This window comes from Thalia democratica, chromosome 2 (assembly GCF_965202585.1).
Source record: "Thalia democratica chromosome 2, ktThaDemo2.hap1.1, whole genome shotgun sequence".
Classification (NCBI taxonomy): Eukaryota; Metazoa; Chordata; class Thaliacea; order Salpida; family Salpidae; genus Thalia; species Thalia democratica.
In genome coordinates this window covers 52,701,396-52,989,753 of record NC_139166.1, presented here as the reverse complement: position 1 = coordinate 52,989,753, position 288,358 = coordinate 52,701,396, and the positions used below count along the sequence as shown (strand labels likewise).

Sequence of the window (288,358 nt, the reverse complement as noted above, 5' to 3'; positions counted from 1 at the left end):
ACAATACACATAAATGTTGTTTTTTTTTTGTTGTAAGTTACAATAATTAAACTGTTTAACTCCTTCTTAATATTATTTTTAATCAAAACGATAAACGTACTTATTATTGCAGACGTTCAACTTCGATCCAAGTAGTTTCAGTTGGGAAGAATACATGCGGTTATACTGCAGGGGTGCGAGAAAATTCATTCTCAGAGAAAAAACTACTGACGCTCAAAACAAGAAGAAACAGTTCATGTAAGTTTCGAGTAAATTGATGTAGAAAAATTGTTTAGTACAATAGATGTGCTAATTAAAGCGATCGGTTAGTTTTTCCAACTATTCAATTACGTTCTAGACAGGCTATAAAAAAGACTATCTTGATTTAATATAGTATAGTAACTGTTGTAGTATAGTAAGTAATCTTTTTAATATATTCTGTTTTTTTTTATATACTATCACATCTCAGTCTAAGTGTTTATTTTTAACTCTAGGGTTAGTATATTGTTTTACTCAATCAAATTCAAGCTCGCTTTGCTAAAGTATTAATGTTTTTTTTTCAGTGTCGGAACATTCTTCCACAGTCTCGGAGTAACGCGTGAAGTTTGCGTTTCCGCTATGACGTCATCAGTCGGATACACGAGCTGTTTGTGGGATAACACTTCGTATTATTACAGGTAAAAAGAGAAAGGAGTAGAAAAAAACTTCAAAGGATGTTTTTTGAGAAACTTGATACTGTGTTTGTTAAGCCAAGTAAAACTTGATCTAATATTTATTTGATGTTGAAAAAACGTTTTCGCATTATTGCTTAAAATGTTTGTTTTGTTCTTGTCTTTAAGTTATAAACTACAGCATAGATAAGTTGTCTCTTACTATTTTCGGCAGCTTATCTTTTTATTTGATTAACTTTTTTATTGACTATTTACAACTTACATTGCTGTAAACAAATACTTCAACGAAAATCATTATTATACATCAGCATTGTTTGTATTTTTCAAACTTAAGTGTGACTTTATAAACTGTATTAAACAGATTATAATATTTTTAAAGTTGTTAAGTAGAACAAGCTTTTTCTAATAAACTTATTTGAAACTTCTTCTTAAGCTTTTTATTTTGTTTATTGTGACGATAGGATTTTTATTTAATTTATTTACATTTTTTTGTTTATTTGTTTTTATATTTGTTTTTATTCTTTTGTAGCAAACAATAAACTAAAGTAACTAAGCTATAAGTATTATTAAGTATAAAATTAAACTATTAAAGTTTATACAAACTCAAAAACTTGTTTTATGTGTCCTTCTGAAAGCCGGTGTACTAAAATTGAATAAACATGAATAGCGTCGGAAAATATTTACCCAAACAAGCTTTATTTTGCGGTTAAAATAAAAAACAAACAAGCTTGTTGAACGTGCTGCAAAAAATTGATTAAAAAAAAGTAAACAGAACCTTGACAATTAATTCAATTTACACTTATTGCACGATAGTTATTGTAAAAAAGTTTTGAAATATTTGATCAGACTTTGTTCTTATTTGATTGATTAGGTAAGAAACATGAAATTATTTTTAGAAAAATTAGTTATGATTGCGTAGTTTCAAAACAAAAAAAAAACTATAACATAAAAAATATTTTATTTGAGTATATAAGCAAAAATACAAGTTACTCTAAAGGCTGGAAACGAGTCTAATATACACGAATAAATTTTTGCACGAAGGTTCAACATGCACGATGGGACAAAAAAAAATAGTTACCGATTAAGGGTATGGATTATAGGTATTAGTGATAGTAAAAAATAATTAGAAATAAAATAAATGAAAGTTAATTTAAAAATATTTAAACAAAGACACTTTTTAACTTATTTGTAACTATAGGTTAGAAAAACATGTCTCGTTTTTAAAGTTATACGTTATAAATTTTAACTGAAAATAGAGATTTTTAAAAAGTACGTTTTTTGTACTAATTTATTAATATCTTTGAAACTTACATTAACTTTGTTTTCAAAAATTTTATTATAGCATGCTTAATTTTTTTCAAGAATTATAGGACTACGTAACCAACGCAACATTTAAATTTTGTTTTCAAACGTTTTGCTAATTTATTTTTGTTTCATTAGCTGTTTTGATATACTTAACAAATTATAATTTTTTAAAAAACATTGAAGGTTCAAAAGTTAGAAATAAAAAACATATTTTTTGCTCATAAAAACAAAGCTAAACACGCTTTTCACTAAAAAATTAAAAATTAAGTTAATCTTTTTTTTTTTGTTTATTTCTATATAAAAATTACAATGTCTATAAAATTTTTGACTTTTTTATACAATTTTTTTATAATATGGTTTAAAGCTATTTTATTCTGCTTATTTTTCTTATAATTTTTACTGTTTATTGTTATAGTTAATTAAATTTCAAAAAGTTCTTTTTCTTTTAAACCTAAACGTTTTTGTATAAGCTATTTTTAAGTTAATTATCAACAATTTAATCTACTTTGATAAAAAATATCTAGCTGAATGACTGTCATTTATATAGTTGTGAATGACGTTTTTATAAAGGATTTAATGCATATAGTAAAAATTTTAAATTGTATAAGTAATTAGAAATGTTAGTCTTAAATAATTATTATTAAGTATCTAATAAGTTTTTATTATCATGTTTATTGCCTTATCATTTGTATTTTAATAAATAAAGCTAAAGAACAGCTACAAACACGATTTATTAGCTGATTTGTTTGTTATAAAGCTTCACCCTAATGTGCACCAATATAAATTAGATACAGATTTTTAATAGCCATTTTATACCAACTACAAGTCGTCCCGTTCCCATAAAAGCCCGGCAAACATTCGCAGACGTAATAAAGCTCGGTGCTGAACCCCCCGCACTTGGCGTTTGCGGAGAAAAACAAGTTCACATGTTTGCAAGCTGCCTTTCCCGCGCAATCGTCCGGCAACCTGCAGACGACTCTTCTCTTGATGAAAACTACCTAGGGGCGTGTTTTGACTGGTTTCCTGTTTCCTGTGAATCCCCTGAAAAAAAAAGTAAAGAAAAAAAAAGTATTCTTAGAATATCACTAAAAACGTTATTTATTGACTTTGTTTTGGTTATTTGATACACTTTTAATAATGAATGTTGAATTTATAACGCTGAAAGATTATAAGTTTCCGTAACAAGAAATGCTCGTTTTAGCCCAGCTGAAAAAGATTTAAAGTTAAGTTTTGATTGTGACGTGATAATAGGTAAAAGTTTTAAATAGCATTTTTTTTCTTGGAAATTTTTTACTAAGATGCTCTTAGTTCCCATTATACAATGTTACTTAGTGTAAATAACTTTTGATTAAGTATTGTTTTTCAACTAGTAAGTACAATTTTATTTAGAAAATGTGCAATATAATCAATAAAGTTTTATTTTACTTAGTTGATTGTATATAATAATGTTAAGTGAAGCTTTTAAACCTTTAAAAATTCAATTTAGAGTTTATAACTAATTTTAAATAGTCCTTTGTTTTTAGTATCTTAAGTAAAAAAGTTTCATTCCACATGTTAGCTCCATAATGTAAAAAAAAATTACAATGTATGTAATAACAGCACAGAACTTAGGTTTATATTTTACTAAAAATTAAAAAAAAAAGATTTATTATCAAGATTTTTCATTCTGTTTTACTGGTATTTTCAGATTGTTTAAAGTTCAAAAGTTTTTATTTACCTTCGAAAATTTTATTCCAGCTGTGCTTTTTATTAATTCCGTTCCAAACAAAATATATTAATTAATAATAATGCTCGTAAAAATTATACTCTCAATTGTTTTATTTAACTGACTTGTAATTTTATTTTTTAGGTTTTTTACTGAGTTTTGTATTATACAATAGATTTATCAAGTTTTTTTTTCAAAGTTAAAACCAATGATTATAATATACTAAAACTACCTGCAAATTTTGGTCTTTAATTACCTATATTAGTCATAATACGATGCTCGTTATTTTCGTTAATTAAACAAACTGTATGTAATATATTTGTTTTAAATAACGGATTTGAATTTTGATATACAATTTGTAAGTTCATGACTTATTTCTGGTGCTTTTAGTTTTAATTTATCTAAATTTATTACAGTATAATAAATAAAAAAATATGATATTTTTCTATTACTAGTTTTATGTTTTTTTAATATTTGTAAGCAGGAAAAATAATTTTAAACACAGGAGTTTTTCGGCTAAATATTGCGTAGTACGTACAGTGCGTACTTAACTGGCAGTGCATACCTAAGAAATCCGTACTTAAGCGGCAAGTTAAGAACAAAAAATGTTGTGAACCCCCATTGAAAAATATCTAGACACGCCCCTGAAACTACCTCGCACTTCCGGCTGATAAACGCTTAATTTGGACGAAGCTGTGCGGTAACTGAATCGGCCGGACGAACGAGTAGAGAAAGAACGGCAACTCGAGTTTCAGCAAGACGATATCGAACCTTTTGAAATCGTCGTAGTTCGGGTACTCGATTTTTTCCTCGACCTGCTACCGCTGCTGGAAGCTCAGCTGCGTTGAGAACTCAGATGGTGTTAGAGGGCCTCCTAGTCTTATTGTGTTGCGCCGAAATAACCTAGTTCTTTGCGGTGGTGGAGCTATAACCGACAAAGAATATGAATTACTTAATTTAACAATAGTAACTTGCTTGTTTGGTTATAGTGTACTTTAAATCCTAACAATTAACCATAAATAGTTTTAAACCTAAATAATACTGATTGAAAGCTACTTACATGCTACTCTAAATAAACTAGGTACGACAATAAACGAACATATTGTATTAAAGAACCATGTACAAGAAAAAAATATAGAAAACTGTATATAAAGCTTTAGAAATACCTTAAATATAAGGTTAAAATTATTTAGCAATATAAAAGTCAAGAAAATAAGGAAGTTCTACAAAATATGTACATCAAAAATTATCATTTAAAAAAACCTAAACTTTTATTCAACAGATATGTATAATAATTCTACAATTTTATAAAATACATATCGTATTCTAAAGCAGTGGTTACCGAAATGTGGACAAAACAAATTTTGGGGTGCAAGAAAACTATTTAAAATTTAAAAGTTGCACTCAATATTCCAGTGTTCTCGATGAAGAGAAAAAACATACCAAGAATTTTTTTTTAGTTATTTTAAGGCTAATTCTGAAACTTACACTAGATATACTGGTGTTCTTGGCAAGTAAAAAAAGGTCTTAAATTCTTAAGTGTTTTTAAGGCTTATTTTAAAACTAACATGAGGTGTTCTTGATGAAGAATACATTTGAGTGCACAGATTTTTCTATTTGACGATTGGGTTGCAAATATTTTTATCATCCTAGTAACCACTATTCTAAAGTGTTAAGGAATGTGTTAGTAAACTAAACTAAAGCGTAGATAAATTAAATTATAAAGTCCTTTGTTTACAAAAAAAAATCTTAAAAAACAAGTTATATAGATAATTTTAGGAATAGCTATTAAAATAGTACATTATTTTTATTTTCTTGACTTTTGTATCTTTACAACTTTTACAACTCGTAGTGCTAAAAAATTTAAATTTTTAAATTGCACATTAACAAAAAACAATTGAAAGAAGACATCTGCACTAGTTTATTCTTTTTATAAATAGTAAACAATATCCATGATGTTTAGTATCTTTTTACCGAAAACTTTGTTTTTAATTCATACAAAATGTTTATCTTTTAGTGTTTATTCAAAATACAGCTCTTTAGTTTAAAAAATACGCAAAACATTAAACAAATATTGCTGCAAAATAATAAAATAATTTAAGATTAAAGTTTAACTTTAAGATAACATAATTTTTACTGAGGTAGAGATATAGTAAACTTATGGTTATGCAACAAAGAATATTTGTTAAAGCAATATGATTTCTAACATCTTATAAACTTTGTGTTTTATAATAAAGTGCTTTGGGTTTATTTAATTAATAATGTATTTGTTTGCCCGCCTTTACTTTGTTACTGGTGAAGGACGAACATTTAAACTTACAGGTTTATTTTAAAGCTAATTTACTTAAACAGTCAAATTTAAACAATATTTTAGGAAGTAAAATGAAAACAAATCCAATAAAAAAATGAAAGGACAATTTAAATGTCATGCTAAAAAATAACTTATGTTATATCAGAAATTAAAAAAAAAAAATTAAATGACATTATTATGGGTAAAGCTAATGGAAGTTAAATTAGTGAGATTAATAGACTTATAATTACAGCCTTAAAGTTTTAGTTATTAAAAAAAAAATCATTCTGAAATTATAATCAGGGTTGCCGAAAAACCTAGCATTTCAAAAATATTGAAAAAAACCTAGCATTTGAAAAATATTGAAAAAAACCTAGTTTTGAACAAAAAATAACTAAAAAACCTCAAAAAACCTGTAATTTTACACAATTTTTACATGTTAAGTAATGAATTTTTTCTTTGAAACAAAAAAACTATTGTACAGTTAAAATTTTTGGTAATTAATTTGGATGATGTCACACCAATAGCAAACTGAAATTATATTGGTATTCATTTAATTTAGGCTCTAAAGTCTATACCATGATCTAAGAATGTTCTTTTAACAAAATAAATATAGTGCTAAGGTACAAACTTAAAGAAGTATACATCCGCATAAGGTACACATTTATCTATATATTTAGTGGTGTTTTAGGAAATTAATTAAATTAAATACTAAATGAATAAGTATTTTCAGATCAAGATGAAGACAAGCTTTTTAAAGCGAAGATAGAATACTATAACTTATGGTGTCAAAATAAAATATATTATCAAAATATGGTTTAGTTTTAAAGGAAAATAGTTTATTCTCTATTACCTTATGTGGATGCGTTCTTCTTAAAGTGTGAACTTTATTGATGTATTTACTTTGTTAAAAGCAAATTCTTAAATTATGGTTTAGAGCTCAAAAATTAAATGAACATGAATATAATTTCAGTTTCATATTAGTGCAACATCATCCTATTTAGTTTCCAATTTTTTATCTTGCCATCAATTATTTTTATTTAAAAACACATTAAACATAGCTTTACCATCTATTCTTATCTACTTATCTACTCAATGTTGTTATACTATTTAAGACAGGTTTTTACATTTAAATTAATTTTATACTATAATTAGACCCAAAAACTTGTACTTCCTTAAACCCAGAAGAAATCTCTCAAAAAAATTTGGAAATTATGTAAATGAAAATAAAACTTTTTATTTACTTATAGGGTTGCCACACACTAATGATAACTCAGGGTGTTTAAAACTTTTTGAAAATATCAGGATGACTCATCTTAACTCCAGATATTTTGAGTTTTATTTTTAACTCAGGCTGATTCAGGATAGTTTTGTATTATAAAAACTCAATACAGTTTTAAGAAAACTGAAAATCTCAAGCCAGATTTTTCTAGATTTTGAACAAGATTTAGTTGATAAAGTTTAAATATTATTTTTTATTATATAACCTTTTTTTGAAGAAATTTATATTCAATGATTTCAAATTTTTAAATTTTTTTTAAAGGATTTGAAAAAAACTTAGGGTGATCCAGGACAGTTTAAGTTCATTAAAAATATTTTTTGGTTACTCAGAACAATTTTTGACTCAAAGAATGGCAACCCTGATTTTTGCACTGCTCCACGTGCATAAGGAACCCTGTACAAACTCTTAAGAAGATAAAGTGTTAACTAAGTGTTGTTTACACTTTCAACTTTATACTTTGATAAGACTTTGATTTACTAAAAAGTTTAATAAATCTCACTCTATTATTTACACTTATAGGTGTAAACTATTACACTCTAATTATTTACAGATGGAAATGAAGACAAGCTGACAAGATGAAGACCTTGTATCTACTTTATATATTTTAACTATATGCAAAGCTTTTTTGTGATATTAATAAAAAACTCTCACTATTAAAGTTTGTACTAATTTTAAACTAAAGTTATCATAATAATACAAAGTAAAACTTAAGTAAAATAAATACAAGCTTTCATAGTAAGAATATTTTATTTTTGTCACAATAAATTGCATGTAGTTAAAATTTCGAAATTAGAATTAGAAATTAGGTCAGCAGATGTTGCAATAATTTATCTTTGCTCTAAACAGCTTGTCTTCATTTCTATCTGTAAATAGTTATTTTTTATTAATAAAAATTTTATATTTAAAATATATTTATAATTTTATTTTTACACATTATATTTTTTTCTTTATTTATTTATATTTGTTCTTTTTATTTACCTTATAGTCTCTATTTTTAAAACTAAGCTTTTTATTTCTATACTTATCTTATCAAAGTATAAAATTGGAAGTGTAAAATCGTGATATTGGTGCGAAATCATCCTAGGAAATTACCAAATATTTAATAGCCAACTTTATTTAAAAAAAAGTAATAAAGTTTGTTTAACTTAGTCATAAAATTTTTAGATACTTTATATTTAAAGGAAAAGTTCCATGTACACCATATTTCAAAGCAAATGCAGTTCCTTTTAAGACATTTTTAATAGTAGTTATACTAAATTTAATAAGTTTTAAAATCTATCAAAAAAGTTACGGCATTGTTCTAAACTAATTTGAAAAGACAGTAATTAGAATTAAATTGAGAATACTTAGTTCATTATGAAATGACACTGTCATTCATAAATGTATATTTTAGCCCTGATATAATAAAAACAAATTTCAATGTTAATACTTATCTAATTAAAAAGTACATGAAAATTAAATGAATTAATTAAAAGTAATATCATATATAAAGTTAAAGAGATGTCTTAAATGGTTATTAATGTTAAGTTAAACAAAATCAAAAATACTTTTTAATGTAAATGCAAGTATACTACCATATAAAAAGTTAAAAACAACCATACTTTAATTTACATAGTTAGTCACTGTTATAACTATGGTATAAACCAGTGTCCTTTAACAAGTGCAATTGACATTATTTACTGTGCACATAGTTTGAGAAGAATTATTAAGAATAGGTTCTTAATATATTTTTTTATTACAGTTTTTTTTAGTTTATCATCAACTTTTTTATATGCCATATATAGTATATACAGGAACAGGTCTAATATGCAAGAATACATTTTCCCACAAGGAGAAATTTTTTCACAAAGATACTTTTACACAAAGAGTCATTTTTGAACAAGAGTAAAAAAAAATAACTAAATGAAAAGAAAATAACAAAAAATAAAAACAGAAAAAAAAAAGTTATCTAATAAAATCCATTTATAAGAAAAAACAAAAAAAAAATAAAAAATAAAAACAGAAAAAAATTATTGATCAAGGGTTAGGGGTAATAAAGGTAGTAAATAAATAATAATAAATAAAGTTAATAAAAAAATTAAAAAATATTATTTTTTGACCCGTGCAAAAGTGTCCTTCTGTGCATATTAGACTCCTACCCAGTATATACAGGGTGGCCATTAGGGTGCGTCTGTTGCCCCTCTAAAATTAAAATTTTGGAATTTTACTTATTGAAATTTTTTGAGGTTGGGAAATCACATAAATAGACAGCACAAAAAAAAAAGCTTCCTAGCTTTAAGCTTGTTGGAGCAAATTACTTTTGAATATTTGCTTTATACCAGTGTATTTAATAAAGGTAAAAAAATGCTATTTCATTAAAGTTTATTTTCTCTTACGTTTTTGAGATAGTTACCTGAAACGGTTAGGAAATGTTCCTTGTTATATTTAGAAAATTCTGTATAAACAAAGTTTATAAAAAAAAAAAAATAACTGAAATAACTGAAAAAAAAAATTTAAATGTTAGGTAAAAATAGCAGATTTCAGTTATTAACTTAATTTTTTTTTTAAACTTTGTTTATAGAGAATTTTTTAAATATGGCAAGGAATATTTCCTAACGGTTTCATGTAACTATCTCAAAAACAAAGGAGAAAATAAATTTTTAGTGAAATAGTATTTTTAAAGATTCTAGCTTGATTTGTTTAAACTCCGCTAATTTGATGTATCTTAGGCAAGCCATAGTCTTTCAGGATGACTTTGCTGCGCCTAAGACAGAGTATTTTAAAACTTATGAAAGTCTCAAGATATTATAATTTTGAAAACTAAACTCAGGATGACTCAGGTTAATTTAGTTAATAAATAAAAACTCAGATTAGTTCTAAGATTTCTGAAAGTATCACAGGCCATTTTTTTCTAGATTTTGGATAATATTTATTTGATCTTAGTTAAGATTTTCAATATACTTTTTTTTATAACAAATTAACCTGAGTCATCAAATATAACAAATAGACCTGATTTTCTAAAGTTAAAAAAAATGTTTTAATGGATTTGAAAAAAAAAAACTACGGATGACTCAGGACAGTTTAAGGTCACTAAAGACATGTTTTGTTCACCCAAGACAGTTTTTTTGACTCAAAGAATGACAATGCTGCTATAAGTGGAACCTTACATTTTATTATTAGAAACTAAATAAAATAATCTTTTCTATCCCAAAAACAATATTAAAAAATATAACAAAACAAATTCCATTTTCTAAAATTTATTTGAATACTTTCAAGTAAGTCTTTTCAGAAATTGTATCTTTCTTATTTAAACTGAATTGAAATAGAAACAAAATTATTATGTAGTTATAACATTAAATTTTAAATATAGAAAATGACGTAATAGTCAAGTGTAATAATTAATTAAATGTTAATATCAAAAAAATTTGCTGTACTAATAAAACTTGTTAGGTTAAAATCAAACTAAAATAAACCAGCTATAAAAATAACATGAAAAATGAAATTACAATTTTTTTTTTAATTTAAGGAACCAATTAGTACTTGAAATTACTTAATTTAAGGAATTAAAAAGTCTTGTCTTTATATTTTGTCACATATTCATGATTGTCCAACAAATGTTGTCCAATCGCATAAAAGTATTGTTTTGTAACCTACTTACTTCCTAGCAAGTGTTCAAGCAGAAGGATACTATAATAAGTAAAACTCTTAGTTGTAAAAATATGTTAGCTTATAATTAAATCATCTATAAGGTATATTTGATAGCCAAGTTTTATATTTTAGGAGTTACAACTGTTTTCACATCTTAGTCCTCAAGTGCTTTAGTTGTAAATATTTTAAGAAAAGATAATAGATTTAACTCTCAATGTTATTGCGAATAGATAGATATTATTTCATGTTAATAAATTTAAGAACTTAATTTCAAAGATACATAGATAAATCTTTTTTTTAATGTGTTTAATAGTTTTTGTCAGAACTCTAACTTCTGTCTAAGATACTGTTATTTGTATATTTCAACAATTTTATTAAAATATTTACAAGATAGAAATACGAAATATTTTACAGAGTAAAATATAACTTTAATGTACAATATTCAATTTGAAATGAATGATAACATTTTAAAATAAGTTAAAATTTCGTTAATTTTAACTTGAATTTTATATACTTATAGATTAACATAGTTACTTGTAAGAATTAATTAATCTATTTGAATTTTGCATTAAGTGAATTAATTTATCTTATAATCAACATTCTGAAGATTATGTTAAAGTTTTTAAAAGTAAAACCAACAGTCTTACTTATTTTTCTATGTAAACTTTTCAATTTATTAGTTTAATCTCCAAGTTAGACTAGGGGTTGACAAACTGTGGCCAGCAAAGATCAGCTTTTACTTTTTATTTAAAAATGATATAACTAATAAAACCTAGCCTGAGTTATATTGTAAAAGTGGATGTTTTTTCATTTTATTTTGTGTTGTTTTACATTTAGTACATACTTTTGTTTAATTCTGCAGTTGCTTTATTGTTATCAAGTTAATAGTCATTTTAAAAGGTATATATCTACACAAATGTCAATAGCAAATAATGTGACATACCTACAGTACTAATGAGTTTATTATGGCATAAGTTGTTCTAAAAAAATATATATTGATTTTTCTCTAATAAGGATAAAACTTGACTTAATGATTGTAAATGAGATTTTGAGATTATTGTTTTTTGTAGTAAATACTTTGGGTAGTTAAAAGATTATTTTTAACTACATAAAATACTATAATTAAAAAAAAAGTTCTAAACTGTTAAAACTCTAATTTTTATTTTATAATAACTAAGTTTGCACTGTGCATTTCAAAGTTTCTTATATTTAAGAATTACTAAAGAGTAAATCTCAGAATGTTTTCCATATTTATTTGGGAACAGATTGAACATATTATTAATTCTGAATAATTAAATAAAGCACATACCGCCTTACCTTTTTAAGTTTTCTGTATATTTTTTTTAATTACTTTGAATTTAATAAAAAGTTCATTTACATAAAATACATGATAAGAAAATGCTTAACTAAAAATAATATACTACTAATAAAAGTTATAAGAATCTCAGTACTAAAGCATAGTACTCTGTTTTACTTAAAATATTATTTATAAAAAAGTATTATTAAAATTAATTAGGCAATGCTAAACAACATAATAACCTTTTGATAAAAAATTACTGTGTTTTTAGTTATAAATTTAAGCAAAATGTCAAACTTCAAAGTGTATGTTGGTAATTTGGGCAACAACGGAAGCAAAAGTGAGTTGGAGCGAGTCTTTCAGTACTACGGGACGCTGAAAAATGTCTGGGTCGCCAGAAACCCTCCAGGTTTCGCTTTTGTTGAATTTGAAGACCAGCGCGATGCTGAGGACGCTGTTCATGATCTTGATGGAAGGTAAAGATGTTTTTTTGATTCAAAAAATCACTAATGCAGTTTAGAAAATGTGTGTTGTGTTCTTAGACTCAATCAGCTTTGTTGTCAATTATTTGATTGATTTTAAACAAACACTAAGGTTTTTTTTTAGAAACTTTGCTCTTATATAATTAGAACTGTTTATATTTAAAGCTATTTCTTGTTGTTATAACTAATACATAAGTCTGCATACACACCCATTTTTCATAAATTATTTGTAAATACCGTTAATTATGAACTAATATAATATAAAGTATGAACAAGACAAGGTTTGAAATGTTGACATAATTTTAGTAAAACAATTTCATTTACAGGACAATTTGTGGTGTGCGCGCCCGTGTTGAAATGTCATCTGGGGCCGGAAGAGGTCGTGGTGGTGACAGAAGAGGTGGTGATCGTAATGGTGACAGGAGGGGCGGATATGGGCGTGACAGGTTTGATTTATTTTCAATTTGTAAGTCTTTTGTAAGTAACTTTTTTTGTGAAAAGTTATATAAACTATCAAATGTATTGACTTATGGCACAAAACCATGGTGTTATTTCATTTATGTTTATGAAAGTTATGATTTTGTTTACAAATTTAGTTTTCGTGTAACTGTCTGTAAATCTGTAAAAGTCTATCAGTTTTAAAATTGTTTAAAATAGTATCAAGTTAGAATTTGTTTCGAAAAATTTTTAAATTAGTTTTGTTGTATTTTTTATGTAAATGGTATCTTTTAAAACTAAATGATTATTTTCTTAACTTAAAAAGTATGTGTAGTATAAATAGAATATTTTAAGTAATGTAAAAGTTTGAATACTTTTATGATTATGAAGTATGTCACTGTTGTATCAATTCATTGTAGAAGTATTACGTTAAATTATTACTATTTATTGTCAAATTATATTTCTAATAAAGATAAAAAAGTTTGAAAAACTTAATTAAAATTCCAAGATAAACTAAAGAACTAAAAGATTTAGGGAGGTCTTTTTCAAATATAACAAGTTAATCTTACTTTGTCAGTTTTATCTTAGCTATCAAACATTTTTTACTGCTTTACAAAGTTCTAAGTAACTTTTGAGATACAAAAGATAAAAGTCAGTATGTAAAATAGTTTTGTAAGAAAAATTTAAAAGGAGAAAAATAATATTTCAATAAAAATATCTTATAACATTTTTTTTTACTAGCCATAACATTTTTTTTACTAGCCATAACATTTTTATTCTTTGTAAGGTTAAATTTGATAAGCTAACTTTTAAATGTTTTTATATAGTTAATATTTTCTTTAAAAAAAATAATTGAAGTAGGGCTGCCAAAAAACCTAGAATCCTGGAAAAATCTGGAATTTAAGAAATTTAGAAAAAAAACCCGAATTTTTAACAAAAATCTCTAAAAAACCTGAAAAACTGGAATTTTAAACAATTTTTACATATTAAATAGTAAAATTTTGATTTGGCACCAAAAATTTATCATAAAGATTAAATTATCATAAAGATTATTTTTTTTTGTGATCATGAAAAAAGTTTTTAATTAAAAAGCACATTTAAAGTATCTTTTCAATGTCGTTATACTATTGTACACAGTAAACCTTAAACTTAATTTTAAACTAAAAAAAGACCCAAAACGCGTAATTTGAAAAACTAAAAAAAAGTTTTAAACTTGGAGAAAACTTGCCAAAATCATTTGGCAACCCTGTTGAAGCTACTTTTAAAGAATACTTTTTGTAGTTTTAATTTATCTATATATAGTTTTATATAGTTTTACTACAAATCTTTAAAACTGTTGAAGAAGTGTTCCCTGACATCTTGAGGTCTTAGGCTCAAAAATAAGTAGATAAACTTAAAAAAATATAAAGTTGTGGTAAATATCGAAAACTGTTTAAAAAATTACTAGTTCTCATAAGTTAATTAATATATTTCAAGGTTTTAGTTAACATCCAATGTTAAGTTTAGTAAAAATGTTTTTACCCCTCTATGGCCATAAAAATGATCACGAACTTCAATTGAACCGCTATACTGTTAAGCTATGAAGAAGTACTTAAGTACACTATTAAATAAATAAACTTATAACAATTTTGTTAAGTTTATGTTTAATAAATAAGTTTAGAGAGTGTTAAATTTAAGTTTATTTTTTGATCAAAGTTCAAAGCAAAGTATGAACTCTCATCACATTTAGACTTAAGTTAAAATAAATTTATGAAAATATGATTAATTTTAAATTCAAAGTTTTTGTTTTTTTTAAAAGTAAATAATAAGCTAAACTTTTAGTTTATTTAAAAGGTAATTAGCTTTGCACTATTAAAGTTTCAATTTTAAACAACAGCAATAACCTCAATATTATCATAGAATCTTCGCTTCACTTCGCAACTACGTCGCTTCTCTGCTAAATTGTTACATGATTTCTACATGCGACATCTTTAATAACCGCTCTATGATCACAAATAGCTTCTTGCTACCTTCTTAAACCTCCTCGACATTACTACGTACTCTACTACTACTTCATACCTGACTAAGAGAAACCTACACGCACACAGCTAAACTACTTAGTCTGCAATGAATGTATAGGTACTATCAGGGACCTTTTAATCTATAAAAAACGGGTGTTTTTTTTTTTTTTGAGTTTTGAAATCGAAGAAGTAGGCAGAGCGTTTATCGAGTTTATGAGGTTTTATCAATTATTTGATTGGTGTGAATGCGTAAGATTTTTTTCATAATTTTCAAGCAGTTTATTCTTTGCAGGTCTCGCTCACCAAGAAGAAGATACTCTAGAAGCAGGAGCAGAAGCCGTGGTAGGAAAAGGAGGTAAATTTTCAACTTTCTTAATTAGTTTATCCGTCGAAAACTAAATTTGGAAGTATAAACCACTTATTTGTGCATTGGAGACTGTGTTGTTCTTTTGTGACTTAAAAGTTTATAGTCAAAATTTTCTAGTCAAGTTTTTTGATGTTTTTTAAACATTTAGTTAAAGTTTCTATTTTTTAGAAGAATTTATTAGAAATGAGTATAAAATTAATTGAACAAATAATCTTTATAAGTAAAACTATTTCACATTTTTATATAAAAGCCATTTGTTTTTTTCAAACTTCAGTACAGAACGCCTTTTAAAATTACAGCTTAAGTTATTAAGTAGAAAAAATCAAAATAGAGGAAAAATTTATTTTAGTTTAAAAAAAGTCAATTAACAATAATTTTGATTTTTTTTTTGTTTGAACTCAGAAGTAGGAGCGGAAGTCGTCAAAGAAAGAGAAGGTAGTTTAATATATTTTATATAAGCTTATGTTATGTGCAAAAATTGGATAGTATAAAATGTACAATAGTTATTTTAATTCATATATGAACTAACTTGATGTTTGATAGCTTTGTTGTGAGTTATGTAATTATACTAATATTTTGTATTTTAGGGTGTATAAAACTATTAAGTTTTAAAAATAGTGAAACACTTATTATAAAAGTGCGCTAGGTTTTGTATAAAATATTTAATTAAAATTTTTAAAAGATAGTAAACAAAATTGTAATTAAGGCCATAGGGGGGTAGAAGCCATTTTTTGACCAAAAATAACATATAGACTTATATTATAGTAAATTTCATAATCTTTCAGATGCTTTTTTTAGATTTTAAAAATATTAAGTAACTTTTTTTTATGACCGGTTATATAAAGGGTTGTCTTTATAAAGGGTATATAAAGGGTAACTTTAAAGCCGTTTTTCTCGAGTTTTTGAAAACGGGCTTTAAAATCTATCTTCTCCTTCATTTTTCAAGCAATCTTCTTCAAATTTTCAGGAAATGTTCCTTACATTATGAGAAAAAAAAGTTATTTGTGAATTTTAATAATTTTAAAAAATAAAAATTTCATGACAAAAAAAAAAAGTGATTATTTATCAAAAAAAAATTTTTTTTTCAAAAAAAAGGTATTTTTACTTAAAATTTTTTAAAGTCACAAATAACGTTTTTTTGTTATTGTATAAAGAATAGACTGTGAAAGTTTGAAGAAGATTGCTTAAAAAATGAAGGAGGAGGTAGATTTTGAATGCATTAGTCTTTTTTCGCCGTTTTAGTTTTTCCTTACCCATAAGGAACCTGTTATGCGGCCCGACTTTGGCCGGACATATCTCAAAAACTAATTCGAATTTTTAAAAAGGGTAAAAAGCAACTTGAAGCTTAGTAAAAACTCTATAAAATAAGATCAACTTGTAAAAAACATGGCCTACCCCCCTATGGCCTTAATTTTTATAAATTGAAATAAATATTTACCTTTATATTACAATTATTCTTATATTATAACATGAAATTTCAATCGTTGAGAACCAACTTTATACTTTCATATAATATATATAGATTGTGTATCGTTTTTGCAACCTACAAGTATAAAAAGTCAAAAAAAAAACTGAGTTTTTTCAAACAGAACTTTAAGTTTCTATAATAGATTTTTATTTAACAAAATTACAAATTAATAATTCAAAGAAGTTATTTACAAATCAATGTTTTGCCCTGTAGGATTTATCAGTTATAACATAATTCTTCATTAGATATTAAATATATCCATGAATTCTATATCAACTCCTTAAATTCAAGTTGAAAACTCTTAATTGTTACTCTTAAAATAAACCATATTAACTTATACAAAAGTTAATAAAAACACCAAACAGCTTGCCTTACAACCGATCTGCAAGCAGGAGCCGATCTCCCAGGAAAGGAAGGGACTCGAGTGTGTCTCCGAGAAGGTTTGATTTCATATTATCTTGAAACATCCAGTTTAAAAAATTTCATTGAGACTTAACTTTTTTGTCCAAGTAGTTATATTCAAAATAGCTTCACACCATTTAAGGCTTATGAAAGTTTATTTTTATTTTTGTCTTTGTATTTATATTGTTTGTAAGTATAATTAGAAACAAAAAAATACTGGCTTTATTTCTTTACAATTGTTTTACTTTTGATTACATGATCACAACAGAATAAACTAAAATAAAAAAACATATATAAACTTAATTTTAAATTTTTACAAACTTTTTTACAAACAGATCCAGGAGTCGTTCGGGCAGCGTGAGGCGCAGGCACCGCAGCCGAAGCAGATAAAAAGTAAAAAAAGTAGAGAGTTTCATTTAGAACATTTTAAAATCGTGACAAGTGTTATTTTAGTAATACGTGAATAAAAATCTGCAGTTTTTATTGATTTTTTTTTGACGTTGTCGTGAATGTCTAAATGATTTTTAAGTTTTTAAACCATAGAGAACTGTTTTGTATAAAATTTTAAGTACATCTTGTTTAATAATGTTTATAGTTTGGAATTTAAGTTCTTGTTAACAAAAAACTAGAATTTTTTCCAACTTTTATTAACCAAGTTTATTTAAACAAACTTAAGCTGTTGTACCAATCCAAACTTTTTTTCAAAAGATCCCCTATCAACTCCAGAATAGATAGTGTAAGTTTCAAATTATGAACTCATTGCCCCTCTGCTGCTCATGCCCCCTAAATTTCTGTCATGGCCTCCAAGGGGGCCACTTGGCCTACTTTGAGAAGCCCTAATTCTGACAATTTAGGCTAAAAAATCTTGGAATTTTTATCAAAAATCACTAAAAAAAACTTAAATTTTAAACAATTTTTACGTGTGGAGCGGTGAAATTTCGATTTGACACTAAAAATCTGTCATATAGACCAAAGTTTTTTGTCATCATCAAATTTTTTTTATTAAAAGCACATTTGAAATAGCTTTACAGTATCTTTTCAATCTTGTATACTATTGTTTACATAGTTTTAGTTTTACTTTAGCCTTAATTTTAAACTAAAAATGGACACAAAACGTCTACTATCAAAAACCTTGAAAAAGTTAAAAAAATCTGAAAGAAATTTCTAAAAAACTAGTGGCCACCCTGAAACTGTCTAATAGGTATAAATATAACAATTATATAGTTTTTTAATTATTTAATAAGTAAAACTTTGTATAATAGTAAACGTATAATACACTTATTAATCATTTAATATATATTAAAGTGTAGACCTAAGTTTTTCAATAAAATACTGATTTAATGACCAAGAATTACATACAAGTTAAAAATAATATAAGGTATTTATTTGTTATAAGTGTATATTTAGTCTTAAACTATTTTTGTAGTTAGAACATTATTGTATAAAATGTGTGTTAATTATTTGATATATTAATATGTAACTTGATACATGAGTATTATATATAAACAAAACCATCTTTATGTTATATACAGATGTAATACATAATAAATAAGTTTTTACTTGATCTATTTCCATAAAGTATGTTTCTTTAAAAACTCTGAAGAACTGCTTATTTCCAATGTATAGACAAAAGTTGTTTTTCAAACTCGTGTTTAAAGTACAGTTATTTTATTTTTTGCTGACCAAGCTTGTTATTTTCACTATTTAATTGTGGTAAGAGAAAAACTAGTTTTTAAACTTCCAAGTTGTTTCGTTTTTGGGCAATGGTCAACACATGATAATAGTCAAAAAAGTACGAGGTAATGTTTAATTTATTGTAAAGTTATTTATTAATTAGTATATAAGTAAACATAAATATTAGCAGGACAGTTTTACTCGTTGATATTTTAATAGGTTTTCGTTTTGTTCATCGAGTATACAAATTAAAAAAAGTATAAACCGTTTACATGGCTTCAAAAAAGTTGGCTATATTTATCAGGAAAAAAAAATTGTGAACTAAATAAATTGAAAAATATTATCCGGCGTTTTATTTTGTTAAATGTACTACAAGATTTATAAATTCTTACGTTGTAAGAATGAAATATTTTATTAAGTACTATTGTAAAGGTGTTTTTTCTTGGGAGCCTTTGTGACCCCCAAAGAAAGCTCAGATTGTTTCCTAAAAAATAATTTTGGTTTGCATGACGATTCAAGTTTAGATAATTTTTTTGAAGGCCATAGTTCGAACAGTAAAACATACTTGAAAAAAGGCGTATGTAGGTCTAAATTATAACTAACAACACTTTTATTTTTGGAAAATGATTATACTTATAAATTAATTTTGGCAATATCTCGGAAAACAATTGTTTGTAGGGGAACGGGTCTAAATTGCGCGAAGACAAAATTGCACGAGGTTACTAAATTGCACGAAGATACTTTTGCACGCGGGCACAAAATTGCACGAGGTGACAAAATTGCTCGAAGACTATTTTGCACGACAGACAGTTTTGCACGGAGGGTCAACTTTGCGCAAAAATAATAGCTTGAAATAACTAAAGAAAAAATATATTGAAACTTTAATATTTTATATAAAAGAATAGTAAGCACGTATTAATGTAATTAACTATAAGTTAATAAGGTTTTTAATGATTTTATTAATTTATTTTTAATATATTTAGTTTTTTTTTATGTTTGAAACTAAATTTTTGTGTTTGAAAACTAATATAAGTTTAAAAAATTTGACTAAAATTTTATTTAAATAAAAATATCCCTTATTATAGAATAAACATGTATTGATGTAAACTTAAATTAAAATTATACTAATCTTCATTATGAAATAAAACAAGATTAAAAATAAATAAATAATATTTACATGGGTAGGTGTTAAAATTGCACGAGTGGACAAAATTGCACGAAGATAATTTTGCACAGAAAAAAACGAGCATACAAAATAGTGAGACAATTAAATAAATTTAAAAAGGAGAAAATCCGTCTGATGAAATTTTTATTGTGCATTGTACAGAAAGTTCTGTTATGGCTGTGTACTTCCATAAATTATACTTAAAATTGTTTTTTTTTTTGTAAAAAAGTGTTAAATATATTCTATATGTCATTATTTTCTATTTGTCTAAACTTTATCTTAGTTGCATCACTAATTGCACGCGTTTTACTCTAATTAGCTCTTTAGTTTCTTCTGCTCTGTTTTTTCTCTTTATCTAACCCAGACTTGCGAAAAAGCACTGTCAGAAACAATTTTCTTCTTTTTTTTCATAAGAAATAGGAGATACAAGCTTTTGACTAAAATGAAACAAACAAAATGATACAACAGCTACATTTAGTTAATTTCTATTTTAAACAAAAAAATATTAATATAAACAAAATACTTTTTGGTAAATAAATTTAAATAACGGTTAGAATCTAATTTTATAATTAGTTTTTTTTGTTCATATAAACTTTTTTTGATTGGTTTTTGTTTATTATTAAATTATTCATTTTGACTTTTTTAATTGTTATTATTTCTTTTAAATTTGTTTAATTATTTATTTTATTCATTTTGACTTTTTTATTAACTTTTGTTTTGGACTTTTATTAAATGTATTTATTATTTAATTTATTACTTTTTAATTTTTATAAATCTTATTTATTTTTTGATTTTTTAAAATTTATTTATTATTTAGTTCTTTGATTTTTTAAATTCTGACTTTTTTTATTCAATTTTTTTAATCTATTTAACATATAACTTTTATTTTTTACTTGAAAATATTTTTTTTATTTAAAAATGTTATATATTTTTTTTATAAAGTTAATTATTTATTTTTTTTGGTATTTTTTATTTAAAATTTTTCTTATTTTTTTTTATTCTATAATTATTAAATTTTATTATTCAGACTTTTTAATTTTTCAAATACTATATATATATATTTTTTATTTTTCTATTATTTAGTTATTGAACTTTTTAATTATGATTTTGTTATTTTTTTAAATATTATATAAATTGTTTCGTGCTAAAGAGTCTTCTCGTGCATTTTTGTCCCCTCGTGCAAAAATGTCTACGCGCAATTTTGACCCGTCCCTAGGAAGGAAACAAAACCCGTGCAAAATTGACCCTCCGTGCTAAATTGTCACTCGTGCAAAAATGACTCTTCGTGCAAAAGTGTCTGCGTGCAAAATTGTCTGCTCGTGCAAAAATATACCCTCGTGCAAAAGTGTCTTCGTGCAAAAGTGAACCTTCGTGCAATTTTGTCTACGTGCAAATTACTCTTCGTGCAAAAGTATCTTCGTGCAATTTTGTGTTTTCGTGCAATTTTGTCCCCTCGTGCAATTTTGTCCCCTCGTGCAATTTTGTACGCTCGCGCAATTTAGACAGCTACCCGTTTGTAGGTATTAGAACTACATACGGATTTATAAATTTTTTTAATCGTGTATCGATTCCTGAGCTGTGGTCCTTTAATTTTTTTAGAATTTCAACAGTCTAGCATCTATAGCAGGGTTTCCCAAAGTGGGCGATATCGCCCCCCTGGGGGCGACTTAGTATTTCGGGGGGCGATAATTAGTTAGGGGGCGAAAGGGTGGGCGATAACTAGTAAGGGGGCGAAAAGGGGGCGATTTTAAAATTTTGGGTTGTCATAAAACTTTTACTTTTAATTTTGCTATTTTACTAATTTTAGCTTGCTGTTAAATATTTAACCCTGTGGTAAAACTTAAACAAAAAAGTTTATTGTGTTTATGTAAAATATAGAGAAAAAAATCAAGTACTTATGACTCCTACTTTCAAGTTAATTACATATTTTCAATTATATATTTTCTTATTTAACACTTATATAGATCATAGACAATCGGAATTCTTTTCACTATTTTTTACCTTACATATATGTTATTTAGGATCATAAATGGTTTGTAAAAATGTATGTTATCTATATTAACTATCACCTCATGATGTTTCCAATTGTTTTTTGAAAAGTCATTTAGTTAGACTAAGAAATAAAACTATACAGGGTTGCCAATTTACTAAGAAAAACGTGGAATTTGACAATTTAGGCAAAAAAAAAAAACTTTAATCTGGAATTTTTAACAATTTCAACATATTAAGTAAAATTTCGATTTGACACAAAAAAGCTATCATATAGATAAAAATATGGATCCCTTCGTGGCAGATCTTTTTGAAGTAAACGACTCACAGGAAACCTTCTCGGACTTACAAATTGACCTTTAACTCAAAGTAAATGTTTCCAAAGAACGAAATGAAAGCTTTTGGACTCAACAAAAACTAAGGCAAAAGTATCCAATCATTGAGAGGAATTTAGATTGTTGTGTATAGTTTTTCCTTCTAGCTATGTTGTTGAGAAAGCTTTCAGTTTAGTTATCAACATCTTGAGCAAAATATCTAATCTAAATACTTGTAAAGGAGGTGACTTGAGACTTTATTTGACTGATTTAGAATCAGATTATAAAAACTTGCAAGCATTCATGAACCTCATCCTTCGCATTATATTAGAATTCAGTAGCAGAAATTATTTTATGAAAGTTTTTTTTATTTATTTGATCTTTTAAAATACTTCTTGTTTAAACTGGTTTGTATTGTTTTAAGTCTTTGTATTGTATTATGTAGTCTTTTTATATAAGAATTCTTTTAAGTTGTTTATTCTTTAACAGGTTTGCATAATGCCTAATAAATATTAATTACGGTAGACTTCCTCTTGAGTTCGCACTTTTTACCCAAAAAAGTGCAAACTTATACTTTCTTAAATTTAACTTAAACAAGTCTATTACTAACTAAGTATTAATAAAACAAAAAATACACAATATTTAATAGCTCATATAAATCTTTTTTTTTTTATGAATGTTTGTTTTATGTTTTAGTTGATTTCATGTTTATTCATAACGTTATTGCATATAACATATTTAAATTTATCATTTTGTAAAAAAATGGTAATAATTTTTGAGTTAAAACTTTTTTATTTAGTTAGAAGTGCGAATTGAAAAGGAAGTCTACTGTATATATAAAATGTTTTATGTTTTAAATATGTTAATAGCTTTGTTTTGACCGGGTTTATTTTGTAGTTTATATTTGTCGATTTACATTACACTAAAAGTTTTTATAGCATAGTGGTTAAAGTATTTGTTTGAAAGAAATTTATTTGACATATTTTTGTTATTACTTGTTTAATCTGTATAAATAAAAAAACCTTGATAACCATTTAAGTTTTTATTTCAAAAATTATTTTTGGTTTTAAAAGAGTATAGATTTGATGTCTCTATTAGAAATGACTTCAAATTTTTCATTTAAAAGATTACTAAACTCAAATTTATTTTCTAACTTGAATTATTACTGTTAGAAAATCTATCAAATAAAATTAAATAATTTTAAACTAAATATACAACTGTTTTGTGTTTTATTTTATTTTTTAATATATTAGCAATCAGAATATGTTGTTTATTTCAATAGTTCAACACTAGCTTTTAGTTTTTCACTATTTTCTTCTGGTAAATTATTATAGGCTAATAACTAGAGGAAAAATAAAATTAAACAGTATTAAATAAGTAATCAAAAAGACTTCTACAGTTACAAAACAAAGTTTTAACACAAAAAAAAGAATTTTTTAATTGATTACTTTCTGTTCGCAGAATTAACTGTAAAACATTTGATATTTTTTGAATTTAAATGAAGAAAAAAAATGTTAAAATTAAGGTTTAGTTTCCTAAAGGTTATTTTAAGTCAAATACTATTTAATGGTATTCTACTACAAAACATAAAGTTTAAAAAGTTTAGAATTGAATTTTTAATTTTACAACTAACTTGCTTATAATATATCTCAGCATTGAAATTAATTATTTACTGCATTGACAGAAGCTATTGATAAACCAACTTTTTATGTGAGATAATCAACCAGTCAGCTAAACTTCCTAAAACTGGATCAGCAATAATGTTTTAATATCTATTTCATTATGTTTAAAAAAATTCTTCATTCTTTTATAGCTTTTTAATCTCTGGTATTTAATTTTAGAACATGCCTATTTATAAAATAATTTAAGTATTTTGTGCGGCTTAAATAAGTTACATAGTATTCACTCTAAATGTCCGAAATTCGTTAAATGAGAGATAGTTATAATGTCAGGTTTCAGTTAAGATTTCAGATGGGTAACTTACGGTCCAGATCCAATCAAATTTCGACTCGCCAAGTAACTTGAAAATACTTTGCAAAATAAACGAAATTTAGTTTTTTGATGCTTATGATTTTGAAATACACTTTCAATTTGGTTTTCAGTTACATTAGTATTTCCTAGATCACAATAATAGTAAATCATTTTATTACAATTATGCTCAAGTTACTTTTCTATATGTTATTTTTTTAAATTATGCAGCCCGCAATTACATTTAACGAGTTGAAACAAGAAAATATTTTTTAGTAAATATGAATTGCTGACTACAAAAGTTGTCCACCACTACCCTAAAATTTTCATTAGTTTCAAAACAATTCATAAATAAACAGGATTGATTACTGATTACACAAGGCTTTTTAGTATTTAAGTATTTTAATACACTTTACTGGGCTTATAAGAAAACAACATAACTTATTTTCTCAAGCCCTGTAAACTAACTACTTTGAACACAGCCCAAAAGTGCGTGTATAAGAAATACCAGACTAAATTACATTTTGAACACAATTTTTTGGCTCAAAAGTTTGTACTCAAGTGACAAACTACTTCTTAAAATCGTGGGGGGCGATTATTTTTCAAATTTCTGAAAAGGGGGCGATTTAGTAAATGAGTTTGGGAAACCCTGGTCTAAATACATCAAGTTACTTGTAGATGATAAGCAAAATTTTAGTGCAATTGAAATTGAATTATTTTTATGTAATAGCAGATTCTCTTACGGTGATATTTTCATATTAGTATTTTAAAAGAGTTGCAAAAAAATTTTGAATTTAAAAATTTTGGCAAACCACCTGGAATTGAGAACTTTATTTTTAAAAAATCTGGAATTTAAAACAAAACTCAATTAAAAGTAATCAATAAATTTTTGTAATTAAAATAATAAAGTTTGAATAGGAAACTAAAAATCATTCAAACACCATTTTTTAAATTTTATTTATATTTTTTTACAATACACATTTATAGTATCTTTTCAATACTTTTATTCCATTTGAGATATTTTATTACCTTAAATTTATTTGTATGCCAGAAATGGATTTTACTTTTAAAAACCTGTAAGTAATTTAGAGAACATTGAAAAAAAAAATGAATTTTTCAAAGTTATAACTCACAAAACTTACCATGTCATTTTAGCTAATTAACCACGACATTAATATAGTGAAGTATAACAGTTTCTTTTTATTTCCTTTATATCAAAATTATTTTGTGCTTCTCCATTTAAAAGAAAATGTTGAATTAATTACTAAAATGGCTAAAACCTTTGGTTTTTAAGGTGACATTTCAGCTATCATTGATGAAATGTTTTAAAACTAAATATTTTAACAAACGATATTTTAGTAATTTAAACATAAAGAAACAAAAAGCTAATTGAAGACCTTTTAGAATTATGAATTGTTTAGTTTAAAGAAAATAGTTTCAGTTCAAGTTGATATTAAGCTTAATAAAAAAGGTATTCAACTTTTTACTCGACAAAACCTTAAGAGATACACTTATTTGTTTCCTTAAAAATTAATGAAAATTATTAATAACTTTATGTCTTAACTGTCATCATTTATGCTAAGACTTCTAAAAATATGTTTAAGATACAATTTTTCTTAGATGATAAAATAATTAGTATATATTTTGCACAATTAATTACTATTTCTTGCACAGATATTGATTTTTAGAAAAGGATATTTAGATGAATCAGGAGCAAACCTTGTTAAATTTTATATACATAAACTAACCTAGAAAAACTATCTCAGATGAAGTTAAGCTAAAAAGATTCAACAAAAGCTAGTTTAAAACCGAAAATAGTAACAGCTATTAGAATTATTGTTAGAAAATAAATATGAACAAACATTGATACCGGTTTAATATTAATTTTAAAAATAGAAACCTTTATTTATACAAAAAAAAAGTTTTATTACACAACAGTAGGCGCTTAATTAATTTTATATAGTGTTTTGTTAAAAGGTACTACTAAACTACTCTGTTATTGCAAAAGTAAAATATCTGCTACCCGACTTAAACCTAGACACGCCTTTGGTCAGCTATGGAGAGTAAAAACTGAATCTATGACTGCGGTCCTTGAATATTTTTATTTTCGAAATTTGGCCCGCGAATATCAAATTCCTGCCAAACCCTACTCTAAGGTGTTTTATTGACTTTGCTAAATGGTTTCATATAAAGTAATTAAATAAATTATAACAAAGAATACTACAATAATTAGCTTCTAAATTTTAAAATATTAGCACATATATCACTTAATGTAGTTTTATGTACAATACATTAGAGTTTATTTTAATTACAGAACTTGATTATGACAACTTAAAACTGTTTTATTTTTTATTTGCTAGTTAATTTTTTTTGTTATGGTGAATGAAGTTATTTAAACAAATTGTTTTACTATTGCATATACAACTTTTATCTTTTAAGGTATATTTGAAGATTAAAAAAAAAAAGTTTTGAATGTTCTTACGGTTTCTCGAGAGTTAAAATATTTCTTAGTTTAGTAAAAGATCAACAAAAGCTTTATATTATTTATAGAACATTTTAACTAAAAAAAAATCTTAAAAAACATGCAAAACAATTATTTTAATATCTCATAACTACTATAAAAATTACCTTTAAGATTTTTTACAATCATAGTAGTTTCTTTCGTTACTAAAAATACTGTATAAGGTTAGATGTATATGCGTATTTTGTTAATACAAAGCTAAACTGTATAAATAAGCGAAAGCATATATAAAAAAAACATAACTTTTTTATCGATGCCTTTAAAAATTATTTACAATTTTTTTATATAAGTTTTGTTTGATACTTTTCAATATAATACTCTTTTTCACTTACAAACTTTTCAGACAAATTGAGCAATTTTTTATAATTAATGTACTATACTTTAATAAAAAAGTCTCTCGCAAGATGCTGTGTTATTGTATCTGTATATTACAAAACTAATTTTTTTCCATCATACTTTTTATAGCTATTCATAACAAAATTGTTATAAAGAGAAACACAAAATACTTCAAACTAGTACTTTTTTGATGTTCAAGCAACAGTAGCTCGTAAGTTTTAGTTTACATAATTTGGTATGAAGTTTATAGTATATCACGAGTGGACTATTTTTTCTACAAATGGGCCAAATGTCACTGAAAAGTATTTACAACGCAGCTATACAGATATTTGTTTTGTAAAAAAAAGTATCTCGAATTTCAACTTAAGTACTTAACTAACATACAGTTTATAAGTTTGAAATGGAATTCAGCCTACTTTCTTAATTACTCAAAATGAAAGAAAAACTTTATTTTTTATGTTATAATTTAAGTTCATATCTTGAATTCATAGTATAAAGACATTTAAAAGAAAAGAGCCGTGAATTTGTGTTTGACCAGTCGGTCTTAGGCCGTAATAAGCCGACAACTGTGCTTAAAAACTGTAACTTCATTTATCAAATTATTGAAAAAATAAGCCAGCTTATTATATCAGAGATCTATTTTAAGCATAAATTGCTTTATTGTAATACAAACATAAACAAAAAAACAAAGTTTTTATATTTTTACAGAATGTTTAAGACTTTTTAACAATTTTTTTTTATTTGTTTGTTAAATGTTTAAAATTGTTTAATTTTTGTGATTATTATTAGTAGCCATTATCACTTAATGTGGTCGAACTTAAATATAAACTTTAAAAAATGTTTATCTAACAGTTTAAAAACTCCAAACAAAATATTTTTTTTTTAAATTTCTGTTTTTTACCTCGGTTCATTTAAAAAAAAACATTCTTTACGAAAACTTAAAAAAAGCCATAGCGGAGTAGAATTCTATAATTACTGCGCAATTTAAGTGTACCCAACGTAATTCAATCAGTACTAACAATTTCTGAACATTAAATTTTGATTTCCAAAAAGTATCTATAAATACACAGTGTAAAAGAAATAATGACACATTCTATTGCAAATATATCTAAGTTTTTAATTTATGAATTATGGTTGAACTTTTTATTATTGCAATTTTTTTAGCAAAAAGAGTTGACGGAGTAGTTTTTTGTTTAATTTATTTTAGCTAGTGCTAATACTAAATTAACTAAGTTAGCTAACAAAATAAATTTATTTATTTCCCTAAATCTTAAATTTCAAAGTTTTTTGAGAGTCTATTACAGGGGTCGGCAGGCAGTTGGTGTGGTGCTCGCGGGCCAAACTTTCAAGTTTTAAAATCTTCGCGGGCCGCAGTTTTAGTTTTAGTGAATTTTGAATAATCTATTGGTTTTACTTTTAGTCACACAAAAATAAAACAGTTTTACTTTTATATACTTTATAAGTTTAAATGACTTTTAATTAGAAATAGATGGCCTATAAAAATTGTACATACTTAATAGACTAAAGTTTATATTCAATAATGTACTTAAATTTTAATAAAATGTCTACTATCAATACACTTAGTAACTTTAGTTTAATAAATTCATTTTTAATTACCACTTAACTTTCCAATAGAACTGAGTTTAAAAAACATTTATGGGTCTCTTTTATGCATTTATCATGTAAACAACCATTTATTCATATATTTAAAAAATTATTAGTTGTTTAAAATAATCTTTACGAACTAAATAACTTGCTTTTATTGAAAAGTTCAGTAATCTTTTAAGTAATTAACTAAAATAAATAAATCTATACCCGTCTGTATTATGATAATAAAAAAAAGTTTTTAAGCTAACTAGTGGTTAAATACTCTAGTAAAATTCTTTATTAATAATCAATATAGTCTTATATTTGGTTGCCACAAAAAATGTCTGAGTTACATCAAACCAGCCTAAGTTTATTAAAATTTGAAAAAGTTAAAAACATAAAGACTTACTATTAACCAAGCTTAAATACCTTAAATATACTTTTCATAAAAAAATTAAATAATATGTAGCTGGACTAAAAAAATTACAATTTACAAACTACAATTTGGTTTTTTAAATTGATTTAGAATTCACGAAATAAAATAATAACGAAGTTCGCTAACAGTTAAGTAAGTATATACAGCAAAAACACAAAAGTTTAGTTATCACAAAGTAGCTTTAATAAGATAGATAAATTTATAAAACTGTTTATATTTAAGTATAGAATGAATAGCAATATAAATAGCAATTAATGAAAAAAAAAACTTATTTTTCATTGAGCATTATGGCAATTCTTCATTGCTTTACATTACATTTAAAAAAGAACTAAACTATCTTAATTAACAATATACAGAATTAATAAATTTAACATACCTAAATGAAGTAGACTTAATATGTTAGCTCAATAAGAAAAGCATCTGTGTATGATAGTGTGCAATATATGGGAATTAAATTAGTTTTTAAATAAATATTATTAAAAGGGAATAGAAAATGTATAGTTACATAAGTATTCAAAATCGGAAAATTCAAATTCCGACAATACAAATTCTTAAGAAATATTTAAGAGACCATAATTAATAAATAGCATATATTTGATAAATAAAAATACGTATATAAGTCTTTTTAGAATCTACTGGTAACTTTTATCTTTTTTGAAAGTTTTTTAGATATTTAAAAACTACTTAGAATTACTATATTTTTAAAGCTTATCTTAGCTATATCTAAAAAAAGTAATACATGCTTTGTAAAATTAGAAAAAAAGCTTGTAGATATTAATAAAACCTACATACGTTTTTTTAAATTATGGTTTTATATACATTACTTTTCGAGTTGTGCGAATTTAAAACTTTTTTTTTTAATTTTGAATTGTTGGAATTTCAATTGTTCGAATTTGAATAGTCGTGCACTCAAAATGTATTACTGAACAAAAAAAAATTTCAACTTATGTCATATATTGTTTTCAATGTGTCTGTATACACTTAAACATTTTATGTAGAAAAAAAATTGTAATAGAAAATTGTGCTTAAATTACACTTAATCTAACTTAAGTATTACAGGGTTAATTTAAGTCAAAAGAAAATGTTCTGAGCCACCTTAAAATGTTCTAAGTCTTTTTTTTATAAAAAATTTCTTTTTAGTTTACAATATCAATAAAATCATGTTGTTAAAAAAATTGGTCGAAAAATGAAATCGAAAAACCACAGGGTCTGAGATATTTTAAAATCTTAAAACTATCCTGAGCGTTTTATATAAAAAACAAAGTTGCTTTAGTCATCCTAAGTTTTTTTAGATACTCTTAATATCCTGATTCATTCTGATATTTTCAGAAGTTTTAAAGTATCCTGATCTTCTTGGTTGTGTGGCAACCCTGGTATTAATTAAAAATAGTTTTCAAAAATAGTCATCACTGTAGATACATTAATGTGCATATAAATTAACTTATAAGCACTGAAATTTTAGTTTTAAAAATCAAAGCTGTATTCTGAAGAAAAATCTGTTACCTTATGTCATATTATTATTTTGTTTGAAAAGATCATGTGCACATCTAAATATAGTAAGCATCTGTGTACATTATTGATTGATTAAAAAAAGAAAATGTACTCTGAACCCGAAAACTGTTTAACTTGTGTCATTTTATTTTTTATTTTTGAATTGTGTCTGTACACATTTAAATAAATACAAAAATAAATAACGAATTATAATAGAAAACTATGCTTTTTAACTTTACATTTAACCTAAATTAAGTAAAAGTTAAAAATGTGAAAATGAGTATCTGTGTACATTAATGTGCATAGAAATTATTCTAAAGTTCACAATAAATTACCTTTTAAATGTGAAAATGGGTTCTGAACAAAAACTTTTTTATCATATATTATTTTCTATTTTTGTTTGTACACACTTAAATATAATCAAAGTGAAAAATTAAATGTAATAGAAATTATGCTTAGATAACATTTAACTTAAATTTTGTATTAGTTAAAAAAAGGTTCCAAAAATGAGCGTTTGTGCACATTGATGTGCATAGGACTGAATTCAAATTGCACAGAAATCAAAAAGTGTCAAAACCAAAAAAAAAATCTTCTACTTTATGTCTTCTTATTATGTTTTTGTGTACACTCAAATATAATATATGGTGATAAAAAGTCTATTAGTCTACTTGATAATATCAATTTTAAGACATTGCCAGCAAAAAAAAAAGTTTAAAGAGAACTGATGAAGCTTAAGCAAACCTTTTTAATATTATTATCTTTTTATGTTACTTTTTAAATTTTACTATTTTTTAATGCAATAGTATACTTTAAATGCATTTTATAGTACTAAATCTTATAAATAGTTCTAACTAATAATTAAGATTTACCGTTTTTATCTTTAGTTTTTAAATATTTAAAGAAAAAATGAGTTCAGTACTGCCGTTGGTTGATAAGATTCAAGATGACTTTTTAACTTACTCAGTCTGCTGCAATAGTTTACGTCTTCCTAACATTTTGAGTCTCAGCAAGCTCTTTGTTTTTAGTGCACTAAATGGTTGTTTTTTATTTGACTTTTAAAAAATTCTTTCTGTAAACAGTACACGTCTTATAGATTATACTCTTACTCATGTTTTAGCTACTTTAACATTTCTAAAAGATACTGATGAGTAAGGCCTAATAAGTTTTAGGTATCTAGGAACTATCCGTAAAACGAAAGATAAAATGTTCTCTCTGCCGCCGCCAAGACACATTTAAGAGGCCGATCAGTTAAAGAAAAGCATTCTGGTAAATCATTTTCTTACTCTGACACAAAAAGTAATTTTTTTCTGTTGTACTTGATATATTGCAATAATCTGTGAAGTAAATAAAATAGAACTTTTATTCAAAAATACTAAACTCATAAAAAAGTTAATTAACGTAATACTTGTTTTTTGTTTAATTACAATGCTTATTTACTTATGCGGACTTCACTTATCCGGACAGTTTCAGTCGAGAATAAGTTTCAATACTAAACACAAAAATTTTTGTGTGATACAAATGTTTAAGCTTTCATGCTGTAAAAAAAACTTAAGTGTGTTTTAAATACTTCAATTAAGTCCATTAATATAGCACAAAATACTACTAAAGCTTACATTTAAACTTTGTTCAAAACTAGTTTAGTTATCAAAAATCTTGTAGGTAAAGTAAACCAATTTTAATTTTTTTAAATTATGTTATTTAAAATATAACTTAAAGTATGTTTGATAGTTGATTAAACTCTAAGTTTTTTTTAGAAAATTAATTTATAACAGTTCGTTTACAATTAAAATTCAAACTATATTAAAAAATGTTGTCAATTCAAAGTATTTTTTTAAGATGAGGTGCATGACAGTTATTTTTAGTTTTTATTAATAAGTTATATAAGTTAGACACACTAAACATACCAGATTTTAGAAATTGTAAAGACAAAGAAAAAAAACGTGTTGCACTAACAATTGAAAATAAAGTTGGTAAAAACAAAAAGTAAATAAAATTCTTTTATAATTGAGCAGTTTAACATAGGCAGGTCGACTTTGAACTTTAAAAACTAAATATTTAAAAGTTTAAAGCAGAAAAAGAGCAGCTGATCTTTTATCGTTTAATATGCTTTGCATAATATACAGTAGTTATATTATTTTTTGAGATTTTTTTTTTTTTACCTATCCGTAAAAATGCTTAAAATCCGGACATGTTTACAGAATAATCTTGCCCAATATGTCCAAATAAGTGAATAAGCACTGTATCTTAAACATATTTATCTATAAAACATAGTATTTAGCTAAATATTGTTATAATAAGCTAGAAAAATAGCTTAAATATTATATATTACTTGCTCCATATATACAGCTCCAGACTGATGCAGTGATCCAAAATTTGCAAGATGCTAAGTTGGAAGAACTTATTAAGAAGAAAAGAACGAGCTGAATAAAAAAAAAATATGTAAAATGGATCCTGTTTCCAATCTAATCAGGACGGATGGGATGAACAAGAAACAACTAAAGTTAAAAACTACTTGAATGAAAGAATATTAAAAAACGCTATTGAAAAAGCTTACGTTGAAAAAGACTTTTTGCAAGAAAACTTGAGCTCAAGTTTTTTTTTAAATTTCAAATAATGCTTTGTTGTATTATCTAACTATACATTTGTAAATGTGTATTATTAAGTGGTTTTGCCTGATGAGGAAATACATGTGAAAAAACACGTCATGTATTTAGTGTTAACAAAGCTTTTATAAAAAGCTGATCCAACTTTAAAATTAGTTTCATATTATTGCTTGCAAATTAGGAGAACTAAAAATGCTTTTCTTTTATTGGCATAACAAAGTAATGACAAGTCCACTTGAAAAAAATAACTTTTAAGTGGTAGCTAAATATGTCCTTATTCTTGCCAAAAATCCATTGATACTAGTTTAGACTTATTAAAAACGACTGCATTTTTGAATAAATGTACTCATACTATGTATTCTTAACTAGTTGAACTATTTTATTGTTCTTCTTAGCTTTTTTATCTTTAATGGTTGACTTACTATAAATTCACTTGTACTTAGCCTAAGAACATACAGGAGAAGTTTACACTCTTTTGATATGTATTAATTTTTACACCCTTGGCCATATATCATAGTTGCCAAAGGTTTTATGATTTTTTTTCAGGTTTTTTAAACTTCATGCAGGTTTTATAAAAAAACAAGTTTTTAAATACATTTTATTATATAATTGAATTAAAAAAAAAACCGTCTTAAATATTATAACAACAATTGAAAAGATACTTTAAATGTGATATATCTTTTTTGTACATAGTCAAAATTTTGTTACTTAACTTTTTTTTTTAATTCAATGTATTTCAGTGATTTTTGTTTCAATTTCCAGATTAATTTCAAAATTTCTCAAATACAAGGTTTTTTTACTTAAACTGTCAAATTCTAGTTTCTTGGTAACCGTGATATATGTAGCAAACTGCATGAAATAAATCAAATGTAACCTCAAGTATTCTCCCCGACTAGCATTTATGTTTCGGGATAAGATAAAACAAAATATACGACAAAAATATTTACATTGAAAATATTTCAGAGATATTTATTACTAAATTTAACGAATATTACAACTTAAGATTTAGATACGAACTTACTTTTCTACAAAATTCATAAAGAGACCAAAACATAAAGTAGGTTAATAACATAAAAATAAATTTAAAGTGAAACTGGTCATCAAACTTATTTGATTTTTAACTACGTAGTACAGTTTTTAATTTTTGTAATACAAATTAAAGAGCTAAAAATGAGAAAACTAAAGTAACGTTGTACTTTCGTTGTTATTAATTTCATCTTATCAGCTTCCTTAAAAACAGTTAAAAACAAGAAGAAAAAAAAATCTATAAATTATTAACTATGTTTTTTTAAATTAAATTATTTTTATAAAGTAATTCTGAAAACTCTGATCATTAATAACTAAAAGCAATTTTTTTAAAACATGATTAATATAAGTTAAAACTATAAAGCAACTTTTGTAGTAACTTTCATATACAAAGTATCTTCTACATTTAATTTGAAATAAGAGTGTCATAATTTATTAGAACAAAATATATACGAAAAAAAGGCATTTGATATTATTTTTTATTTTTTAACTCAAAAAATATGAAATTTAAACAAAATTGGCGTATAAAAAAACAAACTAAATTAATGACAATAAACATTTAATTTGCAAGAAAATAGAACACTTTTCTTTAGACGACCTTAAAATGTTTGCTTCGGAAAAGCTAAAAAATATTTATTTTTGTCAACAAAAAATCTGTTAATATTAACTTAAGCAAAACTTATTAATGTTTTAAAGTTGTCAAGCGAAATCATTTCACAATATTTATCTAGTATCTTTCTCTAAAATCAATGTACGGATGAAACAGAACAATATTTGTTGAAACAAGTGGACAAGGTTCAAATCAAAATCCAATATAAATATTAAAACCATTGGTACTGTAAAAATGTCGTTTAAAATATAAACAAAATATAATTAGTAACCTACTCATACAACACGTATCATAAAAAATAGCTTGTTGTCAGGAAATAAGCAGAACGGAAGAGTAAATAGGAAGCAAGAGTGAGAACAACGTTTTCAAACTTTAGGATGGTGCAGCTTCGTAACTTGTTGCTGAATGTTCGAATGTTGAACATTTGGCGGGGGACAGTCGAAGTAGGTCAGACCGCCGAATTCCCTTCCCTGCTGACCGCTGTTGTTTTTGTTAAATTAATATTTTTTTAATGATTTTTTTTTTACTAGATTATAAAGTTTAAACAATTTTTTTGTTGATGTTGTTTACTCAATAGCGATGCCAAAGATAAATTTGTCTTCGGAAAAATATTATCAAATAAGCAGTTAGTCAATCATTAGATAACATTTTATTTTTATTTTAAAGTCGTTTTTAATTACAGAAGTGTTTTAAATTCAACAAAACTTTATTTGTATTATACAATATAAAATTTCTTGCTAGGAACACATTTATGGTTTTAAAGTCAAACGAACCTGGTTAAAAATTGACCAAAACTGGGAGGTGGAAAATTTGTGAAGTTGTTGTCCATTAATTGCTGGGCGGCTGCTGTTAATATTAATTGTTTTAACATTCATTTATATTCAAAACAAGCATTTTTTTCCTCTTTAGCAAAACTTTAATTTACAAGACTACCAAATGCAATACATATTTGTTTGACAAATTTGAAAAAAAAAAGTATTTTTAAATATTATGAGTAACAATTGTTGGCATATTATCTAACCTGTTTTTTTATAATTCAGGGTCTAATAATGTGGTCTGGGTTGTTTAAAACTTTAATAGCTATTAGACATTATAAACAACTAAAATTACTATAAATAGGTGTATCATTTATTGTTTTAGAATACTTGTTATACCTTAGTTTAAAAAAAGACTCATTCATAATGTTTGTAATTTGAAATTAGTTTCATTCAACCCAAATTTCAAAAACAGTGTAGACAACGCAAACTTTTGTTTTACAATAGATAAATACTAAACAACCTGACATAAAACTATTTATGCTTAAGTATTTCATTTACGCAGAAACTAAGCAACTTTAAAAATTAAGTACCTTGTTGATTTGCAAAACTGTAGTGTTGAGGCGGCAACATCTTGTTGTTGAGCAGTTGGTTGCCAAGCAAATGCTGGGTGCTGACCAGTTGCTCCCCTGTAGCGCCCACTATCGGCATGTTAAACGCGGGCGCGTTGCTGGGCAATTGTTGACCATGCAGTTGGTTTTGCAACTGGTTTGCAGGCAGATGGGCGTTTGGTAGGTGGTTGTTGTGCAAGCTGCCGGGTAAGTGACTTCCGGGAAGTAGGTTGCTCGATATCTGGTTGCTATGCAGTTGGTTGCCAGGGTGCCACTGTAACGGCGGCGCCATCGGGGGGTTTTCTGCAAGAAATGTTTAGTTAATAAAAAATTTATATTTTAAAACTTGGTGGTTAGAAGCAAGCAACCGTTAGTTGGCGTTTTCAAAGCAATGATTTCTCGCAGGTGATTAGCTAATTGCTGGTTGCCATGATGACCTGTTGCGATGCATGCTATATGACGTCATAATGTTTTGTGACATTGTTATAAAGTTTTTAAAGGCATGCTAAATGTTAGTACAAACCATAAGTTTTAGTATTTTTTCAAAGAAACTCACGGGGTATGTATACTTGATTGACTATTTGCTGGAAGTTTTGCTGTTGAGGCTGGGGAACCACAAAAGCTTGTTTCTTTTCCTGTGCATCTGTTTAATTAGGTAATTTTACAAAAAGAATGACAGTATATGCGTCATAAATATGTTCTTTTGATAAAAAATTGATCATGAAAAACAAAAACTTTTTACTAACAAGATATTAATTGTATACGAAGTACACACTATAAATTTATGTATCTAACGGAGAAAACTTAAGTGGCAACAAAAAAAGCTTCAACTGGTGACACACATAATAAAAGTAATAGGAAAACTATTAAATTATAAGTTTTTAATTAAAAAACACTTAAAAAGTTTTCTAATTAAACTACTTATTTTTTCGAATACTAAATACATATACACAGCCACATGTGTAGAAATAACGGCTAGGAAATTAAACTTTCGTAATTATACTATTTTAAAATTCATTTCTAAATAATTATATTACTTAATTTTTATTTTCACAATTTTAAAGACAACCAGGTCTTAATATTAGTTTTTTTTTTTACTTAATACTAAAAATACACATGAGTTTTTCTTCAATGATTTGTCGTGCAGATATTTAGAAAAAAATGGGACTGATTGGCGTAACGCTTGAAACTAAATAAATAACTTTTTAAAATTAATGCACATAGTTATCATTAACGTTTAACACAAATATCAAAGTTTTTTACAAAAAATACAAAATTTTCCAGTTAGTTTTAAATTCATTTATAGTTTCCAGAAGTTTACTTTTAGCCTGTAAACAATGTATGCATACTCTTATATATAACAAAAAACCTTTGAACTCAATCTGATTTACACAAGAAACTTAGCTTTAACTTATCTTAATTTTGACAATTTTGAAAAAAATTTAAACAAAAAGTTTGAAAATTAAAAAGTAAACTAAAGAAAATCTAATGAGACTTAAACTTTTAGTATGAAAACAGCTATTTTTTACAGTATTATAAAATTTAATACTGAAACATTATAAAAGTATGATTATTAAGAAATTTTGTTTTCCATCACAACATAATATAAATATGGCTATGAAGTTAGCAGATTTTCTTTAACTGCTTACACGTAACATGCTTACATTTCAAACCAGTTAAAAATTTAGTGGTCTATAAAGCACAATATCTCATACAAATTTGATTTGGTGTGTAACAATTGAATGTAAATGTATTTATATAAATACATTTAGTTTATAAATAATATTTTAAGTAAACAGATTTTTTATTTTTCAGAACGAAAATACTATATAAGTTTGGATAAACTATTTTAAGTTACCAAATAAGTATTTAACAAAAATAACATTATATTAATTTTTTTTATCAAGTTTAAATGTTCTTGTATTTGATGTAAAACTTCTCAACGCTTTAAGTATATAAAAATCTAAACAAGCTACATTAAGTTAATAATGAATAAAAAAAATTGTTAGTAATGTGTAACAGGTTAGCTGTTTCGAAAAGTATATGTTTTTAAAATTATAAGATTTTATTTGATCCGAAAATCGAAAGAATACAGTTTTATTAAAAAGTTTTTTTTTTATAAATTTATATTTTATTTAGTAATATCAAACCAAAACATCAGGTAAGCATATATTTTTTAATATTAACAGGTTGTTTAAGATCTGTATTAATAAGAAGAGTTAGAATGTCACTTACATTTTTTTTCAAAACTGCTTATACAATTCATTTTCTATTAAAATTATTTCATGTTTGCAGGTAATGTAGTTTATAGATTAATTGTTTAGATAGACACAGAAGCATTCTTACTGTATTATTCTTCATGTGTTACAAGGATACAAGAATAAAGTACCCTTTCAAAAATAAAATATTACAAATAATTTCAATCAAAACCAAAACTCAATTGTATTTTTTGTGATTAAAACACTGACGCTAGACAGACTTTAATTAAATGCAACTATCTTAACTTCATCTTTAAAAAAAAGTTTTCAAATATATTTGAACTAAATTAAAGCCAAGACTATTTTTTAAAAGAAAGTAGTTATATCTTAAAAACTGCTTATGAAGTCAAAACTAGTCTAATAATTTTTTTGATTGATTACTTTTTTTGATAGGATGTTCAACAATAAAATATTAAAACAACGCTTTTAATATGTTCATCAAATATAATTATATTAAATTTTAAAAGTGTTATACATAAGGATTAAACTAAACTGAGTACAAAAGCTTTATTTGTACAAATTCGACTTTACTATCATAATTTAAGTTCTAACAACATTTAATGAGCTGTTAAATCTTATCAATTGAAGAGAAAGAGCAGAAGCTACAAAAAACAGTTGAGAACAATGATTTTTAATGCTGTACCTCTTAGAAAAAATACGGTCTCCTAAATATGTCAAAAAAAATTAAACCAGCGGTTGGTATTCTGTTAGTGGAGACATACTTATATTCGATTATTACTATTATTAAGTTGATATCTATTATACCGGTTCATTATTATTTTATTACTATATATTAAATTTTACTATCTCGTATTTCTGTATTTTGTGCTTTAACATATAAATTTTTTTTTTAAGTTTTAAAGTTTTGTTCATTTTTTAAGTTTTTCAAACTAAACATACAAAGCACTAAAAAATTTAATTATTAAATTAACTGTGGTTTTTCAATATTTATAAGCGAACAAAATATCTCTTAACAATTAAGTTTATTGAATAATTATTAATTTATAATATTAAATCAAATAATACTAATGGAGAATGCTACGTAATATAAAACAGTTTAATTCATTTTTAACTCAAAACTATTAATCGTAGCTAATTAGATAAGCAAATATAATAATAATAATAACTTTAAAAAACTAAAAGTTACTGTTAATTTGGGCTTAAGATAACAATAATTGAAAATGTAGTTACTAAAACGTTTTACTTGGCGGGCTTGATAAGACTTACTGGTAGTGAACTCCTTTTGGATCGTAAAATTTAAACATTTGACAAGTACAAGTAATTAAAAGAGAGTAAAAAAGAGCTTTTAACAGTTTAACTGAATTTTTCTTGTAAAATAGCATTGAAAATAAACAACAAAACTTTAGAGTATTAATATACGTTCTGTACAAAAATCCTTTACTCGACTCAACTATTTGCGACCAAAAACATTGTTCGATTATCGACGGGCTCTGTTAGTCTTGTTTAGGTATCCGATGTATCTATTGTACAAATGTGCTTTAAGAATATTATACTTTTTCTTTTCGAACAACAAAATCTATTTCTAACATAATTTATTTAGCTTAATTGTTTTGTATAAAAATCTAACACATTTTCTCTTGTCACGTTTTGCAACTACATTTAGCTCGTATCACTGTTTGATATGTTTTAACACTGTTTTTGCTTTTTACCTCTGTAAGTTTGTCTGATCCAGTCAAAAACATAATATTGTAGGTAAATAAACATTTTAAGAACATAAGTATGTAAATACAAAGCTAAAAAACTTTACTAACTAACTTTAGGTTCAATGGATAATATTTTCTAACTTAATTTTTTTTTTCAAACTTGAAAAGGTAATTTAAGTTGCGAATACAAATCTAATGCTTAGTTAAAAATTACAATCGTAAAAGTTTTAATTTTAATGGAAAAACAAATTTGAATTATTTTCAGTAGTTATCAAATTCAATTAAAGAAACGTAACGATTTTTTAATCAACAAAAAGTATTAGATTTATTATAATTATAACGCACTTATAAACACATTTTTACAATTTTAACATTAGTTATACTATGTAAACAAAAACATTATGTAACATGTTTCTCAATTTACAATTTCTCTTCAAGTTTTAAAAAGCAACTTTAGTGTACATAATATGTAATATACTATTATCAACTTCATTTTTTAAATTAGTTTGCATATTATCACTATAACCAAAGAAAAAAAAACATAAAGAGAAGCTAAAAGTTATACAAGTAATTTTGTAAAAACATTATAGTTATTCAAAATATCAATAAAAATATTTTTACTCTAACTAAGTTTAAAACTTGAATAATGCAAAAATAACCTCATTACAAGTTAAAATTTTTAAAGGAATTTTTTTTGTTAAAGAATAAAAAGTTTACTAAATAATGATAGCTAGTGTCCTTAGCTTAAAAACATAATAGAATAATTTAATATTAAGCATTAAAATATATGATAAGTCCTGACCGCTTCTAAAAATTTATCGTACAAAACGAATATACGGCTACACCTCGAAAACAAGCATTAACTTTTTTTCAGTTTTGGAAATAGACAAAATCAACTTCTAGGTTTTTGTACAAAAAGCGACTTTCAAGAAAGCTAATTATTATGCAATTCGTTTTTGGCAGCTACATTCAAGTTTGCACCTATATTTTTGCATTAACAAACCTCATAACAGGTAAGTTAGCATTACTAAAGTAAATTTTACTTCTAAAATTTTTTAACTTGTTTAAAAAAATGGTAGTCATTTGACACGGTTAGAATAATAACTGTACTGGATGTTGTAGTAACAACCTAACAACTTAATACGTTTAATTTTGTAATTATCTTTTTTATTTGAAATTAAGTGTAGTACAAATTGATCACTGCGATTATTTGTTGAGGTACTGAACTTAGATTATTCAAAAAACTTTATAGTTCTTTATTTAAAAACCCCCTTTTAAAATTGTTAAAACTGGACGTAATAAAATGTTTAAAAATTTTAGAAGAGTGAAGAGTACATAAAGGTTATCATTAGGAATTTCAGTTGAATTTAATTGAAGACTCTAAACCTCCTTTTAAATATTCATTACATAATAAAAAAAAAGATAAATTCACACCAGCTTGTACAACAAGTACAAAAAGTTTAATGCAAAAAGTTTAAATTTTTACAAAACAATTCATGCTGCTACCGTCTAACCTTCTTTCTTTGCGACATTTTGAGATGTCATTTGCGCGCTGACTTGTGCATCCGCGTTATCTTGTTTTTTGGGTTGAAACATTATGCTTTGCGAAGTGATTTGACCATCATTTACCTGCTTCTCCGAGTGCTCGTTGGTGAAACTAACTGGCACCTTTCGCTGATTTTTTATGTTTGTTTGTGGACTATTATCTTGAACTTGCAGTTTTGTTTGTTGATTTTCTTGTGATTTTGGCACGGGATTTACATTGCTTTTTGGTAAATTGTTTTGCTGCCTCAACATTGAATATCGCTTTGGCTGTAAAGTTGTTTGAAGCAAATTTTAGATGTAAGAAAAAGAATTGTCAAGTGCTCCAAATAATGCTTTTTGTTTGTTAAAAAATAAAATTTTACAAATATTTTTTTTTTTAATAAAAACACAACTTTCCATAGTGTTAAAAACAAATCATACCTGGAAATCTTTTCTTCTGCCGCTGTTTGGAACAGTAACTGAAATCTGCTTGTCTTTGATGTTGACCGTTCGCTCGCTGTCCTCAGTGTTTGTTCTGCTGCTGTATTTCCTGGCTATTTCTTCAGCCTTGTGCCGGGGATGACTGTCTTTTTGTAGACCATGCTGTAATAAAGTGACTTAAAGTTTTAAGACAATCTCAACAATAGTTCGATGTTGATTTAAAAAACCTAAACATCAGTGTAAGTTGGAATAATTTTTTCAATTGTTATAAATTTTTATTTTGAAAATAAAACTTTAATCTAACCTGATTGATGTTCATTTTTCTGAATCTGGTGCTGACGGGGTCGCTGATCGGATCTTCCCAGAAGTAACCGTCATTTTCCTCAGTCATGTTGGAAGAGTGCGTGGAATGGGCGGTCGTGTTCAAATCGTCTTCAACTGATTCCTCTACTTTGACATTCTGATTTTCTGCTGTACAATAATAAAAACTTTAAACAATTTGCTAAATTATTATAAAATTATCTTTTAAGTACTAGATTCTGAACTTAAAGCTAGTATAATTTGAAATCAATTTTTATTCAGCTAAAAATACAAAAGAACTTATAAAATTAGCATTGAAATCAGACTAGTTAGTTTCGAAACTAAGCTTGCATTCTAACTTGCCGACTGCTGAAGCTGCCTTATTACGTCATCACGGTGACTTTGACGTAAATCGTGTTCGCGATTGTTGTGCCTCTCGCTGTTGTCATAGTAACCTCGGTTGTTGTCGTGGTAACTTCTGTCGCGATAATCCCTCATGTTTCTCCTGCCCGAATGCTGGTAGTTGGGTCTTCTACCGTCGAAATTATTCCATCTACCTCCTCTGCTATAAAAGTAATTAACTAAAAATATGCTAGATACAAAACTTTGAAACAATTTCTTAGGCGTAGAGCAGTTAAAATTAACCAATTTAAACCCTATGTTTCAAATAACTACTATTCTAATGCAATTTTTTAAGCAGAATATTCCAGAATAATTTATACTTTAAAGTTTCAAGTAATTGTACTAAAATAAAACAAAGTAACACAAAAATAAAATCACTTAAGATAGTTAACGTTCTACAGCCTCTCAACTTTAAAGGAAACACAGGTAGATTTAGATACCAATTAATAAGTGTGTAACCCTATTTATCTTGTTGGATAATATTAGAACTATTAAGAGTATAATTCAATATGTACTTTGAAATTACATTATTTACGTTTTAGTTGCTATTAATTATTTCATGGGATTCAATACAAAAAGTTGTTTTACTTGTGCTTCCGTATGTTGTAACCATATTCGTCTACCAGCTCCAACTCCGTTTTGGGCGTTTGTTCGTGCTCAGAGTACTTGTCATGCATCCATTTTTCCTTTTCTCTGTCTTCAAAATCATGAAAGTCTCTTCTCCGTCTACCTGATCGCTTTGATCTGTCGCGTGTTACATACTTGTGTTAAAATACTCTTTGAAAACTTTTTAATATTGGGCTTATAGTGCCTAACTAACTGATAAAACATAGTACTTAAGCTGTTAAAAAACAAAATGATAACTGTTATGTCACAAAGATAATTTAACTTTACAAAAACTTTATGTGGCTAAAAAGGTTTTACATTATTAATAATTCTAGTAATCTTAAGATCTTTTAAAACAGCAAACATTTATCAACTAACTTTCTGATTGATTAATAACATAGGATTCAATCATTATTGACCCCTTTAAAACAAATTTATCTTAATTCTATTTGTTAAAGTTATTATTTTTTAGAACCTTCTATTTATTACTAATTATGATGGTAAATAGCTGTAGGTGTGTATTAAAAATACTAAAAAACAACAAACTAAAAAAATTTCTCAAGTGTTAAACTAAACTTAATTCTGAACGTTTAATTAAATTTTTTAAATTTCGTTAAATATTTTTACTAAATTGAGTGCTGCTAAAAAGTATACGTTGAAAAACTCCTTTGAATTTAGAGTAAATAACAATTAATACAAAAAAAAAGAATTCACTAAGGTTATAAAATACAACTAATGTAAAACTTGCTACAAGCTGACATGTATGAATAACAAAATTCAAAAACTTAAGCAACACATAAAAAACCAACGGATCTTTGTAGCTGCAGTCGTGCTGATAAAACCCGCCCAATCTTGGAGTGACCGGAGCTCCATTTTCTTCAAACTCTTCATCCTCCTCTACATGAAGGTCTTCCACATGATCTTCCTCGTCATTTAAATCTTCCCGATGACGAACTTTATCATCTTGTTCAATTGCCTTGTCTTTATTACTTGGCTTGTTTTGATTTTTTTCTCTATTTCTTTTTCCTTTTTGTTTTTTCTCTCTCTATAGAGTGCAATAAAAGTATATTAAATGGAAAGGTTTGTTTGGTTAAACATACCTTTTACTACTTAAGAAATGAAACTTATAAAAAATTGTTTGTAAAAATAGTATATTCAGGGTTTCTACTAATACTTCAGAAAATTAATCTGGGGAAGTAAAATTAAATAGTGAAAATATAGGGAAAATTATCAAAAAAAAATTGTCAGGTAAATGATGATAGAGAATAACTACTAAGCTACAGCTCATTCTCTTTTTCACTTTCTTTTAATATTAATTTCTAAGTTGATATTACTGTACATTTTCACATTAACTATTAAGTTTACTTTTATAGAAGAGTTCAATGTCTAAGGCCATAAGGAGATCAAGTACTTATTTTACAGGTTGATCTTGTTTTAATTTTTTTTTACTCAGCTAGCAGTTTCTTTTTTATCGTTTTGTTAAATCAAATTAGTTTTTAATATATAAAGGTACAAAATGAGAAAGCTCAATGGGTTCCTTAAGGCAAAAAAAGACAATTTCATAAAAATCTATCTTTTCCGCCAATTTAAAAGCAATTGTTCTGCAACTTTGTCAGTTTAATCTTGACTTATCATGAACAATCCTATTCAATATTTTTTCTTGATAAATTAAAAATAAAACTTTTTTTTAGTTTTAGTCATAAGGTTCTTAAATTTTAATCAATTTTAAATTGTTACAATAGGATTTTTTCAATAAGTACAAATAAAACTTCCTTAAGTTTGAGGTTTATTGATAACAAAATAGGCAATGAAAAATTTATTCATTATACGTTTGTATAGAAAATTTGTTACGCAACTGACTATAGTCAGTAGTTAATTTTTACTTTTTATTCTGAGAAAGGTATCTTATAGTGTATAGTTTTAGCTTTATCTCAAAACCTATGTTAGTTTAAGTAAAAAAAGTTTTTGAAATGTCAAAAAAATAGTTAAATCTAGTGATTTTTCAGAAAACTTAAAAAAAATGAATGAACATGGGAGCCCTGTATTAACCATGTATATAATCATTTTAATAGCGTTAAAATATATTTTTTAATCTTAAAGCAAGTTTGCATTGACAAGAAATTAAAATTGCAAAAATTTTAGATATTAAGATACTAAATTTGAATCAAAGCATTTTTTTACATTTAAAGGTAGATAAGTTATATCAAAAACATAAATCTACAATTGTTTTATAAAAAATTCAAACCTTGTTGTTTTGCTGTTTAGAAATAGGTTGTTTTCTACTTTTATTAAATTTTTCAGGTTTAGGAACAGATTTTTTTTCTTTGTTAGGAGTTATACCATCAACTGAAGTTTCAGTTATAATTTTTTCTTTCTCAATTAAAACATTTGGAGACTTTTTAATTTCAGACTCCTGACTTTTATTATCTTTATTCAAAATGTTTTCTTGTTCTAAGCATTCTGATTTTTTAATGTTTTCAACTGCAATACTTGCCAGTTTATCACCGTCAGTTTCAGAAGACTTTTCAACATTGCTTGGGGTACATTGTTCTTTAGATTGTTCACCCTCAGGTAGTAATTGTTTTTCATTTTGGACTTTAACTGTTTTTTCTGATTTGCCTTCACTGTTTTCATCAACCTCACCAACACTCTCGTTGCAAGACTGGAAATTTGCTTCACCCTCATCTGATGTGAAATCATCACTGGAATCTTGATAACTCAAATCCAGTTCGTCTTCAGCATCGCTGATTTCCTATGAAATTTATTTGTTATAAAAAAACTATTTTAATTTGTTTCAAAAACTGTAAAACAAGGTCATTTATTAAACACAAAAATAAATTCTGGTTAAGTAAACAACAAAGTTAGTAAATACTGTTAACTAAATTTATAGGTATTTTCTAAATATTAATTGTGTAAGTTTAATAAAAACTTTGATTATAAGACATTTATACAGAGTTGCCACTCATTTTTTCAATTTTTCTTTCCAGGTTTTCCAAATTTTTCCAGGTTTTTAAAAGTACACATTTTTGGGTCTTTTTTAGTTTAAAGTTAAGTTTAAGGTAAGAAACTGTGCTAAATAGTATAAAAACATTTAAAAAAATACTGCTAAGCTACTTTAAATGTGTTTTTTAATAAAACAATTTTTAATGATGACAAAGTTTTTTTATTTATATATTATAGATTTTTTGAGTCAAATCAAAATTTTACTACTGAACATGTAAAAATTTTTTTATTCCAGGTTTTTTGCCTAAATTGTCAAAATCCAGGTTTTTCCAGGTAAAGTTGCAACCCTGTTTATAACTTAATTATACTACTAACTTTTTACCAAAGCTCTAGACTAGAAAAAAATATTAAAAAAAAGTTTAAATAGTATATTCTACACAAAAGTTTAGCCTTACGCATAAAAGAAACTCATTTATTAAAATAGTAATATAAAAAAAATCTTCAGATTCTATTGTTAAATGTTTTAATATCTTAATTAACTTAATAACATAATAGTGAGATTAACAAAAGTAGAAAATATTCAATGAAAAAGAATTATTAAACTAACTATAATACAACAAAACAAAATGTTCAGTTAATTAAACAAATAAAGAAATTCAATAATCAAATTATTTTTGTTTATATAACTCTGGTTTGTTCAAAAATATTGATATAGCCTCTAATCTCACTAGGTCAATTACATTATTGCAATGGATAAAAACTCTAATACTCGATAGCATATAGTTATTTGCACAATCTGTGTAATTAATTAAATATTCTGCTATTGATGATCTTTTTGCAGCATTGATAACTGTTTTTGTTTTTGTGTTAGTCTTTACTTTCATGAAATTTAATACACATTTTGGTAAATGCACTTTAACTCTTGTTTTAAGATGCCTGGATGTCTGACCAATATAACTTCTTTCGTAGAAGCAATTAAAATTATATACAACACAACTTTTATCTAGGTTGGGTATTGGGTCCTTAAACTCCAATCTTAAAACCAAGTTTGAAACAAATACTATTCTAAGTTTTTACTAAATGTAAGTTGATTATATGAGATATTGTACTTTCTTCTTATATAACTGTGATATTTTACCCAAATATGGTAATTTAAGAACAACAGGAAACTTATCCAGTCTTTACAACTTACTTTAATCATTAATAAAAAATTCATCTTTTTAAAAACAAAATTATTTTATTCACAAAAACAAAATGACCATTTTCAGTCTAATATATGGGCATAACCTGTAAAGATCATTTTATCTTTATTTTTTTATGTTTTTATAAGACTTGTAAAAGTGAAATTTGTAGATTGTAGAACTTTTATTTTAAAATGTCAAGAGTTAACTCATAAAACTTTAATTCATTTATTTAAAAGTAACTAGATTTTGTTTATAAACAACTTTCGTCTACAACAGGGTTTCCCAAACTCATTTTCTAAATCGCCCCCTTTTCGGAATTTTGAAAAATAATCGCCCCCCCCCCCCTCAGGACTTTACAAAGTAATTTTTCTCTTGAGTACAAAATTTTGAGCCGAAAAAGTTGTGTTCGAAATGTAGTTTAGTCTGGTACTTCTTATGCATGCACTTTTGGGCTGTGTAGAAAGTAGTTTACAGGGTTTGAGAAAATAAGTTACATTTGTTTTCTTATAAGCCCAGTAAAGTGTATTAAAATACTTAATTATTAAAAAGCCTTGTGTAATCTGTAATCAATCCTGTTTAGATATGAATTGTTTTAAAACTAATGAATCTTTTAGGGTAGTGGTGGACAACTTTTGTAATCAGCAATTCATATTTACTAAAAAATCTTTTCTAGTTTCAACTTGTTAAAAAAATGTAATTGCAGGCTGCATAAATTCAAAAATTAACATATAAGAAAATTAAAAAGCAAAATTGTAATAAAATGATTTAGTATGATTGTGATCTAGGAAATACTATTGTGAACTGAAAACCAAATGGAAAGTGTTTTTAAAAATATTAAATATCAAAAAACTAAATCTGTTATTTTGCACAAGTAGTTTTCAAGTTACTTAGCGGGTTGAAATTTGACTGGATCTTAACCGTACATTACCCATCTAAAATCTTAACTGAAACCTGACATTATAATAATCTCTCATATAACGAATTTCAGACATTTAGAAGTTGATACTAAGTAACTTATTTAAGCCGCACAAAATACTTAAATTATTTTATAAATATGCATATTCTAAATTTACTATACCAGAGATTAAAAAATTATAAAAAAATGAACAGTTCATTTTACACATAATAAAATAAATATTAAAACATAATTTCTGATCTAGTTTGAGCAGGTTTGACCGACTGGTTGATTATCTCACATGAAAAGTGGTTTCATCAACAGCTTCAGTTAATACAGTAAAATAATTAATTTCAATGCTAAGATATGTTATAAGCAAGTTACTTGTAAAGTTAAAAACTTAATTTTAAACTTTTTAAATAATATGTCTTGTAGTAGAATACCATTAAATGGTATTTGACTTGGAATAACCTTTAGGAAACTAAACCTTAATTTTACCATTTTCTTTTTTCTTAATTTAAGTTCAAAAAAAATCAAAAGTTTTACAGTTAATTCTGTAAACAGAAAGTAATTGATTAAAAAAATCTTTTAATTAGGTTAAAGTTTTGTTTTGTAACTGTAGCAGTCTTTTTGATGGCTTATTTAATACTGTTTAAACTTCTTTTTTCTCTAGTTATTAGCTTATAGTAATTTACCAAAAGAAAATAGTAAAAAACTAAAAGCTAGTATTAAACTATCAAAATAAACAACACATTCTAATTGCTAATATATTAAAAATTAAGATAAAACAAAAAACAGTAGTATTAATAGTTTAAAATTCCTTAATATATAGATTACTTAACAATAATAAATCAAGTTAGAAAATAAAATTGAGTTTAAGAATCTTTTAAATAATGAAAAATTTGAAGTTATTTCAAATAGAGACCTCAAATCTATACTCCTTTAAAACCAAAAAAAAAACTTTTTGAAATAGAAACTTTAATGGTTATAAGATTTTTTTATTTATACAGACTATGCAAGTAATAATAAAAATATGTCAAATAAATTTCCTTCAAACAAATACTTTAATCACTATGCTATAAAAACTTTTAGTGTAATGTAAAACGACAAATATAAACTACAAAATTAAGCAGGTCAAAATAAAACTATTAACAGATTTAAAACCATTTAATAAATACAGTGGACTTCTGTTCGAGTTCGCACTTTGAACAAAATCAAAAAGTGCAAACTAAAAAATTATTACCATTTTTTTTTACAAAATGATAAATTTAAATATGTTATATGCAATAACGTTACGAATTAACACGAAATCAACTAAAACATAAAACAAAAATTCATTAAAAAAATAGATATATAAGGTATTAAATATTATGTGTTTTTTGTTTTATTAATACTTAGTTAGTAACATACTTTATTTAAGTTAACTTTTAGAAAATATAAATTTGCACTTTGTTTAGGTAAAAGTGCGAACACAAAAGGAAGTCTACCGTAATTAATATTTATTAGGCATTATGCAAGCCTGTTGTAGAATAAATAACTTAACTAAGTTTTTATTATAAAAAGACTACTTATATACAATACAAATCAGGTTAAATAAGAAGTACTTTAAAAGATCAAATAAAAAAAAACTTTTATAAAATAATGTCTGCTACTGAAGTCTAACATAATGTGAAGGATGAGGTTCATGACTGCTTGCAAGTTTTTCTAATCTTATTCTTAATCAGTAAAATTAAGCCTCCTTTACAAATATCTAGATTAGATCTTTTGCTCAAGATGTTGATAACTTAACTGAAAGCTTTCTCAACAACATAGCTAGAAGGAAAAACTATAACAATCTAAATTCCTCTCAAATGATTGGACACTTCTGCCTTAATTTTTGTTGAGTCCAAAAGCTTTCATATCGTTCTTTGGAAAAAAATACTTTAAGTTCAAGGTCAGTTTGTAAGTCTGAGAAGGTTTCCTGTAAGTCGTTTACTTCAAAAAGATCTGCCTCAAAGGGATCCATCTATATGATAGCTTTTTTGTGTCAAATCGTAATTTTACTACTTAATATGTTGCAATTGGTATAAGTTCCAGATTCTTTAGGATTTTTTTGCTAATGTCAAATTCCAGTTTTTTTTCAGGTTTCTACTTAAATTGGCAACCCTGTATAGTTTTATTGCTTAGTCTAACTTAGTGGCTTTTCAAAAAACAATTGGAAATATCATGAGGTGATAGTTAGTAATATATAACATATATTTTTACAAATCATTTATGATCCCAAATAACATGTATGTCAGGTTATAAAATGGTGAGAAGGATTCCAATTGTCTATGATCTATGTAATTGTTAAATTAGAAAATATATGAATGAAAATATGCAATTTACTTGAAAGTAGGAGTCATAAGTACTTAATGTTTTTCTCTATATTTTACATAAACAAAATAAACTTTTTTTGATAAAGTTTTACCTTAGGGTCAAATATTTAATAGCAAGCTAAAATTAGTAAAATACCAAGATAAAAAGTAAACAATTTATAACAGCCCAAAATTTCAAAATCGCCCCCTTACTAATTATCGCCCCCCGACTTACTAAAATCACCCCCAGGGGGGCAATATCGCCCACTTTGGGAAACCCTGGTCTACAATAAAATTTATTTATTAATGATTTAAATAAGTTTTTTGAAATATTTTCAAAACATTTTAAGAATTTTTACCAAATACCTATTAAATTTTCACTAGATTTTACCTTTACTAAATAACTTGTGTGCAAATAAAATATTTTACAAATTCAAAAAAAATAATTAAAAGTTTTACATATTATCTAACTTCACTATTAGACGTAATAATATTGTATAAAAATAAACTTCTTGTACAAAATAAATTCTTGGAACATAAAGCATCAATTTTTAGTTAATTTGTTTATTTTCTAATTGTTATTTTTAATGTGGTTCAAAGGAAGTTTTTCATTAATCTTAAATTTACCAGAAAAGTATTTCACAAAATGTTGTAAAATATATTCACTTTTTCTATTTTTAGTGCAAAGTTAAGTTTGGCCTGTTGTGATTTCCAAACAAACATTATTAAAGTTGTTTTTTACCTCATAATTTTTAGATATAGTTAATTATTAAATTATATATAAAATCTAAAATGGAAAAAAAAAAATTTTTTCAATAAAATTTAATGTATGAACAACTAACAGAAAGTTGGGATTTCTGTGAATTTTCTCCATCCTCAGATAAAACTTCACTCACATTTCTGTTTCTTCTTCTTCTCAACATTTTAAGATTCTTTAGTAAGTTTTTTAAAAAAAACTGTATATTGGAATTAATTTCTATTATATTACAGCTTTTAAGTACAAAGTTTTAACTTTTTTAAAATCCTTAAACAGTCAGTTATGCAGGGTTGCCACTGGATTTTGGCAAATTTTCTCCAGGTTTTTGTTCAAAAATTCCTCCAGGTTTTTAAATGTACACACTTATGGGTCTATTTTTAACTTCATATTAAGTTTAAGGTAAAATACTGTGTTAAATATTATAACAACATAAAAAAGATACTGTAAACCTATTTTAAACATGGTTGCCACAGAAAAAGCTGAGAAAAATTTCCGGACTTTTCCTGACTTTTAACTAAAATTTTCCTGACTTTTCTAAATCTAAACTCTTAAGTTGTACTTATTCTAAAATACATAATCAAACACTTGAAACAATATAAATCTTCCAATCTTATTTTTATACAGGTTAAAACATCAGTTTTTTGATGAATTCAATCATCTAACTTCCATTACATCACTTGAACCATCTGTGTATAATTGATGTATTTGCAATAAACAGCTCTATCAGCAAAATACTTGTATTTTCTAAATTGATACAGTTCTAGTTTGTATGCCTACATATAATCTTTAACTCTTCTTCTGGATGTAATAGTTTCTCATTTCATACTGTTTTAAAGCAGAGCTTTGTTAATACTTAATTGAGTTCGACCACCGCCTGGTCATTGTGCAACACAAATAATGGTTGCAACAACTTTCCAAGAGAAAATTTGGCAGGAAATTTTAATGTTTCAAAATAGAACTGGTCCTAACAATCTTCCTTTTACTTAAGGCTCTTGAACTTTAATGCATTCATTGGACAATTTACCAAAATTCTAAATTGTTCAATGCTAGTATCACCTTCAGTGTTGGAGCTTATTTTTTACTAGTTAAGGAGTGCACAATGTTCGAAAAACGCTTAACAACAACTGTGACTCCTAATTTTTCAAGGCTATGCAGATTTAGGCATGACATATTTTTTACAAATGTACTTCCAATAGCCATTTTGCTCCAGAGATTTTCAACTGCTTTTATAACAAATAACCTATATTTTTTGTTAAAATTTAAGACCTTTTGTTCTTCAACTAGGTCTTTTTTCCTCAAATTTGCAAGCAAATTGGTTGCAGCACAACCAAGATTAGGGGCAGGTTTTAGGGAAGCTTGATCATTTAATTCAACCTTGAATAACTGGTTAAGCTGAGGTTCGTAACTATCACGTCTTTTATAATGATCCACAGCAATTTAATTACCAAGAACAAAATATTCTCATGCATAAAGGAAACAACAGGATTGGTACTTTGGTACAGGGTCAAAAAAGGCTGCATAAGAGATATCACATAATTAAAGAAACGCAAGAAAATGTTGGTGTATATATCACAGTTTCACTAGGGAGTGTTCTTGCCATAGATCATCAATACTAAAGAGCATAAAAAAAACTGCTTCTTCAAGTAGGTTAGTTGTTCAATATGTTAATAGAAAAATTTTGCAGTTTTACAAAGGCTTTTTATTAATTTATACCAGACAATGCCATTGAAAACTAAATAATTTTCTAAATTCCTAGGAAAATTTCGCAATTTTAGTCTGACTTTAAGGGATTTTTAACATTTTTTTTACTATTTGAAGGCTTTGGAAAATAAGGAATTTTGTAAATTAGTCTGACAAAATCTGACCTTATTTTTAAACTTAGTCAAATTTCTTGACTTTTGTCATTTTTCTTTAGTTTATCCTGATTTCCTGACCGTGTGGCAACCCTGTTTAAATGTGTTTAAAAAAAAATTATCATCATCAAATTATCTATATCATACATTTTTTAATCAAATCAAAACTTTACTATTTAATGTTGAAAAATTGTTCAAAACTCTAAATTTAATCAGTTTATTTTTAATTTCTCAAATTCTAGGTTTTTTGGCAATCCTGTTTATTAAATCAGCAGTTAAGGGCATAAGGGGTTACACTTTTTTTTTTTGAAATTTGATCTCACTTTATATAGTTTTTACTAAGCTACAAGATGCTTTTTACAGATTTTAAAAATTAAAATTAATTTTTGAGATATAGATGGTCAAAGTCAAAAGTAAGAATAGGATCCTTATGGGAGGCGCAAACTAAAACAGCAAATAACTAGAAATAAATTAAAATCTTTCTCCTCCTACGTTTTTGGGAAAACTACCTCAAGCTTTTTGGAAATGTTCCTTGCTATATTTAGAAAATTCAGTTGGAAGGAATTTAAAAAAAATAATATATTTATAATTAAAAAACAAAAAAAAAACATTTATTTGTTTATTTTTTATTTAGTTTTTTTTCTTATTTTAAAATTCTTTCCAACAGAATTTTTTTCTAAATATATCAAGGAATATTTCCTGAAAGTTTTAGGTAGTTATCTCAAAAAATGTAGAAGGAGGTAGATTCTTAGTGAAATAGTATATTTTTGCCATTTTAGTTTGCGCTTCCCATAAAAAACCTATTGTTGCTTCCAATTTTGACCAGCTATATATCAAAAATAATTTGAATTTTTTAAATCTGTAAAACGCATCTTGTAGCTTAGTAAAAACTATATAATATAGGATCAAATTTCAAAAAACGTGTTTTACTTCCCCCTATGCCCTTAAGTTATTATGCTAATTTAATAATTAACATTATTTTATCATTCTGTTTTCAGCTTTTTAATGTTTTTTAACGTTTAGCCTTTAAAACAATTATTTAGTTGTTAGTTATTTTAATGCTGCTTATTGCAGCTGAAGACTTTTTTTTATTAATAAACTTTAAAGGCTAGCAACCCTCGTATTAATATAATCAGTGCTACTATTACTAAAATAAAATACTAAATGTTAAAAAAATATCAAACAATTTTTCAGTTTTAAACAGGTAAAAATGCCATTTTGAATCATTTAAACTTTTTTTTTTTTGTTATTGCTAGAATTAAAAGAGTTTTTAAAAGGTAAGACAACATTATTTTTTAGTTATAATAAAAATTTTAAAGAGAAAAATTAAGTATCATTATTAGATGGTTGTGACAAAAAACTCCTTATGTTTAAATACTTTATTAACAATGAAAGATGGAAACAATAATAAGTATAAATATACACATGCATATCTAGTATGAACATTAATATATAGTAAAATGAGCTCATTTTGTTGCTCAATATAATCTATGTACTAACAAAAACTATTTTAAGTTTTACAAAACTTATTAACTACAGGGTTGCCACTCTTTGAGTTAAAAAATCTTCCCTGAGTGACCATAAACTTCCCTGAGTTTTTTTTCAAATGGCCAAAAATTATATTATTTATTAAAAAATTATAATGTTAATTCTTCTATGAAAATTGTAGAACTAGCCGCAAAGTTAAAAAAAATTCTAAATAAGCCCTTAATAATAAATAAAATTAACTTTTTTAAACAAAACATTGAAACTGGACTAAATCTAATTCTATATCTAGAAAAAAATTTCCATGAGATTTTTTTTTTAATCTAAAAATTTTCAGGAAATTTCTAGAAAAAACCAAAACTGCCCTGACTTAAAAAAAGAATCAAAATTCCCTGAGATTTTCTATAACTTGAAAATTCCCTGAGTTTTCCTGAATTCCCTGAATGTGTGGCAACCCTGTAACTAGTTTTTGGGTGTGGCAACTCCCAGCAATAAAAAAAATTCTAAACTACTGCTAAAAAAATTTATTTGAATTGGAAAATAAACTTTAAAATATTTGCCCTATTACTGTAAAAAACAGCTCAAGTCTGATGAATCATATAAAACCATTACTAGTTTAAATATTTGTAATCCTTTAAACAAATACTTTTTAGGCAACTATAAACAGTAAAAACACAATATTTTTAACTATTCTAAATACCAAAAAATAAAAACTAAATAATAAGATTGTAATATATTCGATTACAATGTAATGTATTTAAGAAAATTATGGCTTTTTAAAATGTTTTTGTATATGAATAATCTATTTAAGTAATACTTTAATTTGTAAAACTAATTTGTGCTGAACTTTATAATTTAATTTATACTTCCAGCTTGATATAATATTATTAATTTATTTGTTTCTTTTATTGATTTAAATATGTTTGTTTAATACTGTAATTTACCTAAAAAATAAACAATGTGAAACACTATAACAGTTAAATTGTTTGCCATAACTAAAATATTTAACTATAATAAACTTGGTATTTCTCATTACATTTAAAGAAAAAATTAAGATGACACTATTTCTTTTCCTGCCATTTTTACATTATTATTTGTACCAACATAGTATGATTCAAAGCTTGATTATGATTAACTATTTTGGTCCTTTTCAGAACTATTTTATATAGCTACAAATTCTTGCTAGAATTGATAGTATGTAATACTGACATTACTCTAGTTCTAGCCTAAAATAACAATAGAATAATAATGAGTAATGTTTAAAAAGCTTTAAAAGTTTTAAAATAACTAATAAATTTTTATTCTATATGTTATTAAATACTTTTTCTATTAAAGTTAAGTCCCTCAGAGTAGTTTAAATAACCTAATTCAAACTAGTAAAAAAATGTCATCCAAATTTCAAACAGCATATTTAGAATGCATAGCTGCCAGACTTTCTTAGCAAATCGGTAAAAGTTAATAAGCCATGAAAGTTTAAATAAAAATAAAGTGAATTTTACAAACTTAAATCCGGATACAGGATCCAGTAATCACTACTGTAAACTTTTTATTAACCGTTATAATAGATAAATTATACCTAAGTAATTTTTAAGTTTTTTATTTAGTGGTTTAATAAGAAACCTATATTTATTACTAAAGCCTGATAGTAAATATATTGGTAAATTTGCCTTATAATTTTTATTTAAATCAGCTTTTAAGATTACATTAAAATTCAGTTACATATTTTTGTTAAACCACATATGTATATTATATGATGTATCAAAATAGTTTATGATATATAACATTTACTATGATATATAACATTTACTTGAACATTATTAGAAATATAATATAACATTATTTTTACATGCTAACTTTACTTAATTATATCATATTTTTTAGATAGTTAACAATTTACTTTCCTTTATTATTTGTTTATTTTAACTTTCTATTAAACTATTTATCACTCTACATTACGGTCTACTAAACTTTTTTCATATAGCCCCCTTCAAAGAAATTAAAAAAGCAATGGCCCTGCAATAAAATTTCTTAAAACTTCCTTAAGACCTTTATTTTTGCTTTTCATCATCAACTATACCATATCTAGTAAAAGTTTTCAAATTACTACCCCTTGACTACTTTGCGGCTTATGACCCCTCAATTTCTAAATTTGCCTCCAAGCTCTGACCCACTTTAGGAAACGAGTTTAGATTAAATTTACAGGTAATTAAATTAAGTATTTCTCTAAAACTGAGAAAACTGTTGAGAAAAAGTCAGAAACGTCAGTTTATATAACACTCAAGGCTATGTAGTAATTTTGATTTTTTTTTCATAATTTTATTATATCTTATAAATCTAGATTTTATCATTAGCTTCTACATTAATTTAGTAAAATTGTAACTAGTTGAACAAAAAAATTATTTGAAGTAATTGGTATGTGATTTGTATTTGTATTTTAGCGGTAAAGTATAACTTAACTACTTAATCGATATAATGTTGCGATGTTTGGCGTAATCATTTAAAGCTAAACTGTATTGTTTGTTATGTTTTCGTTACTTTATTAAAAAAACTGTGATTACATTTGTAGAAAATTAATGAAACCAAGACTAATTTGTATTCAAATATCGTATTTATAACTTTAAGTATATAACTAGCTAGTCTAATTATATAAATGTAGTCTAGAAGATAATTCAGAAATGAACTTTGAAAATATGTTAATCTAAAAACTGTTATTAGAAGTTACTAGATAAAACAAAATAAGTTTAACCACTTGTTGGCGTGTTACAATCACATGAGGACGTATACTTATTCTATTAGCCGAGGTTCGTAACTTCTAATATACATAATTAAACTTTGTTAGTTGTCATCAATCATCAAAGCATCATGTCAGGACGTGGAAAGGTAGTAAAGCAAAAATCAAAGCCAAAAAGTCGTTCGTCACGCGCTGGACTTCAGTTTCCAGTCGGTCGTATTCACCGTCTATTGAGAAACGGAAACTACAGCGAACGTGTTGGTGCCGGAGCACCAGTCTACTTGGCAGCAGTATTGGAATATTTGAGCGCTGAAGTGCTCGAATTGGCTGGAAATGCAGCTCGTGACAACAAGAAGCGTCGTATCATTCCCCGTCACCTTCAACTTGCCATCCGCAACGACGAAGAGTTTAACAAACTTTTAGGAAGAGTTACTCTTGCCCAGGGAGGTGTGTTACCTAACATTCAGTCTGTCCTCTTGCCTAAGAAGACTAGTGACAAGAAAAAGGCTTAAATTAGTAAGCAAACCCCGGTCCTTTTAAGGGCCACCCACTATTGTTTACAAAATATTAAAAGTTATTTAAAAGTGCTTTTTTTAACAGCACTAAATTTACTTCGCGACCATTAGGACAAATATTTTGTAAATACTTAATTTTGTAACTGATCACATTTGTTAAGCTCTTAGCGCTATTTGTTTTTATATAGGATAGTGATATTTACGAACATTTTTTACATACATTATAAGTAATTAACTTCCACTTAACTTTATTGCTTAAAAAAAGTTTACAGCTTTAATGTCATATAAGATATCTTAGTTAAAATAAGGTTTTTAAGTTATACTGTACTATTTAAAACGTATACTCTGACACTTAGTGTACACATATGTGAGCTGTATAAACAAACGTAAACAATAAGAAAAAAATATAAAAACTCAAAGTACTTACATGAACAAATATCTATACTTTTTGATGTATCAAAATAATTTATAAAGTATAACATTTACTTGAAAGCTATTGGAAAATTTAGTATAACTAAATTTTTACATGCTAACTTTACTTAATTATATCATATTTTTTTAGATAGTTCACAACTTACTTTGCATTTTTATTTGTTTTTTTTTAACTTTTTATCAAGCTGCTTATCACTCTACATTATGGTCTCCTAAACTTTTTTTATAAGGCCCATTTCAAAGAAATTATAAAAGCAATGGCCCTGCAATAAAATTTCTTAAAACTTCCAGAAGACCTTTATTTTTACTTTTCATCTTCAACTATACCATATCTAGTAAAAGTTTTCAAATTACTACCCCTTGACTACTTTGCGGCTTATGACCCCTCAATTTCTAAATTTGCCTCCAAGCTCTGACCCACTTTAGGAAACGAGTTTAGATTAAATTTACAGGTAATTAAATTAAATATTTCTCTAAAACTGAGAAAACTGTTGAGAAAAAGTCAGAAACGTCAGTTTATATAACACTCAAGGCTATGTAGTAATTTTGATTTTTTTTTCATAATTTTATTATATCTTATAAATCTAGATTTTATCATTAGCTTCTACATTAATTTAGTAAAATTGTAACTAGTTGAACAAAAAAATTATTTGAAGTAATTGGTATGTGATTTGTATTTGTATTTTAGCGGTAAAGTATAACTTAACTACTTAATCGATATAATGTTGCGATTTTTGGCATAATCATTTAAAGCTAAACTGTATTGTTTGTTATGTTTTCGTTACTTTATTAAAAAAACTGTGATTACATTTGTAGAAAATTAATGAAACCAAGACTAATTTGTATTCAAATATCGTATTTATAACTTTAAGTATATAACTAGCTAGTCTAATTATATAAATGTAGTCTAGAAGATAATTCAGAAATGAACTTTGAAAATATGTTAATCTAAAAACTGTTATTAGAAGTTACTAGATAAAACAAAATAAGTTTAACCACTTGTTGGCGTGTTACAATCACATGAGGACGTATACTTATTCTATTAGCCGAGGTTCGTAACTTCTAATATACATAATTAAACTTTGTTAGTTGTCATCAATCATCAAAGCATCATGTCAGGACGTGGAAAGGTAGTAAAGCAAAAATCAAAGCCAAAAAGTCGTTCGTCACGCGCTGGACTTCAGTTTCCAGTCGGTCGTATTCACCGTCTATTGAGAAACGGAAACTACAGCGAACGTGTTGGTGCCGGAGCACCAGTCTACTTGGCAGCAGTATTGGAATATTTGAGCGCTGAAGTGCTCGAATTGGCTGGAAATGCAGCTCGTGACAACAAGAAGCGTCGTATCATTCCCCGTCACCTTCAACTTGCCATCCGCAACGACGAAGAGTTTAACAAACTTTTAGGAAGAGTTACTCTTGCCCAGGGAGGTGTGTTACCTAACATTCAGTCTGTCCTCTTGCCTAAGAAGACTAGTGACAAGAAAAAGGCTTAAATTAGTAAGCAAACCCCGGTCCTTTTAAGGGCCACCCACTATTGTTTACCAAATGTTAAAATTTATTTAAAAGTGCTTTTTTTTACAAGTTGATTTTTAACAGCACTAAATTTACTTCACGACCATTAGGACAAATATTTTGTTAATACTTAATTTTGTAACTGATCACATTTGTTAAGCTCTTAGTGCTATTGTTTTTATATAGGATAGTGATATTTACAAACATTTTTTACATACATTATAAGTAATTAACTTCAACTAAAAAAAAGTTTACAGCTTTAATGTCATATAAGATATCTTAGTTAAAATAAGGTTTTTAAGTTATACTGTACTATTTAAAACGTATACTCTGACACTTAGTGTACACATATGTGAGCTGTATAAACAAACGTAAACAAAAAGAAAAAATATATAAAAAAGTCAAAGTACTTACCTGAACAAATAATTATACTTTTTGATGTATCAAATTAGTTTATAAAGTATAACATTTACTTGAAAGCTATTAGAAAATTTAGTATAAGTAAATTTTTACATGCTAACTTTACTTAATTATATCATATTTTTTAGATAGTTCACAATTTACTTTGTATTTTTATTTGTATTTTTAAAACTTTTTATTAAGCTGCTTATCACTCTACATTATGGTCTCCTTAACTTTTTTTATAAGGCCCATTTCAAAGAAATTATAAAAGCAATGGCCCTCCAATAAAATTTCTTAAAACTTCCAGAACACCTTTATTTTTACTTTTCATCTTCAACTCTACCTTATCTAGTAAAAGTTTTCAAATTTTTACCCCTTGACTGCTTTGCAGCTTATGACCCCTAAATTTCTAAACTTGCCTCCAAGCTCTGATCCACTTTAGAAAACGAGTTTAGATTAATTTTACAGGTAATCAAATTTAATATTTCTCTAAAACTGTTGAGAAAAAGTCAGAAACGTCAGTTTATATAACACTAAATTCTATGTAGTAATTTTGATTTTTTTCTAATCGTTCTATTGTTCATCATTTTATTATATATTATAAATATAAGTTTTATCATTAGCTTCTACATTAATTTAGTAAAATTGTTACTAGTCGAACAAAAAAGTTATTTAAAGTACTTGGTATGTGATTTGTATTTGTATTTTAGCGGTAAAGTATAACTTAACTACTTAATCATTAAAAGTGTTGTAATATTTAGCGCAATCGTTCAAAGCTAAACTGTATTGCTTGTTGTATTTCCGTTAGTTCACTAAAAAGCACTGGGATTACATTTGTAGAAAACTAATGTAACCAAGACTAATTTGTATTTAAATATCGTGTTTATAATTTTATATGTATAAATAGCTAGTCTAATTATATAAATATCTAGAAAATATCCAGTAAGAATATTTTAGTTTTAAGTGTCTCAAATCTTCCCTTGGTTGTGTGATGTTCTTTGTGATTTTTTTGTCTTTATCGATCGTTTAAATTAAAAAGTTATTTTTATTTAACAAAAAAATCTACAAATTTATTAGTAAACGTTATATTGCCTAAAGTACTTGTAAAATCTTCTTCAGTAGACAATTAGAACTGATTAATTCAAAATTTTCTTGCTTGTAAAAGTTCAAAAAAGGATATTATTACGTAACTATAAATCAAGTTTTAAGGTAAACTATGTTTTAAAAGTCTGTCTTTTAAAAGTTTTTCAAATAGCAAATCTTATTAGTATCTCTAGTTTAAACTCGCAAAAACTAATTGAATTAAAATAAAAAATAAAAAAATATGAAATAAAATCAAAAACTAAAAGAAATTAAATTGTTAAACTTTGATGTGTTTGATTTAATGTTTTATAATATTTTAGAATGTAAAATCAAAATAAATAAATAAAAATAGTAATCGAGCTTATTGTTGGTTGAAGTTAAAAAATCAAAAATAAATATAGTAAATAATCATAATAAATAAGTCGGTAAAAGTAGTAAGGCGTATAACCTTAACTTGTTAAGTTATTTAGAAATGTATAATCAAAAAACTTTATAAATATTAAAGCATATTAAATAATAGTAACCTAGTCAATTATCTGTAAAGTGGTAATATAGTTTTGTTTGTATTTATTGTTGCTTCGAGTTTTTGATTATACATTTCTAAATAACTTAACAAGTTAAGGTTATACTTTTACCGACTTATTTATTATGATTATTTACTCTATTTATTTTTGATTTTTTAACTTCAACCAACAATAAGCTCGATTACTATTTTTATTTATTTATTTTGATTTTACATTCTAAAATATTATAAAACATTAAATCAAACACATCAAAGTTTAACAATTTAATTTCTTTTAGAAAATATCCAGAAAAGAATTCTGAAAATTTGTTAATCTAAAAACTGTTATTAGAAGTTACTAGATAAAACAAAATAAATTTAACCACTTGTTGGCGTGTTACAATCACATGAGGACGTATACTTATTCTATTAGCCGAGGTTTGTAACTACTGATAAAAATAATTACACTTTATTAGTTGTCATCAATCATCGAAGCATCATGTCAGGACGTGGAAAGGTAGTAAAGCAAAAATCAAAGCCAAAAAGTCGTTCATCACGCGCTGGACTTCAGTTTCCAGTCAGTCGTATTCACCGTCTGTTGAGAAAAGGAAACTACAGCGAACGTGTTGGTGCCGGAGCACCAGTCTACTTGGCCGCAGTATTGGAATATTTGAGCGCCGAAGTGCTCGAATTGGCTGGAAATGCAGCTCGTGACAACAAGAAGCGTCGTATCATTCCCCGTCACCTTCAACTTGCCATCCGCAACGACGAAGAGTTTAACAAACTTTTAGGAAGTGTAACTCTTGCCCAGGGAGGTGTGTTGCCAAACATTCAGTCTGTCCTCTTGCCTAAGAAGACTAGTGACAAGAAAAAGGCTTAAATTAGTAAACAAACCCCGGTCCTTTTAAGGGCCACCCACTATTGTTTACAAAATATTAAAAGTGCTTTTTTTAACAAGTTAATTTTTAACAAGTTAATTTTTAACAGAACTAAACTTACTTCACGACCACTAGGACAAATATTTTGTAAATACCTAATTTTGTAACTGATCACATTTTTTAAGCTCTTAGCACTATTTGTTTATATATAGGATAGTGATATTTACAAACATTTTTTACATACATTATAAGTAATTAACTTGCACTTAACTTTATTGCTTAAAAAAAGTTTACAGCTTTAATGTCATATAAGATATCTTAGTTAAAATAAGGTTTTTAAGTTGTACTGTACTATTTAAAACGTATACTCTGTATACATATGTGAGCTGTATAATCAAACGTAAACAAAAAGAAAAAATATATAAAAAAGTCAAAGTACTTACATGAACAAATAATTATACTTTTTGATGTATCAAAATAGTTTATAAAGTATAACATTTACTTGAAAGCTATTAGAAAATTTAGTATAACTAAATTTTTACATGCTAACTTTACTTAATTATATCATATTTTTTAGATAGTTCACAATTTACTTTGCATTTTTATTTGTTTTTTTAAAACTTTTTTTTTAAACTTCTTATCACTCTACATTATGGTCTCCTAAACTTTATTATAAGGCCCCTTTCAAAGAAATTATAAAAGCAATGGCCCTCCAATAAAATTTCTTAAAACTTCCAGAACACCTTTATTTTTACTTTTCATCATCAACTCTACCTTATCTAGTAAAAGTTTTCAAATTTTTACCCCTTGACTGCTTTGCAGCTTATGACCCCTAAATTTCTAAACTTGCCTCCAAGCTCTGATCCACTTTAGAAAACGAGTTTAGATTAATTTTACAGGTAATCAAATTTAATATTTCTCTAAAACTGTTGAGAAAAAGTCAGAAACGTCAGTTTATATAACACTAAATTCTATGTAGTAATTTTGATTTTTTTTTAAATGTTCTATTGTTCATCATTTTATTATATCTTATAAATATAAGTTTTATCATTAGCTTCTACATTAATTTAGTAAAATTGTAACTAGTTGAACAAAAAATTTATCTAAAGTAATTGGTATGTGATTTGTATTTTAGCGGTAAAGTATAACTTAACTACTTAATCGATATAAGTATTGTAATATTTAGCGCAATCGTTCAAAGCTAAACTGTATTGCTTGTTGTATTTCCGTTACTTTACTAAAAAGGACTGTGAATACATTTGTAGAAAACTAATGTAACCAAGACTAATTTGTATTTAAATATCGTATTTATAATTATATATGTATAAATAGCTAGTCTAATTATATAAATATCTAGAAAATAATCCAGCAAAGAACTTTGAAAATTTGTTAATTTAAAAACTGTTATTAGAACTTACTAGATAAAACAAAATAAATTTAACCACTTGTTGGCGTGTTACAATCACATGAGGGCGTATACTTATTCTATTAGCCGAGGTTTGTAACGACTAATATACATAATTAAACTTTATTAGTTTTCATCACTTATCGAAGCATCATGTCAGGACGTGGAAAGGAAGTAAAGCAAAAATCAAAGCCAAAAAGTCGTTCGTCACGCGCTGGACTTCAGTTTCCAGTCAGTCGTATTCACCGTCTGCTGAGAAACGGAAACTACAGCGAACGTGTTGGTGCCGGAGTACCAGTCTACTTGGCCGCAGTATTGGAATATTTGAGCGCTGAAGTGCTCGAGTTGGCTGGAAATGCAGCTCGTGACAACAAGAAGCGTCGTATCATTCCCCGTCACCTTCAACTTGCCATCCGCAACGACGAAGAGTTTAACAAACTTTTAGGAAGAGTTACTCTTGCCCAGGGAGGTGTGTTGCCTAACATTCAGTCTGTCCTCTTGCCTAAGAAGACAAACGACAAGAAGAAGGCTTAAATTAGTAATCAAACCCCGGTCCTTTTAAGGGCCACCCACTATTGTTTACCAAATATTAAAATTTATTTTAAAGTACTTTTTTTTACAAGTTGACTTTTAACAGCACAAAATTTACTTCACGACCATTAGGACAAATACTTTGTAAATACTTAATTTTATAACTGATCACATTTGTTAAGCTGTTAGCGCTATTTGTTTTTATATAGGATAGTGATATTTACAAACATTTTTTACATACATTATAAGTAATTAACTTCAACTAAAAAGAAGTTTACAGCTTTAATGTCATATAAGATATCTTAGTTAAAATAAGGTTTTTAAGTTATACTGTACTATTTAAACGTATACTCTGACACTTAGTGTACACATGTGAGCTGTATAAACAAACGTAAACAAAAAGAAAAAAATATATAAAAAAGTCAAAGTACTTACATGAACAAATAATTATACTTTTTAATGTATCAAAATAGTTTATAAAGTATAAAATTTACTTGAAAGCTATTAGAAAATTTAGTATAACTAAATTTTTACATGTTAACTTTACTTAATTATATCATATTTTTCAGATAGTTCACAATTTACTTTGCATTTTTATTTGTTTTTTTAAATTTTTTTATTAAACTTCTTATCACTCTACATTATGGTCTCCTAAACTTTTTTTATAAGGCCCCTTTCAAAAATATTATAAAAGCAATGGCCCTCCAATAAAATTTCTTAAAACTTCCAGAAGACCTTTATTTTTACTTTTCATCATCAACTCTACCTTATCTAGTAAAAGTTTTCAAACTTTTACCCCTTGACTGCTTTGCAGCTTATGACCCCTAAATTTCTAAACTTGCCTCCAAGCTCTGATCCACTTTAGAAAACGAGTTTAGATTAATTTTACAGGTAATCAAATTTAATATTTCTCTAAAACTGTTGAGAAAAAGTCAGAAACGTCAGTTTATATAACACTAAATTCTATGTAGTAATTTTGATTTTTTTTTTAAATGTTCTATTGTTCATCATTTTATTATATCTTATAAATATAAGTTTTATCATTAGCTTCTACATTAATTTAGTAAAATTGTAACTAGTCGACCAAAAAAGTTATTTAAAGTTTTTGGTATATGATTTGTATTTGTATTTTAGCGGTAAAGTATAACTTAACTACTTAATCATTAAATGTGTTGTAATATTTAGCGCAATCGTTCAAAGCTAAACTGTATTGCTTGTTGTATTTCCGTTACTTTACTAAAAAGGACTGTGAATACATTTGTAGAAAACTAATGAAACCAAGACTAATTTGTATTTAAATATCGTATTTATAATTTTATATGTATAAATAGCTAGTCTAATGTTTGAATTAATTAATAGCATTAGCTTTAAACACAAATCAAACAATTTTCAAAGAAATCTACGCAATCAAATTAATTCTATAAAAAAATCAAACAAATTAATAGTTTTTGCAGACAAAACAAACAATTTATATAAAATCGGACCTAAAAATTGTTACAAGTTATTGAACAGTTCCATTACAAAAGATTACAAAAAATGTGATAAAAACTCCGTCGACCGAATAAACTCTTGTGCTCAAGAACTATTAATAAAAAATAATATATCTGGTAAACGTATCCGTAAGTTAGCTAATTCTAAATCGTATATTACTATAAAAGATCATAAAGATAACTTTCCAGCAACTATAAAATGTAGATTAATTAATACAAGTAAGACAGACATTGGTAAGATATCCAAAGTTATTTTAGCAAGCATTATTAATGATGTAAGAGCCGCCACCGGTTCGATCCAATGGAAAAAATACCGGTGAGCTGTTAAAATGGTTTTCGTCATAGGATGATAAGAGTAATAAGCGTTTTGTCAGTTTTGATATAGTTGAATTTTATCCTTCTATCACCAAACAACACCTTTTAAATTCTTTAAATTATGCTTCCATTTATTCAAAATTCGCCGATTCCGACAAAGAAATTATTATACATGCATGCAATTCCTTACTTTTTTTCAGACAACAATGTTTGGAAAAAGAAAAATAACGACACTTTTTTCGATGTGCCTATGGGAAGCTTCCATGGTGCAGAGATTTGTGACCTTGTCGGACTATATGTCCTCAGTAAACTGGGAAATGTTTTCAGTAACTGTGGTTTGTATAGAGACGATGGGTTAGGTGTCATAGATCTAGCAAAGCCTGTCGTATACGACAGAACAAGGAAACAAGTGTTTAAGGTAATATCAGATATAGGTTTCAAAATTACTTTAGATCTGGGTAATCAAGTGACTGATTTTTTAGATGTCACCTTAAACCTATCTGATAGTACTTTTCGCCCTTACCGAAAACCAAACTGTTTAATTAATTTTATCAATTCAAATTCCGACCACCCCCGACATATAAAGAAATCTATCCCAATAATGACCCAGAAACGCTTAAGCTCATTATCATCCAGTGAAGAAATGTTTAATGAAATAAAAGTTCCATATGAAAATGTATTAAAAAAAAGTGGTTTTAAATGTAACTTAACATACATGATAACAAACAAAAATACTAATAATAGTAATAATAATGATATTTTTAACGGTAATAACGATAATAAACATAAATATGACAATAATAAAAGTAATAACAGCATCATTAATAATATTAATAACGATAATGATAATAGTTTTAAAAGTAACAGTAATAATGGTTATAACATTAATAATATTGTAAATAATTTTGATAGTAACAGTAACATTAATAACAATAATTGTAGTAATGATAATAACAATTACAATAATAATGATATTAATAATAACAGTATCACTAGTGAAAATTATATTAAAACGCAAAAAAGTAATAAGTCTCGTAATAGCCGTGTGTTGTGGTATAACCCACCATACTGTTCTAGTATTAACGTAAACTTGGGTAAAGAATTTTTGAAATTAGTAGATTAACATTTCCCAAATAATCATTGTTACCGTAAAATATTTAATAGAAAAACTTTAAAAATTTCTTATAGTTGTATGAATAATGTTAAGTCAATAATACAATCATATAATAATTTTGTTTTATCTAAATATAATGAGTTGACAGCACAAATTAATTTAAACAATAAGCCTAATACTATTAAAAATAATAGCAACTATTCAGATAACACAAACGTAATTAATATTAGTTTAGACATAAAGGATAACAATTGTAAAAATAACAAGGTTAATATAAACAATAATGATAACATTAATCTAATTAATAAAATCAAATATAATAGGCCTATAACTAGAAGTATCAGTAAAAACCTAACTAAAAATATAAACTCAATTGTACATAAGGAATCATGTTCTAATAATTATAGTAATAACAATAATAATAATAATAATAATAATAATAATAATAATAATAATAATAATTATAATAATAATAATAATAATAATAATAATAATATTAGTAATAATAATAATAATAATAATAATAATAATAATAATAATAATAATAATAATAAGTATACAAATAATGATAGTGGTAATAAGAGTAATAGTAGTAACCATATTAATAATAACAATGGTAATAGTATTAATAATAACGACATAACCAATAATAGTAATAATAATAGTAATATTAATAAATATGATAACAATAATAATTATGATAATAATAATAATAATAACTGTAGTAACCAGAAAAATACCAATATCTGTAATACTTATAACGATGAAGTAATTAAATGTGGTTTTAAATTCAAGAACAATGTAGGTAAAAATTGTAACTGCCGTAAGTCGAATAAAATAAACTGTCCGTTACATGGTAACTGCTTAATTAAAAATGTTGTGTATAAGGTGCGTGTTAAATGTAAACTTAGTGAAGATAAAAACAAAAACAATAATAATGTTAATGATAATAATAAGGATAAGGTGTATATTGGTTCGACAGGAGGTCACTTTAAAGATAGGTACACCGGGCATAAGTATACTTTTAAGCATGTAAATAAAAAGAATAGTTCAAGATTGTCAGATTTCGTTTGGCAGTATTTTGATAGGTATGGAACCAAACCAGAAATGGAATGGAGCATCCTCCACCACGCCAACAATAACATCAGTAGCGCGAGCAAGATCTGCCAAATATGCAACCTTGAACGAATGGCAATTTTAGCAGAAGATAGTAAACAATTACTAAATAAAAGACGTGATATTTCAAACAACTGTGCACACAACCGACGGTTCTTCTTCAAATAACACCTTTGCGCCTTCTCACCTTTCATACTTTTCATTCACCTTCCACATACACACACACATTCACTTAACATATATTAATATAATTATATATCCTAAGTAACATATAGTTTTATTCATTTATTATTTATATCTATTTCACACAAGTCACTTTCTATTCTCTGAAATTTCATATATTCACTTTACCCTCCGACTATAATTCTTCACACCTTTATATGTTAAGTTCCAAGTTTAATTGGAAGCTTGTATTCAAATCACAGATAAACTGTGCTTTTTTACCTACTACGCCCAAGAGAGCTAGTAGGTTTTTTACTGCAGGTTTATACTTAGCATATGACTACCTTGTTGTTTTACATTTTAACTTTCACATATAACACAATTTACTTATTAAATATAAAAAATATCTGTATGGGATATTTAAATTAAACAGCCGACTCCTACTTTACCAATTAATTATTTTATTAATTATAAAATACAATATATATTTAATTCAGGTCATTATGATTTTATGTATGTCGCTGTAAATTAATTATCGGTCAGTACATTGTAAGCCTAGTAATAATTATGTTTTTTGTGTTTTGTTTTTCCTTAAAGTTTAATTTTTTTCCTTAAAGTTTAATTTTTTCATTTTTTTACTTTTTGACTTTTACATTTGAACTAAATCTGCTTCCTAATTCTATATAACTTTGATTCAATCATTACTAACATTCAATATATAATATACATGTTACACCGAGTTTCTGTGACTTTTATTGCCTTCAGCGTCGTTAAGTTTTATTAAATTTTATTGATTTACTAACCAATGGTTAATGTTTTATTTTTGTTCTAAATAGATTACATAAAAACAAAATTAACGTTCTTACAATACAAATTAAATAGTTTAAATAACCTCATTTACATTGTGACGTAATTATTAGTTGTAACGAAAGTATTTTTTTCGTTTGTTAACGACAGTAAATTTTGATTTAGTTATCTTTCCTATTAACGTTAGTTGTTTGTTTATATTATGTTTTGTTATGTAATTTAGCTTACTTATTTATTTTAGACTTAATAATTACAAATATCATATAGTTTTATAACAGTCGGATTTAATATTAAGTATTTCACCTATTAATAACTATTATCTGTAGAATATATCTTATTTTAATGAAAACATATATACACCTACTTTATTCTATGCTTCTATTCTCTCATTACAGTAATTATTTTTTTACAGAACCCAGTTGAAGTGTGTTGATTCGTTGACACACAGAAACATATGTTGGTAGAATAAAGGAAGATTACTGTATAATTTGTTTTTATTTATTAGTCTAATTATATAAATATCTAGAAAATAATCCAGAAAAGAATTTTGAAAATTTGTTAATCTAAAAACTGTTATTAGAAGTAAGTAGATAAAACAAAATAAATTTAACCACTTGTTGGCGTGTTACAATCACATGAGGGCGTATACTTATTCTATTAGCCGAGGTTTGTAACTACTAATATACATAATTAAACTTTATTAGTTTTCATCACTTATCGAAGCATCATGTCAGGACGTGGAAAGGTAGTAAAGCAAAAATCAAAGCCAAAAAGTCGTTCGTCACGCGCTGGACTTCAGTTTCCAGTCGGTCGTATTCACCGTCTATTGAGAAACGGAAACTACAGCGAACGTGTTGGTGCCGGAGCACCAGTCTACTTGGCAGCAGTATTGGAATACTTGAGCGCTGAAGTGCTCGAGTTGGCTGGAAATGCAGCTCGTGACAACAAGAAGCGTCGTATCATTCCCCGTCACCTTCAACTTGCCATCCGCAACGACGAAGAGTTTAACAAACTTTTAGGAAGTGTTACTCTTGCCCAGGGAGGTGTGTTGCCTAACATTCAGTCTGTCCTCTTGTCTAAGAAGACAAGTGACAAGAAAAAGGCTTAAATTAGTAAACAAACCCCGGTCCTTTTAAGGGCCACCCACTATTGTTTACAAAATGTTAAAAGTTATTTGAAAGTACTTTTTTAACAAGTTAATTTTTAACAGCACTAAACTTACTTTACGACCATTAGGACAAGTATTTTGTAAATACTTAATTTTGTAACTGATCACATTTGTTAAGCTGTTAGCGCTATTTGTTTTTATATAGGATAATGATATTTACAAACATTTTTTACATACATTATAAGTAATTAACTTGCACTTAACTTTATTGCTTAAAAAAAGTTAACAGCTTTAATGTCATATAAGAAATCTTAGTTAAAATAAGGTTTTTAAGTTATACTGTACTATTTAAAACGTATACTCTGTATACATATGTGAGCTGTATAAACAAACGTAAACAAAAAGAAAATATATATAAAAAAGTCAAAGTACTTACATGAACAAATAATTATACTTTTTAATGTATCAAAATAGTTTATAAAGTATAACATTTACTTGAAAGCTATTAGAAAATTTAGTATAACTAAATTTTTACATGCTAACTTTACTTAATTATATCATAATTTTTAGGTAGTTCACAATTTACTTTGCATTTTTATTTGTTTTTTTAAAACTTTTTTTTAAACTTCTTATCACTCTACATTATGGTCTCCTAAACTTTTTTTATAAGGCCCCTTTCAAAGAAATTATAAAAGCAATGGCCCTCCAATAAAATTTCTTAAAACTTCCAGAACACCTTTATTTTTACTTTTCATCATCAACTCTACCTTATCTAGTAAAAGTTTTCAAATTTTTACCCCTAGACTGCTTTGCAGCTTATGACCCCTAAATTTCTAAACTTGCCTCCAAGCTCTGATCCACTTTAGAAAACGAGTTTAGATTAATTTTACAGGTAATCAAATTTAATATTTCTCTAAAACTGTTGAGAAAAAGTCAGAAACGTCAGTTTATATAACACTAAATTCTATGTAGTAATTTTGATTTTTTTTAAATGTTCTATTGTTCATCATTTTATTATATCTTATAAATATAAGTTTCATCATTAGCTTCTACATTAATTTAGTAAAATTGTAACTAGTCGAACAAAAAAGTTATTTAAAGTTTTTGGTATGTGATTTGTATTTTAGCGGTAAAGTATAACTTAACTACTTAATCGATATAAGTATTGTAATATTTAGCGCAATCGTTCAAAACTAAACTGTATTGCTTGTTGTATTTCCGTTACTTTACTAAAAAGGACTGGGATTACATTTGTAGAAAACTTATGTAACCAAGACTAATTTGTATTTAAATATCGTGTTTATAATTTTATATGTATAAATAGCTAGTCTAATTATATGCTTGCATATTCTAATAATAATAGTAATAATAATAATTATAATAATAATAATAATAATATTAATAATAATGATAATTATAATAATGATGATAATAATAATAATAATAAAAATAATAAAAATAATAATAATAATGATAATAATAATAATAATAATAATAATAATGATAATAATAATAATAATAATAATAATAATAATAATAATAATAATATTAATAATAATAATAATAATAATAATAACAATAATAATAATAATAATAATAATAATAATAATAATAATAATAATAATAATAATAATAATAACAATAATAATAATAATTATAATAATAATAATAAGTATACAAATAATGATAGTGGTAATAAGAGTAATAGTAGTAACCATATTAATAATAATAATGGTAATAGTATTAATAATAACGGCATAACCAATAATAGTAATAATAATAGTAATATTAATAAATATGATAACAATAATAATTATGATAATAATAATAATAATAATAATAACTGTAGTAACCAGAAAAATACCAATTTCTGTAATACTTATAACGATGAAGTAGTTAAATGTGGTTTTAAATTCAAGAACAATGTAGGTAAAAATTGTAACTGTCGTAAGTCGAATAAAATAAACTGTCCGTTACATGGTAACTGCTTAATTAAAAATGTTGTGTATAAGGTGCGTGTTAAATGTAAACTTAGTGAAGATAAAAACATAAACAATAATAATGTTAATGATAATATTAAGGATAAGGTGTATATTGGTTCGACAGGAGGTCACTTTAAAGATAGGTACACCGGGCACAAGTATACTTTTAAGCATGTAAATAAAAATAATAGTACAAGATTGTCAGATTTCGTTTGGCAGTATTTTGATAGGTATGGAACCAAACCAGAAATGGAATGGAGCATCCTCCACCACGCCAACAATAACATTAGTAGCGCGAGCAAGATCTGCCAAATATGCAACCTTGAACGAATGGCAATTTTAGCAGAAGATAGTAAACAATTACTAAATAAAAGACGTGATATTTCAAACAACTGTGTACACAACCGACGGTTCTTCTTCAAATAACACCTTGGCGCCTTCTCACCTTTCATACTTTTCATTCACCTTCCACATACACACACACATTCACTTAACTTATATTAATATAATTATATATCCTAAGTAACATATAGTTTTATTCATTTATTATTTATTTCTATTTCACACAAGTCACTTTCTATTCTCTGAAATTTCATATATTCACTTTACCCTCCGACTATAATTCTTCACACCTTTATATGTTAAGTTCCAAGTTTAATTGGAAGCCTGTATTCAAATCACAGATAAACCGTGCTTTTTTACCTACTACGCCCAAGAGAGCTAGTAGGTTTTTTACTGCAGGTTTATACTTAGCATATGACTACCTTGTTGTTTTACATTTTAACTTTCACATATAACACAATTTACTTATTAAATATATAAAATATCTGTAAGGGATATTTAAATTAAACAGCCGACTCCTACTTTACCAATTAATTATTTTATTAATTATAAAATACAATATATATTTAATTCAGGTCACTATGATTTTATGTATGTCGCTGTAAATTAATTATCGGTCAGTACATTGTAAGCCTAGTAATAATTATTTTTTTTGTGCTTTGTTTTTCCCTTAAAGTTTAATTTTTTTCCTTAAAGTTTAATTTTTTCACTCTTTGATTTTTACATTTGAACTAAATCTGCTTCCTAATTCTATATAACTTTGATTCAATCATTACTAACATTCAATATATAATATACATGTTACACCGAGTTTCTGTGACTTTTATTGCCTTCAGCGCCGTTAAGTTTTATTGAATTTTATTGATTTACTAACTGATGGTTAATGTTTTATTTTTGTTCAGAATGGATTACATAAAAACAAAATTAATATTCTTGCAGTACAAATTGAATAGTTTAGGTGGCCTCATTTACATTGTGACGTAATTATTGGTTGTAAAAATGTATTTTTTTCGTTAGTTAACAACCGTGAATTTTGATTTAGTTATCTTTCCTATTAACGTAAGTTGTTTGTTTATATTATATTTTGTTGTGTAATTTAGCTTACTTATTTATTTTGGACTTAATAATTACAAATATCATATAATTTTATAACAGTCGGATTTAATGTTAAGTATTTCACCTATTAATAACTATTATCTGTAGAATATATCTTATTTTAATGAAAACATATATACACCTACTTTATTCTATGCTTCTATTCTCTCATTACAGTAATTATTTTTTTACAGAACCCAGTTGAAGTGTGTTGATTCGTTGACACACAGAAACATATGTTGGTAGAATAAAGGAAGATTACTGTATAATTTGTTTTTATTTATTAGTCTAATTATATAAATGTAGTTTAGAAAATAATCCAGAAAAGAACTTTGAAAATTTGTTAATCTAAAAACTGTTATAAGAAGTTACTAGATAAAACAAAATAAATTTAACCACTTGTTGGCGTGTTACAATCACATGAGGGCGTATACTTATTCTATTAGCCGAGGTTTGTAACTACTAATATACGTAATTATACTTTATTAGTTTTCATCAATCATCAAAGCATCATGTCAGGACGTGGAAAGGTAGTAAAGCAAAAATCAAAGCCAAAAAGTCGTTCGTCACGCGCTGGACTTCAGTTTCCAGTCAGTCGTATTCACCGTCTACTGAGAAACGGAAACTACAGCGAACGTGTTGGTGCCGGAGCACCAGTCTACTTGGCCGCAGTATTGGAATATTTGAGCGCTGAAGTGCTCGAATTGGCTGGAAATGCAGCTCGTGACAACAAGAAGCGTCGTATCATTCCCCGTCACCTTCAACTTGCCATCCGCAACGACGAAGAGTTTAACAAACTTTTAGGAAGTGTTACTCTTGCCCAGGGAGGTGTTTTGCCTAACATTCAGTCTGTCCTCTTGCCTAAGAAGACAAGTGACAAGAAAAAAGCTTAAATTAGTAAGCAAACCCCGGTCCTTTTAAGGGCCACCCACTATTGTTTACAAAATGTTAAAAGTTATTTGAAAGTACTTTTTTAACAAGTTAATTTTTAACAGCACTAAACTTACTTTACGACCATTAGGACAAGTATTTTGTAAATACTTAATTTTGTAACTGATCACATTTGTTAAGCTCTTAGCGCTATTTGTTTTTATATAGGATAATGATATTTACAAACATTTTTTACATACATTATAAGTAATTAACTTGCACTTAACTTTATTGCTTAAAAAAAGTTAACAGCTTTAATGTCATATAAGATATCTTAGTTAAAATAAGGTTTTTAAGTTATACTGTACTATTTAAAACGTATACTCTGTATACATATGTGAGCTGTATAAACAAACGTAAACAAAAAGAAAATATATATAAAAAAGTCAAAGTACTTACATGAACAAATAATTATACTTTTTAATGTATCAAAATAGTTTATAAAGTATAACATTTACTTGAAAGCTATTAGAAAATTTAGTATAACTAAATTTTTACATGCTAACTTTACTTAATTATATCATAATTTTTAGGTAGTTCACAATTTACTTTGCATTTTTATTTGTTTTTTTAAAACTTTTTTTTAAACTTCTTATCACTCTACATTATGGTCTCCTAAACTTTTTTTATAAGGCCCCTTTCAAAGAAATTATAAAAGCAATGGCCCTCCAATAAAATTTCTTAAAACTTCCAGAACACCTTTATTTTTACTTTTCATCATCAACTCTACCTTATCTAGTAAAAGTTTTCAAATTTTTACCCCTAGACTGCTTTGCAGCTTATGACCCCTAAATTTCTAAACTTGCCTCCAAGCTCTGATCCACTTTAGAAAACGAGTTTAGATTAATTTTACAGGTAATCAAATTTAATATTTCTCTAAAACTGTTGAGAAAAAGTCAGAAACGTCAGTTTATATAACACTAAATTCTATGTAGTAATTTTGATTTTTTTTAAATGTTCTATTGTTCATCATTTTATTATATCTTATAAATATAAGTTTCATCATTAGCTTCTACATTAATTTAGTAAAATTGTAACTAGTCGAACAAAAAAGTTATTTAAAGTTTTTGGTATGTGATTTGTATTTTAGCGGTAAAGTATAACTTAACTACTTAATCGATATAAGTATTGTAATATTTAGCGCAATCGTTCAAAACTAAACTGTATTGCTTGTTGTATTTCCGTTACTTAACTAAAAAGGACTGGGATTACATTTGTAGAAAACTTATGTAACCAAGACTAATTTGTATTTAAATATCGTGTTTATAATTTTATATGTATAAATAGCTAGTCTAATTATATAAATGTAGTTTAGAAAATAATCCAGAAAAGAACTTTGAAAATTTGTTAATCTAAAAACTGTTATAAGAAGTTACTAGATAAAACAAAATAAATTTAACCACTTGTTGGCGTGTTGCAATCACATGAGGGCGTATACTTATTCTATTAGCCGAGGTTTGTAACTACTAATATACGTAATTATACTTTATTAGTTTTCATCAATCATCAAAGCATCATGTCAGGACGTGGAAAGGTAGTAAAGCAAAAATCAAAGCCAAAAAGTCGTTCGTCACGCGCTGGACTTCAGTTTCCAGTCAGTCGTATTCACCGTCTACTGAGAAACGGAAACTACAGCGAACGTGTTGGTGCCGGAGCACCAGTCTACTTGGCCGCAGTATTGGAATATTTGAGCGCTGAAGTGCTCGAATTGGCTGGAAATGCAGCTCGTGACAACAAGAAGCGTCGTATCATTCCCCGTCACCTTCAACTTGCCATCCGCAACGACGAAGAGTTTAACAAACTTTTAGGAAGTGTTACTCTTGCCCAGGGAGGTGTTTTGCCTAACATTCAGTCTGTCCTCTTGCCTAAGAAGACAAGTGACAAGAAAAAAGCTTAAATTAGTAAGCAAACCCCGGTCCTTTTAAGGGCCACCCACTATTGTATACAAAATAGTAAAAGTTATTTAAAAGTGATTTTTTTAACAAGTTAATATTTAACAGCACTAAATTTACTTCACGACCATTAGGACAAATATTTTGTAAATACTTAATTTTGTAACTGATCACATTTGTTAAGCTCTTAGCGCTATTTGTTTTTATATAGGATAGTGATATTTACAAACATTTTTTACATACATTATAAGTAATTAACTTCAACTAAAAAAAAGTTTACAGCTTTAATGTCATATAAGATATTTTAGTTAAAATAAGGTTTTTAAGTTATACTGTACTATTTAAAACGTATACTCTGACACTTAGTGTACACATATGTGAGCTGTATGAACAAACGTAAACAAAAAGAAAAAATATAAAAACTCAAAGTACTTACATGAACAAATATCTATACTTTTTGATGTATCAAAATAGTTTATAAAGTATAACATTTACTTGAAAGCTATTAGAAAATTTTGTGAAAATAAATTTTTACATGCTAACTTTACTTAATTATACCATATTTTTTAGATAGTTAACAATTTACTTTGCATTTTTATTTATTTTTTAAAAACTTTTTATTAAGCTGCTTATCACTCTACATTATGGTCTCCTAAACTTTTTTTATAAGGCCCATTTCAAAGAAATTATAAAAGCAATGGCCCTCCAATAAAATTTCTTAAAACTTCAAGAAGACCTTTATTTTTACTTTTCATCTTCAACTCTACCTTATCTAGTAAACGTTTTCAAATTTTTACCCCTAGACTGCTTTGCAGCTTATGACCCCTAAATTTCTAAACTTGCCTCCAAGCTCTGACCCACTTTAGAAAACAAATTTAGATTAAATTTTACAGGTAATAAAATTTAGTATTTCTCTAAAACTGTTGAGAAAAAGTCAGAAACGTCAGTTTATATAACACTAAATTATATGTAGTAATTTTGATTATTTTAAAAATATTCTATTGTTCATCATTTTATTATATCTTATAAATATAAGTTTTATCATTAGCTTCTACATTAATTTAGTAAAATTGTAACTAGTCGAACCAAAAAGTTATTTAAAGTTTTTAGTATGTGATTTGTATTTTAGCGGTAAAGTATAACTTAACTACTTAATCATTAAAAGTGTTGTAATATTTAGCGCAATCGTTCAAAGCTAAACTGTATTGCTTGTTGTATTTCCGTTACTTTACTAAAAAGGACTGTGAATACATTTGTAGAAAACTTATGTAACCAAGACTAATTTGTATTTAAATATCGTATTTATAATTTTATATGTATAAACAGCTAGTCTAATTATATAAATATCTAGAAAATAATCCAGAAAATAATTTTGAAAATTTGTTAATCTAAAAACTGTTATTAGAAGTAAGTAGATAAAATTTAACCACTTGTTGGCGTGTTACAATCACATGAGGGCGTATACTTATTCTATTAGTCGAGGTTTGTAACTACTAATATAAATAATTAAACTTTGGTAGTTTTCATCACTTATCGAAGCATCATGTCAGGACGTGGAAAGGTAGTAAAGCAAAAATCAAAGCCAAAAAGTCGTTCCTCACGCGCTGGACTTCAGTTTCCAGTCAGTCGTATTCACCGTCTGCTGAGAAACGGAAACTACAGCGAACGTGTTGGTGCCGGAGCACCAGTCTACTTGGCCGCAGTATTGGAATATTTGAGCGCTGAAGTGCTCGAGTTGGCTGGAAATGCAGCTCGTGACAACAAGAAGCGTCGTATCATTCCCCGTCACCTTCAACTTGCCATCCGCAACGACGAAGAGTTTAACAAACTTTTAGGAAGTGTTACTCTTGCCCAGGGAGGTGTTTTGCCTAACATTCAGTCTGTCCTCTTGCCTAAGAAGACAATTGACAAGAAAAAAGCTTAAATTAGTAAACAAACCCCGGTCCTTTTAAGGGCCACCCACTATTGTTTACCGAATATTAAAATTTATTTAAAATCGCCTTTTTTTACAAGTTGATTTTTAACAGCACTAAATTTACTTCACGACCATTAGGACAAGTATTTTGTTAATACTTAATTTTGTAACTGATCACATTTGTTTAGCTCTCAGCGCTATTTGTTTTTATATAGGATAGTGATAAATTACAAACATTTTTTACATACATTATATGTAATTAACTTGCACTTAACTTTATTGCTTGAAAAAAGTTTACAGCTTTAATGTCATATAAGTTATCTAAGTTAACATCAAGTTTTTAAGTTTTACTATACTATTTAAAACGTAAACTCTGACACTTAGTATACCAATATGTGAGCTGTATGAACAAACGTAAACAGAAAGAAAAAAAAAGTGAAAGTACTTACATGAACTTTAGAATCTAACTTAAAGCAAATGACACTGCGTAAAAACGTTTTAAATACAATAATATTTTTTTATTGTATTTATATAAAAGTGTAATAAATGTCCATAGTTATCATACGAGGTCTTCAGAATACAATTTTTTCCTACCTAGATTCAACAGCAAAATAGGTCATAAATCGATATCCTACCAAGGAAGTAAGTTATGGATTAAGCTATCATTATATCTTATAAATATAAGTCATTTTGGAAAGTTCTAGGATGAACTTCAAAGTTTTCTTTTAAATTGTGATTCTCAAGGTCATTAGTGATTATTCCTACCCGTCTGTTTACTTTATTTAAGGAGTTAATAGTATTTGTCATCTAATATCCAAAGTTTTATTAAAATTTAATTTTGTTTATTTTTGTTCGAAAGTTGATTTGTTTGGTTACATTAACATTGGTTTAGTCTAGGTTTTAGCATTTTCTATCTGGTTATATTTTAAGATTATTCTTTAAGATTACTATTTTGAATTAAGTTTAGAATACTTAAAATCTCTTTTATTTATTTTTTTTGTTATACTTAAATTATTTTTTTTTAGTATACAAATGTAAAAAAGTAGTTATATATGTTTTTAATTTAGCAGAAAATAAAATATTTAAATAGTAAGTTAAGATCACTGTTCCAAGCAAACTTAAGTTTAAATTTTGATTTTTTTGTTTTTTTGAGGAAATTAAAGAAAAAATTCTTCTTTTTATGTTTGCAAATTTTGCTTGCTTTCTTTTATTACAGTTTTAGAGTTGGACAAGTATTCAAAAAAAAAAGTAAATTAAAAGAATATTTTGAAATAGAAGGAAATTTGTTGTTGATAATATCATTGTTGTTAAAATTATTATAGTTTTTTAACTTTTTTTTCTTATTAAAAGCATAAATTTTACAGTATTTATCTTCATATTTTATAAAAGTTAAGTTCAGTTATTGTAAAAATTACTTCTTTAAAAATCAAAAAAAAAATTTACAATAGGTTTTTAACTATTCAAATGTAAAATCGTTTTTACTGTTCAAGTTAAATTATTAAATAAAATAAAAATTACCTTTTTAACAAAAATACTTATAAGAAAAAAATGTTTTGTAAAAAATTATGCGTATTACATTTTACTTTCTTTAAAGAAGTTGTAACCTATAATTCAAGTATTCACACCTTTGTTATTAGTGTTATTTATCTACTTTTAAAAGTTATTTTAAAGTTTTTAGTTCATATGTTACTAAGCAAGATTCATAGTACATTAGTAAACACAGTTTTCAGTTAATTTTCGTTTAGTTTTATTTTCTTTAACTTTTTTTTTCGATTATTATTGTTCATTACTAAAGATTTAAATATTTAACTGATAAAAAAAACTATGTGTAATAGCTCGTAAGAAACTTAATAAGCAAATGGTGTACGACTCGATAACCGAAAGGCTCCTTTGTACACCAGGTCCTTAAAAGAAACTTCTTGAGCTAATTTTTTTATTGTTCAATAAACAATAATATTGCATTTTAAAAAACTGATTGTATTTCAGAAAAAAAAAAAAAAACTAGCTTACAATAAAGTCATTAGAAAAAAACAATATTTTATCTACAATCTGTACCTTATCTTTGGAAAAGCTTTTATTACTTGTTTATTACTCATTAATAATATACAAAAAAGCTTCTTTTAATTACTTTTTTTAAAAGACATTATGAAATTTTTAAAATTGTCTCTTACTTATTTAGTTTTTCAAAAAATTGTGACTTTAAATACTATTTTTTTTTTATTAAAGTAGGAGCCTTCTTATTAATAACTTAATAAATACTATAGATCTTTCTTATCTTTTTAGTACTATTTTCACAAATTTATTTCAAGCATTTAATTTAGTTACAGCCTTGCTAGTTTTTCTTAATCGTTTAAAATAGGGGTAGGTAACGTACGGCCTACGGGACGAAGAAAATTACGGATCTGGATATTTTTTTTAACACATAGATCCGGATCCGCATACTTTTTACAAACTAAAATTCGAGTACTAGTTTTTTGTTTTAGTAGTTTCTTACGAAACATAAATTCTTACCAAAACCTGGTAGTAAATAAATTAGTGAATTTGCCATATAATTTTGTATTGAAGTTAGCTTTTTAGATTAGATTAAAATTGAGTAATCTTATTAATAAAACAAAATCAGTATATTATATGATGTTTGAAGATAGTTTATTAAGTATAACATTTATTCGAAAGCTATTAGAAAATTTAGTATAACACATAATTTTTACATGCTAACTTTACTTAATTATAACATATTTTTAGAGAGTTAAGAATTTACTTTGCTTAATGTTTTAATTTTTTAGTTTTTTATTAAGCTGCTTATCACTCTACATTACGGTCTCCTAAACTTTTTTAATAAGGCCCCTTTCAAAGAAATTATAAAAGCAATGGCCCTCCAATAAAATTTCTTAAAACTTCCAGAAGACCTTTATTTTTACCTTTCATCATCAACTCTACCATATCTAGTAAAAGTTTTAAAACTACTACCCCTTGACTGCTTTGCAGCTTATGGCCCCTAAATTTCAAAACTTGCCTCCAAGCTCTGACCCACTTTAAAAAACGAATTTAGATTAAATATACAGGTAATTAAATAAAATATTTTCTTTAAAACTGTTGAGAAAAAGTCAGAATCGTCAGTTTATATAACACTAAATGCTCCGTAGTAATTTTGATTGTTTCAAAAACGTTCTACTACTCATAATTTTATTTTATCTTACAATTCTAAGTTTTTTCATTAGCTCCTACATTACATAGTAAAGTTGCAGTTAGTTGAACAAAAACTTATTTAAAGTAATGGTATGTGATTTGTATTTGTATTTTAGCGGTAAAGTATAACTTAACTACTTAATCATTATAAGTGTTGTAATATTTGGCGCAATCGTTCAAAGCTAAACTGTATTGCTTGTTGTATTTCCGTTACTTTACTAAAAAAAAACTGTGATTAAATTGGTAGAAAACTAATGTAACCAAGACTAATTTGTATATAAGTATCGTATCTATAATTTTCTGTATATAACTAGCTAGTCTAATTATATAAATGTAGTTTAGAAAATAATCCAGAAAAGAACTTTGAAACTTTTTTTATCTAAAAACTGTTATTAGAAGTAAGTAGATAAAACAAAAAAAAATTAATCACTTGTTGGCGTGTTGCAATCACATGAGGGCGTATACTTATTCTATTAGCCGAGGTTTGTAACTACTAATATACGTAATTATACTTTATTAGTTTTCATCACTTATCGAAGCATCATGTCAGGACGTGGAAAGGTAGTAAAGCAAAAATCAAAGCCAAAAAGTCGTTCCTCACGCGCTGGACTTCAGTTTCCAGTCAGTCGTATTCACCGTCTGCTGAGAAAAGGAAACTACAGCGAACGTGTTGGTGCCGGAGCACCAGTCTACTTGGCCGCAGTATTGGAATATTTGAGCGCTGAAGTGCTCGAGTTGGCTGGAAATGCAGCTCGTGACAACAAGAAGCGTCGTATCATTCCCCGTCACCTTCAACTTGCCATCCGCAACGACGAAGAGTTTAACAAACTTTTAGGAAGTGTTACTCTTGCCCAGGGAGGTGTTTTGCCTAACATTCAGTCTGTCCTCTTGCCTAAGAAGACAAGTGACAAGAAAAAAGCTTAAATTAGTAAACAAACCCCGGTCCTTTTAAGGGCCACCCACTATTGTTTACCAAATATTAAAATTTATTTAAAATCGCCTTTTTTTACAAGTTGATTTTTAACAGCACTAAATTTACTTCACGACCATTAGGACAAGTATTTTGTTAATACTTAATTTTGTAACTGATCACATTTGTTTAGCTCTCAGCGCTATTTGTTTTTATATAGGATAGTGATAAATTACAAACATTTTTTACATACATTATATGTAATTAACTTGCACTTAACTTTATTGCTTGAAAAAAGTTTACAGCTTTAATGTCATATCACATATCTTAACTAATATTATATTAAAAACCTTAAATTATAAAGTTATACTACATTATTTGAAACTTTTACTCCAAAATTGATTATACCAGTATGTAAGCTGTATGAACAAATGTAATCAGAAACAAAAATATATGTAAAATTACTTACATGCGCTTTGAAATATAACTTAAAGAAAATGACACTGCGTAAAAACGTTTTAAATAAATTTAATTTTTTATTGCCGTTCGAAAATTTGATTGTCTTTCAGAAACAATAAAATTGATACAGAACTAGCTTGCATAGGTTTAAATTTGTGAACAAACAAACTTTAATCTACAATCTGTAACTTCTTTTTGGAAATGCTTTTATCACTTACTTACTCATCAATAATGTAAATAAAAGCTTTTTTTAAGTAACTTTTTTTAAAGACATCTTTAATTTCTTAAATTTTCTCTTACTTATTTAACTTTTCAAAAAATTCTGACTTTAAATCTTAAAGCTGTTTATTTTACTTTAGTAGGAGGCTTCTTACTAATAACTTAGTAAAAACTATAGATCTTTTTTTATGTTTTTAGTAGGTTTAAAAAAAAAACTACTATAAAAACACAACACATTAATCTTTGAAAGATACAACTTTAGTTTATTTTTATGTACAGTGCGATATTTTTTTTTAAATAAAGTTTATGCAAAATTATTGGTACATTAAATCAGACTTTTTAACTTTTATACAAACCATTTTTAAATATTTTTATAAGGTTTGTTTGTACTACCTGTATTTAAAGTTTCCCATAAAATTTTCAACGATGTATTTAAAATTTGAATTCAAAACAATCTTTTTTTGTTTGTGTTATTTATTTAGTTTGTATATATTTTCTTTTGTAAAGTAAAACTAAACGTTTGTTTTAAACAGCAAACAAATTCAAATGCATACTTTACTTTTAATACATTTTTTAATGTTAAAAAGTAGATGCGTGTGTTTTTAATTTAAATGATATGTATAAAATATGCACTAAGATGTACATCAAGAGGTTACTACTGGGAAAAGTTTATAATTAGTAAAGACGTGCTTTAATAGCAAATAGATTTTTTTAAAGCTATTAGTAAAAGATTAACATAACGTTTTAAAAAATTGTTTACTGCATGCAATAAAAGGTAATAATTGAATTTCTTATTATTAGTAACACTCCAGCGGTCCTAAAGTGTGCCAGCCTTCTTCGTTGCTCCCATCGTTCACTCCGGTGTCACCAAAGTACAAAGCGGTCACCGGGAGATGATCTTTTTCTTCGATGAAACCCTCATCGGCTTCCTCCTCATTATTCACATTGCTGTCACAGTTGCACTTGTATTCAGGATTCACGCAAGTACCTGAAAGATGGCGATTGTGCTTAAAATATAAAACTTTGGTCTTTTTTAGGATAATATATCCCATACGTGCCAAATTGAAACAGAAATTTGATAAGCAACTGAACGTACCGTTAATACCACAAGCGCAATGTAATTCCTTGTTTGATCCACCCCAATACTGATGATCTTCTCCGTTGTAGGAAGTCCATTTTGCAAATGAACCCCATTTCATGTGAAACAGCGCAGATCCTATACACCGATACTGTAGCAATTTTTACGTTATAAAGTTGTATTACTTCGTTAGAAATTATATTTTGAATTATATTTTTATCGCTTTTAAGATATTAGTAAGTGTAAATGAATTAAACACACCTTTATAAACTGCCTGCAATGAGAATGAGCTTTTATTATTGCTCTGATATCGTCAATCGAAGTTGTGTAAGCGACATTTCTCCTGTAAGTAAATGCCTCGTTAAAACCGTCAACATGCATTTCTTCTTCACTGTCGTGCCCAATTTTAGCAATCACTGATTAAACATTATTATATATTTAGATAAGAGTTAAATTATCTAATAAACTAAAAATGTTTTGTATAGTTTTTACTTTTTAAAAACTTAGCTAAACTTAAAATAGTACTTATATTAAGTTACTTATCTTTAGAAATATTAAAATGGTTCAAATTATTATTAATTTTGTCAAAAAGAAGTTTTTGGTTACTTATTTTTGATAAGGCTACAAAAATCTACAATTAAGCATTTAAGGTCTGGAATGTTGAAGAAGGTTTATTAAAGTTTATGTTGAAGAACTAAATTCAAGAAATGTTTATTAACCTTTTCCCCTGAAACCTCACAGTAAACAGAAACGGGCTTTTCTCCTGCTCCAAACAGCAAGAACTTTCCTGATACGGGGTAAGAAGTTTTGTTCATGGCATCCGAGCAAGTTCTGTATACTTGATGTTTTGAAATGTAACTTTTATTGTTTATATAAGCCTCAAGCTTTAAAAAATTTTCTTCGAAGCGATTTTCTACTTCAAAAACTCGCTTAGTTAAGTTAATATTAACTTGTTCTATATTATCAGTTCTTTTTTGTAACTCGGTGTTATTTATTTTCAATCTCATATATTCACTTTTTACGTGGGTTACCTGGTTTTCAAGTACAGTGTTGTTTTCTTTTAAGTCGGAAACAATGTTTTTCAAAATAAGAACATTATCACTGAGTTCAAAAGAGTCAACTTCCATGTGATCTTTTGCAGTTCTAATTTCAGCGGAAAGGGTTTCAATCTTTTCACTTACATCCGCTACATCACCCTGTTAAACATAACATTTGTAAACAAGATAATAATGAAAAAATTAGACTTTGGTTTTGGTTTTGTGGTAAAACGATACTATTACTTGTCCTGGACAAGACTTTAAAAGGTATCCGCGATGTACGACTCGATAACCGAAAGATTCTACGTGAACTAGATCCTAGGACCAAATATTTTGAGCGCTTGTTTTTGTCGTTAAATAAGCTATAAACTACTTTATGAAACTATACATAACCTATAAATTTTTAGATTATAACATTAAAGTTAATTAATTAAATATTTAAAAAATAAATTTTAACATCTTAGACTTTTTATACTAAAATTGGTATATGATAGAGCATGCTTAGTTTTTCCAGTTAGAGTAGTTAGACATGAAAAAAAATTGGTATGACGTCATACTTACTTTTTCTCCTTTCTCTCCCTTAGCTCCACGCTTGCCTGGGTTTCCAGGTTGACCCTGATTACTGGTCAACCGGTCATGGTTGTTGTGGAGGTCGTAGTCCGCCCCAAAATATTGGTTTACCACATTGCATTCTTGGCAATGGTAAAAATTAAAAAGACAAAATATTACAAAAACAATTAAACTTATCCTTCTCATCGTAGCTAAATTTATACTTTAATATGTTAAAGTGTAAACAATCTGTAAATAATCTTTTTACTTGAGTAATTTTTCAAAGTATACGTACTATTTTTTCTAATTTAAAATTATAAAAAACTCTAAATTTACAAGACTAGATAAGTTATACACTGTTTAGTTTTTTTTCTTTAACTTTGTCATACTAAACAAAAACTTAACTAAACACTTATATGACTAATGATAAACTCGTTCAATAAGAAAATGTAAACACTTATGACTGTTGTCAATTTTTTTTACATTAAATGAGTTTTTTAATCTTTTTCAAGCTGCTGTTCAAATTACAAAAACAAATATTTGAATATAAACCACATAAGATTCAACGTTATTTGTTTTAATTGCATATTTCTTTTAACAAAAAGGCTGCATATTGCAGCTTTTTATAACAAGCAATAAAATATTATATTATACTTTTTATGTAACTCTAGGTACTACTATATATTATAAGGACTCATCAGTACAAGCTTTTTTGCAAATACGGAAAAAGACGAAAATCAATTGAAAAATGCAAGTTAAACTTAAAAATGTTTAATGCAAGGTATTGAATGACATATTAACTAAAAGTAAAAGGAAAACATAAAAACATAAAGGAAACCAGTGAAGACGATATAAAGCACCATAAGAAAGTAAACCACCATAAGCTAATTTAAATCTCTAACACTATAGTGTTCCTTTTAAAGATCCAAGAAACTGCATGTATTGTCGCAAAGTAAAACAACATTAAAAGAATTTTGAAGCAGAACACTCTATGATATCATTACGCGTCGCAACTGGAGTCTACTTAGAAAATATTAATTAGAGTAGTCAGGGGTGGGAAAACTCTTGGACCGGAAAGTAAAAGTATCTTGCTCGCGGCTCAACTTTTTTTTCGAGCAGTTCAAAACAACCTGTTTTAACTTTAAACGTAGGTTATTACTTTAATCGTTATATTGTTATTACTCTAATATAGTTTTGTTTTTAATCTATGTTTACTAAGATTGATTGCCTGCATAGAACTGTTAATTGAAATCGACTCATTTTTGCATAGTTGCTCATCACTAAACTAAGTAGAGTATGTAATATTAAAATTAGTTGTGAGTTGTAAAATCTTTGAAGTTTAAATCATTTGAACATAAAATACCAAAATAAAAACACAAAATATTTTGAAATACTGTATGTAAAAGAAGTTTAACTTAAACATTTGTAAATGTTAAAAAAGGGAATAAAATAATCAAAACAAGTTAGTTAAAACTTTCAAAACAAAATACGTACTAACAGTTTTACTTATAACATAAGTTACAATTCCATCATTGTAAATATTAAAAGGATGGTAAAAAAACTTCAGTAAAATTGATACTAGAAAATAACAACTACATACACAATAAAACATTAAATATTTAGAAGATATTATATTTTTTATTTAGAATACATAAAATAAAAACTATAAAAAAATCTTGTAGTTAAAACATAAAATGAAACAATTTCAAATATACTATATCAAATAGAAAATAAACTTTAAAATAAAGACTAATCAGTAAAAAAAAAGATTTATAGTTTAGATCACTATAATTGAACATAAAGCTGCTACATGCTATAAGTTTGACTTAAAAAAAATGTCTTTAATGAATTTGGAAAAAAAGCTAGGACTGGTTACTTTTTACACACTTTTTAACTTTTTAGTTTGATGTATAAAATAGTTGCTTTTTATAACTATTAATAAGATTGCACATATTTGTTGTTGTTTTAACAAAACTTAGAAAAAAGCTTATTTCAAAACATTTTAAAGTAAATGAAAATATTAAAAAACTTTAATAAATGCTTAAAATTTTCATTTTCGAAGTGAACTTATAGTTTCTTTTTAAAATCTTATATAATAGTTTTTTATAAACTTAAGTGATATGAAAGGAAGCAATTGAAAACTAACAAGCTAAAAAAAAGATGAAAACGTAACTTAATTTTTGTAAAATGTAAGTTACTAAATTCATAAAAGCTACCTTTAAAGATCAATAATTAGAAATAATTATTACACTTAGGTAATTCTTTTTTCTTTCAAAAGATAACTTAATTAGCTTTATAATAAAGTAATACAACTTACTATAAAAAAAAATCACAAACTTTTTTGCAGCATTTTTACGTAAATTCATAAAACATGTAATAGAAAAAATCTAAAGTTCTTTTTTTTTTTTTATAATTTCAAGTTTAAATTCTAATGTACTTTATTTGGAATGTATAGTTATATAATAACCAGTATTTATTTTGGCCATTATCAACAAAGGTAAAATGGTTCGCGCCATCAACAATAAATAATAAACTTCACCACACGACCAACAACAACAGGAACCAAGAATCTACAACCGGTTTTGTCTTAATTCGAACTCATCAGGCAGGAATAGTCGTGAGTAACCGCTGATGAGATCTAAACAAGCGGGCTTAAGTACACATTAGCAATCGTTTGTGGGCCAAGTCGATAAAACTGACGCAGCAAAATCATTCAATTCTTAACATCTAAGACATTGTCAGTTTATTGCAAGATTGTAGCCTACGCTCGTTTGATCACTAATACTATTTTAAGAATAACCTAAAATCAAATTAACATTCAAATTTAAAAAGTGAAAAAATTTACTAGTTGCACTGTGTTGTTAAATGCATGCTTTTTAAGTTCTCAAAAGTGTAAATAAGTTAAAATTAAAATCAATTTCACTAAAACGATAAGCAATCAAAAAGGATTTAACAAAGTAGTGATTAAAGAGCATTAAGTTTAACTTTTTATATAGTATAAATTTTAATTAACTTTACTTTTTTTGAAGTAAAATTTTTGCGAATATTAACGGTTTAAAAACTTGACTTAAGTTAACGTTTTAAAGACAGTCATATTTTTATTCTGCTCAAGTATGTTTTATGAATTAATTTTCTGTAAAAATTTGTATGAAAAAGATGAAATAGTAAACATCATATAATTTACAATTTCATTCAAAGAATATAAACTATTTGTAAACAAGCTTTTAGTACTCAAAAAGCTTTTATTTTTATTTTTGATGAGTAAATTACAGCAAATAAAAGCATCTCCAAAAGGAAGTTACAGATTCAAAATAAAATTTTATTTGATCAAATATAATATCAAAGGGAAATAAAAATTGTTACTTTATTTACACATTTTTCTTGTAGTGTCTTTTGCTTTAAGTTAGATTTTAATAATAAATGTAAGTACTTTTATTTCTGTATATGTTTTTTGTTTCTAATTACGTTTGCTCTTACAGCTTATATACTGTTATATTAAACATTTTATTTATATTTTAAGTTTTAATTAATATGAAATAACTTAGTTTAAGTGATGTTTTTAATAAAACATTAACTTTTATGTGTGAATTGACAAGAAAGTTCTAATTTTATAAAAAAATCAAAGTTTAGTGTAGGTTTAACTACTTATAATTTATACAATTTTTTTTTAATGACACTATACATATAATAATAAGTAGCGCTGAAAACTGAATAAATGCTTTTAGTTACAAGTAAAACTACTAACAAACGATTTTTCCTAATGGTCGTGAAGTAAATTTAGTGCTATTAAAAGTCTATTAGTAAAAAAAACACTTTAAGAAAAGTTTTGATAATGGGGTTATATTAAATACCATAGTGGGTGGCCCTTAAAAGGACCGGAGTTTGTTTACTAATTTAAGCCTTTTTCTTGTCACTTGTCTTCTTAGGCAAGAGGACAGACTGAATGTTAGGTAACACACCTCCCTGGGCAAGAGTAACACTTCCTAAAAGTTTGTTAAACTCTTCGTCGTTGCGGATTGCAAGTTGAAGGTGACGGGGAATGATACGACGCTTCTTGTTGTCACGAGCTGCATTTCCAGCCAACTCGAGCACTTCAGCGCTCAAATATTCCAATACTGCGGCCAAGTAGACTGGTGCTCCGGCACCAACACGTTCGCTGTAGTTTCCTTTTCTCAACAGACGGTGAATACGACTGACTGGAAACTGAAGTCCAGCGCGTGATGAACGACTTTTTGATTTTGATTTTTGCTTTACTACCTTTCCACGTCCTGACATGATGCTTTGAAGAATGATAAAAACTTAATACAATTAACTTTATATACTAGTTATTACGAACCTCGGCTAAAAAATAAGTGATTCATACGCCCACGAGTGGTCAAATTATTTTTTCTGTTCTGTCTAGTAACTTTTAATATTAATCTTTATTTTAATTAATTGTTATAAACACTTTTTAAACTACATTTATGTCAGTAGACTAGCTAATTAAACATGAAAAAAAAAATTTATTTATATGCAATTAAGTCTTGATTCCATTTAGCTTTCTGCAAATGTTACCATAGTTGTTTTAAAACTAATAAAGTAAAATAAAACATAACAAGCAACACAGTTTAGCTTTGAACGATTGCGCCAAATCATAAAACATTTGCATCGTATAAAGTGAGATAACATAAAACGGAGAAAATTAATTAGCTAAGTTATATTTTACACCTAAAAAAAAACATAACAACTACTTTAAATAAGTTTTTCTATAAAACAAGTTATTTTTGTAGTAAATAATGTAGGAACTGTTGTTAAAACTTTAAGAAATAAGACTATAAAAATGAAACTTATACTAAAAAGATAAAAAATACTTTGTAGTTACAACCATAAGTGTTGAGTTTTTTATAAAGTTACGTTGCTGACTATTCTTCAACAGTTTTACAGAAAATCTTCATTTTAACTACCTGAAAGTTTTACCTAAACCAGGGTTTCCAAAAACTGATTAGAAACTTGTAGGCAGTTTCAGAAATTTAGGGGCCATAAGCTACAAATGGGCAAAAGGCTGGAAAGGGGATAACTTTAAACTTGTATTATATATTTATGATTATATTTTGTTTTTAATTGATTAAATTACTAACCCTTTTGTTAAATTCGTTACTTTTACCACTAACAACTTTCTCATTTTTTTAAACAAAAGTTTACTTAATATTGCTAAATGTAATCACTGGAAATATTACATAAAATAAAGGTTTTAGATATTATATTCTTTAAGAGTAGTAAAGGTAAGAAATTTTGTCAAATCTCAAAATTTGCTCCCAATAATGTTGACAGGGATTTTATATCAAAATAGATATGCGAAGATTAAATAAAAAATCCACGTACTATATTTCATGCATTTAAGTACTCTCACACAACTCATAAATATTTAATATGTAGCACAAAGTTTGATATGATGTTTAATTAGGACTCTTTTTGTTTAGATCAAAGTATCCCTAGTGAGAGATTTCGCCATTTTGAAGGCTCTTCTGGCTACCAGGGGGCGAAAAAGTTAATTGGTGTTTAACTTGTAAGCAGGTTATGTCTAGTGAATGAAGGCGATTGTTCCTTCAAATTAATTGGGTGACTGATGAAATATGTTTGGAAAAGTTATATCATTTATGATTCACACGTTACATTTTTAGTACTTTTCTATCTTGTCTTCACTTAATCTTTAACAATCATAATCAGATTTATCAAGTATAAATCAACTTTTTTTTCTTACCCAATAATTAAAATGTTAGTAAACTGAAGGTAGGCAAACAAAATAGAGGTAGCTAGAATATAAGGTTTAATAATTAGAAATAAAACTTTTGAATGAAACATTTTGATAGTTAATTACATAGAAATTTAAAAAAGTTTGAAGAAGATAGTTAATCAACGTTGAAGTTTAGCCATAATTAAACAAGTGTCGTTTCGTAGACTCAATGAACTTATATACCTAAGCAAAAACTGATGTATAAGTTTTTGTAAAAGTACAATGTTAAGTTCACTTTGTACAAACTGTTTCTGTTTTTTTAAATAATTTGATTTAAAAAAGGCATTATGAGTTGTGTTTGCTTTTTTAAATATTATTTATAAAATACGATTTATTGAGTAGAGACAAAGCTTAAAGTATTTAAAAACGCAATACTTGTACAGTTTTATACTACAATCTTATGGAAATTTATAGTTTCTAACTATCATAGATTTTCTTGCTTCCTGAATATAATAATATTAACATCAACAGTTTAAGAAAAACTGCGTCAAATAGATAATAATATACACAAGTACTACATTAATAGAGACGAACTGCGAGTATGAAAACTAATTTTTGAGTTATTTATATAAACCGTCTTAAATTATTATTGTAGCTGAAACTTCAGTTAGCTTTAAACTTGCCCACCAGAGTTCACTTTCAAACTAAAATTCTCTTCATAACAGAAAGCAAGAATTTTTGTTCGCCAAATTTAATAAAGATCTTACTTTGTTTGGAAATGCTTCTAAGCACCAGATTTTTATGTATTACCTAAATCTAAAATATAGCAACAAACTAAGTTTTGATTTTAGTTTTTTTGTACGAATGCGGAAAAAAAAATTATGCTAGAAAGATATTTTTCGCCAAGTATAGTTGAGTATGTAATTTGAAAAAAATATGCTAGGTAATTTAAGTAGAAATACCCTTTTGTTTAAGAATTAGAAAAAACTTGCAAGGTACAATTCATTTACGCATACTATATCCAAGAAGTAAAGATTAAATCTTCAAATCTTATAATTTATTTAAAAAATGTTTGAATGGGAACACCAAATAACTTTTTACTTTATAGTTTTTAATTTTGCTTGTTGTACTTGTAAGGAAATAGAAAAAATATGAAGCTTCAAATGCTTGGGCTGCTATACGTTAACTATGGTACATTTTCGTAACAATATCAGAACTGTAAACTAAACATCATTTAATTTATGTCAAGAAGATATTTAACATGTTATACATATTTGGTTACAAAATATAGAAATGAAGATTACATTGTAAAAAATACGAACTAGAAAACTAATGTAAAACAAATAAAACTAGTAATAATATTAATGTTTTTTGATGTTTTTATACTGAAACATACAGAAAATACATGAACAACGACATATTAAAAAAAATTTAATATTTTTTATTGAAAAGTACTTAAAATTTTCAAAAAATATTTTCAGCTGTTTAAATTAAATAAAACCCAAGAGTTTGTGTACATAATTTTTGCAAGTTTAGGTAATGAGGTATAAATAAAAAATAAATACGAACATTAATTACACCACGTTTGTTTTTTAACATGGTATGTTTTATGCCGTCTCAAAATGCATATCAACTAATTACCATTAGATTATTAATTTTATTTTTAGTTTAAAATTTAAGTAAGTTCTAAGACTAAATATAAACGAATGGTATCATTTTTTATTTTCTTTAGTTAGTAAAGTTTATTATAAATGTTCTAATAGAGTAAGTATCTTTTAATATACTTTAGATTTGGAGCAAAAAATTATAAAATTTGTTGAAGCTTCTAGTTTCAAAAATCCTCAAATCATTTTTATATCACTTGTTAAATAGTATAGAAAACAAGATTAGATAAAATTTTAAGTAAATTATCATACGTAGTCGAAAATTCGTTTTAAATTACTTTTTTCATTTATAAAAATACTTAGTTTTCGTGTAATACAAATTCTTAGTATAGTAGTAAAATCTTAAAGTTTAACGTTTACAATTGAAACAAACTCGACATAAAGCCATCAACTTTGTTATAATGTGAAATAGTTTTCCCTCGTTCAAATTACTGTTAAACACACGTAGAAAGCCAAAATAAACAGAACGATTTTTAGTGAGCTGCTTGCATTTCAAAATATATAAAAAATTTACTGCAGTGTTTAAGCGATGTTTTATTGAACTTCTGTAAGTTTTAAGCTTACAGTTAGTTTAGAATCTAAAAATAAATCATCATTGTGAACGTTAAAAATTTTAAAAATAGTTTTTTTTTTTGTGTTTAAGAATTTATAAAGTTACGAAAAATGAAATTAATTATTATGAAAACTTTTATTGATTAGTTTTTATTAAGTTAGATGATTTTTTTTATGTCTTTGTTGAGCATTTATGATGAGCTTTTTTTTAAAAATAAACTTTTTTTGATGAACTCTTATTAGAAACTTAAAAAAAAACAAAGAAAAAAACAGTGTAATTTTATTACAAGTGATTACTAATTGAAAATTCTCATGAGTTATTGTAATTCCAATCAAGTTTTATTTCAAATAAAATAAAAAACAGCAGACAACTAATTAGCTTAAAATTTTTGTAAATGAGCTCATAAAATATATGTTTTTTTTTTTAATTACTGGTAAAAGAAGCGAGTTATTTCTTTGCCAATTTTTTATAATTTATTTAAGCTAATAAACTCCTAGTAAAAAATAATGATTTGCAAAGTTTTGTAAGATTAATGTTTCAGTGCAGTTCCTTTTTTTATTTTCAGTCTTCTTAAAAATATTTTAACAAAGAAAAAAGATGAGAGCGCTTGTTGGTAAAATATGCATATTAATAATAGTTTCACTTAAATTTTCTTACGGACAAATAACCAATACAACTTGTGGTATTCAGAAAACTTGCGTTACGTTTCCACCAGACTGTCCACCTACTTCTCCCGACTGTGTGTTCTTCTCTTACGACTATGTAAGTAGTTTTGTATATATAATCAACTTTTATTAAGATAAAAAAAATTATCGAGTTTCTAGTGTGCTTAAAACTAGTAATAGAAAACTTTTAAAGCGTAAAAAATCCTTAAATCGAATTATAAAACAAAAAATATTTCAAGTAGAATCAGACTTTTGCTTTACTAGTTGTAGCTAGATATGTTTAAAAATGATATATTTTGTACCGTTGGAAAACTTTAATACGTTTATTGTTAATTTTTCAGTCTATAGAAAAAAAAGTATTATAACATTTTCAACATAGATTAAAATGTTTAAAATGATCACTGTTGTTCACTTGTTTCGGCCAAAAATTAAGCTACCATTTAAAAACATACAAATTTTACGCCAAAAGTTTATATTTTTTTTCTTTAGCATAGATAAAGATGTTCGCTCTATTTAAAAGCTTAGAGAGAGGTGACTATAAATAAAAATTAGAAAAAAAAAAAAAAAAAACATATACATCATTTTAAACTTACGTATTTTTACTTAAACGTTTTAGTATTTGTGATAAATTTAGAAAGCCGGTAGAGACGAGTGGGAAATAGAAATGAGCGGTCGAGGGGGAAATAACCAGCAGTATATTTCGATAGCGCTATCTAGTGTTAGCAAGATGCGGGATATGGACTGCTACTTCTGCACTGGATCCCAACTTCTGACCGGTGTTGTTAAAGACGACTATCCCATTTTAGATGAAAAAGTAAGTTGAATATTTTTCAAAGTAAATAAAAGGAAAAAAAAAGTCATGAAACTAATTTTAGAAAAAATAGATGGAAAGTTTTTTGAAGAATTTCTGTTTAAAAATAAACACAATTTTTAGAAATTAAGAACCTTTAAAATATTGTTTTACATTCTTTTGAAGTTAAAGCAAAAATGTTTTTATTTTAAAAATTTTGATAATTATTTCATTTGACAGCCAGTAGTCAGCAACATCAAATCATCAACTGTAGACGGTGTAGCCCAATGCACATTCACCAGACCCAACAGTATAAAGCGGAAAATTTCCAACGACGTCGAGCAAGACTTCAATTTGCAACAATCACCTTTCTATATTCAGTACGCTGGAGGAAAATACGAAGGTTTGATATTTTCGGTTCTTGTTACGCATAAAGAGCATGTTAAATTTTATAATACTTGTGTAACTAAGACTTTTTGATATTTCTCATTGTTACGATATTACGCATACAAATAAAAAGAATACTAACGAAAATTGAATTTGGTTTACAGAAGCATAAAAAAATAAAAAAAAATTGTAAAGTAATTGAAAAGTAAGAATTAAACTAAAAACATTTAATTTTTAATCATGTTAGTATACAATGTTTCTATTTAATGCTAGTATCAAAAAGTGTTACATACATTCTTCAAAAACTTAAATTTTTGGTTAGATGATTCTTAGTAACAAAATTTACATGTACAAGTATACTTTCCTATAAATTTACCTAAAGTTTTTACTTTGTTTTGAAAACTTCTTTTAGCTTTAATCTAAATACAGACAAACCGAAATTCCATCATGATGATTATGGAGTGTCCGATTCAATGCAGTCATTTTCTTTTAACGCGTTAGTTTTACTTTCGTATCAACTTCCATATTTGTGTTTTTCTCAACAAGCAGCTTTATTTATTTGCAGATTGTCATCAGAGTGCGGTAAAGATATAGGGTGTTTCCAGATACCCGAGAACTGCTCCCCTGGCGGTGATTGTATGTTCTTTTCGTGGATCTACGTTAGTGTGTCTACTTTTTTTAAATAATATAACTTGTAATAATTTTCAAGTTAAATGAAATTTAAATAGGTAATTCATTAACTTCTATTTAATAAAAATACCCTTTTTTTATATTAAACTCGTTACTTATATTTTAACAATATTTTTGTTAAATATATTTTTTCCTTTTTATGTACAGTTTTAAGCTTTATTAAACATTTTTTAATTAAATAAAAATAAATAGTTTGGAAAAGATAATTCATTTTCGGGTATTCGATTAAAGTTTGAACAAAATTTCAGTTTAAATTAGCACACAACTCACAGGTAAAAATAGTCACTTAATTTCAAACATAACTTAACACAGGAACCGAAAAGCATAACTTTCAAGTTCACTATAGCGGGTCGTACAGGCGAGTCCGACAACTACATGTCGTTCGGGTTCGCACCCACGAACAAAATGAAGGACGTGGACGTCTACTACTGCACCAAATCAAAACTGGGGGTGTCCTCCATCGGCGAGCTCGGTGCCAACCCTGTTGACCTACAACCTGAGGTACTAGTTGTTTTGTTTTTGATGAAAAACTAAATATGAACATTTTTTTAAAAAGTTCAAGAACAGTTTTTACTCCGAGAACTTTTATGTATAAAGTTCTAAAACATAAAAGGTAATTCAAGGTAAAACATTTTATGTATTGCTCCATTTAGTACTGTGCATATTGAAATTTTGTGTCATTTGATGATTCAATAAGTTTATTTCCATAGGTTTGGTAAAATAAAGTTAATCAGAAAAAGTTTTATGCAATGATTTAGGAAGAAAAGTTCTTAAGTTAAAATTATTCGTAATGGTTTTTGAAAAGTCAGAAAAACATTAGTGTGGAGGTTTAATTTTTGTCTTCCTTGTACAGGAAGCTGCCACTCAAATTTCACAAGTTTTGTACAGTGAAGTTGAAGGTTCTGTTTTTTGTACGTTTACGAGACCGGCTGGAGGCAATAGAAGCATTTCTGGTGGAAAAATTAAAGATTTTGACTTAACAAAAGAAAATTTTTATATTCTCTATTCTACCGCTGGAGTAAGTTCATGTTAGTTTACATTCTTAAATTTTGAGAAAAAAAGTCTAAATTAAAGAATTTTTGCTATCAAAAAAAAAAACTTAAATAACTTTTACGAAATTGTAATGCGTAACAAACGAAAGTAAAAGCTCTTGATAATAGCGGAAAGGATAAAGGTAATTAAAATTAAAAAAGGTAAGATTACAAATGACAGTTTTTATTTTTGTACCAACATATTTCAAAAAAAAAACTAACATATTACACTTTTTGATATGAACAAGAAGTTTTTCTGACAGTCGCTAAATATAAAATATAAACTGTTTTGTTATTTACCCTTAACTACCGTGAGTCCAAACATATAGGCTTTTTGTTTAATTATAGTCATACAACTTTTATTTGTTTTACTAGCTGGCGGAATGCTGAAACATAAATCACGTAGCGATTTGGGTTCGTCTTCAACAAAAATAGATTTTACAAAGTTCAAAACTGGTACAAAACAGAGCTACGATATGTACGACCAGCTCATACGTGCCCACGCGTTTGTTTAAATTTGTTTGTCGGCTTTAGGATAAAATATTTTAATTTAAACTTTTGTAGCTAGTATTACTAAAAAAGCTGTTTAAGCTGTTTAAACTTAATTTAATGTACAGTTTTTAATTTGTTCGTTAAAACATTTCACTTATTTACTAAATGAAAAGTAAAACGTAGTTTTGCAATAAAGCTATAATAATTAATTGGTCTTATTATATAGTATTTTGATGATGCTTGCATGGATGGTGTTTTCAAATGTTGGAGTGGTCGTTGCCCGCCACTACAAATTACTTTGGTCGAAAAACAAAATATTCGACAAACCAGTTTGGTTTCAGGTACAAAATTTTCATAGTATTTAAAGATTATTGTTAATTTTAATAAACCTAGATAGTCGAAAATCAGCTGCAACTATAGAATCTATATCCTTACTTTTTTTTTGCAGTTACACTCCTGGTCAATGTACGCAACTTTTGGTTTTACTTTGATATCATTCATCATAATTTTTTCTGCCGTAAAAGGTTTCAGCGAGGTGAGTTTTTTTATGTTAAATTTATACATTATAAGTATTAATTCGAACTTTAATTAGGATGAAAAAGCTCACGCAATTACTGGAATTTTTGTAACCATATTAACAATTGTAAACCCGGTGATGGCATTTTTCAGACCTGACCCTAAGACTGAAAAGCGTAAGCTTTTTAACATGGCTCATTTTGTAGTCGGATTTGCCTGTAGAATTCTTTCAGTTGCTGCAATGTTCCTAGGTAAGCGTAATTTAAATCCTAAGCTTAAACAAAAACGCGAAGTACAATAAAAAAGTTAAAGTTTCATAAGTTGAACTTAAAACAAATTATGTTTTGTTTTGTCAAATATAAACTTTTTTTTTCATTTTTACAGGACTTAAACTCGATGCTATTGATATTGAACAGTTTGATGTTACGATATTTATCGTTTTTATAGTCAACCAAGTGTTAGTCGAGGTAATTCTTGAAGTATTGTCAGTTGCATATGGCCATATTCAAAGTAAGCTTATGTTTCAAAAACTTATTGAAGTTGTAAACCAGTTAAACCTTGATAAACTAGTTTTTACTTACACTATCATTACTCTATCATATTTACAGGTTTCATTAAGCCGAAGCCACAACACGTAGACAAAGTAAGTTTTTTATTCTCACTATAATATACATCACTGTGTTGTTTAAACATCAAGTTGTCTGCCGCGTAACTTTTTCAGCTCAAAAGTGCAACGATATACGGCAGGTGCGAAACTTTCTTTTAAACTCAAGTTCAGTATTTGAACTTATTTTTTAATCTACAGCTCATTTAATAAAGTTTACAATTGAAAAAAAACGTTCTGAGTTAATAAAAGAAGTTTTTTTTTTCAAATGATAAAGAAAAAACAGCATTTAAATAAAAACTTTACACAATAAGAATTGATCCACAAGAAATATTACAAAAATAACTAAGCTGCAAGACGTAAAAGTTATGATTCTAACTTAAAAGTATCATGTTTTATTTTAGCAACTATTGTTAAAACTTAAAATATAAAAAACAAAAAGTTATATGTTTAAAAAATGTTTTATTTTGTTTAAATTCAAAATAATGGCAGACGAAGTTACGAGGCAAGTACTGTAATTATTTAAGTTGCTAAAGAAACATGTTTAATAAATTTAGAAAAGACTAATTTTAAAACGAGATATCTAAGTTAACAGAGCAAGTTTATTTGAATGAAATAACAACAACTGTAAAATTGCTTAGTTTATTTAAATTATATAGGTTTTTCGGTGTTAATAAAGTAAAGTATATCTACGAAATTTATGATAACAATTAAGTAAATAAGTACATAGGTACCTAATGATAGTTTTAGAAATTTTTCAGTTTTGTAAGTTTTTAAACTAATTATTTTAAAAGCTCTAGTTAATACTAACTGTATATATAAAATATAATAAAGGGTTATTCAAGTTTGTTATTAAAGTTTGCAATTTTTAATTAAAAGTTTAGTATGAAGTTTGAGTAAAAGTACACTTCTTATTTTCTAGAGCTTCATACCAAAGTACTTGCTTTTGATCTATATAGTCCTGACAAACTTTATTTTCATGGGAGTCATATCCTATTCTATATGCAGTTCCTAAGCATATAAAACTGTTATTTAAGACATTTTTAAGTCATTCTTCTTTCGTTTTACTAAAATTTATAATCAAAATTTATTTGTTATGTTGTAAATTCTTCAACAGTTTCAGAAGTTTAATAAAATTAAGTTACGTTCTTTTTAATAAAACTAAGATACTTTACATGTTATATTTTTTAGTTTATTGAAATAACTTGTACAACATTCGTTAAAGTTTTTTCTTATAAATAAAGACCCTATTTTCTTTATAAGCACACTTTTTAAAACTTAAAAAAAAGTCTAAGTATTTTATTGGCTAGACTATTGATTTTTATGACTTTTAACTTATAAAATAAAACTTTAAATTTTTAAATATTTAAATACTAATCAAACAAAAAATCATATGAAGAAAATGTTTTTAAGAACAACGGGATGTTTCTTAATTTGTTATGTTTAAGATAATATGCTGACTTTAAACAGTTTTCCGGCAAAAAACGTATGCTAACATCTATTAGTTTAAATAGTTGTTACATAAAAGTAAAGTTAATAGACACTGTATTTTTATTTTTTAAAACAATTATGTTATTTACCTTGTTTCTTTAAAAAAATCATATCAGAAATTTTATAATTATTTTGTGTTGTCCATTTTTTTAATAGTTTTATTTCAATAATATATTTAGACTTACTCTTATTAGTCTTTTTAGATAGAATATTGCCTAAAAAATCTTTTCCAAACAAATATGTTTTTAATTTTTTGTTGATGGTCATTTTTGTTTATCTAACAAATAGTAAATTTGAGTAAATACACTAAAGTTGACCAAAGTACTGATAAAACAAATATTGCAAAATGTATGCATAAGTTATTTGCAATTTGTGATGACATTTTATATACTTTGAAAACTGTAGCTGTTAAGGTTTTGTTGTGAAATAAAATTGTTATAAAAAATAAATAGTTTTTTGTCATTTTTTTTGGTAGAACCGTTTACAATACAAGGTTGAAAAGTATTTAAAGTATTGTTTAAAAAAATAATTTAGTCAATACTAATCAAAAAATGTTATATTAAAAATTTTAGGTTTTGTTTTTCAATAAAACTTATAGGCGCTTACAACATTTTTTATTGTTTTCAAAAAAACTGCTTTTAAGAGTTATTTTAAATAATGCATTCCTTCTTTTATGAAACTGAGTGGTTTTAAGTGAATCTTAGTAGCTTAAACATAAATTAGGATATCATTAAAGTATTTCTAATAAAAAAATGTATATTTAAATAGTAATTTTTTACTAGTAATTTAGTATTAACTTATTAAATTTATAAAAATGTTATTGATTTTAAATTTATTGAACTTATATTGCCATTCTTCACGTTTTAATTGTTTGAGTAAACTTTAAGCTAAAGTTTACCTAAATGATATACAAATGACCAGTCTAACAAACTAAAAGTATAAATAAATAGTGTTTTTAGTCAATTTTTGGAATATTTAAAAATGTATTATAAATATGAATCAACAAATTTAATCTAATTTTATTTGAAAAGAAGTTTAATATTATAACTGAATATATTTATTGGAGTAAAACATTTTTTACAACGTTGTTTCTTAAAACATAAAGCTTATAAAATAAACTAAACAAATTTTTTCAAAAATTAATCTTTTACTTTTAAATACTAGCTGTTATTATAGAAAATATGCTTTCATGGTTTATTTCTTTATTTATTTTACTATATAATTAAATATTTTAAACACCGCATAGTTTTATACAATTTAAAATTAAAAAAGAGTTTGAAGAAGTATTTTTGCTTTATGTTAAACTTAAAAATGATAAAAGCTAAAGATGTTTTATAAAACACAAGGTAGTTTAAAAACTTTTATCTTATGTTTTAAAAAAAATTATTTTGAATAAAAATGATTAGTTTTTTCTTTAAGTATGTAAACCGTAAGTTTCTAATACAAACTTTAAATGAAAACTATGACTATTTTTACAGATTAAAAGTACAAAACGAGTATGCTTACAAAAATTTAAGTTTAATACATTTTAGTCTTATAGTACTTTTTTACTGAAAACATTTTAATTTTTTATAAAAGAATAATTTAGAAATGAATTAATCTGATGAGTAACTTGAAACAAAAAATGATAGTTTTATTGATTTTAAAATGCTAAAGCATAATTTATTTCTTCTATTTTAAAAAGAGCACCATTTAAAAGATAAATCAAATACAGAGTTATGTATATTTAGCACCTATAATTTGTTTATAAAATAACAAAAATTTTATTGCTAATGTTTTTGTTATTACTAGTAGGTTATTATTTTATTAGCTTTTTATATGATTTAAATCTTTTATGAGATTTTTGATGTAAAAGTACAACACATTGGTTAGGTTTCTTTAAAAATATATTAATAAATATTATTTAGTCATATAGTTAGTTAATAAACATTCGCTTGACTACTTAAAATTATCATTATGAGTTTTAAAATTTTGAATTTTGTTACTAACTGTTATAAATATTTAACTTAATTTTAAATTATTCTATTGGTATGAAATATCTTAAAACAACTTGGTACAATTCATACTTTATTTAAAAATCAAAATTTCACTACAACAATGTGTATAAATTATAAATAATTAAAATGGCATGATCATTTTTAGCAGACTATAAAGTAAATTCCTAAGAATTTCCAGATAAAAAGTCTATTGTGAAGCAAAGTGAATATTTGTAACTGAAAAATAAATAAAAATATTTATCCAATAAGATATATAAGACACACCAATTTATTGAAACTAAATATATTTGAGAAATTCTTAGTAGTAGAATACAAAGCTAACAAAAGACAAGATTTAAAAAACTTATATATATATACTGTTTATTGAACGACAAAAAAGCGCTCAAAATATTTGGTCCTAGGACCTGGTGCACGAAAAAACTTTTCGTTCCTGTTTTTTATCGATTCGTACACCACTTGCATACCTTTTAAGGCCATGTCCAGGACATGTTGTAACCAAGTAATTATAAAGTAATCATAAGATTTATAAAAGACAAAAACAACTAGTAACAACTAGTGATGTACCGGACTCACTATCCGGGTCCGGGTCCGGCCGGATATTGCCATTTTTGTCTGATATCCGGATCCGGCCGGATTCTAATTTGAAAAAAAAGTCCGGATCCGGTTCCGGCCGGATTCTAATTTGAAAAAAAAGTCCGGGTCCGGTTCCGGCCGGATTCTAATTTGAAAAAAAAGTCCGGATCCGGGTCCGGCCGGATCCTAACAGAGATCCGGCCGGACCCGGATCTAGTTAGTGAAAAAGAGCATACTGAAAAGTATTTTTTCAAAAACAAACCCTGTGTAAATCAATAAGAGTCATTTTCGTCAGTGAAAATTAAACACCTAAAGTGATTGGCTCATTTTGTACACGTGACTAATTTACATTTGTTTACATTTAAACTATGAAATAAACATTTCATGAAATGCAACTCTTTACATATGTTGTAAAATTGAAAGCTTTGGAATGAATACTTGCACTATTTATTGTTTAAAGTTGAGCTCAGAGAATATTTAGAATTATACGGTTGAATGTACGAGCCAATGAGAATCATATGACGAAATGTTTCAAACTAAAAACTGATGCAACAAAACATCAGAACATGACAGGCAGTTTATATGTAAGCAGTTAGTTAGTTTGGTGTGTAGCTTGAAGCAACAAAATATCTTGAACGTATTTGTGAATGCTTATTGTAAGTAGTGTTTTGTTTTAAAAGTGAATATTTCAACAGGTGTTCAATGGTTTAAATATTTAAGCCAGGTTTATAGTTTAATAGTTTATTAAAAATTTTACTGTTTCTTGTTTACTAAAAGTTTTATTTAATTTTTATTTTTTTTTTAAGTCTTTTGATATAGAGTTAAATAGCTTCCAGTTTTTAAAGTGTTACCAAAGTAATTAATAATTTTGTATATGCTAGTATTTATTGTTGTGTTTTATATAAAAGATTCATCACTCAAAACTGTCGTGTCTGATTATAGAAAGTAGTCTCAGTCTGAATTTAGTATTTGTTAGATATTAATTTAATAAGGTAGGATTTAATTATGATGGGTAGTACTAATAAGTTAAGTGTACCACAATCAGTCCACAACTTTACTACCAAATTGTCAACCTTTGCTAGCTGTTCTACTGATTATTAGATTAAAGTAAATTTTTCAGTTTTTGAAAACCTCATTCTGAGTCAGACTTGTTAATACTCACTCTAGCTAGTTTTATTAACTTAATCAGTGGCAACCCTGCTAGTTTGAAAATTTTTGGGAATTTTAGAAAATCTTGGACTGCCTCAGGCTAGTTTAGTTTTCTATAAAAACTCAAGCTAGTTTAGTTTTGAATGAATTTGAGCTGATCCAGTTTTCAATATTTTGTAATTTTCTAGTGTATTTTGTTCAAGAACTTAATTTCAGATTTTTATTTGTAAATAACACCTAAATTTGTAAACCTTGTGGCAAGCTGTTCTACTTATTATTAGATTAAAGTTCTTTTTTTTCAGTTTTTAAAAACCTCATTCTGACTCATGCTAGTTTATTTTAGTGATGTACCGGACTCACTATCCGGGTCCGGCACGGATATTGCCATTTTTGTCTGATATCCGGATCCGGCCGGATTCTAATTTGAAAAAAAAGTCCGGATCCGGTTCCGGCCGGACTCTAATTTGAAAAAAAAGTCCGGATCCGGTTCCGGCCGGATTCTAATTTGAAAAAAAAGTCCGGATCCGGTTCCGGCCGGATTCTAGTTTGAAAAAAAAAGTCCGGATCCGGGTCCGGCCGGACCCAAAATTGTGGGTCCGGTACATCACTAGTAACAACTAAAATCATTTAAATTTATTTACGTTATAGTTAATCTACAGTAAAACTATACATTAATATAATAAAAATAACGCTTATAAAGTATTACGAAAATAAAAAACAGTACAGTCAAAACCTTTTTTGTTATATAAAACATGTTTCCTTTACAAAGTACATATAGCTTCTAGTTTAATAAAATCGAAAATATTATTACAAGTTTTAAAATTTTTTAAGTTTTTTTAGATTATAACTGTTTGCACATGTTGAATTATTAACCGAATGTTATGCAATTTAGATGCATTTAAAACCTTAACCGGTATAAAATAAGTTTTTAAATTTTTTTCTCTTGTTAGCTTTGTACTCTACTGATAAGAATTTCTCAAAATACATACAGTTATATTGATTTTTTGTGTCTTGTATAGCTTATTGTATAATTACTGGTCACTTATGTTCCAATATTTAAAAGTTTATTTTTTATTTCTATAATACACAAACTTGTTTATTCCGTAATAAACAAATTTTTTACAAACCAGTCAAAGATCTGAACCATATTATAAAACCAACTATAATTAGAATATATGATAGATTTATATATAACTCAATCTTAAAATAGTACAATAAATTGTATTAATTAATTTATATATACTTTTTGTTTTTGATATATTTCAGTTTTAAAGGTTTTTTTCATAATTCAATGATACTACATTACAACGATTTTGTACAGTAATTTTTCTGGTTTTATAATTTATTTCAAGAAAGCATTATATAAATTTTTAAAGGCTTAAGTTTTAAATTAGTGAGTTCAAAGTTATAAAACTTAAAATGATAAGCTTAAAAACGATCACGATTAGGAAATGATACTAAACTAAAAAAAGCATAGTACAGTTATAGATAGATAGAATAAGCAAGGAATTTGTGGTACAGAAGTATAAAGTAATTATTTCAAATTTTCTATACTTTGTGTTCATTAACTCCATATATAAATAACTTCTAAAACAAAATCGTCAAATTTAAAGGGTTTATTAACTTTAAAAAAAAATTACAGTTAAATGTTAACTTATAACCTAAAAAGACAATTTTTAAACATTAACTTACATAACTTTTAATAAAAAAATTGCCCCCTAAAACGAGGAAATTTACCCCAGGGGTAAGTTTACCCCAGGTTGAGAATCGCTAGTTTAGAACAAGCTAACGTCTACATTCTTGCTCACAACAAAACAATAAGTAAGCTAGAAGTTTTCATGAAGTAAACAACTAATCAAGAAGCTTGTAATCACATTAAATTTACTACTCATTTCTTACACACACTATGATGATTTTATTAGACCAAAAAAGCCACATGTTCAGCATGTGTTTTGAATGTTTACTAGTTTACAAGCTCTGTATAGGCGAATGAAGATGTTGAACTTTGTATATGAGGTGCTTTTAGAGCTCTTTGTGTGATTATTACTAAAAGTTTTTATGTTAAAAACTTACTAAAAAGTATGTATCTCAAACAAAACGGTTCTTCGGATTTTTTGCTGTTGTCAAGACTAGCATTTTTAAAACTTTAAACTATTAGATTTCATAAGCAATGATATGAGTAAAATAAACTTCAAACAAAAAAATATTCAAACAGCTCACTAATTAATTTAAGATACTAAAATACTATTCAGTTAGTTATAAGATGAAGTTATTTTGAATGAAAATTGCCCTGCTATTCTACACCTAGGCATTAGAAGTAAAAGGTATCTATAATTAGTTTCTTTATATTTAGCAATAGCCTACAGACTTTCGTATTATGTCAATCTTCATTATGTTTCGTATTTAGTATAAATATTTTTTTTGATAAAATGGTTTAAGAATAAATAAGTGTACTATCGAAAGTATAAACATGACACAGTCATTGTATACTATTAATATTGTGTTGACCTTACAAAAAGACTAATCTAAATCTCAATAAGCTTAAAAGTTTAAGTCTAATTTCTTTAAAAGTGAACATATCGGAGTGTGTAATTGTACTAACCAGTAGAATTAAAAAAATCATCGATTTTTGAAACAAAATGTTTAATTTTGTAGTAAAAAAAAATTAAACATTTTATTAGTTGCTAAAAAACAAATTATGGACAAGTTATAATTAAAAAATATTATAATTATAATTAAAAAAGATTTTATACTACTATTTAATTAAAGAATAAAAAAAGATTACAAATAGTTGACTATCAAAATCCACTGTTACAAAAGAATGGTCTCTGAAACTAGTTTCAGATTATACTGAAATGACAAAAGTTAAGTAATTTTCTTAAGAATTTAATGAATATTAAAACCTTATTGATTGCCATAAATATATCAAGCACTACTATGTTTAAATTTATAATAGAAATTTTAAGGCCGTAAGGGGTCCACCCTACTACATTAGATTAAGAAATAACTATTTAAAAATTGAAGTTTTAGCCTGTTAAAGCCATTGAGAAAAGATGTGAATCAACTATATATATATAGTAATTCACTAAAGACCTATCTCCTCCATCTATTTTTGAAAAATTGTTTTTTAATCTTTATAGTTTAATTTTTAATAAGTTGAGGCACTTTAGGGATTTTACAATTTTGTATCAAACATGATTTTCTATCTTAAATTAAAAAACTTGTTTACACTTTAAAACATACTTTGGTCATTAACTTTAAAATAGTTATTTTTGAAAGTCTGCTTTCTACAAATTATCTACAATAAGTAAAAATTCCTATAGATCTGAAATATTTTGCTTTAAAATGAAACAAAAGTGAGATTTTGTGTACATCTTTTAAATTTAGAAGTAATTTAACGTTAAAATTTTATCTTTAATAAGGAAGTTATGAAACTACTTATAAACAAAAAGGAGAAAGGAGGCACAGTAAAAAAATAAGAACAATAGTTTTTGTGTAGTAACTAGCTTTTAATAAGTATTAAATGTTTTAGATACATACTTTTGTTATTAGACACTATTACCTGTAGTATAATTTATGCTAAGTCCGACTAAACTAATTTTTATTATGTTATTCATCTTAAAAAGTGTTCAGCTGTCTAAAGTAAATTTTTTTCGTTATTAAATATTAATAACTTTTGGTATTGTTTTTCAATTTATTTGCACTAAAATACATTTTTAAATGTACAAGTTGTTGTTGTTTAATAATTATTTACATCACGGCTTTTGGTGTTTTTGTTGAATTTCTCATTAAGTCTCGCGTTTCACACATACCATTCAATAACATTTTTAAAATGTCTTTGTTTTACATTTATCATTTAATATGTTTCATTTTTAATAAATTCTGTATTGTGATTAAATAGTATTTGAAATATGCAAAACGTTTAAGTTAATCTTGCTTTAATTCAATTTATTTTAAAACACAACTGTTTAATCTTTATCAAATAAACAAGCACTCAGTAACATTTACGTATGATTTTTTTTTAATAAATTTAGTACGCCATTAGGTGCTATTATCACTGTTTTATTATTTAAAACTTTAGAAAATTTATGTTTTATCTGTTGAAACAATTTTCATTAATAAATAGATATTTTTATTTTACTGTATATTTTTATTGTTGTAGATATATCGTTTAATTAGTCAAATACTAATTTTAAGCTGATAAGTTTATATTTGTGCAAGTACAGAAAACTTTAATCAAAAAAGTAGCTAAAATGGTTAGAAAAAAGTTATATTCAAAAAAAAAAATTTTACAACAGTAACCTTGATTCTTATCATACAATAAATATAATTTGGTTGACTACATTGAATAAGATCTTTATATAGTGCAAGACAAAAGTTTTAAGTAATGGTTTTTTTGAAAAGAGTAAAATTTGCGCATCTCCTCAGATGAATTATATAAGTCGCCACTGGCAGTCACAATAAAAACGTCTAAAATTAGCATAAAAAATAACGTTAGCTATATTTGTAAGAGGGTTGCAAAAAGCTTTTTTTTTAAATTCCTCCCTGCTTTAAAGAAACACGTTTTTTAGTTTATTTTTAGTATAAAATTTTACATAAATTAAAATAAACTGTCTTCAATAGTCTAACTACATTAAAAAAATACCGTAAAGCTACTTTAAACGTTTTTTATAATGAAAAAAAAAAAGATAAAAATGTTTATTTTATGATAGATATTTCGGGATGGGTCAAATACGCACGAAGAGTCATTTTTGCACGAGAGTGAAAAAAAAAATACCAACCAAGATTAGGGGTAGATAGTAAAAATATGTAAATAAAAGAAAACTAAGAAATAAAGTTTAGGTGTAACAGTTACAATAGATAAAAAAAAGAAAAAACAATAATAATAAAAAAATGACCATAGGTAATGGTTATGGGGAAAATGATAGTTAAAAAAAACATAAGAAATGGAAAAGATAATAAATTAAAAAAAAAATTAAACTGGCGCAAAAGTTACCCTTCGTGCATATTTGACACCTACTTAGATATTTCATATAAAAATGAAATATAGTTATTATATATGTAAAAAAGGTTACAATTACTGGTTTTTTTAGTGATTTTTGTTTAAAAGTCAGGTTTTTTGAGGAATCCATGTTTTTTTGCAACCGTATCAGATATGTATGTAAAAACAAACTATGGTTTTGATTACAATTATTTTTTTAATAACTTGTAGAAAAATGAATTTTCATAACCTTATAAAATTAGTTTTAAAAATATAAAGTAAGAGAAACCGATTAAGGATCTGCAATAAAAACAGTAGAGAGATGTATGATTTATTATTTACATTCTTTATTCATTTCATATAAATACTAAAACTATAAATTAATATTTTTAGAGCTCGTTTATCAGATTAAAATAAAACTTTGGTTTGTGGTTAATTGATATTAATTTCAAATTAAAGTAGATATCAAAGTAGACTAATACATAATAAACTCAAACTTAAAAAACATCTGACTTAACCTTTTTTTTCTTTCCCTTTTAAAAAAATTTACTAAATAAATTAGTTTTAGATTTTTACAAACTTAGCAGCTTGTCATGAAGCTAATAATAAATTAAAAGTCTCAGATTCGCTTGTTAAAGCTTTCGGAGGAATAATTCAACACAAGAGTTTATATTAAACTTAGACTAAATATTTATTTTGCAAAAATTTTTCTAACACGACAAAATTTTCTAAACTAATTGACTAGTAAAATCAACTAAATGAGACTCGATTTGAACTTCTCGTAATTAGATAGGTCTTTGCTCATGAAAACAGTTTTCTTCTTGGCATCCAACATATTCTGAAGAGATATTTTATCTTGAGAGTTTCTAATTGCAATAGATCCAGCTTCGCTGCACCATCCGCAAATCTGTACAGATTTTTTCAAATAAATAAACTTTATATGCTGAATGTAAATATTTGTCTTAATTTTATTTAAGAATTTATGGAAATATATTTGTACTTTATGTTATTGAGTAATATAATAGCTATTTCTTTTTAGAGATTTTGTATATGTTCATTTTATAACTTAACACTTAAACCAAAAACTTGTTACAGACCTGAAAATATTCCTAACTTCAAAACACTTGAAAAAAATAGGTAAATTTTGTATAAAAAACTATAGCCATAAGCTGTTTAAACAGGCTAGGTCTATTTTCGCGAAAAACTTAAAAGTTATCTAACAATTTAATCGACCAAAAACTGATAGAAGTATGAAACCCTGTTGAACAGTTGAAAACCGAGCGGCAAAACTCACCTCTGCTCCGGAGTAATCCCTGCTCTGTTCGACGAACGAGCCGACGTTTTCCAAAACTTCCTCTTCAACCCGCATCCTGTTGAGCTGCAGCTGAAATATCTTCTTGCGGGAGTCTTCGTCCGGGAGCGGCACGTAGATCTTCTTGTCGATTCTCCCCGTTCGCATGATCGCCTGAAAATTTGGAATTGAAAAAAATAGAAAGAAAAATGGAGAATAGTAATGATAATAAAGTATGTAAGTAATTGATAATTATTATTTGTAATTATTAAAAATGTCATGTCTCCCCGTTTTTTAGCTTATGGCCTCTTTTAAATGGTCCACTTAGGGAAGCCCTAGTCTAAGGTTCGAAACTTCCCGCATTAGTATAAGTTTAAAAACTACCCTTAAAAACGCTTAAGACCTTAATTGCTCTTCATCATCAGCTCTATAATATTTAGTATAAGTGTCAAACTATTGCCTTGTGGCCTCTTTACTAGCCACACCCCATTTGCAGCTTATGACCCCCTAAATGTCTGAAACCCCTCTTAGAAAAACCATAATTTAAACAAAAATTAAGTTGGAATACTTTTACACATAAAACTTAGAAAAGGCTCACTGCACCAGTTTGATGCAAGCTAAAATTAAAACAGCTTTATGACCGATGTTACTAGAATTTAGAAGATTATTATGAGATGTAAAAAACAATAAATTAAATCTTTGTATAGTTAATTAGAGCTCTTATGTTATGTTTAATTGTTTATTTAGAATTTTGATTACTTTTTTTTTGTGTTTTGCTTGACTAACTAATTTCTGACGCAATTGTAAGGCTATATAAGTTAAAAACTTTCTTTATTTTGTAACAATTGTAACACACTGAAGAAAATTGTTGAAATATATTTGTGTTCAGTAAAAGACCTTGTTTGTTTTTATAAAGTACAATAGCAGACTAATGTTTAACATATGTAATATACAAATAATTACGTCATCGATGACTTGAGGCTGGTTGGTCGCTCCCAGTACTATGACGTCATTGCCGCTGCTCAAACCGTCCATTTCCTGCAGGAGCATGTTCGTCACTCGATCGGTGGCGCTGCTGCTCGTGTCGCTGTGGAATATTTGTAAAATGTTTTGCAAAACTATAAAGCGCAAAAATAAAGAATATGCACTTGGTAAGTTTGAGATATGCAGTACTTTTTTGTTAAAAACTTTTGCTTCACACCAAACAGTTACAGTTCAAATTTTTGTAATAAATTACAGTTCTCAACATATAAGAAGATAAGTGTATGAAATTTTAAATTTTAGAGGAATTTAGAATTATTTTTAAAGCATAGTAACATTAAATTTAGTTTTCCTTCAAGTTATATAAGTACAAAATTCAAAATTTTCGTATAAGTAGCTTGAAATTTAACATTTAAACTGAGATTTTGTATAGGTAGATTTTTTGTTTTTTTACAACGTTCTTTTTCCTAGTGTTCAAATAAAATATTTAGACAACAACATTGTGTTGTTTTTAACAGAATATTTGTATTAAACAGTTTTTACTAATTAATTGTATTACAATTATTAAATTTTGAAAGTTTGTTCTCTATTGAAACTGCATAAAACTTAAAACATTTAGGATCCGGAACCGAGCCGGATCTTAATTTGAAAAAATATCTTAAATAGTGGATCCGGTAGATCACTATTTATTTTAAATGTATGTTTTAGAACTAAATTGTAACTGGAGACCCCTGTTAGGCGAAAAAATGTTTTACAACAAACCGCAAAAATAATAAAATCTTCAAGATAGACGTTAGGTAAAAAAAGATAAACTCGTCTTTTTCTACTAAAAGTTGATATAATATATAACCGTCTCTTTAGTTTCTCGCAAAATGTTTTTTTTTTTGAGTTTGGACATAGTTTAAGCTAATGGTTTAACTAGGGGTAGTTATACAATGGGATAAATTTCACCCGTGTATAAATATTATAATACTTAAACTGGTTATAGGCACATGTTTTACTTTTATTTACAAAATAAAACTAGAGGATTTTTAACCATTTCATATAAAATGTATAAAAATAAGTAATTTAAAATAGAATATTACTAATTTTTGGATTGCAAAAATAATTAAGTATTTACATTTTTTGCTTTGGCAGGTCAATTGTTTACAGATTTTAAATACTAAGAGAGAACATTTATTTAATGCAAATTTGAACCAAAGAATATAAAAAGGCAAAAAAGTGTATTAACTTAAACTAATGTTTAAGAAAAATATCAAATCAAGCCTAACAAAAGAAACAGGTACATCTAATCCGTTTATAACTATCTATAAAATTAAAAACCTTCCTCTCTTTTTAGCAATGGCGTCAATTTCGTCAAAGAACAGAATGCACGGTGCTGCTTGGCGCGCTTTTTGAAAAACTGCTTGCACCTTCTTTTCCGAGTCTCCGAAATACTTGCTGTTGAAATCTGAACCCTGAAATAGAACTTGCATTTTTAACAAAAAATGTTTACAAGACTTTGTTATATTAATTTACGTTCAAGTAACAAACTAGTAAACAAAATTCACAACACAAGTGAACAATCTTAATAGAAACATCAACCTACATACTCATCAAACAAAGGTTTTAAAACGCTTATTCACATGGTTGCCACTGATCAAGCTGAGAAAAATTTCCTGACTTTTCCAAATCAAACTCTTAAATTAAACTTATTCTAAAATACATAATCTAACACTTAAAACTATATAAAGCTTTCAATCTAATTTTAATACATGTTAAAAACAACAGTTTTTTGCTGAATTCTATCATCAAACTTCCAGTACATTTTATTAAACCATCTGTGTATGATTGATGTTAGTAATAAACAGCTGTATCAGCAAAATAATTGTATTATTACCTTATAAACACAGCTTGTCTGAAAAAAGACACAATTTTTTAGCATTTCCTAGCATAAATGTATCTAGATAAACAAACTTTAGTCAGACTTAGCATATAAGTTGTAAAACAACCTAGAAGTTAAAAATATCTAATAATAAAAAGTATTTACTTAAAACATGTTTTATTTCTATAAATTGTTCACTTAGTTTAATAAAATACTACCCAAACTATTTAATACAAAGTCTTTAAATTAAAAACCAATTAAAAAAGAATATACTTAAGTAACTGTAAAAAAAAGACATAAAAAAGTAAACTCTATATCTGTTGTAAAAAATATTTCCTCTTATCATTTAATACAAAATTTGTAACAAATAAATATACTCTTATTTACTTTAAAAACTTAAGTTACTCTACAAAAAATACAAATAATAAGTAAACTTAATATTGGCATATACCTCTCTTATAACTTATTTTATAAATTTAAACAACTTTGAAAAAATTATAAAGAGGTAAAGTATACACATTAACTTGTTACATAAAATACTAAGTACTAGATACAATATATAAAACTGCTTAGTTATAAATAACTCAATTATTTACTTAAACAAAAAACACTTTGATTCTAAAATTATGCTAGATAAACTTTTGTGTATATATCACAGTTTCACTATGGAAGTGTCCTTGCTATGCTACAGATCATCAATACTAAAAAGCTTACAAAATCTGCTTGTTCAAGTAGGGTACTTGTTCAATATGTTAATAGAAAATTTTTGCAGTTTTATAAAGGATATTTAACTAATTTTTATCAGGTGAAGGCATTGGAAGTAAAATTAAATATTTTTGTAAATTTATAGGAAAACTTTTAAAATATTTTTCTGACTTTAAATGACTTTTAATTAATTTTTACCATTTAAAGGCTATAGAAAACAAGGAATTTTGTAAATTTAAACTGACAAAATCTGACTTTTTTTTAAATTTTATCAAATTTCCTGACTTCTTTTCAAAAACCCCCATTTTTTCTGACTTTTGTCCTTTTTTAAAAATTTTCCTGACTTTTCCTGATTTCCTGACCGAGTGGCAACCCTGTATTCAAATAAAAAACCTTACACATAAACAATTCACCACAGTCAATCATAAACCTTGATAGATAAATAAACGAACGATCTCTTATATGAAAATAATCTACAAATTCTATTGCACATTAAAAGTTTGAAACGCAATCAAGAGTTTCAATCTCTTTGTCAATAAAAAGAAAAAAAAAATATTTAAAACAAAATAAATAAATTTATCAATTTGATGCCGGCGAAAAAACTACAAAACAACGTCGACGGTGTCCCGGACACATTTGAGTGTTACATTCTATAAAGTTAAATTTCGTCCGAACCTTGATGGCAATGAAGTTGTGCGAGCTCTCGTGAGCGATCGCCTTCGCGGTGAGCGTCTTGCTGCATCCGGGCGGTCCGTACAGCAGGATGCCCCTGGCCGGGGTCAGGCCCATGCGCCTGTACTCGGCGGATTTGGTCAGCGGGACTTCCACCACCGCCCTCACCTCGTCCTTGAGATCTTCGTATCCCGCTATGTCAGAGTATTTCACCTGTCGATTGTTAATTACTAGGTTTTATTTTTGCAGTTTTTTTAAACAGTACAATGTTACATCTGTACAAAGTAAACAGTGCTACTTTATTTAAATAGAATCACCTTATAGCCACATAAGTTGAGAACTTTTTTATTGCTATATTTAAAGCAAATTACAGTACTAAATGTTACATTATTAGTTCAAACTAATTAGTTACAAGGCATTCAATATGCGATGACGAGTAGATTGCAAAATCGTACTAATTTAAGGATATGACTGTGGGCAGATTGTTTTTTTTTTTTTGTGAAAAGAGTTACTTTCGATTGCTAAAAACAAAACAGTGTCATTTGAAAAATAAACTAAACTTTAAAAAAAAGTATTACTTAAACTTTTTATTTCCAGGAAGATGTCAATCTGCAATATTATAAATTAGAAGAGTGTAATTATACTACTGTAGTTAGTTAGCTCTTTTTAATTACATTTTGTGTTTTTATTATGTTAAATTCAAATAGTTATAAAAAAAAATTATGGTATTTGTCTTACCATTCGATTTATTATATTTAGTTTTATATGTTTTTAGTTCGCTGTCAATTGCATTTTTTTTTTAATTTGTATATTAGTATGAAATTTCAAAACAAGAGTATTCAAGTTCAACATAATCTAGCTTAAACAGTCTGAAATTTTTAAAATATGCATTTAAAATTTAAGCGAATCATCCATACTGATACATTAAATAACTACAAAATTAATCATTTATTTAATTAAATTAAAACATTCTTTTTCAAAAATGCAAACAATAGAAGAAAGTTATCAAATTAAAACTTGGAAAATATTTTATGAGTTCTTATATTCCAAAATATAACTACAGTTTTAATAAAAACATCCAAACAACGTTTTCAGCATAAATAACCTCAGGTTACAATATAAAAAACAATGAATGTTATAGAGAGTATAATTCTAAGCAAAAGTAGTAAAAAAAAATTCAACTGAGCTTTTAATTAGTTTGTACAAAGTTGTAGCGTTAAAACATCTAATTCACTAGTATTTTATTTAGTTGAAATTCACTATAGTATAAATAACAAATTTAGCTTTCTAGTTTATCAGTATAATGAAATTCTTACCCCAGTGTCTTTAGCAACCATTTCCCTAACAGCCGAAGGTGTGACAAACTTGATTGCAGATAGCAATTGTTTCTTACCAATTTTTCCTCCCGATTTAGACTCTTAAAAAGAAATTGCTCATAATACACTATTACTTAACATTTTTCGATGAAACTACATTTATGTTTTAAGCTTTCAAACTGTTTAAATTTTTACTAGTAGTAGAAGTACATTTTTTGTATAAACTAATTATTTTAATCTATTTGTTGATATAAACTTAAAATAAACTTTTTGATTTAGTAGTTTATTTTATTGAGTTGGGTTTTTTATCTCGACAAAATATTACTTTTTAAGTTTTAAAAATACAAATATAACATTATAATGCGTTTATACCTAAAAGTCCAAAGGAGTAAATATTTTCTTGTACTTTAAACCACTTAGTATAAAAACATTGTAAATAAAAGGAATTAATATAATAGTTTTAGCTCAAAAACAAGCAATAAATATGAAGCGGATTAAGGTTATTACGCTTCTGTTTTATACAGCAGTAAAATTTATACTCTAATTCATTTATTTAAATACTAAATGCTTTTTACAGCTTTAAAATTTATATTTGAACTAAATCAGAGATACAAAATATTAAAACTAAAGAGCGTAATAGATGAAAAAAATAACACTACTAAAAAAGATATTTAGATTCAAACATACATTCTATAACTTTTAAATACTTTTTGCTCAAAACAGGGTGTCCACTGGTTGTTGGCAAATTTTCTCCAGGTTTTCAAAGTTTCTTTCAGGTTTTTTTAGAATTTCTTCCAGGTTTTTAAAAATACACCTTTTATTGACTATTTTTTGTAGTGAATTAATCTTAAGTTAAAAAATGTACTTTTTGATAGATATAAACTATTTAAAGCATACATTTATACTATTATTTAATATTTGTTTTATTATATAACAACCTGAACTAACACTTTGATAGAATTTCCTATAAGTTATTTTAGTTTTTTTTTTTTACTTTTGGCCGTATTAAGTCTAAAGTCCCAAGTTTCTTAACTGCCTAAACAAGTAGTTGTGTCTTGTGAGGGTAAGTGTCAACAATAGCACAGCAACACTTTAGCACGGGGACACTTTTGTAAGGTGTCACTTTTGAACGGTGGATCACTTTAGCACGAAATAAAGCTTTTCAAAACGCTTTTTAAACTTAAATGGTTTATGAAACTTTTTATTCAACTGATTAAAATATAAATGTTACTCTAAATTTATAGGAAAACTAAGCTTTAATTTTTTTTTTTTCTATTAGTTCTTTAAGGTAAATTAAACTTTATATTTTTTAGCACCTCGTAGTTTTAACTGCATTCTTTTTTACACTACCTAATACCTAACCTAAAATGTTAAATTTTGTTACTTAATAGTCATATACATATTAAACCAATTAAAGGTTACAATAAGATAAAAACTAATCAATACGAGAAAATACTTTAAAAAATTAAATCAAAGTTCAGATTTTTCAAAATTTTGCAAAAAAACTCAAGAATACAAAGTAACAAAATTGTTTTAAAAACAAATTAAACTCTGCTTTTAGAGACTTTTAGTGTATCATTATTTACTGATTTTGTAAGTAATGTATAATGTTTTTTAATTCTTTACACCATTTGGTATTATTATATTTGTAACATTCTAAATTATTAATATCTATTTTTTTACGCTAAAAAGTGTAGTAAAATTAAGAAAAGCCTTTAAGTGTCATCATTTATATAACTTATTGAATTGACAAAAAACTTAGAAAATTTTATACTATATTTTTTGAAACAACTATACTTTTTTCAAGTATTGATATTGATTTCATACAACATAAACTTGTTTCAGAATAGATGTAGACTGTGTTTTTCAACGTGAAAATAAATGTTAAAACTAATATTTTAAATAACTTCATTAAAAAACGTGTTGACTTATAAAAATATTGCTTAATAAACATTCTTACTTTTTATAAACTAAAAATTTATTTAATACGGTCAATAAGGACTTTATAAAAAAATATGTCTTGTTTTTATAACATTGCTATTCTAAGAACAAGTGACTTTGTCAGGTTTTTTATTGACTCCTTAGTTCGGATATTTTAATTTTTTTAGTAAATCTGGCCAGTTGACTAAAAAGTACCTTAGCTCTGTATTAATGAAAAACTACAATTAAAACACGCATGACTTAACTTTACAAAGAAATAATTACAAATAAATTTAAGTCTTAATTATTGTATTTACAGTTCCGAATAATAATAATTTATTTTTTTTATAAAAATTACTATATATTAGATGTATAACACAGTATAACTAAATAATATATATTTTTTTTTGAATAAATACCTTTTAAAAGTTAAATAGTATAGTAAAGTTATATTTTACTATCTAAACGAAATGTATCAATTTTAAAAACTTCAAACATTCTTTTACTTGTATAGTTTAACATAGTAGTAAATGCAAAAGTTTTCTTTAATGTATTTGAAATAAATTAACAGTTGCATTTTATAATTTAGTATGTTTAACACAGAATTTTTATTTTAAGAAGTTCCAATTCAAAAAATTCTGTAGCTAAAACATTCTTGCAGCAATTAATTACTTACTTAACGTTTATTTTAATTTTATATTGTTAAATCACATTTTCGATTTTAGTTTTATTATTTCTGCAAAATTTTCATTATTAGTGTGTTATTCAATACAAAAACACATAGGAAAGGCCGTTAAACGTAATAAAAGGAACTAAAGATGTTTTTATTTATGTACTATGAACTTGAAATTTTCATTTGAAAGAAATGTATCAAGCAACTATAATTCTAAAACATTAAATTAGTTTTTTGCTTAAGTAGTTAATATTTCAAAACTTTGAATAAATTTAACTTTGTTTTTAAGTTTGTAATACTTTTACTTTATAAAATAGAATAATAACTTGAATTTACAATAATTTGTTTTAATAGCTTAACCAGTAAAACTAGCTAAGTGTTAGAAACAACACATGTATCTGGTGTTCGGTTTATCTTTATAGTTATGCTTGTTTATCAAACTTATGTATACTTTTAAACAGTTATCATAACAATTTAGTACTAAATTTTAAAAATTATTAAACTATTCTAAAATAAAGTTGCAAACTAAGCTTGAATTTTCTACAAAACTAATGCGTGGATACTTTTAATTTTACAAATTAGTTTTCAAACATGTGTTTTATATATTGCAGAATTCTAAATATTTTGAATTAAAAATGTATTATTGAAAAAAAATCAAAATAAAGGTTTAAAAAGGTTCGGTTTGTGTAAAAATAACGCTCAGTTCCAAAAAAAACGGCTAAAAAAGACGCTCTAAGTAAATAGAGAACAACAAAAAACGGTGTAAAAGTGACCCTCCGTGCTAAAATGACGCTTCGTGCTAAAGTGATGCCGTGCAAAAGTTACGCACCGTGCAATTATGATTCGCTCCCTCTCGTGAAGTTGAAACAAAATACAAAGAGAAAAAAAAAGTGTTTTAAAAATTTTGGTCGCTTTGGAAACATTTATATTTCACTAGTAATTTTACTAGAATGTTTAAATTTTTTAAGTAGTTTTGTTTTATAGAAAAATTTAAGGAGTTTCATAAGAAGCTTTAACTTTAATGATTGCAAAAAAAATCTTTTAATGTAGATATTACCAGGTTTACTTATTTAAACTAATGTTTTTATATACATTTTTTGCTAATTTATTTATTTAAAGTACTGTCATACTTAAAATTATTTAATTATTTATAAAGCGAAAAATAAACATACTTCTCCAAAGTTGGTAAGCTTTTTTTAAGAGAGATGACAAATTTTTACCAACAAAACCACTACATTTGAGACAAACTTCTCTGATATCCTGTGAACTTAATTCCTCAACAAATTGTTTTTGTGTTTCCATTAGCTTTTGTAATATCTGCAAAAAGCATGAAGTAATAATATTGAAAAATTCATATATTTCAGATATTTAGCAAATAGTTTTAAAAATATTTATATAAACAAAGTTCCCTAAACTCATTTTAAAAATCTGCAAATGACAGAAATTAAAAAATAATTGCCCCTTTTTGTTAGCTATCGTTAACCATTTACTAGTTGGTTACTCAATTACTTTTTCGTCCCTTACTAGTTATTACCTCCTAATAGACAAAATCGTCCCTAAGGAGACAATTTATTCAGTTTAGGAAACCCTAAATTAATTAAAAGTTTATGAAGTATTTGTAAATGAACCATAAATTTATTGCAAATGAAAATGTTGATTTAGAACATATTTTTTCAAAGTCATTGAAGTTCCCAATCTTTGAAAACACAAGGATCATAAAAATTACAAAGAATATCAAAGGAAAAAAAATGTTGTTTTCTGAATTTGCTGAGACACTAACTCTAAACAATTACTTAAAATTAAATTCATTATAGACTTAAACTTTGAAAAAAAATTGCAAAAGCGTTTTAATTTCTTACTTAAACAGTAACTCAAAAAGTAATCAAAAAAATGGAGATGTAAAATTAAAAATTTACAAACAACAACCTGTACACGTTGGTCAACGTTTGGAACTGGTATTTCTATATTGTAGAAACTTTCAACGAGCGATTCTTCCAAAGTTTCAAATTTACTAGTTGTTGCAACAACTACGATTTTCCTCTTGTAGTTGCTTTTATAGTCCACCTCCTGCGTTTCTGCATGTATTTGTTACTCCATATAAATTCTTTAAGCAAAACTTATGGAACTGCTGCTTAAAATTTATTGGTTTTGTAGAAAAAATTGGTTTTTGACAAAAAAAAATTTGTGAAAAAAGCAAGTATTGTTAAATTTATCTCTTAGTTACAGTTTGTATTTACTATTGTTTCATCAACAAACTTCAAACCCGGCTCTCAGTCTACCGAAAGTTTGCGGCCTGATAATCCTAATGGTATGATAAAAACTTCATGTAAGTATAGCTTAAGGATTTTTTTTACAATAAAAGCTTGAAATAAACTATCTCCAAAAACTTAGTAAAGTAAAAAATGGTAACAAAAAAAAATTAGTTGCTAGTTTATAGTAAGCAAAAAAGTATTTACTTTATTAGATACTTATCAAATAGTTAAGTTATCTACAATATAAAGATAAACTTGTAAAATATAAAACTTGTAAGATACTGATTGCATCAAAACTAAATATATTTGTTTCATACCTTTGTTAAAAAGTTAAAAAAAAAAAATTAATTAAAATTATATTCAATTGTTTCTCATCTAAGTTTTTCCTACTATAAAACAGTTTCGAAAAATAACTATTTTCAAATAGAAAGACTTAAACTTTAATTTTTACTTTTCAAACAGCTGAAAATAAGTTATTCTAACTATTTTTATATAAAATATCAAGTTTACCATCTATTATTAGTTCATACAAAAATTTCATACAAAGAAAAATTGAGTATTCATAAATGGGTATACTATCAGAATCCACCCGATATTTTTATTTTTTTTTATAAATTTATTTTATATATTTTTGCGTTATCTTTATTTTTTTTATTATCACTGTTACCCCTAACCCTCGATTAGTAAACGGTTCTCGAATTGACTGGGTGGATTTTGATTGGGTGGACTTTGAACGCAGGTGGATTTTGAACGTGTCCCTCATAAAAGAATAGTGTAGGCTTAAAGCATACACAAAAAAAAGCTTTTTTGTATCATAAAACTTGAATCTTTAACTTTTGTACTTATTAATATTTGAGCTATTTTATGCTTAATTTTTTGTTTCCTTTAAGCTTAAAACATAGTATATTTTGTTGTAACACTATCTTTTGAAACATAACAACTGGGAACAGTTATTCAGTTATTAACAGATAATACTTGATTTTGCAGATTAAATTTTGTACGATCTTCCATATTCTTTTTTGATTAGCCACAAATTTACACGTATTTAAGTATTTATTTATATTTTAAGTAAGTTATTAAAGTATTTGTACGTATTGCAGTTAGCAGGGTGGTCACTGCTATTTTTTTAAATATCATTTAGCAGTGCTTCTGAAATGGGGTTCCGCGGAACCCTAGGGTTCCGCGACGCCTCCCAGGGGTTCCGCAAAGCCTTTCGAAATTTAAAAAATAAATTTGAAAGAAAAAAAAAACATAAATCATAAAACTTCAAAAATAATGGAACACATAAAATGGAAAACATATATAATTATAGCATTTATTGATCTGCTTAATGTGAATCTAGCGGTAGGACTTTAAATGGGTATTCATTATAAATAGGTGTCCTGGTTGCGCAAATTTTTGCAAATTTATTGAATTTCTATTTTTAGTGAAGTCATGAAAATACTGGTATTATCACTAAAGCAAACAATGTAGGAGCAATCAAAACAAATTCTAAATGTTTACACAATAAAACTAAATAAAAAATCTTTATCAGAAACTTATTTCTGGTATATTATATTGTTTCAATTGCTGTAAAAATGTTTTAAAAGATGTCTATTAGCTTGTTTTAAAATTTAATATGTAAAAAGCTTATTTTTTACTTAAAAAATGCTACTATAATTAAAAAAAAATTAGGCCAGCAGACCTAAAAATCTGCGACATCTTTATCACAACGAAGTTAGCTGGCTGTCGAAGGGGCGGACACTGGTTCGTCTCGTTGAACTTAAGAAGCAGGTGTTCACCTTTCTTAAAGATGAAGGCTCAAAATTAGTGAAGTTCTTTGAAGATGATGTTTTTTTGGCTAGGCTAGCTTATCTCACCGATATTTTCGAAGAATTGAGCGCTTTTAACTTAAGAATGCAAGGGAAGCAAAATTCCATTTTTGTTATGACAAACAAGATTGAGGCGTTAAAAAAAAGAATTAACTTTTGGAAGAAAAAGGATGGTAATTTTGCGATATTTCACCGGTTTGATGAGGCCCATGAAAAATGCATAGAATTCAACTTTTCTGACGAAATATACAACCACCTTGATTTCTCAACCACCTTAATTTCTACAAAATTTTTAAAATTATTTTCCTAAAGATGTTCGCATCGGAAATTTATGGATTTTGAATCCTTTTATGTGTGATATTGCTTCAGAAGAAGTGAATCTTCCTACAGATACAGAAAACGAATTGCTGCAATTATATGAAGATAGCAATTTAAAATTGAGTTTCAAATGGAAGGAGCTTTTAGATTTTTGGATATGTGCAATTTCAGAGTACCCCGTCTTAGCAAAGCGTGCAGTAAAATTTCTTTTACCATTCACCATCACTTATCTTTGCGAGTCCCACTTTTAGCATGTAACAAACATTAAAACGAAGCAAAGGAACTGTATGCTGACTTCAACCTTATCTGCCTGTCTCCGTTTTAGTCTATCCAAAATCCAGCCGCGTATTGACATGCTTGTTGCTTAGAGACAAGTTCAAGTTTCGCACTAATTGTTTTTTTTTTGTTAGGCATTTTACTCGTTTATTACAGTAATCTGTGAATTCGATTAGGTTCATGTTCTTTTCGTTATTGTTTGTAGCTCTTATTTTGTTTTTATTATGCAAGGAAAGATTTTTATGACGTTGCGATTAAACATGTTTGTTTTCATTTATTTATCATAGAATCATAAAATACCTATTGGCACTGGCGCACTTTGAGTTTTACTCGACTTAATACTATTACAATTGGTATGATTTCTAACAATGATACAGTTTTGTTAAAAAATTCGTTTTTCACTGAAATTCTTTTGTTTTTTGCAGGAAATATTATATACATTTTATGTAAAATTAAATAAGGGGTTCCGCGGAAAAGTTGAACTTTTAAAAAGGGTTCCGCCACTAGAAAAAGGTTCAGAAGCACTGATTTAGATTGTCTAATTTTCTTTTAACTTTTTTAAGTACAAGTTTTCTTGTTTTTTTTTTTGGAATAAAACTAAATTTAGGGTTAAATTTTGTATTTAATAGTATAAAGTTACTGAAAAGATACCACAATGCTAATTAAAATGTGTTTTTATATAAAAATTTCTGAACTATATATTATTTTTGTGTATAAAAGATATTTCAAATTTTATAAATTTACATGTAAAAATTCTTCAAAAAAACAGGTTCTATAACAATTGTTGTTCAAAATTTAAGATATTTTTGAAAACTATTAAGTTCAAAGTTTTTCCAGGTTGTTTTGACAAAATTTTCAAATTCCAGGTTAGTCAATCACCCTGCAAGAGACGTTTTTGAATGCGTCTGTTACAAACAATAAATACAGGCAATTTTAAATGCAAACTTTATAAAAACTATTTTTTAGAGATGATTGATAACAAAACCTTTTAAAAAAGTTGTTAAAACTTGTGCTGATTCGTTATACAGATGCAAGTCATCAATAACAATGATTTTATTTTCCTGAATTTTTCTTATTGCTTCTAACTGTTTTTGAACGTTCTTGGTTTGGGGACTCCTAAATTACCAAAAAAAATTAATTTAGAGAAATCATATACTGTTTATAATAATAGATAATTAAAAGTATCATAGTTTGGTTTTGGTACTAGTTTTAACTAAAAAATTTAAACATAAGTCACTCATTTTTAAAAAGTTTATTAATTTATTTTATTTCGTTTAGCGCATCCTCAGAATAATCTTGCTTAAATTAAAACTGATAATATTATAGTGTAATTTTATTTATATACAATGAATTTGAAAAGTCTAGCTAAAAATAGTAAGGTCATAAAATATAAAAGTCCGCTAAGGAAGTTACGCTAAAAAAGTACAATGATTTTTAGTATAACTCAATTCTAATTTAAACTTTTTTAAACAGACTTTTATACTTTATGACGTAACTATTTTTAGCTAGACTTTTCAAATTCATTCTATATAATTAAAATTACACTATAATATTATCAGCCTTTAGTAGTGATGTACCTGACCCACAATTTGGGGTCCGGCCGGACCCGGACTTTTTTTTCAAATTAGGATCCGGCCGGAACCGGATCCGGATTTTTTTTTCAAATCAAGATCCGGCCGGATCCGGATATCAGACAAAAATGGCAATATCCGGCCGGATCCGGATAGTGAGTCCACTTTCAAACTAGCAGGGTTACCACTGTTTAATTAAAAAAAAAACTAGCAAGAGTCAGGGTTCCAACTAAAATTTCAGATAAAAAATCTAGGGGAAAAGAAACAAAAATCTAGGGAAAAATTATCAAAAAAATAAGTCTAAAATAAAAGAAATCTGTAGTATTTTTAATTTTATTCTAGGTTTTGAACTTTGCTTTTTTTTAACTTGAAACTCTAAAATATAAATATACCTTATAAAAAAAAATTATGTTATATTATATATATAACATAAAAATTGGTCCAGCACTAAAAAAAATCTAGGGATATCTAGAGAAATCTAGGGATATGGAAACCCTGTAAAGTGAGTACAAACTAGCCTGAGTCAGAATGAGGTTTTTAAACACTGAAAAAAATAATTCAATCTAATAATAAGTAGAACAGCTAGCCACAAGGTTGACCAATTTTAGGTAATATTTACAATTAACAATCTGAAATCAAGTTCTTGAAGAAAATTAACTAGAAAATCACAAAATATTGAAAACTGGATCAGCTCAAACTCATTCAAAATCTAAAATAAATCTAGCCTGAGTTTTTCAAAAATTTTTAAAACTAGGCTGAGTTTTTATAAAATACTAAACTAGTCTGAGGTAGCCTAAGGTTTTCAAAAATTCCCAAAAATTTTCAAACTAGCAGGGTTGCCACTGTTTAAGTCAAAAAAAACTAGCTAGAGTGAGTATAAACCAGCCTGAGTCAGAATGAGGTTTTTAAAAACTGAAAAAATTACTTTAATCTAATAATCAGTAGAACAGCTAGCCATAAGGTTGACAACTTGGTAGTAAATTTTTAAATTTTACAACATAGGTAAAGAGTTGCATTTCTGAAATGTTTATTTCATAGATTAAATGTAAACAAATGTAAATTAGTCGCGTGAACAAATTGAGCCAATCGCGGTAGGTGCTTAATTTTAACTGACGAAAATGACTCTTTTTAATTTACACAGGGTTTGTTTTTGAAAAAATACTTTTTTGTATGCTCTTTTTTACTAACTAGATCCGAATCGGCCGGATCTCTGTTAGGATCCGGCCGGATCCGGACTTTTTTTCAAATTAGAGTCCGGCCGGAACCAGATCCGGATATTTTTTTCAAATCAAGATCCGGCCGGATCCGGATATCAGACAAAAATGGAAATATCCGGCCGGATCCGGACCCGGATAGTGATTCCGGTACATCACTAGTTTTTAGCAAGATTATTCTAAGGATGCGCTAAACAAAATTAACTAATAATTTTTTTTGAATGAGTGACTTATGTTTAAATGTTTTAGTTAAAAGTATCATGGTTTTAAACCGTAACTTTTCACATTAACTTAGTCTAAAAAATTTAAAGTTAAAAAAAAATAAACCAAACAGTAATTTCCAATTTAAAACTTTTACTACATAATAGCTCTTAGGAAAAATAAACAACATTAATTAACTTTTCTGCGGAACTACAAGTTTCAGAAAGGTTGTAAAATTTGAGCCCCGAATTTCGTGCAATCTCGTCTGCCAAGAGTGACTTTCCAGTTCCCGACACTCCGTGCAGCAGAAAACAATTTGAATTCAATTTGCTGACACCTGTAATTAAATAAAAAACTTACTTCATTCAAGACAACCATTTGAATAAAATCTATATAAATAGTACTTCAAGCTACAATAATGAGTTTAAAAATAAAACTTGGTTGGTTTTTTAAAAGTATAATAATTTATCTACAATTAGCAAATTAGATAAAGATAAATAAACTACAACTATAATTTTACATACACGAAGGAAAATTTGAGAAACTTAAATAATATAGTACTATCACTGTGAAAAAAACATAACTAACTTTCTTTTTTTTGAAACGGGCTTATGAGGTCATTCATCTCATCAATTACGCCATCTAAACCGCCGATCACACTGCCAACTTTGTTTTCATTATCACAGTCTTCTGCACTTTGCAGACCTATGACGGATATCTTCGTGCCGCCCAAACTGTACACCTCACAGTCTGTTTGAAAAGCTGCTGACCGGTGACACTTTATCGCGTCGAAATCATCAGAAATGTTCAGTTGCCTATCGAACCGTCGTGAAATGTCGCACTCTTCTCTTTTCGGATCTTTTATTGCAAAAGTGAGTTCCAGTCCGAAATGGCTATTGTACAGTTTTTGGCCACTGAGCACCTTGTGATTTACTGTTGGTAATTCAAGACTGTTAAACGTAATTCTTTGAAAAGCACAATGTTTTCAACTTATAAATAACTATAATCATGCTTTATAAACTTTTATCTTTTATTTATAAACAAATATATATAAGTTGGAACTTAATACTAAATTTGTAACAAAATAGTACATCAAACATAATTGTAAGTTCTTTTTTGTAAATGGACTTGATAATAAATAATTATAACTAAAAAAAACATACCACTGTGGTTTGATGGTTTGTGATATATAGTTCTTAGAAAAAATACTTACTAAAGTAATTGCGAAGAGTCTTAGAATTATAAGATTCATTTAGTATTGCTGTAATTCTTTTGCAATCTTCAACAGATCGACCAATCAACTGCAGTTCTGTATTTTCAGGTGGTTCACTTTCAATCACTTTTTTAATAACTACGAACTCATCTTTAAGTAAATTGTTGATCTTCAACTGATTTCTACTGACTTTGCACTTTCCTAAATCAATAAATTTTGCAGTACATAAGCTGGTTTTGTTAGAGTATTTTTATATTGCAAATTAAAATAAATACACACAGAATAAAAATCCGCTCAATCTTAGTTTAATTTTAATAAAGTATCAATGGTTTATATAATCTTAAACCTTACCTAATGGCACGTTATCGAGTGGAAAAGCTTTAAAGCAACAAATAGGTTGCATGACAGGTAATTTGTAAACAACTACGCAGTCTTCTAATTTTAAATTAAATTGCTTCATTGTGGATTCGTTGAAAAATAGTTTATCTTCTGATTGCTTATGTAATAACTGAGCCGCTGAAGTATCTTTGAACTGAACTGCTTCTATGAAAAATATTAGAAAACTCAGTTATGAAAAAAATGCATTTTGAATATAAACAAACTCAATTATTAAATTGATCAAAAATAATGTTTGACCGTTTTATAAAAGGTAAAAATAAATAGTTTTCAAATAATTCGCATAAGTTTACCAAGTATAAAAAAAACAAAAAATCAAATATACATAACAACTTCAATTTGATTTTTGATATTTTTCTTGAACTACGTATGTTTATCAATTCCAATGACACTTTAATGCATAAAAAATTTTTTTCAAAACATGTATAAAATCAGTGTTTGTAATACCATAAATATAAGAAGTATATGTTTTAAATAAAATAAAAAACAAAACTTTTAAAGCTCAAACTGATATATATATATATATATAACTTGTTAAAAATTTATTAAACCAGGGTTACCCTAAGTAGCCCTTGGGGCGATATGCTACAAAGGGGGATGAAGGGGTCATAAATTGGTGTTTTAGGACTTTTTATGAGAAATTCGAAACTTACACCAAATAATTTGGGGTTTGCAATGAATGAAAGTATTCATTTTATAATTTTATGAAAAGAAGGCCTTTAATGAGTTTAGAACAGGGGCGTGTTTTGACTAGTTTCCTGTTTCCTGTGAACCCCCTGAAAAAAAGAAAAGAAAAAAGAAAAAAATATTCTTAGAATATCACTAAAAACGTTATTTATTGACTTTGTTTTGGTTATTTGATAAACTTTGAATAATGAATGTTGAATCTATAACACTGAAAGATTAAAAATTTGCAGTAACAAAAAATGCTTGTTTTTGCCCAGCTGAAATAGATTTTAAATAAAATTTTAATTATGACGTCATAATAGGTACCAGTTTTAAAGTAGCATTTTTTCTAGGAAACTTTTTACTAAGATGCTCTTAGTTCTCATTATAAATTGTTACTTAGTGTAAATAACTTTTAATTAAAATTGTTTTTGAACTAGTAATTTTGTTTAAAAAATGTTTAATATAATCACTAAAGTTTTATTTTACTTAGTTTATTGTTTATAATAATGTTGTGTGAAGCTTTTGTGTTATGTTGTTATATAATAATGTTGTTTTTGTACTTTAACATTTATATTATTTGTTTAGGTGTCGACCAACTGGGTTTAAACCTTGAAAATTTCAATTCAGAGAGTTTTCAAAATCATCTTTAGACAACTACACCACCTGGCAATTTTTTTTTTATCATTTAATGGTATATTAATATTTTTATTTAAGTTGTTTAATATTTATATATCTGATGGCCACAAAGTTGATTCTTGATTTTTTGAAATTTTCAACTCAAAGAGATTTCAAAATCATCATTAGAATCCCTGCACCATCAGGCAAACATTTGAAAAAAAAATAAAGTCATTTTAATTCAATTGTATAAGTCTAAACATTTTTTCAGTAAAATTTCAATTTTTATAGATTAAATTACTTGAAAAAAATTATTTTTATTATAAATAGATATATAAATGTCAATAGTTTAAAATTTAAAAGATAAATTTGTAAGAACTTCATCTATACTAACTTTTAAATCAAAATTGAAACTCTCTTTAAATTTTATTTAAATGTTATGAAATTACAAATTATATATCGAAATTCAAATCTGTTATTTAAAACAAAAACATTACAAACATAACTAACTTACTCTATAAAAATTAACTTTTTTATCAGGAAACAGTATTATAAAATAATTAAAACTAGAATATTTTTTTATAAAGATACTTTAATTTAAATGTACATGTCTAAACATTTTTTTAGTGAAATATCAATTTTTATAGATTAAATTCCTTGAAAAAAAGATTTTATAATAAATAGACACATAAATGTAAAGAGTTTAAAAGTTAAAAGAAAAATTTGTAAGAACTCCATCTATACTAACATTTACTTAAAATTTAAATTCTCTTTATAAGATTTATTCTAATTTTATTTGTTTTATAACATTGTTTCCTGATAAAAAAGCTAATTTTTTATAGAGTAAGTTAGTTATGTCAGTAATATTTTGTTTTGAATAACAGATTTGAATTCTGATTTACAATTTGTAAGTTCATAATTTTTTTCCGGTTCTTTAAGTTTTTATTTATCTAAATTTAATACAATAAAATAACTAAAAAAAATTAATACTTTTCTATTACTACTTAAATGTTTTTTTTTTAATTTCTAAGCAGAAAAAAAAGCATTTTGAACATAGAGTTTTTTGGCTAAATATTGCGTACTTAACTGGCAGTGCATACCTAAGAAATGCGTACTTAAGCGGCAAATTAAAAACAAAAAAAATTGTGAACCTCCTTTGAAAAAATCTAGACACGCCCCTGGTTTAGAAAACACTGATTTATGACCATGTAAAATGTTTATTGATACATCTTACAGAGTTGCCAAATGTTTTTTCAAAATTCTTCCAAGTTTTTTGGTCCATTTTTTATATAATACTAATATTAAGTAAAAAAAATCTGTTGAATAGTATAACAGTATTAAAAAGATACTGTAAAGCTACTTCAAATGAGTTTTTTAAAGAAATTTATTTTTTAGGACACAAGAATCAATTTACATCTATTTATAGAAAGAAAACTTATACTAGAAATTATTTAAACTTTCATTCATTTTGTAGTATGAAAAGAATGACAAATTTGATTAGAACGCGCACATAAAATCTGTTCAAGAGAACTATTTGCTGATGAAATAAATCAGATAAAATTAATACTTAATAAAAATGGCTGTCCACAAGAACTTGTAAATAAAATAATTAATTTACATCTTAAAAGTTTAAACAAAATAAAGCCTGCAGGGCCGGAGAAATGTTCGATTACTTTATTATGCCTTATGTCAATAAGAACTCAAGAATTACAGAAAGAAACATCAACCAATTAATAAGTAAATCTTATCACTCAGTAAAACCGAGAGTTATTTTTCTTATCCAGACCAATGATTAGACCTGGGGGAAAGATCCGATATCAGAATATAAAAAAAGTATAATAGTTTACCAGTTAAACTTTTTCTGTGAAGATAGTTATGTCGGAAAGACTTCAAGGCAATTTGGCAAAAGGATAAAAGAGTATATTCTAAAAGTATTGATGAATTTTGTAAAACGAGTAATAAGGAAAATAAATCTATAAGAGTAGTAAATGCTTCAAAAAGATCTGCTATTGCAGAACACCTAGTTAGTAACCTTGATTGTGCAAGTAATTATAACTTGAAAAGATTTAAAACTATTAAAAATTGTTTTAACATTTTTGATTTAATTAAACTTGAGGCTATATGTATTTTAATAAGAAAACCTAAATTGTGTAAACATAAAGACTTTGATTATAATGTTTCTTTTATTTTCATAAATAGTTTTATAAGTTGTTACGTATGTTTTATTTATTTTTTAGTAGCATTGTAATTAGAATTACTTATGTATTGTTAATTACCCTTTGCTTTTTTATTATACCTTTTACATTGATTAAATTTTCAGTATATAAGCTAGATTTGAAACTTAATTTTTATTGCTTAGTAAACAACTGATGAGTTAAGCATAAAATATATATTGTTATAAAATCCGAGTCTTGTGTGTTTTTGAAAAAACTTTTTTTGATCTTTTTGATAGATTTTTTGCATCTAATCCAGGGGTTGGCAGGTCAAAAAAGGAACGTTTTTTATGTGCTTTAAAAAACATATTTAAAGATATTCTTTTGAAAAAAATATTAGGCGATAAATTATTCTTTAAAGATAACACTAAAACTTATTTTTTGTTTTTTGAGAATATTAATATATCAAACTAGTTGAAAACAAAAAATTAATTTGGCCCGCGGGCCTCAGTTTGCCGAACCCTGATGTAATCGAAAGTTTGTTACTTTACATCAGGGGCGTCGCGTGGGGTGTTGCACTGCCGCAATTGAACCACCTTAAAATTTTGTAAGAAAAAAATAAGTATCTATAAGGTTTTAATAGAGCACAAAATCTCTTATAAGACTCCAATTTAAACAACGACTATTTTGCTCACTACACTGCCGCAAATGAACTCAAAAAAGCAAAATTTATTCAAGAATTGACGCAAAATCAATATTTTGCTGTAACTAAGCTAAGTTTAAAATTCCCTAAAACGGTACAGGTTTAAGTATCATTCCACAAGCGATTGTAAACGAATAATGAAAACAAAGCTAAGCAGAGACAACTCGAGTAGAGGCAACTCGAGCAGAGGCAATTCGAGCAGAGGCAACTCGAGCAGGGACAATTCGAGCAGGGACAATTCGAGCAGGGACAATTCGAGCAGATGCAACTCGAGCAGAGGCAACTTGAGCAGAGGCAACTCGAGCAGAGGCAACTCGAGCAGAGGCAACTCGAGCAGAGGCAACTCGAGCAGAGGCAACTCGAGCAGAAGCAACTCGAGTAGAAGCAACTCGAGCAGAAGCAACTCGACAGAGGAAAATCGTGCAGGGACAACTCGAATAGAGGCAATTTGAGAATAGGCAACTTGAGCAGGGACAACTGGAGTAGGGGCAATTAAAGCACCGGCAACTCAGATTTTTTTCTGCACCACTTAAGAAAAATACTACGCGACGCAACTGCCTTAAATTTAAAAACAATTAAAAATTGCAATTTTTTCTAGTTTTTTTTTTGTCTAGATTGTCTAATTCCAGGTTTTTCCTTGATTTTAGGGTTTTTGGCAAACCTGGTCTTACTAATTACATAGTTTTGTTTATTTTAGAACTAAGTAAGTTAATTTACAGATTTTCAATTTTAAAATAAATAAGGTCTATTTTTACGGTTTTAATTCAGCTTTTATTTAGCATGATTGCCAATATATTGATCTAATAGTTTAAAATAAATATAAAAACTCAGACTGGCTTAAACTTGAAAGTTTTATATTAAAATAGTTTTATTTGTTACAATTATCTTATTTTCATACTTTTTAGTTTGCTTTAATTCATAGTTAAATATATAAAAGAGTAGGCACAGAAGATTTTTGTTTGCTTGGAAATCCTTTTTTAAACAAAATCTACATATTTCAAAATTAACATAACAGTAAACTGTGCTCAACTTCAAACACTAAGCATTTTTAGAAAATATTTATTGAGAAGTTTTCTAGATTTGAAACTTAACTTTTATTTTCTTTATATAAATTTAGCTTTTTGTAATATTTTAAAACTTAAAAAGGTATCCTAAAAACATGATTTAAAACATGATACTGTACGAATTTTTGTAGGAAAAACAATTAGTTCCTTAATGACAAAAGCTGGATTACCCGAACTGTAAATAAAAAATGAGAGCACATTAAACAGAGTTACCAAAGGTTTTTGAGAAATTTATTTCACGTTTTTTGAATTTCTTAAAGGCTTTTGAAAATACAAGTTTTTGGGTCTATTTTTAGTAAAAATTAAGTTTATATTAAAAACCTTTTTAAATAGTGTAATAACAATAAAGTAAAAAATATATATATAATATATAAGTTTAAAAAAACCTAACATTAGAAAACATAAGAAATTATTTACAAAAAACAAAAAATAAAGTAGAAAAAAAATTACCAAGCGAGGGTAAGGCTTAGGGGTAATAGTAATAGTTTAAAGAAAAAAATCAAGAATTATTCATAAAAAAAAATAAAATTATAAAAAATATTGTCAAAAAATCAAGAAAGAAAAGAAAAAAATTACCGACCAAGGGTAAGGCAGGATTGCCAAATAATGTTTTTGGTAAATTTTTTTTCCATGTTTTAAAAATTAAAGATTTTATGCTCTACTAATAGTTTAAAGTAAAAAAACTGTGTTAAACAGTATAACAACACTGAAAAGATACTGTAAAGCTATTTTAAACATGTTTTTGATTAGTGAAAAAAAATTATAACAAAAAATCTTAATCTATATGACAGATTTTTGTGTTAAATAGAAATTTCATTACTTTACATGTAAAAATTGTTTAAAGTTTTACGTTTTTTGGCAACCTTAAATAAAGCTTAATCATTAGAAAAAAATTTAAAAATTCAAATAAAAATACATTTAATAAAATATCACCAAAACTTAAATTGAATATAAAAGATTAAACTGAAAAAACCTCAAAAAATCTAAAAGTTGGGACTTATTTTAAAGCTTCTAAAAGAACTTCTTATAAAACATCTTTGATTAAACCTATTTACTGTGCACCTAAACACACTTATATGCATTTTTGTTATATTTATAACGTTTTATTTAAAAAAAATTATAAATCGCAAAAACTTAGTTTTTATATTTAGTTAGTTAATTAGCAAACACATAAATTTTCGAGGTATAAGTTCTCATAAGGAGACACATATACCACATAATGACTATAATTTTTTTAAGAAATTTATTTTATCTATTTACAGTATTTTATAGACATAATAGCTGATCAGATAGTTAATAAAACTCATTTAAATACAATTTGATTAGGGCTCATATAAGTGAAACATTGTCATAAAAACTAAGTTCTTCTGAAAAAAATATGTTTTTTACTTTTATATGTTTAAATTTGAAAGTAGATGAAATTATTTTTATTTTAGTTAATTAATTGAAGTAAACAAATACATTTTAGGTTTATGACGAGCAGTTATAAGAACATAATCTAAACTTCTGTTACAAAATTTGAAAACAAGTTTTATTAAATAAAAAAAAATAAAACAGAGACTGTATTTCACTTTGACTTTACTTTTTTAGTCTATCAACAAAATTTATCAAAACGTTTTAAATAACAGTTAATAAAATCAATTTATAGTTATACCATTACAAATATAACACATGTTTCAATTTAATTCATAAACATATTTTTATTAAACTAAAAACATAGTAATGTTCAAAATTGTTTAAAAACATAAGAAAGTTTAAAACTTTGCAGACATTTTTTTATAGTTTTTATACCAGCTTTTTTATCATACTAAATTTTTCATTTAAATTACTAAGCACAAAGAAAAAACAACTAAAAAAAATTCTGTCAAGTGTAACAAACCTAATTGACACTTAAACAACTCCTTGTAAATAACAGCTTGATTTTTCATAATGTATTGCAGGCTTGTATCTCTATAAACATAAAATTCATTCATTGACTGATTTAGACAAAAAACAAAGTACATTTAAATAAAAAATTAGGTTTATGAAAAAATGTTAGTTTTATATCTTTATAAGTGTCCAAAAAGATATTTTAAACATAGAGGGGTAAATTTGTTTTTTTTAAAACTTCTGATATCAAATACATAAAAAGTAATAAGCAGCCTAATTTTATAAACCTAGAGAACAAAAAAAAATCACGGCAAAACTAATTTTCAAAATCTCTTTATTCACTTAAAACCAGTTGCAATGTTAACAGTAATTAGTAATTATTTTATCGAATACTTATGTGCAGTTCAATTTGAATATATGTATGTTTGTTCAAGTTGATAAGATACTTAAAATTTAACACTTTGGCTATATAATTGTCATTAAAATTTATTGGATCTTAAATGAAAGTTCACAGTATAAACTATAAATATTCTATCAAAATATAAAAACTCCAGTTTTAATAATAATTTAAATTTTGATGTATAGTAACTTTTTAAACTTATGAAACTTTCAAATTTTTATCCCTTATATCACAAAATTTTTGTATTTGGTTTATATAAAAAATGAAAAGCATATGGCATCAAAGACATTAATGTAAAAAAATAGTGATGAAACACCTAAATAAAATAAAGACCCTAACTAATAAATATGTGTGTATGTATTTCATGTTGTACAGCTGCATTAAAAATTACTGATGAAATTCTGGAAAATTATTTTATAAAATAAAAACTATAAATAAATATATAAATTATTAGAACATTAACAAAGCAAATTAATATCAAAACAATTACCTAAAGTAAACAAAACTTACTTTCAATTTTACATTCAGAATATTCAAATTAGAAATAAAATAAAATCATCAGCAAAACTCACCCTTGACCAGCTTCTAGTTTTGGCAGATATAACACACTCTCACTATGCTCCACCCAGCCTACTCGTTTTTTGTTCTTGTTGGTCTTTTTGGAACTCATTTTATAGTGTTTATAATTTGTACCTCTAAAAGTTTAACAAATTTAGAAATACATAACGCTATCTACTTACAGTTGTAGCTTGAAAACAAAAATTTAAAAACAAATTCTTTTAGCTAGTGGTGATCCTTCAAATTCATAAATTAGGATCCAGCCTATTACTTGTAATAAAAGTAGAATATAAGCTTATACATGATAATTAAGTACTATAATACTACTAATTTACTTAAGAAATACCAATATTTTCAAGTTAATAAATAAATCCATTGGTATTGTTTTAAAAAATAACTTTAAAAATAAACAAAAATATATGTCTTTGAATAGTTTGGTTTTGGTACTAGTTTTAACTAAAAACGTCATACATCAATCATACAAAGTTTAACATAAGTCACTCATTTTAAAAAGGTATATTAATTAATTTTGTTTAGCACATCCTCAGAATAATCTTGCTAAAAACTGATAATATTATAGTGTAAATTTAGTTATAAATAATAATTTTGAAATGTCTAGCAAAAAATAATTATGTCATAAAGTATAAAAGTCTGTTTAAAAGGTTTAAATTAGAATTGAGTTGAAATTAGCTGATTTTATGTAATTTATAAGATAAAATTGCTAAAACTAAAACACTTAAAATTGTAGAATTTTTCTTTTTACCTGAAACTAAATTAAATAAAAAGCACATTACAAAATACGACAGAAAACGACAACAATAATACTAAAAACACACTATTTTTAAAGTTTTAAATTGTAAAAATCTCTTTGTTTGCAAATTTTTGACTCGCGAGTTCTTATAATTAGTTTATTAGGGTAGTTCTCGGCACAAACAGGGTTGTTGAGGAGGTGCTCATGAATAGATGACTCTTCACCTTTAGGCTTCACGTCGTCATTAAAAATAAACCTTTTTAGCTTTTTTAGCTTTTTTGTGACATGCTGCTCTCGCCTGACGTGGAAACGTTGAGATGTTTGACCTACGTAGTCATTTCTGCAATGACATTTAAATATGTATACTACATTACTCAAATCATGGGTAGTATCAAATATTCTACTATCTTAAATGTTTTTGTTTTAGCAATTTTGTCATATAAATTACTTTAATTTAAAACAGCAAATTTTAACTCAATTCTAATTTAAACCTTTTAAACAGGCTTTATGACGTAACTATTTTTTGCTAGACATTTCAAAATTATTGTTTATAACTAAATTTACACTATAATAGTATCAGTTTTTAGCAAGATTATTCTGAGGATGTCCTAAATGAAATTAATTAATATGTCTTTGTAAAAATTAAAATATTTCAAGCTTCATACATGAGATCTCAGTTTATTTTTTTTGACATATTACAAGCTACATTTAAATAAATTTGTATTTTTGTTCAGATTTTCTTTTAATAAGGATCGAATAAAATTCAAATCTTATTTTCAAATTAGTATTTGGCTAGATCTTCATATTATTTTCAAAATAGGATATAGCAGATATAAAGGCAAAAGTGGGAACTCTATAATAAGAAACTGTAAAAAACAAAAATATTGCAAACTTTCTCCTTTTAATTATAAAAGTTTGTAAATCTAATTTCTTCTCTTTTTTAAATCAAATCCTAAATATTAACAAATGTAGTAGCAAAATAAAAATATTTTGTTATAAACAATTTTATATCTATTTAAAATATGGTCAAGAAGTAGAGAAAAAATATTCAAATAAACTAACCCATTAAGCTTTTGTGTACGATAAAATATAATATTGCAAGAGATAATTGTTATTGGTTGTGTGGTAAAGTTTATTTTTTAGTAGAAGTTCATTATTTAGTATTGATGGCGTGCAAAACATATTTCAGCTTTGTTAATGATTTCCAAAATAAATGCTGGTTAAAATTGATCAAACAAGTTATAATCTAACAATTAGCTAAGAATGTCTAAGAAGTTTATTAGTAAACAACTTAATGCATTAATCTTGTGACTATGTGGAATGAAAGTGGTCAAGGGTTGTCTCTAATGCTATTGTTTTTGGTTGGGTGGTAAACTTTGTTAATTACTAATGCAAAAAAAAGTGAATTGCGCTTATTTAAATTAAAATAAAACAATATTACTCTTTTACATGCCTGAAGAACTTTAAATTTATCAATTTTTTTTTTTAATTATCCTTAAATAAACACATAATTGTCATATAGTCAATTAGAACAAAATCAACCTTTGATTACTTAATTTTAGAGTAAAGCATCAACTGTTAGATCTTGTCTACTGGATTCATAAATGTTTTATTTTTATTAGTTGAAAATTGAAAGTTTTGTTTTTATCTATATGATTAAATATTTTAGTTTATCAGAAATAAATTTAATTATTACTACGTATTTATATAGCTTCTTTAAAACAAAGTATCTTTTTAGATTATACATATTAGACTTAAAATATTGATTTTTAGCCTATAATTATGGTTAAAAAAGACAAATAAATATAGTTTCAATTTTATATTGGTGCAACATCATCCTAGGTAATTAGCTGGTCTGATGAGGACTTGCCTTTTGTTCCTTTTCTCTGCATTAGAAAGGTTTTTGAGTGCATCAGCTAAGACACTAATTCTTACCATATTGCTTTGAGTTTAATGTCCTATCTCGGCTCTAATTACCAAAGTAAATTAAGTTTTAGGAATATTATAGTTGTAGATGCTTGTACAAGAAACATAGATATATAGTTTGATATGAACACTAGTATTTGGAAACTCAGGAAGTGTGTTGATAAAATAGTTTTGTTTTTAAGGTATTTTTGGTTTTATCTGCAGACACATGCTTTGATCTAATTTACAGACCCATATTGTAGCTCAACTAAAAGTACCTAATATAGTTAGTAGATTTATAGTATCTTATCAGGGACAAAAATTAGTTAAATTAGGGTTAGTGAGATAAAGTCTTAAAAGAAAAAATTAATATGATAAATAAAGAAACTAAAGTATTAACACAATAAAAAAGTAATACATAATAATTTTATAAACAGATGAATATTATATAAGGGGGTTATATTTTATTGCCAAAATTGACATATGTTGCTAAGTTTTTCGATAACTTTTTCGATTTTTGTATTTGCTTCCATACTTGCCATATTTTACCACAACTTACCCTATTTTTTCATATTTGCCATATTTTGTAATTTTTTTACGATATCCAATCAGAGTTTGCCATATTTGCACAAAAGCTAAATAATATTAGTAAAAATAATTTTATTATTATTTAATTAAAAAATATCTATAACATACATTTAAAAATTTTGTCCCTGATAAAGGTTTAATAAAGATTTTTATTGTTATATCTACAAAAAAAATTAGTTATTGATTTATAAACTTGTGATCATAAAGTGATATTTAATTTAATTTTCAAAAGCATTAAAATCATGTTTTTGGATATATTTTTATTGTTATCTAAAAGTTAAACTATATGAAATATATTTTTTTTAGTAAACGTTTGATAAACACTATTTAGTTATCGTAATTTATTAGTTACGTTACTCTATAATACGGTTATGAGAGTAACGTAACTAACAAATTACCATAACTAAATTAATTTTAAACTTTTAGTCGTTTATCTATAACAGTTGTAAAGTTTAGGTGTTAATTTTTACAGTTAGTATGTTTTTAAATGTAATAGCTGTTTACTAAACTATTTCTTCAAACTATAATTTTTTTTTTAACTTTATATATTATTTTTCAAAGCGTAGAAAAAAAAATATTAATTTTACTAAATTGCTTTCAACTAACATTATAGAATTAAATACATTCAGTAATCAGCAAGCTTACAAACTGCAACAACAAACTAGGCTTTTTATACTTTGCTAATAACGTTTACTAAGTTAACTATTTACCTCACTTAAGTCGTGACTATGTTCTTAAATCTGTTTTCTATAATAAAATATAATTTAATATTAACACCACGAACTTTTGTTAAAATAGATAAATTAAGTTAAACTTTAGAAAAAACAAAAAAACTTTTATGAAATTTTATATAGTTTTATAAGTTATATTTGGCTAAAAAACATTTTACAATTTTTAATTATTAAAAACTCTAAAATTGTTTAAACCTATTTATGTTTTTAATAAAGTATTTTAGTTTTCTTAAAATGTATTTTGTTAAAAAAAAATCTTAAAAAGTAAAGGAAATTGATAATATGTTTGTTTATAATTTCTGTCGTGTTAAAGTTTTTTATAAAATGATGATAAGTGTTTATATATCTCACTTTAGTTCAACTTCCTTAAAATTTACTGTGTAACTCCTTAATAGATCAGCTGTTTAAAACTATATTACAACTATTATATATTTATTAAAAATAATAACTTAATAGTCACTCTGTTAAAGTATATGAAAAAGCTTCAATTGAAACAGATGAACAGTAAAAAAATATAGTTGTTTGAAATAAGCTGCATTTGATTTAATTAGTCTCATTATTATTTTTTTAAATGGAGTGTGTTTGTGTTTAATATTAATTTATTTTGTTTGTTGAAATCGCTAAAAGTACTAAAATATGATATAATTTTAGTATTTTAACCTTATAAACTGCTTTTATATTTAAAGTATTACTAATTTTTTCATTAATTAATTAGTTTTAGAATATTTAAAAAAAATCTTTACTTAATGCGTTTTTGAAAAAATAGTTATTGATTTAAGCAAACGACATTTAAAACACAAAACTGTTATTTCAAAAAAGTTAAACAACATATTACATTACAAAAACCATTACTCCGGGTTCAAAACAAATTGCTTTTTCAACTACATACACATTGCTTTTATTTTCTCAGACTTATTTTAGTTAAGTAAATTAATTAGTTCAAAACAGTAACAACATAATCATGCGTACAACAGCAATTATGAAAGTTATAGATGGTGTTGAAGTTATAAAACCGAACTATTTATGTTATGCAACTGAATTTTGATAAAATAGTTTAATTTTATACACTTAAATAATTTAAATTTATAAATTTCTACCAAATTTTTAGGCTCAACAAAAAATTAAATTATAATTGAACAGTTTTTACTTATTTGCATACCAAATATGTAGCTAGAAACTTGTTTAGTTACTGCCTTTTCCTTATTACTGGCGCAACAAAAAACAGCTAGAAACTCAGCATCTTAGATAATTAGTACACGGACAATATTTTTGTGATTTTTAACCTTTAGGTGGTAAAAATGAGGAAGAATTTGTATTAGAAACTGGTGCAGCTTGTTGTTGCTTTTCTTTAATTTATTTGTCAGCTCTTTGGGTACATCACCATTTCTGGCGCAATGTAAAACCATAATAATGGCATCCTGTTAAATTAAGATTCCTTATACATAAAACAAATCAATTTACAAATTGTACTTCAATGTATTTTGTGAGTTGTTTAAACACAACTTATTAGTTTCAGACTAAGTATTTTTTAGATAGAATTTTATATATATTTGTCTAAAAGTCGTAGTTCCTACTAACTTGATATTAAACTTTAAACCTTACAACTAAAACGCACTATATTCATTGGTATAATAATACTCTTAATTCAAAAAAGTTAACTAGTTATCAAACTGATCAGACTTTATTTCAATTAATTTACAAGACCTTATTTTCTAAAGTTGTATATTTCTTTTCAAACGATAATTTTTTTTAGTATCTTACGAAAATTTAGTTACAGAAAACAAAACAAAAATAAACAACAGTTTGTATTTGAAACTGCAATAAGCTATAAAACATTTTACACAAAAAACGATATCCTATGGTGAAGAATAATCAATTCATAAGTTTAAGTTGTAATTGCTATGTATCTTTAACAAACTTTTTTTTTTCAGTGTTTTCAAATGCACCAAGTTTTACTTTAATATTTATTTTAAGTGTTTACTGAAGTTTCTGTTTAAAAAATAGTTGAATATACTTTTTAATAATATGTCTGCTAAAATTATGCTTATCTCATAACTACAGTAAATAAAGTTTTTGCTCACTTATGCTTTTTTAGCTTATTAACATGTTAATATTTATTTGCAACGATCAAACAAAAAATATATAGTTAATTGACAGACATAAACTTTAAAAACTTTGAAAATGTTTTAAACTAAAATATTTTTTTATTGGTAACTTTTAGATGCTTATAACTTACACCCAGTTATTTTATTCAAAATAATTTATTGTCTCAAAATTAAATAATTGGCATAACAAACGTTTTTTCTGGGCTTAAAGTCATTGAGGTAAAACTTAACCTTAGATACTATAATTTAACGAAAAGTAATATTAATTTTATTATTCTAGGCAGTTACTTTTTTAGTGAAATATTTAAAACATACTTTATAATCAAACAAAATACAGTAAGTACTTGAACAAAACCTACTTTGATTATTAGATTGAGTTTTTCTTACTATAATATTGTAAATAAGTGACGTTTAATTTTATTTTCTATTGAAAATATAAACGAACATTTTCTTTTATTTGTTAAGAACTAAAAATGTTCTATACTGCTAATTAAAATAAAAAAGTTGCAAATCTTAAAAAGGCAGAAATTATTAAAGGATGTAAGTTACGGTTAATACAGCTTTAAAACTAGAATAAACGTTTTTTTTTCTTCTTTATAATGAGTATTTTAACAGCTCTTAAGTGTTTAGTTTCTATATGTGCACGAGACGCGAGTGATAGCTCAATAGTTCAGAACTTTGCCGTCTTTTTAAATATATCTGCTTCGAATTGTTTTCTGAAACTGATACATTTCAAAGTATAAACACAGGAACTTTTTATAGACATACTAAAAGCTAAGTTTTGTACTTAACTTGGAAAAATGTTTTATCTTATTATATTGATACATAAAAGCTTATAAATAACCATAAATCTACTTCTTACTAAACCTTTTTATATTTTAAGTAAAAACTATTTGAACTACGTAACACGTTGTTTTCAAAATAAAAGTTATTTATTCTTTTTTGTAAAACAATGTATAAACAGCAAAAAATGTTAGTTTTATCTAAAAACCTTGATTTATACTTTAAATATCACTTACGTGTTAGGCTTTTTTGCCACACATAAACATTACAGCAGCAAACAGTGGTAACTTTAGAAAGTAACAATAATGATTTTAAATAGTTATTGACAACAACTTACATTAAAAATTTTAATAACACTGTCTTAAAATCAAAAAAACTTTTAAAAAGCTTAAAAACAAAAAAGGTATCATTAAGCTATTTAAAAAATTGAGTTACAAAAGTGTTCATAATATTAGAAATTGTTTATGATTTATTTGATTTTGTTTTTCAACATCAACGTATGAAAAGAAATATTTCGTTTTTGCTTATATATTTCTTTGAAAGTTAGTAAAAGGTAAACCTTATAACAAAAAGTACGTTTTTTTATAGCAATCAGTGATTAACCTCAATACTTATACTTGATAAATTTTTAGCATGTAATAAATAAATTTAAATAAACTTGTTTTCTTATATTTCAAGTTATATTTGTATTAATAATTTTTTTCTTTTTGCAATTTTTTCACATATTTTACTGTGACATCAAACAACAGCAAAAACAAAATTTCTAACTTTATGCAAGCATACAGTTTTTTGCTATTTTTTTCTTTTACAATTTAAGAAAGAGAATAGAAAATTTGAAAAAGTTTTGATAAATATCACAAGTGGGCGTATAATATTTCGTTCGCTAAGGTTCGTAACAACTAGTGCATAAAGCTAGTTTTGTCAGAAAATTTCTTATAAATAAATGCATCATGTCAGGACGCGGAAAGGGAGCAAAAACCAAATCTAAGCCCAAGAGCCGTTCATCGCGCGCTGGACTTCAGTTTCCAGTCGGTCGTATTCACCGTCTGCTGAGAAACGGAAACTACAGCGAACGTGTTGGTGCCGGAGCACCAGTCTACTTGGCAGCAGTATTGGAATATTTGAGCGCTGAAGTTCTCGAGTTGGCTGGAAATGCTGCTCGTGACAACAAGAAGTCTCGTATCATTCCCCGTCATCTTCAGCTAGCTATCCGCAACGACGAAGAGTTGAACAAACTGTTGGGAGGAGTAACCATCGCTCAAGGAGGTGTATTGCCAAACATCCAATCTGTCCTTCTGCCAAAGAAGACCGCAAAGAAAGCTTAAATTAGTCAAAACCACCAGGTCCTTTTAAGGACCACCTCATAAACTTGAATTTTAATTACCTTATTTTCCGCTTAAAAATTGTAAACTAGTACAAGATTCTTAAATTATGTATGACACGCAGTTAAACAATATCATGTATTGAACCAATTAATCTTTACTTAATTGTTTATACCGCCAAAACTGCTTTAAAAACATAGTATAACCAATTTTGTATAAATTTAATTGTTTTTAAACTTAATAATATTCAAAAATAAATTACGCCTCATTATTTAAAATAAAAAAAAATTCATTTATTAACTTTGTTCAATATCTTTTAAGAGTTTAAAGATAACATTTTTATTCTAAATTGTGTACGTGAGTTCTGAAATCATTAAGTTAAGATATCTTATATGTAAATTATTTTAAGTTTTATATTAGATCTATTAAACGAAATACAATATTACTAGTATTTCATATAAAAGGTAAGTACTCAAAAGCAAAATGTTTTTAGATGCTACTCTTTAGTGAAATTGTTTACTTATCATGTTACAATAATTCTAAAACAACTTATATCTTATTTAAGTGAAATTTAGTGAGTCATTTAGCATTGCAAACTCTCTCATATTTTTTTTTAGTATTTTAGCGCCACCTGTTGTTCAAAAATACTGTTTAAATTCTGCATAAATACCGCTGCGCGCACGAAGTTTATTCATTCACCATGGCAGCATCCAAAGGTAGCAAGAAGGCAGTAAAAAGCGTCCCAGCTGACGGCAAGAAGAAGCGCAGGGCTCGTCGCAAGGAAAGCTTCAGCATCTATGTGTACAAAGTGCTCAAGCAAGTACACCCCGACACTGGAATTTCCAGCAAGGCCATGAGCATCATGAACTCTTTCGTCAACGACATCTTCGAGCGCATTGCCGCTGAAGCTTCACGTTTGGCTCACTACAACAAGCGTTCAACCATCAGCAGTCGCGAGATTCAAACTGCTGTTCGTCTGTTGTTGCCCGGTGAGTTGGCTAAACACGCCGTCTCTGAAGGAACCAAAGCAGTCACCAAGTACACCAGCTCCAAGTTATTGGTTTATTCCAAACCAGGCTCTTTTAAGAGCCACCAAATTTATTAGCTTAGCTTTCTTAGATTTTTTTTTAAATATAAAAGTTTTTTGTTAAAGTCAGTTTTCCATTATTTGTCACGAAAGGCTGTTTTTGTAATACTTACTTTTTACAAAGTAAAAAATGTATTTGTTTGTTGTAGTATTTTGTTTGGTTTTATTTAAAAATATTGAAAAAGCTATATGTTAGTTTCAGCGGCAAAATTTGATGCAACTGCTCGCGCCTTACTCTATATACATCTTACTTTTTTACCTTTTTTATAATGTGAGATTTGGCGCAAAAGTTTAAACTTTACTAGTATTTCTCGTTGTTTATCTCTTTAAATGTCCCTTTGAAAAAGATAAACAACGTAAAATCAAACTTAATCAAGTGATTTTTAGAAAAAAAGGAAGAACATATAAAATATTTAATGAAATATTACATTTAAACAATTTTAAATAAATTGAGTTTTTATTGACGTTAAAGAAAATTTAAATGAAAACTAATATGAAGGTTATAGCATTATTGTTAAACATATAAAAAAGTCTAAATTTAAGCTACAGAAAATAAAACTTTACATTTAGCTTGTTATGCAAAGCATCTGCAATCAAACTTAATTGAAATTACTAATATATATCAGTTTAAAAATTATCGATTTTAAGGATTTATTGTTTGAAAAAAATTATTTTAATTTGAAAATAATGTGAGACATTTTCTTAAAAATAAAAATATGTTTTGTTGATTCTACAGATATTTTTATAATACACTGTGTTATTCATTAGTCGGATATATATTAGTCGGATTTAAATTTAATTATTACCATAGTAAAAATATTTATATTTATAAAAAGTATTCTAAATATTGTTATACTTTTAACTACAAAAGTTATTAAAATTAACTAAGTGTAGGAGAAATATTCTGTTATTAATTTACAGTTTTTAAATCGAAAAATAATAGTTAAAGCCTAAAGTAAAAAAAAAAATCTAAACAATAAAATCTGCAATACTTAAGACTAGCTTTTTACTAATAAATAGGTAATATATATTTGTAAATATAGCTTAGTAGAAAAGGCTTTTAAAACGTAACTGTTTATATAGCTGTTGAAACTTCAAAAAGACTAGAGCATTTAAAAAATTTAAAAGTATTATTGAGCATATTTGAAATTTTGAGTGGCAAATTTGACTTAACAGGTTACAGTTTATTCCTATTTTGTCTGAATTTAAAAATGTTTTAAACGTTGTAAGATTAGACGCAATTGGTTTAATTAAAAACTTTTTTTTATGTTTTTTACAACTAATCTAAAAACTTTGTTTTATAATTTGTGAGGACCAAAGAAAATAAAAATACTATCAATGCGGTCTTATAATTTGGCAAAAATATTTCTTTTTTTTTTTAATTCCTGCTATTTCACTTACTAATTAAAAATAGTTTCACACTTTTGAAATACTTATATTATGTTGAACTTATAATAATTTTGTTAAAACAAATTTTTGTTCATGAATTTTTAGCAATTTAATTATAACAATACATTTGAAAACTCATAAATTTTTGTTTATTATTACAGCTTCTTTCATTTGTTTAAAGGCTGAAAAATTTAGCGATAAACTTAAATTGTACAAAATAGATAGATTAATTGATTATAAAACATAGGTGATTTAAAAATTTGAAATCTTATTTGTTTTTTAGATTAATAATAGTTTTCAAACAGTTATATTAAAAGTAAAACAAAACTTTAAAATTAAATTTATCTTATTTCAAAACCTGTTTAACTATTTATTGCTTCATCTTATTAGATGTAGTTTGCTATAAGAACATACTCAGGTCTTTTTAAATCAAAATAACTCTAAGTGTGTACTTATTGTTAATGTTCGTTACCACAAGTTTAAGTTAAATTCGATTTTTTGTTTTAAAAACTTAAATTTTGTTTTGAGAAAAATCTAATACTAAAATATCCTAATGTATAAAATATGTTTTGTTCATAAATTTTTAATAAATATTAAAAACACAAAATTAAAAACATACAATGATTTATCTTTTTAAAATATAACTTTTAACAACGAGAGTTTTAAGTTTTAATCTAAACCAATTGTGTAAATTTAAAAAATGATATTATTCCTAAACTTAATAAAAGATTAGAGAACTTTGTGCTACAAAAGTTTTTATAACTTTTGTATTTACTCTTGGTTTGAGCGGCAAAATTCAACTAAACTGATCACACTTTACTCCTACTTTTTCTCACTTTTTTCAAATTTTTAGACGTTGCAATTTTTGGCACAATCGTTTAAATTTAAACAATTGCGCCAAAACTTGTAACATCTGAAAGTTTTAAGTGTGAGAAAAAATAGGAGTAAATTGTCTATTAAGTCAAATTTTGCCGCTTAAACTCAATATTTCAAATAGTTTATCTCCTGGTTAATAAGTTGTTTTAGTTATTGATCAGTTTAAAGAATTAATAAACAAGTCATAAAAAGATTTTTTTGTTAAGTTATATTTTCAACTACAAAATACTTACAATACAGTACAAAGCTTGTTTTAAAAGTTTAGTACATGTTTTTCAGATTTTAAATTACAATAGGCAATAAAAATTTTAAATTTTCCATCATTAAAAAACTATAAAGTAATAACTAACTTTATTTCATACAATCAGTTAGTTTAAACATTTCTTAAAAGTTTCGTAGTTATATTTTTATTTAAAAATGACACTTTGGGGAAAGGTAATAAACACATATTCAGTTTAAAAATTGTGATATGTGTGCATCAACAAAAACAAAAAAAGCCTTATTTAAATAGATAAAACCAAGTATAAAATAATAAAAATAGAGTCAGACTAAGTACAAAACAATATTCACTGAAACGTTTTGTAAAAATTATGAAGAATGTTTTTCAATTAAAAAATATTTAACATACTTTTTTGAAGCAGTTTTAAGCTGAAACCATTGAGTGCTTATTACCAGTATTTTTTCATATATTGATATTATGTGGATATGTTTAGAATTTTTATTGAAATGTTCGAAGCTTTTGAAATTTAATCAGTCTGCAGTTTTCAAACAAACATGTTTAAAAATTTTGTTGAATTTTATATTTCATATTAATACATTTGACTGACGCTTTAGGACTTTTAATTTAATCTTAACCAAACTTCTGTAACCTTGAAACTTGTTTATTTTATAAATTCAAGTTATTTTTTTATGTCATAGTAGTTTCATAGTTTAGTTAATATTATTTTTTGTTGATTTCCAGATTGTTTTAAAAAGAAGTTTAAAGAGACAAACGCCGAGCAACAGTGGTAAAGTTTAAATTTTTGCGCAAAATCCTAAAACTACATTAAAAAGTGAGACAAGAAAAGAGCAAGGCGCAAGAAGTTATATCAAACTTTGCCGCTCAAACTTACTTATAACTTTTTGTTTTCAAAAAACTTCGTACTTCTGGTTATTTTTTAAAACAGTAGAAAATAATAAACAGATGAGAAATGTATATTACACAATTTTTGGTTTAAATGAAATTAAAAATAATTAAGTTATTAAAACTCTGACCATAACCATAAATGCATAAAATACGTAAAATCTTTGAATTAAACAAAAGACTAATATTTATGTTGATAATTTTGGTGGCTCTTATAAGAGCCTGGTTTGAATAATAACCGTTTATTTTGAGCTGGTGTACTTGGTGACTGCTTTGGTACCTTCAGAGACTGCGTGTTTAGCCAATTCACCGGGCAACAACAGACGAACAGCAGTTTGAATTTCGCGACTGCTGATGGTTGAACGCTTGTTGTAGTGAGCCAAACGTGAAGCTTCAGCGGCAATGCGCTCGAAGATGTCGTTGACGAAAGAGTTCATAATGCTCATGGCCTTGCTGGAAATTCCAGTATCGGGGTGTACTTGCTTGAGCACTTTGTACACATAGATGCTGAAGCTTTCCTTGCGGCGAGCCCTGCGCTTCTTCTTGCCGTCAGCTGGGACGTTTTTTACTGCCTTTTTACTACCTTTGGATGCTGCCATTGTGAATGAATATTATTGGCTAGAAGTTTCATATTATAATGCATAGTTACGAACCTCAGCTAATAAAAAAATATAGCGCGCACTAGTGTATTTTGTGCGTTCTCTCATTTTCTTTTTTTTTGTGTACCTTTTTTTAAACTTTGCTTAATCTCGGTTTGATCCTTTATTTTAAATCATTGAGCAAACTGTACTTTGTAATAACCACTTTTTAAAATACCTTATTTTGCGTTACAATGCTTTATACCAAAAATTTTTTTACATATTTAAAAAAAATCCAATAGGTATTTAAAAAATCTAAATTTTTGTTTATTGAACGAAAAAAAAAAGCGCTCAAATATTTGGTCTAAGGACCTGGTGTACGAAAAAATCTTTCGGTTATCGAGTTATACACCAGGATACAGTTTAAAGTCATGTCAGGACAAGGATGTTTATTTAACGATATAAAAATTTGAATTTTTTTGTAAATTTAAACTTAAAAATAATTACTATGTAAAACTATAATCAATTATTAAGTTAAAAACTAAGGTAATTATTATCTATACTAAGTATATTTTCTACTAATGTGAAAAGTAATACAACACTTCAAAATTAAATAAAAAAATCTTCTTAAACGTATTCAAAAATTAACTAAAAAAATTATTTATGTTTATTTTGTTTTTAGCTGTTATTGAAAATCTTATTAGACATAATAACCATGCTATTTTATTTTTAATAAGAAAAGTACAATATTGCAACATATTTATTTCACACAAAATATTATGCGTAATTTTTTTTTCAATCACTTTGTGCGGGATATTTCAAAAAGGTATGAACTACTTGTCTTTTACTCCTTAATACTCATTACTAGTTGAGCTTATACTGCTCTGGGATGTTGATTTTTAATGAAAAGTGAAATTTGAAGAGCTCGGCTAAGTAAAACTTATCGTGGTTTTTGAATTTTACCAGGTTTAGATGCTTTTATATATCTTAGATTTAAAATATTCAAATCATGTTTAACAAAAAGTTGAAAACTAAGTATGTTCGTTTGTATAATTTTGTCAAGGATTTTATAGGAAAAGAAATTTCATATTCAAAATGTTTTATAGTTCTTATACTTAATATAGGACTGGGTTTAAGTTTAAAGGTTTTATTTTTATAAGGTCGGCAGTAAATTAATTGACCTTGTTTGAAAAGTATGTATTTCATTTTAAAATAAAATAAGTTAATCTTAAAAGCTAAAACTTATTCCGTTTTTAGCTAGTTTTTGAATACGTTTAAGTAGACTTTTTCTTTAATTTTGAAGTGTTATACACTTTTCACATTAGTAGAAAATATATTTAGTATAGATAATAATTACCTTAGTTTTAAACTTAATAATTGATTATAGTTTTACATAGTAATTATTTTTAAGTTTAAATTTACAAAAAAAAAAACGTATTTTATATCGTTAAAGTTAGATTTTTTAAATATCTATTGGATTTTTTTAAATATGTAAATGATGCTTGGTATAAAACATTATGACGTAAAACAAGGTATTTTAAAAAGTGGTTATTACAAAGTACAGTTTGCTCAATGAATTAAATGAACGGATTGAAAAGTTTATAAAACAGCAAAAAAAGCGCTATAATTTCTTTTCATAATGAGTAACTTTGTAGCTTATAAGTGCTCGTTCAAAAGAAAATTAAAAAAACGAGATAAGCTTATATTTGCTCGGCGTTATGCCGCCTTTTACGTGAAATCTGCTTTAAAGTAGAAATGATAAGTATAACTTTAGACAATTTTACATTAGACGTATTTAATGGGAATATACGTAAAATACTTAAACGCTTAACTAATGTCATTTTATACTGAAAAAGTTTTTTTATAGTTTATTTACAACAACTACTAATATTTTTAGAACTTTTCGACTTATAAATTTACTTTTAATTGGCATTGCTTTGATACTTTTATTTTTATTTTTATTTGCGTATTTTTTCACATTTCTAAATATAAGTTCTTAATTGTAAATCAGAGAATACAAGAGTAAAGTTGTATATTATTATAAAAAACTTTGTTTAGGTCAATTTATATTACTTAGCTAATCAAAATACTCACAAATTTTTTTATGATCAATTAGATCGCAGAATATTACTAACCTATTCTATGTACAAACTTAATTTTCTGAGAAATTAAACCTTTAACCTTTGCAGACGATCTTAATTTAGTTAGTTTCATAAAACTGTAAATAGTTTTTGATTAAGATAAAGACTAAAATAACTTATGAGCAATTTTTATAACATGGGCTTTTTTCTTAAGGCTTTCAACTTTTGAAAACTATTTGCTTTTTTTTTTTTCTAAAATGAAGTAAAAAAGTATTGTATTAGTACTTAAGAACAAACAAAAAAAAATGTTACAATCGGTTTAAAAGATTAATTTTATTTAACTGCAACAAAAGTATGCTGAAATTTAATTGATAGATTTAATTGTTAAAACTTTAATTAAATAATTGCCCTAATCTTACTCAATCGGTGTCTTAGTGGTTCGACAAACTCAACTCTTGTTTTTAAGTTGATATAAAATCACAAACTCTAATAAAAAGAGATGGTGAGTTCTAGTAGGTCTAAATCTTAGAAATAAGTTTAGCAACTTATTATTGTAAGCTACTCGTAAGTAAAGCAGTAAGTTTAGTAAGTTACTGGAAACCACGTATGTAATACATAAACCAATATTAAAATATAACCTATTTGGTTAAAGGTCGAAATCAGGGACAAATATCTTACGGCTTCCAAGCCCGATACAACCTGCAAACAAAAATTTCTTGCCTTTGACGTATCTTTTAAGTGTTATAACTCTATAGTCTATAAATAATTCAAAAACTGGATTTATTGGAAAATTCTAATTAAGCTTATTTATTTCGCTAAATGTAAATATAAGTTCATTAATTAAAGTGAACAAATTACAATAATAACATCAAAATTGTGTCGTTTCACTAGCCTTGTGTTTTAAAGTATAATTAAAACTATCGATAAAGTATATGAAAATTGCTCATAATATTCCAACTTTATTTGTTATGTTGTACATAACCTACACTTAATCAAATAATATTTTAAGTTTTATAATAAATATAAGTTAAACATACTTTCCAGTGCTATATTTCTGATTTTTTATTAAATAGTTTAGAAATAACTATTTTGGTTTTCATATTGTCGATATATTTGAACACATTGAGAAATACGTAAATGTTTTTTCTTTGTTGACTTTAGACTATATAAGGAAAGGAAACTTTCCAGAATAAAAATTGAAATATATAACTTTTCTGAAACTAACAAATTATGTTATTATAGGATTACTGTTAATTTATTGACTAAGCCTTTTTTTAATCATAAAATACGATTTACTTAAGAAATCTTGTATTTTAACGAAAGAAACAAAAGTATTTGAATCAAAATTGATTCTATTAACGAAAAAAGGAATTCCGTAAGAGATAACTTAAACAAAACTACAAAAAAAAATTGAACAATAAAAGTAGTATCAAAAGTTACTAACAAACTATCATCAAATATTTTTTTATTACGAATACTTAGTTGATTGTACCTTTTATTTTATACCTTAAATATACAGTAAATTTCGATAGTTTAAAAGCAACATGTTAAACCTTAATTAGTGTTTTTAGTAATAGAAGCTACGTGTTTACTATATAACAATAAATAAACTTAAGAAATTTAGTTTTCTGTATTTTAATAAACTATCATAAAATATTGTAGTTAAATATTGATAAAAGAAAAAATTAAAACATTAAACTAGTTAAATATTTTTAAAGAAGTGTTACAAGTCTAAAAAAAAGATCTACTTTTTTATTCTTATAGAAATTTTAAACTTTGCATTGATTTTATTTTTACTTACTTTACTTATTAAATAAAAAAGTAAATTTTTTTACGCGTGTTTTTTATAATGCGCCTTAGTGATTACTTCTTTTTTTTCAACCCAGCCATCTTTAAAGAAGAAAAATTATTTAGTTAGTTGTAATCACATAGAAAACCATTTATATTTGTTGTTTTAGGCAATTTGAGATATGCTTTCAAGCTGAGTTAAAATTAAATTTATAAAATTTAAATAGATTCTATAGAACTTTATTTATAAAGCAATTAATATTATAAATAACAGAAACAAAAAAACAGTACTGTATCTACGATAAATGTTTTTAAACCTTAAAGTAAAACAACAATGAAACCTATAATTTTGAAGTCCATTTTGATTATTAGATTAGACTTTTTCAATCTGTCTTTATAACAAAAATATTACTTTTATAGAGGTATAACAATAATTACTAAAAACTTGTTAATTTTGTTATATATTATAAAAGTCTATTCGAAAAAGAATAAAAACTCTCTCATAGTTTAAATATAAACTATTAATGCGAAAGTGGAAAACAGTGAGTCTACTTTATTTAAAGAACTGCTGCCTTTTTTGAAATTCACTTTTATATTAACTGCATTCTAAACACTTATACCTTAGTAGTAAATGTAATAATGTTTAAAAACTATAGTAAAGCTTTAATCAATTTATTTTAGTTGCTTAAACAGAATTTAATATTAATAAAAATTTCAAAATGTTATTTGTAGCTAATTAAAAATATCTTATTTTATTCTATGCAGTTAAACACTCTTTTTTGTAGCTTTATTCCGTTATGCTTGCTACTACAACCGTGTTTAAAGTTGAGCTAGCTTTTCTTACCAAAATTTCTTAGCTAATATTAAGATCTACATGTTGTTTTTTTAACCCGTAATATATTTTACAGGATAGTTTGTTTAAATAACTTTAAATGTTTAACGGTTCTATTAAGTCTACGTCAAAACTTGATTAATTTAATATTTTAACAATGCTTACAAACATGTACTTTAATGTGTTTATGTTTTGATTTATATTTTAATAAACAAAATCTAACGAAATAGTTCATAATATACATAGTGAGAAATCTATTTTACAATTTTGTTTAAAGAGCCTCTCTATTTTTTTATTAACTTAATAAAAAAACCACTAGACACACACACAGATATGTAGTATAATTTGAGTTTTTAAGTAGACCTATTTTAGAGTAACTTGAGGTATTCTTAAAATTTAAGCTTAAATTAGAATGCGTTCAATAGATATATAAAAACTTTACCAGAGTTTTTGTACTAAAGTTTTATTTAATGTTTAAATTATCTTGGTTATCCAATTGACAGTTATATCAAAATCTAAAATTTCTTGTAAGGTAATTAACGAAACCCGATATAGTTAATATTAATAAAACCTACCTTTACTATTAAATTAAGCTTGTTTTAATTCTAATTGTTGAAAAGAATACAACTTTAAACACTTTGAAATAGTTTTGTTTAGTTATAATTCAAAAAAAAAAAGACTAAACACTAGATGGTGTGGTAAGCTTTTATAATGAAAAAAGGCGCTTTAATTTCTTCTTTTAATGACTAGTTAAACAGCCTTTAAGCGTCCTTGCAAAGGCAAGTTAAAGGAAACGAGACAAACGTTCGTTTGCTTGTAGTTTTGCCGCCTTTTTGAGTTATACCTGCTTCAAAATTTCATTTGGAAAAAGAGAATAGTTTACAAAGTATAAATTAGTAATATATTTACAAAGTTGAATAAAACTGAACGTGAAGTAATTTTATAAAAATTTTATCAACATACTTTTTTATTAAATATGTTTTTTTCTAGTAATGATACACTTTAAGTAAAAAACTGTACAATGACTAAAGTAATTTATGTTTTTATCAGTTAAGGACACATTAAAGAAACCTTGGTTTCAATATTAAATATATATTTTTCACACTTTTAGCACATTAACAGCAAACAATAACAACTATTATATTTGTTAATAATGTTTAATGGCTGTAATATTACCAAAATAATAAAAATGCTCATGAAATATAAGTTAATGCTTGAGGACATTTGAAAAAAAAGTTGTTTTATAAAATACTTTACTTTTATACTTTAACTTATTAACCGAAACATTATGATGTAAAATTAAATTTTAAAACAGTTAAACTAAAAAAGTAACAATTTATTTGACAAGTGAAGTTTATCGTACTTTTATCAATTAAAGTTCTGCAAAACAACCGAACTTTAAATTTTACACAAGTTTTTGACTATTTACTCACACGTAAATAACGTATTTTTACTTTTTTCGGATAGTTACGTATGGTTACACGTTCTAACAGGTTACAGCTAGTTTTAAAATTAAAAGAAAAACACTTTAACAGGTTTAATGATTAAAAAAATATTTAATTTTAATCAAAATTAGTTTTAAAAAATATTGTTGATTTAAGAATTTGTTTGAAATTTTGGTTTTACTTTTATATAATTAATTTCTGAACTGAAATATTTTTTGTGCGTATTATTATTATTATTATTGGAGTTTATTGTGCGAAGATGGACTCGGGCATTAAAACCTGAGCCGCTTAAATAATACACACGAAAAAAGAAACAAACAAATTACATTCAATGAAAATTAAAAAACTAAACAAAACATAGTAAAAAATTACAAACAAATAGTCCTGTATGATCAATCATAACTTAGTATGCACAAAAACAAAACGAAATAAATTCTCATATACAAACTTGTGCATTGACTATAAAAGATTACACATTTACAAAAATTATATATAACAACTTACAATCTATAGGAGGAAGGCGTAGGTAAGAAAATTATTCTTAGTGATACTAATACTTAAAAATAAGTAAATACAAATTACTTCAAACCATCATTATAATGAATTTTTAATCGATAATCACTGTATTTTACTCGTGTTTATATTATTTAAATCAATTTGTCCAGTTTTAATCGAAAATATTCCACCCTTTCACACGAAACCACATCCTGCGGTAGCTTATTTCACATATTTATTGTTCTGCAGAAAAAAGAACTTTGCAACTGACTGTTATTAAAATTATATTTACATTTTAATTTTTTATGATTTCCTCTCAAATTATAATTGGTCTGAGAAAAAACAAAAAACTGTTTGAAAAATTCTTTATATTTACCATTAACAATTTTAAAAAGTATTATCAAGTCAAACTGCCATCTTCTATACTCTAGAGACTCCAATCTGAGCTTTACTAGTCTATCTTTGTATGAGGTATTTGAAATGTTGCATCTTTTACAAACAAAACGGGTAAAATTTCTTTGCACAGACTCAATCCTAATAATATCTTTTTTTTAAATAGGGGGACCATATTGGGATATTGTACTCGAGTTTAGGGCGAACATAGATTTTAAATAATTTAGTAAGAATACTAGCAGAACAGGTCTTAAAACTTTTAAGTATTTGATAAGATGAATTTTGAGCAATTTTATAAAAACAATTTACATGTTCATTCCATTTTAAATTCAAGATACATTCCTAAGTTTTTAAAAGAGTATGAATGAATTTAAAAGAGATTGAACAGTATGTATGGCTCTTTAAAAGTTTAAATATTGTAAAGCTTATAAAAATAATGCAGTTGATACTTTATATAAAGAAAACTTTACTAAAGTATTGTTAGTAATACTGATTTTTTTTCTACTAAATATATTGCATACAATTAACGTTTTAAGCTTTTTTTTAGTCAAAAATAAAAATTAACAACTTCTACAACAATTTTAAATAAATAAATATGTATTTTAGAACTTAAAAAAAGTTTTGCTTGTTTTAAAAAACAGAAAACTCTTTGCTTCAAAAAGGTGTGAGTTTTTATTGAGTAAGTTTTAAAATCCATATATAGCGCTTTTACTTCTCTTTATACTGAGTAATTTAACAGCTTACAAGTGTTTATAGAAGTTACAGAAACGATATAAACGTTCGTTTGTTTAACATTTTGCCGCTTATTTTTATCATAATTGTTTAAAATTTGCTTTCAAAAAAAGATACATTAAAAGATTTATAACTATAAATTATTCATAAGTGTAACAATCCACACTTCGATATTGTTTATTGTTGAGTACTTTCGACTACGACTCATCAAAAACAGTATCTTAGTGAACTAAAATGAATTAAAAATATATTATAGTCAAAACAAAAATATTTCATTAACATATAATAATCGAGTTTATATTAAATTTTTGTAAAAGTCTTTTTTTTTTGTTACTATACATACATTTTGAGCTTTTATAAGTTTTTGTGCAAATTAATTTAGTTTACCCAATACTTTTTTGTTTTTTCTGTATACATAATACGAAAACCAATTAAGTCTTATTGCAGTTGCTTTGCATGATAAGTTACATGTAAAGTTTTGTTTTTTGTAATTTAATTTTAGACATTTTCATGTATATTTAACTAAGCTCCTTTAAGCTTAAAACAAATTTTAATTTAAAGTTTATTTTACGTAGATGAAAGTTATTCTTTTTTGAAAATTTCTAAGCGTAAAATTTTTATAACCATTGAATTTTTATGTGTTATACAACAATAAAAATCATTTTCATAAGCTTAAACATTGTGGTTTTTGAAACAAATGAGGTTTTGAGATTGTTTCAAAAAGAAATTGAAAGAGATAAACTCAAAATAATAGTGGTTAAATTTAAACTTTGCGCCTTATTTTACATCGTTTGAAAATTTAAAAAGTGAGATAAGCGAAGAGCAAAGCGTGAACAGTTGTTTTTGCCGCTTAAACTTACTTATAACTTCTTTTCTTAAAAATGTAAGCTACTTCAAAAGATAATGAAAGCAAAACAAAATACGAAAGAAATACTAACTAAAATAATTAAATACATTTTTTTATTTAATGGAAACAAAAGATCTTCAAAATTGCTCATATAATAACAATAAATAAAAACTGTTTTAAGCAATAAATGACTATCACAAAAATTATATTCAACGAAGCTAAGCTGATAATTTGGTAGCTCTGAAAAGAGCCTTGTTTGAATAATAACCGTTTATTTTGAGCTGGTGTACTTGGTGACTGCTTTGGTTCCTTCAGAGACGGCGTGTTTAGCCAACTCACCGGGCAACAACAGACGAACAGCAGTTTGAATTTCGCGACTGCTGATGGTTGAACGCTTATTGTAGTGAGCCAAACGTGAAGCTTCAGCGGCAATGCGCTCGAAGATGTCGTTGACGAAAGAGTTCATGATGCTCATGGCCTTGCTGGAAATTCCAGTGTCGGGGTGTACTTGCTTGAGCACTTTGTACACGTAGATGCTGAAGCTTTCCTTGCGACGAGCCCTGCGCTTCTTCTTGCCGTCAGCTGGGACGTTCTTTACTGCCTTCTTGCTACCTTTGGATGCTGCCATGGTGAATGAATAAATTCGTGCGCGCAGCGGTATTTATGCAGAATTTAAACAGTTTTTTCGAACAACAGGTGGCGCTAAAATGCTAAAAAGAAAAAAATCTGAGAGAGATTGCAGTAATACAAAACTGTCTAGTTGTTAGCTTACATAAAAAATAAACGTTTATAAATTAATGAAAAGTAATAAGTAGAAGTTTTTACGAAAGTTATTATCTGGAAACACTAAATTAATGAATATTTACTTACTTTCTAAACTACTATTATTGTTAAAGTTTGTTTATTTCTTTAAATTAACATGGAACCTAAAATCGGATTTTGTTATGGTTTTTAAAACCAAGTTTATAAAATGTAAGTTTTTTATAAAAAAAACAAGTGTCTTTATTTTTCATTGAAAAATTTCAAGTTTAAACAATAAGTTTTTTCTATTTAACTTTTGAAAAATTTAACTAATGATTAAATTGTTTATCTTTTGTATTTCAAAACTTTCTGTTGTTATAATTAAAGGAATTAATGATAACTTAAAATATTCTATCCTTTGAGTGTCATACAATGATAAACGAACTTTAACTATTTTCCAATGTTGAAAAATAGTATTACTACTCATTTAGCTGAAAAGGGGGTCCTTAAAAGGACCTATTGTCAATGACAAATTATGCTTTTTTTGAAGTTTTCTTTGGCAAAAGAACAGATTGAATGTTTGGCAAAACACCTCCTTGAGCGATGGTAACTCCCCCCAACAATTTGTTCAACTCTTCGTCGTTGCGGATGGCAAGCTGAAGGTGACGGGGAATGATACGAGACTTCTTGTTGTCACGAGCAGCATTTCCAGCCAACTCGAGCACTTCAGCGCTCAAATATTCCAATACTGCGGCCAAGTAGACTGGTGCTCCGGCACCAACACGTTCGCTGTAGTTACCGTTTCTCAGCAGACGGTGAATACGACCGACTGGAAACTGAAGTCCAGCGCGTGATGAACGGCTCTTGGGCTTAGATTTGGTCTTTGCTCCCTTTCCACGTCCTGACATAATGCTATGATGAATGTTAAAGTTTCGGCAGAACTTTCATTATGAACTAACCGTTACGAACCTCGGCTATTGTACGCCCACTAGCGAAGTTAACTAAAACTTTTTCACATTTTATATTCTCTTTCTTTTTTTGGCAAAAAAGAGCGCAGCAAAAAAAAATTCTCGACTTTTAAAGTTAAACTTGCGTTTCTTGATATTACTTGATACACAAAAAAATTATTCAAGTATACAACATATATTTTTATACATATACTTGTAACTTCTTTCACTTAATTAGCTGTTTACTTGCTAAAAGTATAAAAGTAAGCTACCGATTGCCTTTTTTATACACTAATTTTATTAAACGATTTTATATCTAATTAACTTTTTTAAGTGACATACAATAGAAAATAAAAAAAAGTTTTATCTTATACTTTAATGTTATTAAAGCAAATTAACTATGATAAATAGTCTCTAAAAATAAAATAATCTTTTATAGATATTTTTAATGAAAAATTTTATGACCTTATCTATATTAAAGTAAAACTTAAGTAGTTAAAATATTTCTAGTTTTAATACAACTTGTAAATATATGTCATTCTCATGAAGTTTTATATTAATTTTTGTTAATTAAATTTACTATTATAATATTCAAAAGTGGCTAAAACTCTAAAACGTATGTAAAGTTTAAAAACTTGCTTTTGTAGAACTTTTCTTTATAAAACTATTACTTTTATTTTACTACTCATGCATTGTTATATAAAAATAACATACAACTTTTGTGTTGAAGTGTTAGATAAAATAGTTTAGAAAGATTTATTGATTTACAAACAAGTTTTAGCAAAAGTAAATTTGTATGGTTTTGTAATGTTCAATTAAACAATCTACTGCATTGTAAAACAATGCTAGTTTTTAAATTAAGCACTTTTCAGTAAGTTAAAATAAATTACTAGTTTATACTTAAAAATTACCAATTTTAAAAAATAAATTTCAAGCAGATATTAAAAAACGCGGCAAAAACTTAAACAAACGAACGTTTTCATCGTTTGTGTGTAGTCTTTAAACACTTATAAGCTTTTGAATTACTCAGTATAAGGAGAAGTAAAAGCACTCTTTATCGATTTTAAACTTACTCTATGGTAACTTACATCTTTTCAATGCACAGAATTTTCTGCTTTTTAAAACTAATAAAATTGCTACAAAGCTTCCCTTTTAATACTTATGTATTTTTTTTTTTAAACGTTAGATGCTTTCAATACATGTAGTAAGGAAAAAATAAAACTTTTAGTTAAAGATAACTTTATACAAAGTACTAACTTCATTATGCTTATAAGCTTTACAATACTCAAGTTTTAAAAAAGATATATATATGCTCAAATAAATTTTAGTTTTACAAAGTAATTATATTTAAGTAAAATCTTAATTTTATACAATTTCTAATAACATGAATGTTTTAACAAGTCAGTATTAATAAACAGTTTAATAAACTTGTATTTATTAAGCTGTTAAAGTGCTTTTTTCGTTTTAACACCACCTGTAAACTTATTTAATTATTAAGAAGAAATAAAATACATTATCGTTACTGTTATTTACAGTTACAATTTAAATGCAAAATAGAAGCCTAAAAATTGTGTTACATTTACGTTGACGCTGTTTTACGGAAATTTAATCAAAAATACTTCTGTTTACATGTCAATGATATCTTACTAATTAAAAAAATACTGTTTTCAAATTTAGATTAAGCACTAAGTGTGATGCATTTAAGTATAAAGTTATAGTATTTTATAAAAATATATCTAAAATATTTTCGAAACTTTTAACTTTTAATCAAATTTCATAAGCACTTTTGTTAGTTTGGTGTTGTTAAAACCATTAAACATTTGAGAAAATAAAAATATTTTAAAAAAATAAGTGGTTATTGTTTGCTGTTAAGTAGTAAAAAAGTGAACAAAATATATTTGAATTTAAAGTTATTTATGATATAATCGATAAAAACACAAACTATGTTAATCTTCGTAAGTATTTAATCAAAAGTGTCATACAAAATATCCATGTATAAACTATTTCTATCCTAGACTGTATGTATTGTATAAAGTTTTTTACAACTACCAACTACAAGCGTAGAATAAAACTTATTATCTAACCAACAGTGTAACACTTAAGTATATGTTGAGTTTTAGTTTTCTTTACAGAATTGTTGTAGTTTATACTTTCAAAAATTGTCCTCCTTTTCGAAAAAAAATATTTAAAGCATGTATAACTCAAAAAGGCGGCAAAACTACAAGCAAACGAACGTTTGTCTCGTTTCCTTAAATTGCCTTTGCAATGACGCTTATAAGCTACTTAATTAGTCATTATTAAGAGAAATAAAAGCGCCCTTTCTCGTTTTTGAAGCTCATCACCCCATAAAACGTTTAGTTCTAAAAAATATTTTGACTTTTTAATAAACGAATTTAAACTTTTAATATTTGTAACAACTAAAGTTAAAACAAAGTTTATGTTTAAAATAAAATGTTTGTTCAAATATTAACTATCTTGTGTTTCGATAATAGAGTTGTAAAAACTTTTACTTTTGATATAACTGTAAACTTACTAAACAACATATGTTTCAATATTAAATCAAACTTTAGTACAACAGTTTCGGTATAGTTTTTATGCATTATTTACAAATTAAAATTTATGTTTCAATTTTAAGATTCTTTTAAGTGCATACTCTGAGATAGGTCTACCTAAAAGTTTACAGTTTAAACTATATATTTGTGTGTGTCTAGTACTTTTATTACTAAACAATTGTGAAAACATATAAACTCTTCAAAAATAAAATCAATAATATTATATATTAAAAAATACAGCTTTTTTGTAACATTTCTGTTTTAATAGTGTATAAGCTGGACCATTTCGTCAATTCTTATTAATTTAAACAAAAATCAAAACATACTTCTATTAAAAGATATGTTTGTAAGCATTTTTAAAACATCAAATTAATCAATTTTGGAGGTGGACTCATTAGAACTGTATAAATAAACTACCCTTTGAAATATAATACGGACTTTGAAATATACATGTAGGCCTCGACACTAGCTAAGAAATTTTAGTATGGAAAAAAAGTTTAAGTAAAAACACGGCTGTAGTCTTTGTAATAGTAATAGAAAGAGAATGCAAAATTAGATCAAAACGTTTTTTGAACTAAAAGTCAAAAGCAAAAATGTACTTTTGAAATTTTTGTAAATGTCTTTTGAAATAGTTTCCAATTCTTTTTAAGTTTAATTTGTCTTCAATAAAACTAACTTATTTAGTACCGTAGTAGTGTTAACAAACTCGTACTTTAAATATTAACGATTTAATTAGTTTTATTTTTATCTTTAAAAACTCGTTGTGTTTTATTTAAAATATATGTGTCAAATATTTTTACGTGTTTAAGTATATACTGTATTAAAAAAAAATATTAATTACGTAAAAAAAGCTTATCAATTTGTTTTTTCGATGAACTTTTTTATTTACACTACTTGAAAACTTAGATAAAGTAACAAAAGATCATTTTGTTTTAATATAAACATTTTAAATGAAAAATAAAAATAAAGCACATAAAACCAACGAAAGGTTTAAAAAAATAAACAGCATACTATTCGAAGTTTAAAAAATTCCATTAAAATTACGTGAAAAGATAATATATTTTTATGTAATTAGCATAAAATTTAATTTAATTAGCAATAAATTTACTATAATTGATGCCATTTAACTATTTAAATATAAAAGTTAATTTTTTTTTTCAATATAATCCTTAAATGTCCTTCAGTTAAAAATAAAATAGTTAAAAATGACATTCAGTATATAATTAACTTAAGTTTTTAATCATAACTTTGTTTTCAAAAATTCAAACTTTTAAAACTACATTTCAATGATTAAGTTTCAATTTTCGTTGTTTGTATGCTTATACGTTTATGATTAATTTCGTTAAAAAGTTTTTAAATATAGTACTTTTTTAAGTTTAAAACCTGTAAAATATTACCAATTTATCATAAAAGTAAGTACAAAATAATCTAATTATTTTTCGAAAAAAAAAAATATATATATTAAATACTAATTTAAAAAAGACAAATCTAATTTATTTATATATTTTGTTAGGAAGTCAACCGTCTCATGTACAACTCGATAACCGAAAGTTTTTTTCGTAGAATTCGTCCTTAGACCAAACTTTTTGAGCGCTTTTTTTATCGTTCAATAAATAATATATTATAGTAGAGTTATTATGATAAGTTTTGTAAACTGTTTTTTTTAATCAAAAGTTCTAATAAAAACCTAAAAGTAAAAATAAACAAAGATTACATAGTGTAACACTTCAAAAAAAAATTTAAATAACATGAAATTAAGTTTAATAGAAGGAAAAAAATTAAAATAAACTTAATCCGTTAACTCAATTTTGCTAAAAGTATTAGCAGTTATAAATTAGTTTTTGAGAGAGTATTAGTTTTTACTTTTATAGAAGAAAATTTACTAAAAATTTATTTGCTGGTTGAAATTTTTTGCTAGATTTTGGATAATATTAAATTAATTCAAAATTCAAAATTTCATTAACACAACAATGTTTTACTCGCTTGAGCCAAATCAAACGAGATCATCAGTTGAACAAAATATTATTCAAATAGAATCAACTGATGATTTCGTTTGATTTGGTTGAAGCGAGTGAAACATTGTTTTATTAATAAAATTTAAAATTTTGAATTGATCATTCCTTTTGCCATTAAGTCAAGAACTTTTATTGTTATCTACAAGGTAAAAAGTACACAACATTACAATAAAGCTAAGTTTTTTGCTGTGATTGTTATTATTTCAATACTTGATATGATAACCGTTAAAGCAAGAAAAATTATTATAAAAAAAATGCGCGCAATTTTCAGCGGGAAAATTTAAAAGTCAAAAATGCTCATCTTTTACTCTTAAAGTTTATCTCACTATATTGAAAGTTTAACGGTTGTCTTTAAAAAAAATTTTTGAACAGAAGTTTCTAGAATCTCTCGTATTATTAAATAAATAAAACACTAGGTGGTTTCACTACTACGCGGTTCGTAACGCTCGCTGCTGTATAAATACGGTTGTTTGGGCATTTATTTTATTCATCATCATGTCTGGTCGTGGTAAAGGAGGAAAAGGTTTGGGAAAAGGAGGCGCTAAACGCCATCGCAAAGTCCTTCGTGATAACATCCAGGGTATCACCAAGCCCGCCATTCGTCGATTGGCTCGTCGAGGCGGTGTCAAGCGTATTTCAGGCTTGATCTACGAAGAAACTCGTGGAGTGTTGAAAGTATTCTTGGAAAATGTTGTTCGTGATGCAGTCACTTACACTGAGCATGCCAAGCGCAAAACTGTCACCGCTTTGGATGTAGTATACGCATTGAAGCGTCAAGGACGTACTTTGTACGGATTTGGAGGTTAATTATATCGTACACCTCGGCTCTTTTAAGAGCCACCCAAATTTATCAACTTACTTAAAATATTATTCTAAACATATATAGATTGATAAAATTTTCTTCCTATGTTTAATTCAGTTAGTTGCATAGCTGACAAAACCATATAGAAAAATTAATATTCATCATAATGTTATGTTTTGAATTATTAAGTGGAAATTATCTAATAACCAAAAATGATGTTTCAATATTTTTTTAGTTTACAAATTATCAATACTAAAGTTAACATTCAGATAATTTTTAACTGTCACATTTAAAAATTTAAACTAACTTGCTAAATAAAAAGCTTCACATGTTTCAACGCTCTTTGCAGCCTCTAGTGTTTGCAATTATTCGCCTAGGTTCGTAACCGTGAAAATCTGTATAAATTCACTAGTTTTCTCTCTGCTTCACTTATTTCAACATAGCCCGCACAAAACAAACCGCCCGCAAATCAACCGGAGGAAAAGCTCCCCGCAAGCAACTTGCCACCAAGGCTGCACGTAAAAGTGCACCAGCAACTGGAGGTGTCAAAAAGCCTCACCGTTACCGCCCAGGTACCGTTGCTCTTCGTGAAATCCGTCGTTATCAGAAGTCCACTGAGCTTTTGATCCGCAAGTTGCCATTTCAACGTCTTGTGCGTGAAATTGCTCAAGATTTCAAGACTGACTTGCGTTTCCAAAGCAGTGCAGTTATGGCACTTCAAGAAGCTGCTGAAGCTTACTTGGTCGGACTTTTCGAAGACACCAACTTGTGTGCCATCCACTCGAAGAGGGTAACCATCATGCCCAAAGACATCCAACTTGCCCGTCGCATCCGTGGTGAACGTGCTTAAAATGTTCTTTATGAACAGGCTCTTATAAGAGCCACCTAACTTTGTTGAATTACACCATATATTATAATTTCTACTGTTAGAATTAAGGGTTACCAGTTTGTGATTTAAAAGCGAAGAAATGTAGTTAATAATTTATCAAAACAATGATTTGTAACTTTTTGACAACAACATGAAATTAAGTAACTGAACTGTAAAATCATATCAATAAGTTTTAATTAACGACAATATAATCTGCTATGAAAATAAAGAGTTTATTCTAATATGTTTTGAATTTTTTTATGTCGTTGTTAAAAAAGCAGATTTGAAAAATTTTCATATCAAACCGTTTAATAATATTTCTTAAAACTGTATTTTTGTAATATGAAATACAAGTAAAAGTATTTATAAACAATAGATTTTTAGATAGTTTTAAACTTCATTGCTAAATTTTAATTGACCTAATTATTTTAAGTAAAAATTTTCTTTTTAAAACTGAAAACAATTTAGCATTCTTAGATGTTATGGTCAATAGGGAGAATCAAATGTTCTATACGAACATTTTTAGAAAAAGTACCTTCAGTGGGGACTATGTCCCTTATAACTCATACAGTCCAATGAAACAAAAACTAAATCTAATCAGTTGCCTTACATATAGAGCAATGAAAATTTGTTCTGAAAAATATTTAGAAACAGAATTATCAAATGTGGAAAGAATCTTTGCGACTTTAGGTTACCCTCTAGACATAATAAAGAACACAATACAAAAAACAAAGACAAGGTTTGAGTCAATAAAATTTGGTCCAAAAAAGTGTCCGGTATACCTTAAGTTGCCATACAATCAGAATACAGTTTTGCATAATAATTTGAAGAAAATAGTAGAAAATGGCTATAGATCTGTTAATTTACGAATAGTATACTCAACCAATAAACTGTTTCAGATTAAAAACAAAGATAAATTACCCACCCTAAACACCAGCAATGTAATTTATAAATTTGTATGTTTATGTAAAAAAACATACGTGGGTAGAACGAGTAACAATTTGATTGCAAGAATTAACCAACACATACCAAAAAACCTTTTAAACAAGATAAAGTCATGTAACGAGGAAAAGAAATTTGATGATTTGGAAAAACTAAATAGTAGTTCAGCGATTGGCCAACACCTGATTACTAATCCTAAGTGTGTCGAAAACTATAAAGTGGATAACTTCAAAATAATATCAGTTGCTCGTAATGAATTTCACCTAAAAACTTTAGAAGCTATATACATTTTAAGCTTAAAGCCAGATCTCTGTAAACAAAAGAAATTTGTTTATTCGACCATTTTGTTTAATTCGTTGAACTTAAATTAGTTGATTAGTAAAGTTGTGTTACATTTATATTAATTCTGATTAAACGATTGCCTTAATTTGTTAATTATTACTATTGTGTTAAATTTAATTTGTTTTCTTAAATACTTAGTTTTATTAGTTTTTATCAGTAAATCATTATTTCAGCTTGTTTTGACACAAAAAAATACTGAAGAGCGTGTCCGAAAAGTACTTCTATTTTGTATTTTGTTTGCAATAAACTTTAATGTATAAAAATTGTGATTTTTATAATGGAAAAAACATTATTTCAACATTCTATGTTTAACTTAAAAACACAGTCTTATAGTGAGTTTTTAAATAAATAAGTTTATTTTATTTTTTATAACAAATTTGTATTTACTATCACTTTTAACTAATTTTTAAAGTTTTAAAAATAAAATTAAAACAAAAAATCTAGAAGATTAATTCGTTCAGATTTTATACTTATTATAGTGATTAATAGTCGAAACAGATATTTTGATCATTAAATTTTTTTAAATCCATAGTTTAAATCAGTTATAGCAAATGTTTAAGTTTATTGAGTTTAAGTTTGTTGTTATGTTGACCACTTAAACTTAAAAAAAAAATCTTAAAACTTTCTTAAAACTTTTATTTTATTTTAGATATGCTTTGTTGTATAGTTTTAATATCAAACTTCAACTAACCAACGACTTTTACGGTAAACTTATCTTTAATTACCTCTTGATAAATAATTTCTAACGATATATACATATTGAAACAAATATTCAACAAAAGTAATTTAACTAAAACGACTTACAAGTAGTTTTTGAAACATTTTATTCAACCTTATACTTTAACTTTTTAAACTTTTTTTTAATGCAAGTTTTGATATTTTTACAGATAAATTAAACTTTAATGACCAAATTTTAGCAATTGTAACTTGTCTTTCAAATTTTAAATTCTTTACTTAAAATAAATTATGCTTGTAAGTATTTTTTTAACTCTATTATACTAAAGCTTAAAAATATATATGATAATAAAATGAAGTTGTTTACTTTAACATTTGTTTGTTAGACATGTTTAAACTTTTAAAGCTTAGAAAGTTTTTATACGTTTATAATTATATTTAGACGTCTATATCAAGCTACTTATTTAAAAAAAAAATCTTTCAATATCTCTTAGCTACATTTAACTAAAATAGATTACAGTTGTAATTAAAAAGTATGCTGTTTTTTTTAATCTATTTCTGTAATTCTATTACTACTTTATATTGTTTTACTGTCCTGGACAAGTACAACTTGTCCTTGGCAAGACGTAAAAAGGTATCCGTGGGATGCGACTCGATAACCAAAAGGTTCTTCGTTCACCAGGTCCTAGGACCAAATTTTTTTAGCGTCTTTTTTTTCGTTCAATAAATCATGATGATGTCAAACAATTAAAAAGATAAACATTAAGTATTTTTTGTAAATAGTTACACATTAAACAAGATATATTAACTAGGTAGAAAAAAAAGAAAAAAAAATCAATATATGTTAAGTATACCAATTAGTTTAAGAAAAGTATTAAAAATAAAAAAATTAAAATTTTTATTAAAATCTAACTATGCAACTTGTTCAGCATCAAAATAAATATAATTAAACTTTTATTTTTTTATTACAAGTTTAGATTTTTCTCATAACAAGTTTAGTACTTAAAAATATAAGTTATTATTTCGCCAACATGAAATTTTTCAACAATAAACTTAAACATGCATATTTGTTAGCTTTAAAAATACATAAATAACTAAATTTTTGTCTAGTTCTAACATTTGCATGACTATTTTTAGAGAAAAAAAAGTTTTGTTCGTAGCAAAATGACTAATTCAAATAAAAATTGCGCGTAAATTATATCAAGTGCTGTTGATAAGAATGAGAGAATTTAAAGAGTATAAGATGAGAATTTTCCGTTTAAAAGTTTCCCGCTTAAAATGCACATTATGCACTTGTAAAAACTTTTGCGCGTATCAAAAAGTTTAAGCTAAAACAGTAAGTCTCAAAGCTCTGTATGGTTATTTTAATATAATGAAGTTTTTTACTTAAAATAATTAGGTCAATTAAAATTTAGCTATGAAGCTTAAAACTATCTAAAAACTATTGTTTATAAATACTTTTACTTGTATTTCATATTATAAAAATACAGTTTTAAGAAATATTATTAAACGGTTTGATATGAAAATTTTTCAAATCTGCTTTTTTAACAACGACATAAAAAAATTCAAAACATATTAGAATAAACTCTTTATTTTCATAGCAGATTATATTGTCGTTAATTAAAACTTATTGATATGATTTTACAGTTCAGCTACTTAATTTCATGTTGTTGTCAAAAAGTTACAAAACATTGTTTTGATAAATTATTAACTACATTTCTTCGCTTTTAAATCACAAACTGGTAACCCTTAATTCTAACAGTAGAAATTATAATATATGGTGTAATTCAACAAAGTTAGGTGGCTCTTATAAGAGCCTGTTCATAAAGAACATTTTAAGCACGTTCACCACGGATGCGACGGGCAAGTTGGATGTCTTTGGGCATGATGGTTACCCTCTTCGAGTGGATGGCACACAAGTTGGTGTCTTCGAAAAGTCCGACCAAGTAAGCTTCAGCAGCTTCTTGAAGTGCCATGACTGCACTGCTTTGGAAACGCAAGTCAGTCTTGAAATCTTGAGCAATTTCACGCACAAGACGTTGAAATGGCAACTTGCGGATCAAAAGCTCAGTGGACTTCTGATAACGACGGATTTCACGAAGAGCAACGGTACCTGGGCGGTAACGGTGAGGCTTTTTGACACCTCCAGTTGCTGGTGCACTTTTACGTGCAGCCTTGGTGGCAAGTTGCTTGCGGGGAGCTTTTCCTCCGGTTGATTTGCGGGCGGTTTGTTTTGTTCGGGCCATGTTGAAATAAGTGAAGCATTTAGAAAACTAGTGAATTTATACAGATTTTCACGGTTACGAACCTAGGCGAATAATTGCAAACACTAGAGGCTGCAAAGAGCGTTGAAATATGTGAAGCTTTTTATTTAGCAAGTTAGTTTAATTTTTTAAATGTGACAGCTAAAAATTATCTGAATGTTAACTTTAGTATTGTTAATTTGTAAACTAAAAAAATATTGAAACATCATTTTTGGTTATTAACTAATTTCCACTTAATAATTCAAAACAATAACATTTTGATGAATATTTATTTTTCTATATGGTTTTGTCAGCTATGCAACTAACTGAATTAAACAAAGGAAGAAATTTTTATCAATCTTTATATTTTTAAAATTATATTGTAAGTAAGTTGATAAATTTGGGTGGCTCTTAAAAGAGCCGAGGTGTACGATATAATTAACCTCCGAATCCGTACAAAGTACGTCCTTGACGCTTCAATGCGTATACTACATCCAAAGCTGTGACAGTTTTGCGCTTGGCATGCTCAGTGTAAGTGACTGCATCACGAACAACATTTTCCAAGAATACTTTCAACACTCCACGAGTTTCTTCGTAGATCAAGCCTGAAATACGCTTGACACCGCCTCGACGAGCCAATCGACGAATGGCGGGCTTGGTGATACCCTGGATGTTATCACGAAGGACTTTACGATGGCGTTTAGCGCCTCCTTTTCCCAAACCTTTTCCTCCTTTACCACGACCAGACATGATGATGAATAAAATAAATGCCCAAACAACCGTATTTATACAGCAGCGAGCGTTACGAACCGCGTAGTAGTGAAACCACCTAGTGTTTTATTTATTTAATAATACGAGAGATTCTAGAAACTTCTGTTCAAATTTTTTTTTTAAAGACAACCGTTAAACTTTCAATATAGTGAGATAAACTTTAAGAGTAAAAGATGAGCATTTTTGACTTTTAAATTTTCCCGCTGAAAATTGCGCGCATCTTTTTTAATAATAATGTTTCTTGCTTTAACGGTTATCATATCAAGTATGTGAAATAATAACAATCACAGCAAAAAACTTAGCTTTATTGTAATGTTGTGTACTTTTTACCTTGTAGATAACAATAAACGTTCTTGACTTAATGGCAAAAAGAATGATCAATTCAAAATTTTAAATTTTATTAATAAAACAATGTTTCACTCGCTTCAACCAAATCAAACGAAATCATCAGTTGATTCTATTTGAATAACATTTTGTTCAACTGATGATCTCGTTTGATTTGGCTCAGGCGAGTGAAACATTGTTTTGTTAATGAAATTTAGAATTTGGAATTATTTTAATATTATCCAAAATCTAGCAAAAAATTCAACCAGCAAATAAATTTTTAGTAAATTTTCTTTTATAAAAGTAAAAACTAATACTCTCTCAAAAAGTAATTTATAACTGCTAATACTTTTAGCAAAATTGAGTTAACGGATTAAGTTTATTTTAATTTTTTTCCTTCTCTTAAACTTAATTTAATGTTATTTAAATTTTTTTTTTGAAGTGTTACACTATTATACAATGTAATCTTTGTTTATTTTGTACTATTAGGTTTTTATTAGAACTTTTGATTAAAAAAAACAGTTTACAAGACTTATCATAATAACTCTATTATAATATAATATTTGGGTAGGTGTCAGAAAAGCACAGCGTCACTTTAGCACGGGGTGACACTTCAGCACGGTGTGACACTTTAGCACGGGGTCAAACTTTAGCACGGTGTGACACTTAAGCACGGGGTGACACTTTAGCACGGTGTGACACTTTAGCACGGGGTGACACTTTAGCACGGTGTGACACTTTAGCACGGCGTCACTTTAGCACGGAGTGGCACTTTAGCACGGAGTGACACTTTAGCACGGCGTCACTTTAGCACGGAGTGTCACTTTAGCACGGGATGACACTTTAGCACGGCGTCACTTTAGCACGGAGTGTCACTTTAGCACGGGATGACACTTTAGCACGGCGTCTCTTTAGCACGCGGTGACACTTTAGCACGGCGTCACTTTAGCACGGAGTGTCACTTTAGCACGGTGTGACACTTTAGCACGGAGTGTCACTTTAGCACGGTTTCACTTTAGCACGGGGTGATACTTTAACACGGAGTGTAACTTTATCACTGATTGATTCTTTTGCACAAAATGATTCTTAAGCACGTAGTGACACTTAAGCGCCATCGATAGTTTTAAGTAATCAAATACGTGTAAAGTTTGTATTTAATAAAACGTTTAAAAATTAATTTATATAACCAGCATGCTGTTAATTATGCAATTTAGGCACTTTGAAGAGTGATTTCAAGAAAGAGTGTGTCTTCCAAAATTATTTTTAATAAAAATATTATTTAAGTAAGATGTAAATTGTAAGACGAAGTTTGGCAGTCTTTTCGAACTATAAATAGAAAAATCATTTGTAGGTAGCAAAACGTTAGAAAACATCTTTAGTGGCCTGTATTTTTAAAAAAAAACTATACTTAATAACAAAAATAAGTACTGAAAAACAAGAAGTTGGTAAATCAAATGGTAACTAGTTTCAAAAATCCTTAATTATAAAAATGTACTTATACTGTATTCTTTTTTACTTCTGTTAATAATATAGTAATACTTTACTTACATTTTATTTAATTACTTTGCTCAGCTGACATGTTTAAAATAACTTTATTTATGTAAAATAATAATAAAAAATTTATGCATAGCACTAAATTTTATTATAAAAACGAACACAAACGAAATATACAAATATATACATTTAATCTATATCAAAATTGTATTGAATACCGCGTAGGTATTCAAGTATATTATTATTTTCATTAAAACTTGACACCAGATAAAACAGACGCTTATCTGCTTGTCTGAACCTTATTCTTTTGGGATCTGGTTTTATCCCTGCCAGAAGGTGTTCTAGTCCCATATCCCGAGAAATCTGAGTCGTTTTCAGAATATTTATAAAACTCCACAGATTTGGATGGTTTCCATTTAATACTGCGTACAAAGCTCGATGCACTGCTTCAGCAATATTGTTCGTTCGATCACTTTTTGTAAGTACTCGTTCGTACTGACTCCACAAAGGAATTGGAAACAATGGCTCACCTCTAGCACCTTTAAGTTTAATTTTTTTTAACCTTACTTTAACCTTTAACCTTACTAAGCTTACTTTTAAACTTGGTTATCTTTTAACTTGGTTTACTTTAAAAGTACAAAAACTCATAATCTAAATAAAATAAAAACTCTATATCTAAAGGATATTGACTGGTATAAGCTAAAACTTACACTAAGATGTAATTTAATTATATGAAAATACAAAATAATAAACACTTTATCAAAATATAAGCTCTACGTCTAAAGGATATTGACTGGTATAAGTTAAAGCCTATACTAAAATAAAATTTTGTTTTGTAAAAACAATAAAAATCATGCACTTTTTGGAAATAAAGCTGTTAGTCCAAAAGGTATTGATACTAATTTAAACAAATTGAAATCCGTACTAAAATGAACTTTACTTACATTGCAGCTCTTTTCAATGACTTTTCTTTTGGTAATGAGCCTTTGATTGATAGTGGAATTCCATTTATTGCCGAACTCACAAGTCCTTTTGGACTTGTACTAGGAACTAGTACTAAAGTTTAAAATAACATTTACGTAACAAACAAAACATACATTTTTAAACCTATACTAGCTTGTTCAAAACATAAACAAACAAAACATAAACTCTTTTACACTTTCTTTAAACACAAGAACTTGTATTGTTACTTTTACTTTCACAGCTTAAACGTATAAGTAAACTATGTGTTTAAATAAAAGAAACATTTATTTTGAACTAATCACTAATACTTATAATAATGTTAATGTTGAACTGCTAACTTCATGAACTAAGTGTTAAAATTAATCCTATAATAAACAAGCCTTATACTTTCTATTATGTTCAAAACATTTTAAATCTTTTAACTATATAGACTAAAAACGAAAAAAGCTAAATCAAATATAAGGATATGAGAAACACAATGTCTAAATCTATAGTATTATTAACAAAATGGTTTACAACTAATTATAACTTATTTAATAAAAAAATTGCAGAATACTAACATGCTTTAGTTTTTAATTTATTCTTTAACACTTGAGGCGGTGGAACTCATTCAAACTATAAAATAAACACACCAAGGATGAACTTTTAAAACATTATGCTAAAACTTAAATGTTTTTAAACTTTGTGTGTGCTCAAAATAATATAAATAAAAACATTTTCAAACTTAAAATTTAAAAAAACTGACACTTACCAAAATATGTTAATGCTATAAATAATGCATTAAATTTCGTTGAAATCTTAGATTAATCTAAAGTTTATTTAGTTTTAATAACTCTTTACGTCTGTGATGTAACTTAAGCAAGAAAATAAATTGTACAAAAGAACTAAAATTGAAACATTTAACAAAATAATTTAAGTGGTTTCTTATTTTATTTTTCGAGTCCACAGTCAGACTTGTCAAAGTTTCTTTATTATATTTTACCTTTAAATGACTTTTAAATAGTTATTAATTTAGAAAGTAGGATGATCAAATTAAGTTTGTTTACTTATATTTATGTTGTTAAATTTTTTAGACCTTACATTTAAATTATGTTCAAATTTTTTTTTAATAAAAAGCTTAAAATAAATAAATACTGCAACGGCTTTGCGTCGATTAGCGGGGAAAATTACTTTTCTTTTTATTGGGTTCATTTTATTGTACTGTTTTGGCAGTAACTTGTTGCCGTTGTTATGAGCTCATTTTGGCTGTGCTTTTGCACAGTTAAGCCATTATTATCTTGCTCAGTTGTTCAAGAATTTAGTTTAAACGAAAATTTTGTGTTCTGTTTCTTTGATTCGGTATTTCGATTAGTTGGCATTCATGTTCTTTAGTTTTTTATCATCTTTATGTTTCGCAGTTTATTAATTGTAAATACACCATTTCCTTGACTCGATTTTATTACAACTAGTCTAAATTTAAATAGTTAACTGTTTTTTAAATCCTTTTTAATAAACAATAGTTCGTTTAGCACCTATAAAATATTAAGTTAATAGTAAAAGTTTAATTCGGATTTAATACATCGACTTTATTAACATGTCAACTTAATTTAAAAGTAACTTGAGAAACTATCTACGACCTATCTTATAATAACGTGTTAAGTCAGTTAAACGCTAAACCCGCATGTATAAAAGTAACAATATCGGCAGATGGTAAAATGCAAACATGAGTACAAACACTTTTGAAACAATCGGCTTAAAATAATCAAATAAAAATTTTACTGATCAAACTTCAAATTGTACTATTTCTTAAAATTTAAAAGAATAGAAAACCTAAATAGACAGAGAAAATTGTAAAATAGTTTTATTTACTTTTGTTGCAGTCTATATATAAATTTTACACATTTACACTTTTATTTAACGTATTTACTAATATACTAGTATTTATTAGTTGCTAGGTACTTTTGTTGCTAGGTTTAAACAAGTAGTTTTACGTTTAAAATAGTAAAATAGATAGTAAAAATTTAAATACGTTAGTTAAAATATCTTAATAAAATGATTTGATAGAATTCTTAAAATTATTTTTGTATTGTTATTATTAAGTTGAGGTTTGCCATAGAGTAACTAGTGTAATTCTATATTAAATACAAAGTTTTAGTTGAAGCTTTAACTTGAAAGATATTAAAAGCTTGTAGTATTATGTTGCATAGTTTATTTTTATATTTTTCAACATAACATATAAGCATAAACAAATGTGTCATTCCATGCTAAAATGACGCCGTGCGAAAGTGTTACTCCGTGCTAAAGTGACGCCGTGCTAAAGTGTCATCCCGTGCTAAAGTGTCACCCCGTGCTTAAGTGACGCCGTGCTAAAGTGTCACCCCGTGCTTAAGTGACGCCGTGCTAAAGTGTCACCCCGTGCTAAAGTGTCACACCGTGCTAAAGTGACACCGTGCTAAAGTGTCACCCCGTGCTAAAGTGACACTCCGTGCTTAAGTGACGCCGTGCTAAAGTGTCACCCCGTGCTAAAGTGTCACACCGTGCTAAAGTGTCACACCGTGCTAAAGTGTCACACCGTGCTAAAGTGTCACACCGTGCTAAAGTGTCACCCCGTGCTAAAGTGTCACACCGTGCTAAAGTGTCATCCCGTGCTAAAGTGTCACACCGTGCTAAAGTGTCACCCGTGCTTTTCTGACCCGTTCCCTAATATTTATTGAACGATGAAAAAGCGCTCAAAAAGTTTGGTCTAAGGACGAATTCTACGAAAAATAACTTTCGGTTATCGAGTTGTACATGAGACGGTTGACTTCCTAACAAAATATATAAATAAATTAGATTTGTCTTTTTTAAATTAGCATTTAATACAATTTTTTTTTTTCGAAAAATAATTAGATTATTTCGTACTTACTTTTATGATAAATTGGTAATATTTTACAGGTTTTAAACTTTAAACTTAAAAAAGTACTAAATTTAAAAAATTTTTAACGAAATTAATCATAAATGTATAAGCATACAAACAACGAAAATTGAAACTTAATCATTAAAATGTAGTTTTAAAAGTTTGAATTTTTGTAAACAAAGTTATGATTAAAAACTTAAGTTTATTATATACTGAATGTCATTTTTAACTATTTTATTTTTAACTTAAGGACATTTAAGGATTATATTGAAAAAAAAAATTAACTCTTATATTTAAATAGTTAAATGGCATCAATTATAGTAAATTTATTGCTAATTAAATTAAATTTTATGCTAATTACATAAAAATATATTATCTTTTCACGTAATTTTAATGGAATTTTTTAAAGTTCGAATAGTATGCTGTTTTTTTTAAACCTTTCGTTGGTTTTATGTGCTTTATTTTTATTTTTCATTTAAAATGTTTATATTAAAACAAAATGACCTTTTGTTATTTATCTAAGTTTTCAAGTAGTGTAAATAAAAAAGTTCATCGAAAAAACAAATTAATAAGCTTTTTTTACGTAATTAATATTTTTTTAATACAGTATATACTTAAACACGTAAAAATATTTGACACATGTATTTTAAATAAAACATAACGATTTTTTAAAGATAAAAATAAAACTAATTAAATCGTTAATATTTAAAGTACAAGTTTGTTAACACTACTACGGTACTAAATAAGTTAGTTTTATTGAAGACAAATTAAACTTTAAAAAAGTTGGAAACTATTTCAAAAGACATTTACAAAAATTTCATAAGTACATTTTTGTTTTTGACTTTTAGTTCAAAAATCGTTTTGATCTAATTTTGCATTCTCTTTCTATTACTATTACAAAGACTACAGCCGTGTTTTTACTTAAACTTTTTTTCCATACTAAAATTTCTTAGCTAGTGTCGAGGCCTACATGTATATTTCAAAGTCCGTATTATATTTCAAAGGGTAATTTATTTATACAGTTCTAATGAGTCAACCTCCAAACTTGATTAATTTGATGTTTTAAAAATGCTTACAAACATATATTTTAATAGAAGTATGTTTTGATTTTTGTTTAATTTAATAAGAATTGACGAAATGGTCCAGCTTATACACTATTAAAACAGAAATGTTACAAAAAAGCTGTATTTTTTAATATACAATATTATTGATTTTATTTTTGAAGAGTTTATATGTTTTCACAATTGTTTAGTAATAAAAGTACTAGACACACACAAATATATAGTTTAAACTGTAAACTTTTAGGTAGACCTATCTCAGAGTATGCACTTAAAAGAATTTTAAAATTGAAACATAAATTTTAATTTGTAAATAATGCATAAAAACTTTATCGAAACTGTTGTACTAAAGTTTGATTTAATATTGAAACATATGTTGTTTAGTAAGTTTACAGTTATATCAAAAGTAAAAAGTTTTTACAACTCTACTATCGAAACGCAAGATAGTTAATAATTGAACAAACATTTTATTTTAAACATAAACTTTGTTTTAACTTTAGTTGTTACAAATATTAAAAGTTTAAATTCGTTTATTTACAAGTCAAAAATATTTTTTAAAACTAAATGTTTGATGGGGTGATGAGCTTCAAAAACGAGAAAGGGCGCTTTTATTTCTTTTAATAATGACTAATTAAGTAGCTTATAAGCGTCCTTGCAAAGGCAATTTAAGGAAACGAGACAAACGTTCGTTTGCTTGTAGTTTAGCCGCCTTTTTGAGTTATACCTGCTTAAAATATTTTTTTCGAAAAGGAGAACAATTTTTGAAAGTATAAACTACAACAATTCTGTAACGAAAACTAAAACTGAACATTTACTTAAGTGTTACACTGTTGGTTAGATAATAAGTTTTATTCTACGCTTGTAGTTGGTAGTTGTAAAAAACCTTATACAATACATACAGTCTGGGAAAGAAATAGTTCATACATGGAAATTTTGTATTACACTTTTGATTAAATACTTACGAAGATTAACATAGTTTGTGTTTTTATCGATTATATCATAAATAACTTTAAATTCAAATATATTTTGTTCACTTTTTTACTACTTAACAGCAAACAATAACAACTTATTTTTTAAAAATATTTTTATTTTCTCAAATGTTTAATGGCTTTAACAACACCAAACTAACAAAAGTGCTTACGAAATTTGATTAAAATTTAAAAGTTTCGACAATATTTTAGATTTATTTTTAAAAAATACTATAATTTTTGACTTACATACATTAGGCGTAGTGCTTAATCAAAATTTGAAAACAGTATTTTTTAATTAGTAAGATATCATTGACATGTAAACAGAAGTATTTTTGATTAAGTTTCCGTAAAACAGCGTCAACGTAAATGTAACACAATTTTTAGGCTTCTATTTTGCATTTAAATTGTAACTGTAAATAACAGTAACGATAATGCATTTTATTTCTTCTTAATAATTAAATAAGTTTACAGGTGGTGTTAAAACGAAAAAAGCACTTTAACAGCTTAATAGATACAAGTTTATTAAACTGTTTATTAATACTGACTTGTTAAAACATTCATGTTATTAGAAATTGTATAAAATTAAGATTTTACTTAAATATAATTACTTTGTGAACTAAAATTTATTTAAGCATATATATAAATCTTTTTCAAAACTTGAGTTTTGTAAAGCTTATAAGCATAATGAAGTTAGTACTTTGTATAAAGTTATCTTTAACTAAAAGTTTTATTTTTTCCTTACTACATGTATTGAAAGCATCTAACGGTTAAAAAAAAAAATACATAAGTATTAAAAGGGAAGCTTTGTAGCAATTTTATTAGTTTTAAAAAGCAGAAAATTCTGTGCATTGAAAAGATGTAAGTTACCATAGAGTAAGTTTGAAAACGATAAAGAGTGCTTTTACTTCTCCTTATACTGAGTAATTCAAAAGCTTATAAGTGTTTAAAAACTACACACAAACAATAAAAACGTTCGTTTGTTTAAGTTTTTGCCGCTATTTTTTAATATCTGCTTGAAATTTATTTTTAAAAATTGGTAACTTTAAAAGTATAAACTAGTAATTTGTTTTAACTTACTGAAAAGTGCTTAATTTAAAAACTAGCATTGTTTTACAATGCAGTAGATTGTTTTATTGAACATTACAAAACCATACAAATTTACTTTTGCTAAAACTTGTTTGTAAATCAATAATTCTTTCTAAACTATTTTATCTAACACTTCAACACAAAAGTTGTATGTTATTTTTATATAACAATGCATGAATAGTAATATAAAAGTAATAGTTTTATAAAGAAAAGTTCTACAAAAGCAAGTTTTAAAACTTTACATACGTTTTAGAGTTTTAGCCACTTTTGAATATTATAATAGCAAACTTAACTAACAAAAACAAATTTAAAACTTCTTGAGAATAACATATATATTTACAAGTTGTATTAAAACTAGAAATATTTTAACTACTTAAGTTTTACTTAAAAATAAATAAGATCATAAAGTTTTTTATTAAAAATATCTTTAAAAAGTGATTTTATTTTTAGAGACTATTTATCATAATTAATTTGCTTTAATAACATTAAAGTATAAACTAAAATATTTTCTTTTTCGAGTGTATGTCACTTAAAAAAATTAATTAGATATAAAACCGTTCAATAAAACTAGTGTATGAAAAATGCAATCAGTAGCTTACTTTTATACTTTTAGCAAGTGAACAGTTAATTAAGTGAAAGAAGTTACAGGTATATTTATATAAATATATATTGTATACTTGAATAATTTTTTTTGAAGTATCATGTAACAGCAAGAAACGCAAGTTTAACTTTAAACTTGCGAAAGTTGAGACATTTTGTTTGCTGCGTTCTTTTTTCCCAAAAAAAGAAAGAGAATATAAAAAATTGAAAAAGTTTTAATTAAGTTCGCTAGTGGGCGTACAATAGCCGAGGTTCGTAACGGTTAGTATATAATGAAAGTTCTGCCGAAACTTTAACATTCATCATAGCATCATGTCAGGACGTGGAAAGGGAGCAAAAACCAAATCTAAGCCCAAGAGCCGTTCATCACGCGCTGGACTTCAGTTTCCAGTCGGTCGTATTCACCGTCTGCTGAGAAACGGTAATTACAGCGAACGTGTTGGTGCCGGAGCACCAGTCTATTTGGCCGCAGTATTGGAATATTTGAGCGCTGAAGTGCTCGAGTTGGCTGGAAATGCTGCTCGTGACAACAAGAAGTCTCGTATCATTCCCCGTCACCTTCAACTTGCCATCCGCAACGACGAAGAGTTGAACAAATTGTTGGGAGGAGTTACCATCGCTCAAGGAGGTGTTTTGCCAAACATTCAATCTGTTCTTTTGCCAAAGAAGACTGCAAAAAAAGCATAAATTGTCATTGACAATAGGTCCTTTTAAGGACCACCTTTTCAGCTAAATGAGTAGTAATACTATTTTTCAACATTGTAAAATAGTTAAATTCGTTTATCATTGTATGAAACTCAAAGGATATAATATTTCATTTAAGTTATCATTAATTCCTGTAATTATAACAACAAAAAGTTTTCAACTACAAAAGATAAACAATTTAATCATTAGTTAAATTGCTTAAAAGTTAAATAGAAAAAATTTATTGTTTAAGCTTGAAATTTTGAAATGATAAAGTAAAACACTTATTTTTTTAAATAAAATACTTACATTTTATAAACTTGGTTTTAAAGACTATAACAAAATCCGATTTTAGGTTCCATGTTAATTTAAAGAAATAAACAAACTTTAACAATAATAGTAATTTCGAAAATAGGTAAATATTCATTAATTAAGTGTTTCCAGATATTAAATTTCGTAAAAACTTCTACTTATTACTTTTCATTAATTTATAAACGTTTATTTTTTATGTAAGCTAACAACTAGATAGTTTTGTATTACTGCAATCTCTCTCAGATTTTTTCTTTTTAGATTTTTAGCGCCACCTGTTGTTCAAAAATACTGTTTAAATTCTGCATAAATACCGCTGCGCCGCACAAACTTTACTCATTTACCATGGCAGCATCCAAAGGTAGCAAGAAGGCAGTGAAGAACGTCCCAGCTGACGGCAAGAAGAAGCGCAGGGCTCGTCGCAAGGAAAGCTTCAGCATCTACGTGTACAAAGTGCTCAAGCAAGTACACCCCGACACTGGAATTTCCAGCAAGGCCATGAGCATCATGAATTCTTTCGTCAACGACATCTTCGAGCGCATTGCCGCTGAAGCTTCACGTTTGGCTCACTACAACAAGCGTTCAACCATCAGCAGTCGCGAAATTCAAACTGCTGTTCGTCTGCTGTTGCCCGGTGAGTTGGCTAAACACGCCGTCTCTGAAGGTACCAAAGCAGTCACCAAGTACACCAGCTCAAAATAAAAGGTTATTAATAAACCAGGCTCTTTTTAGAGCCACCAAATTTTTTAGCTTAGCTTTCTTAGATTTTATTTAAATATAAAAGTTTTTTTGTTAAAGGCAGTTTTCAATTATTTGTCACGAAAGGCTGTTTTTGTAATACTTACTTTTTACAAAGTAAAAAATGTATTTATTTGTTGTAGTATTTTGTTTGGTTTTATTTAAAAACATAAAAAAAGCTATATGTTAGTTTTAGCGGCAAAGTTTGATGTAACTGCTCGCGCTTTGCTCTTTATACATCTTACTTTTATTTATTTTTTAATAGTGTAAATTTGGCGCAAAAAAATAAACTTTACCATTGTTTTTCGTTGATTATCACTTACAATGTCCTTTAGAAAGAGATAAGCAACGAAAAATCAAACTTAATGAAATGATTTTAGGAAATTAGTATGAACATATAGAATATTTAATATTTTTGAATTATTACGTTTAAACAATTTGAAATAAAGACAGTTTTTATCGACGTTAATAAATTTAAATTAAAACTAATATGACTGTTAAAGTAGTTTAGTTAAACACGTATGTATGTGTCTAAATTAAAGCTACAAAAAGTAAAACTTTACATGTAGCTTATTATGCAAAGCAACTTCATCAGACTTATTAAAGTTAGTATTATATATTATGTTTAAAAATACAGAACTTATAAACTGTAAAAACTCATAAGCAGAAAAATTAAAGTTACAAATATGAAATAGTTTTTTCAAAAATTATCGATTTTAGAAATTTATATTTTGACGAAAAATTATTTGAAGTTAAAAATAATGTGAGACATTTTCTTAAAAATATAAATATGTTTTATTTTTTTTACATATATTTTTATAATACACTGTGTTATTTTTAGTCGGATTTAAATATAATTAATACCATTACCAAAATATTTATATTTAAATCATAAATTTTAAATGTTTTAATACTTCTAACTAAAAAAGTTATTAAAATTAACTAACTGTTATTTTGAGAAATTTTGTAATTATTCTATAATTTTAAAATCGTACAAAAAATTAAATTTTAAAGCCAAATCTAAAGAATAAAATCTGAAATTTTAAAGACTAGCTGTTTACTAATTAATAGGTAATATATATTTATAAATATAGCCTAGTAAAAAAGATTTTTAAATTGTAACTGTTTATATAGTTGTTGAAACTTCAAAAAATCTAGAACAATTTAAAATTAAAAAAATGTTTATTGAGCATAATTTTGAGCGGCAAATTTGACTTAACAGGTTACACGTTATTCCTATTTGTCTGAATTTAAAAAATGTTTTAAACGTTGTAAGATTAGGTGCAATTCGTTTAAGTAAAAACTTTTTTTTCGTGTTTTGACAACTAATCTAAAAAGTTTGTTTCAGAACTTGTGAGGATCAAAGAAAATAAGAACACTATCAAAATTTGTTTATGAGTTTTTGTTTGAAACTTGGTAAAAATATTTCGTTTACTTTTTTACTGAAAACTCCTGCTATTTTACCTAGTAATTAAAACTAGTTTCAAATTGAAAAATACTTATATTATGTAGAACTTATAATCATTTTGTTAAACTAAATTTTTGTTCATGACTTTTTAACAATTTAATTATAACAATACCTTTGTACACTCATAAATTTTTTATTGATTATTACATTTTCGTTCATTTGTTTAAAGGCTGAAAAATTTAGCGATAAACTTAAATTGTACAAAATAGATCGATTAATTGATTATTAAGTATAGGTGATTTATAAATTTGAAATCTTATTTGTTTTTTAGATTAATAATAGTTTTCAAACAATTATCTTAAAAGTAAAACAAAACTTTAAAATTAATCTTATGTTATTTCAAAAACTTTTTAACTATTTATTGCTTCATCTTATTAGATGTAGCTTGCTATAAGAACATACTGAAGTCTTTTTTAAATCAAAATAACTCTAAGTGTGTACTTATTGTTAGTGTTCATTACGAAAAGTTTAAGTTTAATTCGATTAATACTAAGATTTTTTAAAAGAAAAATCTAAACAAAAATATCCTAATGTAAGAAATATGTTTTGTTCATAAATTAATGGTTTTAATAAATATTAAAAACACAAAATTAAAAACATACAATAATTTATCTTTTTAAAATATAACTTTTAACAACGAGACTTTTAAGTTTTAATATTAAGCAATTGTGTAAATTTAAAAAACGATATTAATCCTAAACTTAATAAAAGATTAGAGAACTTGGTGCAACAAAAGTTCTTATAACTTAAGTATTTACTCTTGGTTTAAGCGGCAAAATTCAACTAAACCGATCACACTTTACTCCTACTTTTTCTCACTTTTTTCAAATTTTCAGACGTTGCAATTTTTGGCGCAATCGTTTAAATATGAACAATTGCGCCAAAACTTGTAACATCTAAAAATTTAAAGTGTGAAAAAATAGGAGTAAATTGTATATTAAGTCAAATTTTGCCGCTTAAACTCAAAATTGTAAATAAATTATCTCCTGGATAATAAGTTGTTTTAGTTATTTATCAGTTTGAAGAATTAATAGACAAGTCATAAAAAGATTTTTTTGTTAAGTTATATTTTCAATTAAAAAAAACTTACAAAACAGTACAAAGCCTTTTAAAAAGTTTAGTACATGAGTTTTAGATTTTAGTTTACAATAGGCAATAAAATTTTTAAATTTTCCATCAGTATAAAACTATAAAATAATAACTAACTTTATTTCCAACAATCAGTTAGTTTAAACATTTCTTAAAAGTTTCGTAGTCATATTTTTATTTAAAAATGACACTTTGGGGAAAGGTAATAAAAACATATTCAGTTTTAAAATTGTGATTTGTGCATAGACAAAAACAAAAAAAGTCTTTTTTAAATAGATAAAAACATGTATAAAACAATAAAAATAGAGTCAGACTAAGTACAAAACAATATTCACTGAAACGTTTTGTAAAAATTATGAAGAATGTTTTTCAATTAAAAAATGTTTAACATACTTTTTTAAAGCAGTTTTAAGCTGAAACCATTGAGTGCTTATTACCAGTACTTTTTCATATATTGATATCATGTGGATATGTTTAGCATTTTTGTTGAATTGTTCGAAGCTTTTGAAATTTAATCAGTCTGTAGTTTTCAAACAAATATATATAAGAATTTTGTTGAAATTTATATTTCATATTATACATTTGACTGACGCTTTAGGACTTTTAATATAATCTTAATTAAACTTCTGTAACCTTGAAACTTGTTTATTTTAGAAATTCAAGTTGTTTTTTTAAACAATTTATTTTTTTATGTCGTAGTAGTTTCATAGTTTAATTAATATTCTTTTTTATTGATTTCTAGATTGTTTCAAAAAGAAGTTTAAAGAGACAAACGCAGAGCAACAGTGGTAAAGTTTAAATTTTTCCGCAAAATCCTAAAACTACATTAAAAAGTGAGACAAGAAAAGAGCAAGGCGCAAGAAATTAAATCAAACCTTGCCGCTCAAACTTACTTATAACTTTTTGTTTTCAAAAAAACTTCGTACTTCTGGTTATTTTTATAACAGCAGAAAATAATAAACCGATAAGAAATGTATATTACAAAATTTTTGATTACAATGAAATGAAAATTAACTAAATTATTAAAACTCTGACTATAACCATAAATGCATAAAATACGTAAAATCAAGTTCTTAAATCGTTGAATAAAACAAAAGACATCATGATATTGTTGATAATTTTGGTGGCTCTAAAAAGAGCCTGGTTTATTAATAACCATTTATTTTGAGCTGGTGTACTTGGTGACTGCTTTGGTACCTTCAGAGACGGCGTGTTTAGCCAACTCACCGGGCAACAACAGACGAACAGCAGTTTGAATTTCGCGACTGCTGATGGTTGAACGCTTGTTGTAGTGTGCCAAACGTGAAGCTTCAGCGGCAATGCGCTCGAAGATGTCGTTGACGAAAGAGTTCATGATGCTCATGGCCTTGCTGGAAATTCCAGTGTCGGGGTGTACTTGCTTGAGCACTTTGTACACGTAGATGCTGAAGCTTTCCTTGCGGCGAGCCCTGCGCTTCTTCTTGCCGTCAGCTGGGACGTTCTTTACTGCCTTCTTGATACCTTTAGATGCTGCCATTGTGAATGAATATTATTGACTAGAAGTTTTATATTATAATGCATAGTTACGAACCTCAGCTAATAAAAAAAATATAGCGCGCACTAGTGTATTTTGTGCGTTCTCTCATTTTCTTTTTTCTTTGTGTACCTTTTTTTTAATTTTGCTTAATCTCGGTTTAATCCTTTAAAACAATACGTTTAAAACAAAAGTATAATAAAGTTAAACGTCTAAAGTAGAAATTTTGATTGAAATAAGTTTTGTTACGCAATTTTTTAAGTGAAATAAACAATATAAGTAGATTTTTACTTTTAAATTTGTAAAAAACATCAAAAACTTTTCGTTTAACACATTAACTTTATAATAAACTTTTTGAATTTTATTTAGAAAACTTTATTTATTAATTTTTTTTTAGCAAGCATAACGGGACTAAAGCTACAAAAAAAAAGTGTTTAACTGCCTAGAATAAAATAAGATATTTTTAATTAGCTACAAACAACATTCTAAAATGTTTATTATTATTAGTGATGTACCGGACTCACTATCCGGGTCCGGGTCCGGCCGGATATTGCCATTTTTGTCTGATATCCGGATCCGGCCGGACTCTAATTTGAAAAAAAAGTCCGGATCCGGTTCCGGCCGGATTCTAATTTGAAAAAAAAGTCCGGGTCCGGTTCCGGCCGGATTCTAATTTGAAAAAAAAGTCCGGATCCGGGTCCGGCCGGATCCTAACAGAGATCCGGCCGGACCCGGATCTAGTTAGTAAAAAAGAGCATACTGAAAAGTATTTTTTCAAAAACAAACCCTGTGAAAATTAATAAAAGTCATTTTCGTCAGTTAAAATTAAACACCTACCATGATTGGCTCATTTTGTACACGTGACTAATTTACATTTGTTTACATTTAAACTATAAATAAACATTTCATGAAATGCAACTCTTTACATATGTTGTAAAATTGAAAACTTTGGAATGAATACTTGCATTATTTATTGTTTAAAGTTGAGCTCAGAGAATATTTAAAGTCAATACGGTTGAATGTACGAGCCAATAAGAATCATATGACGAAATGTTTCAAACTAAATACTGATGCATCAAAACATCAGAACATGACAGGCAGTTTATATGTAAGCAGTTAGTTAGTTTGGTGTGTATCTTGAAGCAACAAAATATCTTGAACGTTTTTGTGAATGCTTATTGTAAGTAGTGTTTTGTCTTAAAAGTGAAAATTTCAACAGGTGTTTAATTGTTTAAATATTTAAGCCAGGTTTATAGTTTAATAGTTTATCAAAAATTTTACAGTTTCTTGTTTACTAAAAGTTTTATTTAATTTTTAGTTTTTTGTTTTAAGTCTTTTGATATAGATTTAAATAGCTTCCAGTTTTTAAAGTGTTACCAAAGTAATTAATAATTTTGTATATGCTAGTATTTCTTGTTGTGTTTTATATAAAAGATTCATCACTCAAAACTGTCGTGTCTGATTATAGAAAGTAGTCTCAGTTAGAATTTAGTATTGGTTAGATATTAATTAAATAAGGTTTATAGTTTAATAGTTTATCAAAAATTTTACAGTTTCTTGTTTACTAAAAGTTTTATTTAATTTTTAGTTTTTTGTTTTAAGTCTTTTGATATAGATTTAAATAGCTTCCAGTTTTTAAAGTGTTACCAAAGTAATTAATAATTTTGTATATGCTAGTATTTCTTGTTGTGTTTTATATAAAAGATTCATCACTCAAAACTGTCGTGTCTGATTATAGAAAGTAGTCTCAGTTAGAATTTAGTATTGGTTAGATATTAATTAAATAAGGTAGGATTTAATTATGATGGGTAGTACTAATAAGTTAAGTGTACCACAATCAGTCCACAACTTTACTACCAAATTGTCAACCTTTGCTAGCTGTTCTACTGATTATTAGATTAAAGTAATTTTTCAGTTTTTAAAAACCTCATTCTGACTCAGGCTTGTTTATACTCACTCTAGCTAGTTTTATTGACTTAAACAGTGGCAACCCTGCTAGTTTGAAAATTTTTGGGAATTTTAGAAAATCTTGGACTGCCTCAGGCTAGTTTAGTTTTTTATAAAAACTCAGGCTAGTTTTCTTTTAGATTTTGAATGAGTTTGAGCTGATCCAGTTTTCAATATTTTGTAATTTTCTAGTGTATTTTGTTCAAGAACTTGATTTCAGATTTTTAATTGTAAAAAACACCTAAATTTGTAAACCTTGAGGCTAGCTGTTCTACTTATTATTAGATTAAAGTTCTTTTTTTTTCAATTTTAAAAACCTCATTCTGACTCAGGCTAGTTTATTCTAGTGATGTACCGGACTCACTATCCGGGTCCGGCCGGATATTGCCATTTTTGTCTGATATCCGGATCCGGCCGGATTCTAATTTGAAAAAAAAGTCCGGATCCGGTTCCGGCCGGACTCTTATTTGAAAAAAAAGTCCGAGTCCGGTTCCGGCCGGATTCTAATTTGAAAAAAAAAGTCCGGATCCGGTTCCGGCCGGATTCTAGTTTGAAAAAAAAGTCCGGATCCGGGTCCGGCCGGACCCGAAATTGTGGGTCCGGTACATCACTAATTATTATTAAATTCTGTTTAAGCAACTAAAACAAATTGATTAAAGCTTTACTATAGTTTTTAAACATTATTACATTTACTATAAGGTATAAGTGTTTAGAATGCAGTTAATATAAAAGTGAATTTCAAAAATAGCAGCAGTTCTTTAAATAAAGTAGACTCACTGTTTTCCCACTTTCGCATTAATAGTTTATATTTAAACTATGAGAAAGTTTTTATTCTTTTTTAAATAGACTTTTATAATATATAACAAAATTTACAAGTTTTTATTAATTATTGTTTATTAAGACAGATTGAAAAAGTCTAATCTAATAATCAAAATGGACTTTAAAATTATAGGTTTCTTTGTTGTTTTACTTTGAGATATAAGTAGGTATAATTTAAAAATTTTCAATTAACTTCTAAAATTAAATGCGTTTTTGAAATATATGCATATATTTTCATTTAAACACAAAGTGTTTATATTGATTGTTATATTATGTTGTTTCATAAAAACGTGTAAAATTTAAAAACATGTATCGTAGATACAGTACAGTTTTTTCGTTTCTGTTATTTATAATATTAATTGCTTTATAAATAAAGTTATATAGAGTCTATTTAAATTTTATAAATTTAATTTTAATTCAGCTTGAAAGCATATCTCAAATTGCCTAAAACAACAAATATAAATGGTTTTCTATGTGATTACAACTAACTAAATAATTTTTCTTCCTTAAAGATGGCTGGGTTGAAAAAAAAGAAGTAATCACTAAGGCGCATTATAAAAAACACGCGTAAAAAAATTTACTTTTTTATTTAATAAGTAAAGTAAGTAAAAATAAAATCAATGCAAAGTTTAAAATTTCTATAAGAATAAAAAAGTATATCTTTTTTTTAGACTTGTAACACTTCTTTAAAAATATTTAACTAGTTTAATGTTTTAATTTTTTCTTTTATCAATATTTAACTACAATATTTTATGATAGTTTATTAAAATACAGAAAACTAAATTTCTTAAGTTTTTTTATTGTTATATAGTAAACACGTAGCTTCTATTACTAAAAACACTAATTAAGGTTTAACATGTTGCTTTTAAACTATCGAAATTTACTGTATATTTAAGGTATAAAATAAAAGGTACAATCAACTAAGTATTCGTAATAAAAAAATATTTGATGATAGTTTGTTAGTAACTTTTGATACTACTTTTATTGTTCAATTTTTTTTTGTAGTTTTGTTTAAGTTATCTCTTACGGAATTCCTTTTTTCGTTAATAGAATCAATTTTGATTCAAATACTTTTGTTTCTTTCGTTAAAATATAAGATTTCTTAAGTAAATCGTATTTTATGATTAAAAAAAGGCTTAGTCAATAAATTAACAGTAATCCTATAATAACATAATTTGTTAGTTTCAGAAAAGTTATATATTTCAATTTTTATTCTGGAAAGTTTCCTTTCCTTATATAGTCTAAAGTCAACAAAGAAAAAACATTTACGTATTTCTCAATGTGTTCAAATATATCGACAATATGAAAACCAAAATAGTTATTTCTAAACTATTTAATAAAAAATCAGAAATATAGCACTGGAAAGTATGTTTAACTTATATTTATTATAAAACTTAAAATATTATTTGATTAAGTGTAGGTTATGTACAACATAACAAATAAAGTTGGAATATTATGAGCAATTTTCATATACTTTATCGATAGTTTTAATTATACTTTAAAACACAAGGCTAGTGAAACGACACAATTTTGATGTTATTATTGTAATTCGTTCACTTTAATTAATGAACTTATATTTACATTTAGCGAAATAAATAAGCTTAATTAGAATTTTCCAATAAATCCAGTTTTTGAATTATTTATAGACTATAGAGTTATAACACTTAAAAGATACGTCAAAGGCAAGAAATTTTTGTTTGCAGGTTGTATCGGGCTTGGAAGCCGTAAGATATTTGTCCCTGATTTCGACCTTTAACCAAATAGGTTATATTTTAATATTGGTTTATGTATTACATACGTGGTCTCCAGTAACTTACTAAACTTACTGCTTTACTTACGAGTAGCTTACAATAATAAGTTACTAAACTTATTTCTAAGATTTAGATATGAAAGATTAAGATTAAGATTTGAATATGAAATTTCTTTTCCTATAAAATCCTTGACAAAATTATACAAACGAACATACTTAGTTTTCAACTTTTTGTTAAACATGATTTGAATATTTTAAATCTAAGATATAAAAAAGCATCTAAACCTGGTAAAATTCAAAAACCACGATAAGTTTTACTTAGCCGAGCTCTTCAAATTTCACTTTTCATTAAAAATCAACATCCCAGAGCAGTATAAGCTCAACTAGTAATGAGCATTAAAGAGTAAAAGACAAGTAGTTCATACCTTTTTGAAATATCCCGCACAAAGTGATTGAAAAAAAAATTACGCATAATATTTTGCGTAAAATAAATATGTTGCAATATTGTACTTTTCTTATTAAAAATAAAATAGCATGGTTATTAAGTCTAATAAGATTTTCAATAACAGCTAAAAATAATATAAACATAAATAATTTTTTTAGTTAGTTTTTGAATACGTTTAAGTAGACTTTTTCTTTAATTTTGAAGTGTTATACCACTTTTTACATTAGTAGAAAATATACTTAGTACAGATAATAATTACCTTAGTTTTAAACTTAATAATTGATTATAGTTTTACATACTAATTACTTTTAAGTTTAAATTTACAAAAAAAAATCGTATTTTAATATCGTTAAAGTTAGATTTTTTAAATATCTATTGGATTTTTTTAGATATGTAAATGATGCTTGGTATAAAACATTATGACGTAAAACAAGGTATTTTAAAAAGTGGTTATTACAAAGTACAGTTTGCTCAATGAATTAAATGCACGGATTGAAAAGTTTATAAAACAGCAAAAAAAGCGCTATAATTTCTTTTCATAATGAGTAACTTTGTAGCTTATAAGTGCTCGTTCAAAAAAAAATTAAAAAAACGAGATAAGCTTATACTTGCTCGGCGTTATGCCGCCTTTTACGTGAAATCTGCTTTAAAGTAGAAATGATAAGTATAACTTTAGACAATTTTACATTAGACGTATTTAATGGGAATATACGTAAAATACTTAAACGCTTAACTAATTTCATTTTATACTGAAGAAGTTTTTTTATAATTTATTTACAACAACTACTAATATTTTTAGAACTTTTCGACTTATAAATTTACTTTTAATTGGCATTGCTTTGATACTTTTATTTTTATTTTTCTTTGCGTTTTTTTTTTCACATTTCTAAATATAAGTTCTTAATTGTAAATCAGAGAATACAAGAGTAAAGTTGTATATTATTATAAAAAAAATTTGTTTAGGTCAATTTATATTACTTAGCTAATCAAAATATTCACAAATTTTTATATGATCAATTAGATCGCAGAATATTACTAACCTATTCTATGTACAAACTTAATTTTCTGAGAAATTAAACCTTTAACCTTTGCAGACGATCTTAATTTAGTTAGTTTCATAAAACTGTAAATAGTTTTTGATTAAGATAAAGACTAAAATAACTTATGAGCAATTTTTATAACATGGGCTTTTTTCTTAAGGCTTTCAACTTTTGAAAACTATTTGCTTTTTTTTTTTTCTAAAATGAAGCAAAAAAGTTTTGTATTAGTACTCAAGAACAAACAAAAAAAATGTTACAATTGGTTTAAAAGATTAATTTTATATAACTGCAACAAAAGTATGCTGAAGTTTAATTGATAGATTTAATTGTTAAAACTTTAATTAAATAATTGCCCTAATCTTACTCAATCGGTGTCTTAGTGGTTCGACAAACTCAACTCTTGTTTTTAAGTTGATATAAAATCACAAACTCTAATAAAAAGAGATGGTGAGTTCTAGTAGGTCTAAATCTTAGAAATAAGTTTAGTAACTTATTATTGTAAGCTACTCGTAAGTAAAGCAGTAAGTTTAGTAAGTTACTGGAGACCACGTATATAATACATAAACCAATATTAAAATATAACCTATTTGGTTAAAGGTCGAAATCAGGGACAAATATCTTACGGCTTCCAAGCCCGATACAACCCGCAAACAAAAATTTCTTGCCTGTGACGTATCTTTTAAGTGTTATAACTCTATAGTCTATACATAATTCAAAAACTGGATTTATTGGAAAATTCTAATTAAGCTTATTTATTTCGCTAAATGTAAATAAAAGTTCATTAATTAAAGTGAACAAATTACAATAAAAACATCAAAATTGTGTCGTTTCACTAGCCTTGTGTTTTGAAGTATAATTAAAACTATCGATAAAGTATATGAAAATTGCTCATAATATTCCAACTTTATTTGTTATGTTGTACATAACCTACACTTAATCAAATATTATTTTAAGTTTTATAATTAATATAAGTTAAACATACTTTCCAGTGCTATATTTCTGATTTTTTATTAAATAGTTTAGAAATAACTATTTTGGTTTTCATATTGTCGATATATTTGAACTCATTGAGAAATACGTAAATGTTTTTTTTTTGTTGACTTTAGACTATATAAGGAAAGGAAACTTTCATGAATAAAAATTGAAATATATAACTTTTCTGAAACTAACAAATTATGTTATTATAGGATTACTGTTTATTTATTGACTAAGCCTTTTTTTAATCATAAAATACGATTTTCTTAAGAAATCTTATATTTTAACGAAAGAAACAAAAGTATTTGAATCAAAATTGATTCTATTAACGAGAAAAGGAATTCCGTAAGAGATAACTTAAACAAAACTACAAAAAAAAAAGAACAATAAAAGTAGTATCAAAAGTTACTAACAAACTATCATCAAATAATTTTTTATTACGAATACTTAGTTGATTGTACCTTTTGTTTTATACCTTAAATATACAGTAAATTTAGATAGTTTAAAAGCAACATGTTAAACCTTAATTAGTGTTTTTAGTAATAGAAGCTACGTGTTTACTATATAACAATAAAAAAACTTAAGAAATTTAGTTTTCTGTATTTTTACAAACTATCATAAAATATTGTATTTAAAAATTGATAAAAGAAAAAATTAAAACATTAAACTAGTTAAACATTTTTAAAGAAATGTTACAAGTTTAAAAAAAAGATACACTTCTTTATTCTGATAGAAATTTTAAATTTTCCATTGATTATATTTTTACTTACTTTACTTATTAAATAAAAAAAGAAATTTTTTTACGCGTGTTTTTTATAATGCGCCTTAGTGATTACTTCTTTTTTTTAACCCAGCCATCTTTAAGGAAGAAAAATTATTTAGTTAGTTGTAATCACATAGAAAACCATTTATATTTGTTGTTTTAGGCAATTTGAGATATGCTTTCAAGCTGAATTAAAATTAAATTTATAAAATTTAAATAGGTTCTATAGAACTTTATTTATAAAGCAATTAATATTATAAATAACAGAAACAAAAAAACTGTACTGTATCTACGATAAATGTTTTTAAACTTTAAAGTAAAACAACAATGAAACCTATAATTTTGAAGTCCATTTTGATTATTAGATTAGACTTTTTCAATCTGTCTTTATAACAAAAATATTACTTTTATAGAGGTATAACAATAATTAATAAAAACTTGTTAATTTTGTTATATATTATAAAAGTCTATTCGAAAAAGAATAAAAACTCTCTCATAGTTTAAATATAAACTATTAATGCGAAAGTGGAAAACAGTGAGTCTACTTCGTTTAAAGAACTGCTGCCTTTTTTGAAATTCACTTTTATATTAACTGCATTCTAAACACTTATACTTTAATAGTAAATGTAATAATGTTTAAAAACTACAGTAAAGCTTTAATCAATTTGTTAGAGTTGCTTAAACAGAATTTAATAATAATAAGAATTTTAAAATGTTATTTGTAGCTAATTAAAAATATCTTATTTTATTCTAGGCAATTAAACAATCTTTTTTGTAGCTTTATTCCCGTTATGCTTGCTACTACAACCGTGTTTAAAGTTGAGCTAGCTTTTCTTACCAAAATTTCTTAGCTAATATTAAGATCTACATGTTGTTTTTTTAACCCGTAATATATTTTACAGGATAGTTTGTTTAAATAACTTTAAATGTTTATACGGTTCTATTGAGTCTACCTCAAAACTTGATTAATTTAATAATTTAACAATGCTTACAAACATGTACTTTAATGTGTTTATGTTTTGATTTATATTTTAATAAACAAAAACTAACGAAATAGTTCATAATATACATAGTGAGAAATTTATTTTACAATTTTGTTTAAAGAGCCTCTCTACTTTTTTATTAACTTAATAAAAAAACCACTAGACACACACACAGATATGTAGTATAATTTGAGATTTTAAGTAGACCTATCTTAGAGTAACTTGAGGGATTCTTAAAATTTAAACTTAAATTAGAATGCGTTCAATAGATATATAAAAACTTTACCAGAGTTTTTGTACTAAAGTTTTATTTAATGTTTAAATTATCTTGGTTATCCAATTGACAGTTATATCAAAATCTAAAAGTTCTTGTAAGGTAATTAACGAAACCCGATATAGTTAATATTAATAAAACCTACCTTTACTATTAAATTAAGCTTGTTTTAATTCTAATTGTTGAAAAGAATACAACTTTAAACACTTTGAAATAGTTTTGTTTAGTAATAGATCAAAAAAAAAAGACTAAACACTAGATGATGTGGTAAGCTTTTATAATGAAAAAAGGCGCTTTAATTTCTTCTTTTAATGACTAATTAAACAGCCTTTAAGCGTCCTTGCAAAGGCAAGTTAAAGGAAACGAGACAAACGTTCGTTTGCTTGTAGTTTTGCCGCCTTTTTGAGTTATACCTGCTTCAAAATTTCATTTGAAAAAAGAGAATAGTTTACAAAGTATAAATTAGTAATATATTTACAAAGTTGAATAAAACTGAACGTGAAGTAGTTTTATAAAAATTTTATCAACATACTTTTTTTATTAAATATGTTTTTTTCTAGTAATGATACACTTTAAGTAAAAAACTGTACAATGACTAAAGTAATTTAAGTTTTTATCAGTTAAGGACACATTAAAGAAACCTTGGTTTCAATATTAAATATATATTTTTCACACTTTTAGCACATTAACAGCAAACAATAACAACTATTATATTTGTTAACAATGTTTAATGGCTGTAATATTACCAAAATAATAAAAATGCTCATGAAATATAAGTTAATGCTTGAGGACATTTGAAAAAAAAGTTGTTTTATAAAATACTTTACTTTTATACTTTAACTTATTAACCGAAACATTATGATGTACGCTAAAATTAAATTTTAAAACAGTTAAAATAAAAAAGTAACAATTTATTTGACAAGTGAAGTTTATCGTACTTTTATCAATTAAAGTTCTGCAAAACAAGCGCACTTTAAATTTTACACAAGTTTTCACTTTTTACTCACACGTAAATAACGTATTTTTACTTTTTTCGGATATTTACGTATGGTTACACGTTCTAACAGGTTACAGCTAGTTTTAAAATTAAAAGAAAAACACTTTAACAGGTTTAATGATTAAAAAATATTTAATTTTAATCAAAATTAGTTTTAAAAAATATTGTTGATTTAAGAATTTGTTTGAAATTGTGGTTTTACTTTTATATAATTATTTTCTGCGTATTATTACTATTATTACTGGAGTTTATTGTGCGAAGATGGACTCGGGCATTAAAACCTGAGCCGCTTAAACAATACACGCGAAAAAAGAAACAAACAAATTACATTCAATGAAAATTAAAAAACTAAACAAAACATAGAAAAAAATTACAAACAAATAGTCCTGTATGATCAACCATAACTTAGTATGCACAAAAACAAAACGAAATAAATTCTCATATACAAACTTGTGCATTGACTATAAAAGATTACACATTTACAAAAATTATATATAACAACTTACAATCTATAGGAGGAAGGCGTAGGGAAGAAAATTATTCTTAGTGATACTAATACTTAAAAATAAGTAAAAACAAATTACTTCAAACCATCATTATAATGAATTTTTAATCGATAATCACTGTATTTTACTGGTGTTTATATTATTTAAATCAATTTGTTTTAGTTTTAATCGAAAATATTCTACCCTCTCACACGAAACCACATCCTGCGGTAGCTTATTTCACATATTTATTGTTCTGCAGAAAAAAGAATTTTGCAACTGACTGTTATTAAAATTATATTTACATTTAAATTTTTTATGATTTCCTCTCAAATTATAACTGCTCTGAGAAAAAACAAAAAACTGATTGAAACATTCTTTATATTTACCATTAACAATTTTAAAAAGTGTTATCAAGTCAAACTGCCATCTTCTATACTCTAGAGACTCTAATCTGAGCTTTACTAGTCTATCTTTGTATGAGGTATTTGAAATGTTGCATCTTTTACAAACAAAACGGGTAAAATTTCTTTGCACAGACTCAATCCTAATAATATCTTTTTTTTAAATAGGGGGACCATATTGGGATATTGTACTCGAGTTTAGGGCGAACATAGATTTTAAATAATTTAGTAAGAATACTAGCAGAACAGGTCTTAAAACTTTTAAGTATTTGATAAGATGAATTTTGAGCAATTTTATAAAAACAATTTACATGTTCATTCAATTTTAGATTCCAGATATATTCCTAAGTCTTTAAAAGAGTATGAATGAATTTAAAAGAGATTGAACAGTATGCATGGCTCTTTAGAAGTTTAAATATTATAAAGCTTATAAAAATAATGCAGTTGATACTTTATATAAAGAAAACTTTACTAAAGTATTGTTAGTAATACTGATTTTTTTTCTACTAAATATGTTGCATACAATTAACGTTTTAAGCATTTTTTTAGTCAAAAATAAAAATTAACAATTTCTACAACAATTTTAAAGAAATAAATATGTTTTTACGAACTAAAAAAAAGTTTTGCTTGTTTTAAAAAACAGAAAACTCTTTGCTTCAAAAAGGTGTGAGTTTTTATTGAGTAAGTTTTAAAATCGATATATAGCGCTTTTACTTCTCTTTATACTGAGTAATTTAACAGCTTACAAGTGTTTATAGAAGTTACAGAAACGATATAAACGTTCGTTTGTTTAAAATTTTGCCGCTTATTTTTATCATAATTATTTAAAATTTGCTTTCAAAAAAAGATACATTAAAAGATTTATAACTATAAATTATTCATAAGTGTAACAATTCATATTCGATATTGTTTATTGTTGAGTACTTTCGACTACGACTCATCAAAAACAGTATCTTAGTGAACTAAAATGAATTAAAAATATATTATAGTCAAATCAAAAAAAATTCATTGATTTATAAAATGACATAATAATCGAGTTTATGTTAAATTTTTGTAAAAGTCTTTTTTTTTGTTACTATACATACATTTTGAGCTCTTATAAGTTTTTGCAAAAATTTATTTAGTTATCTAATACTATTTTGTTCTTTTCTGTATATATAATACGAAGATCGATTAAGTCTTATTGCAGCTGCTTTGCATGATAAGTTACATGTAAAATTTTATTTAGCTTAATTTTAGATATTTTCATACGTATTTAACTAAACTATTGTAAGCTTAAAACAAGTTTTAATTTAAAGTTTATTTTACGTAGATGAAAATTATTCTTTTTTGATAATTTTTAAGCGTAAAAATTTTATAACCATTTAATTTTTATGTGTTATACAGTTGAAAACTTACTAGTTTTCTTAAAACAATTTTCATAAGCTTAAACATTGTGATTTTTGAAACAAATAAGGTTTTAATATTGTTTCAAAAATACATTGAAAGAGATAAACTCAAAACAATAGTGGTTAAATTTAAACTTTGCGCCTAATTTTACATCGTTTGAAAACTTAAAAAGTGAGATAAGTAAAGAGCAAAGCGCGAACAGTTGTTTTTAGTTTTGCCGCTCAAACTTACTTATAACTTCTTTTCTTCAAAATGTAAGCTACTTCAAAAATTTATTAAAGCAAAACAAAATACGAAAAAGATACTGAGACAATTAAATACACTTTTTTATTTAATTGGAACAAAAGTACTTCTTAATTGCTCGTATAACAATAATAAATGAAAAACTGTCTTAAACAACAAATGAATACCAAACCTTATATTTAACGAAGCTAAGCTGATAATTTGGTGGCTCTTAAAAAAGCCTGGTTTATTAATAACCGTTTATTTTGAGCTGGTGTACTTGGTGACTGCTTTGGTACCTTCAGAGACGGCGTGTTTAGCCAACTCACCGGGCAACAACAGACGAACAGCAGTTTGAATTTCGCGACTGCTGATGGTTGAACGCTTGTTGTAGTGAGCCAAACGTGAAGCTTCAGCGGCAATGCGCTCGAAGATGTCGTTGACGAAAGAGTTCATGATGCTCATGGCCTTGCTGGAAATTCCAGTGTCGGGGTGTACTTGCTTGAGCACTTTGTACACGTAGATGCTGAAGCTTTCCTTGCGACGAGCCCTGCGCTTCTTCTTGCCGTCAGCTGGGACGTTCTTTACTGCCTTCTTGCTACCTTTGGATGCTGCCATGGTGAATGAATAAATTCGTGCGCGCAGCGGTATTTATGCAGAATTTAAACAGTTTTTTCGAACAACAGGTGGCGCTAAAATGCTAAAAAGAAAAAAATCTGAGAGAGATTGCAGTAATACAAAACTGTCTAGTTGTTAGCTTACATAAAAAATAAACGTTTATAAATTAATGAAAAGTAATAAGTAGAAGTTTTTACGAAAGTTATTATCTGGAAACACTAAATTAATGAATATTTACTTACTTTCTAAACTACTATTATTGTTAAAGTTTGTTTATTTCTTTAAATTAACATGGAACCTAAAATCGGATTTTGTTATGGTTTTTAAAACCAAGTTTATGAAATGTAAGTTTTTTATAAAAAAAACAAGTGTCTTTATTTTTCATTGAAAAATTTCGAGTTTAAACAATAAGTTTTTTCTATTTAACTTTTGAAAAATTTAACTAATGATTAAATTGTTTATCTTTTGTATTTCAAAACTTTCTGTTGTTATAATTAAAGGAATTAATGATAACTTAAAATATTCTATCCTTTGAGTGTCATACAATGATAAACGAACTTTAACTATTTTCCAATGTTGAAAAATAGTATTACTACTCATTTAGCTGAAAAGGTGGTCCTTAAAAGGACCTATTGTCAATGACAAATTATGCTTTTTTTGAAGTTTTCTTTGGCAAAAGAACAGATTGAATGTTTGGCAACACACCTCCTTGAGCGATGGTAACTCCTCCCAACAATTTGTTCAACTCTTCGTCGTTGCGGATGGCAAGTTGAAGGTGACGGGGAATGATACGGGACTTCTTGTTGTCACGAGCAGCATTTCCAGCCAACTCGAGAACTTCAGCGCTCAAATATTCCAATACTGCGGCCAAGTAGACTGGTGCTCCGGCCCCAACACGCTCGCTGTAATTACCGTTTCTCAGCAGACGGTGAATACGACCGACTGGAAACTGAAGTCCAGCGCGCGATGAACGGCTCTTGGGCTTGGATTTGGTTTTTGCTCCCTTTCCACGTCCTGACATGATGCTATGATGAATGATAAAGTTTCGGCAGAACTTTCATTATGTACTAACCGTTACGAACCTCGGCTATTGTACGCCCACTAGCGAACTTAACTAAAACTTTTTCACATTTTATATTCTCTTTCTTTTTTTGGCAAAAAAGAACGCAGCAAAAAAAATTTCTCGACTTTTAAAGTTAAACTTGCGTTTCTTGATATTACTTGATACACAAAAAAATTATTCAAGTATACAACATATATTTTTATACATATACTTGAAACTTCTTTCACTTAATTAACTGTTTACTTGCTAAAAGTATAAAAGTAAGCTACTGATTGCCTTTTTTATACACTAATTTTATTAAACGGTTTTATATCTAATTAACGTTTTTAAGTGACATACAATAGAAAATAAAAAAAAGTTTTAGTTTATACTTTAATGTTATTAAAGCAAATTAACTATAATAAATAGTCTCTAAAAATAAAATAATCTTTTATAGATATTTTTAATGAAAAGTTTTATGACCTTATCTATATTAAAGTAAAACTTAAGTAGTTAAAATATTTATAGTTTTAATACAACTTGTAAATATATGTCATTCTCAAGAAGTTTTATATTAATTATTGTTAATTAAATTTACTATTACAATATTCAAAAGTGGCTAAAACTCTAAAACGTATGTAAAGTTTAAAAACTTGCTTTTGTAGTACTTTTTTTTATAAAACTATTACTTTTATTTTACTATTCATGCATTGTTATATAAAAATAACATACAACTTTTGTGTTGAAGTGTTAGATAAAATAGTCTAGAAAGAATTATTGATTTACAAACAAGTTTTAGCAAAAGTAAATTTGTATGGTTTTGTAATGTTCAATTAAACAATCTACTGCATTGTAAAACAATGCTAGTTTTTAAATTAAGCACTTTTTAGTAAGTTAAAATAAATTACTAGTTTATACTTAAAAATTTACCAATTTTTAAAAATAAATTTCAAGCAGATATTAAAAAACGCGGCAAAAACTTAAACAAACGAACGTTTTCATCGTTTGTATGTAGTCTTTAAACACTTATAAGCTTTTGAATTACTCAGTATAAAGAGAAGTAAAAGCACTCTTTATCGATTTTAAACTTACTCTATGGTAACTTACATCTTTTCAATGCACAGAATTTTCTGCTTTTTAAAACTAATAAAATTGCTACAAAGCTTCCCTTTTAATACTTATGTATTTTTTTTAAAACGTTAGATGCTTTCAATACATGTAGTAAGGAAAAAATAAAACTTTTAGTTAAAGATAACTTTATACAAAGTACTAACTTCATTATGCTTATAAGCTTTACAATACTCAAGTTTTGAAAAAGATATATATATGCTTAAATAAATTTTAGTTCACAAAGTAATTATATTTAAGTAAAATCTTAATTTTATACAATTTCTTATAACATGAATGTTTTAACAAGTCAGTATTAATAAACAGTTTAATAAACTTGTATTTATTAAGCTGTTAAAGTGCTTTTTTCGTTTTAACACCACCTGTAAACTTATTTAATTATTAAGAAGAAATAAAATACATTATCGTTATTGTTATTTGCATTTACAATTTAAATGCAAAATAGAAGCCTATAAATTGTGTTACATTTACGTTGACGCTGTTTTACGGAAATTTAATCAAAAATACTTCTGTTTACATGTCAATGATATCTTACTAATTAAAAAAATACTGTTTTCAAATTTAGATTAAGCACTAAGTCTAATGTATTTAAGTATAAAATTATAGTATTTTATAAAAATATATCTAAAATATTTTCGAAACTTTTAACTTTTAATCAAATTTCATAAGCACTTTTCTTAGTTTGGTGTTGTTAAAACCATTAAACATTTGAGAAAATAAAAATATTAAAAAAAAATAAGTTGTTATTGTTTGCTGTTAAGTAGTAAAAAAGTGAACAAAATATATTTGAATTTAAAGTTATTTATGATATAATCGATAAAAACACAAACTATGTTATTCTTCGTAAGTATTTAATCAAAAGTGTAATACAAAATTTCTATGTATAAACTATTTCTTTCCCAGACTGTATGTATTGTATAAAGTTGTTTACAACTACCAACTACAAGCGTAGAATAAATCTTATTATCTAACCAACAGTGTAACACTTAAGTATATGTTGAGTTTTAGTTTTCTTTACAGAATTGTTGTAGTTTATACTTTCAAAAATTGTTCTCCTTTTCGAAAAAAATATTTTAAGCAGGTATAACTCAAAAAGGCGGCAAAACTACAAGCAAACGAACGTTTGTCTCGTTTCCTTAAATTGCCTTTGCTAGGACGCTTATAAGCTACTTAATTAGTCATTATTAAGAGAAATAAAAGCGCCCTTTCTCGTTTTTGAAGCTCACCACCCCATCAAACGTTTAGTTTAAAAAAATATTTTTGACTTGTTAATAAACGAATTTAAACTTTTAATATTTGTAACAATTAAAGTTAAAACAAAGTTTATGTTTAAAATAAAATGTTTGTTCGAATATTAACTATCTTGCGTTTCGATAATAGAGTTGTAAAAACTTTTTACTTTTGATATAACTGTAAACTTACTAAACAACATATGTTTCAATATTAAATCAAATTTTAGTACAACAGTTTCGGTAACGTTTTTATGCATTATTAACAAATTAAAATTTATGTTTGAATTTTAAGGTTCTTTTACATGCATACTCTGAGATAGGTCTACCTAAAAGTTTACAGTTTAAACTATATATTTGTGTGTGTCTAGTACTTTTATTACTAAAAAATTGTGAAAACATATAAACTCTTCAAAAATAAAATCAATAGTATTATATATTCAAAAATACAGCTTTTTTGTAACATTTCTGTTTTAATAGTGTATAAGCTGGACCATTTCGTCATTTCTTATTAATTTAAACAAAAATCAAAACATACTTCTATTAAAATATATGTTTGTAAGCATTTTTAAAACATCAAATTAATCAAGTTTAGAGGTGGACTCATTAGAACTGTATAAATAAACTACCCTTTGAAATATAATACGGACTTTGAAATATACATGTAGGCCTCGACACTAGCTAAGAAATTTTAGTATGGAAAAAAAGTTTAAGTAAAAACACGGCTGTAGTCTTTGTAATAGTAATAGAAAGAGAATGCAAAATTAGATCAAAACGTTTTTTGAACTAAAAGTCAAAAACAAAAATGTACTTATGAAATTTTTGTAAATGTCGTTTAAAATAGTTTCCAACTCTTTTTAAGTTTAATATGTCTACAATAAAACTAACTTATTTAGTACCGTAGTAGTGTTAATAAACTTGTACTTTAAATACTAACGATTTAATTAGTTTTATTTTTATCTTTAAAAAATCGTTATGTTTTATTTAAAATACATGTGTCAAATATTTTTACGTGTTTAAGTATATACTGTATTAAAAAAAATATTAATTACGTAAAAAAAGCTTATCAATTTGTTTTTTCGATGAACTTTTTTATTTACACTACTTGAAAACTTAGATAAAGTAACAAAAGGTCATTTTGTTTTAATATAAACATTTTAAATGATAAATAAAAATAAAGCACATAAAACCAACGAAAGGTTTAAACAAATAAACAGCATACTATTCGTACTTTAAAAAATTCCATTAAAATTACGTGAAAAGTGAATATATTTTTATGTAATTAGCATAAAATTTAATTTAATTAGCAATAAATTTACTATAATTGATGCGATTTAACTATTTAAATATAAGAGTTAATTTTTTTTTTCAATATAATCCTTAAATGTCCTTCAGTTAAAAAAAAATAGTTAAAAATGACATTCAGTATATAATAAACTTAAGTTTTTAATCATAACTTTGTTTTTAAAAATTCAAACTTTTAAAACTACATTTTAATGACCAGGTTTCAATTTTCGTTGTTTTTATGCTTATACATTTATGATTAATTTCGTTAAAAAATTTTTAAATATAGTACTTTTTTAAGTTTAAAGTTTAAAACCTGTAAAATATTACCAATTTATTATAAAAGTAAGTACGAAATAATCTAATTATTTTTCGAAAAAAAAAAAATTATATTAAATGCTAATTTAAAAAAGACAAATCTAATTTATTTATATATTTTGTTAGGAAGTCAACCATCTCATGTACAACTCGATAACCGAAAGTTTTTTTCGTAGAACTCGTCCTTAGCTTCGCTTTTTGAGCGCTTTTTTTATCGTTCTATAAATAATATATTATAGTAGAGTTATTATGATAATTTTTGTAAACTGTTTTTTTTAATCACAAGTTCTAATAAAAACCTAAAAGTACAAAATAAACAAAGATTACATAGTGTAACACTTCAAAAACTATTTTAAATAACATGAAATTAAGTTTAAAAGAAGGAAAAAAAAAAAAATAAACTTAATCCGTTAACTCAATTTTGCTAAAAGTATTAGCAGTTATAAATTACTTTTTGAGAGAGTATTAGTTTTTACTTTTATAGAAGAAAATTTACTAAAAATATATTTGCTGGTTGAAATTTTTTGCTAGATTTTGGATAATATTAAATTAATTCAAAATTGTAAATTTCATTAACAAAACAATGTTTCACTCGCTTGAGCCAAATCAAACGAGATCATCAGTTGAACAAAATTTTATTCAAATAGAATCAACTGATGATTTCGTTTGATTTGGTTGAAGCGAGTGAAACATTGTTTTATTAATAAAATTTTAAATTTTTAATTAATCATTCTTTTTGCCGTTAAGTACAGAACTTTTATTGTTATCTACAAGGTAAAAAGTACACAACATTACAATAGCTAAGTTTTTTTCTGTGATTGTTATTATTTCACATACTTGATATGATAACCGTTAAAGCAAGAAACATTATTATATAAAAAATGCGCGCAATTTTCAGCGGGAAAATTTAAAAGTCAAAAATGCTCATCTTTTACTCTTAAAGTTTATCTCACTATATTGAAAGTTTAACGGTTGTCTTTAAAAAAAAATTTTGAACAGAAGTTTCTAGAATCTCTCGTATTATTAAATAAATAAAACACTAGGTGGTCTTACTACTACGCGGTTCGTAACGCTCGCTGCTGTATAAATACGGTTGTTTGGGCATTTATTTTATTCATCATCATGTCTGGTCGTGGTAAAGGAGGAAAAGGTTTGGGAAAAGGAGGCGCTAAACGCCATCGCAAAGTCCTTCGTGATAACATCCAGGGTATCACCAAGCCCGCCATTCGTCGATTGGCTCGTCGAGGCGGTGTCAAGCGTATTTCAGGCTTGATCTATGAAGAAACTCGTGGAGTGTTGAAAGTATTCTTGGAAAATGTTGTTCGTGATGCAGTCACTTACACTGAGCATGCCAAGCGCAAAACTGTCACCGCTTTGGATGTAGTATACGCATTGAAGCGTCAAGGACGTACTTTGTACGGATTCGGAGGTTAATTAAATCGTACACCTCGGCTCTTTTAAGAGCCACCCAAATTTATCAACTTACTTACAATATTATTCTAAAAATATAAAGATTGATAAAAATTTCTTCCTATGTTTAATTTAGTTAGTTGCATAGCTGACAAAACCATATAGGAAAATAAATATTCATCAAAATGTTATTGTTTTGAATTATTAAGTGGAAATCAGTTAATAACCAAAAATGATGTTTCAATATTTTTTTAGTTTACAAATTAACAATACTAAAGTTAACATTCAGATAATTTTTAGCTGTCACATTTAAAAAATTAAACTAACTTGCTAAATAAAAAGCTTCACATATTTCAACGCTCTTTGCAGCCTCTAGTGTTTGCAATTATTCGCCTAGGTTCGTAACCGTGAAAATCTGTATAAATTCACTAGTTTTCTAAATGCTTCACTTATTTCAACATGGCCCGAACAAAACAAACCGCCCGCAAATCAACCGGAGGAAAAGCTCCCCGCAAGCAACTTGCCACCAAGGCTGCACGTAAAAGTGCACCAGCAACTGGAGGTGTCAAGAAGCCTCACCGTTACCGCCCAGGTACCGTTGCTCTTCGTGAAATCCGTCGTTATCAGAAGTCCACTGAGCTTTTGATCCGCAAGTTGCCATTTCAACGTCTTGTGCGTGAAATTGCTCAAGATTTCAAGACTGACTTGCGTTTCCAAAGCAGTGCAGTCATGGCACTTCAAGAAGCTGCTGAAGCTTACTTGGTCGGACTTTTCGAAGACACCAACTTGTGTGCCATCCACTCGAAGAGGGTAACCATCATGCCCAAAGACATCCAACTTGCCCGTCGCATCCGTGGTGAACGTGCTTAAAATGTTCTTTATGAACAGGCTCTTATAAGAGCCACCTAACTTTGTTGAATTACACCATATATTATAATTTCTACTGTTAGAATTAAGGGTTACCAGTTTGTGATTTAAAAGCGAAGAAATGTAGTTAATAATTTATCATAACAATGTTTTGTAACTTTTTGACAACAACATGAAATTAAGTAACTGAACTGTAAAATCATATCAATAAGTTTTAATTAACGACAATATAATCTGCTATGAAAATAAAGAGTTTATTCTAATATGTTTTAAATTTTTTTATGTCGTTGTTAAAAAAGCAGATTTGAAAAGTTTTCATATCAAACCGTTTAATAACATTTCTTAAAACTGTATTTTTGTAATATGAAATACAAGTAAAAGTATTTATAAAAAATAGATTTTTAAATAGTTTTAAGTTTCATAGCTAAATTTTAATTGACCTAATTATTTTAAGTAAAAAACTTCATTATATTAAAATAACCATACAGAGCTTTGAGACTTACTGTTGTAGCTTAAACTTTTTGATACGCGCAAAAGTTTTTACAAGTGCATAATGTGCATTTTAAGCGGGAAACTTTTAAACGGAAAATTCTCATCTTATACTCTTTAAATTCTCTCATTCTTATCAACAGCACTTGATATAATTTACGCGCAATTTTTATTTGAATTAGTCATTTTGCTACGAACAAAACTTTTTTTTCTCTAAAAATAGTCATGCAAATATTAGAACTAGACAAAAATTTAGTTATTTATGTATTTTTAAAGCTAACAAATATGCATGTTTAAGTTTATTGTTGAAAAATTTCATGTTGGCGAAATAATAACTTATATTTTTAAGTACTAAACTTGTTATGAGAAAAATCTAAACTTGTAATAAAAAAATAAAAGTTTAATTATATTTCTTTTGATGCTGAACAAGTTGCATAGTTAGATTTTAATAAAAATTTTAATTTTTTTATTTTTAATACTTTTCTTAAACTAATTGGATACTTAACGTATATTGAATTTTTTTCTTTTTTTTTCTACCTAGTTAATGTATCCTGTTTAATGTGTAACTATTTACAAAAAATACTTAGTGTTTTTCTTTTTAATTGTTTGACATCATCATGATTTATTGAACGAAAAAAAAAAAGGTAAAAAAATTTGGTCCTAGGACCTGGTGAACGAAGAACCTTTTGGTTATCGAGTCGCACCCCACGGATACCTTTTTACGTCTTGCCAAGGACAAGTTGTACTTGTCCAGGACAGTAAAACAACATAAAGTAGTAATAGAATTACAGAAGTAGATAAAAAAAAACAGCATACTTTTTACTTTTTAATTACAACTGTAATCTATTTTAGTTAAATGTAGCTAAGAGATATTGAAAGATTTTTTTTAAAATAAGTAGCTTGATTTGGACGTCTAAATATAATTATAAGCGTATAAAAACTTTCTAAGCTTTAAAAGTTTAAACATGTCTAACAAACAAATGTTAAAGTAAACAACTTCATTTTATTATCATATATATTTATAAGCTTTAGTATAATAGAGTTAAAAAAATACTTATAAGCATAATTTATTTTAAGTAAAGAATTTAAAATTTGAAAGACAAGTTACAATTGCTAAAATTTGGTCATTAAAGTTTAATTTATCTGTAAAAATATCAAAACTTGCATTAAAAAAAGTTTAAAAAGTTAAAGTATAAAGTTGCATAAAATGTTTCAAAAACTACTTGTAAGTCGTTTTAGTTAAATTACTTTTGTTGAACATTTGTTTCAATATGTATATATCGTTAGAAATTATTTATCAAGAAGTAATTAAAGATAAGTTTACCGTAAAATTCCTTGGTTAGTTGAAGTTTGATATTAAAACTATACAACAAAGCATATCTAAAATAAAATAAAAGTTTTAAGGAAGTTTTAAGATTTTTTTTTTAAGTTTAAGTGGTCAACATAACAACAAATTTAAACTCAATAAATTTAAACATTTGCTATAACTGATTTAAACTATGGATTAAAAAAAAATTTAATGATCAAAATATCTGTTTCGACTATCAATCACTATAATAAGTATAAAATCTGAACGAATTAATCTTCTAGATTTTTTGTTTTAATTATATTTCTAAAACTTTAAAAATTAGTTAAAAGTGATAGTAAATACAAATTTGTTATAACAAATAAAATAAACTTATGTATTTAAAAACTCTTTTTTCTATGTAGTTCTATGTTTAACTTAAAAACACAGTCTTATAGTGAGTTAACTACATAAAAACTTTTTAATCCGTCATATAAGATTTATTTTTTTAACATTCTTTTGTAGCTCTATTATATGCAAGCATCTAAAACAATATCAATAAGTTTAATATGACAAAAATAATAAAACAGTAATAGTTATGATAATTTAAGTTAGCATTAGCAAAAAAATATATTTAAACTATATCCTTTTCATAAGAAAAAAGTAAATATTAATAATCTAATTAAATAATTTTTAAAAAATATTTTTAAACCGTACTTAACTCACTATAAAACTGTGTTTTTAAGTTAAACATAGAACTACATAGAAAAAACAGTTTTTAAATACATAAGTTTATTTTATTTCTTATAACAAATTTGTATTTACTATCACTTTTAACTAATTTTTAAAGTTTTAAAAATAAAATTAAAACAAAAAATCTAGAAGATTAATTCGTTCAGATTTTATACTTATTATAGTGATTGATAGTCGAAACAGATATTTTGATCATTAAATTTTTTTTTAATCCATAGTTTAAATCAGTTATAGCAAATGTTTAAATTTATTGAGTTTAAATTTGTTGTTATGTTGACCACTTAAACTTAAAAAAAAAATCTTAAAACTTCCTTAAAACTTTTATTTTATTTTAGATATGCTTTGTTGTATAGTTTTAATATCAAACTTCAACTAACCAAGGAATTTTACGGTAAACTTATCTTTAATTACTTCTTGATAAATAATTTCTAACGATATATACATATTGAAACAAATGTTCAACAAAAGTAATTTAACTAAAACGACTTACAAGTAGTTTTTGAAACATTTTATGCAACTTTATACTTTAACTTTTTAAACTTTTTTTAATGCAAGTTTTGATATTTTTACAGATAAATTAAACTTTAATGACCAAATTTTAGCAATTGTAACTTGTCTTTCAAATTTTAAATTCTTTACTTAAAATAAATTATGCTTATAAGTATTTTTTTAACTCTATTATACTAAAGCTTATAAATATATATGATAATAAAATGAAGTTGTTTACTTTAACATTTGTTTGTTAGACATGTTTAAACTTTTAAAGCTTAGAAAGTTTTTATACGTTTATAATTATATTTAGACGTCCAAATCAAGCTACTTATTTTAAAAAAAATCTTTCAATATCTCTTAGCTACATTTAGCTAAAATAGATTACAGTTGTAATTAAAAAGTAAAAAGTATGCTGTTTTTTTTTATCTACTTCTGTAATTCTATTACTACTTTATGTTGTTTTACTGTCCTGGACAAGTACAACTTGTCCTTGGCAAGACGTAAAAAGGTATCCGTGGGGTGCGACTCGATAACCAAAAGGTTCTTCGTTCACCAGGTCCTAGGACCAAATTTTTTTACCTTTTTTTTTTTTCGTTCAATAAATCATGATGATGTCAAACAATTAAAAAGATAAACACTAAGTATTTTTTGTAAATAGTTACACATTAAACAGGATACATTAACTAAGTAAAAAAAAAAAGAAAAAAAATTCAATATACGTTAAGTATACCAATTAATTTAAGAAAAGTATTAAAAAAAAAAAATTAAAATTTTTATTAAAATCTAACTATGCAACTTGTTCAGCATCAAAAGAAATATAATTAAACTTTTATTTTTTTATTACAAGTTTAGATTTTTCTCATAACAAGTTTAGTACTTAAAAATATAAGTTATTATTTCGCAAACATAAAATTTTTCAACAATAAACTTAAACATGCATATTTGTTAGCTTTAAAAATACATAAATAATTAAATTTTTGTCTAGTTCTAATATTTGCATGACTATTTTTAGAGAAAAAAAAGTTTTGTTCGTGGCAAAATGACTAATTCAAATAAAAATTGCGCGTAAATTATATCAAGTGCTGTTGATAAGAATGAGAGAATTTAAAGAGTATAAGATGAGAATTTTCCGTTTAAAAGTTTCCCGCTTAAAATGCACATTATGCACTTGTAAAAACTTTTGCGCGTATCAAAAAGTTTAAGCTAAAACAGTAAGTCTCAAAGCTCTGTATGGCTATTTTAATATAATGAAGTTTTTTACTTAAAATAATTAGGTCAATTAAAATTTAGCAATGTAGCTTAAAACTATCTAAAAATCTGTTGTTTATAAATACTTTTACTTGTATTTCATATTACAAAAATACAGTTTTAAGAAATATTATTAAACGGTTTGATATGAAAATTTTTCAAATCTTCTTTTTTAACAACGACATAAAAAAATTCAAAACATATTAGAATAAACTCTTTATTTTCATAGCAGATTATATTGTCGTTAATTAAAACTTATTGATATGATTTTACAGTTCAGTTACTTAATTTCATGTTGTTGTCAAAAAGTTAAAAAACATTGTTTTGATAAATTATTAACTACATTTCTTCGCTTTTAAATCACAAACTGGTAACCATTAATTTTAACAGTAGAAATTATAATATATGGTGTAATTCAACAAAGTTAGGTGGCTCTTATAAGAGCCTGTTCATAAGGAACATTTTAAGCACGTTCACCACGGATGCGACGGGCAAGTTGGATGTCTTTGGGCATGATGGTTACCCTCTTCGAGTGGATGGCACACAAGTTGGTGTCTTCGAAAAGTCCGACCAAGTAAGCTTCAGAAGCTTCTTGAAGTGCCATAACTGCACTGCTTTGGAAACGCAAGTCAGTCTTGAAATCTTGAGCAATTTCACGCACAAGACGTTGAAATGGCAACTTGCGGATCAAAAGCTCAGTGGACTTCTGATAACGACGGATTTCACGAAGAGCAACGGTACCTGGGCGGTAACGGTGAGGCTTTTTGACACCTCCAGTTGCTGGTGCACTTTTACGTGCAGCCTTGGTGGCAAGTTGCTTGCGGGGAGCTTTTCCTCCGGTTGATTTGCGGGCGGTTTGTTTTGTGCGGGCCATGTTGAAATAAGTGAAGCAGAGAGAAAACTAGTGAATTTATACAGATTTTCACGGTTACGAACCTAGGCGAATAATTGCAAACACTAGAGGCTGCAACGAGCGTTGAAATATGTGAAGCTTTTTATTTAGCAAGTTAGTTTAAATTTTTAAATGTGACAGCCAAAAATTATCTGAATGTTAACTTTAGTATTGTTAATTTGTAAACTAAAAAAATATTGAAACATTATTTTTGGTTATTAACTAATTTCCACTTAATAATTCAAAACAATAACATTTTGATGAATATTTATTTTCCTATATGGTTTTGTCAGCTATGCAACTAACTGAATTAAACATAGGAAGAAATTTTTATCAATCTTTATATTTTTAGAATAATATTATAAGTAAGTTGATAAATTTGGGTGGCTCTTAAAAGAGCCGAGGTGTACGATATAATTAACCTCCGAATCCGTACAAAGTACGTCCTTGACGCTTCAATGCGTATACTACATCCAAAGCGGTGACAGTTTTGCGCTTGGCATGCTCAGTGTAAGTGACTGCATCACGAACAACATTTTCCAAGAATACTTTCAACACTCCACGAGTTTCTTCGTAGATCAAGCCTGAAATACGCTTGACACCGCCTCGACGAGCCAATCGACGAATGGCGGGCTTGGTGATACCCTGGATGTTATCACGAAGGACTTTGCGATGGCGTTTAGCGCCTCCTTTTCCCAAACCTTTTCCTCCTTTACCACGACCAGACATGATGATGAATAAAATAAATGCCCAAACAACCGTATTTATACAGCAGCGAGCGTTACGAACCGCGTAGTAGTAAGACCACCTAGTGTTTTATTTATTTAATAATACGAGAGATTCTAGAAACTTCTGTTCAAAATTTTTTTTTAAAGACAACCGTTAAACTTTCAATATAGTGAGATAAACTTTAAGAGTAAAAGATGAGCATTTTTGACTTTTAAATTTTCCCGCTGAAAATTGCGCGCATTTTTTATATAATAATGTTTCTTGCTTTAACGGTTATCATATCAAGTATGTGAAATAATAAAAATCACAGAAAAAAACTTAGCTTTATTGTAATGTTGTGTACTTTTTACCTTGTAGATAACAATAAAAGTTCTTGACTTAATGGCAAAAAGAATGATCAATTCAAAATTTAAAATTTTATTAATAAAACAATGTTTCACTCGCTTCAACCAAATCAAACGAAATCATCAGTTGATTCTATTTGAATAATATTTTGTTCAACTGATGATCTCGTTTGATTTGGCTCAAGCGAGTGAAACATTGTTTCGTTAATGAAATTTACAATTTTGAATTAATTTAATATTATCCAAAATCTAGCAAAAAATTTCAACCAGCAAATATATTTTTAGTAAATTTTCTTCTATAAAAGTAAAAACTAATACTCTCTCAAAAAGTAATTTATAACTGCTAATACTTTTAGCAAAATTGAGTTAACGGATTAAGTTTATTTTATTTTTTTTCCTTCTTTTAAACTTAATTTCATGTTATTTAAAAAAAATGTTGAAGTGTTACACTATGTAATCTTTGTTTATTTTGTACTTTTAGGTTTTTATTAGAACTTTTGATTAAAAAAACAGTTTACAAAACTTATCATAATAACTCTACTATACTATATTATTTATTGAACGATAAAAAAAGCGCTCAAAAAGTTTGGTCTAAGGACGAGTTCTACGAAAAAAACTTTCGGTTATGAGTTGTACATGAGACGGTTGACTTCCTAACAAAATATATAAATAAATTAGATTTGTCTTTTTTAAATTAGCATTTAATATTTTTTTTTTTTTCGAAAAATAATTAGATTATTTCGCACTTACTTTTATGATAAATTGGTAATATTTTAGAGGTTTTAAACTTTAAACTTAAAAAAGTACTACATTTAAAAAAAATTTAACGAAATTAATCATAAATGTATAAGCATACAAACAACGAAAATTAAAACTTAATCATTGAAATGTAGTTTCAAAAGTTTGAACTTAAAAAAAAAAAATTATGATTAAAAACTTAAGTTTATTTAAAAGAAAATAAAATATACTGAATGTCATTTCCAACTATTTTTTTTTTAACTTAAGGACATTTAAGGATTATATTGAAATAAAAATTAACTCTTATATTTAAATAGTTAAATGGCATCAATTATAGTAAATTTATTTTATGCTAAATACATAAAAATATATTATCTTTTCACGTAATTTTAATGGAATTTTTTAAAGTTCGGATAGAATGCTGTTTTTTTTTAAACCTTTTGTTGGTTTTATGTGCTTTATTTTTATTTTTCATTTAAAATGTTTATATTAAAACAAAATGACCTTTTGTTACTTTATCTAAGTTTTCAAATAGTGTAAATAAAAAAGTTCATCGAAAAAACAAATTGATAAGCTTTTTTTACGTAATTAATATTTTTTTTAATACAGTATATACTTAAACTTGTAAAAATATTTGACACATGTATTTTAAATAAAACACAACGATTTTTTAAAGATAAAAATAAAACTAATTAAATCGTTAATATTTAAAGTACAAGTTTATTAACACTACTACGGTACTAAATAAGTTAGTTTTATTGTAGACATATTAAACTTAAAAAGAGTTGGAAACTATTTTAAAAGACATTTACAAAAATTTCATAAGTACATTTTTGTTTTTGACTTTTAGTTCAAAAAACGTTTTGATCTAATTTTGCATTCTCTTTCTATTACTATTACAAAGACTACAGCCGTGTTTTTACTTAAACTTTTTTTCCATACTAAAATTTCTTAGCTAGTGTCGAGGCCTGCATGTATATTTCAAAGTCCGTATTATATTTCAAAGGGTAGTTATTTATACAGTTCTAATGAGTCCACCTCCAAACTTGATTAATTTGATGTTTTAAAAATGCTTACAAACATATATTTTATTAGAAGTATGTTTTGATTTTCGTTTAAATTAATAAGAATTGACGAAAAAGTCCAGCTTATACACTATTAAAACAGAAATGTTACAAAAAAGCTGTATTTTTTAATATATAATATTATTGATTTTATTTTTAAAGAGTTTATATGTTTTAACAATTGTTTAGTAATAAAAGTACTAGACACACACAAATAAACTGTAAACTTTTAGGTAGACCTATCTCAGAGTATGCATGTAAAAGAACCTTAAAATTGAAACATAAATTTTAATTTGTTAATAATGCATAAAAACTTTACCGAAACTGTTGTACTAAAATTTGATTTAATATTGAAACATATGTTGTTTAGTAAGTTTACAGTTATATCAAAAGTAAAAAGTTTTTACAACTCTATTATCGAAACGCAAGATAGTTAATATTTGAACAAACATTTTATTTTAAACATAAACTTTGTTTTAACTTTAGTTGTTACAAATATTAAAAGTTTAAATTCGTTTATTAACAAGTCAAAAATATTTTTTAAAACTAAACGTTTTATGGGGTGACGAGCTTCAAAAACAAGAAAGGGCGCTTTTATTTCTCTTAATAATGACTAATTAAGTAGCTTATAAGCGTCCTTGCAAAGGCAATTTAAGGAAACGAGACAAACGTTCGTTTACTTGTAGTTTTGCCGCCTTTTTGAGTTATACCTGCTTAAAATATTTTTTTTCGAAAAGGAGAACAATTTTTGTTAGTTTAAACTACAACAATTCTGAAAAGAAAACTAAAACAGAACATATATTTAATTGTTACACAATTGGTTGGATAATAAGTTTTATTCTACGCTTGTAGTTGGTAGTTGTAAAAAACTTTATATAATACATACAGTCTGGGAAAGAAATAGTTTATACATGGAAGTTTTGTATGACACTTTTGATTAAATACTTACGAAGATTAACATAGTTTGTGTTTTTATCGATTATATCATAAATAACTTTAAATTCAAATATATTTTGTTCACTTTTTTACTACTTAACAGCAAACAATAACAACTTATTTTTTGAAAATATTTTTATTTTCTCAAACGTTTAATGGTTTTAACAACACTAAGCTAACAAAAGTGCTTATGAAATTTGATTAAAAGTTAGAAGTTTCGAGAATATTTTAGATATATTTTTATAAAATACTATAATTTTATACTTAAATACATTAGACTATGTGCTTAATCTAAATTTGAAAACAGTATTTTTTTAATTAATAAGATATCATTGACATGTAAACAGAAGTATTTTTGATTAAATTTCCGTAAAACAGCGTCAACGTAAATGTAACACAATTTATAGGCTTCTATTTTGCATTTAAATTGTAACTGTAAATAACAGTAACGATAATGTATTTTACTTCTTCTTAATAATTAAATAAGTTTACAGGTGGTGTTAAAACAAAAAAAGCACTTTAACGGCTTAATAAGTACAAGCTCATTAAACTGTTTATTAATACTGACTTGTTAAAACATTCATGTTATTAGAATTTGTATAAAATTAAGATTTTACTTAAATATAATTACTTTGTGAACTAAAATTTATTTAAGCATATATACATATCTTTTTCAAAAAATGAGTATTGTAAAGCTTATAAGCATAATGAAGTTAGTACTTTGTATAAAGTTATCTTTAACTAAAAGTTTTATTTTTTCCTTACTACATGTATTGAAAGCATCTAACGGTTAAAAAAATACATAAGTATTAAAAGGGAAGCTTTGTAGCAATTTTATTAGCTTTAAAAAGCAGAAAATTCTGTGCATTGAAAAGATGTAAGTTACCATGGAGTAAGTTTGAAAACGATAAAGAGTGCTTTTACTTCTCTTTATACTGAGTAATTCAAAAGCTTATAAGTGTTTAAAGACTATACACAAACGATGAAAACGTTCGTTTGTTTAAGTTTTTGCCGCGTTTTTTAATATCTGCTTGAAATTTATTTTTTAAAATTGGTAATTTTTAAGTATAAACTAGTAATTTATTTTAACTTACTGAAAAGTGCTTAATTTAAAAACTAGCATTGTTTTACAATGCAGTAGATTGTTTAATTGAACATTACATAACCATACAAATTTACTTTTGCTAAAACTTGTTTGTAAATCTAAAATTCTTTCTAAACTATTTTATCTAACACTTCAACACAAAAGTTGTATGTTATTTTTATATAACAATGCATGAGTAGTAAAATAAAAGTAATAGTTTTATAAAGAAAAGTTCTACAAAAGCAAGTTTTTAAACTTTACATACGTTTTAGAGTTTTAGCCACTTTTGAATATTATAATAGTAAATTTAATTAACAAAAACTAATTTAAAATTTCTTGAGAATAACATATATTTACAAGTTATATTAAATTAAAACTACAAATATTTTAACTACTAAAGTTTTACTTAAATATAAATAAGATCATAAAGTTTTTTATTAAAAATATCTATAAAAGATTATTTTATTTTTAGAGACTATTTATCATAAATAATTTGCTTTAATAAAATTAAAATATAAACTAAAATATTTTCTTTTTCGAGTGTATGTAACTTAAAAAAGTTAATTAGATATAAAACCGTTCAATAAAACTAGTGTATAAAAAAGGCAATCAGTAGCTTACTTTTATACTTTTAGCAAGTGAACAGTTAATTAAGTGAAAGAAGTTACAGGTATATATATATAAATATATATTGTATACTTGAATAACTTTTTTTGAAGTATCATGTAACAGCAAGAAACGCAAGTTTAACTTTAAACTTGCGAAAGTCGAGACATTTTTTTTGCTGCGTTCTTTTTTGCCAAAAAAAGAAAGAGAATATAAAATGTGAAAAAGTTTTAGTTAAGTTCGCTAGTGGGCGTACAATAGCCGAGGTTCGTAACGGTTAGTACATAATAAAAGTTCTGCCGAAATTTTATCATTCATCATAGCATTATGTCAGGACGTGGAAAGGGAGCAAAAACCAAATCCAAGCCCAAGAGCCGTTCATCGCGCGCTGGACTTCAGTTTCCAGTCGGTCGTATTCACCGTCTACTGAGAAACGGAAACTACAGCGAACGTGTTGGTGCCGGAGCACCAGTCTACTTGGCTGCAGTATTGGAATACTTGAGCGCTGAAGTTCTCGAGTTGGCTGGAAATGCTGCTCGTGACAACAAGAAGTCTCGTATCATTCCCCGTCACCTTCAACTTGCCATCCGCAACGACGAAGAGTTGAACAAATTGTTGGGAGGAGTTACCATCGCTCAAGGAGGTGTTTTGCCAAACATTCAATCTGTTCTTTTGCCAAAGAAGACTGCAAAAAAAGCATAAATTGTAATTGACAATAGGTCCTTTTAAGGACCACCTTTTCATCTAAATGAATACTAATAATATTTTTCAACATTGTAAAACAGTTAAATTCATTTATCATTGTATGACGCTCAAAGGATATAATATTTCACTTAAGTTATCAATAATTCCTGTAATTATAACAACAAAAAGTTTTGAAATACAAAAGATAAACAATTTAATCGTTAGATAAATTGCTTAAAAGTTAAATAGTAAACATTTATTGTTTAAACTTGAAATTTTGAAATGATAAAGTAAAACACTTATTTAAAAAAAAAAACTTACATTTTATAAACTTGGTTTTAAAAACCATAACAAAATTAGATTTTAGGTTCCATGTTAATTTAAAGAAATAAACAAATTTTTCAATAATAGTAATTTAGAAAATAGGTAAATATTCATTAATTTAGTGTTTCCAGATATTTAATTTCGTAAAAACTTCTACTTATTACTTTTCATTAATTTATAAACGTTATTTTTTATGTAAGCTAACAACTAAATAGTTTTGTATTACTGCAATCTCTCTCAGATTTTTCTTTTTAGCTTTTTAGCGCCACCTGTTGTTCAAAAATACTGTTTAAATTCTGCATAAATACCGCTGCGCCGCACAAACTTTACTCATTTACCATGGCAGCATCCAAAGGTAGCAAGAAGGCAGTAAAGAACGTCCCAGCTGACGGCAAGAAGAAGCGCAGGGCTCGTCGCAAGGAAAGCTTCAGCATCTACGTGTACAAAGTGCTCAAGCAAGTACACCCCGATACTGGAATTTCCAGCAAGGCCATGAGCATCATGAACTCATTCGTCAACGACATCTTCGAGCGCATTGCTTCTGAAGCTTCACGTTTGGCTCACTACAACAAGCGTTCAACCATCAGCAGTCGCGAAATTCAAACTGCTGTTCGTCTGTTGTTGCCCGGTGAGTTGGCTAAACACGCCGTCTCTGAAGGTACCAAAGCAGTCACCAAGTACACCAGCTCAAAATAAATGGTTTAATCGAAACCAGGCTCTTTTAAGAGCCACCAAGTTATCAGCTTAGCTTCGTTAAATATAAGGTTTGGTATTCATTTGTTGTTTAAGACAGTTTATCATTTATTGTAGTTATACGAGCAATTAAGAAGTACTTTTATTTTCATTAAAAAAAAAAAAAGTATTTAATTGTTTTAGGATCTTTTTCGTATTTTGTTTTGCTTTAATAAATTTTTGAAGTAGCTTACATTTTGAAGAAAAGAAGTTATAAGTAAGTTTGAGTTGCAAAACTAAAAACAACTGTTCGCGCTTTGCTCTTCACTTATCTCACTTTTACAAAAATTTAACATAAACTCGATTATTATGTCATTATGTATATCAATGAAATTTTTACGTTACTTTAATATGTTTTTATTTCATTTTAGTTTACTAAGATGCTGTTTTTGATGAGTCGTAGTCGAAAGTACTCAACAATAAATAATATCGAATTTGGATTGTTACATTTTTTGAATAACTTATAGTTATAAATGTTTTAATGTATCTTTTTGCAAAAGCAAATCTTAAACAATTATGATAAAAAAAGTTGCAAAATTTCAAACAAACGAACGTTTACATCGTTTTTGTAACTTCTTTAAACACTTGTAAGTTGTTGAATTACTCAGTATAAAGAGAAGTAAAAGCGCTTTATATCGATTTTAAAACTCATCAATAAAAATAACATCTTTAAGAAGCAAAAAGTTTTCTGTTTTTTAAAACAAGCAAAACTATTTGTTAGCTCTAAAATACATACTTCTTTCTTTAAAAAAGTTGAAGAAATTGTTAGTTTTTATTTTTAACCAGAAAATAAAATGCTTGAAACGTTAATTGTATGCAATATATTTAGTATGAAAAAAAAGTTTTGTTAATAATTAAAGTTTTCGTTATGTAAAGTATTAACTGCATTGTTTTTATAAAATTTACAAAACTTAAACTTTTAAAGAGCTATAAACACAAAAGATGTTTCAGTTCAGAAATTATTTATATAAAAGTAAAACCACAATTTCAAACAAATTCTTTAATCAACAATACTTTTTAAAATCAATTTTGATCAAAATTTAATATTTTTTAATCATTAAACCTGTTAAAGTGTTTTTCTTTTAGTTTTAACACTAGCTGTAACCTGTTAGAATGTGTAACCATACGTAACTATCCAGAAAAGTGAAAATACTTTATTGGTACTGTTGTTTGTTGTTACAATTTAAATGTGAGTAAAAAGTCAAAAACTTGTGTAAAATTTAAAATGCGTTTGTTTTACAAAACTTTAATTGATAAATGTACGATAAACTTTAGTTGTCAAATAAATTATTACTTTTTTTTTAATTTAACTGTATTAAAATTTAATTTTAGCACATATCATAATGTTTTGGTTAATAAGTTAAAGTATATAGTTATTTGGCTTAACTAAAAAAGATTGCTCAATTTACTGTGATGTAAAGAGCTTATCTAAACAAAGTTATGCAAATTATATTTTTTTTTTTTGCCACCGAAACCGGTCGCGAATAAAATATTTAAGTTGCATAACTCTATTTAAGTTAAAAGATAAAAGTAAAGTATTTTATAAAACAATTTTTTTTAAATGTCCTCAAGCATTTTTATTATTTCGGTAATATTACAGCTATTAAACATTATTAACAAATATAATAGTTATTATTGTTTTCTGTTAATGTGCTAAAAGTGTGAAAATAATATATTTAACATTGAAACCAAGGTTTCTTTAATATGCCTTTAATTGATAAAAACATAATTTACTTTAGTCATTGAACATTATATATATAAAGTGTATCATTACTAGAAAAAAAAAATACTTCTAAAAAAAAGTATGTTTATAAATTTTTTCTAAAATTATATCTCTAACAGTTTACTTCACGTTCAGTTTTATTCAATTTTTAAATATATTACTAATTTATGTTTCGTAAATTATTTTCTTTTTCCAAATGAAATTTTGAAACAGGTATAACTCAAAAAGGCGGCAAAACTACAAGCAAACGAACGTTTGTCTCGTTTCCTTTAACTTGCTTTTGCAAGGACGCTTAAAGGCTGTTTAATTAGTAATTAAAAGTAGAAAATAAAGCGCCTTTTTTCATTATAAAAGCTTACCACACCATATAGTTTTTTTTTTGATCTATTACTAAACATAACTATTTTAAAGTATTATCAAGTTGTATTCTATTCAACAATTAGAATTAAAACAAGCTTAATTTAATAGTAAAGATAGGTTTTATTAATATTAACTATATCGGGTTTCGATAATTACCTTATAAGAACTTTTAGATTTTGATATAACTGTCAATTGGATAACCAAGAAAATTTTTAATACTAAATAAAACTTTAGTACAAAAATTCTGGTAAAGTTTTTATATTTATTGAACGCATTCTAATTTAAGTTTAAATTTTAAGAATCCCTCATGTTACTCTAACATAGGTCTACTTAAAAACTTACAAATTATACTACATATCTGTGTGTGTGTCTAGTGGTTTTTTTATTAAGTTAATAAAAAAGTAGAGAGGCTCTTTAGAAAAAATTGTAATGCTTTTTTTTAAAAATAAAACTCGACGGTTTTTGTAAAATAAATTTCTCACTATGTATATTATGAACTATTTCGTTAGTTTTTGTTTATTAAAATATAAATCAAAACATAAACACATTAAAGTACATTTTTGTAAGCATTGTTAAATTATTTAATTAATCAAGTTTTGAGGTAGACTCAATAGAACCGTATAAACATTTAAAGTTATTTAAACAAACTATCCTGTAAAATATATTACGGGATAGTATGTAGATCTTAATATTAGCTAAAAAATTTTAGTAAGAAAAAGCTAGCTCAACTTTAAACACGGTTGTAGTCTTTGTAATAAATAAAATGAGATTGCAAATTTAAGTCATAACTTATCTTGTGGTTTATATGTTTATGTTTTAATCTATTTTATGTTATGTAAAGTTACTGACATAATGGTCTGTTTTATAAACAAGTAAAAAGGTTATCTTTAAAAAATCGTTGTGTTGTAGTTAGATATATGTGTTTCTACTATTTGTGCGTATTTAGTGTATTTAAAAAATAACTATTAATTATGTAAAATAAAAAGTATCAATTTTTGATTTTGATAAAGTTGCTTATTTACTTTACTTGAAAATTAAGAATTGTTTTTTGTTTTAATAAAAACATTTTAGACGACGAAAAAAGGACATACAGTACTAAATTAATGAAATGTTTTTATCAAAGAATTTATCATACTATTTATGCTCTCAGATTAAGAAAAAAAATGTTTAGTGAAAATATCTACATAAATGTCAAGCAAGTGCTTGTATAAATTTAAAAATTTAAAAATATTAGTTTGTTTTGTTATTAATTTTTTTAGAAATAAAATCAAATATTGTTCATAATTTTGTAACTAAAACTATAAAGTTTATGACAAACGTTTGTTGCTAGTACTGTTATAAAAAAAGTTGACCTTTGACTACAAGCTCTCAAGTTAATTAAAATATTACTAATACACATATTGTTATAAAAAATTACTTTTGAAGTCACGAGTAAAAAACTCAAAACATTTGAAAGAATAAACTTAAAAACAGCTGGAAGCTTTAAACTTGTGTGAAAACATCATAAAAAATAGCTTTAAACTTTTTTATTGCTTATAGCTTCACATTAAAGTCTTTTGAGCAATACAAAAAACAATGAAAATAATAACAGTCATATTTTTGAAATAAAATAATTGATAGAACTAAAAATTAGTTCATTTCTTACCTTAGCATGTTAAAAAGTAATCTAATGTAAGTTTAAATAATTTTGTGGTTTAAGTGTGGCAAAGTTAATTAACAAGTTTCGGAGACAAAACATTATAAAGCTTCAGAATTAAATAACTTCGATTTGAAAGTTTATTAAAATTTTAATAAAAAGTAAAATTAAGTAGTTGATTAACACATTTTCGAACGTTTATAAAAGAATGTACTCCAGGCAGATTGTATTTAGTTAAAATTAAACTAGTTTTAAGCAGTCGTATATTTCATCTAAAATTAGTTGAAACATGGTCATCTTGTTAGTATTTCGGTCAACTTAAGTTAGTTAATAAGTAAGAACCTTTATTAAAGTTTTAACATAGTAGTTTGTGTTTAAAGAAATATGTACACAACTACTTATATTGCTCATAGTTTAGGTTTTCCCAAAGCATAGACAACTCTAAACACTTTAGAACCGTTTAATGAAAATTAACAAACTTACTAACATTATACAACTGTAGTTATCAATTAAAATAAAACTTGTTTGCACTTCCACGAGTATTACAGTCATATTTTACTACCATAAACTGTTTACGCATTTTTTAAACATAAAGGATCAAACAGAATATTATTTCGATATGAACTTCAAAAATAGTCTTAGCTAAATGATATTTAACAGCGCTCATAAAAAAATTACCCTCGTAAAGACTTTATAAAGCAAAAAGATGAAATATTTCCTGTAATCTAAAGTTTCAAGTTGTTACGACGTTATCTTTCGAATTTATGTTAATTAAGTACAAAGCTTTTTAAGCTTTGAAGAAGATAATGTCTATATAGAAAATTCGAGTACATACAAAATATTAGATTGCTAACATGTTTGTTAAAAAAGATCCAAACAAAGCGAATTCGTTGGAATATAACAACAACAAACTGCGAAGTACTTGCTTAGAATTTTTTAAAGAAGCTCGTTAAACTGTGTTACTAATAGTTTGTTACTTCAGTTAAATTTAAGTACATACTTTGAAATTTCATTATTTTTAAAAATTCTACACTTTTTCAGTAATTTTGTAGAACAAATCACAATTTAAAAACAGAATTCAAAAACAGCTGACTGATAGAAAAGTAAAGTTTTAAAATGGGTATTTTAAGGCATCACAGTAATAGTATTATCAGTATATTTAATTTTCTGATCACTGCACCTTATAATACATCAATAATAATCAACAATCATCTTCAACATAGAGATGGAATGCTTTAGTTATTACTTTACTTATAAAACCTTTATAGTTTTTAAGTGGTATTTGTAGTTTGTATGGCGTTATTTACAATTTTGTGCTATAACCTTTACTTATTACAAATGTAAATCTTTTTATTTTACTTTCGTTTTTACGTATATTCGTAACCTACATTTTCTTATAAGTTCTTTTTTTTTGGACTTTTGAAGAAGTACATTAAGAAAGATCAATAGTTTTTAATTAATTGTTAATATAAAAATGAGATTTTTTATATAACTTTTTTAAAAACAGATAACTTGGCTTCGAACACTTAGTCATAAAGCAAATTTATATGTTAACTTTATTTTTAATTTTTATAGCTCTCAGCTGACAGCTGGACTTTTTGTTTGTTTATTTGTGGAGGTTTGATTTGGTTGTTAATTTTTTTTTTATAAATTGTATACAAAAGCATTTCTACTCAAAATAAATTTTAGTAGTATAGCTTATATTTTGTCTGTAAATTTTTTTGTATGTTACAAATGATTAAAAGTTGAAAGGTATTTAAGTTTTTTATTTAGCCTGGAGATTTAAATCAGTCAAGAAATATCAGTGCTAAGTTTTACAGGTTTTAACTTTTTTAAGCGTATCTGATTTTTGTGACTAGTTTTTCTAATATAATGTAACACCGTTTTTGTTTGAAGCATAAAACATTTAAATTTGAAGCATAAATAGTTGGTACGTTACTTACGAACAAGACTTTGTTTATATGACAAACTTGTAGAAAAATTTCAACTGATTTTACATTAAATTTCTGTATAGCTGCAGCAAAATTAGTCAACAAGCTGCAGTGTATAGGAGAAAACTACTCTGATGTATCATATTGTTATAAAGCTAGCATAAAAATTTTAAAAGCTGCTATTCACGTGTTGACGCTTCGTGTGCAAAGTTAGCATAGTGCAAACAAGTTACTACAAAACATTTGAAAGATACATGCTTTCAGTTGAGATGTGTATTATGTTTACTATCTATTAATTTAAAGATAGTTTTTTGGTTCTTATGTTAAAAGAGTAGACATTATAAATAGATAACAAATGATTTAACTACATGTTGCAATAATTTTTTATATTTAGAATAAAAATGTTAATTTTTTAATTTTTTTTTTGTATAAAAGTAATAGATTTATTTAAAGTGATTTATGAAAACTATATTTTTGAATTTAACTTAATTTTCTCATAAAATCTGCGGTATAAAATTTATAAAAACCTTACAAAGTATTAGATCTTTATAAGTAAACACATTTTAAAAGTTAAGCACAATAGTTTATTGTCTTTAGAAAAAATGTTTCTTGTTTAAAAAACGTAATCTAAAACAAAATGTTTAAATAAGCATATTCTTTCGACTGTTTTGCACTAAAGTTAGGGCTATAGATTATTTAATATTTTTTAGCTTCCATTTTCTAAATATTTTTAAGATATTTTTGAATTTTTGTTTTTGTAAAACTAAACTTTTACTATTACTACAATACTTTTTTAAAAGTTTACAATTAACTTTAAAAATTTATACTTTTCAAACTATTTCAATATGGTTATGCACTTTTAATTAATATTGTAAAATATTTTAGTTTCAGTAAACAACACTAAATTAATTTATATTTAAACAATTTTTTTTTACCAACAATAAAAACAAACATTAGCATTGCTTTCGGCGCTGCCTTTATTGTTAACAGCTAAACATCATGAATTTTTTTTTATAGGCTTTTGTTTTACTGTTTAGAAGTTGTAAGTTTTATAACTAGTGTTCGTTCTTTCAAAATGTTTTTTTAATACAGTCGTAAAGTATATAGCTAGTATAAAGATCGTTTTTAAATGAAAGTCAACAATTTGTTTTCAAGTCTATTATTTCTTTACTAATAATCTAGTAGACTAATTATTTGTGGTTAAACAAAACTTATCAAATTAAAATAAAATCATAGTCACTAAACTGGCTAAAAGTTAGTTCTGATTTGTTTTTAGTTTTTGATTTAAAGTTTGTTTTGATCAGTGTATTTTAATTTTATCTATCAATTTATCTGTTTGCAAAGTATGAAGTTTTCTATTGTTTTTCTAACAAAAAATAAGCAGTATAAAGAAATAAAATTCAATTACAATTGTATAAAATTGTATATAATACATGAACATTTTTAATTTTAAGGTATAAAAGTATGCAAACTAAAAAGAAATTGTAAACTTTTACTCTTTAACCTCTATACGATATATGTTGTAAAAGTACTTTGAACTAAAAAAAAATAATACATATGTTTACTTAAAGTTTTAATATAGCTTTAAAAAAATGTTGTTTGAAATCTAAAGCAAAAACTTAAGTGTTTATGTTCAATTATGAAAATGGTGAATAATTAATTAAATTTGAATAAGTATGTTTGTTTTAGAACGTTTGTTTATTTTCGTTTTGATTTTGTTTTTATGTTTACAAACGAAACATCATTAAAAAAATTTAAGCGTAATTTCTGCTTTTTTTCTGACTTGAATTTAATAAAACCATAACCGTATGTTAAAACACAACAATTCATTTCATTACTTTAAAATTTTACGACAAAATATTAAAAACTTTGAAGTACTATTCATCAATTACATTGTAGTACATATTATACTTTTTTTTCGACAAACAAGTAAACACTTTAAACATAGTTTTATAATAAAATTTCTAACAATACTGGTATTTTCCAGAATTACTTTATTTAGTCGAATAAAATGAAATTTTCTCGTTTATCAACCACCGTTCGACCAATCCACTATTGGTTAGAATTGACTCCTTCGTTTGAAACTTTTACTTTTGAAGGAAAACAAGAAGTTGATATAATTGTAAGTTAATTGACATTGTCTAACTTTTTTTAAAAACCTTGATAAAAATAATAATAGACTTCTTTTTCCGGTCTTTCATGTTAAAACAAAACTTAACGTTCGAGATCTATATACCATAAGTAGATAAAAAAATGTTTACAAACTTTCTTGTCGAATTAAAAATTAATAGAAATATATTAACCTTAAAAACATTCTTACTTTTAAACTTAACTTTAACTACAATTAAACAACGTATTGTTTTTTAACCACCAACCTTCCAACAGGTCAACGAAGCAACAAATGAAATCAAGATGAACTGCAAAGAAATGCAAATAAATGATTGCTTTATCCTCCACCACACAGGAAGAAAAATTGTCCCGATCGACGTCAGCCTCGATCAAGACGACGAAACCTGCACTTTGCTTTTCAGTGACGTCATAACGCCCGGATCCGCCGTTCTCAACATGACCTTCACGGGGGTTCACAACGACAAGATGTGCGGGTTCTACCGGACCAAGGTGACCGACAGGGCCGGGAGGGAGAGGTACAACCTGGTCACCCAGTTCGAGTCCACCGACGCCCGCCGCTGCCTGCCCTGCTGGGACGAGCCCGCCCTGAAAGCGACCTTCGACGTCGTTCTGAACGTGCCGAAGGACCTCGTCGCCCTGTCGAACATGAACGTTGTGAGGGAAGACGTTCTCGAGGACCGCGCGACGAAGAGGGTCGTTTTCGCGACGTCGAAGAAAATGTCAACTTACCTGCTGGCGTTCGTCGTGGGAGAGTTCGACTTCGTGCGGGGCGAGACCGGCGACGGGATCCAAGTCAGAGTTTACACGCCTCCGGGAAAGTCCCACCAGGGAAAGTACCCGTTGGAGGTAGCCGTCAAGTCGGTGGAGCACTTCACCGAGTTCTTCGACTGCCCATACCCGATGAACAAGCTCGACTTGGTCGCCATCGCCGACTTCGCGTGCAGCGCCATGGAAAACTGGGGGCTGATCACGTACAGAGTCGGCGCTGCTGGTCGATGAGAAGGAGTCGTCGGAGGCGCAGCGGCAATGGGTGACCATCGTCGTATGCCACGAGGTGTCGCACCAGTGGTTCGGCAACCTCGTCACAATGGATTGGTGGACGCACCTGTGGCTCATAGAGGGCTTCGCCACCTTCATGGAGTACGAGGCCACGAACTTCTGCAACCCTGACTTCAAGATCTGGGAGCAGTACGTCAACGACGACACGATTTGCTCGCTAGAGCTGGACAGCCTGAAAAACAGCCACGCCATCGAGATTCCGGTGAACCACCCGGCGGAAGTGGACGAGATCTTCGACGCGATCTCGTACCAGAAGGGAGGCAACGTCATCAGGATGATTTACTTTTGGATCGGAGCCGGTGAGTTCAAGCGAGGCATGCGGGCGTACTTCAAAAAACACGCGTACTCCAACACGCGCACCGAAGACCTGTGGAGGTGTTTCGAGGAGGCGAGCGGCAAGCCGGTCGAGCGGGTCATGTCGACCTGGACTGAGAAAATGGGATTCCCCGTAATCGACGTCTCCGTCACTTTGCAGAACGACGACTCGGTAACTTTGAGCTTGTCGCAGCAGAAGTTCTGTCTTTCCGCGTCCGACGAAGGTCGCGACGGTTTGTGGCAGGTGCCGATCACAATCGCCACTTCAAAAAGCGAAAAGCAACAGTCTTACATTCTCGCTTCGAGGACCGATCAGATAACAGTCGAAGGCGTCAGAAAAAACGACTGGTTCAAAATCAATCCCGGTTTTTGCGGCTTCTACAGAGTCAACTACAGTGAGGACATTTTGTCCAAACTGATCACAGCAATAAAAAATCAGCAGCTCGACTGCTTCGACCGCCTCAACGTGCTCAACGACGTCGGCGCGATGGCTGCGACCGGCAGAGTTCCCTTCTCCACCTACTTTGACCTGCTGAAGCTCTTCAAAGACGACAAGGAGTACCCGGTGTGGAAGGAGATAATCAAGAGCGTGGGGGAAATGAAGAAAGTTCTGTGGTGCGACGACGAAACCTCAAAAAAGTTTTCAAAATTTAAGAAAGACCTCTTCGGCAGCATCATGGCTCATATCGGTGTTGAAGCCAAGAGAGGAGAATCGCACTTGGACGCAAGCCTGAGAACGCTGCTCATCGCGGCGGCCGACGACGACAGAGTTAACCTGAAGTGCTCGGAGATCATGAAGGACTTGTTCGAAAATTCGACGCCGGTTGATCCGCAGATCCGCTCCGCCGTCTACGAGGTATACGTCGCGAATGGCGGACTGGAGGCTTTCAACAGAATGGTCGAGCTTCATAAAAAAGCTGACTCCATGGAGGAGAAGAGCGAAATCGAAACGGCCCTCGGGTGCGTCCAAAGCCCGGAGTGTCTTGAGCTCGCCCAGCGGTACATGATGTCGGGCGAGGTGCGCGACAACGAAAAATACAAGATCCTGAAAGGCATGGCGACCGGGTCGAGGCTGGGAAGGGACGAATCGTGGAAGTTCGTTAAGGAGCAGTGGGGTGTTTTATACGAGAAGTTCAACGGCAACCGCCACTTGGCAAGGATCGTCGAAGCAGTTGCGCCGAACTTTGCCAACCAGGAGATGCTGGAGGAGGTAAGGGGATTTTTGACGGGAAGGATCAGCAGGAACTGCGAGCGGACGTTGAGGCAGTGCGTGGAGAAGATCGAAATCAACATTCGGTTGAGGCGGCAGAGCGGGCAGGACTTGAAGAATTATTTTAAATGAACATTTAAAGCGGCTTTAGTGTTTTTGACTTTAGTTTTGCTTCTTATTAAAAAGTACATGAGTTTTTAAATAGTATTGGTAATTGTCACCAAATAAAAAAATATAAAGCAATTTACTTACTACAATACACTTTCAAAATTGAATTGTAAATTTTTTTTTATTAAATTTATTTTTATCTATAAAACTACTATTAATCTAATTTTAAATTTAGACTTGAACTAAGCTTCATATTCAGGTATGATTTAGTATAAAAAGAGAAAAGTCTAATCTAAAGTTTAGACTTAATATTAAAAGCATTTTAAAGAACAATGCCAAATTAAAGTTCTCCTCTTAAAAATTTTCTTGTTTTAGTTTAAAAATACTTAAATAAATATAAATTATTAAACACTACCGTCGTTTTTATCACTAAAAGTTATACATTTGATGGTTAGAAAAAACAGTATAGACTTTTTATAAAAACAAATATTTCACGAATTATACGTTAGCTGAACATAGTCATACCCAATTTATTAAGTATATTATACTAATATTACTTAAAAAAAAAAAGTAAACTGAACTAACTTTTGTGTCTTATATACATTTAACTTAAAAGATATTAAATATAGAATTTGTTATGATCAAAAAGTAAGTTTTTAATTTTAAGTCAATAGTTCATTGTTAAAAATATTTCCTTTTACAATAGGTCTATTTTTAAAAATTAACAAAAACACAAATACTACTGTTTAGAATATTAAATATTTACGATCCTATAAGAAACTTTTTCAGCAATTTTAAAATTGTTTAAATTTAAACTTGTTAAATTTTTTGGTACATTTTCTACATTTTTAATTTCTGTATGCTTACAAATTAGCATTTCAAAACGATCAAAACGGTCCACGATTTATAGAATAAATTTATTAAATCGATTCGTTAGTTTAACTGAAATCTTTTTTTTCGAACTAAAAGAACAATTTACATACTTATGACCTATTGCAATGCTTAAATCTACGACCATTAATCGTAGAAATAATTTTACTTGTTTTTAGCTAAACGTAGTCAAATTTCAGCTACTATTAAGAGCACATTTGTTTTAGAATCCCATTTTTAGAACTAAATTCTATTAAAAAAAAAGCTTCCAATTAAGTTCTTATTGTAACATTCTTATGCACTTATTTAAAAGTTGTTAAGTTGTGTAAAGCTTAAAAATAGATTGTGATAAAATTTGTTTTTGTAATCTTATTGAACTATACTTAATAAATTGATCGAAAATACTTGAACAAAATTTTAATCATATATATATATATATATGCTTTTAAATCATGCTATACAATATTTGTATAAAATATAAATCTTACAATAATAACATATTAACGGTATATGGCAGAAGAACAAAAAATTAATAGTATACACAGAAAACCTACTATAAGATTAAAATATTTTAAACATACGTTTTGCTCAAAGTATACTTAGTATAAGTTTTAATTTTATAGATTATTTATTTACCGTCTACTATTTGTTACTGATATAGAATTTGTTCTTCTGTCCTAAAATAAATATTGCAAAAAATTTTTTTAAAGCTTTAACAAATTTTTACCTGTGGTATTAAATTTTATAAGATGTCTTAAATAAACATTAGCACTTAGACAATTAAGTAAATACAAAACAACTTTTAGCTTTTATTATATTAAAACTTTAATAATATCGAAACTATAGTCTATGAGTTCTTTAGTTCTAATAGAATGAACACTTTTGTCAACCTAAAGTTGTGTGCACGTTAATAAAATGCAATTTTTTATCGAACAAGAAAGTGCTTAAAGTTAAAAAAAAATTCTTTTGGTCAGTATCTGTTTAAAATTAAAGTAAAAGAGTTAATTCAAATTATTAAAAAAACGTTGCTTAAAGTATTATTTATTCAATGTTTTCTTATAAGACATATGAAGAAAAACAGTTTTTTGGACTATATTAACAAATAAATTCTTAAAGTACTTCTTTTTATTATAGCTTATTTTACAATTCCCTGTGCTAAATTAGAAATTGCTTTTGTTTTGAAATTAATTTAAGTATTTTACAATTTTTTTTCTAATCCAATGCTTACAAAAAACTACAAAATTTAAATTGAAGATAATCAATATGTAAACAAAACCGTTAAAATTCTATTTTTTATTTGTTTCTTTTTGTATTTGTAAGTATGTTTAAGTAGTTTTAATAGTTTTATTCTTTTCTGTTTTGATAACTTTATGATTAATTTATTTCGCATATTTTATTAAACAAACTTATATTACTGTAAAATATTATTTAAATTTCAGACGGTCCTAAAAATACTGGTTTAAAACTGTGTGTTTATGTGTTTTAAGGCATATTAAAATAGATTATGTAAAATTTTTTTAGACATGGTCTACGAGTAAGTCCGTAATGAGGAAAATCTTATTATTTTATATAGTCAATGACAGAACCTGTTGTGATGACACAGCTAGAAACATACAAGTTAAATAAACCGGTTAGTTAAAATTTAACTATAACTTAAGACGATAAGGTGGAACGAATTATGTGCATCATTTTTTGAATGTAACCACAAGCGAATGCTACAGTACGCAAGTCTTTAACTCTGTTTGGTACAGTGGTTTTTTTTGTTATTATATCTACCTGACTAGTTTTCGTACAATTTGACTTGTTACCTCTTGATTCTGAACATATTACAAAATTATAAGAAATTTGAAAAAAAAACTCTTTTTTTTACTTTTTTATCATACTTTTTGTAAAGCTAATTGGTATATTCAACGTTTAGTACATTTCTAAATGTTTTCTTTATACTTCAATAACGTATCCTGTTCAATGTTTAACTATTGGCAAACAATATTTAATATCTATCTTTTTAATGGCTTGTCGATAAAATAATACGAAGTTAAAAATAATATTACAGAAGGTACAAAAACAAAGTACATTATTTACTTTATAATTACAAGTCAGGTCTTTTTAAGCTAAATGAAGCTAAAAGATACTGAAAATATTTTTGTAAAGTAAGCAGCTTGGTTTTGGATGTCTAAGTATAATTACTAACTTTTATAAATTTTTTATTTAGGCTTATTAATTTTACTTTGTTTCAAACAAACAAACAAACAAAGTTGTTAAATCTTTAATTAAACCTTAAGTCTTAGAATAACTGCACAACTGCATTATTTAAATTTTGTAAACTTTTTATTTTAATTCAAACATAGTTAATACAATTAGAAAGACAAGTTACAGATGTTAGAATTATGTCATCATAAGTTTTGTTATCTGTAAAAACTTCATAATTTGCGTAAAATAAATCTAATTCTTAAAATAGTGTAAAATTACACTAAATGTTTAAAAGATTGTTTTTTTTTTTTATATAACTAAAATAACTTTTTTGCTAATATGTTTCAATATGTATATATTGTTATAAATCAGCTTTTTAAGGCATTTAAAAAAATAGTTTAAAGGTCCCTTAATAAATTAAGTTGAAAATAGTATCATATAAAAAAGCTTACATAAAGCACAACAAAAAAAAAAATTGTGTGGCTTAACTCGAAATATTCACAAGATATCTTAGTTTAAAAACTTAATTTTTTTTTTGAGAAGAAACTAAACTTAGAAAAAAATAATAAGTTGTATGAATCTACAAAATTAAAAAAATAAGTTATAGTTTTTTTAATATATAAAATTAACACTTTTCGTTAAACAAAAAATTTATATCTAAAAAGTAAGATAAGTTTATTTAACACTATAAAAAATAAAAGCTCAAAATTATAGTTCGAAATACCTGGTGTACAGAAAGACATTTTGATCATCGAGCAACCCACCACATTATGTTAAAACATATATTGTTTTTTGTGCATACTAAGTTATAATTGATCATACAGGACTATTTATTTGCAATTTTTTACTATGTTATGTTTAGTTTTTTAATTTTCATTGAATGTAATTTGTTTGTTTCTTTTTTCGTGTGTATTGTTTAAGCGGCTCAGGTTTTAATGCCCGAGTCCATCTTCGCACAATAAACTCCAATAATAATATTTTATTATTTAGCACATATCCGGTGGGCATTAGCTTTTTTTCGTATACATTCTATTCAACGGAGTGTATTACCTTACGCTTCTAACATTGTTATATTAAGTATAAACAAGCTTTACAAGAAATAATTAAATGTTGACCTCGAAGAAAACTGTTAAACTACCAACTTTATGAATGAGTCTAGATGTACTGAGTTCCTGTTGTTTAGTTTAAGTTATTAAAATTTTATTTACTTTCTTATTCAAACTTTTTTTTTGAAACACTAAGTTTTTGTGAAATATGTATATATATAATCTATGAAACGTTAATAACAAAAACTTTGATTTAATTAAAATAGTAGTTACATTTGGGACATCGATAAGGTACGTACTAACCTCGATTTAAGTGGGATTAAAAATTCTTAGGTAAAAGTTGAAATGCGTAAACGAAATGAAATAACTAAATGATGAATTTAAATGAAAGAAAGTATGGTAATGATATTGTTGAAACAAACTTATCACTTTTTTTTTTGAAAAATTAATATACTTTTTTGTAGTATAAACCATACGCGTAGCGTGGAGAGGGACACTGGAGTATTTGTGCCTCCTAAAAAAAGAAGAAAAGAAAAGAAAGTGTCAGCTTTATCCTATAAGCATTTAATTTCCCTGACAAATTTGTTTCTTAAGAAAGTAAAACAAATTTTTTGAATTCCAAATATATATAGTCGGTGCGCAGAAAGCATTGTTCACCGGTTTTAATGCAAAACTCTATAAGCAGTTTTTTTCATTGCATAAACTCAATAAGAATTAAGATTTTAAAAGTGTTAAGTGATGTGAGTGCACCGTGGTAGTATAAATTTATAGTCAGTTATAATTGATTTATTACAAGGTTTAAATACTAATACTTTGTAAACAAATCATCAAGCTAATTCTAACTTATGATGGGAACCGCTCACTTTCAACCCGCGCATAATTTCCACCCGAATCAGATTCCACACGATTAAATCCTACCCGAATCAATTGCCAGTTATTTTTACACAGCATCACTTTTGCACGGAGAGTTATTTTTGCGTAGTGTCAGTTTTGCATAGATGTACTTTTTAACGAATTATCACTTTTTTATGACTGCACTTTTGCACAAACTCTGTTTGCATGGCATCAATTTTTTACTGATGCCACATTTTGCACCAGTCGTCACTTTTGCACGGCTGACTTTTTTTCAAAAATTTGATAAAACTAAGTTGACAAAATTTATTTTCATAAATAAAAAAATAAAAATAAAAGCTGTATTAAATGTAAATTTTATTAGTTTAAACACTAATTACGTTTCAATATAAAGCAAAATTTGAAAATACATAAAAATAAGTTATAGAAATAAGTTTTCTAAATTATCGTTATTCAACGAAAAAAAAAAGCGCTCAAAAATTTTGGTCAAAGGACTTGGTGTACGAAAAAATATTTCGATATTTGAGTCATACTCTACGGAAACAGTCTAATTTCTTGTCCAGAATACAGATTAGATAGTTTTAGCCTAGCGTTTTACATGATTATTGAATATGTAAGTATGAATAGTTTAAAAGTTACATTGACTTTCTGGTACAACAATAAAAAAACTAAAAAGCACTCTAGAATAAGAATCAGTACACTTGATTTACAATAAATAACTTATAAGTTGTACGGTAGACTGAGCATGTAAAACAAGAAAAATATTATAGTAGAAATGTATTATGAATCTTGGTAAAAGTTGTGCAACAAAATAATAATTTAATTAACTCAATGCTTAAGACTGCACTTAAACACGATACGGAGCAAACAGTTATAAACTAAAATACTTAAACAAATTTTTAGGCCAAACTTTATTTTTATATTGAAATACTAACATGCATTAATATTTTTAGAGTAAGTCAAAAAAAGTTGTAAAGTGCATTATCATACAAGTTTAAGCAATTTTTTAAGCTGTAAAGATAAGCTAAACATTTAAATAGATAAAGAGTAATAAAACTACATTACTGTTAAACTAGCGAAAAATAAGTAAAACAATCAAACTGATCTTTTACTTTACCAAAAATGTTTTCAATTAGGAATTTTTTTAAAGATTCTTGACAAAATATAAATGTGGTTTGTCACTTTTTTTTTTACTTATTGTTTGTTTTACTTTTTTTTTGTACGTTTGCTTATCATAGTTTTATTACTAATTAAATTATTTATAACTATGTAATTCTAAACTGTTAATCTATATCTAATTGATTTTGCTTAATTATGTTAATTGGTATTAATTGAACATTTTCTGATGAAACCTATAACTGTTTACGTACTCAAATTTAAGTTTTTAAATTAGTTGCTAACAAAAGTAGCTTATAAATGTTAGCAGAAATCGATTTTACTTGCTTGCCTAATAAAAATGTTTTTGAAAGAATTATGTTTCAAATTCTTGTTTAAATTTAAAAGAACATAATTTAACATCGTTGTCAAAATCCTGGTTGTTGCGTGTTTTTGTGCGTCTATGTATTTTATGTTGTATTTTTGACTTTAAACCAAGTCAAGGTCTCTTCAAATTGATTTCTATTATAATTTTTTTTTAATCAAACAAGCATAGACTTTATATATTTTTTTTTATTAATTTAATTTTTTTTTTTATGAAAATTGATTTTTTCAGTAACAAGTATTTTCAAAGTTTAGTTTTAGGTTAAGCTTGTTTTGGTTTAAAATATTTGTACTTAATAAATTAAAGTTTTTGTATAGTAGAAAATAAAGTTTATTTGTTTTATTTGTTTTTTATGGTTGAGGAAATTTAAAGTCAACTTAGTTTAATTTATTTTAAATACAGTTTTATACTGATAAAGTTTTAAACTATGCAGATGACATCTGTGCAAATGTGACGACTTGTTCAAAAGTGACGTCGTGCAAAAGTTAAACCCGTATCAAAATGACGACATTCAAAAAAAAGATTCTTGCAATATTGACGAACAACTTGGTTGGGAATTAATCGAGTTAGAACTTTTTCGGATGGGAATTACTCGGGTGGGAGCTGATTGGACGTAATTTGATTAAGGTGGGAATTGATCGGAAGAGAATTGATTCGGGTAAGAATCTATTCGGTTGGGAATTGATTCGGGTGTGAATCGTGCGTGTGAGAAATGTGTGCGGGTGAGAAATGTTAGTAAACCGCTTTTAATATATATCAGTCACCTATAGGATACATTTAATTCTTTTGTAGTTGATTTTCTTAATATTTTGTTTTATGATTATTAGTTTTAAGCTTTTTATGAATGACTCTACTAATCTTAAGAAATAAATAGTTAAGCTTTACTACTTTTTTTTTTGTTTAAAAGTATTATAAGCGCTAATCGTTAACTTTTTTTTCAGGTAAAAACATAATACACAAAGTAGTAAAAAATTAGCATTTAAATTAAGATAAAACACAAGATATTCAACGTATTAACACTGACATTTTCTAATACATTTTTAAGTATTTTTTTTCATGCTTAGAATTATGTTCTTAAAGATTGTAACACTTCTTATTATACTTGTAACATTATAAACTTTAATGTTAATATTATTATATTTTAATATTCAACGGTAATTAAACGAAAAATTTTCTTTACTTTAAATATTTTTAAATTCAAAAAACTCGACTATCTAGTGTTAAATTTGCAGTTTTATTGTTATTAGGAGAAGTCAGTAAAAATGTAGTTTGTGAAACTGAAACAAGTAAATCAGCAAGTAAAGATGTTGAACACAATTTAACATTAAAAGCCTTTCTAAAAACGGTTTTTTCAAACTAAGTAAAGAAAATTTTCATTCGACATCAAAACTGAAATTTGTTTTTAATTAAATAATTTATTAAACACAATTTGTTTAGTTATGAAACGAAAACCAAATAGTGTACTTTTGATCAGAAAAAGAAGCTTTGATTTAGAAAGAAAAGTAATATTTAAAATAAAAAGTTAAATAGTAAAGTTAATTAAGTTGTATTTAATAGCTTAAGTATCATTACATTATTTAGAAATCATGTGTACCATCACTACTTATCTAGAATAAAATAACAACAATTTCATTACTTTTTACTCTATTTATTTTTAACTAGAAATTTTCAATGAATAGAAATGTGTTTAAAGTGGTTAATTGTATTCAAGTTGATACTCATAAGACATCTAATCATTAAAAGCAAATACAAACGAAATGATAAAAGTTATTATTAAAAACTTTATTTACAAAGAAGTTGTTTACTTTACAAGCAAGTTTCAGAACTGTTTCCAAGTAAATGTGTTGACGAACTTCTGCTTATGTTTTTATTTGTTTCATTTTTGTTCATAAAGCTTGTTTACAATAATTCATTCTAAAATTAAAGTAAAACTTTAAAAACTTTTTATTTTAAGTTGTGGGACTTTTTACTTTTTCTAATTAAAAGGAAAAAATTTGCTTGAGTTTTAAAAACATTTTCATAATCAAAGCCGTTTTAATCTACACATAAAGTTCTGCAAATTTTTGCTTGTTATTTGTATTGTATGCAAATTATTTTTAAAACAAAAGGGATTATATTTTACCGTTACGTAACTCAAAGTTTGAACTGAATCAGAGAGTTAAGTTTTTACTGCAAACTGAGCAGTTTCGTGAATTTCAAAAAAATGTTTTAAACCTATAATAATAATCAAGTATTGAACTCAAGATTTGTTTTCTTTTTTAATTTGTTTGCAGGTATGAATATTTTCTACTTAAAATGTATTTATTTGGCTTTAGATTTGAATAGCTGTGTTATTATTTAATGTAAATATAAAAAAATACTAAAACACAAAATCAGAATCTACATTAAATATTTTGGTTAGTTTGAATTAGAATTGAATAATCATATATTTTTGATAATCTATTTAAACAAGTTTAATAAAACAAACATACAGATACTATAGAATGACTACTTCGTTGAATAGTTAATTTAGTTTGACTTCTAACCAGGGGGTCTCTTCTATGAACTAACGGTGGAGGCTTGTATACTGAAAAAAGTTTGAATGATTTTATTACTTTAGTACATGAAATTAATTTAAAGTTTTTTTTTAAATATTGTTAAACAAAAAAATAAAATTAAACTTTATAATAACAAAAACTGCAAAATTAATAAGTCTTGCCGTAATTTTGTTTAGTTAATCGTTTAAAATAAGTTAAGTTCAAACATATAGAGACTAGATAAAAACCTCTTTTAGTTTCATAAGGTCTCCTATTAATTCCAGTTGAATGATTACTCATTGATGAAGTTGGTCTTGTACGACTGAAAAATTGTCAATACAACTATTATATTTTTACACTAATCTCGAACATAAGTTCTAATTCAATAACTACAATAATGTTTTTTTGGTGATAAACTGTAACAAAAAAGTAGAACTGGCTTTACTAAGTTTTATAACAGTATATTTAATATAAATAAGATAGGTTTTATCATTTTATAAGTTGTTAACAATAATAACTGCAGAAAGTTAAAAAAGGAAGCTTCATGATGTACAAAATTCATTAGTTTGAATCAAGTCAAAATTTTTAAATTAATCCTAGAACAAAACAATTTTTAAAATAATTAAGTTAAATTGTTCAAATTAATATCAATAATTACTCGGTAAATTCGTCGTTGTTATATAAACTCCAATCGAATAAAGAGTTTTAAAAATAAACTTGTACATTAAAGTTACAATAAAGTGTTTAAGAATCTTAGAAGTCTTCACTCTATTTCGGATAATGGTCATAAGTTTGTGTATATGCTTATTTCCAGCAATATAAAATTAATTTTAATTCTAAAGTAAAAATACAAGTGTGACTAATTCTTTAGATAACCAGTAAATTAAATTATACTAAAACCAAACTTTTTTGGAAAGCACCAAACAATTAAACTATAGTTGAAGCCTTCTTTTATAAACATTTTAATTACAGATTTGTTCCGTATCAAAAAGCATTGATATCTGCACATAACCTAGAACTATAGTATCGTAAATTTTGTCATCAAACAAGTTTGGTGCTTATAACTTCACAAAAATCACGTCATTTCAATCTATTGTGAATCACGTATTAAACTCAACTATGACGTCACACAAACAAATCAACTCACGTGGTTTTGTTTTGGTTTTGTTCACCGGTCACCACCGCTTTCAACCAGCTCCAAATGTGTTTGGCGAATAATGACGTCACAGTACAAACGATAATAAGGAGAAAAGCGAAAATACAAGCAACCGCGTAGTTTATTTCAGGAACTTCAGAAAGTCCTGACGATTTCAACGTTTGTGCGGCTGAAATAAATAATTAATAAACAATATTTAATTTTAAGGATTTTGGAGACAATAAGTAAAGTAAAATGTAAACTTCAGATAACTTTCACAAACAACTTTAAACTTTACTACTTAAAATTCTTATGAAGTTTTGAAATCAAATACATTGATATATGACATCTATAGTTTATTTTAATTTAGTTAAGCGTAAATGTGTAAAAACTTCAGTCTTTAAGCTTATTTCAAACTCAAAAATATCAACATTATTGAGCTATAAACCAAGAGATCATGAAAGTATGTAGAAAAGTATTAACGTAATAAAGCAAGCAAATAAACTTATTCTTGACGAGCAAGATCTATGATGTACTTCTCCATCGAAAATTATCTAAAAATATAATTTTATTTATCACTTAAACGTAAATCAACATCAATAAATTTAAAAAATCGATTGGATATGAAATAAAAGCTATAAATCATGATTGATTGGTTAATTATTTTGTTTATAACTATTATAAGCTATTAGATATGTACAACTTAGACGTTAAAATACTTTTAGAATTTATAAACTAGTATTTTTTTGTTGTTGTAAATTATACTTTTAAATCTTATGTTTATTCAAGTTTTAAAAGTAAGTGTTAACTCTAAAATTTTCAAAAATTTTCAAAAATAACAGATAAAAATACCCATTTAAAAATATATTAAAAATTTTTCAACACTAATGCGTCAAAAAACCGTTTATTGAATTTAATTATTAAAAAAACAGCTGTTCATACGGAAAGCAAATCAATCATTAGTTATAATTAGACTATTGTTCCGTAATAGTTCAAAGACCCGTGTGAACATTTTTAAAATTTCGTGGATGTAGTTTAACCACATACCATAACAATAATAAAACGCCTGCTGTCATCCGGAATCGGCTATGAGTAATTATGCATAGAGAATAAAAATAAATGATAAAAATTTATTTAAAAGCACAGTGATGCAATAAATAAAACAAACAGATCATATATAAAGTACAAATAAATAAAAATTATTTAAATTCGTTCTGGTTTTCACTTCTTCATTTTCTACTGATTCTCAAAGTATTCTTTTTCACTTTTCTTTCAGTCTTTAGTGTACAGTCGATCTCCCTTTAGCGCGGTCATTTGCAAGCAATTCTAATTCATCAGTTCTTATATTCCATCGTTTTAGGTCTCGCTTGCATACTTCCTTAAAACGTAATTTTGGACGACCTCGGTTGCGTTTACCAACGACAAATGGTATTTACTTTCTTATTCAAACTTTGATTTGAAACAGGGGCGTCGCGTGGGGTGTTGCACTGCCGCAACTGCACCACCTTGAAATTTTGTAAGAAAAAAAATAAGTATCCATAACGTTTTCGTTATTTTTTAGAACAAAATCTCTTTTAAAACTCCAATTTTGAAAACGACCATTTTGCCCACTTCACTGCCGCAAACTCTTAGCTGACTACCGCAAATGAACTCAAAAAAGCAAAATTTCTTCAAGAATTACCGCAAAATCAATATCTTGCGGTAAGTAAGTTAAGTTGAAAATTCCCTAAAACAGAACTTGCTTAAGTATCATCTACAAGCTATTGTAAACATAAATAAAAACAAAGCTAAGCTACTGCAAAGTGCAAAGGATTAAACTTAAGTTTATGTACCCACATAATATTTCAAATTTAAGAGATCACTTCTATTAAAACAAAACAATAAAAGAACATAACTTGACATAAATTACATATTTTGAAAAAATAGATAAAAAACTTAAATCACCAAAGTCTTAAAAATTTTATTTTTTATTTTAATCTGCATACATAAACTTAACTATAACTGACTATTGTTATCATAAAGTTAATAAAATGTTTAATTAAATTATATTTAAATGTAAAATTTGAGTTCTGAAAAAAAATGTTAAGAAGTTTATTATAAACTTCTAGTTTACTCATACAGAAAAATAATTTAGATTTATATTAAATAAAAATTAGTATAATTGAAACAGTCACATATTTTAATAAAGTAAATAGACCTAACTTAGAAACTTTGATTACTTAGAGTAGTTTAACATTTTAGGAAAATTTAGTCTACTTTATATGACTTTTGGTTTAATTTTTTCATAAACAAAGCAAAATTTTTAGATAAAATTGTTGAAACATGGTTGCCTTGCCTCATAATCAGGATAACTTAGAAATTAAAAAAAAACTCAAGATGACCCAAGATAAATTAAAACAGGCAAAATTAGAAAAATATTCAGTCTGACTAAAGCAGTTTTAGTTTTTTACTCTGAAAATAACAAGCTTATTTTAAATTTAAAAAATAACTGTTTTACCCCTATGGCCACATGTTTATAATTTATCTTTAAATTTATTGAAAAGTCAACAGCTTCACCAACCAAACTTAAAAAAGTTGAGCTCCTGATAAAAATACTGTCATCAAAACGAAAAACAAATTAAATTTAAATAAAGAAAACATACCCTTAAAGAACTATTAAATTTTTAACCTCCAACAAAAAAACATTAAATTTAGAAAAAAAATTAATAAAAATCTTAATGTTTGTAAAAAAAAGTTGTGAAAAATAGTGAGGGGTAAGGGAGGGAAGGGGGTGTATAGGCTCTTTTTTTTGTTGTTCTTATTTTAACTTTTTCAGAAAGCTAATAGTTACTCTTTAATAAACTTGAAATTTCCAATTAAACTTTTAGATACAACCGGTCAAAGCCAGAGAGTACAATGATTTATTATACAAGGAGCAAACAAAAACAGCAAAAAAATACAATTTTACTGAAAACCTATATTCTCCATAATTTTTAAAGCAATTTTTATCAAACTTTTTCATCCTACTTTTTATAAACTTTTATACTTTTGTTGAAGAGAAGTTATAAATTTTAAAGTATCAATATATATTTTTATATATACAAAAAAAACAACTTTTTTTATAACTTTTTTTTTCTTAGTGTTTTGGATTTCTATTTTAGCAAATTGTTTTGTTTTATAAAAGAAACATTTTTAACCCTGTTTTAGTTTGTGCCTCCCATAAGGAACCTTTTGTTGCCTTCGACTTTGACCGGCTATATCTCAAAAAATATTTAAAATTTTTAAAATCTGTAAAAAGAATCTTGTAGCTTAGTAAAAACTACATAAAATAAGATCAAATTGTGAAAAAAGTGTTTCATCCCAACTCATGGTCACTCAGGACAGTTTTTTGACTCAAAGAGTGGCAACCTTGTTTTTTATTTTTTAATATTGAAACTGTTTATTAGTTTACTCTGTATATCTAAAACAATTTTTTGTTGAACAAGGTAAATGCTATTTTATAGATTTTATAACTAGGAAAATGCAGTGAAAATACTAGTCAAGTAAATTGGACAGTTTTTAAGCTTAAATTATGCCAGTTATCAGAGTTAACAGAGGAAATTATGCCTGCAGTTGAAATTTTGTATAACATCATGCAATGCACAGACTTAACTGTTCAAAAAGTTAAACAACATTTGGAAACATTTCAAGCTGCAGTCAACAGTATAAGAAATTCAAGTAGTACAGAGAATGTCAAAAAAAGCCTTTCTTCTTCAGCAAAAGAAGTCTGTGATAGTGTCAGCTTCAACATCACTGAAAGGTTCAAGTTTTCAGGCCATTTAAGAATTTAGCAGTTATTTTTGGCAAAATATTTTACTGTTTATAAATCTTGTTTTCCTTTAAAGTTTATAGAAACAGTGAAGAAGTGTTATCCTGTAGTTGAATGTTAACAGTTAGAAAGAGAACTGAAAACATTTTATTCACGTACAGAAATGCATCAGGATGCTTTAGTGAAAATATTGTTATATCTTGAAGAACATAAGCTGACTAAAATATTTAACGAGACCGCAAAGCTTCTTAGAATTTTTATAACTATTCCCATGACTAGTGTAGAAGCTGAAAGAACATTTTCATCTTTGAAAAGGATCAAAAAATTTTTGAGAAACACCATGGGTCAGTCAAGGTTAAATTCTTTAAGTGTAATTTCAATTGGTAGGGACTTACTTAAAAACTGTACTAGTTTCAAGGAAGAGGTGATGGAGAAGTTTATCAACCAAAAGGAGAGAAGAATGAATTTTAGTTACAAAGTTGAAAAGTAAGAGTTTAAGTATTTATGTTTGCAAATTTAGAACTTCAGATTTATTTTTTAGGTATTCATTCAGTAGTAACCATTTTCTGTACTAAGCAAGTTTAGTTTTTCTTCAAAAAGTTGTAATTTCTACATAAGATTTTCTTTGTTTGTAGACTTTTTTATTTACTTGCCAAGCTTCATTGTTCATTGCTTTTTTGTTTAGTTAAAAATAAGTAAAAATATTGTTTTTAGTTTGGTATTTAATCCAATATTTTTCAAGTAAAGTTGAAGCTAAAATGAAATATTATTATAGTTGCTGTGTTTTTTATTGTAATATAAGTTTCTTATATCTAAATTGTAAGCTACTTTTAGTTTTAACTTTAGAGCCTTTGTAAAACTTAATATTATTTAGTTTGCTTGTTTTACTTTTGAGTTTTTTACTTAGTCAAAATTATTTTTAACTTAATTGTATTTTAAAATTCTTTAAAATTTCTTTACTGAGTAATGTAAGTTATTCTTTAAAAAAAATTCAATTTGTACACAACATTTTATTTGTCTGTAGACTTTTTAATATACTTTCCAAGTATAAATAGATTTTTTTAATTTAATATTAGTAAAATAAATATAAATAATTTGATGTTTAATTAATCCAATATTTTTTAACTAAAGTTGAGGCTAAAAATATTATTGCATTTGCTGTATTTTCTTATTATAATATTAGTCTTTTTAATCTAAATTCTAAACTTTAAGTTAGAGACTTCGTAAAATTTGATATTCATGAGCTTGCTTATTTTACTTTTGTGTTTTCAACTTAGTAGTCAAGCTGTTTTTTTTTCAAACATCAACAGTTTTAATTAGTTATAAGTTGATACTCGTTAGTTTTTTCAATATTTAGCAGTAAATAAGCAATTATTTTCTACTTAGTAAAATGAATTTTACTTAAAATAAACTTGCAGTTTGTACAAAACCTTTTTTTGTTTTGTTTGTAGACTTTTTAATTTTCTTGCCAAGTCTAATAAGATTTATTATTTTGTTAAATCAAACATTAGTAAAATAACCATTCTTAGTATGATGTTTAATCAAATATTTTTTAAATAAAGTTGAGGCAAAAAAAAAGAATTAATAGAGTTGCTGTATGTTTCAATATTTTAAAAATTTGTTTTGTCTAAATTTTTTCTACTGTTAGTTTAAACTTTAAAGCCTTCTTAAAAATTAAAACTCATAAGTAAGTTAACATTTTTTGAGTCTTTTAAATTACTTAATTTCTTTTTTTTAATCACTATATTTACTTTAATTTTCAAAGTATTTACCTTTTTTTTTAAAGTTATTTTCTTAAATAATTTTTTTTTTGAAATTTTTTTTATTTATTTTTAACAAAATTTCTCAAATTACATTAGCAATTTAATGTAATTGTTATAGAAAAAAGTCTTTATTTAAGATAAAAAAGAGTTTTAAAGTAGGGGATTTTTTTAAATTCTGCACCACCTAAAAAAAATACCACGCGACGCCACTGATTTGAAACACTAAGTTTTTGTGAAATATGTATATATATAATCTATGAAACGTTAATAACAAAAACTTTTTTTTAATTAAAATAATAGTTACATTTGGGACATCGATAAGGTACGTACTAACCTCGATTTAAGTGGGATTAAAATTTCTTAGGTGAAAGTTGATATGCATAAACGAAATGAAATAACTAAATAATGAATTTATATGAAAGCAAGTATGATAATGATATTGTTGAAACAAACTTAACACTTTTTTCGAAAAAACAATATACTTTTTTATAGTATAAACCAGACGCGTAGCGTGGGGAGGGACACTAGAGTATTTGTGCCTCCTAAAAAAAAAAAAAGAAGAAAAGAAAAGAAAGTGTCAGCTATAACTATAAGCATTTAATTTCCCTGATAATTTTGTTTCTTTAGAAAAGTAAAACAATTTTTTTAAATTCCAAATATATATAGTCGGTGCGCAGAAAGCATTGTTCACTGGTTTTGATGCAAAACTCCATAAGCAATTTTTTTCATTGCATAAACTCAATAAGAATTAAGATTCAAAAACTTTTCAGTGATGTGAGTGCACCGTGGTAGTATAAACTTATAGTCAGTTATAACTTATAATTGATTTTTTACAACATTTAAATACTAATACTTTGTAAACAAATCATCAAGCTAATTCTAACTTATGATGGGAACCGCTCACTTTCAACCCGCGCATAATTTCCACCCGAATCAGATTCCACACGATTAAATCCTACCCGAATCAATTCCAAGTTATTTTTACACAGCATCACTTTTGCACGGAGAGTTATTTTTGCGTAGTTTCAGTTTTGCATAGATGTACTTTTTAACGAATTATCACTTTTTTATGACTGCACTTTTGCACAAATTCTGTTTGCATGGCATCAACTTTTTACTGATGCCACATTTTGCACCAGTCGTCACTTTTGCACGGCTGACTTTTTTCAAAAATTTTATAAAACTAAGTTGACAAAACTTATTTTCATAAAATAAAAAATAAATAAATAAAAACTGTATTAAATGTGAATTTTATCTGTTTAAACACTAATTACGTATTAATATAAAGCAAAATTTGAAAATACATTTAAAATAAGTTGTAGAAATAAATTATTGTTATTCAACGAAAAAAAAAAGCGCTCAAAAATTTTGGTCAAAGGACTTAGTGTACGAAAATATATTTCGATATTTGAGTCATACTCCACGGAAACAGTCTAATTTCTTGTCCAGAATACAGATTAGATAGTTTTAGCCTATCATTTTACATGATTATTGAATATGTAAGTATGAATAGTTTAAAAGTTACATTGACTTTCTGGTATAACAATAAAAAAACTAAAAAGCACTCTAGAATAAGAATCAGTACACACGATTTACAATAAATAACTTATAAGTTGTACGGTAGACTGAGCATGTAAAACAAGAAAAATATTATAGTAGAAATGTATTATGAATCTTGGTAAAAATTATGCAACAAAATAATAATTTAATAAATTTATTGCTTAAAACTGCACTTCCACACGATACGGGGCAAGAAGTTATAAACTAAAATACTTTAAACTTCTTTTTAGGCCAAACTTTACTTTTATATTGAAATACTAAAATGCACTAATATTTTTAGAGTATGTCTAAAAAAATTGTAAAGTGCATTAAAATACAAGTTTAAGCAATTTTTTAAGCTGCAAAGATAAATTAAACATTTAAAAATATAAAGAGTACCAAAACTACATTACTGTTAAACTAGCTAAAAATAAGTAAAACTATCAAACTGATCTTTTACTTTACAAAAAAATGTTTTCAATTAGTAATTTTTTTAAAGATTCTTGACAAAATATAAATGTGGTTTGTCATTTTTTTTTTTACTTATTGTTTGTTTTACTTTTATTTTTGTACGTTTTATTATCTTAGTTAAATTACTAATTAATTTATTTATAACTATGTAATTATAAACTGTTAATCTATATCAAATCGATTTTGCTTAATTATGTTAATTGGTATTAATTGAAATTTTTTCTAAGGAACCTATAGCTGTTTACGTACTCAAATTTAAGTTTTTAAATTAGTTGCTAACAAAAGTAGCTTATAAATGTTAGCAGAAATCGATTTTACTTGCTTGCCTAATAAAAATGTTTTTGAAAGAATTATGTTTCAAATTCTTGTTTAAATTTAAAAGAACATAATTTAACATCGTTGTCAAAATCCTGGTTGTTGCGTGTTTTTGTGCGTCTATGTATTTTATGTTGTATTTTTGACTTTAAACCTAGTCAAGGTCTCTTCAAATTGATTTCTACTACTTTTTTTTTTTTAATCAAGCAAGCATAGACTTTATATATTTTTTTATATTAATTTAAATTTTTTTTTTTTATGAAAATTGATTTTTTTAGTAACAATTATTTTCAAAGTTTAGTTTTAGGTTAAGCTTGTTTTGGTTTAAAATATTTGTACCTAATAAATTAAAGTTTTTGTACAGTAGAAAAAAAAATATTTGTTTTATTTGTTTTTTATGGTTGAATAAATTTAAAATCAACTTAGTTTAATTTATTTTAAATACAGTTTTATATTGATAAAGTTTTAAACTATGCAGATGACATCTGTGCAAATGTGACGACTTGTTCAAAAGTGACGTCGTGCAAAAATTAAACCTGTATTAAAATGACGCCCTTCAAAAAAAAGATTCTTGCAAAATTGACGAACAACTTGGTTGGGAATTAATCGAGTTAGAACTTTTTCGGATGGGAATTACTCGGATGGGAGCTGATTGGACGGAATTTGATTAAGGTGGGAATTGATCGGATGAGAATTAATTCGGGTGGGAATTGATTCGGGTGTAAATCGTGCGGGTGAGAATTGTGTGCGGGTGAGAAATGTTAGTAAACCGCTTTTAATATATATCAGTCACCTATAGGATACATTTTATTCTTTTGTAGTAGATTTTCTTAATATTTTGTTTTATGATTATTAGTTTTAAGCTTTTTATTAATGACTCTACTAATCTTAAGAAATAAATAGTTAAACTTTACTACTTTTTTTTGTTTAAAAGTATTATAAGCGCTAATCGTTAACTTTTTTTTCAAGTAAAAACAAAACTTAATACACAAAGTAGTAAAAAATTAGCATTGAAATTAAGATAAAACACAAGATAATCAACGTATTAACAATGACATTTTCTAATACATTTTTAAGAATTTTTTTTCATGTTTAGAATTATGTTCTTAAATATTGTAACACTTTTTATTATATTTGTAACATTATAATCTTTAATATTAATATTATTATACTTTAATATTCAACGGTAATTAAACGAATTTTTTTTTAACTTTAAATATTTTTAAATTCAAAAAACTCGACTATCTAGTGTTAAACATGCAGTTTTATTGTTATTAGGAGAAGTCAGTAAAAATGTGGTTTGTGAAACTGAAACAGGTAAATCAGCAATTAAAGATGTTGAACACAATTTAACATTAAAAGCCTTTCTAAAAACGCTTTTTTCAAACTAAGTAAAGAAAATTTGCATTCAACATCAAAACTGAAACTTGTTTTTAATTGAATAATTTATCAAACACAATTTGTCTAGTTATGAAACGAAAACCAAATAGTGTACTTTTGATCAGAAAAAGAAGCTTTGCTTTAGAAAGAAAAGTAATATTTAAAATTAAATGTTAAATAGTCAAGTTAATTATATTGTATTTAATAGCTATAGTATCATTACATTATTTAGAAATCATGTGTACCATCACTACTTATCTAGCATAAAATAACAACAATCTCATTACTTTTTACTCTATTTATTTTTAACTAGAAATTTTCAATGAATATAAGTGTGTTTAAAGTGGTTAATTGTATACAAGTTGATACTCATAAGACATCTAATCATTAAAAGCAAACACAAACTAAATGATAAAAGTTATTATTAAAAACTTTATTTACAAAGAAGTTGTTTACTTTAATTTTACAAGCAAGTTTCAGAACTGTTTCCAAGTAAATGTGTTGACGAACTTCTGCTTATGTTTTTATTTGTTTCATTTTTGTTCATAAAACTTGTTTCCATTAATTCATTCTAAAATTAAAGTAAAACTTTAAAAACTTTTTATTTTAAGTTGTGGGACTTTTTACTTTTTCTAATTAAAAGGAAAAAATTTGCTTGGGTTTTAAAAACATTTTCATAATCAAAGCCGTTTTAATCTACACATAAAGTTCTGCAAATTTTTGCTTGTTATTTGTATTGTATGCAAATTATTTTTAAAACAAAAGGGATTATATTTTCCCGTTACGTAACTCAAAGTTTGAACTGAATCAGAGAGTTAAGTTTTTACTGCAAACTAAACGGTTTCGTGAATTTCAAAAAATGTTTTAAACCTATAATAATAATCAAGGATTGAACTCAAGATTTGTTTTCTTTTTTAATTTGTTTGCAGGTATGAATATTTTCTACTTAAAATGTATTTATTTGGCTTTAGATTTGAATAGCTGTGTTATTATTTAATGTAAACATAAAAAACTAAAACACAAAATCAGAATCTACATTAAATATTTTGTTTAGTTTGAATTAGATAGAATAATCATATATTTTTGGTAACCTATTTAACCAAGTTTAATAAAACAAACATACAGATACTATAGAATGACTACTTCGTTGAATAGTTAATTTAGTTTGGCTTCTAACCAGAGGGTCTCTTCTATGAACTATTGGTGGAGGCTTGTATACTGAAAAAAGTTTGAATGATTTTATTACTTTAGTATATGAAAATAGTTCAACGTTTTTTTAAAATATTTTTAATCAAAAAAATAATATTAAACTTTATAATAACAAAAAACGGCAAAATTAATAAGTCTTGCCGTAATTTTGTTTAGTTAATCATTTAAAATAAGTTAAATTCAAACATATAGAGATTAGATAAAAACCTCTTTTAGTTTCATAAGGTCTCCTATTAATTCCAGTTGAATGATTACTCATTGATGAAGTTGGTCTTGTACGACTGAAATATTGTCAATACAACTATTATATTTTTACACTAATCTCGAACATAAGTTCTAATTCAATAACTACAATAATGCTTTTTTGGTGATAAACTGTAACAAAAAAGTTGAACTGGCTTTACTAAGTTTTATAACAGTATATTTAATATAAGTAAGACAAGTTTTAACATTTTATAAGTTGTTAACAATAATAACTAAAGAAAATTAAAAAAGGAAGCTTCATGATGTACAAAATTCATTAGTTTGAATCAAGTCAATTTTTTTAAAATTAATCCTAGAACAAAACAATTTTATAAATAAATAAGTTGAATTATTCAAATTAATATCAATAAGTACTCAGTAAATTCGTCGTTGTTATAAAAACTCCAGTCGGCTAAAAAGTTTTAAAAATAAACTTGTACATTAAAGTTACAATAAAGTGTTTAAGAATCTTAGAAGTATTCACTTTCATTTCGGATAATGGTCATAGGTTTGTGTATATGCTTATTTCCAGCAATATAAAATTCATTTTAATTCTAAAGTAAAAATACAAATGTGACTAATTCTATAGATAACTAGTTAATTAAATTATACTAAAACCAAACTTTTTTGGAAAGCACCAAACAATTAAACTATAGTTGAAGCCTTCTTTTATAAACATTTTAATTACAGATTTGTTCCGTATCAAAAAGCATTGATATCTGCACATAACCTAGAACTATAGTATCGTAAATTTTGTCATCAAACAAATTTGGTGCTTATAACTTCACAAAAATCACGTCATTTCAATTTATTGTGAATCACGTATTAAACTCAACTATGACGTCACACAAACAAATCAACTCACGTGGTTTTGTTTTGGTTTTGTTCACCGGTCACCACCGCTTTCAACCAGCTCCAAATGTGTTTGGCGAATAATGACGTCACAATACAAACGATAATAAGGAGAAAAGCAAAAATACAAGCAACCGCGTAGTTTATTTCAGGAACTTCAGAAAGTCCTGACGATTTCAACGTTTGTGCGGCTGAAATAAATAATTAATAAACAATATTCAATTTTAAGGATTTTGGAGATCATAAGTAAACTAAAATGTAAACTTCAAATAACTTCGACAAACAACTTTAAACTTTACTACTGAAAATTCTTAAGAAGTTTTGAAACCAAATACATTGATATATGACATCTATAGTTTATTTTAATTTAGTTAAGCGTAAATGTGTAAAAAACTTCAGTCTTTAAGCTTATTCCAAACTCAAAAATATCAACAATAATGAGCTATAAACCAAGAGATCATGAAAGTATGTAGAAAATTATTAACGTAATAAAGCAAGCAAATAAACTTATTCTTGACGAGCAAGATCTATGATGTACTTCTCCATCGAAAATTATCTAAAAATATAATTTTATTTATCACTTAAATGTAAATCAACATAAATAAATTTAAAAAATCGATTAAATCTGAAATAAAAGCTATAAATCATGATTGATTGGTTAATTATTTAATTTATAACTATTATAAGTTATTAGATATATACAACTTACACGTTAAAATACTTTTAGAATTTATAAACTAGTATTTTTTTATTGTTGTAAATTACATTATACTTTAAAAAAATATTTTTATTTAAGTTTAAAAAGTAAGTGTTAACTCTAAAGTATTCCAAAATTTTCAAAAATAACAGATAAAAATACCCATTTAAAAATATATTAAAAATTTTTCAATACTAATACGTCAAAAAACCGTTTATTGAATTTAATTATTGAAAAAACAGCTATTCATACGAAAAACAAATCAATCATTAGTTATAATTAGACTATTGTTCTGTAATAGTTCAAAGACCCGTGTGAACATTTTTAAAATTTCGTGGATGTAGTTTAACCACATACCATAACAATAATAAAACGCCTGCTATCATCCGGAATCGGCTATGAGTAATTATGCATAGAGAATAAAAGTAAATGATAATAATTTATTTAAAAGCACAGTGGTGCAATAAATAAAACAAACAGAAAATATATAAAAATATAAATAAATAAAAATTATTTAAATTCATTCTGGTTCTCATTTCTTCATCTTCTTCTGTTTCTCGAAGTATTCTTTTTCCCTCTTCTTTCAGTCTTAAGTGTACAGAAGATCTCCCTTTGGCGCGGTCATTTGCAAGCAACTCTAACTTATCAGTTCTTATATTCCATCGTTTTAGGTCGCGCTTGCACACTTCCTTATAATGTAATTTTGGACGACCTCGGTTGCGTTTACTAACGACCAACTCGCCATATAACAGAGACTTTTAGATTAGGTCAGCACCCATCCTCTGAACATGACCGAGCCAGCGAAGCCTGCGCTGACTGAGGGTAAAGTACATGGTGGTAAGACCAGTACGTTTAAAAACTTCCTCGTTGGCAATCTTTTGTTGCCATATAGTTCTAAGGATGCGACGAAGGCATCGTAGGTGAAAGGTATTAATTTTCATCTCCTGCTCGCTAGACAACGTCCATGTTTCACTGCCGTATAGCAGAGTACTGCATACACAGGAACGATAAACGTTAGCCTTTGTGCGAATGCTTAAATTTTGGTGATCCCAAACTCTTGCAGTCAAACGAGCGAAAGTACCTGGCGCCTTATTAATGCAACTATTTATTAATGTGTCCAATGATGCGGTTGACGCAATATCTGAGTCAAGTTATGCAAAGTTTTTTACATTTTTGATATTATTGCCACTGATTTTGATCGATGGTAAAGTATATGTTACTTAGAACTTTAGTCTAATTAAGACTTATAGTAACGCCGAAATCCGAGCATGCCGAAGAAAACTGACTCAGTAGTGTTTGCAGGTCTTGGGCAGACTGAGCCACGAGTGCAATATTGTGAAAACCTTCATATTTCGCTTTCCTCTTAGACTTGCAAGATTGAAAATTCGTCCACCAGTTCTTGTATGGAGCTTAATACCAGTTGTTCAGGAACCAAATGAATTCTTTAATAGTAAAAAAAGATTCCAAACAGAGTTGGAGCAAGTACGCAGCCTTGCTTTACCCCACCTTTGGTTTCAAATAAATCCGAAACACTACCATCATATTGAATGGTTGCCCTTGTGTTACATACCTTAATATAGCTTTAAAAATTAAAAGTAAAGAAACGTAATAAAGAAACAAAAACAAATTTATTAAAGTTATTGATTAAGAAAGTTTGACAATTCTTTTGCAGTTATTTAAAGTTTATGGGAATATCTTGGAGTTTAGTGAACAAAATCTATGCACAACACTTGAATAAAAAATTCAAGTTTTCATAAAGTTTTGTTTAAAAGAATATATGTTTTCACCCTAACTTACGTAAAGTTTTAAAAGTACCTTGGTTTCTTTATAAAAATTTATTGTTTCTTTTTAACTTAGTTTAGATTTTAGAACTTGTTTACAAACGATCAAAAATGATAAACTACGCTTGTAAAAAGATAACTTAGTATTTCAAAATTAATATTGGGAGGGTTTTGTTGAATACTAAAAATCATAAATTCTTGTATATTATAGTGTGTTTTTTATGGTATAGTATCTTATGACTAGAAAAGGAATTTTTTTTTAAATCAACTATAATAAAATAAAATTTTATTGGAAATAGCATATTGCAAAACATCATAACTAAATGACATTTACAACATTGGCTAAATTTACTAAGTTTAGAAAAAAGTATTTAGTTAAAATAAGCAATCTTTTAATAACTATAACTATATATAATTTTTAATTACCTGAACATAGAAAATTTGTCGATAATAAGAAACGCCACATTTACCAGGATGGGTTGTTAGCAATTTCTTGTCCCCTTTATCAATATACCCGCATTTGCCGTTGCCAATGGTTACTAGTCCGTCTAAGTTACCAAAACTCTGAAAAGTTAAATATGAAACTTTGATAAAATAAAAACTTAAAGTATTTGCTTTAACTTCTTTTTAATAAATACTCCCACAAGGCTTTTGAAATAAACTTACTTTGACTAAAATTAACATAAATACTAATTTTTTGTTTTATGTAACTAAGCTTTAATAAATGGTTTAAAGAAAAACCATTCGTTTTAAACAGTTACCTAAACTATTTCGTCATTTCTATAAAATATTTAAAGAACTTAAATTTTCTTTTAATTTTAATCTTTCGTTTACTTTTAAACACCTCAAACTAACCTGATTTGAGAATTTGTTTATTTCAACGGTTAGACTGTGTGAACTGCATTTGAAAAACACAAAATCATCCAATTTTAAGCTTGTATTCGATGTTTTTGCTGTTGCTAAATTTCGTATTGTAAAAGCATGACAATCTGCAGATAGGTAAGTTTTACTAAATAAAGACTCTGAATAATTAAAAAAAACAATTGATCAAATATATACCGCTTTAAAACTTACTTTTCAAGCATTGAGTGTTTGTACTTATTTTAACGACATCAACCGTAGATTTGAACTTATAAACTGATTTGTATACATCTGTAAAGAATGAAAGTCTTAAAATTTTGATGAATTTTACAACTACTAGAAAAATTTCAAATAAAATACTTTTATTCATTTTAAATTTACTACAAAAATGAATATGAACTTAACAAAACACTGTTATTTGTCAAAAAAAACCTTAATGTTTTTGAGGTCGCTCAAATACAAAAAAATAACTTACTTGTAGAGTTCATCGAGTAAATTTCAGATTCGTTTTTAGTTGATTTTATTTCAGTTTGTATTGTCTCAAAACTTTTGTTGGTGTAGTGTATACGCTTCTTAATTGAAAGTATACTATTGTTTTGTTGCTGTAGTTGTTAAAATAAAAAAACTAAAGAATAACTAATCATCAAATTAAACATCAATAATCAAGAAAATACGTTTTATATAATACAAACATTTTACTTAAATAAGTTTAAATAAGAGAATAATAGGTAGGAAATTAACGTAACAAAAACAACAGAAAATACCATGTTAATTTCGTATCGTTATAAAAAAAACATTTTTTTTTAAACAAAACTTACTTCAACATAGAAATGAACTTTACACACCGAAACAGTTGAATTTAATAAATCAAAATAAAATATTTTGGACGAGCTGCTTCGAAGCGATATTAAAGTTTTTGACGTAAAGCCTGAAATTTCCGTTGCAGAGTTGTTTACATTTAGTAAAATTTCCATATCACTAAAAAACAAGCTTCATAACTACACTAGTATGAATAAAGTACAATGGTTTTGATTTTGCAGTTATATTTTCGGAAAATAATTTCATACTTTGACTGCTTAACTTACTTAAGTTTGTTTAAGTTGATTTGAATGTAGTTAATTGCATCAGAAGCATAACTTTCGTTGTTACTTTCGTAGTTGAAATGTTTATAAGACGGTAATTTCTTTTGCAACCTGTACGCTTTCACAAGTACAACAGAAGCTGAAAGTTATTAAGGTAAACGCGAAAAAACAGTTAAGTTGTTTTGATTACTTTTTTACAAAAAGTTTTAACGCTAAAACTTAAATCAACATTTTTTAATTTTCAAATATATAATTTTTTTTTACAAACCTTTTTGGTTGGACTCTAGGGATATTTTGGCTACAGACGTATAATTAATTGCTATAATTTGTTTTGCATAAATATATTCAATGCCCTTTTCCAAAAGTTCACTTTTTATTAATTTTATTTTGGCATTCTGTTTTGTTACGAAACTAATTTAAATGGAATTTTTAAAGTTCAAAAATAGTTTCATAACTTTATGATTTTTTTTTACTTTTTCAGCGTGGGTATGTTGTTTTAATTTCTAATTAGTAAGTATTTGTTGTTTTAATTTCTAATTATTCATAAAATACTAAACATTTATCAACAAATAGAATTTTAAATTTTGTTCAAGTCTTAATTTTACTTTGGTATAACAATTTTAAGCGAGTAAAATGTGTTTAATATAAATTTTTCATAGTGAATTGCTGTACAAACAAACATAATTGTTATAAAAACATTGAATTTGTTGAGAACAAAAGTTCCTTTTACTGTTTATACGGTTTTTTTTTTTCTTAAAAAGCTAAATAATATTAATATTTTCACAATAATTTTATTAACATACTTTATTTTTAATTGTATCTTCTGGTTTTAATGTGGAATTTTTATAGTTAAATAAAGTTTTGTTAGCAGATATAAGAAATACATCATACTTTTTATAAAAATCCTTTGTTGTTTTATCCAAAACCGTTACTTGAATCTAAATTTTTGTAATTATTAGTGTAACGCATTTAATATGATATAATTTAAAAAAAATTGTTTTAAACAACACTGAATATTTTTACTGAATTTTAAAAAAGTATATTTTATATATTTAAATAACATATTTAAACACCTTATTTCTAATTACTTAACACTTATATCGTTTCATAACTAACTAAAACTAAAGTTTTCAAATACTATAATATTTAATAAAATTGTACATTTGAAAGAAAAAGCTACTCACATTGTCAATTGAGTTCATATTTTCTAAATAAACGACGATTTTTGTTGAATTTAGTGGTTTTTTGTATGACGTGATAAAATCATTTTTTATTTGCTCGTATGAAAAACCCTGAAACAAAATTGGGTTATTGTCGTTATAAAAAAATAAATAATTTTAAGAAGTAACTTAACTTAATGATTGTTCTAGTTCAACTTTTCAAATATATATCAAACATATAATAAACTTGAAAAGCAGTAGCAATATTAGTATGTTATCCAACAAAGCAATACCGTTTGAATACCAAAAAATATTTACAGCAACCTGTGCGCGGTTACATTCGTTTTTATTGTCTTTTGTGGACACGATATTCAGGAGTTGCGTCAGAAATAGCAGTTTGACTATAAAGTTTAAAAAAAAATTTTATTTATTTTTTCAGTGTATGTAATTCTTGTATTCACACATATAAATCATTTAAATAATTTTTGATTTTAAAATTTGACTTATATTAGTATCAGGCGCTGATAAATTGTAAAAACTCACCTAAAATAGCTGATTTATGCATTATTACAGGTATCGATTTTTGTTAAAAAAGGCAAGCCTAATCATCAGACAAAAAAATTTTTAGTCGGCAAATTTTTCTTTTAAGTATACAAATTGCAAGTTTTACGACCTGTTAATTAATTACGTGCTTTTTAAATCTACTAATTAATCATTTGGAAACCTTTTAAACATCTAAAAATAAAACTTAGAAATTTAGTTAAGTAAAAAGTTGTTCTGGTATAAGAAGTTTAGATTTTTCTTTACGCTAAAACAAACTTATAAAAAAGACCTAAATAAATTATTACTGGAACAATGATTGTTTGATTTACTTTTGTTATACTTTTAATTTTACTAATTTAATACTTCCTTTAAATTTAGTTAAAACACAATTAATTTTTTATAGAAAAAAGACTTATAACAAGTTTAAAAGCTCAAATATCTTTAAATCGTATTTTTAACCAAAAAATGTACTTTCTTTTTGAAATTTTATAAACCTAACTAGTTAAAACAATCGTAAAAAAAGTAAGAAACACAAAATTTAAACTTATAAAAACAAAGTTTTAATTAAATTTAATTTAAGTAGCTTGTTTTTAGTTATACTTAGAAAATGACTTCTAAAACTTGCCAATAAAGGAATGAAATATATGCCTATATTAAGAAAAATATAATAAAAGATTTAGAATATTTATGAATTTAATGAACTTGTAAAAAAGTAATACACTTCACTCTAATCTAACAATAAAATTTTTACTTCATACAATGTTAGTTTGCTTTTAACCTAAAAATTTTTCAATTAAACATCATTTTTGATTTACTTGCTGTTTTAGAACAAAATAAATTCCAAATGAATTCGTCTGCTTGTAGACATAACCTTGTTTTATATTTTTCATACCTAATTCTCTTGAATCTGCTTAAACTTTTTCTTTATTTCTCTTTAATTCTAATAAAAGAGTCTACAACTTTTTTTATAGAAAACATTTGCATACACGACAAAGGTAATAAATGTTATATATATTTTTAAGTAATCTGAATATAATTTTTTTTTAAGTGACTAAAAAGTTGTAAATAGATGGTTAAAAACTTGTTAGTCTCTAAGTATAGTTTATCATTTTAATCAAGATAAACTTACAACTTAAAATAATATATAGTTAAAATTAGCAAGACCTTAAAGTTTTTTTTTAGATAGTTTGATTATAGAAAAACATTCAAAATTAATACCATAGCTATAGAACATTTGACTTTAAATACTACATGTAAAGTGTAAACAATCAATAACAAAAATTGATGCAAGCTTACATTTTAAATTATGATTCATTTTATTGAAGTTATACAGCATAAGGCTTGGTAATAAATGTTATATAAACAAAATTTACATCATAAATTAATTTTTACTTTATTAAAATCAGTGCAGAGGACTCTAAGTTTATATAGTAAAATTATTTTATAAAGCAATAAACGTAAGAACTGATTTCTTTACACATATATGTTCCATAAAAAGTAGAATTTTTGATACATTCGAATAAACTAAGATAAAAAGAAGTACAACAACTACATACTCTATAAAAACAGAAAATATCAAGTTCTTAGGTATAGGTTATTTATATTTGAGTCAAACTGTGACCTTCATTAATAGTTTTTGTTTTTAACAATTTGTTTAGTTTTTTTATTAATAATTAATAATAAAAATAGTTAAGCTTTAAGGTTTTTTAACAAACTAAGATTTTATGTTTTTATACCAATTTTAAAACTTCACACTAACAACTTACTTAAAAACTTACATCTAAGTTAAAATTTATGACTTATGTTTTTGGATTTTAGAATACATTATTTTAAATAGAACTTTGCTTAAGCATTAGATTGTAAGTAATAATTAAAGTTTAATTTGAGTTTAATTTAATTTCATACTTTTATTTTATCAATAACTAAGTATTAATAAAATAAATCAATAAAAAAGTTATGTTTTTCGCAATTTCTATAAAAATCTAATCTATATGTTTCAACTTAATGTGAACTTTTAGATATCCAACGTAAACATCAAAAGAAACATTTATAAGTTAAATAAAAACATATTTTATTTTAAGGTTAAATGAGGTCAATACAACATATTTTTGTTTTTTTTTAGTGCAAAGTAGGCAAATCAGAAAACAAGTGTGCTCAATTTAAAGATCTGATCTCGAAAGCAAATCGAAAACAAGATTAAACTCTAATCACCAATGTATCGATTTTTGTGGTGAAATACGTGTGATTTTCTACTAAATCAGGTATACTTTATTTTTAACATAAGCCTGAAATAATATTTAATGCTAGGTTAGCAAACTTATAGTATTAAAAGTTCTTTGTTTTACAAAATTATTAATAGATTTCAGTAGAATAACTTAGTTTTTTCCCTATATAAGTTTTTAAGGTTTGACAAACAGTTTATTTTTAATTAGTTAAGGTTTGCTTTAAACAAAAATGCACATTTTTATGTGCAATTTTTTTATTATGCCTTTTTTCAATTAATTTTAAAAAATCTATTCATAAAATTTTAAAAACATTCTTTCATTTTTGTTGGTTTAAGTTGCTAAATATAAATATTTTTTTTGTCTATGTTGCTCAAGTATGTCAATTAAAAACAAAAAAGTTTGTCAAAATATAAATATTTTAATTAGATAAAGTATTGTTTACTAACTTTAAAATTCTTAAGTATTTTCATGGTATTAAGTTAATAGAAAAAATATTTTAGGATAATAAATTTTTTGTTTCAAATAAACTACATTTAAACTATTTTTTAAATTCCGTTAATGCACTTATGGTATTAGTGAGAGTCGAATATTTATACTTGAAATGAGCTTATACTATTTTTTTCTTTCGTTTTTTAAATATTAAAAGACAACATATGGCTAAACACAAAATAAACAACAGTATATAAACTATTAGTATGTTCTACCATTTAAACTAATATTCTTCAAATTAATTAAAACATTTTATTTAAGTAAATTTAATTATGTTTAGTTTAAACTAAATTTCTTGGTTTAAAAATTGTAAACTGTTGTACTATTTAATAAAGGCGACACATGGTTTAGAATTTAAACTTACGTACTTCTTAAATTTTGATATTTAAACAGTAGTAAAAACATTTGTCAAGTTTACAGCTAATATAATGGTAATTAAGACAAACTACCTTACTGATATACCTAATTGTTTTATTTCACATCGTAAAGAAAAAACAATACCAAAGTTTAAAGCCGGTTTAGAGCCATAAAAATGCTTGTGATTTTAAAACAATTAACCATATAGTTTTCTATAAAATCTATTAGTTACTTTTTTTTTTATAAAAAACCTTATTTCAAATTAATACGTTGGATTAAGACTACTTAAATTTAAATACATATTTTTTAAGTTATACGATGATTATATATACGTATTTTGTTTCTGCAGGTTATGTTTGAGGGTTTTGGAAAAGCTTAATAAGTACTCTTTTTTGAAAAAAATAGGTTTTAATAATAAAAAACAGTAAAATTTTAGTAAGTCTTTAATATACATTTATTAAGAACTTACAAAACAACTAATTTAAACGTAACAAAGAATAATAAATATATTTATATTGATGTTATAAAAACTAAAGTAATCGTACAAGTGCTACTTAATCCCAAATTGACTAAATAAGCTTATAAACAAGTGTTATAAGGTCTTCGTGGCAAAATCTATATAAAACCAAAATCTTCTAAAATTTTCTTATAGTTTTATATAAAAAAAAGGTTTTAAGTTTATAAAACAAACTGAAAACTTTTTTTTCGAATATTAACGAATATGAAATCAAACAAGTCAAGTTTACAAAATAAAGCTGTTTTTGAATTACTAACTTATTCGGTTTTTTAAAATAGATTATGTCGTAACCTTTTAAATTTTAGTTAGTTTTGTCCTTTTGATAAGTATATATTCTTTCGAGTACGTCATATTTACCGTCTTTGCAAATAAATTATATTCTCCAGCTTTGAAAAGTGTTTTACACAAGTACTTAATTAAAAAGAGCAGGAAGTTTCCGCGCAAATATAAATTTTCCATGAGAGAAAAGCCAATTCTATAGAATCAATTCTGCATATAAACACGAGTTTTGCTTAAAGCAGCGCGCTTCCCATAATGTAAAGGGCAAAGTTGCCAGTATTGTGTCTTTGTAAAGTCACAAAGTTTTCCAATTATCACGTCGTCTGTTTCATCATTTCAGTCGAAGCTTACTATTTTTCTCGCCGTTACGTCCCTTTTTCGTTGTTTCAGTCACACAACTTTTCGAAGCACAACTTTTCGCTCGACTCAGCAGCAACTATTCTGTATTACTTCATTTCATATATATATTCGGCCAGTGTTACTTCATTTCATTGTCAAGATCTAATATCTGAGTGTTTCTTTCATCTCCGGGTCCTACCCCGAAACTTCCAATCGTTGTGTAAAGAGTTAGTATCGTTTGTTTGTAGTTTCTCTATTAGAATTTTTGTGTGTGTTTAATCGTTTTGAATTTAATTGTAACATAAACGCTTCGTTTAAGTTAAAATCGATCTATTAACAACATCAAAAACTAACTTTGTTAATTTTCGTGTTTTCTGGTACTATCAAAGTAATTGGTATATTTACTTTTAGAAGATTTTGGTTTTATATAGATTTTGCCACGAAGACCTTATAACACTTGATTATAAGCTTATTTAATCGATTTGGGATTAAGTAGCACTTATACAAATACTTAGTTTTTAGTAGTGCGATAATAATATTATAACATTATAATTTCCCCAATAGTCCTTAATATGTCCTTTGCTCCTCGTAACCATGATAGACCAGTTAATTATAATCTTAGTCCTGTTAGTTACACTTCCAATAAAAGAGTATATAATGCCTAATTAATAAATTAAAATACTTTTAAAAACAATACAAGTATAAAAAGTCTTTAGGGCACGTTAACAATCTTTCTCTAAAAATAAACTATGTGTATATTTTTTACATAATGATCTCACAGAGCCCTTTAGAATAAAAAAGAGTTTGTTTTTAATACTATTTGTACCAATAAAAGTATTTGTAAAAGAAACTAATTTTTTAAAGTTACAACAAAAACAAAAACTGATAGCTGACAAGTTTTAAAACAACAAATCGGATAGAAAGTTAAAATCAAACTTGAAAAAGAGAGCTTTAACAAGATTTTAAACAAGCAACCTCACAACTAAGTAGTTTGTTTTATTATTGTTTTCTCTTATTATACTCTCACTTTTTAATTGACCTTTTTTGTATTCTCCTGGAAACTAATAGCTAATTTAAAAAAGATATAACTCTAAAACATGTAAGTCTAAATCAATATTTCGAAGAAAAGTATAAGAAAGTCAGCATCTTGTCTGCTACATTAGTATTGAAATTTAAATTAAAAACTATTACGTATAACTGATTTAGTTTACTAAATGCATATTATAATTGTAACTTTACTTTTTTCAATTACTCGTAATTTTCAGGTTAATTCAAAAATTATATTTACCTTAAAAATTAATTTGAACCTACTCAGGAAGTAATTTTAAAAAGAAAGTATTTAATAACAGTCAAGTTTTGTGTTACTTGTTTATTTGGTATCATATTGAACCCTTGTAATTTTAAAGTTTCAATTTAAAAAAAAATACAAAAACATCAATACTTACAAAAGAAAAGTTTACATGATATTTACTTTTTTACTTACGATTTATGTTGTTGTTTTTAAAATTACTGGTTGTTAAATGGGCCAAAACAAAATTATAAGCAATATATTTGTCAATTTTTTGTAAATAAGATGTATACTTTTATGTTTGCAAATTATTCTTTTTTTTTATACAAACATCTTTAAAAAGTAAGCTTTAAAAATTTTCAAACTTTCATAAAGTTTTAAGATTGTTTTTCTCAATAAGTAGAGCTGAATTGTTTATATTAACAAGTTTTACCGTAATTTTAGTTTCTTAATTATCTTTTTTTATGTATTCAGAAAAAAAAAATTATGCTTGAAATTTAGATTAGACTAAACTTTTTTGTACAACTTGATGAACACTAGAAAACAGTTTAAATATAATAAAAGTTAACATTTTATGAACATACTGTTATTTGCTAAGTTCTTACCCTGTTTATTTAATAAATAGACAAAAACACCAACTATTTATCATTAATATTCACTTAAGAAAAGGTTTACTACATGTATTTTTAAAATGTTAAATTGTATTTTCTTATAATACTACTGAAAGGTATCTAAATAGTTGGTAATTGACTATTAAAACTGCATGAATAACCAGCTTTTAAATCAAAAGTAGTTTTTGTAAACCATAACAAACACACACACAAAAAGGATTAATTTGAATGGCAAATCGATTTTGGTAACTTGAGCAAGCTAAGTTAAAACATTTAATCGCACAAGACAGTTTTTTTTTAATTTCGTTAGATGACTTTTACACTAAACTCTTACTTTTAAATTTATCTATTTAGATTGTGGTAGTACTTAAATTTTTCCATTAAATATAAAATCTACAACTTTTCAAAGATTTTAAGTACAAGTTTAAATATACCTCTATTGTAGTTTTTCTTTAGAGTTAAAACTAGTTATATTTATTAAAGTAAAATTTCAAATAAGAATTGTTTGTAATTACTTTTTTTAAATGTTATGTCTCATTTATTTTATTGCACTGTTTTTTTTATGTCGTTTCAAAAGACAATTACGTTTTTCTACATTAAAGTATAACACAATATCAACACAAGTATACCAAACATTTTTTACATACCTTTTTTCAAAATTTTGCCATAAAAACTTAATGCTAATGTTTTAAAGTAATCAACATATGTTTTTGTTTTTTTAAGAATTAAAAGAAATTTGTGTAAAGTTAGCTATCTCTTTAGGTAGTTTGAAAACTTTTATTTTCAAGTCAACTCCACTTACCATAAAGTTAAATGTTGACCTCCGAAACATTAGGTAAAAAATTAATTTGTATATTTAGTAAACTTTTAAATATTAGTTAATCAAACTTAATTAAAAACACAATCAGTAAACTATCTATACATTTAGCTAAAACTCAAGTATGTTTTATTGTTTTGATAGTTATAATACAGAATTTATTAAATGATTTACAAAAGTGTTGTCAGTAAATTGTAAAGCACTATATCGTCGTGAAAAAATATTAAATTCATAATATAAAATACTGCTAGAATTTTTTTTCCTGAAAAAATCTAAACTACAACTTACAATTGTTACAGACTTACTGTTTTTCTATCAGTATTTACTTAAAAGCAAAAACTTTTTACAAAGCTATCGAAAATACTATTAAATTAATTATAAAATACTAAATATTTGAATAATTTAAAAACATGTCTATTCTTCAGTAACTCTTTACAATATACATACTTCAAACTTAATTGCTAAAAATTCCCATACATGTAAGTGTTTTTGTGTAGTTTGATAATGCTTTAACGTTAAATTGAAATTATAAAGCATTGTTTATTAGTTTTTTATTTTATTAAATCAACAATCGGCCGCATTTCTCACTAACAAAAGACTTAGAGCAGAAAAAAAAAACAATAACATAATTTCTACCAAAATATAGACCAGACATGAATTTAATATGATATACTACCATTTCCCACCCGCGCACTATTCCCATCAGCACGATTCCCACCCGATCAATTCCCATCCGGGTCAATTCTCACCCGATCTAATCCCACTTGAATCAAATCCAACCCAATCAGTTTCCACCCGAATCAACTGCCACTCGATTAATTCCCACCAAAGTTGATTGTCACTTTTGCAAGGATCGTGTTTCTTTGCACAGCGTCATTTTCATACGGGTTTCGTTTTCGCACAAAGCGTCACTTTTAGACGAGTATCAGGATGTCACTTTTGCAGGATGTCACTTTCTTTTGAACAAGTCTTTATTTGAGCACGGATGAAACTTTTGCACTTTTTAAAATTTTAACAATATAAGATTTTATTTAGAATAAATTGAAATATATTTATTTTAAATTTCATAAACCTTAAAAAATAATAAATGTAAAACTATTTTTTAATTTCTCTTACCCAAGAACTTAATTTTTTTAGTATAAGATATATTAAATTCAAAATAAACTTAACTTAAAACTAAACCAAAAAAAGTTATTGCTAGTTAAAATTAGTTTTTAAGTAAAACAATTGAAAAGTTATATGAAAAATCATAAAGTCTTTGCTTGTTTAAGTTTTTTTTGGATAAAAATCAATTTAAAGATGACTTTGACTTGGTTTAAATTAAAAAATACAACATAAAATACATCGACGCACAAAAACACGCATAAACCAGGACTTTTGACAACGATGTTAAATTGCACTGTTTTAAGTTTAATTGTACAAATGTTAAGAGTCTTTAAAAAACTTTTCTAATTGAAAACTTTTTGGTAACGTAAATTAACAGTTTGATAGGTCTACTTATTTTTAGTTAGTTTAAATTATAGATTTAGTGGTTTACTACCATTTCTAACCCGATCATTTCTAACCCATCATTTATAATCTGATCACTTTTAATCCGATCATTTTTAACCCGATCATATCTAACCCGATCATTTCTAACCCGATCATTTCTAACCCGATCATTTCTAACCTGGTCAGTAAAATTTTATGGTTTTTATATTTAAATCAGTGTTTATTATAAAACCAAATTATTATTAACAAAATTGTTCTTATACCAAAATATAGTTTACTTCATCTGAACCAAAACTCGAAGTTTATACAGCTTTAATTAAAACAAATTGTAATTTGACTTATTTTAATTTCAAATTGTTTTTCTTATTTTGAATTTTTCTTCATATAAACCTTCTTAAATCGAACATTATTTGCTGATTAATTATGATTTACTAGTTTATAACCGGAAGGTTCTTCGTGCACCAGGTCCTAGTACCAAATATTTTGAGCGTTTTTTTATCGTTCAATAAACTATGTTTCTAAAATTTTTCATTGTTGAATTCTTAAAGTAAGCTGTTTTAACTAAATTTAAATTATATATTCTTGTCATTTAGGTAAGTAGGGTATCATTTTAACGCAAGTAAGTTTAAAAAACTAAACTGTTACAAATGGAATTCAGACATAAATATTTTCATATTACAGTCCTTAAGCTTTGTTGTAAGTCTAGCGCAAGCGTTGTATAGTTGTTGACTTATATAAATATATTTATAAAAATTATGGAATGATAATACTTTTCATGCAGTATATAAACTTAACTGAAAATTTTAAAGACGATTAACTAGACGAAAATTGATCATATTTGCACGTGTTGTGTTAAGAAACAAGTCTGTTTAAGTGTCATTGTCATTTATTGTTTTAGGTCTAGGTAGATATGTGTTAATAAAATAAAAGGTAGACAGTCAGTCGACAATACATGCTTTTTCGGTTTGTCAAATGACATACTTATTTTATAAGTTTTATTTAGAAATGTTACATCTCAAAATTATGTTTTTTTGATAAATAAAACAAAAATGTTCAGGTTCACCTAATGTTTGTTTTAATTCCATAATCAATTATCTAAATAGGTCTGTGCAAGTTGTAGAACAATTGTGCAAGTTTTTAAGCTGAAAATAAAAACTAACTGACTTTAATGTAGTAATAGATTACTCAACAACTGTACAGCGTTTGCAGTAAACTTACAGATTAGATTATAGACTGTAGTATGAATATCCTTATAACTGACTATCACACTTGTAAAGGTCTAACTTTAAAAAACAAGTTAATGTTTAACGTTATAAATATTCTAGCTACGTAATTGAGAAGTAAATTTAACTTTAACAGATTTATAACAGCTTACTTTAAGAACCCTACAAAGAAGAATTTTTTAAAGTTTATAAACAGTTTTTAAATACGACAATCATTTGAAATAAGAAAAAATTTAAAACATATTTCTTATTTTAAAATTTAAACACACAACAGTTTCTTTTTTCTCAAAGTAGATTCTTTACAGAATTTAATAGCGAACTTAAACAGCTAAAATAAATTATGTTTTATTTCGATTTCGGGTTTATTTTGTCGGTCATGAGCCCATAGAAAAGTGGAACATTTTGGATTTTTTTACTTTTTGTCTTTATTTAGGGTCTTCTTACTTAGTCAAAAAAAAATTAAGATAATTAAAGTTCACTGACGAATAATGAAATTTTTGTTTAAATAAAAAAAACGGAAATGCTAAATTAAACTTTTTTTTATGTTACTGAAACTAAAAAAAACATTTATAGACTCTTTTGTGGTTAATAGTTTGCGTAGCACATTAAAAACACTTAATTCAATACCATTTTTAATGTTTAGCAAAAATATTTTTTCCATCAATTAATTTTGACTAGCATAAATTTGTTAAGCAAGAAGACCTTAGTTTTTTTTTTCTTTTTTTAGAATGATTGTCGTGTAGTAAATCTAATATAATCAAAAATAAGTTCGATTTAAGCAGATTGATATGAAGAAAAAAGTCAAAATAAGGAAAATAAATTTAAAGTATAACAAATTGATTTGTAATTACTATTAAAAGTTAATTTTAAGTGTAATAATATAAACACTAAGTTTTATTTAAGACAGTTTAAGTGTGGTGGGGATTATCCGGACCTGGTAAAAAAAACGATGAATATCAAAGTAAAAATAGAAAACTTAGTATAAAAAAACAAAACATAAATTAAATAATTTATTCCCCTATTTTTATAATAGTAAGTTCAATATATATCTTTTACTCTATTTAAAATAGTTTTCAATTAAATTTTAATTATATTTAGTATTATTTTATTTTATGGCAAACTTATTTTAATTCATATTTAAGTTTAGTTGTACACTAATACGTAATTAATGTTTAAACAGGTAAAGTTTACACTAAATACAATTTTAGTGTGTTTTTTTTTTACAAATGTACTTAGACAAATATATTCAAGTTATTTTTATCAAATTTTTGAAAAAAAGTCAGCCGTGCAGAAGTGACTATTGGCGCAAAATAGGGCACCAATAAAAATGTTATACCATGCAAACAGAACGCTTTGTGAAAACTACAATCATAAAATATTGATAATCCGTGGAAAAGTGAAACTTTGCAAAACTGACTCTATGATAAAATAGCTCTCCGTGCAAAAGTGATGCTGTGCAAAATTGATTGGGTCGGAATTGATTCAGGTGGGAATTGGTCGGGTGGGAATTGATTTGGTATGCAATTGATCAGGTGGGAATTGTGCGCGGGTTTGAACTGAGCGGTTCCCATTTAATATCTGGGTTTTATATATAAAGGTTTTTAATACTGTTAAATGAAAAGATTTAAAAAAATGTTTACATCCTATACTCTGATGTTAACATACTTTATGTCTTTTTTAATAGTTTAAAAGAAATTAGTATAGCTTAAAATTAAGTTATAAAGTTTCATCAGAATACTAAAAAACTAGTTTTGTAAGTTTATTTAGTTTCTTTTTTTTGGAATAAAACAAGGTGCAAAGTCTATTTTTAACTACCTTACAAACATATACCTTCCTTGCTGGACATGACTTTAAACTGTATCCTGGTGAATGACTCGATAACCGAAAGGTTTTTTCGTACACCAGGTCCTAGGACCAAATATTTGAGCGGTTTTTTTTCGTTCAATAAACAATATATAGATACTTATTAATTTAACTTATCTTGAAAGAACCTCAATAGTAATTAATAGTAGTACTTAAATAGTAATATGTTTGTTATAAAAACTTACCTGTTAAGCTTTACTGTTAAAGCGAAATTCTAGTACTTTTAAATAAAATATTCAAATAAAAACAAGCATAGACAATTGTAATAAACATTTGATCTTATTTTTACTCGTTTATTTTGTCATTTTAACAGTTAGAATTTGGCCGCTTTAATTAAAAAATAGACAAATCTCAATATTCACAGTTAAAATGTCATTAAAAATTGAGATGACATTATGTTTTTTTGTTATAAAGACACAAACCTTTACATGTAGTAATAAAGTCTACTTTTTTTGCACTGGTAATAAATACTAAATATCAAAATGAAAAACTATGAATATCAAAAAAAAAAAAGAAATGCGTGCGACGTTTCATACTCGATAACAGAAAATTATTATATTATTTTTAGTAAAATGTTTCTATATTATTTTTTCCTTCTACAATATTTTAAAGACCTAGGGTTTAATACAGCTAAAAAAACTAGATATTAAATGAAAAACATCTGTTAAAACTAGTTTTTGTAATTTTTCTAATAAACAATTCGAATTTTTTTAATACCATTTTTTTTTCGGTTCAATTTTTGAGATGTTTTATTATTAAAGTTTCTTACTATTAGGTCTTATTTTTTATAGGCTTTTTGACAAATTTATTTTTAAAATATTTATGTGTATTTTATATTAAAATCTTCATACATTAAAAAAAATTTCTGAGCAACTTAGTTTTTTATAGGTTATTTTATACATTTAATTGTCAAAGTTTGCAATTAATGAACTACTAAAATTGTTCTGCTATATTTGTTAATATTGTCTATTCAAAGCAAAGTCTGACTAAACCAGGGTTTCCCAAAGTGAGCCAAGTGGCAATATTTAGGGGGCCATGAGGAGCAAGGGGGGCTATGAGGTCAAAATGTGAAACTTATACTAGACATTCTAGAATTGATGATAAAGAGCAAAAAATAGGTCTTAGGTGTTTTTAATGGTAGTTTTTTGAGTAATCTTGTTGAAGGGGGCCATAGCGTTTTTAATTTCTGCTTAGAAGGCCTTTTGAAAAAAAATCGGAAATCCTGGACTAAACTCTTCCTTGTATTTCTATTTGTGTTTAGAAATGCTATAATTTTTTGAAAAGTATTACATATTTAAGATTGATATTTTTTTGTTATTAGGTATTATTATTTTATATTGTCTTACAAATATTTTTCTAAGTCTGACTAAACTTTAATTTTTTATTTTGATATTCATACCAGTGGCGTAGCGTGGTAATTTGGTCAGGGGGTGCGCAAATTTTTTTCAAAAAATTCCCTAAATTAAAACTTTTGGGCCGCAAATTTTTCGGGGTAAATTTTCTCGGAAATTTAAAAAAATACTAAAAATCTATCTCCTACTTCATTTTTCAAGCAATCTTCTTCAAATTTTAGAAAATGTTCCTTACATTACAAGAAAAAAACGTTACTTATGAATTTAGATAATTAAAATAAATAAAATTTTTGTAATAGAAATAAAAAAAAAGTCTTTTTTTTTTTTCAAAAAATTATTTTTTTACTACAAAAATTTTAAATTCACAAGTAATGGTTTTTTGTTATTGTATAAAGATTAAACTGTTAAAGTTTGAAGAAGATTGTTTAAAAAATGTAGGAGGAGATAGATTTTAAACAAACTAGCCTTTTTTCGATGTTTTAATTTTCCCTTTCCATAGGTAACCTATTATGCGGCCCGACTTTGACTGGTCATATCTCAAAAAAAAATTCGAATTTTATAAAACAATGAAAAGCATCTTAAAGCAAAAAAAATCTTTAAAATAAGATCAAATTCTAAAAAACATGGCTTACCCCCCCCCTATGGCCTTAAACTACAAACAAATAGTCAACTAAGTATAACAACTAATACCTCAAAACATTTTTCTCTGTGCAATTTCTAAATAATGTTCAATATCTATTTTATATCAAAAAAAATGAATTGTATTAAACTCAAAATAACTCATACTTTTTGTTTGTTGTAGCTTTTGATATACTATCATTATTTTTTATATAAAAATGTTAAATCTTCAGTACTTAAATTGAAAGTTTTAAATTTTCTAATATTCTGAAGAAGAAATCTAAAGAGCTAGTTTTTTTAACTTCTACATTTTAACCTATATTACAATATAAAACTACAAAAATAAATCTTAACAAAAGAAGAAAATCTGAAGTATAAACAAAATTAAAAATAAAAATTTCATATTACTTGAACTGCAGTCTTGAGTAATAGCAATATCTGGTGTTGGTCTGCTATTTTTCAATTCAAGCTTTTGAACTTCAGATAATTTTCCTATCTGACATATTTTTAGACTTGCAACATTCCATACAATATTACTTTGCATATTTTTTTAAATAATAATCTAAAAACTATTAAAAACAAATTTTTACTTTTTCTTTAGTATTATAAAACATATCTTACAAAAAAAAAACAATTAAATTTGAAGATATCAGGATTGCCTTGTCACTCTTTGAGTCAAAATAACTGTCCTGAGTTAGTTTAAAAATGTCATGTGTCATCATAAGCATTTTAAATTTTTTTAAAGAATTTTTTTATTGTTTTTAAACTATTAGAAACTAGGCTTTATAACAAAGCGTTTAAAACCACTAAATATACCCTGAATTAAAAAAAAAACAAATCTATCCTTAATCAGCCTGAGCTTAAAAATACTTAAAACATTCTGACTTATCTTGATTTCTACTGAGTCATACAAAAGTTTTCCAAAATTCATAAAATTTTGAGTTATCCTGAGTGTGTGGAAAGATTTTACTAAATGTTTCTGATACAAAGAAATGTTTAATAGATAAATTTTTTAAGGTCAACTTTTTCAATGCTTTTAAAAATTCACAAGAAATATAACTTTTCACTTATCTTAAAATCAGTTTTTCTAAGATCTTTAGGGAATAGCATTTTTTAAATACTAAAAACAGTTGGTAGAAAGAATTTTTATTTTAAATACCATTTAAAATTTGATTTAAAACTAAATAAATTTAATTTAAAATTAATCAATTATATCTTTTAGACTAAAAATTGGTTGTAAAAATTCTGTTTTACAAGTTTCTATAAATTTATTCATGATGTGACTGAGGAAATTTTAAAAAAACTTGGTACAAAAATTGATTAATTTTTAAACTTTATTGCTGATAGAATAACAAAGTTTGATATCTTTGTTATCTTAATAAAAAAGAAACTACTTTTAATAAAAATTTTAAGTTTAGATAATTTAAACAATACTTTTTGTATAGTGAGATTAAAACTGTAATCACAGTATGAACTGTTTGTTTATTATTTGTTATATGCTTTTATTTTTTCTGTTTTTTGTTATTTTTATTTTAAATTATGTTGTTAATATTTTTTATTCTTATTATTAATTAATTTTTATTTTATTAGCAGTTGTTTATTGTTATTTTTACTACAATTTGTTTATTCTTGAATCATTATCACTATTAAACAGGTTTAGCTCTATACAACATAAAACTAATTCTTCTTAAAAAAGTCAAAATGGTTGTTTTTTTAAAGAAAATTAAAACAACACTACGGCAAAAACTCATTTTTAATCAGAAATTTAGTAAGAATGTAATACTTATTACTTCTTAAAAAGTTAGTTCAAAATAAAACCAATCTAGAAATTAAAACTGGTTAAAAACTTAGAACATAGTCAAAGACGATTTTATTTAGAATTTGATAATTAAACAACGTTATCAAAAAGTTTATTTAAATAAAAAAGCGTAAAAATTATACAGTGTTAAATAGAAAAGGAATAACTTATCAAAAAAACTAAACTTTTAATTAAATAAAAGTAATTCTTTTTTTTATATAGTTTTAACGTTGAAATAGTTTTAGAAATGCAGTTTTATAACCCTTAAATAAAAGATAATGAATACTATAATTTTAAAGTATACTAAATTGATATATCGTTTTATTTTTTTTTTTATTGAATATTTTTTGTATAATAGGAGTATTAGTTATCCAAATTAAAAAATTTTAGTTAGTTTATACTTAAATTCACTTTATTTTTTCACTGTTAATAATATTTAAACTTAGCAAATGTTTATTGAAAATATTAAACTTTTTTTTAAGTAAGTAAACTTATATTGAGTCAAAGTACCATTGACCGACAACTAAAAAAGTAGCTGATTATATCACTATATTTGAAATACTGTAAATATTGTTAAAATAAGTTTATCGAAGTTAAAAAGAATTTTTTTAAATGTTACGAACAATGTTTATTCATAGCTGTTTTTAAATTATGATTAGTTAAGGCTTAAAAGATTGTTAAAAATAATCTGAAGAAATAAAACTACATAAAAACTTTTTAATTTGTCATACAAGATTTTTTTGTTTAAAAGTTTTTGTAGCTGTATTGTATATATGCATCTTAAAAAATTCTTTTGAAACATACAAGTTTTTAATAAAACCAAGTTTATAAAAAAAAATAATTTTTAATAAAATAAGTTAGCTGCAGCAAAATTTTCTATTTAACTTTATTCTTAAATTAAATAGTTTCGAAAATTGATGTGTTCAATTGTTCTACTTTTTGTAGTGATTAAAAGTCAAAACTGATATGTTAATCATTATTTCAGGTTTTCAAATTCAACAGTTTAAAAAAGTTGAATTAAATATAAAAGCAGTTTTAGCAATTGTTTAAATTTAGTGAGTTCAAGTTTGTTGTTCTATTGACAATTTAAATTTTAAAATATTTTCTCTTAAAACTTTCTATGGCTAGAAAAGGTATTATTAATCAATTTTATAACAAACGAAACAGATACAAAAAGGATAAGTTTATAAAAGTATCTTCTAAAAACGTTATAAGTATTATTTTTTTGTTGATAGTTCTTAAAAGGGTATACATTTTTCAGAGTGATTTTGAGTCGTAGAAAAAAAATATATGAATAAAATTTTTTACATAGCTTAGTTAAGTATTTTTCTTTTGTCATGCAAAGTATTTTTAACGTTTAATAAATTTAAACAAATTTTATAAAAACTTAAAAAAGGTTAAGTTAAAATCTATGTTTTTAATATTTTTCTTTTGAAGGTTTGATATATACCACGTGGTGGCGCATAAATATTTTCATCGACAACGTCCGTAACGCTAAAAATTTGTGTACAATTTAATAGAAATATCTAAGAAGTCATATCAGTCAAAACTAGCAAAATGGTAGACACAAAGAAATCCCCTCCGGCTAAACCTGAACACCCAACCTACAAGGTGATGATCATCGCAGCTGTCACTGAGTTGAAGTCTCGCAAGGGAGCTTCAGCCCAAGCCATGGCTAAGCACGTTGAAGCCAACAACAAAGTCAAAGATGGCTTCAAAACCCACTTCAAACTTGCATTGAAGAAACTTGTTGCCGACGGTACCGTCGTCAGAATGAGTGGAGCTGGTGCATCTGGTTCTTTCAAACTTGGAAAGGTGGAGGCACCTAAGAAGTCAGCAAAGAAAGCAGCACCGAAGAAGGCTGCACCCAAAAAGAAGGCAGCAGCTAAAAAACCTGCGAAGAAAGCAGCAGCCAAAAAAACTGCTGCAAAGAAGCCAGTCAAAAAGGCAGCGAAGAAACCAGCTGCTAAAAAGGCTGCACCAAAGAAAAAGGTAGCAAAGAAGGCCCCTGCCAAAGCTAAGAAGGTTGTGAAGAAGCCAGCAGCAAAGAAAGCCGCTCCAAAGAAAAAATAAGTTAGTCATATACTAACAGGCATTTTTTAATGCCACTTTACAATATACATCCTTTTTATTAATTATGTAAGGCTTATATATAACATACTTAAGTGTCTTTAAGTTACCGGGCTAGAAAAACAGACTTTATGTGTCTGTTTGTTAACAAGCACACCATTAATCTAGCTAAACAAAAAAACAAATAAATTTTTTTAATTATGTGTTTTTAAAATACTAAAACTAATTTTAGCTGTGAAAATTTACTAATAAAATTGTACATTATGCTTTTTAGACAAAACAAAATTACTACTTTATTTATTAAAGTACATTAATTAAATTATTACCGACCTTAGAAAGTAATTATAATAACAAAATTTGAATTTGTTAAATAATTCTGCATTGAGTATAAGAACTGCAGAAAAAACATAAATATGATTTTTTTCTTATAAAGTTCCAAGTTAAAACCAACATACTTAGTTTTTAACTTTTTTTAAATATTTTTTGAACATTTTGAAACCATCAAATCATACAAAAATAGTAAAAACTAAGATAAGTTTAGTAAGCCAAACTTTATATTGAAAATCAACATCCTTAGAGCAGTTTAAGCTAAACTGTTAATTAGCAACATAGAGTAAAAGACGAGTAATTTATACGTTTTTGAAATATCCCGCTCAAAGTGATTGAAAAAGTTTTGTGTGATTTTGTATTGTGTAAAATGAAAACATTTTAGCAGTATTTGCTTTTTGTATTTTAAGCATTTTAAACAGAAAAAGAAAAATCACATGGTAATTAAGTAATGTAAAAAAAACGACTAAAGAGTTATAAATTATCAGATAATTTATTTAACTGTTGATTTAATGTTTACTTAGTAACTTTGAAGTACTAATATGACTTTTCTACCATTTAAGTAGAAAATACATTTTAAATAAATGATAATTACGTTGTTTTAATATTTTAACAATACAAAAACCAGTGATTAATAATCGCTTTTACATACTTATTAATTTTCAGTTTTTATTTCCAAAACTTAGAATTTTAAAAATGTTGAGACTAGATTTCTTTTACAAACCTATTGAATTTTTTTTGTTGAATTTTTTTCTAGTACAAACATTAAAACTTTTAACAGAGTATTTTAAAAATTGTGATACTAACGTAGTCTTCATTAAATGATTGAAAAAGGTTATAAAAAACAACGAAAAGCGCTTTTATTTCTCTTTATAATGAGTAATATGTAGCATATAAGTGCTCATTCAAAAGAAAAATACAAAAACGAGATAAGCTCACGTTTACTCATAATTTTTGCCGCCTTTTTATCAAATGTGCTGTACTAAAGAAATTAAAAGTATAATATTTAACGATTTTAGTTTATGTATGTATTTAGTGGGAATAAGTGTAAAGTACTTTGATGCTTAATTTATAACATTTTATACTGAAAAGTTTTTTCTTTTTCATTTAGAAAAACTAGTAAATTTTAGATAATTTTTGAATGTTTTAATTTTTCATAAAATAGTTTTTAGTTTGCACTTTTTTGAACACTTTTATCGTTCTTTGCGTTTTTTTTTTCACATTTTTAAAACATAAGTTTTTAATTATAGTTATTAACAATGAAACAACTGTACAATTTTAGATGATTACGACAAAACTATACTTAAATCAATATATGTTTCTTGATTAATAAAAATATTTAAAAATGTTTGTAAATGATGAATTAAAATTAAAAAATTCTATTAACCTATTTATGAAAAGAATTTTGTAAGAAACTATACCTTTAAGCTCTGCGGACGGTCTTAATAAAGTAAACCCAAAAAGAAGGTAGCAGCTAAAAGCCAGTTAAGAAAGTAGCAATTATGAAATCAGCGGCAAAGAAGCAAGCCACAAAGGCAGCAAAAAAACCAGCTGCAAAAAGGCTGCACCAAAGAAGAAGGTATCAAATAAGCCAAGAAGGTTGTGAAGAAGCCAGCAGCCAAGAAAGCCGCCCCAAAGAAAAAATAATTTATTTAATTACTAACAGGCATTTTATAATGCCACTTTATAGTATATGTATAATCCAATGTTTAAATTCACATAAATTATGGTCCTATATGCTTTTTAAAACGAGGCTTATAAATAGCATACTAAATCTTGTAATGAAACCAAAATAAAAGTAGTGTATTTTATGTGCCTATTAGATATAAAGCACAACATTGAACTAGCTAAAGAATAAAGCAGTATAATTTCGGTAATTATATGTTTATAAAAAAAATCTAGTTGTGTAGAATTACTAATTTAATTGTACGTAATATTTTAGGAGACAAAATAAATAATATAGTCTATAAACAATACTTCTTTATTAGTTTAAGTTATCAGTTGTATTACTACGGACCTTATAAAAGTAATAGAAAGGCTTTAAGTTGTTCTACATTGAGTAAAAACACTTAATAAATCACAAACTATTTTCTTAAAAAATTCTTGAAAAAACTATATAAACTAACATGCTTAATTTTTAACTTTTTGCTACATATGTTTTGAATAGTTTATAATAAAAATTTAAAAAGTATCCAAACATAGTATAATAAAAACCAAGATAGGTATAACAACCAAGCTCGTTAATTTTATTTTTCGTAAAAATCGGCATCGTTAGAGCATTCAAGCTCAACTTGTAATGAGCATTAAAGAGTATAAGACGAGTAATTCATACGTTTTAGAAATATCCCGCTCAAAGTGACTAAAAAAGATCTTTTAAGTATTTTGTAATTTGTAAAATAAAAAATGTTTAGCATTATTTTCCTTTTTTTTATTAAAAGTATTTTAAACAGAAAAAGAAAAATTACATTGTAATTAAGTTATGCTTCCAAAAGCAGTAAAAGAGTAATAAACATAGAAAATAAGTCTTTAATTTTATTTTTTAAAACAATTTAGTAGCAGTTTTCTTTAATTTTGTGGTATCTATATGACTTTTCTACCACATTAGCAGAAAATATATTTGTCATAAATGATAGTTTCGTTGTTTTTAACTTAATAATCTAATTATACAAAAACCAATAGCTAATAATCGATTATAGATTTACATACTTATTACTCTTAATTTTGAATTTCAAAAAGTTAATATTTTAACAACTTAAAAACTACAGATTTTTACCATACCAATTGTATTTTAAAATAATTTTTTTATTTTTTTCTGGTATAAACAATTAAAACGTATATTAAAAATTTATTTTAGAATTTATTCTAAAAAAATTTCATGTTATAAGTTATAACAATGCATTGTTCGTTCAATCATTGAAAAGCTTGTTATAAACAAGAAGGAGCGCTTTCATTTCTCTTCATAATTAGTAATATGCAAGTTTGAAGTGCTTGTTCAAAAAAAAATTACAAAAACAAGATATACAATTGCTAAGCGTTTTGTCGCTTTTTTAATGGGTGGATTGAAAATTCGGTTATTTTTGGTTAAGCCAATCCGAACAAAGCTGCTTTTATCATTTTGAAATAGCAAATATTTGCTTTTGCTTTGATTTTCAATTGATATAAATACAACAACCAAGATAACCTATAATTCAAATTATAACAAATTTAATAAAAATACAGTCGGAGCAGAAATGATATAAGTATATTAAATATGATATTTACATGATAACAAAAAGTATCAAAGACCTGTAAAAACAATTTATTTCTGTTACTAGTGTAATAAAAACAATTGTTAATATACTTTATTTGTTGTAAATTTTAGTACTAAAACTACTAGCTTTACAATTTTGTATCATTTACGCACTAAAAAAAAGTTATATTTTGTTAATTTTCATGTCAACTTTGACGTAAAAGCTAATTTATCGTCAATTGTTCTTCTAAAACTGCTCTAATTTGAATTAATAAATAGATTAAAATCCATGTTATTTTTTAAATATTGTCATTTATGAACGAAAAAGGTCATTTCAACGTTTTTTGGTTTTTATTTTGATTAAAGGAACAACTAATAAAGTTACCTTGTTTTAAACCACTTATACACCTGATAATAAAACTTTGATTCGATTTAAATATTTAATTGTTACTAAACTCCACTTTAGACATTTTTACATTTTTAGTCTATTTCAAATAAAAAGTTTTTTATAGTCAATACTCAATAGTTTCATAAAAATATGTTTTTTTGACAGTTTTAACCGTTTTTTTGTAATTCATGTGTGAATTATAAAATAAAAAATATGGTTTAATTTATCAAAACTTTACTAAAATATTCAAAAAAATATTCTTTAGTCAAATTTAAATATTTTAGTAAGTAAAAATATTTTTTTACTGTGTTTTTGTTTCTAACTTTATAAAAAATCATACTTATTGTAAGCCTATTGTATGAAACAATTAAAATTATAAACATATTCTTTTTAACTCTATAAAACATGATTTACTTCAGAATTTTATTATAAGTATAAAGTTTATACTTATTTAATTTTAAGTTTGTTTCAAGTTTTATTTTATAAGCAACTTATCCTATTTATCATCTTTAAAATAATTGAACAATTAAAAGAAACAACTTAATAATTAAGAAAAATAGTAGAAAAAGTATAACTTTTCGTTATTTTATTTTTAAAGTAATAATTTCTTAAAATTTTACTAATTTAAACCAAAAATAGTTTTCAATTTGTAGTTATATGATTTACCTGAAAGTTGTTCTTATTTAAAAATAAAAATAAAACTTAAGAAATAATGACAAAATATATAAAAAGTAATATTTTTGTTATTTTATACTTTTAGTGTAATATAGATTTTAAGTATATAATTTTATTCACCGAAAGTGTGTGAACAAATAAATTTAAAACTTTTATTGTATTAATTATAGTCATAATAAGTTTAACTAAACTTTATTTTTATGACATATATGTGGAACATGATATAAATTTCTTTAAAAAGTTTTGAAAAGACCATATCTTAAAACATAAGTTTAAAAAAAGGTTAGAAAAATTATGTCGGTTTTATCAATATCTACAAGCCTTATTTTTTGTTAAATATTAAAAAATTATAAAATTTAATATACAATAAAACATGTTCAACTATATATCAAAAAATATTTAAAGTTTTGCAAAAAAGAAAATTAGCTTTTAGATATCAAAAAGACATACATACATATTTTTTATTATTTTTCAGATATGCAGTACATTTTGAGTTGTGGCATTAAAAAAAAAGAACCTGAATTGTCCAAATTTAAATAGTCGTGAACCCTATATATGTAGATGCTTTGATATGGTATTAAATTTATAATGAATATAAAATTGAAAAACGTTAGTTTAAAGTTAGTTTGAAATGACTATAATGAAAAAAACCGAGTTTTAAATCTACCCTTTTTATTAAAGCCGCTGTACTATAGAAATTATTTATGTTATAATATTTTACAATTTTATTTAATATTTTATTTTTTTATATGAATTTAATGGGAATGTTTTTGTAATACTTAACTTCATAATTAATATTATTTTATACTCGATTTTTTTTTTCTTTTACGTAGATATTTTAAGAAGTCTTCGACTGATTTAAGTTTCTATAATTTTATTTTTATTTTCGACTATTTTTAATATTTTTATCTTTCTTTGCGTTTTCTTTTTTTGTTTCTTAAATAAAAGTCTTAAATTTTATAAACAACGAATAACTATTAAAACAATAGATGATTACAAAAACAATAATTTGATCATTTTATATTACTTAATTAATCTAAATACTAAAAACTGTTTAAACTGATCATTTAAGTTAGGATATAATAATAACCTATGCTGTGTAAGAACACAATTTTTTTTTTAAATTATTCTTTATTTAAAGCCTTGCAGACGGGGTTAATAAAGTTAATTTCATAAAAATAAAAATAATTTTTTAGTGTTAACTTAAACAAAATAAGTTTAAAGACTGAAATAACTAGTAAGTTATCTTTTGTAACATGTGTTTTTTTCTTATAAGCTTTAAATTAGAAAAACTGTATATTTGATAGTTTTTTTTAGTTTTATACAATAAAGTAAATTGTGTCACGTTAGTTCCTAAGAATAAACAGAAATATAAATATACAAATATAAAATTATAACTTGTTTTGTAAAGTTTAAACTTTTTTAACTGCAACAAAAGTATTTTAAAAGTTTATTGATCGTTTTAATTGTTAATATCTTACTTATACAGTTACACTGATGTTACTCAATCGATAGCATAATGGTTCGACTAACTCAACTCTTGTTTTTAACTTAATATAAAATAAAAAAACAAGATATGTGAGTCCCAGTACGTCTAAGCAGGGATAAATAGCTTACGGCCTCCGAGCCGGATACAACTCGCAAACAAAAATATGTTGCCTCTGACGTATCTTTTCATTTAAAAACATCTTGAGCAAATAAAACTCAAATTTTAAAATACCAAAATATTAAAAACTGCTCTTAATTTAAATTTTAGTAGAAAATGGTGCTTAGTAAATGATTATTTCATTGTTATATTACATTTAAAGAGTTCTTTTTTTGATATTTTATAAAAAAATAAAATATATGTTTCATAAAATCTTAAGTTTTCTTTTGTAAGTATAAGAAGTCTTAGTGAAAATAAACAACTCCTTGAGGAGATAATGTTCTCATGTAATATATTTTTTAGATATTATAGGTATATGTGAAACAAACTTTAATAAAAAAAGCAGAATAGTTCTAATATAATTAAAAATTTCAGTTTAAATTTTGTAATTTCTAAAACCAGATCTGGTGATGTGCTTATTTATATTATATATTCAGTAAGAAAAGACCTAAAGTTTACTTGCACAAAGTATGAATCATTATGCTTAGAAACATCTGTAGAAATAAATAATAATAAAATTAAAATAATCTTAGTAGGGCTAACTTATAGACATCTTTGAGCTTCCATTCATGAATTTAATAAAAACTTTTCAGGTATATATATATTAACTCTTTAAATGATAAGGTTAACTCAGTGAAAAGTTACTTAAATTAAATCAACAGTTTTGGTCTAACAAATCTTATCAAAGTACCAAGTAGGGTGAAGGTAAATAAAAAACCAACAAGGTAAAGTAACAAAGGTACATTGATTGGTCATTTTTATTGTTCAAAAAAAGTAACTAATTCTTATGTACTAATATCAGATACATCAGACCATTTTCCACTTTATATTAAGCTTAAAAATTTGCAATATAAATGAAAATAATTTTAAAAACAAAATTAAATATATTTAAGACTTTTCAATAACTAACACCAATAAAATTTTAACTTAATGCTTTTCACATTATCAACAAATATGAAACAGACAAAACTATTAGTTCTAAAAAATCCATTAGTACCAAATTCGACTACGTTATAGACAAAATCAAAGAGATTACTGACTAAAATTTTCCAACTAAAATATTTTTTAAAGCCAAATTGAAATTAAAGTCTAAACCTTTGATAACAAAAGAAATATTAAAGTACATAAAAAGAAAAAATTAAGTGATATAAAAACCTTCGCAAATATAGTTTTATTAACTCACTTAAACTACAAGAATACAAAAAATAGAGATAAACTCAAAAAATAATAAAAATTCTAAAAAAGCATACTATGAAAACATGCTAGAAAATTCTTATAAAATGCAACGAAAATTTGGAAAGTAATAAATAACATCACTAATAGACAGAAAAAATACAGCTTTTTTCACTTAGGCTAGATGTGAATCAAAAAACTTATACAAAATCAATAGATATAGTAAACAAACTAAACACTCATTTTTCTAACATTGGAAAGCAGACAAAAAAAAAACCCATAGGTTTTAATGACAGTCTGAAAAATATTAGTAATGGCTTCTTTTTGGTTAGATGTTACAGAAACTGAAGTGTCAAATATTATTAACAGCTTAGATCCAAACTAAGCCAGTGTTGAGGATAGTTTATCTGTAAAGATCCTTGAGAAAGTAAATAATTTTATGTCTCTAATACTAAATGATTTAATTAACCAAGCATTTTATGAAGACATATATCCAAGTAGCCTAAAACTTGCTAAAGTAATACAAACTTTTAAATCAGGATCAAAAACTTAACAAGGAAATTATAGACCATTTCACTACTGTCTGATCTAAATAATACAATAGAAAAAGTAATCTACAGTCGCCTGTACAGTTTTTTTTTTTAAATAATGTTTTAAATGGTTCTCAGCTTGGCTTTAGACAGGGTCGTTTCACCACTTTGACGTTGTTAGAATTTGTTGAAGGGGTTTTGTAAATTTTTGATAAAGGAGAAGCAGTTTTTGCAGTCTTTTTGGATGTAAGTAAATCATTTGATAGTTTAGATCAAATAGAATTATCTTAATAAAGAAATTGGAATGTTATGATTTAAAGGCAATATGCATCTACTAGTTAGTTAATACCTAGATGGAAGAAAACAGTTTGTTAGCGTTGGATGATATGAGTCAACCTGTGAAAAAATCGAAGTTGGAGTATCACAAGGCTCAGTATTAGGACCGTTGTTGATCCTAATACATATAAATGACTATAGACATTTATAAATGACTATAAATGACAGAATAATAGTAGTTTTAACTTTCTCAACTTTGCAGATGATACAATGTTATACAAAACATTCACAAAAGACACATACCTAAATGGCAGTAAAAATGTTATATAGAACTTATAAAGGTATCAAATAGGCTTATGGTAAACAAACTCAAACTAAACCTTGATAAAACCAGAAGTATACTTCTACATTAATCAAAAACTAGTTTTTGAAAAATATAGATCTAAATGTAAAAATAGGTAAAACTATTATAAAAAAGACAAATAAATACAAATATTTGGGAACAATTGTAGACAGAAATTTAAAATGGTCAGAACATAATTTTGACCGATCGGTGATATTTTTCCAAGTTTTAAATATTAGCTAGGTAAACACAGAATATAGAAGTAAATTCGTAGTTTTTACAATAAATACACATAACTTAATTTTCGTTAGTAATGCTTAAAGTTACTCTAGTTATAAGGTATTACGAAACAAAAATAAATAATGATAAGGTAAATGGTTAAAAATATGATTTTTTAGCTGAGTAAAATTTTGTATATTTTTGCTTGTTACTGCATTGAAAAGTCAGAATGGTCTAAAATTATTAATTGAGGTTATTAGAAACACATAATAGTGTTTAACTTTTATCGCAATACGCTGATAAAAGTATCATTAAAGTGAACGAATTACAAAAATCAAAATTATTATTTTTCACTTGTCTCATCTTTTAAAATTTATATTAAGTTATCGATTAACGTAGATGAGTATTGCAAACAACTAATCATACTTTTTTTGTTACATTATTTTAAATTAGGCTTTATAAATTATTATTTAAAGTTTTAGATTTTTTTCTAATTCAATACACTTGAACATATTTAGAATTTTATAAATGATTAATTTTTATACTACTTGAAAAAAAAAGTTCTGAAATTAATGAAATTTGTTACTGTAGAACTATTTCATAAATACGAACTGACCTTTTCATTTTTTTACCTTAAAACATTTCTTACATAAGAAAGTTATTACTTAAAAATTAATCTAAAAAGCCACAACATATTTTAAGTTTAAGCTATTTCTAGTAACAAAAAAAAATTGTAAACAAATAACTTGAATAAACTAAAGAAGATTTTTTTCAGTTTTCGTTAAGAAAGTAAGAAAAAAACTTCACAGTAACAACATAAATCAAAAACTTACCATAAGTAAATAACAGTTTAATTTACAAAACAATAGTTTATTGAACGACAAAAAAAGCGCTCAAAAAGTTTGGTCCAAGGATATGGTGTAAGAAAAAACCTTTCGGTTATCGAATCGTACACCACGAATACCTTTTAATGTCTTGTCCAGGACAACTGTTTAATTAATTTTCTACTACGGCTATGTATTTGAATATGCATACTGTGTGGACCCCCTTATGCCTTTTACATAGTTGGTGTCATAATTAGTTTTTTAGTATTTTTTGTACTTTATTTTACAAAAATTTTTACAAAATATTTTACAAAAACTTTACAAAAATCGTTTCTAACTTTTTTATTTCTTTACATAATTAAAACGTAAAAAGTAGATATTAAAAGAAGTTTTATGAAAATTAATTTTGTTATTTAATTATGTTTTATATAAGTATTTCAAGTTTTACAATATTTAATAAAATAAAATTATGATTTAAGTATTTGTAACTATATTCTATGTGAAGTGTTTTAAATTAGTGGTTTTAATGTGTTTACAACGTTAATGAACATAAAAAAAACGTGTGAAAAAGCGTTTATAAACAATAATAGAGCCATGAATCATCTCAGTTATTAGTTTTTAGCTTCTTTAAATAGAAATTTCAAGAGTAAAATTTTTTTGTTTTTAAGCTGCATAACTTATTTTAAACATTCTGCAATAATATATTGTCCGTAAATTTTTGACGCTTGTAAATATGACTTGGTATAGAAAAAATCGGTTATCGATCTATTCTTTGATAAGCATTCTTTGAAAATAATTGACTGTGATATCATTAAACAGCCAAAATAATATATTTTAATTTCAAGTAATCTTATAAATAGCTAATTAATTAGTATACTTCTAAAACAAAACTTTAAACGCTTTCAATAAAATAGTTTTTTAATTAAGAATTAACTGAATATGTATTTTTAGACCTCCTTTTCATCAATCCCTATTTTTTGATAAAGAAAAAGGTTTCAAAAAAACATTGTTTTTAAAACATTTCTTAAAAAACAACAAGTACTTTTAAAACATCAATTTTTAAAAATAGTAACGAGCTAGTTTAAAAACATATTCTATGATTTTTTGTACTGTTTAAGGAATTATTATTATGCAAGCAAGTTTTACCTAAATAATAAATTTGTTATACGACAAAAAAACGATAAGTAGCATACAAGAAAAACATTGAAAACATAATTAAACGTAGTTAAAAAAATCATTACCTTGTGTTATGTTACTAATAATGTTTGAGTTAATATGCTTATCATATTAATTTGTTAAAATGTTGAACTATTTACAAAACTCTTTTATTAAAAAAAAAACTAAATTCCAAAAAAAAATATAAATAACATAAGAAAACATGAACAAGTAAAAATAAATAACAAAACAAATATTTCCACAATTCTATACAATATTTTTATTGTTTTAACTTTTTGTATATGAAGTAATCCTCTTTTTATTTTTGTAAATTTTAAAAAGTTAATTCTTAAAATTTTTGTACTCAAATATTCCCTTTTTTATAAAAAATTGATAACACGTAGCAACTAATTATGAAAAATTCAAAATTAAAAAAATTATTAAAAATCTTAGAGCAGATTTTAGATGGTTAAATTCGTTACTTTTAGTTGGCAGAAAAAATATTGCACTACATTTATAATCACATATGAATAGTATAATTAACTAAAAAATTATTTCTTTTTTGATTTATAGTTGTTATTGTTCGATTGTGAATTTTTTTTTTCTTTTTCTTCTTTTCTGTAAAATTTTTATTTCTAAAATGCTAACATATCAAGAAAAAAAAAAGATAATTTAAGTAATCTATTAATATATAAGTAGTTTCAAACTTTAATTTGGATACTTTTATGACATTGTTAAAAATTGCTTTATGTATAAAATATTTTTTTATACAAAATAAAGTGTGTATAAATTTATGGTGGTTAAGAAATATTGTTTAAATTGTAGTAAATTATCGTTAATTTTTTATCAAAATTATAAATATTCACAGCTTTTGTTAACAACCAACGTTTCACAAGAACTTTTCATCGGTTTTTTGTATTTGTAAAAATATTCGGCCTCCTCAATAGTTTCAATGAACTCAATATCACGAGTTTCCGGAAGTAAAAGTGACACAACTGCTGCAGTGAGTCCTGCAAAGTATAAAAGCTTAAAACTAAGCTAAAAAAGTGCAAAATATTAAAAAAAGTGCAAATACTTAGTGTAAATGAATCAGATATTGTTTTTTTTTCTTAATTTTTTTTTGTTTATATTAGTATAAGCACAAGACTGGAAGTAATGACTATCAGTTTCTGAGACAATCTACAACCGGATTCGTTCTTGCCAGAACTATTTAGGTAGACATTGTCGCTAAAACCGCTGTTTCAATCTAATCAAACGGAACTGAAGGTGGCAAATTTGCAATTACAGTCGAGAAGATTTTGTGGTATGGGTACGGTTTGATGATGGTACAATCGTACAAACTATGACGATAAAAATAAACTTTTTTTTTTTAAACAAAACTATTCTAATGCTTTCTGCTGAAACAAAAGTTGGTAGAAACTAGAAAGTAACAACTTAACTCAGCTAAAAGTGTACATAAAAAACGATTTACCTTGCGCAGAAAATCTGATGATTAGTAAAGTATTTCGAAGTAAAAAATTCATTAAAGTAATATAAATTTAGTAGATATAAACTTATTTTCTAAAGCTAATTATTGGTAGCTCCTTGTAAAATATTTATAAAACTTTACAAAAATGATATCAATTAGAATAAGTTTGATTTTAATAGAATAAAAGTGTGTTCTGAAGTTCACTAGAACTAGTACAGAACTTTTTTCGTAGCTTACCGTGCAAATGTTTTATAAGTTTTGAAAATCATTGATTTACCCAGCTGAAGTTTATTTACCTTTTAGGTTTAGATTCGTTTTTAATTTGCATTTTTGTTAAGAACTTACCAACAACAGTAAATATTGCGCTCGGAAGCCAACTAATTTTTTTTTGAATTGATATAATGAAAGGTGCAGAAATACTTCCGATTCTTGCAGCTAAACTCCCCATACCAATACCGTTGCTCCTACAAAGTATCAAACTTGTTTTCTATTAATTGCGATAGAAAACGTTTTAGTGTTTTTCCTCTAGTACATTTTAGAGAACGGCCACTTGTTTTTATAAAAAAAAAATCTTTTCAGTTTTTGAAATAAAATATATGACGAAATACGTTCAATTTTAAAATACAAAACGTTTGCGCTCTAGCTAAGATACAAGTGTGAAATTAGCTAGAATAATTTTTTCATAATTTTCCAAACTTTGGATCTAATTATTTTCCTTATCTTAGTAACTAATTAAAAACGTTTTCTTTTAGAGAACGGTCCTTTGTCTAAAATTTAAAAAAATATATTTTGGATTGGGGTTTTGTTTTTTGAGTGGGGCCCCTTAGAAAAAATTGGGTTTTTTTAATTTTTTTTTTAAATTTATTGAGTTTGAATTAAAAAAAATTAATAATAATTTTTTTTTTAACTTTCTTTATATTATGTGTACAAACGGCTATAATTTGTTTTTTTAATAATTGTCAGTATTTTGTAAAATTTGGCCTTAATTGGGTTTTTTTATGAATTTTCTTATTTTATGAGTTTGAATTCATAATTCTTAAAATTCATAAAAAAACCCAATAAAGGCCAAA

At 26.0% G+C, this 288,358-nt stretch overlaps 32 protein-coding genes and 1 pseudogene across 38 annotated transcripts in view; 22 read left to right on the top strand and 11 right to left on the bottom strand.

Moving 5' to 3' along the window:
• Positions 1–2,957, top strand: part of LOC145828701 (fatty acyl-CoA reductase 1-like) — an 8,631-nt gene extending 5,674 nt beyond the window's left edge. The window contains exons 10-12 of the mRNA XM_082936456.1: positions 113–237; positions 543–656; positions 2,831–2,957. Of these exons, the coding sequence (XP_082792582.1) occupies positions 113–237; positions 543–656; positions 2,831–2,957 (366 nt within the window). The remainder of the gene's footprint in view (positions 1–112; positions 238–542; positions 657–2,830) is intronic.
• Positions 2,958–12,431: 9,474 nt separating this feature from the next.
• Positions 12,432–17,798, top strand: LOC145829213 (putative splicing factor, arginine/serine-rich 5). 2 transcript variants are annotated; one of them, XM_082936947.1, is made up of 6 exons: positions 12,432–12,632; positions 12,965–13,084; positions 15,369–15,431; positions 15,846–15,878; positions 17,277–17,351; positions 17,649–17,798. In XM_082936947.1, exons 1-6 carry the CDS (start codon positions 12,445–12,447, stop codon positions 17,701–17,703), a joined length of 534 nt encoding a protein of 177 aa, XP_082793073.1. In that variant the 5' UTR covers positions 12,432–12,444; the 3' UTR covers positions 17,704–17,798. The 2 variants fall into 2 exon arrangements, with proteins under 2 accessions (XP_082793073.1, XP_082793074.1); XM_082936948.1 differs by lacking the exon at positions 15,846–15,878.
• A 17,042-nt stretch (positions 17,799–34,840) lies between these two features.
• LOC145849922 (uncharacterized) lies at positions 34,841–51,903 on the bottom strand. Of its 6 annotated transcripts, none has more exons than XM_082955030.1 (13): positions 51,795–51,903; positions 45,840–46,346; positions 44,404–44,639; positions 43,577–43,732; positions 42,946–43,151; positions 42,591–42,757; positions 42,287–42,448; positions 41,836–42,133; positions 36,956–37,042; positions 36,768–36,836; positions 36,382–36,702; positions 35,807–35,879; positions 34,841–35,513 (listed from the first exon to the last, which is right to left on the bottom strand). In XM_082955030.1, exons 1-13 carry the CDS (start codon positions 51,873–51,875, stop codon positions 35,399–35,401), a joined length of 2,478 nt encoding a protein of 825 aa, XP_082811156.1. In that variant the 5' UTR covers positions 51,876–51,903; the 3' UTR covers positions 34,841–35,398. The 6 variants fall into 6 exon arrangements, with proteins under 6 accessions (XP_082811156.1, XP_082811157.1, XP_082811160.1 ...); XM_082955031.1 differs by having other exon boundaries at positions 35,807–35,876; XM_082955034.1 differs by having other exon boundaries at positions 42,287–42,445.
• Positions 51,904–57,909: 6,006 nt separating this feature from the next.
• LOC145849979 (histone H2A-like) lies at positions 57,910–58,290 on the top strand. Its single transcript, XM_082955107.1, has one exon. It carries the CDS (start codon positions 57,910–57,912, stop codon positions 58,288–58,290), a length of 381 nt encoding a protein of 126 aa, XP_082811233.1.
• A 1,547-nt stretch (positions 58,291–59,837) lies between these two features.
• LOC145849978 (histone H2A-like) lies at positions 59,838–60,218 on the top strand. The gene has a single exon (XM_082955105.1). The coding sequence runs from the start codon at positions 59,838–59,840 to the stop codon at positions 60,216–60,218; it is 381 nt and encodes a 126-aa protein (XP_082811231.1).
• Positions 60,219–62,723: 2,505 nt separating this feature from the next.
• Positions 62,724–63,104, top strand: LOC145849974 (histone H2A-like). The gene has a single exon (XM_082955102.1). The coding sequence runs from the start codon at positions 62,724–62,726 to the stop codon at positions 63,102–63,104; it is 381 nt and encodes a 126-aa protein (XP_082811228.1).
• A 1,556-nt stretch (positions 63,105–64,660) lies between these two features.
• Positions 64,661–65,041, top strand: LOC145850105 (histone H2A-like). Its single transcript, XM_082955251.1, has one exon. It carries the CDS (start codon positions 64,661–64,663, stop codon positions 65,039–65,041), a length of 381 nt encoding a protein of 126 aa, XP_082811377.1.
• Positions 65,042–70,769: 5,728 nt separating this feature from the next.
• Positions 70,770–71,150, top strand: LOC145850000 (histone H2A-like). The gene has a single exon (XM_082955136.1). It carries the CDS (start codon positions 70,770–70,772, stop codon positions 71,148–71,150), a length of 381 nt encoding a protein of 126 aa, XP_082811262.1.
• Positions 71,151–75,081: 3,931 nt separating this feature from the next.
• LOC145849999 (histone H2A-like) lies at positions 75,082–75,462 on the top strand. The gene has a single exon (XM_082955135.1). It carries the CDS (start codon positions 75,082–75,084, stop codon positions 75,460–75,462), a length of 381 nt encoding a protein of 126 aa, XP_082811261.1.
• Positions 75,463–77,015: 1,553 nt separating this feature from the next.
• Positions 77,016–77,396, top strand: LOC145849972 (histone H2A-like). Its single transcript, XM_082955100.1, has one exon. It carries the CDS (start codon positions 77,016–77,018, stop codon positions 77,394–77,396), a length of 381 nt encoding a protein of 126 aa, XP_082811226.1.
• Positions 77,397–78,934: 1,538 nt separating this feature from the next.
• Positions 78,935–79,315, top strand: LOC145850001 (histone H2A-like). The gene has a single exon (XM_082955137.1). The coding sequence runs from the start codon at positions 78,935–78,937 to the stop codon at positions 79,313–79,315; it is 381 nt and encodes a 126-aa protein (XP_082811263.1).
• Positions 79,316–83,035: 3,720 nt separating this feature from the next.
• Positions 83,036–83,416, top strand: LOC145849976 (histone H2A-like). Its single transcript, XM_082955103.1, has one exon. It carries the CDS (start codon positions 83,036–83,038, stop codon positions 83,414–83,416), a length of 381 nt encoding a protein of 126 aa, XP_082811229.1.
• Positions 83,417–90,638: 7,222 nt separating this feature from the next.
• On the bottom strand, positions 90,639–91,019 carry LOC145849952 (histone H2A-like). The gene has a single exon (XM_082955080.1). The coding sequence runs from the start codon at positions 91,017–91,019 to the stop codon at positions 90,639–90,641; it is 381 nt and encodes a 126-aa protein (XP_082811206.1).
• Positions 91,020–95,271: 4,252 nt separating this feature from the next.
• On the top strand, positions 95,272–99,883 carry LOC145828700 (ferric reductase 1-like). Its single transcript, XM_082936455.1, has 12 exons — positions 95,272–95,436; positions 95,974–96,153; positions 96,370–96,532; positions 96,946–97,012; positions 97,082–97,175; positions 97,519–97,707; positions 98,060–98,117; positions 98,613–98,742; positions 98,956–99,070; positions 99,322–99,496; positions 99,630–99,712; positions 99,854–99,883. Exons 1-12 carry the CDS (start codon positions 95,272–95,274, stop codon positions 99,881–99,883), a joined length of 1,449 nt encoding a protein of 482 aa, XP_082792581.1.
• A 10,594-nt stretch (positions 99,884–110,477) lies between these two features.
• On the bottom strand, positions 110,478–136,878 carry LOC145829619 (ATPase family protein 2 homolog). The gene is made up of 15 exons (XM_082937464.1): positions 136,760–136,878; positions 135,798–135,868; positions 128,670–128,861; positions 128,319–128,519; positions 127,694–128,038; positions 127,304–127,442; positions 125,105–125,235; positions 121,389–121,537; positions 120,635–120,779; positions 116,870–116,970; positions 115,557–115,766; positions 113,636–113,769; positions 112,295–112,418; positions 111,335–111,505; positions 110,478–110,947 (listed from the first exon to the last, which is right to left on the bottom strand). The coding sequence occupies exons 1-15, from the start codon at positions 136,855–136,857 to the stop codon at positions 110,795–110,797; spliced, it is 2,364 nt and encodes a 787-aa protein (XP_082793590.1). The 5' UTR covers positions 136,858–136,878; the 3' UTR covers positions 110,478–110,794.
• A 7,680-nt stretch (positions 136,879–144,558) lies between these two features.
• Positions 144,559–144,933, top strand: LOC145829183 (histone H2A-like). Its single transcript, XM_082936909.1, has one exon. The coding sequence runs from the start codon at positions 144,559–144,561 to the stop codon at positions 144,931–144,933; it is 375 nt and encodes a 124-aa protein (XP_082793035.1).
• A 697-nt stretch (positions 144,934–145,630) lies between these two features.
• LOC145828699 (histone H2B.1-like) lies at positions 145,631–146,035 on the top strand. Its single transcript, XM_082936454.1, has one exon. The coding sequence runs from the start codon at positions 145,631–145,633 to the stop codon at positions 146,033–146,035; it is 405 nt and encodes a 134-aa protein (XP_082792580.1).
• A 3,612-nt stretch (positions 146,036–149,647) lies between these two features.
• LOC145849536 (histone H2B 7-like) lies at positions 149,648–150,004 on the bottom strand. Its single transcript, XM_082954476.1, has one exon. The coding sequence runs from the start codon at positions 150,002–150,004 to the stop codon at positions 149,648–149,650; it is 357 nt and encodes a 118-aa protein (XP_082810602.1).
• An 8,863-nt stretch (positions 150,005–158,867) lies between these two features.
• LOC145830235 (histone H2B 7-like) lies at positions 158,868–159,224 on the bottom strand. Its single transcript, XM_082938167.1, has one exon. It carries the CDS (start codon positions 159,222–159,224, stop codon positions 158,868–158,870), a length of 357 nt encoding a protein of 118 aa, XP_082794293.1.
• A 646-nt stretch (positions 159,225–159,870) lies between these two features.
• On the bottom strand, positions 159,871–160,245 carry LOC145849962 (histone H2A). The gene has a single exon (XM_082955089.1). It carries the CDS (start codon positions 160,243–160,245, stop codon positions 159,871–159,873), a length of 375 nt encoding a protein of 124 aa, XP_082811215.1.
• A 5,101-nt stretch (positions 160,246–165,346) lies between these two features.
• LOC145828698 (histone H3-like) lies at positions 165,347–166,503 on the top strand. The gene is made up of 2 exons (XM_082936453.1): positions 165,347–165,653; positions 166,097–166,503. The coding sequence occupies exons 1-2, from the start codon at positions 165,347–165,349 to the stop codon at positions 166,501–166,503; spliced, it is 714 nt and encodes a 237-aa protein (XP_082792579.1).
• Positions 166,504–170,315: 3,812 nt separating this feature from the next.
• LOC145830015 (histone H3-like) lies at positions 170,316–170,726 on the bottom strand. Its single transcript, XM_082937906.1, has one exon. It carries the CDS (start codon positions 170,724–170,726, stop codon positions 170,316–170,318), a length of 411 nt encoding a protein of 136 aa, XP_082794032.1.
• A 435-nt stretch (positions 170,727–171,161) lies between these two features.
• On the bottom strand, positions 171,162–212,943 carry LOC145829353 (uncharacterized). The gene is given in 3 exon segments (XM_082937121.1): positions 171,162–171,491; positions 211,870–212,258; positions 212,658–212,943. Coding segments are annotated over 3 exon segments (1,005 nt in total).
• Positions 181,178–181,552, top strand: LOC145850114 (histone H2A-like). Its single transcript, XM_082955260.1, has one exon. It carries the CDS (start codon positions 181,178–181,180, stop codon positions 181,550–181,552), a length of 375 nt encoding a protein of 124 aa, XP_082811386.1.
• On the top strand, positions 182,204–182,560 carry LOC145830127 (histone H2B 7-like). The gene has a single exon (XM_082938013.1). It carries the CDS (start codon positions 182,204–182,206, stop codon positions 182,558–182,560), a length of 357 nt encoding a protein of 118 aa, XP_082794139.1.
• On the bottom strand, positions 186,313–186,669 carry LOC145829252 (histone H2B 1-like). The gene has a single exon (XM_082936994.1). The coding sequence runs from the start codon at positions 186,667–186,669 to the stop codon at positions 186,313–186,315; it is 357 nt and encodes a 118-aa protein (XP_082793120.1).
• Positions 199,421–199,777, bottom strand: LOC145830113 (histone H2B 7-like). Its single transcript, XM_082938004.1, has one exon. It carries the CDS (start codon positions 199,775–199,777, stop codon positions 199,421–199,423), a length of 357 nt encoding a protein of 118 aa, XP_082794130.1.
• Positions 200,424–200,798, bottom strand: LOC145849908 (histone H2A). The gene has a single exon (XM_082955011.1). It carries the CDS (start codon positions 200,796–200,798, stop codon positions 200,424–200,426), a length of 375 nt encoding a protein of 124 aa, XP_082811137.1.
• LOC145829961 (histone H3-like) lies at positions 206,648–207,058 on the top strand. The gene has a single exon (XM_082937851.1). The coding sequence runs from the start codon at positions 206,648–206,650 to the stop codon at positions 207,056–207,058; it is 411 nt and encodes a 136-aa protein (XP_082793977.1).
• A 5,099-nt stretch (positions 212,944–218,042) lies between the features above and the next one.
• LOC145849868 (histone H2A-like) lies at positions 218,043–218,417 on the top strand. The gene has a single exon (XM_082954959.1). The coding sequence runs from the start codon at positions 218,043–218,045 to the stop codon at positions 218,415–218,417; it is 375 nt and encodes a 124-aa protein (XP_082811085.1).
• Positions 218,418–219,062: 645 nt separating this feature from the next.
• Positions 219,063–219,419, top strand: LOC145850021 (histone H2B 7-like). The gene has a single exon (XM_082955160.1). The coding sequence runs from the start codon at positions 219,063–219,065 to the stop codon at positions 219,417–219,419; it is 357 nt and encodes a 118-aa protein (XP_082811286.1).
• A 7,697-nt stretch (positions 219,420–227,116) lies between these two features.
• LOC145828697 (puromycin-sensitive aminopeptidase-like) lies at positions 227,117–229,951 on the top strand (annotated as a pseudogene).
• A 44,590-nt stretch (positions 229,952–274,541) lies between these two features.
• Positions 274,542–275,039, top strand: LOC145828696 (uncharacterized). Its single transcript, XM_082936452.1, has one exon. The coding sequence runs from the start codon at positions 274,581–274,583 to the stop codon at positions 275,037–275,039; it is 459 nt and encodes a 152-aa protein (XP_082792578.1). The 5' UTR covers positions 274,542–274,580.
• The last annotated feature ends 13,319 nt before the right edge of the window (positions 275,040–288,358 follow it).

Coding starts and splice junctions, on each gene's coding strand:
- LOC145829213 (XM_082936947.1), top strand. CDS start 12,445: ATGTCAAACTTCAAAGTGTATGTTGGTAATTTGGGCAACAACGGAAGC. Junction 13,085..15,368: donor GGCGGATATGGGCGTGACAG/GTTTGATTTATT, acceptor TATTCTTTGCAG/GTCTCGCTCACCAAGAAGAA. Junction 15,879..17,276: donor AGTCGTCAAAGAAAGAGAAG/GTAGTTTAATAT, acceptor AACACCAAACAG/CTTGCCTTACAACCGATCTG.
- LOC145849922 (XM_082955030.1), bottom strand. CDS start 51,875: ATGTTGAGAAGAAGAAGAAACAGAAATGTGAGTGAAGTTTTATCTGAG. Junction 43,733..44,403: donor GACTGCAGCTACAAAGATCC/GTTGGTTTTTTA, acceptor AACACGCGACAG/ATCAAAGCGATCAGGTAGAC. Junction 43,152..43,576: donor TACAACATACGGAAGCACAA/GTAAAACAACTT, acceptor TTACTTTTATAG/CAGAGGAGGTAGATGGAATA.
- LOC145849979 (XM_082955107.1), top strand. CDS start 57,910: ATGTCAGGACGTGGAAAGGTAGTAAAGCAAAAATCAAAGCCAAAAAGT.
- LOC145849978 (XM_082955105.1), top strand. CDS start 59,838: ATGTCAGGACGTGGAAAGGTAGTAAAGCAAAAATCAAAGCCAAAAAGT.
- LOC145849974 (XM_082955102.1), top strand. CDS start 62,724: ATGTCAGGACGTGGAAAGGTAGTAAAGCAAAAATCAAAGCCAAAAAGT.
- LOC145850105 (XM_082955251.1), top strand. CDS start 64,661: ATGTCAGGACGTGGAAAGGAAGTAAAGCAAAAATCAAAGCCAAAAAGT.
- LOC145850000 (XM_082955136.1), top strand. CDS start 70,770: ATGTCAGGACGTGGAAAGGTAGTAAAGCAAAAATCAAAGCCAAAAAGT.
- LOC145849999 (XM_082955135.1), top strand. CDS start 75,082: ATGTCAGGACGTGGAAAGGTAGTAAAGCAAAAATCAAAGCCAAAAAGT.
- LOC145849972 (XM_082955100.1), top strand. CDS start 77,016: ATGTCAGGACGTGGAAAGGTAGTAAAGCAAAAATCAAAGCCAAAAAGT.
- LOC145850001 (XM_082955137.1), top strand. CDS start 78,935: ATGTCAGGACGTGGAAAGGTAGTAAAGCAAAAATCAAAGCCAAAAAGT.
- LOC145849976 (XM_082955103.1), top strand. CDS start 83,036: ATGTCAGGACGTGGAAAGGTAGTAAAGCAAAAATCAAAGCCAAAAAGT.
- LOC145849952 (XM_082955080.1), bottom strand. CDS start 91,019: ATGTCAGGACGTGGAAAGGTAGTAAAGCAAAAATCAAAATCAAAAAGT.
- LOC145828700 (XM_082936455.1), top strand. CDS start 95,272: ATGAGAGCGCTTGTTGGTAAAATATGCATATTAATAATAGTTTCACTT. Junction 97,176..97,518: donor TGTTCTTTTCGTGGATCTAC/GTTAGTGTGTCT, acceptor AACTTAACACAG/GAACCGAAAAGCATAACTTT. Junction 98,118..98,612: donor AGTTGAAGGTTCTGTTTTTT/GTACGTTTACGA, acceptor TTGTTTTACTAG/CTGGCGGAATGCTGAAACAT.
- LOC145829619 (XM_082937464.1), bottom strand. CDS start 136,857: ATGAGTTCCAAAAAGACCAACAAGAACAAAAAACGAGTAGGCTGGGTG. Junction 135,869..136,759: donor AAACTAGAAGCTGGTCAAGG/GTGAGTTTTGCT, acceptor TTATGTTTATAG/AGATACAAGCCTGCAATACA. Junction 116,971..120,634: donor AGCTTACCAACTTTGGAGAA/GTATGTTTATTT, acceptor TTTCTTTTTAAG/AGTCTAAATCGGGAGGAAAA.
- LOC145829183 (XM_082936909.1), top strand. CDS start 144,559: ATGTCAGGACGCGGAAAGGGAGCAAAAACCAAATCTAAGCCCAAGAGC.
- LOC145828699 (XM_082936454.1), top strand. CDS start 145,631: ATGGCAGCATCCAAAGGTAGCAAGAAGGCAGTAAAAAGCGTCCCAGCT.
- LOC145849536 (XM_082954476.1), bottom strand. CDS start 150,004: ATGGCAGCATCCAAAGGTAGTAAAAAGGCAGTAAAAAACGTCCCAGCT.
- LOC145830235 (XM_082938167.1), bottom strand. CDS start 159,224: ATGGCAGCATCCAAAGGTAGCAAGAAGGCAGTAAAGAACGTCCCAGCT.
- LOC145849962 (XM_082955089.1), bottom strand. CDS start 160,245: ATGTCAGGACGTGGAAAGGGAGCAAAGACCAAATCTAAGCCCAAGAGC.
- LOC145828698 (XM_082936453.1), top strand. CDS start 165,347: ATGTCTGGTCGTGGTAAAGGAGGAAAAGGTTTGGGAAAAGGAGGCGCT. Junction 165,654..166,096: donor TACTTTGTACGGATTTGGAG/GTTAATTATATC, acceptor ATTTCAACATAG/CCCGCACAAAACAAACCGCC.
- LOC145830015 (XM_082937906.1), bottom strand. CDS start 170,726: ATGGCCCGAACAAAACAAACCGCCCGCAAATCAACCGGAGGAAAAGCT.
- LOC145850114 (XM_082955260.1), top strand. CDS start 181,178: ATGTCAGGACGTGGAAAGGGAGCAAAAACCAAATCTAAGCCCAAGAGC.
- LOC145830127 (XM_082938013.1), top strand. CDS start 182,204: ATGGCAGCATCCAAAGGTAGCAAGAAGGCAGTGAAGAACGTCCCAGCT.
- LOC145829252 (XM_082936994.1), bottom strand. CDS start 186,669: ATGGCAGCATCTAAAGGTATCAAGAAGGCAGTAAAGAACGTCCCAGCT.
- LOC145830113 (XM_082938004.1), bottom strand. CDS start 199,777: ATGGCAGCATCCAAAGGTAGCAAGAAGGCAGTAAAGAACGTCCCAGCT.
- LOC145849908 (XM_082955011.1), bottom strand. CDS start 200,798: ATGTCAGGACGTGGAAAGGGAGCAAAAACCAAATCCAAGCCCAAGAGC.
- LOC145829961 (XM_082937851.1), top strand. CDS start 206,648: ATGGCCCGAACAAAACAAACCGCCCGCAAATCAACCGGAGGAAAAGCT.
- LOC145849868 (XM_082954959.1), top strand. CDS start 218,043: ATGTCAGGACGTGGAAAGGGAGCAAAAACCAAATCCAAGCCCAAGAGC.
- LOC145850021 (XM_082955160.1), top strand. CDS start 219,063: ATGGCAGCATCCAAAGGTAGCAAGAAGGCAGTAAAGAACGTCCCAGCT.
- LOC145828696 (XM_082936452.1), top strand. CDS start 274,581: ATGATCATCGCAGCTGTCACTGAGTTGAAGTCTCGCAAGGGAGCTTCA.